Genomic DNA, 288,358 nt, shown 5'->3' on the forward strand with positions numbered 1-288,358 from the left:
AAACGAGGGCCAGGAGAGGTGACTTGCTCCTGACAGTGGTCTCCACTGCCCTCCTGCACGCCTCTCTTCTTGTTCGTGCCCTGGCTGTTCTTTGACCTTCCACGCCCATCTCGTAAGTCCTGTGCTCTAGCCAGCCCCCCGCCCACAGCACTCTTCCCCTGAGCATCCCTAATAACTGTTGGGCTTCTTTGTCTTCATGTCCTTTATGCCTTTGCTCCAATCTCCTGTTCTCTGCAAGGCTCGCCCTGACCACCCTATCGATCTAAATACTGCGACGTGTGCAGGGTCCACCTGCCATCCCTTGCCTTTCGGGTTGTCTTACCCTGTTCCACTTTAAAAATTTTCTCTGGTTCTGATCATCTCCTAACACTTATATAATTTGCTTATTACGAAGTTTATTGTTGTCTCGTAGAATGTAAGCTGCATAGGATCAGGGAACTTGGTCTTTTCTGTCCACTGATGTTTCCCAAGCTCTTGGAATTGTGACTGGTATGAGGTGGGCACTTAGTCGATAGCTGATGAATCAATCTAATGAAAGTTCACCCTAGCCTTGATCTATTATATAGTAAGAGGCAGAGCTGGACTCAAACTCCAGAGCTGGTCATCTTGCCTTCCCACCACAGAACTCATGGCCTGTCCGGGTAGGAGGCACATTGTTGGCTGCTCACGTGATGCCTGCTAGTTAGATTTCCCCATCAGACTGCTCCTTCAGAGCACAGATACCGGAGTTATCAGGAAAACAGGACCTTGCCTTGTTTTTCCTGGGTGACAGGTTTACCCCATGGGCCCACCTGCTGATGGCATCCTGCTGTTCTGATGAGGTGGCATGCTCCTGGTCACAGGGCACCAAGCTCTGTGGTCTTTGGGAGTGTCCTGAATGAGCCCTTTCTGAAAACAGCACAAACTGTTGGGCCCATGCTGGATGCTCAAGACACATGCTTGAGATCCCTCCAAGTCAGACACCTGTCAAATCCAGAGCTGGCTCCTGGCCTTGGCTTGAAGGATTTGCTTTCTAGGAAATGTTGGAGGGAAACAGCTGGGGCTTGTAAGGCATGAGCTGGAGGTGCCAGGGCAGGACTGAGCCTGACAGAGCATGAGGAAGAGCCAGTGGGGCAGGGAAATCACGTGTTACCTGGGTGGCTACTCTCTGAGCAGGAATGCAGTTGAGCCCTAGGGCTGGGCTGCTGCAGTCGTTTACTCTTGTTTTGTTTGTTTTTTATTTTTATTTTTTTAATTTCAGCATAATACGAGGGTACAAGTGTTTAGGTTACATGTGTTGCCTTTGCCCCATTGTTTTGTTTTTAATTAGATTAGGGTCTGAGGTGGAAGTGCTTTACTGTAAAGGAACTCTATACCATAAGGGCAGAATTGGGTCAACAGGTGGGGTCCACCATCTTTAAGGATGCAAACGCTTATTAGCTGTTCATTTCTACATCGGTTTCCTCAGCATAGATCCTCTCCTGAATTCCCATGCACTGTATGTTTTTCCTTGTTACATTTGTGGTTCTAGTTTCTGTTTTGCTTCTCTTGTTTTTGTTCCCGTTATTAGCCAACCTTGTTTATGTTGGCATTAAGGAAAATTTTCACTGTAATCTCAATAGCTTGGTAATAAAATGTTACACATTGTATGGATGCTCAGTGAAAGGGAACATTCATATTTATTCTCATACTTATTGGCTCACTGTTAGTGTTTCTAGGATGGCCTGGGAATTAATGTTTTAATGCAAGCTCTAACTGCTCAGGAATACCATTCTGGAACACATTAACCCAGTCAATGAGCAGCCAGTTAGGCTGGTATTTGGTCAACAACAAATATTTCTTTCCCGCAAAAGAGAGTAATGGGATTAATTTACCATTTCCTAGCTTGTGGCATCTATTTCAACATAAATCTCTATATAGAGATCGATTGCATGTATAACTATAAAGCAGAGTATTTGGGGAATATTGTGATGAGGAAAATCAGAACATAAGCACAAATCAGGCCTTGGCTGATGACATACAGGAATCCAATGCATGTTGTTGGGAACAGCACTTAGAAAATGGAACTAATGAAAATAAATTACTCATATATGATTTCCCATCGCAAGAATTTGATATCTGCAAATATCTCAGTACTTGAATGAGCATGGCATTATTTTAGTTAATTCTGGATGTTTCTCTCAGTTTTGCTCCCAGTGGATATACATTTTTTCTTTTTCTTCTTCTACTTATTGTTTGGGTTTTTTTACATTTTTTCTTTATAAGTTGCTTTGTAATGGAAGATCTCAAAGCATGTCTCAGGATTCAGATGGTCACGTTTTGAGCACCTAACAAATAAATTAAACAAATCTTTTAAACAGCACCCTGGTGACTTCAGAGAACATCCGCAACTTAGCTCCCCAAAGTGCACAGTTCACCCACACGCGCCTTGCCCACGGCCTGTTGATGAGCTCACCTGGTCTAGCAGAAAACACACCAGGCATCACACACAGTAGTACTTCCCTTTTCACATGTGCGTCTCTTTCTTGACATTTCTAATAAAAGTTTCTAAATAAATAAAAGAGAGGCTTACCATGTTTACTGTATTGTAATTGGAAGCATGGAAGAAAAATGAGCAATCTCTTAGCAGAATTCTACAGATCTAAATAGTGCAACAAACCTACATTTGGGGAGCTCCTGAGTTAACTGAACCATCTATATTTGCTTGTTAACTGTAGTATCTATCGAAAACAGTGGTTTCCAATATTTTTCAGGTCACAGACTCTCCTCCTCCTCCTTTGAGAATTTGATTAAAGTTTTGTATCCTCATCCCTGAAAAAGACACCTACTCACACCTCCTGAGGCTCCATCCATGGGCCCCTAGGTTAACAACCACTGATCTGACATCATGCCAGAAATTTCTTGTGTTTATGTGTTCCTTGGCATGCACTCTAGATATGTGCTAGAATTATGCTGTTTACATTCAAACATATACATACACTATGTACATATATGAATGGCATTTTCTCTATTGGAATGATTAAATGAAACAATGTATGTGAAGATATGTCTTAAAAAGTTAAATGTGAGAACGTTAATGTCATTATTCTTATTTGCATTGGCCACTTAAAAATTCAACACTAAAGTTACTGAGTAATGTTGCAGCTGGTAAGTTATTTTATGGAAACTGTTCTAAAATATGACCTTTCCATTCTTATAATCCAAAATGCCTCTTTATTCTTGTTTCATTTGAATGATTCATTTAAAAAATCACCACATGCCTCCTCTCCAATCTTCGCAGAACAGATGCTTTCTGGGTGCATACTGTGTGTAAGGCCTTTTGCATTCTGTAAACTCCACAGTACTCTGACAGGCTTGTACCTAGATGTAATTCCAAAAAGGGTCCTGCCAAAAGCAATTACATTCTGACCTGAATTAGCAACTTTATTAATTACATTCCAAGCAAGCCAATTACTTGTTTGTTTAACTTATTTCTTATTATAAACTGATTATAGACCATTAATGTTCATTAATATACCAAACTAGATTTCATGTCTCCTGCATCATATACTGGAAATAACCCCAGTCTGCACCCTGCCAGGATCAGTTATAAAGGACACCTATTGCAATCACACTCTCATCCAGCCTTTGCAAGTAGGTAACTACTCAAGACCAGTTTGGGAGCTTGCTAACCCTGGTGCCCTCACAGTAATATACAACTCTGATATGGAGGGCCCTCAGAGTGTTGTTTAAATGAAATTCTTAGAACTGGGCAGAAGATAATTATGAAAGGGATAACTTTGTCCTGGCATATGGTTTATGTATAGTGAGACTTCTGCTTAACATTTGGGGAGGCGGAGAAGGAGAATGAGAGGACTGGAAATTGAAGAAACAGATTCTGTCTGAGAAAAGTAGGTAGAGAGACAATGTTTTATTTCCCATTTGGAAAAATAGCATCTTAGCTCAGTAGAATCAAGTTTGAACTAGTGTATTCATGGCAAATCTAGGGGCTTTGAAAAAGAAAGACCTCTAGCCAGCCTATATACACACGTTTGTTGATATGCCTGAAAGAATGGGTGCCATCCATTGAGATGGATTGAACTCAGAAGGAAAAAGAACAAAAATTATATACATAGTCATTTATTAGATACATACTATGAACTAAAGTCAAAGATAAATAGACATAATTATAATATTTTTCTATAAAAAGGAAAATAACTTACATATTGTTTTCCAGCCATCAGCTTTGGACTTCAAAGTTGTTCCAATTTGTCTCCTAAAAATTTGTTTCAACCAGTCTCCGAAATTGGATATTTAACTATTACAAATAACACAGAGTAGCAATAACTAGCTGAAGATAAATTAGCAAAAAATGAGAAAAAAAACCCAATCCCATTTCTTAAAAAATGACAAAAAGTGCTTAAATTCTGGACCTGTAAAGTGTTGCAAAACAACCACATTCTACAACAAAATTATCAAACTTGGCAACAGTGACTGGGGTATTCATTTTTGACTAACTTATGGTGCCGGCCAATTTTTATTTGTTCAATTTGTACAGTTAAATTGCTTTTGACAAGTTGTTTTGGTCTAAATCACTACTACAGACAGAGACTGGCACAAATAATTGCAATATAATGTACTAAGTGCATCCGTTAAGGCGTATACGAGACACTAACAGAACAAAAAGGAGGAAGACAGGGAAGCCTTCAGAGGTGACATTTGAACTGGGCTTGAAAGAGCAGGTATTTCCATCGAAGCCCAGTGAGGAATGCAGAACATGATGTCCCAAAATGTCTTTTCTTTAATTTTTTTTTTTAAATCACAGGATTCCAGGCTGATGAGTACTGTACTATTAAACTAATAGAGCCAGTGTCTTAAAAATAATCTAAGTTCTCTCTCTTACACGATCATTTAGCTTTCATCATTTTTATGTTTCACTAAGTAGAATACAAAACTAGGCTGATGTATCCGGGTTGGCATATGAAAGCTTAGGAAAGTGCTACTATCGGTCATGTGAAAATTTGGAGGTAGGATCAGTTGTGATCCAAAGCAGGGTGGGCAAAGTTTCATCACTGACATCCAAAATGATCGTTTTGATGGCCGTGCCTTCTGCAGGTTTTATTTTAAAATGGCCTATTTGTCTTCTAGTCTCTGAGAACACTCAGAGATTTCCTTCTCAGAAATCTATTCTTTGACTGAAAGCACTTGTTAAACATCTTTTTTGAACTTTCATGGATGGGCAGGTATAGCTTATTGCTAGCAAGTTCACTGCTGAGATACGAAGGAGCTCATATAGGCTCAGAAATGCAGCCAATATTTTTGCTGCATAGCTCAGGGAGGACAGAGAGATCATGGCAATGAAGGCTCTAAACCTGTCAGTTTCTAGCAGCTGGTAGTCTTAAGCCTTGTTTTTTCAATGAAGACCTTTCAAGCTAAGCAGAGACCCCAAATAGTGAATAGTGACTAGGCTATAGCCACTTTTGCGGGACATTTATCTGTTTTCTCTCATATCTATTTTCTCAGCTTGCTCTGCATCTCAGGGAACTACATTTCTCAGACTCCCTTGTCCTGTTTTCCTGGTAGTAAAAGATTAGAAGGCAGGAGACAGGGAGACACCAAGGTATTTCTCCCCTTTGCTGTGCTTCTAGTGATGACTCTGGCAATTGCTGCATCTCCTTCATGATTTTAGCTCCTGAAGGGTGGGGAGCCTGCGGCCTTGGGGCCACATGTGGCTTTCTGGATTTCAGTGAGGTCTTTTGACTGAATGCAAATTTTACAGAACAAATCCTTTTAATAAAGTTTGCATTCTGTGAAGTTTGCATTCAGTCATGGTCTCAGTTCCTGTTGGGAAGTCCTCCGTTGTAGCTCACACTCTGCCCTTCATTTCTAGTCTGTGGTAACATCACCTCTGCCTTTTCAGCTCCTACCCCAGACAGTGGCATCCTGCTATTGCTATATAATTTCTGTGTTGTCATCACAATTCGCCATCCTCTGTATGGCTTCCCAGCAATCTTAACACTAGTAGAACCTATTCCCTGTGTTAAATTTCTTCTTTTTGAGACAGAATGGTTTCTGTTTCCTTGGCTGATACACCACTTGTAATGATGACTAAAGTAATAGCCATAAAAGAACAGTGGGGGAGCCAAACACAGTGGCTCACACCTGTAATCCCAGTACTTCGGGAGGCTGAGGTGGGAGGATCACTTGAGGCCAGTAGTTGGAGGCCAGCCTGGTGAACATAGCAAGACCTCATCTCTGCAAAAGAATTTAAAAAAGTCAGCTGGGTGTGGCAGTGCATACCTGTAGTCCCAGCCACTCGGGAGGCTGAGGTGGGAGGATCCCTTGAGCCCAGGAGTTTGAGGGTGCAGTGAGCTCTGATGAGGCCACTGCACTCAAGCCTGGGCAGCCAAGTGAGACCCTGTCTCTAACAACAACAGCAACAGCAAAAACACTGGCAGAATTATCAGTTTAAATTAATCTCTCTCTTCACTATATGATGCCTGCTCCTCAGGGTTCTGTCTAGGAATCTTGGTATGTTTTTAACCATCAGAATCACAGAAAAAGGAAGGTTTTCCTGACCCCTTTGAGAGGTGGGGTCCATCAATAGTTTAGCCAAAGGTCTCAAGGCAGTTTCTACTGTGTTCTGGGGAGTTACCAAGTGACCTCTGCCCAGTGGAGTAGTAATTGGCACTTGTTCTTGGATGTCCATCTTAGGAGGAAAAATATAATGTCATTGCCAAATGGACTTTTTTCCTGCTTCTGGCTTTTTATAGAAATATCATGGGGTAAAAATATATCATATATTTGCAGGGTTGGGGAGGGGTGGTAAAGTCTCATTTTGTTTCTCTTTACACCTTTTACTCCAAAGAAGAATAAAACTTTTATTTTAGGGTGTGTTAAGATTAATTTTAAACAGAATATTCTGTACAGTTAATCAATAGATAAAGACTCTGGAGAAGTCCTTGCTCCTGCCCGGACATGCTGAAACTCCTATGTAAAGGATGATCTGTGTACGTGCGCCAAGAATGCTTTTTGGTTTGGCAGTCTCTATCTGATCTTTGGGCGAGGTTAAAAGCCCAGATATATGATATGGAAATTTTGAAACCTCCGATTAATGTAATCATCATTGCATGAAGGAGACCAGAAAGAATAAAGCAATCTATCCTATACTTTTTTAAAGCAACAAAATAAATTCAATATCTTATTGAAATTCATTATATTTATCTACTTTTTAATTGTGGTTTTGACATATTATATGGCTTTTATCTAGTGTTTAAAGAAATGCTGTATATTGATTTATAATAGTGACAAAAGTCACTTTCAGGGATTTATTAATCTCTCTGAGATCCTGAGGTTTTCTCCTTCTCTGTTCTTTGCTGGTTTATATCAGCACCTCCTCTAGAGGTTAGAGACAAGAAGATAAGGTGGATGATGGTGAAATTCTAATCAGTCATTTTGTTGCCTGTTAGAATGGTTGAAGAAAAGCCAGCTTGGGAGAAAGAAGCTGAACTTATTTGAAAAAATATAACAATACAATTATCAATGGATTTACTTTAGCTCTAAAATCTTTTGTCTCATTACTAGAGAGGATTACAAAAAAGTTACAGTCACTACAGAGAAGTTCTTTATTATTTATATCACTGACTGTCCCTCAAGTGTTCCACTGAACAGAAGAAGCTGGCCCCAGAGAGCGGCCGGCATGCCAATGAATAGCCTTTATCTATAACAGCTAAAACAAACAAACATTTGTCGACCCTCCCCCCTTCCCAAACAGAAATAAACAGGCCAAACTGCAGTGACGTTTAGTATCTGATGTGCCTGTTGATCTTAATGACAGCGGGTAGTTAGTTCACTAGCAATTATAGTGGAAGAAGGCAGCTTGGACTCCCGTGTGTTTCCCCTAAGACAGTGGGTATATTTTAATATACTAAAAGATGAGAAAACTGTCCTATTTTTGGTAAGTTTGCTCTTGCAAATATAGTGAAATTTCTCTAATGACAGCTTATAATTAGGTATCTTACAGTTAAGGTAAGCACTAGATTATTCACCAAAAATAGAATCTGTATTCAACTTTGCAGATAGAAGTACCACTATGAGTTAGTAGGGCCAATTGGGGCTGTGTTGTGTTGCAGGCAAACTTAAGATGAAAATTGTGTTCATATTTTTGAGAAAAAGTTTGAGACTAACTTTTTCTCCATTTCTTAACAATTTGTTCACTCTTCACCAAATGTTCACCAAGTGCCTCCTTTGTGAATGATGAAGGGTATATTGGGTTGAAAACAAATATGTGCTAGATGCCATGTTAAACCCTGTTATTTATATTAATGAATAAGCCATGGCACCTTCCTTTTCAAATTCTACTTATTTTTTGCGTATTTGTCTTCTTTCTAGTCTTTAGCTTTATGAAAACAAGAGCAAATCTAACTCGCTCACTGCTGAATTCCCCAGGACCCAGGACAGTATCTGAGACATTCTGGGTGCTTAATAAATATTGGTGGAATGAAGGAATGAAGACAAATAATGACAACCTAGTGTGATGCATACGAATAGGAGTTTGCACAAAGTCCTCTGGAGTCCCAGCAGAAGCAAGAACAATTTGGGATAAGAGAGAGGCAGACTGGTCACCGATGTGTAAATTGAGACTTAAGGAGGAGTAGACAGTTTCCAAGCAGAGTAGATGGGTCGGGAAGTCCTTTTCAGGCGAGTGCAGAGAAGCAAAGGCCAGCAAGAACGGGGCATGTGGGGAAGCCAAGGGGAACTGAGAGCACTTTGCTTAGCAGAATCTGGGGGCAGAACTCAAGCCCTTCTCTGGAAGCTAACGGTCTCATGTTCTCGAGCAGGGGATGCCAGAAGAGAAGGTGTGCGTTGTGCATAATTTATGTCCCCAGTACTGTAGAATCTGAGAGTAAGCAGACTTTCAATCAAAATCACTTTATACATGTTATCCATTTTTCTTTGGAATTGATCAGTTTTAAGTCACTATAAGTGATTTCTGAACATATAAGCTGATTTTGGAAGCAGTACTGGCTCTTTCAGAAGAGTTATTTCAGTAATCCTTCCTAGTTCATAAAATTGATTTTGTTGGTTTCCAAAGCTACTCTGGGATGAAAATAAAACTGCCCTTCAATCTAAAAATTCTTAACTGTTGCAGTCACTCTTTTATTTTCACTGGAATATTTGAATACACAATTGAATACAATGACACAATTGATAATCGTGTTCTTATCAGTGCAGCTATAATGCAATTTGATCCCTATTTCTTTTCTTCTACAAACGCTAAGAAAAAAAAACCCTCCTGCTCTTCAACAAAAAAATAAGTGGAAAAATGTTCAATTAGTGCGTAATACAGGTATGAAGAAAAAGAGCTGGCTATATTTGTCTTTCCATGTCAGAAAATAAGAGCTAAACTTTCACCTTAGAAGATGAGTAGTAACATGTTTGAAGCAGTCTGATTGAAGGAAAGCATCCAAAAAAGCCTAGGGTGGTTGGAAATAGTAAGCAAAATAATAGCAAATGTGTTGTCATAAAACAAGCTGGAGGCTTACCAAGGTAGATGAGTGATGATTCTTTTATATAATCTATGAGCTGAAAGAAGGGGCTAGAACTCATGGATTGAAGACATAATCCTTGTCGGGCATAGAGCTAAGAACTTTTACATATGTTGGCTATTTTAATTCTCTGAGAAGCAGATATGATTGCTCCCGTTTTATGGATGAGGACATTAAGGTTTTGATGTCTTGTAATTTGGGTGTGGTGGTCTGTAGTCTACGGATGGAAAATTCCCGGTATGTGTACTGCTGTTTCTTCCTCCAGCATCCACAACAGACGTCACTCAATGCACAGCTTAGCTGCTACACCTGGGCTAATCACACCTCTCATTTTACAGATGAGAAAATGGAGGTGTGAATATATTAAGTGGTTGCACCAAAACATGCAGGGAGTCGATGACATGAGCTTTGGAACCCGGTTGTCTTGATTCCTGGTGAACATGGCTCTGTTAACAGCCAGTCCCTTGCCACCGCCCTCCTCACACTGGCCCATTGTCCCAACTGCTCCTGCTTTCCACCCCTTCTATATTGGGTCACATACAGAAAAGAGACTAGAGAGACTTCATACATTTTAATGGGGGAACTTAGAATGCATATTTTTACAGTGCCTGGCTAAGACGATGTAAATCACAAGGTTGCCAATTTGACAAAACAAGACAGAAGGTGAATGTGAATGACAGAGAAACACACTTAGGGTTTATTTGACCAGTGAAGTTAAAGTGCTGTATCGAAGGGCAAAGTGGCGAAGAGGTTTTGCACAAGGAAGGAAGAGATTTAGTTTGCTTCTCCTTCTGTCACTTATTAAGTAGAGAGCCTTGACAACAAGCCCAAGCCGTCACATACATGAAAGGGAACCAATAGCACTGTGCTTGCCTCAGGAATTTGAAATTGAGGTCTCCCGTCCTGGTTCTAAGAGGTGATTATAAGTTACGAGTTTCTATTTTCCACAAAGAATTCCAAAAGAGCCGGAAAGTCAGGAACAAAGTTCCCAAAGATTCTGTGAATGAGGATCCTTCACTTGTTTCTCCTAGGAAAGTTAAACAAAACAAAACAATACTATTTGAAAAGCAATACATTTCATGGACCTGTTTACAGAATTGTAAATTAACATGTGCTCATTGCCTAAGGCCAAAATATCCCAGTATGTGGAAAAGTTTTTAAAAGAGCTATACAACTATCCCTGTTTTCTAACGTTTCGTGGTAATTTGCATTCACGGGGGAATTAAATGGATCTGTGACACAAATTCCAGTTAATTTATTCAGTAAGTAATGGCATGTTTTAAGGGGATTCAAAGTGATCATAATAATGGCAAGCCAACAAATCTTTGACGATTAGCATCGCAATGAATGTTAAAACATTGGGCAGGAGAAATGAAGGTGCTTTTCAGAGGTCATGTCCAAGAATAGTTTATCCATTTATACCACACATTGCCAAACTAGGAATTCTGGGTAGTCTGTGCAAGTGACAGTCATGTTAAAATCCACAAGAACAGAAGAAACGATTTGAGGAATGACTTTAAAAAGCAGTTATTGGGAGAAGAAAGCAAATGAAACAACAGCTGAATTGGAACAGGGACGACTAAGTTAATACTTTTGAGATTCCCCTAATAACGAAGGATTATGTTTAAAAATCCAGTGTGAATCTGTTTCTAAAAGATTTAGGTGCATGGCTTATTGCTCAGAAATGCTGTTGTAAAAGGATGAATCTATGTTTCCAAAGTGATCAAAATTATGCCAAGTTGTACTTAAACCTTGAGGTAGAACATAAATACAGAAAAAGGTACATATTCTTATCATGGCCTGCTGGTTAATTTATTAATTCTGCTACTCTTGGGACTTCCACCTACCTATAACTTAAAATGTGGCTCTCAACTTCAGAATGCATAGGAATAGCACAAAGGGCTAATTAAACGTGCATATTCCTGGGACCCACCACAACTTTGATTTGTTTTTGGGGAAGGCTCTGTAATCTGCATTTTAACAAGAAGAGATTCTGATTAGGGGAACTGTAGCCCACACCTAGAGAGAGAAACACAGCAGGAGACAGTTTCTAAGGGTGAATTCCAAATTTAGACCTTTATTTTGGAGTGGCTGGTTAGAAACAACATATGCTCTCATACATCTTTTTTATTTGCATAATATCTTACCATATCTCTGTATCTGGCAGCACAGAGCAAGGACAGAATAGTTCCTGACCCTGGGAAAACCCTCCAATTTTCTCATATTTAAAATAAGAGAGTTGAACTAAATGCTGTCTTGACTCCCATGTAGTTTCAATACTTCAAATGCATATCTGATGCCTGGCAAATATTTCTTGAGAACTGTGACTCATGTATTGGCTAGTGTGGATGGAATGAGACTGGAAAAAACAGAAATTGGCCTGTGGACCATTAAATCAGTTAAAAAGTTTGGTAAGATTTTCCTCCCCACCCTCACCATTTCATCTACAAGCTAGGGAGCTGGAATGGCAATTAGATACATGAACTCTACACCTAAATGAAAGATTTTATCTGTTAAGTTTTCAAAAAATTTTAAGCAACTTTCTACATATCGTTATCAGAAATTAGATGTACTGGTTGCCAAGCTGCCATCTCTGTGTGGGTGACTGATTAGTATAAATAAAAATGATGCTTAGGATAAATTTTAATAATTCTGTCACCAACAGGGTAAACACCACTGATACCAATAATTGAATTCAGAAGGTTCTCATTTAACTAACTCAGGTGATAAACTAATTCCTCTGCTTGATGCTGTTTTAGTCGTTTTTGTTTTTTTTTAATATGAAGCAGAGACTGTGAGAGTAAGTCATATAGAACAATAGTAGGCTATTCAACACTGAAAAAATTCTATATTGAAGGAATCATGCCTTCTTTTTCTTTTGTATTTTATATAGGGCCACACGTGGTACCTTAATGATATAAGCGGTGTAAAAATAATCTGTTGATTAAGAGTTGATTCTAGTCACAAACACATTCTTTAATATTTTAAAAATTTACTGCTTATTAAAAGACATTTGCCAATAGTTGTAGCAAAGGCTGTCGATATAAGATGGAGTCTCATTTATTCATGCACTTGTTCACCAAACATTCATTGTTTACTACATCAAGTGCTGGACACTGCTGTAGGCACTGGAGACGGAGAAATGGTGGGGGGTGGGGAAAGGCCAAATAAAGGTTCTGTTCTCATGGAGTTCACTACTAAGGAGTAAGAAAGGCAATAAACAAAAAAAGGAAGTACATATGTAATATAACAAATGCTAAGTAGAAAATAAAATAGGGTAGGGGGCAAAGATGATGGGGAATTTTATACTGATTTGTCAAGGAAGCCACCCTGATTAAGGTGACAATTGAGCAGAGACTGAATGAAGTGAGGAATGAACAACACAAATATCGGGGAAAGAGAGTTCCAAGCAGAGGCAACAGCGACCAAAATATTTGCAGTGTTCTAAAAAGTACAACATGAATTTGAAAAACCTAGACTTTTCCAAAAAATTTGGAGGCTCTCCTGTAGCGTAAGTTCTCTCTTTTCATTAAGCCTATTTGACCACTCAAATCCTATGGACCTCTTGCTCCCCTGAACTTCTACAGCAGAATTTAACTTATACTATCACACACTTTTTGTTTGTTTGTTTGTTTGAGACAGAGTCTCTGTTGCCCCAGGTAGAGTGTCATCATGGCCCCAGGTGTCATCATGGCTCACTGCAACCTCAGACTCCTGGGCTCAAACGGTCCTCCTGCCTCAGCCTCCTGAGTAGCTGGAACTACAGGCACGTGCCACCATGCTTGCCTTATTTTTTTCTATTTTGTAGAGATGGGGTTTCACTCCTGCTCAGGCTGGTCTCGAACTCCTTACCTTAAGTGATCCTCCTGCCTCGGCCTCCCAGAGTGCTAGGATTCCAGATGTGAGCCACTGCACCTGACCTGACATGCTGTTTTAATACTGTCTTTGTCTTGTTTTGAGGAGTGGGGTTATTGGATCTTAACTGGACTACAAAGTTACGGGGATCATACTTTATGCTATTTCTGACACTAACACTTCTATCCTTCATGTCCTGGTGTTGAACATATGTTAGACTTTTAATAAAGATACTTGATTAACCAAAGGCTGTGTATGCAAAATCATTTTTGATATGAAGTTTCTCAATGGGAAATGTTTCCTTAAGATTTTCTAGGTGTACTATGGAATTGCTACTAGGATCTAATATTTCCATTCCTACTGTATGCACTTACCCCTCGATATAAGAAGCTTACTTAAAAGGAGAAAAATATAACAAATGAGGAGATATAGTAAAAGACTTTATTCACAATAGAGAAATTTTACAAATATAATTTTTAAAAATTATGTGTCAATCTATTATGTTTCCCATTACATTAGAGATTTATATAAAGTTGGAAATGACAGAATGGATTTATGTACAAATCAAAAACAATCAGCATAAAAAATGGGTAGTACACATGAAAGTCATTGAGTTCTGTAAATTGCCAGACAACTAACGTGTGTAATATTATTAATAATTGCACAAAGTATGTCAAAAACATTGCATAAACACAAAATTAAGTGCTATTGTTCCTCTTTCAGGATGTGAATACATATATAAATTTAACTGCACAGTTTTGTTGAAAATGAAAAAGTTTCTACTTAAAGATTTCTGTTGTTAAAATAATTAACACAAAATATAACTTTAATTCAATTACATCCTCATAATATCAATCTATCTGTTTAAATTTTTTGGTATTTTGGGACTTTTGTTTAAAAATCCAAGTTCTAGAGTTGCAAAAACTTTATTCTTGCCATTAAGACAGCAACATGTAGTACAGCTTCTTGTCTACTTATACCAGGATACAAAAGGTACATTATAGTGCAGTGTGTATACACAACCTGATGTTGATACTCTACCTGCTGCAGAAATACTTATCAGCTTTGTGCTCTTAAAATAAAATTGAAAAGCAAGAAAAGGAATAATTAAAATTGCTAATCCAAGGACATTCACATAATGATTGCCCAATTTTGGCAATCATTTTTTGTATTTTGCCTTAAAGTCCTGGGAACAAAGGGCTCTTGTTATCGATTCATTCATTAGGTGAGCTAAGATATGAGAGGGTGAAATAATTCTGGATAACAGAGACTCATTAACATGGCAATAATGATGTACTGAAGAATCTTTTTCATTCACTAATTTTACTAATTTATTCTTTGACATATACCAATGTACAATATTGAAAAAAAAAAAAAGGCAGATCACACAGGTGGCCCTGTCAAAGGAAATCTTTTGAAACATTTTCAAAAGCTTAAATAGCTAAAACTATTAAGTCTATTGAGATCTAAGAAAATAATTGTCTTAAAAATATCAGGCTGAACCATATGAAACTGCTGACATTGGACAGTTTTGAAACTACAAGTGCAGCAATGTTATACGCTTCAGCTTAATCCAGGGGGTTGCAATGATCTGTCTGACCATTCCAGGTTGAAAATTTAGATGGTGGTCAAAGTCTTTGAACTTCAGAATATGCATCATCATATTAGCCCTTTCATATAAATATATATATAAAATGAACCAATATGATAAGAAAACATAAGGTGTCACCAAATCTACTCCTGGGAAAACCATTCATATTTCAAAACTTAATGTTTAGGAGAATCATATCATTATTTTGATCTACTGCAGGATTGTGGGGGTTGGGAGTGACCATTTCTATATATTGCTTCTAAGTTGGGATCTCTATGTTGAATTTAACCATACTAAATATACTGTATTCTTATTTGGCCTAAAAGTTTATTAGATTTTCTGTAATTGACCATGAAGACATGAATTGGTAAAGCTTTTTTCACAAAGTCAAATCCTGCTTTCATACACGGAAATGAAATAATTTACTACATTTGAGAAAGGGCCTTTTTCAAATCTGAAAAATCAGAACCAAATGGATGGAATGCTTTTATCAAGAAAAAAAAATACAGATGAAATAAAAACAAATGAGCTAAAAGCCATATGAAATACTCACCCTCTTCTTAGAGAGAACCGATTTCTTCATATATTCAGTTAAAAACAAAAGCTAATACATTAAAAGTTATACTATTTCTCTTTAAAAAAATGTACTTCAATGACAGAGTTCTGCAAAACTTGAGAGCTCACCTTGCTGTGTAGTAGGGAATGTAAGAAATTAATCATGCATGATCCAGAAACGACAAAGGGCATTTATAGTAAAATTAACAAATTCACAAATTAGGAAAAACTAATATAATTAACCAACAAAAATATACTGCAGTTTTGATGAAATGAGGGCTTCATGAGATGATCCTTTTGGAATGACTTTCTAATTTGAATCACAATGTGAGTGAAGTATTTTAGAAGACATTCTATCAAATAATGATAAACCCGCATAAAGAGGCTGTCACAGTTATAAGATCTGTCTCTTGTGGATAGACAAACCAGATTAACATGAAATTGAAAAGGAAAAGCTTTTTTAATACTTAATTTATTATTATGGCTTTTTGCAACATGGCAAAATATTACAGCTTAAAGCAGACATCATCTCCTCATAGAGGAGGAAAAAGTTTTGCAGTCAAATCAAATTGTAGTTAAGACGTCATTACTACACCATTCTATTCAGTTTAATGATATTACACCTTCACCAACTCCAGAGATAACAGATTATTTAAAAACAAAAGCTAAACCCAAAAAAAAAAAAAAAAAAAAAAAGGTGGATCCACTGGCTGAATAATAAAGGATACAGTAAGGAATTTAGGTCCATCTATGCCTATGATAAACATAAAAGACTGCAAAACAATTTAAGAACTTAGAATAATCACAGACCTATTAATAAAAGTTCATCATGTGCCTGATAACCAGGAAAGGAATTATTAAGGTATGCAGTGAAGGGAATGGAGCAGAGCAAAATATAAAATGTCTTTTTATTTCTCTTTGACTTCAACTTCCTTTTTATCCGTACGGAGTACAGGGAGAAGATGTGCCTCAGTATTGAAGATCCAGTGTTCCAGTGGAAGAAGATCGTCATCAGAAAATATTAAGTACAAATATCTGGTGAGAGAAATACGAGACTAGGTCAGGCAGTAAAGACACACCAAAAACCACATTAATGTCTCCATTCATCTTATGGAGAACTGTGGACAACAATAGTCAAGTATATCAAAACCCCGAGTACCTCCCCTCAGGATTTACTGTGGGGTAAAGAAGCTATTCTGTGCTTTGGTGTTAGTGTACGAGAACCAGATAAAGCTGTCCCTGGTCATCAAATTAGTAATTACTGAAAATACACCTGCAATTACTGCCATGTATGTAGAATGGCATTCTGAATCAGTCATACTTAATATCATCGGAATGTGTTCATGATAAAGACATCTACAAGGAAGATCTGTCCAGGTCGCTCAGCTGCATAGTTTCAGGATAATTTCCACTTACTTTAGTGTCTCTGCCAGGAAGAAACTCTGCTGTACATCATCATAACTCTCACGAACGAGGTAAACATCCCTTAGGCCTGAATAGCCTCCATTTACTCTGCAGTGACTCTCCAGGGCCTAAATTACAAAGAGGAGCAAAAAAAATGGTCACATTTCAGTAAACTGATTGTCACTGATTTTTATGAGACTGTCAAATGCAGATAAAATTGATTTCCAAAAAATTCTATTCAAAACGAATGAAAGGTTGTAACAGTTTTAGGTAAAAAATGCAAAAACCATAAACTATAAATGCAAATATAAAACATGAAAAGTCAAAGAACACATGGACAACATATCTTACCTAACTGGAAACACTTCTACATTTAGTTTTGGAGTAATTTTTCACTGATTTCTACCATTTCCTCCTATGGCCTAGAGCAGGATTTGGTAAACCATGGACCACAGGCTAACTCCAGCCTATTGTTTATTTTTGTAAATAAAGTTTTATTGAACCATAGGCACACTCATTTTTGTTCATATATTGTCTGTGGTTGTTTGTCAACAATGGCAGAGTTGAGTAGATGCAACAGAGACTGTATGGTTTCCAAGCCTAATACTGTCTGGCTCCTACACAAAAAGTTTGCTGATCCCGGTCTATAGAGATTTTTAATGTCAATGGAGATTACAAACTGCTGGTTGAGAAAGTGTACTGGACCGAAAACAGCTGCCACTATAATCAGAACATTTTATTTCTTGAAACTTGATTGCAGGGTATTAATTAGTGATATTGGTGACAGAGCTAAAGGAAGAAAATGAAAGGCAGTGAAAATGTGGTTGGCATCTATTCCTAAAATATCTTTTTTCTTTTCTTTTGTCTTGTATGGAAGAAGATGGGATGAATCCACTGACAACTATCTAGGGAGAAATGATCCTACATCTCTGGAGATGTCTGAGCATGAGCATTTGGAAAAGAAACGGGTTAGGCAGTGTGCGGATGAAAATTCAGGTAACAAGAACAACAACTGCCTTCTACTTTGTCAGCTGCCACTGTATTGACTGCTGTTTGTGTTTTTTTTTTTCTTCCAGAAGCCCACTATATTTCTTTTCTTTGTTTCTATTTTTCTTTATTTTTTTTACTTTTTTCCAGCTTTATTGGTGTATGATTGACAAATAAAAATTGTATATATTTTAAGGTGTACAACGTGACGTTTTGATATGATATGCATACATTGTGAAATGACTGCCACAATCAAGCTAATCAACATATCCATAGCCTCGCATCTGACATAGTTACTGTGTGTGTGTAGTGAGAACACTTAATATCTACTCACACTCTATTATTAACTATAGACACTGTGCTATATATCAGGTCTCCAGGACTTATTCATCTTATCACTGAAAATTCATACTCTTTCACCAGTATCTCCCCCTTTCCATCATCCCCCAGTCCCTGATAACCACCATTCTACTCTCTGCTACTATGAGTTCAACTTTTTAAAAATTCCACATATAAGTGAAATCATGTGGTATTTGTCTTTATGTGTCTGGCTTATTTCACTTAGTATAATGTCCTCTGGGTTCATTCATGTTGTCACAAATGGCAGCATTTCCTTCTTTTTAAAGGCTGTCTAATATTCCATTGTATATATATACCATATTTTCTTTATCTGTTCATCCACTGATAGACATTTAGGTTGTTTCCATATGTTGGCTATTGTTAATCAGGCTGCAATGAACATAGGAGTGTAGATATCTCTTCAAGATACTGATTTCATTTTCTTTGGATAAATATCCAGAAGTGGGGTTGCTGGATCATATGGTAATTTTATTTTTAATTTTTTGAGGAACCTCCATACTGTTTTCCATAATGGCTGTACCAATTGACATCACTACCAAGAGTGCACAAGGGCTCCCTTTTCTCCACATTCCCATGGACACTGATTATCTCTTGACTTTTTGATAGTAGCCATTTTAACAGGTGTGAAATAATGTCTCATTGTGGTTTTGATTTGCATTTCCCTGATGATTAGTGATATTCGACATCTTTTCATATATCTGTTGGCCACTTGTATGTTGTCTTTGGAAAAATGTCTATTTAGGTCCTTTGCCAATTTTTAAATCAGTTTTTTTTTTTTTTTTTTTTGCTATTGAATTGTAAGAGTTCCTTATACACTTTGGATATTGACCCCTTATCAGATATATGGTTTGCAAATATTTTCTCCCATTCTGTAGGCTTCCTTTGGTTTAGCTGATTGTTTCCTTTGCTATACAGGAACTTTTTGGTTTGATGTAGTTCAATGTGTTTATTTTTGCTTTTGTTGCCTGTGCTTTTGCAAAAAATCCAAACAATCATTGCCAAGGTCAATGTCAAGGAGCTTTTTTCTCAGTTTTTTCTTCTAGGAATTTTATGGTTTCAGGTCTCATGCTTAAGTTTTTGATTCATTTTGAGTTGGATTTCTGTGCAGTATTTGTATTTTGAAATTACATTTGCTGCTTTGCTGGTTACCAGGCATATTTACCTCTAGGAAAATTATTTTCTGCTCACCACATGCTACTAATCCTATTGATTATATGGCCAAATAAAAATTTCCATTGTGTAAAAATTGCCATCTGAAATCCAGTTCTAAGTCATAGACTGTGGAGAAAAATAACAGTTTAAGTCTAAAACCCTAATATATTTTATAATGAAATGAAGAAAATATAAACAAGATAAAGTTACTTAGTTTCTCATGTCTTCCTCATTTATTTTCAGTTTTCTCTTATGAATCCTAATTCTGTCTCTCTTTTTTTACATGTATAATTATATACCATTTTTCTCCCATTTAACCTATTAAGAAGATGGAAAGCATCTTCTTTCATTTTTCTCAACCTTACCATATTTGTTGCGAAAAATCTTAATTGGCTAGAAAAGGGTTTTGGAGGGAAATAAGGCTCTAAGAATGCGGAGCCCAGGAAAGAGGAGAGGGAAGGCAAATACCAGCCCTGGTTTCTCCTGATGCTGCACTGAGAGCTCAGCTTCCATCTGCAGATACTGATAATGAGGATATTGATTTTTCACATCAGGGCTGGAGGGCAGAAGGGAGAGAACAGGGGCTATGAGGAGAAGCATTTAATTACCAGGTTAAAGAAAATCTGACCAGCAGGCTACATGAATAAAGAAAATAAGGAAAATGCCTCATGATTTGGTACTTTTTAAAAGCTCCCGGGAAAATAAGAACAATCGACTTAAAAAGAAGCTTCGATTAAATTCTAAGTTGCAGACAATGTGCCGAAAGGGGGACAAGCCTGGAGATAGAAACTTTCAAGTCCTATTATTTTTTTCCCCTTCCTTCCTTTTTTGATAAAATGACTTTTTGATAAAAAGTCAAATACCAGATACATGGAGCAGGCAAAAAATTACTTGTAAAAATGGGAGAAAAATAAGGATTTAGAAGAAATGGGCAAGCTTGTTATAGAACATAATGAAACCCCATTTCCAGACATTTCCTTAACTAGATTCTAACCACAGAACCTTTTCTTGGCTATTCCCTTGAGGTTCTTTCATGATAAGCTAATGAATGAGAAGGCCAGGCATGACAAACAGCTACCCCCTTTTCCCCCCAGAAATTTCTATAAGCTCCTTTTATGTTATAGAAAAAGAGTTGCGTTTGGGGTGGACAGTGCCCAGTGGTCTTTCTTTCTAGTTCGCTCATCTCATTCTTGTTTCCCCACGAGTCCTGATGGGGAAGCTATAGCAGTCAAGAACACAACCAAAAATTTTGAGTGGGGAGCCAAGTCCCAGCTTGAGGCCCCTAACGGAGGCCTCAGAGCCTCCTTATCTCAGGCAGCATCTTCTCAATGTGGGGTTGTAAGTGAAAATGAAACAGGATGAAAAAATGGCTAGCACAGTGATGGGCTTTTCAGAGGTTTACAGAGGCCTAGCAACTTTCATTTTTTGAGGCCTTTGGTAAATTAAATTTTTTTTTTTTTTAAAAAGGAAAAATGCCAAAGAATCTTTTTATCCCCTTCATGCCAAAAGTTTAAATTTTAAGACTTCAGGAATGTGAAACTGGGCACAAGTAGCTTTCCTGGGCCCTTATTATAGGCCCGGATTCTGTCCGTGTCTCCACAGGGGAAGCAGTCACGTGTCTGGACAGCACAGTCTGACCAGCTTAGCATTCCACTGCAGTCTGTTCTTGGGACTCTCAGCTTCTAGGCACAGGGACCACCTTGATTTTGTATAAAAGCTTACATGATTAATGACCATATGTGACCGGGAAGTGCTAATAGCAGAGAACAGGATAGGAGAATGTTTACAGTGACTGGAGCTCTAAATAAAGGATGAAAGACAAACCTGACCCCAAGTGACCGTACTTGGGGAAGGGGGGTAAGAAAAGTGTGTGAGCAGCATGAGTTACATCGTAAGTCAGAAAGCATTACTGAGGATAGAAAAGCATTCTCTCATCTACCAGGTTAGATAAACAGCTGATCCATGGAGCTTTCCAAGAGTGAATCCCAAGGAATAATGCTACTAATGACATCTGCTTGAGTTCGGTCTGAACTCAAGGGTAGAACCCAGAGAATCAGGCACCATGAACACATCAGAGTTTGGAAACAGGAAGGGGGAAGGCAAATCACTCTCTGAGAGTTAAAATGTCCACGTGGAAAAGGTTAGGTTTAGAAGACCAAAGGAAAATGTCTCTGCAAAACAAAACCAAAAACAAAACCCCTCAAAATCCCTACATAAGGCTTATCCTCTACTGTGAACCAGATTATACAATTATAATCTACATGAATGTATATGTATGATTAATATTCTGATAAATCTCATCTTGTAAATTATCAGATGTTTAGTTGGGAGGAATTTAATAGAATTCTTCATGACATTATTGAGAAAAAGCAAAAGAAATATCAGCTGTTATTTCTGATAGGTGGACTCACAAGTGCCTGAACGCCTATGATTAATGGATTGCTGTTAATCTCTGGAAGAAGTCTCTAGTGATGTACTGCTGGGTTATATACTTTTCCATATCTTATTCGACATTATTATTAAGAAGTTTAAGACACAGAAAGGTGGTTTACCAGGAAAGAAGGTGGGAAGGGAGTAATTTGTTAGAAGATAGGAAGGTGGCTTATAAATCCTTTACAAGCTGCAAGTATGGCTGAAACAAAGTACAGAACAAAAGGGTTGTGACTCTACAGCAGCTAATGTAGTAGTAACATCTTCTGACCATAATTTTGATGTAAACCAGAGGTTTGATAAATCTACTAAAAGAACAAGTTGGACTACAGGCTGTAGGAAATCACACTGAGAAGTTTTTGAGCCACACTGCTCAGCCCTGAAAGACCATAGCTGGAAACCACATCAGGAGAAGGAGGTGGAGGGAAATGATGGACCAGGAGGGGAAGGGCTGGCAGAATGTGCTGTATTCAGATAACTGAGGAGCCAAAATATAGAAGAGAGAAAACCCCCAGTACCCTCCCAGAGCACAGAACACTGTAAATTCTGGCTTCAAAAGGAATAACTTTTTAACACCATCAGCCATTAAAAAAAGGAATGAATTACTTCATTATGTAGTACACTCCCCTTTGCTGCAAAGTCTCTGCACTGATGAGGAACAGCCATTTGGCAGAGATGGAGAGGAGGTCTTGTCTTTGAGTAGAAGCCTGAATAAAGGTGAGTTTTAAGATTCCCTATGTTTTAGATGGGTTCTCTTAAAAAACAGAACATGAGAAAAGGGTTGGATGCAGGAAGTTTATTGGGGAGGTGATATCAGGAAGTGAGTGAGCCAATGAAATTCATTGAGTAGGTTACAGCTGTGTGCGATGGGGCTCACTGCTGCTGGAATCCCCCTGGAACCAAGGAGCCTGCACTGCAGAACTATGCTTGAAAGAAGGAAGACTAGGACAGTTATCTGTCAAATCAAAAACCTCATTAGCTGAGGCTGCCCCTGGGGCTGTTAACTCCTCCACACTTCCCAGACCACAGCCAGCTGCCTGGGAAAAAGTTCCTCCACCTTCTTCTCCTGACGTGGTTTCCAGCTGTGGTCTTGAGTCTGAGTCAGAACAGACGAGAAGCGCTGGGCTGGAGGTGGGAGCTGCCGGCATGATGGGCACTGTCCACGTGGGCTGCCACTGAAACCCAGGGGGCTACAGGGGTGTAACACAGGGAAAAGAAAATGCTGCCTTCTAAGGCTAGGATTTTTGTGCTTTAAGAAGGGCAAGAGTCCCCAACATTCCTTGCTATAGCTCAGGTTCTAACAGAAGTTTCTAGGAGCAAAAACGGGGGGGGTGGGGTGGGTGGCGAACACTGTGTTGTGACACAGGGAAACAATTTCACATCATACGTTATGCTAAGGAGTTGGCAAGAGATAAAAATCATAACACATACAACCAACTTTATTATTTCACAGACAAATAACTCCCCTGAAAAATCAAGCAAACCCACTTAGCAAGAGATTTACTTCCCATTTTTGATCACTTCTCTGTCATGCATTTGCACATTTTAACATCTATAAAATTGGCAAGTCATAATTTAATTGGCAGTGTTATTCTTTCTCAGTCATATATAAAATAATGATGCTTCTTACAAATTATGGTGTTTTAGATTTGATGAAATATGTTATTCCTGATATTTTCAACTTAAACTGATATTCAATTCATATAAAATAATGATGCTTCTTCCAAATTATGGTGTTTTAGATTTGATGAAATACATTATTTCTGATATTTTCAGCTTAAACTGATATTCAATTCCTTTGCTGGCCAATTCAAGACCAAAATAATTCCCTTTCACCAAAGCTTAGATGAACCTCAATTTTACCATATTTTTTTCCGAGAAAAAACAGAAATTTAAAGAAATTACAATTACTACTGATTAAATGTAATTAGAAAACCATGCAAAAAAGAAAAAAGAGGCCTAAAGAATCACTGTTATTTAAAATGACTGATGATTAATGATAAGGCACACACTAAATGAAGAGAGTAATAAGCAAGATTCATGAACGGCTTCCTAAGATATTAGTGAAATTTTCTACAAAGGCAATATTCATTTCAGATTTCCTGAGAGAAGTCATTCCTAATGAACAGTTTTTAAAGATAGCTAACTTTCTAACAAAGAGTGTCAGAGAATGAAAGAGTGTAATTAAAGCATTTGCTTGTGTTTATCCCCTGAACTCCCTGCCACTCCTTCCAGAGTAAGTCTGATAAGCAGACAGACACTGTCTGATGCACGTCCTGGACAGCGCCTCCGTGGCAGCCAGCACACAGCGTGCCCTGGGTTGGTTTGGGAAGATGATACACCACCCTCTGGGAAGACACTCGAGGTGGATGACAGGCAATTAGCACACCACACTGGGCATATGGAAAGCTTATAGATTTTCAGAGAAACCTGAGGCTTGTGAAGGAAGATCCTTATACAAAGTAATTTTTCTATAAGTTCTTTCTAAAAGTTACATTTAAGTAGCTAGTTTACTCTAAGTAAAAGCACATACTAGCATTTTCAAAGCCCAGAGACTAATAGATAAAAACTATGTAGTGGTTTCTTCAAACAGACAACAGAGATGAATATCGCCAAGTTGCCCTAACACCTTGCGCAATTAAGAGATCATTATTTCTATAGTCATGCAAACTTAATTTTATGATATGCCTTTCTAGATATCTCCTTCAATATCCAAGTCTACTAGTAGGTATATTTATATCACTGTTGTATAAAGCAAAGCTAATGCCAGGGATATAGAATGACTTAACTGAAAACATACAGTCCTGAGTGGAGAAAACTCTGGTAAAAGCTTTAAAAATTATAGAAGAGTCAGTATGCCAGATTTATAGGTACCACTGAACATTTTTTTCTAAGACATTTATCTATAAGAAACATACGAAAGTTAAAACATCACCTCTACAGCTTCCCAGGCCCACTTCCTGTACTTTGGATCATGAGTCAGTCGCCACATATACATGTAGGTCTCAACAACTTCTGGCCGTAAGATGTAGTATTTTTCATTTTGCCTTGTAGCAATGGCTTCAACACCGCCATCAAATCTGAAAGCTTCTGGTCCCAGTTTCATAACTAAAGGACATGCAAAGGTGAACAAGGGTTACTGTCTTGGACAATGCTTAGTGTTTGTAACTTAAATGAAACTAGAAAGTACAGGCTTCCCTCAGTATCTGTGGGGGCTTGCTTCCAGGACTCCCAGGACGTACCCAAACCTGAGGATGCTCAGTCTAGTCTCTTAGATAGAATGGCGCAGTATTTGCATATAACCTATGCATATCTTCCCATAGATGCTAAATCATCTCTAGGTTACTTATAATAACTAATACAATGTAAATGCTATTTAAATAGTTATACTGTATTGTTTAGGGAACAATAAGAAAAGAAGTCTATACATGTTCAGTACAGATGCAATCATCTATTTTTTTCTTTTTAAAGAGACAGAGTCTTGCTATGTTGCCTAGGTTCCCTTTGAAGTCTTGGGCTCAAGGGATCCTCTTGCCTTACCCTCCCGAGTAGCTGGGACTACAGGTGCATGCCACCATGCCCAGCACAACCATTCATTTTTTTTTTTTTTAAGAATATTTTTGATCCATAGTTGGTTGAATCTGTGGATGTGGAACCCAGGGATACAGAGGTCTGACTGTACTTAACATTCAAAGAGATACTAAGACAATCATTTGAAGGAATAGTTGTAAACATCACATAATATATAATGTTCAGTGTACTTTTAAAATTTAGTCATCTAAAAGAGACCATTTTAGAACATGGTAAAAATCTTTTTTTTTTTTTTCCATTTAACCCTCATTTACTTAGCACTCAACAAGTAGGTGCAAGGTACCATGAGACATCTTGTCAGTTAGTAGGAAACTAAGTCGTTGACAATTCTAAGTCATTTCGCCACAAAAGGCTAGTTATTTAATCTTTGTGTTTCAAATTCCTATTTTATAAGAAGGGAGCCAGACTCATTCTATTTCATGAGGATACAGTGAAGATTAATAATGTTTTATTAAAATCTAAGTTTCTTTTCACACTGGGACAGAGACTCTTACCCAATGTTGTCTGGCAAAAGCAGATTTCAGTAAATTAGGCTGGCTTAACCCTTTTGTGGCCTGGATTTTTTTTTCTTGGCGAACTATGGGGTAGATATTTTTAGGTAGAAAAGCCTTGCCTTTTAAAGTAAAAATATGAATTCCTGTAAGATATTAATCAAGATCATCAAGTTTCATAGGCACAGTGGATATTCTTTTGATGGCAGCAATGACAAAGTTCCTTACTGAGTGAAATCAAAGCACGTGGGATTGGATTATAAATGGAGACTAGCATGTACTTACAAGTACGATTGTAAGACTCATGACAGGTACGGGCGATTTCAGCCCCGAGTTCAAGGTAGTGTTGAGCCAGGCTTTCGGGAGCTCCGTCAGCCCCGAGCGCAAACATGCCTCCAGCAAAGCAGGTCAGGTGGCCCATCTTGTGCTCCAGGAGGCCCCCTTTCCACTCCGCGATGTAGGTGAGACCGCTGCTAGACTTGCGGATCAGGTGAGTCTCAATGGCCTGGAAAAAAAAAAAAAAAACTTATGTTTTCAAACATTTTGTAATCTCTTCTCAAATTTATACTAAAAACACAGTAAACATTAAAAAATAAAGAACAAAACATGACTCACAATTTGAGTTTGGTGTTACAAATCCAATTCAACCTGAAATTTTATGCCATCACTTTCTGTATTCTTCCTCCAGTCTCATGCCTTATTTGTTTGGTTAGTTAGAATTAAGGTTATTGGGTCAGCCCAGTTGGTTTTATTTGGTTCCATGACCAAACACTTGTATTCCTCATACCCAAAAAGCTGCCCCCTTCTCAAAGACAGGCCACTGGTGCAGTGGAAATAGTTGGTTTAGTGCATTTTCATTTTCACAAATGGAGAAACAACACAAAGCCCAGGCCCTAATATGGATGAGGAACAGAGGATATTTGTGTATGAGATCCAGGCTGGTGGCATTACTGTTCCTTTCATTTCCTTAGGCTCTGAGGGTGGCAAAACAGAGTGGCAAAGAGGAGTTGTTCTGGAGTCAGACTACTTGGCTTCAAATTCCAGCTCTGACACTGTAATTTGTGGGGGTGGGTAATATGCTTACTATATCCCTAAATCTCAGCATCCATATCCATAAAATGGGAATGATAGTATCTCCTAAGAGGCCTCTGCAACATTTTCTTTATAAAGCAGTCAAGTACTGTAAGTGGTAGTTGATAAAGGTCATTTATCACTATTATTTACATCTCCAATGGGTAACACTGGAATCACGTTCCTTCCTAATAATTCTATTAAAAAATAAACTAGTGACTCACACCTATAATCCCAGCACTTTGGGAGGCTGAGGTCAGAGGATGACTTGAGGCTTACAGTGCCAGACTAGTCTGGGAAATAGTGAGGCCCCCGTCTCTACAAAAAAAAACTAAGAAAATTAGCCAGGCGTGGTGGCTCATGCTGTAGTCCCAGCTACTCGGGAGGCTGAGACAGGAGGATCACTTGAGCCCAACAGTTTGAGGTTGCAGTGAGCTATGATTATGCTATTACACTCTAACCTGGGGAACAGAGTGAAATCCTGTCTCATTAAAAAAAATAACAAGGTCACTAGTATACAGTGAAAAAAATATATAGAATAAAGATCTTTACCTTTGGGAGAAATGATCACGTTTACAAAAATGATTTAGAAAACATCTTTTATTTCTGTCCCAGAACTACTGGTATTATTTTAAACTAAACAGAAAAATAAAATAAGCCTTATATTTTGAAAAGCAAAAATGAAGTGTGTTTGGGATTACTAATTTCCAATTACTCTAACAGAAAATGCTTACCTCTTTCCCCCTGCCCAATTACTTCATAGTAGGACGTAGGATATGACTATGACTATACCTAGACATTGCTATCAAAAAAGAGGAATTTTTAAGAATGGTAGGCCCAGAAAAAAACTTGTAATAGAGAAGAATGAATGAAAATGAATATACAAGCGGATAAACCCTTTCCTACCTTCATTAGAAATAAACAGATGAAACCAATATAGTAAGAAATAAATGAACATACTACTGTGCTCATTAACTGTGGTTAAGCTAATTTTATTGATGGTTTAGTTATTACATTAATATTTCATTCTTATTTAATGCAACTGAACATCTTAGCTATTTACACTTCTCATAACACAAATTGCAATAAAATCCTTCAAGCAGATACTTGTTCATCACCCAAGAAATTATACTTTCTACATGGCAAGAGTAATAGCTTCTGAGCATGACTTAAAGAAACAGTATTACCCTGTTATGTATCCTAAATAAAATACTATATTATTTTTGGCATGATTCTGACCAAGTTGCTACTTCTCAATATGAACTACAGTGAGATTCCAAGACCTTCGAAGCAATTGTTTTGTGTGGCCATCAGAAAATGTAAATAAATACAAAGCCGGATAGACGATATTTAGTGGCTCTCAAAAAACTGTGTCAAGGCTCAGAGAATTAAGTGGGAAAAAAGATCGCTATATATTTTGTGATTTCATCCTTATACTTGAAAAAGAATTGGTTTCATGAAGCCTTTAGAATCCTAAATGTCTGATAAATCCCTGCCCAGGTATCATTCACCACTGTGGATTCTTCATGCAGTCTCCAGATAGGGCCATGACAGCTAGCTGAAAGCTCAAAAAGTATTCTGTTATGAAATCAACCAAAGAAAACATACCGCTCTGGGATTAAATGCTTTCCAAAATCCACTTGAAGCTAGCACTGAGTAACCATATCTCCAGTAACTCAGCTATCCAGAACAACAACGTAGGGTATCCGATCCTTGATGATGACGATCTTTCAAAGTACAACTTAGCAGAAAGAAACTTTGCTATATAAGATAGCACTACTTCTCAAAATTAGGAATTCAGTTGTAGCTTTGCTTTCTAAGTTGAAAATATACAATGGATTGAAAATTAGTTTCTACTCTTAAGAGAAACAGGAAACATTTTGACTTCATTTGTCCTTTATGGATTTTCCTATCAATGATTTATCTAAATGCAATACACTAAAAGTTATGTGGGTATTGTTTGAGAAATTCGGGGAAAATATTTCAAAGAATATTTTAAAGCTGCCTTTCTTGTAACATCAAAATCTCAGAGGGCCACTTTCAGATTAGAATAATTAAAATGTCTGCCAGTGTGGTCATTAGAGGATGACAGAGTGGAAACCGTAATGTGTGGAGAGGAGTTCCCTAGGTTACAACCTGAAACCTCACAGGAATGAGGAAAAATAAACCAGGAGACTGCTGTGTGGATAATATCCTAGTTTGCTGTGTATCACATGCCTTGATAAAGGCTGTGCCAAATGAAGGCCCACGTTCTAACTAAGCTGCCCTGGTTCCTCTACATGACGTAGTAAAGACTTGTAATGTGCTTTGCTTAGTGAAGCTCCTGACTGATCTTGAGAGGAAACCGAAGTCATACTCAAGCTAGTTCACCACAGCAAAGCAAGCTGCATTCATATTTAAATAAATAAATCAGCCTAGGTCAAAATGACCCAGATCTCTTATTAGAAAGACTAATTTTACAATGATTATATCACTGGGATTACAAATTTCCATGTTTTTCTATGAATTATTTTTGATTATAAAAAATTTCTAAGCAGTCAAGAAAAAGGTCAATTTTCTGAGGACTTAACTACAACTTTACAAAATTGTGTGAGAAGCCTTGATAATAATTATTAATGATATATGAGAGTTCCAATGTCAAATACTTACCAATCACAAAGGCACATCATTCTGCTAAAAAATTTTGTTCTTGAAAAGCTGGGTACAAATTCGATAATATATACAATAATTTTCTTCTTGACTTTACTTACTTTCTAACTTTATTTTCATTTTTGATTGAGGCTTAATTGGAGGTTTTCCTTAGTTTATTCTTACACTGGCCACCTCCTATAGACTTTGCTAAGTAGTTTCAAACTTACCACCTGTAAATAAAAATTTCAAGGTAGTATGGAATTTCTCATTCACAAATAAATCCATGGTGGTGAAGCAAAAGGGACAGGTGTTGACACAAATTTTAGGCTGGATTTTGGTTTCACACTTAATGTCTCTTGAGGTTCAGCAACCTCATCTGTAAAATTGGGTAAGTGATATCTAAAGTACTGTGAGAAAAAACAAAAAAACTCCTAAAAACAACCTTACTACTTCATTTAAAGTATCTACCTAACACTGCTACTGCTTAGCACACAGGAGGCAATTCAACACATATTTGTTCCCTTTCATTTCTCCTTCATTATAAAGAATCATTGACAACTATTAATGATCTCTTAAATACTAGTTTGTTCAGATTTATATATGTGGATCTTCTTAGAGTGCTGTCTATCTCTGGAGACAAGTTTACTTCACATGGAGGTAGCCACTGGGAGGGCCTGTCTGTAATCTCAGGCAATTTTAACTTAGTTAATATTTGAAACACAAATTCAGGATTTTTTCTTCCATAATTTTAATTGTGCTTTTAAGGAGGGAACTCATATTCATGAAAGAAGAATACCTCTTTTTCAGATATGTGACTCCTCACTGAGGTTTGAACCATGTATTAAATAAAAAACTGTTAACTGTCCTATTAGAAATAGACACATCAAGTATGATTACTATTGTTATAATTTTATTAGCATATATTGAACTCTACCTAACTGGAAATATTTTGTAACCCACTCATATAGTATTCCATATTTTTATTAAAGCTTGATTAATATGCAAGTTATAAGTTAGAGCTGAGTGACAAAGATGATTTAAATATTGGGTTACCTGAACAGCATCAAAATACATCTTCTTAGCTTCTAGATCTGTCTTGTCAGACATTAACCATGCCTTTAGCAAATATTCATAAAAGCTGTCCCCAAGTCCTCCAACTGATACATGATCTGGAAAGAGAGGGAAATGAATTTTAGAGTGATTCAGCTTTTAATTCAGATAATGCAGCAAAATCACATTAGCAACGAGGATTCAAAACCCCATGTCAACTGCATCTCCATGTTGCATTTAGATTCCAACAAATCTCTTATTTTCAGAAAGATATTCTGAAATGAACAGATGGGCTGTTAACTAATGTGATATACTCTAAATAATTACCAGAGTAGTTTTGCAAACATGAAGATAAAAGATATGTAATCACCCCTAATTCTAAAAATCAGGTTCTCCAGTAGAAAATACCAAACTAAAATGTTTCCCAGTATATATTTAAATAAATTGTTATTTGCTTTAGTTCTGAATACTATAAAATTCTGTCAAAGTTATAAGTATTGGCAAATCTTCAAAAAAAATGGCTTGCAATAAATAAAAGAAGCAGCTCCCCAGGTTCTTGTCTTTATTATTATTATTGCTATATGATATATTTGCTAGTGCTCCCGATCTGAAGGGTCAAAAACTTACAGGATGGGAAAGGTTCAAAAGAAGACAGGGCAGATGAAGTTTTTCCTTCTAAACTCCATTCCTACCATCCACCTACACTGCCATTTGTTATGCCAGAGCCATTACAGGAATTACCAACAATCTTGCAGCTGTAGGATAGGTATCCTGATTTTAAAAGTGAGAAAAACGAAGCTTAGAGAGGCCATCTGAGATTACGGCGTTGGTAAGTGCCATCAGACTCCAGAACCCACACAGGGTCTCACGACTGGGTCTGCCTGCTCTCTACCACATAACACTAAATGTATGCTTTTGCTTACTGCTTGAATTAATACTTTCATTTTTCAAGCATGTTTGTTTTTAAAAACAGACACACAATGTATCTGAAACATTGTTACTGGAATTCAGAAAATTTGAGCCTTCACAAGATAGCCTTTTTAAGTTTCATACCCCAAAACTAATTTTATTCATCTATTTTTAAAAATAAAACCTTCACTTGTTTTAATTCCACACTCATAAATATGGAATTACTTACAAAAGTAAGTCACTATTTATGCAGCTGTCGACATGGGCACCTAAAACTGAACAGGTTGAAAACAGAATTCATTGTCTTTCCCCCTCAACCTTATCTTCTGCTCTGGTCTCCATCTTCCTCTCTGCACATGCTAGAAATCAGGTAGTTGTTCCTTACTCCTCTCTCTCACTCCCTTACCCAATGAGTTATCGGAGTCCACTTATCTTACTCCCTATGTGAATCTCTTGAATCCTCCTATGCCTCTCTGTCCTCACCAGCATGATCCTGGCTCAAGCCACCACTAGCTCCTGCCTCAGAGTCTGCAGTGGCCAATTATCGGGTTCCTGCTCTCACTCTCACAGCATGTGCTATTTCAATTTAAGCTAATTAAAATTAAATAAAACATTCCGTTCCTTGGTTATACTAGTGCTCAGTAGCTAGATGTGGCCCTTGCCTCTCTACTGGACAGGGAACACATAGAACATTTTCATCATTGTGGAGAATTCTAACGGTAGTGCCACTCCAACATTTTCCCATATCAACGTGAGAGTAACTCTCTTAACATGTGAATTTGATCACTCCTTCCTTGAAACCCTTCCATGCTAGGTCTTTGGAGACCTGGGATGCCCTACAAGCTCTTTGGTCTTCCCTGCAGCATCAGTCTTGCTCCACGTGCTCTCTGCTTGCTTGCTACACAGCCTTTCTTTTGGTTTCTCAAAAACATCAGGCTCCATCCCACCTCAGAGCTTCTACAGGCCTTGCTCTGTCTGCCTGCAGCGTATTCCGGGACCTTTTTCCCTCCTTTAGTAATCCGTACTCATGCTGCACACCTGGGATCAAATGGCACTTCCTCCAAGAAACCTTCCCTGACACCGCCACTAGGTTCCCTTGTCACACACTTTCTGATATCACATATTTACTACACTTACAATTTCCTAATGTGGTGGAATTTTCTTCTGTCTCTTCCACAAGATCATGATCCGAGAGGGCAGAGACCAGACCTATGAAGTTTCCCAGTCCACCCCAGCCCCTAGAAAGTGTCTTGTACATGGTAGGTACTCAATAAACAACTGATGAACATAGAGAATTCTCCCTAAGTCAACCTTAAGAAGGACTAGAGAAGGGACATATTTTTAAGTAGTTAAATATGCAATTTTCTTATTGCAGAAAGCCCAGCATTATAATTTTAATTTTAACATTCATGTGTTTTTAAAATTAGAAGTCTGATTTTTAAAACAGTAGTATTTGAAGTGACCTTTACAATTTCCTAAATAAATCACCACAGAAACCTCTGACATTTACAAACTAAACAGACTAAGTACTATCCCATCAATAATAAGCCCTGTTGGTATAAACATGATTACAGGAGACAAACGTAAGTGATGCATGGTAGAGCGGATCACAGTTCGGTTCTGTCAAAATAACAAAGCCTAAATGGAGTAATAGAAAACGATGGCCCTGATCCAGACGTGTCCCTCCGAGTTAAAGCAATGAGAGCTGAAAACTAACAGCCAGAAGCAGCTTGATATTTTCCTCCCCTTGGGTTATGATTCTGGAATGGATGGAAGAAGCAAGTTTGAGCATTTTCTTAAAAAATGAAAAAGGGCTATATAACATTATATTTGTTTTAATTAATTTTTGTAAGTACTATTCAGTTTTCAATTTTTTTATTTCCTGCCCGTAAAAATTTCACATTTGGGAAAAAAAAATCAAAATGAAGGAACACAGACGAGAAACATCTTTTTGATTATTTAGCGTATCACTCACTAGGCTTTCCCCAGGTCTGGATGACTGTTTGCACTGGCAACAGAGTCCTGTGTAAACATCTTAGTGGATGTGGGAAAGAACATGCCTGATTTTATTAGCAGGAAAGGACAGCCTACTTTTAGAAAAAATATATATAGTGTTTTCCTGACCAACTGCTTAAAGGTAAGGTGTACTGTATCACTCAAATATTATGCTCTTCTCTGAAGGGATAATTTATTCTTTTTTTCAGGATAGGAATAGGTCCCATAAAAGGATTCCTAATATCTAAAAAAAAAAAAAAAAAAAAAAAAAAGAGAAACAAGACAAATAGCAAAAGAATCAACACAAAGGATTAAAATAATATCTCTGTTTTTAAATTTTTTGTAGACTTCATCTGAATCTGAATTTCTCTCCCCAAAGCAATCCCCTAATGATGCTAGTGATGACACTACACAAATATACATATAATAGATAGACGGATAGTTGTTATATAAATCAAAGGGTGATAAATGTTCTGTGTATTGACATGAAACACACATCTGGCCTCAGTGGTCACAAGATCTGTTTAAATACCAGTGACTAGGACCAGATGCCACCTCTCAGCCACAACTGAGGAGCAGGAGCAACTGTTAAACAAGAACACACAGAACCATTATTAAAAGCAGAGGCAGAAAGATAGATCAAATACAGAACTCATGAGTATTCACAAAATCCAAGTATGTAAACACCTACTAGGTGCAAGATACTGTGTGCTGGGTTAACAAATATGACAAAGATATGGTCAAAAACTTTGGACCCCTAGGAAGATGAGCATGTACGTTGGTTATTGGGTAAAGGATTGTGATAGGAAACGACCCAAAGTGCTGGGGCAGGGGAGGAAGAAACAGAGAAGGAGTGGATGCTAATAAATTCCAATCAGGGTCTTGAAGAAGACCTCCTGGAAGAAAGGACAATTAAGCTGGGCCTTGGTAGAGGAAGAAGGGCTAAGGAAACAGCATGAGCAAAGACCTGGACATGGCCAAGCAGGCCTTGATTAAAGATTAAAAAAAAAAAAAAGTGTCTTCCTTGTGGCTGGAACCCAAGTTGGGGGATGGAGGAGAAGAGACATGGGGCTCATCGATCGTGTCTGCTTTTCTTTCCATCAGGAAATTGGCCCAAAAGCCATCCAAATATCAAGGACTCTTTGTACCAGGAAACATGGCCAAATACATTGTATATGGGTGACCCAGAAGGTGAAGCTGAGATGTTTCTTTCAATAAAACTGGCTGCTTTTGTCCTACTTCATACCGACATCTAAATCCTAAATTATAAAAAGGAAGCAGTAAATCAAAGAGACTTTTCAATTTTTGAAATCTGTAGTGAGAAGAATTCCCCAAATGCTTATTTTTTAGAGAATTGTATCCAGTCATCTTGACTTAGAAAGATACACAAATTCTGTTTTATCCCCAGTACTGTAGTGGCCCTCAAACATATTAGTCTCAGCACTCTTAAAAAGAAATAAGCACCCCAAACAATTTGTTTATGTGAGTAATATCTATCAATATTTACCATATTGGAAAATTAAAACAGAATTTAAAAATATTTTTGTTACTTTATTTAAAATAATTGTATATCCATTATGTTAACACATAGTTTTCATAAAAACATATTTTACAGAACAAAAAAATTGGTGTGAAGACTGACACAGCTTTATACTTTTGCAAATCTCTTTAATGTTTGCCTTACTATTAATAGAAGACAGCCAGATTCTCATATCTGCTCTACTTTCAATCCATTGCTATATATGCTGTTTTGGCTGAAATATATGATGAAATATCAGCCTCACACAGTTATACAGTTGGAAAACAGAAGAGTATTTTAATAGTCTTTTCAGATAATTGTGGATATTTTTCTTTGATACTATAACAAAACCGGGCAAGTAGTTTCTTAAAGGTTAAAGTTTCTTAAAGGTTAGTTGCAACAATGTGCAAATTAGAAATTACATCAATGAATTTTTTTACTGTTACATTAAAATCCATTGATCTATTTTGTACTTTGAATAGAACTTTTCCATGCATAATTTTGTAATATCATGCATTGGTCATTTGGGAAATATTGGTTCACTGAATTAGGCAGATTCTCCAAATAGTGACACATTTCATTATACAAAATCAGCAAACCACATTTGTTAACATCACCACCAATCTCATCAGAAAAGTATTTGTGTCAAGCTCATGGTGGCATGCACATGTTTTCCAAAATTCTAATTTTTATTTCGAAATTCAGATTTAATCATAATTGGCATAAATACTGTCACTTTTCCTTGAAATGACAGGCTCATTTTCAAGAACATCTCTACCAATTACCCAAGTCTAAATAACCAGTTTGTTTTTAGTTGTTCTTTCAAGGAAAATGGTGATCCATGAAACAAAAAGCAGCTAGTTCAGCTCACAACACAATCACGCAAGAGCTTTTCCTCGAGGCGTCTACTATTTTTCATAATGCAGCAGGAGTGATTTCTATGTAGTTGCCATTTCATCACTTAGAACACTACAAAGGTGTGTGCTCCAAGCTTGATATTTACTAGAATCAATACTTTTTCAACTGTTTCATTAAGCACATTCGTAAGTGCAATTGGCATCTTTTAAAAAATTTTTAACTGTAGTTAAGAATACAATTGAGTATTATTACTACTATTTGGATTTGGTGTTTGCCTTGGTTCTCACAAAGCTTTAGCAGTTTTACCCCCCATTGCTTTTGCAATATAAGTTCAATGTCAACACAGTGAAAAAGGCAGAAAGTCTTAGTATTATCATAAAAATAGTTTTGAACTTGTGGACCCCCCGGAAAGGTCTCAAGCACTTCCAATGATCTGCAGACCACACTTAGGTAAGTGCAACCTTGATTATAGTCCTAAGGTTTCAATAGCTATGTCTTCCGGAGCTATTACCAACACACACATGGATTTTAGCACATTCTTTTCTACTAAATTATTCTTTAAAATAATAAAATAAAATAAAGCACATTCTTTTTCCTAAAGTAACAATGAGGCATCTAAGAACATGACATTTAAATATAAAAAAGACCCCAAATTAGAGTGAAATTTTAAGGTGGTACACTCTCGCTACGGCTAGGCATCTCACTTAATATTCTTCACTTGTTTTCAGTAGCTACTTAATCTACCAATGTTTTTCCAAATCAGCTTGAGACATTTCTTTCAACTACTCTGAATCTTTATACCCCTGGTCAAAATTGTCTTAAGAGTCTTAAGTGAGGGCTTCTGGCATCAAAAGTCCTTGTATGATACTTTCTCCTACCCTAAAGGTAACTCTACGGGCAAGAAACCTTTATCTGGTGGCTTACAGTTAAGTAGGGAAAACATTGTGCTTCCTCTTTCAATTTCCCAGCTCTTTATAGATTCAGGCTCCTCTCTTATTGTATAGCCATGCAGAAATACAGAATGCTGGGAAGCAGAATGACCTAGCTACTCTGTGCAAAACCCACATAGTCATTAGCACAAAGGAATAAATTTACTTTCTATCCATATGACCAGCTTGTTACAGGCTAATGTCCCCATCCTCCCCTGACCAGATCTTCCCCTGCTGATTAACAGCTTTAAATGTGCTTATATGTCATCCTACTTACTGTTATACATGAAAAATAAACAATCCAGTTTCCTGGTAACACAATCTGTCTTATGACAGAAGCCTGTTTATTAAAGGAACCATACCTCTTTTCTTCTTTTCTAAACATTTCTCAACAAAATTTGTGCTGCTTTTGCACGCCCTCTCTCTGCTACTAGCACAGGACCCTAAGGAGCTATAAAGAATGTAAAGCTTTTGACTTACGTTGACCCCACTGCCCACTACTGGGATTCAGATAGTTAGGATAAAGACCTTCTGGTTTTTCCAGTTTGTTCAGCACTTTTCGAATATTCATCACCTACAATAAAATGAAATGTTACCATGAAAATCTAAAAAACCATTTTTGTGCCACTCCTCTCCCTTTCTTGATTTTTTTCCATTTTAGAAAAAAATAAGTTAATTTAAATGATGTAGAATTAGAACACAGATAGTTGCTGTCAGCTTATTATTACCAAAATAATAGCAGTAAGTAAATATAGTTACACTGATTATCTACCATATGCCAGACGCCATCCTAGGAACTAGGGACATATCAGCAGATAAAGTCACTAACTACCCTCTTGGAATTTTGCATTATAGTGGGATGAGACAGACAATAAATAGATAAGCACAGTCATGCATTGCTTGATGACGGGGATACATTCTGAGAAATGTGTTGTCAGGTGATTTGACCGCTGTGCAGACATCGTAGAGTGCACTTATACAAACTTAGATGGTATAGCCTACTGCACACACAGGCTGTATGGCATAGCCTACTGCTCCTAGGCTATGAACTGTACAGCATGTTATTGTACTGAAGTATTTGTGTATCTAAACATGTCTAAACATAGGAAAGGTACTGTAAAAATATGGTATAAAAGATAAAATATGGTATTCCTGTACAGGGCACTTACCGTGAAAGGAGCCTGTGTGACTGGAGGTTGCTCTGGGTGAGTCAGTGAGTGGGGAGTGAGCGTGAAGGCCTAGGACAGTACTGTGCACTGCTGCAGACTTCATAACTACTGCACACTTAGGCTACACTACGTTTATAAATTTTTTTCTTTCTTCAATAAATTAACCTTAGTGTACCGTGACGATTTTTACTTTATAAACTTTTTAATTTTTTAAAGCTTTTTGACTCTTTTACAATAACACTTAGCTTAAAACACAAACACATTGTACAGCTGTACAAAAATAACTTCTTTATCTCCTTATTCCATATGCTTTTTTCTATTTAATTTCTTAAAACTTTGTTAAAATCTTAGACACGAACACACACATTAGCCAAGGCCTATGAAGTATCAAGATCATCAATATCACTCTTTCATCTCCACATCTTGTCTCACTGGAAGGTCTTCAGGGGTAATAACATGCATGGAGCTGTCATCTCTTGTGATAATAATGCCTTTTTCTGAAATACCTGCTGAAGGACCTGCCTGAGGCTGTTTCACAGTTAACTTTTTAAAAAAATAAGTAGGAATAGAGTATACTCTAAAATAACTGTAAAAAGTAAAGCATAATAAATATGTAAACCAGTAACACACTTGTTTATTATCATCAAATGTTATATACTGTACATAACTGTATGGGCTATACTTTTATACAACTGGCAGTGCAGGTTTGTTTACACCAGCATCACCACGAACACGTGACTAATGCATTGTACTACTACATTATGACAGCTATGATGTCACTAGGCGAGAGAAATTTTCCAGCTCCATTATTATCTTATGGGACCACTGCTGTATATGCAGTCTATCTTTGAAAAAATGTTATTAAGCCATGCATGACTGTATAGTATGTCAGGCGATGATAAATGTGAAAAAAAGTAAAAGAGGGTGCTATGGATTGAATTGCATCCCCCCAACTCATATATGGAGGCCCTAATCCCCAATATGATGGTATTTGGAGGTAAGGCTTTTGGGAGGTGATTAGGGCATGAAGGTAGAACCTTCATGATGGGATTAGTGCCCTTGTAAGAAGACACACAAGAGAGAGCACACACTCTTGCCTCGTACGCTCTCTCTTTCTCTCTCCCTCTCTGGGCACAAAGAAGAGAGTGGGTTTGGGGAGGCCACTGGGGCCACAGGTGAGGAAGCAAAGGGGAGAATGTTAGGGAGCCAAGGAGGGGGAGAGCCAGGGCCCAGGTCATACAGGCCACCCGAGGGCCTGTTTTACTCTGAGTGTGTTGGAAGATGGAGGGGCAGGAGAGGAAGTGGCAGTCAGGAGCTACTGCAGAGTCCAGGTGACAGGTTATGGCCCTGGGCCGAAGGGCTGCAGAGGGTACAAGGTAGAGCCAAAGGACCTGGGCTTTACCAAAAAGAAGAACCAGGATGACCTCAAGATCTTTGGCCAGAGCCACTGGATTCACTGAGGAGCCATTTACCGAGACAGTAAAGCCTGCAGTATAAGCAGGCCTGGGGTGGAGTCTGAGGCATTTTAAGTGGGACTTGTCTATTAGACCTCTTAGTGGAGATGTGAATAAACAGCTGGATATAGAGTCTGGAATTTAGGACACAGATTGAGTCTGAAATTATCAGTCTGGAGTCAACAGTGTAGCGATGGTACACAATGCCAAGGGACTGGAGGAGACAATGTAGGACATGAATATGAAGAAGAAGAGGCATAAGTCTGAATGCTGGGGCTTTCTGACGTTTAGAGGTTGGGGTGCTGAGAAGGCACACCCAGCAAAAAAGGAGGCAAACTGGGGGAGTATTCTACGCCTGCAGCCAACTGCAAGGAGTGTCTCATGAAGAAGGAACTGACCGACAGCGTCCAATGCCTAGAGGGCAAGGAAGGCGTTGTGGGGGGCAGAATGGAAAAGTGGCTTTGGCAACATGGTGCCCACCTGTCACCGTGACTGGTGTGGCTGGGAAAAAGCCCTCTGGGAGGGGGTTCAAGAGACTAGAAGAGAAGACAGCAAGCAGAGACAACTCTTTCAAGGAATTCTGCTGTAAAAGGGAGCCAAAAACTAGGTTGAAAACTAAGGTAGAGTGGTGGGGGAATATGAATTTATTCAAATACGAGTTTGCTTCCTGAAAACTAGAAATCAATTCAATATTGACATCATATTTGTATAACACTTTAAGTCTTGCACATGCTTGACTCATATAGTCCATACAATTCTAAATATTTTTAGATTAGGAAACAAAACTCAGACGGGCAAAGTAACTGACTTAAGGTACAGAGAACAAATGAGAAGCCAGGCCCTCTCACCGTGAGTTAGAATGGGGCCACGGAAAGACTGTGGGTTTACGGTTTGGTTAAATGGAACGCTGCATGTCACAGAACTTCAGAAAGAGCTATTTAACTCTGGTTGTTATTTTCAAAATTTAAAATTACTAAATCTCCCAGGACAGGATATTGTTTCTCACAAGTGCTGCTTTGTAAGGTAAGGAATATTGGAGAATCTCACCTTTTCAGCAAAGATGGGGTTTCCTGATAAGTGGCTCAAGTGCATAAACTCCAAATGCAGGGTTCCAAATTCTGCCAGAATGCTGCTGCCTCCAGAGGCCCAGGGCCAGTTCCTTCCAATACCACTAAACAAAACAAGAGTTATGGGTCAGATGAATTCCATTCTTTATAATGCTAAACAGTAGAGATGAAAGAGACAGCTTTTTAATAATGGTATTTCGGCTAATAGTCTACTCTGGATATTGTAAAACCAAGCGTTGTTTTCTTTGGCTACTGGTTTTAGGTTTTGAAACCTACCTCCAAATGAAAAATTAGTGTTGACTTAAGATAGAAAGAAGTTGCTGTGCGCTCATGCTGATGAACAGATAGACAAACGTTTCGGAAGGTAGAGGTGCTATATAGAGATATACAACAATTCCAAGTAGAAGAGAAAATAAAATCAGACTAAAACACTCCTACCATGCCCCAATCCCACATAAAGCCCTTCAATATTTTAATTAATCTCAGCCTGAGCTTCCATGGAATTTTAGACATTATATACAAAATTTTATTTTGATAGAAGATAAATTTTATAGATTCATTAGTTATATATCCACCCCCATCCCTCTTCAAATCCTCCATTTACTAGCCTCCCTTTCCTATGATTATCTTCACAATATTCTATTTTTTCTAAGGCACTAACTCATTCCCCGTTTTATTCAATCTATGCTCAAGAATCTCAACAAAATTATGTTATACAAATCTGAGAGGGTTAAAGACATGAGCTTCAAAACTTACTGTCTCATGGCTCACCTTGGAGCATTGCTTTTTAAAAAGACATAGTCTTTTAAGAAAGAGTTATAAACATATATACCTACAAATAAAAGTGACTCCTGAGATATGGTCATATTCATCAGTATAGTTTATTTCTGGAGAGCCAGTTAAAACTTCAAGACATATGCGGTAATTCAAAAAAAGAATAAAGTCAATTATTCTCCTGACCAATATATTCCCTTTCAGATACCTCAAAACCCACACTTGGGTTTTAGTTTAGATGCACATTTATTGCATGCCTACTATTTTCCAGGACTATACATGGCATTGGATTACAAGCATGGGTTATGATAATAAATCACTCTTTTCTCAAAGACCTTATAGTGTAATGGGAGAGAAAGACCTAAGCATCAATAATTTGAATTGAATATGGTAAAAGCCAAGATAAACCGGTGCTTCTCTGAGCACCTAAAGCTAAGACATGTGATCCAACATGATAGGGATCACCGGCTTCTTCAAGGAGGAGACTCCTCAGTTGAATCTTTTTTTTTTTTAACTGTTTCTTTTTTTTTAATTTCAGTAGATTTAGGGGGTACAAGTATTTCTTTGTTACATGGATGAATTGTATAATGCTGAAGTCAGGGCTCTCAGTGTACCCATTGCCAGAAGAGTGTACATTGTACCTGATAGGTAGATTGTTATCCTTTACTCCTCTCCCCACTCCTTACTTTTCAATTTCATTACACCACTTTATGACCATATGTATCCCTCGTTTGGCTTCCACTTATAAGTAAGAACACGTGGCATTTGTCTTTCCATTCCTGAGATACTTCACTTGGAATAATAGTCTCCAGCTCCATTCAAGTTTCTGCATAGGACATTATTTCATTCCTTTTTATGGCTGAGTAGTACTCCATGGCGTACACACACACACACACCACATTTTCTTTATCCACTCCTCAGCTGATGGGCATTTAGGTTGAGTCCCTATCTTTGCAATTGTAAATTATGTTGTGATAAACACTGGGGTGCAGGTGTCTTTTTTGTAAAATGACTTCTTTTCCTTTGGGTAAATACCCAGAAGTGGGATTGCTGGATTGTATGGTAGATCTACTTTTAGCTCTTTGAGGAATCTCCATACTGTTTTCGATAGAGGTTGTACTAGTTTGTATTCCCACAGTGTGTATAACATTCCCTTTTCACTTCATTCAAGCCAATATGTATTGTTTTTTGATTCTTAATCATGGCCAATCTGATAGGGGTAAGGTGGTATCTCCTTGTGGTTTTAATTTGCATTTCCCTGAGGATTCGTGATATTGAGCCTATTTTCATATCTGATTTGATTCTTGAAGGGTAAGAGTGAGTGAGGAGAGAATGAGGAGAGGAGACCCTGGGCATAGAACACACAAGCAGAGGCTCGCCAGGAACCAGAAGTACCTTCTGACACAGGTGAGTGTCAGGAAGGGAAGGTGCTGGAGGGAAGGCTTCAAGGACAAGCAGAGGCCAGGCAGTGAAGGCTTGCGGAATGCTCACATTCCTCCGCATTTTCCAAGGCAGACCCCATTTAAATGCTGCTCTGGGTGTCCCCTAGATTTCCTAACCACCACCTTTGTTTTTGCTGCACATCAATCACAACCCTGGTTAAACCCTTTCAGGTTTGTGATTGCTGCTGCCGCCAGGCTGCTGAGGAATGCCAGAGGAAAGGAAAACAATGAAGACAACTGGTGCCTGGAATCCTGGGCTAGCCTCATTCTTATTCCTTGTTCATTTTTACAGCAAAATCTAGATTTTGTTCTAAAAATACCTATGTACAGTAAGTGTACAAAAAGAAAAAAACAGATCTGAAAAGCATAAAAGCACTTTAGAAAATGCTCTAAATTTATTAGGTTCTGGGAATGTGAGTCAGTTTTTATTTTCATAGTTGGCTTAGATAAAAGGAATAACCAATCATCCAAGTAGGATGAACAGCTCCTTTCAAATTTTATTAACATATGGCAAATGCACACAGTAATTGGCCATTAATTTGTTGTCACACTGTATCAATTTTTTATTCCAATCATTCCACCAATGACCAATGTCAATAAGCCTATTAAGCAGAAACACAAGCTTCTATGGTCTAGAGAAATATTAAAAACAAAGCTGTAACATAAGGCAGTATGGGGGTAAGAGGAGACGACTTCATCCTGGAAGAGAACAGGGTGCCAAGGAAGCCAGCCCCCATTTCCAGATCTTCAGGGCCTGGCTCTTTTCAGTTCAGGAGATTAGAGCGTGAGATGAGCAAGGCAAGTAGTATTTATGCACTAAGCTAGAACTCAACTACTTTGTATCCACGCATTTGTTCCCTGCTGTTAATGAGGTGAATCAAGAGAAAACCCGAGATATACTGAACATTTTTCAATATGCTGAAAAACTAAGATTTCAAAGGGTTATATATTCTCCCTTCCTCCTTCGCACACGTTCATATCAGAAAGAAAACAGCACTGTTTCCTATCACTGTTTAACTATATAGGGAGCAAGAACATCAGAAGCACTAGCTAAGAGAACATTACGCTAACAGAAAGAAAACTTCGATTAGAATACACGGTATGCTTCCATGAAAGGATGGCTTTGGTTACCTTTCATTCGCCTATAGAATTAACGTATTTCGGTAAAATTACTTAGAAGATCAATGGTTGTACTGATTCTTAAATATAAGTTAGGGAGGGGGTTAAAGAAATCAGAGAGGCACAACTACATTTAGATATCATTCAAGGTCACTCGCCTGTTCTTAGGCAAAGCTTCCAGGGCTTGGGGATTGACCTGGGGGAGGACATGGAACACACCCCCACACCACGGCCACCACAGCTGACGTGTGCAAGTCTCAGGGAGATGGCAGCCTCCTGTCCTGCGCAGCAAGGCTGCACTGAGTCAAAACCAAGATTTGGTCACTCACAGAATGAAGGGGATGAACAGAATGATCGTGAAAGGACATTTCTGTCTCCAGATTCTGAGCCTACTGAGGAATCTATATATTTGTAAGGCTCTAATCTCTCAAATATGTGGACAGTGGGCATTTGATACTAAAATAGGTTTGTGACACAGGGAAATGAGTCCAGAGCGAGTTCTGCTCCCTTGGTCTGGGGTCAGGGTGCCCTGGCATCCCATGTTACCAAAGGCCAGGAATTCTTGACCTCTGGGCCAAAACAAAGCTCATTTATGGGAGTGAAGGATTAAAATGTTTTTAACTTCAGTTCTATTATCACAGTATTTTAAAGGCAGTTGTGGTGGTCTTTATTTGGCCTATTTTACAAACAGTAATAATACTTGGGAAAATATTTTAATGATAAAATAATAGTTTGTGTTCAGAAACTATTAGTTCCATAAGACAGGCAGGAAAGGGAGGAATACGTAAATATTCCCGATCTTGTTATGACTACATCTTAAAGCCAAAATGATGAGTCAGCATATGGAAATGTATACACAAAAAGGCAATTAACTAACATGCTCTGGGGAGCTGCCAAGTATTTGGTTCAAAGGATCCTGGAACAAAAATTTAAACTTTAGTATCACTCTAATTTCATTTATTTTTGTTTCCTGCAATTCCTAGTTCTTCCAAATAGGAGTATTATTTAATATATGTTTCAGTTTTAATTTCATTCAAATTTTCAGTATTCTACAAAAGTCATAATTATTTAAAAATAAAACATATCACAACAAAAATAATCGATTTGGCAATTGCAATTAGAAATAAGCCTTTAAAAACATTGAGTCACTATGAGTCTTTTGAAAATTTGGAACACCTTTTTTTTTTTTTTTGACATTGTCTCGCTTTGTGGCCCCAGGTAGAGTGCAGTGGCGTTGTCATAGCTCACTGCAACCTCAAACTCCTGGGCTCAAGTGATCTTCTTGCCTCAGCCTCCTGAGTAGCTGGGACTACAGGTGCATGTCACGACACCTGGCTAATTTTTCTATTATTTGTAGAGATGGGGTCTCGCTCTTGCTCAGGCTGGTCTTGAACTCCTAAACTCAAGCAATACTCCCACCTCGGCCTCCCAGAGTGCTAGGATTACAGGCTGGCCATGGAACACTATTTTGTTGCTTTAGAGACTATAATTTGAATGTATTTTTTTTTAGCAGTAGTAATATACTTCCTCATCCTACTTTACTAAAATCAAGAAGGTATAATTATTTATAGACCTCATAGCTCTGATAAGCAATGGGCTTCATGTGCTTTTCCTTCTGTCTCCTGGGAATAGTTAATGGGCTGCAGGAAGGAATTATAGTACTAATGGTGCTATTCTACTCATGTTTGAGTCCCATGGGACAGTTGTTCTTTTTCCTAGATTCTGTAATGATTCAAGTAGTTAGAGAATTGTTCTGGATTGATGCTGTGTCCCTTCAAAATAATCTTAAATCAAGGTAACTAAAGGCATATATTATTATAGTGACTGTCCAGATACAACTTGCATCAACACATATATTTGTTTACCTAATATAATAAAATACAACAAATAAGTAATTTACAGAACTAAAACAATTATAAAAAATTGCCAGATGAAGCTATAAAGTATTAAATAGTTATAAAGTCTTGACTAGCTATGACTTTCAATTTACTTTTCCTTGCTGCTTGCTATTGATATTTTATGCAAAATGGGAAACAGACCAATAAAGAATTTTCTTGAGGATTCTTGCCTGGATAATTTCTGATTAGCTGATCAGTAGGCAAACTCCCTTCAAGTTCATAGTCTAGAATATGGTTTAACTTTTAGGGTTATGGAGTTATCAATTTTTGGGGAAAAAAAATTCCCGTACATCCTATGTATTATTGTAAAGCCTTACTCATGTATGCAAATAAATGTCACACAGGATATTTAATTCAAAAGAGCGGATAATCCAATATTATTCCTTTTGGATTTTAGCACAAATTAGGAACGAATAATCAGAAATTTTGCAAATGATTGTTTCATTTAGTGCTATCTCCAAAGCTAACTGATTTTGAGATAAAGCAATTTCAGCTTCACTTACAAATGCCTCCTTCCTGAAAAGGTCTGCAGTGCTGATCTTTCAAGTTCACACTCTTAAGACCTCACTCAGAGTTGGCCTAACAATTCCAGGGGAATGGCATTCTAAGGCTAGCTGAGATTCTATTGCAGCTCATCCATAGGAAGTCTGACTGGGGAGGCTGCTTCCCCAAGGGCATCCCGTGGGGAAAGGTGGCTGATAAAGGGCAGTCATTTGAGTGGGGGAATTCGTAATCCACAGCTTACTGCTTTTGAACAACAGCAGGTTAAATCTCCAAAGAATTTCCACACTTGAACTTTTTAATCAAGAGCCAAATTAATGTTTAAAATTAGTCATATCTTATTCAATCTCATCATGGGTAGTTATTTTAGATAGAGCTAAAACTGAATACTTATTATTTTAGTTTCTCCTGACTCTCAGTACTGCTGTCCTTGCATTTGACCATCCTGGACTGTGGAGGAAGCTGCAGGGGTTGAGGGGGGAAACAAACACCGAGTTGGTGAGAAGCCCTCTCTGATTCCATATATAACCTGCTCCTGAGGTCCAAAGATGTCATAATTCTCTTTCCTAGCTGTCCTTTGGGTAAGATCTCCTTAATAACTACTGTCAATGAACTGCAGATAAGTTGAATGCAGTTTTTGCCCAGTTATTGGGCAAACTGGGATATCCTACCATTAGGTTCAGGAAACACCACTGAAAAGGCTAGCAGAACTGATGAGAAAGTATTTAAGTGCATTTAGGGTGTGCATGAATGCACATACATTTACTTTATTTTACTTAAAAAAAAGAAATCATATTCTACATCTTGCTGCTCAAACTACACATTGCATCTTTCATGGACATCATCCATTACAACTAATGTACATCATCATTGTTGCTCAGTGCATAGTATCAGACTGAATGAATATATTCTTTAAAAGAATTTTTTGAATGGACACATTCTGATTTATTTAAACACACCTTAGTGATGGACATTGAAACTATTTTTATTTTTTGCCACCATAAAGAATTCAGTGATGTGCCTAGTTTCTTTTTAAAGCTAACTTATTTTCAGAGAAAAATGTCTACATAGATTCCAGCTGGAAGACATTAGTTTGATTATCTAAACTGATAATGAGGATGAATTTGTGAACGTGTATTAGAGGCATAATGTCCACTATTTACAGAGTCATTTCTCTTTATAGGGTGTGTCTATAATATCCCACCTCCTCTGGTAGCCTCTTTAACCCTTGGGATATACCAAATTCGTCTGTTGTAAATCATCATATCAATTCCTTTAAAATTGGGAGAAAGGAAGCTACACACAATCACTGCTATCCAGATACTTTTCTAATAAACCTCAGGATGGAAGAGAATCATAGTATACTCTATCTTCAGAAATGGTAGTTCACTAAATTAGTTTGCCAAATATCCTATTATAAGTCTCCCTTTGATTTTAGATACCATTGTTCCATTATTGTAAGAGTTTAACACATATCATCATTCCAAGACAGTACTTAAGATACTAAGAATATAGTGGAATTTGGCTGTGTTTGTCCCTTTCTATCTTTTACTCTATGGGTCTGTGGATCATCTATGGATCAAGCTGTGTGAAATCGGCACAGACTCCAGACTTTTAGTCATTCTCTAAATTCTATCCTGTGGTCTCTTGCTATAACCAGAGTAGCCAATATTGGTAGAATTTGTGATTGTCAGGGACAGAAACCCAGCTTTATGCACAGGTGTAATCCCAAAGTCCAGAGAGCAGTGCCAAGAAACAGACGTGCCCAATACATGCGTAGTTTAATAAAATCAACAAGCAAAAACAAGGGGGTTGTGTCATTGGCTCCCACCCCAAACTTATACCTAAATAATATAATCCAATATTTAGTGTCACCACATACATGCACTCTGAAGCCAGAAAGACATCCTTTTCCAGGATGATCACATGGTTTACTATCACAAATTTGAAGTGGTCTGAAGTGATTTCTAAGAGTTGCGATATAGTGAAATCAGGAAAATAAGGACAGGACGGTAAATTCTTATGAAGGCTCAATTTTATTCAATTTAAATGATTATCTTTTATTATGCATCTATATCCTTCCCATTTTTGTAACACTAAGCTTACTTTTTTTTTTTTTAAAGTTAAATGGCAATAGGTTTGTTTGGGGGAGTATGCTTTTTCAATGAAATAGAAACACTGGCAACATAAGGCAGGTCTCTCAATAATGAGGAAATGTTACTTGGTCCGTGAAAGCTAAAAGTCTGGCACCATTGATCGCGGGACACAGCTGGAGCAATGGAGCAATTACTATTGGAAAGAACAGTTCACTATCAATTATGCCAAAAGTAATGTTAGTTTTTGGCAGAAATTCTGAGGTGTAAGAGGATAATAATAAATGATTCTGTTTAGCAGGTTAAAAAATAAGTGCTTTGGGGACACACCTTGCCAAACTCAGCAAGTAAGACTGAGCCCGTCAGTCAACCATAATTTATTGAGTGCTTCTTACGTGCCAGTTACTGTGCAATGCAAACACCAAACACTGTAGAAAACGTGCTCAGGTATCTTAGGGTCAAGATGTCCTGCCCTAAAATTTTGGAGGTTTGGAGTCTAAACTGCAACTCAATTCAATTTTTGTTCAGGCAGTTGAATAGAAAAAAAAAAAACAAAACAGTTTTTGGAGAACAATTTCTGTTCTTCCTGGGGGCATTCTTCACAGCTATTTAGCCAAGATCATGTGGGTCTAACTACATTTTTATAAAAGAAACTGAACTTCATCTGACTGGTAAATAAAGCACATTGAGATCTTATTATCTAGTTCAGCAGATCTTTATTATGGTTCTCTTCCAGATATTAAACCACTTGGGATTAAGTGGGAAGGATTCATTCCTTGATGCTTAATAGATTACTTATCACTATACTTCAGAGTGGGTAATAAAATGTTTTAAGGCAAGATCAGTAAAATGGATACTAAATTAAGGAAACTGTAGTGAGAAAAAGCAGTTAAATGCTACATATGCTATTCAAATTCCCAATGATGAATTATTATCAAGAAAGTTTAAGAAAACAGATGATGTCTAGCTAATCAGGACCAACAATTAGAGTGTTCTTTTTAGGGTGCATTAGGTAAGTTTGGATATTTCTCTTAACATCTTATGTAAATCTAACCAACCAAAAGAAACTAGACAGTTAATTAAACCGCCTTATAATTTAAAATGGTAGCTTTTCTTAGTTTTGGATTTTTACATAAGAAGTAACACACAAAAATATGTGCATAGCTTTTGGTAAGAACAAACAGATTCAGGGATTACTCTCAACAGATGCTGGAGAATAAAGCTATCAAACGACTTCATTCTTATTTTCCTGCCTTCTGCCTACAACTTATGGTTTAGAAGCTGTTGGAAGCTGTGTTATGAAACAGTTTGGCAACTAAAGTTTTAAAAACACAAAGATTGGAAAAAATCATGACAAAAGAATAAAGAGGACAATAAAGAATAAAGAGGACAACTCAGCAATAAAGATAGATATTCTTGACAAAACATGAACTACTATAGTGAAATCAATATCTGCCCTGTTTTGGTCCTCAGAAATATCCTTATATAAAATACAGTCTGGGTTAAAAAATAAGCAGCATATAATCAAATATATGCTGCCTTTTGACATCTTCTGTGTTTAACTTTTCTTTCTTTCTTTTTTTTTTTTTTTGACAGAGTCTCTCTCTGTCACCAGGGTTACAGTGCCTTGGTGTCAGCCTTGCTCACAACTACCTCAAACTCCTAGGCTCGAGCAATGCTCCTGCCTCAGCCTCCCGAGTAGCTGGGACTACAGGTAGACACCATGACACTCAGTTACTTTTTTTCTACTTTTAGTAGAAACGGGGGTCCTGCTCTTGTTCAGGCTGGTCTACAACTCCTGACCTCAAGCGATCCTCCCACCTTGGCCTCCCAGAGTGCTAGGATTACAGGTGTGAGCCACTGGGCCCCATCTGTGTTTAACTTTTCATGCTTAGCTTATCTCCCTAACTGAAGCATAAGATCTAAAGGCAGGAGAACAATTCTGTTTCTTTTACCACACATAGTAGGTGCCATAACTTGATAATTGCTGCATTTATAAAAGGCAATAACAAATCCATTTCTAACATGTTACAGTAATCCATAATATTTTCTATAAAATTCAGGAAATACTCTCAGCAAGGTTTATTACCCATAGTTAAAATATTTTACATGTATTGATATTTTTAATTTATATGTTTACCTTGAATTTACATGTTTAGACATTTTCAGTGATTAAGGTTTTTTATATTATTGGAAAAAACATATTGAAAATGTAATTAAACTCCTAATAACTTTTGCAAAGTAAGAGTGATCAAAATGCGGGCAATTTTCAGGCTCTGAACTTCTGGTAGCCTCCTAATGTTGATATTGACAATAAAAGAATGTTTCAGATATGGAATCAACTTAAGTATTCATCAGTGGATGAACAGATGAAGAAAATGTGGTATATACACAGTGGAACGTTATGCAGCCATAAAAAGGATGAAATCCTGTTACTTGCAACAACATGGATGGAACTGGAGGTCATTATGTTTAGTGAAATATGCTAGGCACAGAAAGACAAATTTTTCATGTTCTCACTCATATGTGGGAAACTAAAAATTAAAACAAATGATCTCACAAAGATAGGCAATAAAATGATGGTTACCAGGCTGGGAAGGGTTATGGTGATGGGGGATAAAGTGGGGATAGTTAATGGGTGCAAAAATACAGTTAGAATGATTAAGATCCAATATTTGACAGTACAACAGGGTGACTATAGTCAACAATAATTTATTGTATATTTTAAAATAACTAAAAGAGTGGAATTAGAATGTTCCTAACACAAAAAAAATGATAAATGCTTGAGGTGCTGGACACTCCAATTGCCTCTATTTGGATCATTAAACATTACATGCCTGTATCAAAAAACATCACATGTACCCCATAAATATATACACTTATTTTGGACCCATCATAAATAAAAAAATGTAATAAAAATACATTTAAAAATGTTTCAAAGGACTAACCAATTGCCTGGTGGAACTTTGATAGTAAAACTACGTATTTTCTAGAAGAAATATTTAAAATATAAGTGCTGACAGAAAAGGGTGCAGTTTATAGAAAACTAATGTTTGCTCTGTAAAACGCAAAGAATGAAAATATCATTGTAGTGCTTTGTTTTTTACATGTGTGTGTTAACTTGATTTAATCATTCTACAATATATACATATATCAAAAAATCACACTGTGACACATAAATAGTTATTTATCAATTAAAAACAAAATAAAAAATTAGATACCATTCAGATGAATTTAAAATGTGAACACAATAAAAAGTCTTTTACCTTTCAAGAAATTCACTAAAGGGAAATGCGTTTTACTGATCCCTAGCAAAACACAGCAATCAAACTTCTCTCCAGCACCCATCAGTCCTATCATAGCACCTGCTCTCTCCTGCTTCTCTTCAAGATGCTCCAGATACTTGCAGTTTATTCTTTCCCTTGTTAGCGGTGTAATGTAAAAGAACTTAATGAAAGCCAAGGTAATTTAGAATTCCTCAATTTCATAAGTTATTCCAAACGGCACTGGTAGTAGCAAGAACATTTCCGAAGCGGTAGGATATTGCCTGCTTGTACTGCTTAGGTTCAGCCGCCTCTGCAACATGTCCAGGACTTGGGCTTTATGTGCTCCCTTTCCTAGACCAGACAGTGACCTGGATGCCATTGCCAGGCAACTGCTTTCTAGCCTCTGATAAGTGTGAGATGCATGAGATACTTGCCCTTTTCTACGGGCACAGAGAGTTGCTGGATGGGTGAGTGTCAGAGGAAATAGTTGCTATGCACTTTGTTGTTTTGTTTTTCTAATTGTAGAAGTATCCTAGAAGTGTGCGACAGTGAATAGTTACTATCAATACTACAAAGAGAGAGAAAGGATAGAGGAATCCTTGATTCATGGATAATCTAGTGCCAGAACTCCTGGAAATGCCTTTCTCTGCTTCAGCTCTACAAGGTCTGTCTGGAAATTATCCAGCCATGTAATATGAAAAATAGAGACATTTATTGAAGAAGATACAAGGTACAAGAAACATTGTGCACAGGACAATGACGCCTCAGTCTCCTTTGAAGTAGGCACCTTGGGACCTCACACAGCTCTCCCAGCATCTCTTAACCTAACCCGTACACGTTCAGCATTGTCAGGCGTTCTGCTTGCTGCAGGCCTTCCAGAACGTGGATCACTTTCAACAGATTCTTGACCAAAAATTACCGTCATCATTTTACCTTTAAGAAAATACTCAGATAAAATGACTGCTGATACACATAAAAAATGTAACTTTGGGTAACTTTAATTTTTTAGAAAGCTTTACAAAATGCTAAAATGAAAACATTAAAATAGCATTTTGAAATTAGACATAATCATTCTGATTTTACCTTTAAGGAAAAGGAATACAGAAAAGAAAAACCTTCCTCCTTCATGTTCTGCTAATGGAGTTTGGGTACTAAGCATACAGTACAAGGTACATGGTAAAGTGTGCAGAGAATTCTATGTAATAATTTGGCCCCCAAAATTCATTCTTAACCATTAGGAATGGAGATTGGAATGTAATGTGATGAAAAGAGCCACTAAGAGATAGAGGACTCTGGAATGGAGGGGGAGAGGCTGAACTTCAGACTCGTTAATTCAGACCAGACATTTCCAGATAGATCTGGCCTGAAATAAACTGTTGAGAAATAAAGCAGTGAGCCACTCGGAAGCACTCAGGGGGTTATGGATTGGGTCCACTCTTGGTACAAAATACATCTTATGGTTGTGATGAGTTCCTTCTTTTTCATCGAATGTCAATTTAAGAACAACAACGCTTATGGGCTATTTTTCTCTTCATTCAAAATGAAAATGTTTTCTTGGATCCCATGGGAAAAATATACATTCCTTAGATTTTAAGATTACTTACTTCAGTTAATAGTAGAATGCCAATGTAAAAAAACAGCACAATTATCTTGTAATGTGAAGTGCTAAGAAGAAAATAAAATAGGTTGATATGAGGAAGTCTGACAAGGAGCTCCTTTAAATTGGCTTGTTGGAAAGCTCATGATGAAGGGGAGACCTTCAAGGAGAGGCCAGAGATGATCAAATGAACCTGCCGGGGAAGACCTGGGAGTGGCTCCCACAGGTGCCCTAAGGTGGGCATGACTTTGTGAAGCATGAAAACAGAAGGCTGGTTGGTGCAGCTAAAACACGGTCAGTGAGGGGACTCCAGTGCCAGGGCCCCTGGAAAGCTGACAAAGGGGCAGATCACGCAGGGCCCTCAGGCCAGAGCAAGCCAGCCAGATTTATTCCAACTGCAAATGGGAAGTCACTAGGCTTTTAAACAGTGGGTGATAAAAATCTTATCTGTATTTTCAAAGTTCACTCTGGACACTGTGGGAAGAATAGACTGCACGAAGGCAAGACTGGAAGCATGCAAGCAAATTGCTGTCTAGGCAAGAGGCAGACGGTGGTCGTCTAGACTAGGACTGATAGAGACGGACTGACATGGAGGGATCGGGGCCACATTCTGGAAGTAAGAGCTGTCAGGAAGACTGGATTTGTGGATGAAGGAGGCTGGAATCAGGGATGGTTTCTAGTTTTTTAGCTCTAGTAGGTAGGTGAGTGCTGACGCCATTGAAGATGCGAAAGGGTGAGGTGGGAGCAGGTGTGATAAGGACAAGAATCAGTTCTGCTTTTCAGATCTTGCTACACTGTCATCCACAATTACAAGGAAAAAGCCAAATGTGATCACTGTAATTTTACTTTTAGTTATTTACAAAGATCAATTTACTCAATTTGAGAAACTTTTTTTTTGCAATGGCTTTTCTGAAATCACTTGAAAATTGTAAAACTAACATGCATATGGCAAAAAAAGGGAAAAGATATAAAAGATCGTATAATAGAAATGAATTTATGTCAAACTCCAGATCCTACTGTCAGTTTGCAGAGCAAACAAACAATTTAATGAAATCTCTTCCAAAATTTCCTAGTGCACAGTCATGTACATAAGAGACAAAACTAAAAAAAAAAAAAAAAAAAAAATTGAAATGGAAGTACACAATAGACATTGTTGTATACTATGTCTCATGAAAAACAAAGTATCTTGGTGCTCTATCTCATTATAGCTGCATAATATTCCAGTGTGTGGATGTACAGTGACTTATTCAACATTTTCCTGCTGTTTCAAGTTTTGCTATCATAAATATGTTGCACATACATGGGTAGGTCTCCAGGATAAAATCCTACAAGTGGAATTCCAGGTCATAAAGCATGTATTTAAAATTTAGTAAGTACTACTCAACTGTCTTCCAAAGAGTATTTCCTAGTACATACTCCCTCCAAATGTGCATGAGAATGGTCTGCTTACTAACTGGGCATTTATCAAATTTTTAAAACTTGTTCAATCTTCTAGGTAAAAAATAACATCTTAATGCTTTTTGAACTTGCTTTTTTTAAATTATAAGTTCCCAATGTTCAATGTCCAATGGATTTCTTTTTCTGAGAAGTATACCTGTTTATAAACTTGTCTCATTTATGTATTGGTGTTACTGCCTCTTTCAAGTCTATTAAAGTATTTTTGATAAATTTTTAAAAACTACACAAGTAATGCATACTCATTGTAAAGAGTGAAATGATGTAAAAGATGACTTGAGAAAAAGCTAATACTGCATCCCTACCCCACTGCAAGTCCTCCTGTACCTCCAACCTGCCAATCCTAGTTAACCAGCATCCATCCACATGCATACACATATATGGATATACATGGAGAATCTGCTGTTTCCAATAAAATGGGATTACATTATATATATTACTTAGCAATGCCTGTCTCAATTAGCAGCACATCATAGATACCTTCCTAGGATAATCATTTTTAATAGCTGCACAATAACATTGCATAAAATGGATACTCACATTTTATTAAAGCAATCTTTTATTGATAAACAGGTAGACCAATCTAGTCTAATTCTTAAAAATTTTAGTCATGCCACATTAACAATGTCCTAAGTCTTTTAGAGAGATCTTTTTACACATTAAGAAAACTTGCCTTTTATGTACTTATGTGTTGCAATTTTTTCTTGATTTGTTGTCTTTTGATTTTAGTCATGTTTTGGGTCATAATGATCTTTATTTGGTAAAATTTTCCAATATTTCCCCCTCTATATGTTCTGGGTTCTTTGCCCTATTTAGAAAGCCTTCTCTCCTCACTCAAGATTATGTTTTAAAAACCCTCAAAATCTGGGCAATAACTTTTCTTTTTAATTAGGTTCAACCACGAAAGTTATAATAGCATAGTACATAAATAAGTATAAAGTCTTCTTTAAACTATAAATATTTTTGTTCTCCAAATAATATAACACTTTTTTATTGTATTAGACTCACCTGTTCAACAGCTTAGCTAATTATGACTATTGATTATTGAATACTTAAGTACAGTAGGTCCTCAAACAATGACATTTTGTCCAATGTCCTTTTGTTATAACATTGATGAGAAAAAAAAATTGCTTCCCAGCCAGGTTCGCTGTCTGTGTGGAGTGAGCACATTCTCCTCACGTCTGCATTAGTTTTCTCTACTTACTTCAGTTTCCTCCCACAACCCAAAGCTATGCATGTTAGGTTCACTGGCATGTCTACAAAGCCCCAGTGTGCATGATTGTGGGGGTGTGTGCGAATGAGCCTGTGATAGGACAGCATCCTGTCTAGCTTGGGTTCCTGCCTGGTACCCTGAGCTACTGGCAGAGGTGCTGGCCACCCGCTACCCTGAACTGGATAACTAATTATCTTACCTGTTTTTCTGAATCCTTCTTAAATGTATGTATAACTCACATTTATTTCAGTATTTAATATTAGAAGTGTTTGGGTCTTTATTTAGAAGTTTAATGATGTTTTAGAAATATGCAGTCATAACTCTTATTTATATCAATTAGTCTATGGTAAAATTGGTTTAGTTATACTAATTTTTTTTTTTTTTTTTTTTTTTACCTTAACAGTTGCCGTTTCCAAGAACCTATTGCTGATGTTAGGTGAGGACTTACTGTATTTCAAAGTTAATTCCTCCTTAGCACTTCTTTCCCTTTTTGATTTTACTGTAAAATTTCACTGATTTATTTCCTCTTTTAGAGATTTAGCAGTTTCATTAATATTTCCCCGCTAACAGAGGACAAAATAGTTGCATTTAAACAATGGAGACCTGGAGACCACTTTATCCAGAAGAATTTGGACAACAGAGAGGCTGAAGGTAAATCAGGGAATAGGTCAGATAATCATTAAACAGAATTTATGCATTTAGAGAATTTTCAAGTGTGATCTTGGGCCAGTCTCTTAAACTCCTTAAGCCAGCAATTTTCTGATCTACAAAACAAAGTAACACCTGCATATCCTACTTTATAGTGTTTTAGCGGGATCAAATGAGATAATACACAAGAAGATGCTTTGAAACTACAGGATTGAGCCCAGCTAAACATTTTTTATCTTTTTGGATTAAGCACTTGACATTTAGCTAACCAAAAGAAATCCGTTTTCAGGTTTTTCTCTTCAGTTTTAGAGACGTCTACCCAATAAAAATAAATTCACCAAATGTTCACTTGGAGATAGAAATATAACACAAGTAGTAATGAAACAAAGCAAGGCATTCCCAAGAATTAAAAATGTAACAGACTGCTACTGTCACCAGCCAACTTTCTTACAGCAATTTAATTGTTATACAATTTCCAAGTATGCAGGATTTTAAGAAAGCTCTTACATGTCTTGTAAGCCTTCTAGAAAAAGGTAACGAAAACAGTATTTTTAATAGTAAGAGACAGTCACAGAGACCAGTGACACATTATACAATTTAATAAGAAAGGCTAAGAACATCTTGTCCAGTGATGTTTTCCCCCCAAAATGTAAAAAATCTTAATCTGTTTAGGGCAGGTACAGCACACCCTTTCTGCAAGGTGTCTAAGTAATTAACTATGAGTTCTTCATAGAATCATCATTTAAAAAATCCATTTACTTTCAAATCCATAGGCACAGGAATTAGTAAAAATTATTCTCTTAAATTATCCCCTGCCAGAACAGGACTTTTACCATAATATTCGTTTTAGAATGATTTGCCAAAGACTACCACAGAAATCTTTCTTAGGCCAAACTTGTTCACTATGACAACTACTCTTCTACAGACAATATATAATTTTTGTAAAGGACATTATGATATTCAGAGCTGCTGATCCCATCACCAGTGAACTATTTGGTTAAGGGCAATGGAAAGTTTAAAGCTTAATTCTAAAGCATAAAGACTTAATAGCTCAAGAATTTATTTTACTTGGCAAGTTTAAAGAGACATTGATTAAATTTTCATATAGTAACCTATTTGCATGTAAAATGGCTTAAGTTTCTTTCTCATTAGAATTATCTATAAACAAATAAAGCAATGTATGCAACCAATATTACAAATTTTAGTCCTTCATAGACTTATTGGTAATTCACACTTTAAAAATAAACAATAAGTGCCTCTTTTAAATGAGGACAAGTAAAGAGTTGTTCATAAAATTCAATTAATCATTACAATAACCATGTAAGTACTATTATCTTACTGGGATAATAGGAAACTGGGACTCAGCAAGGTTAAGTGACTTGCTCCAGTTATTAAGTGGCTGGGATGGGTGGATTTCTACACCAGATCTGAATAGTTCTATAATGTGTGCTCTGCTTTTTTCAGATACCACCTGATGTCATTTTTCACACTACTACATAGGTTAGCAGTTAAATTAGCCAATTTCCTGGGTCTAGGAGAGCAAAGGGAATTTATTAGCACTGCAAATTGAGATATCACCAATCCATATTTATTTATTTACAACATGGCATTTAAAAAAGAGAAAACAACATATGCAAAACTGACTCACACTATACTTCTTTTCCTTTAAAAATCCCCACTGAAAACACGCTATAAAGAGATAATAAAACAGAAAAATGCTGACATGTTGTAACAAAGAAAAACAAGTTCAATTTTTTAATACCACCAAAGCAGATTCTAAATGCATTGTCACCAGGTCAATAATAGTTACTAGATCCACAAGCTCAATGCTTTAGCAACATCTGAAAAATCTTTTGAGCATTAAATAAATTTTTCTATTTTTTTAGGATCCAATCCTTAATGGTCATATTCTCTCTCTCTCATGCCCTCTCTCTCAATATGTAGTTTTTATTAGATAATACAATGTTTCAAAATACAAAGAAGCATAATAAAGTAAAAAACCAAAAAATTTAACTTTCAATTTTTGCCCCATCCATACTTTTTCTATTCTCTCCCCATAGATGAACACTGTTATTTGTTTCTTGAATCTCATTCTAAAGATAATTTTTTGCATATACTAACAAATATGAATAAATATCCTTCCCCTTTTACATAAATACTAGCAGACCAAACACACCATTAAGACCATATTCTTGTTTTGTTTCTAGAATATTCAGTGACCCATTTTCTAAAACTTTACTTTTAGTGAAAAATGTCAAATATACAAACAAGGTAGAGCAAGAGTCCAATAAACACTTAGATTTATTCACCACCTAGATTTAACAAATATTACTATTTGTTTTGCTGTAATTGCTTCCCCTTTCTACATATAAGCATATTAATATTTTTTTCATATTAATATTCTTTTGGGGAATTATTTTAAAGAAATTACAGATATCAATTCTGTATTTTAGCATGCATCTCCAAAAATAGGGACATGCATCTCCAAAAATAGGGACATTTCCCTAGATGACCACAATATTATATGGCAACAAGGAACATTAACAGTTCATATCCAAATTTCCCCATCTGACCTCAAAATGTGAAGACCTATATATTTTACAGAGCTAATTTTTGCTATGGCATTGCTAGCATAAGATAAATATTATAGTTTTAGGTAATATAAAAAGTTTGTCATAAAGGGTTTTTTTATTTTTAGTTGTTATTATTTTATTTTCACTAATGCCTTTCAGCTTTATAAAAAAAATACTGTATTGATTTTATCTTCATATTAGCACAGGAAAGCTTCTTCACTATGACTAGCTTTCTACAGTCTGAAGCCACAAAATTGCCTTAAAAACATTATTTATATAATCACAGCTACAATCCTGGGCAGAGTTAGGGAGTGGGGAGGAGAAAATCCAGCTCCCTTGTGGTGGGATCTTCCTTCTTGCTGCCCCATAATTTCCCTACTAACTGACCTTGTCAGGATTCTATCTGGTACTCTTATTTTACTATTTAAAAGGGAAGGGAAATTAGTTGTGCTGATGGTTACAAAACTCTGTGAATATACTAAAAGCTATTGAATTATACACTCTAAGTGGGTGAACTGTATGCTATGTGAATTATTTCTCAATATAAAGTGGTTTAAAAAGTGGGGAAGGCATGCAATAAATTATAAAACTCATTTATATGTATCTTGCGAACAGAATTAGTTACCTAAAGTGGAATTTAAAATTTTTCTATGTATTCCTATTTACTGAAATAAAAGCCCGATAATTAAGCTAAATAAAGTTACTCGTTCTACTATTTTGGTTACATAATCATATTACAGGTGATATTCTTGTTAATGTAAATATAGTATGTGAAAACAGTTCTATAAAAGGATAAATTTAGAATAATTTTTTACTTTATAAAACCAATCAAATAATTCTTTTAGCAAAAAACAAAACAACACCCAATCTCATAATTAATTTAATGTTATCTGACTTAAAGCAAAGTAAGTAATCTTACATTTCATTGATGGCACTGAAAACTGGCACAACCATTTTTGCAGGGATGTTTAGAAAAATATATCAAAAGTACTAATAAGGCCGGGCGCGGTGGCTCACGCCTGTAATCCTAGCACTCTGGGAGGCCGAGGCGGGTGGATCGCTGGAGGTCAGGAGTTCGAGACCAGCCTGAGCAAGAGTGAGACCCCGTCTCTACTAAAAAATAGAAAGAAATTATATGGACAACTAAAATATATATATATACAAAAAAAAAAAAATTAGCCGGGCATGGTGGCTCATGCCTGTAGTCCCAGCTACTCGGGAGGCTGAGGCAGTAGGATCGCTTAAGCCCAGGAGTTTGAGGTTGCTGTGAGCTAGGCTGAGGCCACGGCACTCACTCTAGCCCGGGCAACAGAGTGAGACTCTGTCTCAAAAAAAAAAAAAAAAAAAGTACTAATAATATTCACACTAATTTCATAATTCAATTCTCATAAATTTACCTTAAAGGAATCATTACAATTTTACCCCCAAGTATGAATACTTATATCCCCAAGTATAAATACATGATTTGTACCTTATAGTACTATTTATACTGTTATAAGACTGAAAAGAGTTTGAATATCTAACAACAGGAGGCAGGTTAAAAAAGTATGGTCTGTTTAGAAGATCTAATATTATATAGCCATTGAAGATTATATTGGAAGAGAATGTTTAATACTACAGAAGATTCTGTATAATATTAAAAAAACCCAGAGGGACTTCTGGCTTCTAGTAATGGTGAAGAAAATTGGTTGGCAAACACTCTACTAAGAGGCAATTATAAAACCTAGATATTATATATACACATATATTTTAAACTCAACTATTTGCAGGCATTAGAAAGTGACCAACATCAGGCACAGACTAAAAGAGCATTAGGCATTAAAAGACTGTAACTGCAATGAGTAGGAGGCATTTTTACCTGGTTTCAGAAAATTGCACTTTTAATGGCATAGGACAGAGTTAAAGGCTGGAAGTACAGCTGAAAATTTAGCGTAGAATCCTGGAAACAAGTGAGCCATTAAAGAGAGATAGGACCAAAAACCCAAATCCTAGGATGACTACTCAATAAGACATGCACGAGGGAGACACCAGTGGATCACCAGGAAAATAGCTAAGAGAAGCCAGAAGGACCTTGACCTTTGATAGACAGAACTGCACCAGATGAGATTTGATGTTTATCGCTTTTATTGACTGCGGGTATTCCTGAACCCATGCCTAGCTCAGGAGGCAGTAAGCTAAATCCTTCCTGATTTGAAGAGTCAGAGGACAGAGCTTGTTGATGTCCTACCACAAACTTTGCCCAAATCCTTAACTGAATGTTAAATTGCGCAGGTAAAAAGAGGATCCCCAGGAGGCCAGGTTAAGAAACAATAGCTGGAAACTGAAAGAACTGAGCAAAAATACCAGCTTTTGCACACAGCAGGGGAGACAGTTTATGGTTTGAATCCCAGAGAGTTAACTGCTAGCTAAACAACAAAATAATTCTCAGAAGAATATAACACATCAAAAGCTGCTAAACATATCTACAATATCTAGTTTTTAACCAAAAATTACTAGACATACAAAGAAACAGGAAAATGTGATCCATGCTCAGGAAGAAGGACAATCAATAGAAACTGTGAGTGGGTCTGGATGCTGGACTTAGGAATGACTTCAAAGCAATTATTTAACACATTTAAAGAATTAAAAGAAAATATGCTAAAGAAATGGGCAGAGGAAACAGTAAACTTGAAGTTATCAATAAAAATGATTGTATCTGAAGGACAGAGAGAAAAAAGATTAAATATAAACAAACAGAGCTTTGGAGACCTGTGGAATAACACGTAGGGGTCAAACAAAGGTGTAACTGAAGCCAGGTGCAGTGGCAGGTGCCAGTAGTCCCAGCTACTTGGTAGGTTGAGGTGGGAGGATTGTTTGAGGATGAAAGTTTAAGGCTGCAATGCATTATGATTGCATTATGATTGTGTCACTGCACTTCAGCCTGGACAACAAAGTAAGACCCAGTCTCTTTAAAAACCAAAAAGTACAACTGGAGTCCCAGAAGGAAGAGGAGAAGGAAAAAGAGGTAGGAAAAAATAGCTGAAGAGGTAATAGCTAAAAATGCTCCAGATTCTGTAAAAAACCATGAACTTACTAATTTAAAAAACCCAACAAACTCAAACAGGATCAATGTAAAAAAAACACACCTAGCTATGTACATCAGAGTCAAATTTCTGATAGCCAAAGATAATGAGAAAATCTTTAAAGTATCCAGAAAATAAATGACGCATTACATACAAGGAAACAATGACAAGATTAATGGCTGACTTCTTATCAGAAATAATGGAGGCCACAAGACACAAGATTGGCATCTGCAAAATTTCGATGAAAGTCTGAAAACCAGTAATTCTGTGTCTGATGAAACATTTCTCCAAAAGTGAAAGGAAGAAGGTATTTTCAGATAAGTAAAAAATTGGGATCATTTGTTGCTAGCAGACCTGCAGTAAAAGAAATACCAGAGGAACATATTCAGGCTGAAGGGAATAATGGTAGATGGTAACTCAGATCAAGAGGAAGAAATTAAGGCATTGGAAATGGTAATCATGTGGCTAAATATATAGTTGGTCAGACTGACCAGTCTATCTGAATTTTTTCTTTTCCAGAAGATAGTGAGGTTAAAAAGAACTACACTATTGCAAAGTGCCTGTAATCTATCTGAAATAACAATATTAACTCTAACTAGGTTGTAATTCCTAGAGCAACCACCAGAAAAAAAGAATGCAAGGGGATATAGCTAATATGTCAAAAGAGGAATCAAAATACTAAAAATATTTGATACCCATAACACAAAAAAACACAGGAAAGGAGAAGAAAAGGAACAGGGGCAGCCTGAGCTTCATATTTGCATCAGTTCCCCTTGTCTACACCACACAGGGTGAGGCACCGCAGCCTGCCTGGATGCTGCACATGTGGTCAGTTTGTGTTACAGCTGAGGAAACCATCTTTTAAAGATACTGCTAGCAAACCTGCCCAATCTGTGCTCCAGAAGGAAACATTATTATCCTGGACAGCAAACAAACAAAAAACTAACAAAACAAAACAAAAAAACTCCCCATTGTCCTAAAAGATGACATTTTAGACAATTCATAGTCCAAGGCTGTTTATGATGTAAACATCCTTGAAAAGACAGCTGGGAACAAACATTGATATGGTCCAACAATTTGACTCCTAGACATTTACCTAAGAGAAATGAATACATAAAATGTTCATATAAAAACTTAAATATGAACTTTCATAAGCAGCTTTATTCATGATCATCAAAAAGTAGAAATAACACCAATGTCCATAAACAGAAGCATCGATAAACTATGGCACATCTATGATATACTACTCGGCAATAAAAAGGAATGAACTGCTACACACAGAACAGCATTAATGAATCTCAAACACTATGCTGGGCAAAAGAACACAGAAAAGAATACATACTATATGATTCCCTTTGTATAAACTCTAGAAAGGGCAAAACTAATCGGTAGTGACAGCAATTTATCGGTGTGCCTGGGGTAAGATGAGGGGGAGTGAATGATTGTAAAGAATCACAAGGCAAGTTTTGTGGGCAATGAAAAGCTGTGTATTTTGAGTATGCTGGTGGTTACACAGGTGAATACATTTGTCAAAATTTACTGAAATTTACACTTTAAATGGGTGCATTTTTCATAGGTAAATTATACCTCAAAATAGATGAAAAGAAAAAAAGAATGGAACAAAAGTATATGATTTCATTGTTGTTTCTTTAGAAATGAGAATTGAGTGATATATAACATGTGCTAACACTGGATTGAAGTTTTGAGTGTTTGTTTTCTATATTGTCTTATTTTTTCCAATGAACATTATTATTTCTTTTATCATCTGAAAAAAAGCTGTAAGTTTTATGAAAAATAATGAAAAATTTTATTTATGCATCAAAATTTTAAGAAAATGCATTATATAGAGAAAAATACACCTGTAGCCTTTCATTGCTCTAACCTTTTAAATGCTTAGAAAACCAAAACTTTTCTAAAAAAGTTAAAATACCTATTGGAGTGAAAAGAGGACAAGAAAAAAAAAGTTTTATTTCCTAGCTCTTGGTTTAACATATTCAAGTTAAACAATGTTGAAATTTATTAGACTTGTGAAAGTAACATGGTTCAGAGAGACCCTTGTAATACAGCTTTGTGGTAATTACTTATTGATTGTTCACCAGCATATATATTCCTTGATAACTTAATTGAAGAAAATTTTACTTTTAGTTCAAGAACAAAGAATCTGATTAACTTCATTCCAACCCTACTGGTATTTCATGTGTTTACAATGAATTCAAACCTTTGGGCAATAAAAATGATCACAATGAAAATATCATGATACTGTGTAATCAACTTAGGGTTTTCTTTAATAATATATTTTGGTAATTCTCAAATATCTTGAGAGCTTATTTGGAGGTTCTGGCAGGGGAGTGCAGCTACTCGTATACCTTTGACCAGAGAACGGTCCTCCTCTATTGGGGAAGGTCGTCCTCTTCAACCAAGAGTGCAGCTTTGGAGGGACGCACATGTAGCGGTGAGGGAGGAAGGGGACGCCTGCCTAGCCAGACAGATCAGCAGAATCAACCCTGGAGATCAGTGGGGTGACAGATGTCACAGCCAGATCGCCTTCACATCCTCAAATATCTTTTAATGATTTTTTTTCACCAATTTTTTTAGTGAGAAATTCAACCATCTAGACTTGCCATTCCAATGTGCATCATGGAATAAATTACTCCCAAAGGACTTTGTCATTTGTAAAAATAAAAGTTCTATAACTATATATCTTAAATTTTTCTCACAAAATTAAATAGCTCAGACTCTTTTAGGAAACTAATTTTTTTAAATTTCTATTTATTAGGTACAAAGTTATCAGAAATTGAGAAATCTGAAGAACTTTAAAAAACAAACTTGGAAGGAAATATTAAAATCTTTCTAAATAAAGATGTAAATGATATATACCTACCCATAAATGGGAATAAATGTAATTGGTATCAATTATATTTTAAAAATGACAAAATAAAGGCATTACCTTTTAAAAGGTATTACCTTTTAAAAATGACAAAATAAAGGCATAAAGAGTGTGGGTGCTCACAATGGCCTGCTGCAAAGCTTCACATGCTTTGTTCACATGTAACTATGTGCAACTCAACTCCTCCCCCGTCTCCACTACTTGGCCTTTTGGCATTTAATACTCTCATTCAGGGCAAATGGAAGTCTGATATTTTTTGATTAAAAAGCATAAAGATAAACAATAATGCTAATTTTCTTCAGGGGGTACTTTTTGAGGTTAAGATTTCCTATTACTCAACACATGGTATTCTCATTAGTAACTTGCATAAATTTGTAATAGATGCCTTACCTCAAATTATTTCCAAATATATTTGGGGAAAGAAGTTCTTTACTAGGATGATACATTCATTAAGATGACTACTTTGAAGGGCATATAACAACACTCATTAGAACCAGTGATTGTTAAACTGTGTTCTTGAGACAAAAATGCAGATCAGAAATGGTAGTAACTGTTCTGGATGAAAGAGGTTTCATGGTGAAAGAGATCTGGGAAGCAGTGTTATAATAAAGCTCCATCCTAGAGCTTAGCAATGCACCTTGCACGTTAGTCAGTTAATTGCTCTGAGTTTACAGCAAGGAAATCTTTTTAACACAGTTTTTACAAACTTATCTATCTATAGAGTCTTTTTTACTTTATAGATCACCTATTAATATTTCATGAACATAATATTCTGTGTAATGCAATTTGGGAAATCTTACTTATCTATAAATTATGCTGTGCTGGCGTAGCATGTATATCTACATTTCACCAGTGCAGTTGAGTTACAGACATTTTTGATTGACAATCAATGGCACACACTTACATCCTGTGAGTGTAAATGCTGTAACAGTACTAGAGTAGAATGTTTCATTTTTCATGAACCTTTCTCTGGGTTTTCTATAGTACTACTTCCTTTGCCATGTTTTCAACTCAGGTGATCCCCTCTTCTCTATTTTAAAAATAATTACAACCAACAAATAAAGATATGCATATATACTTGTACTTTCTCACTTTAGTTTTTTGGTGACTGAACTCATTTCCAAGCTGTAGCAATTGTGAACCTGAATCCATTTTATATGATATTATCTTCTCCAAATTAAATGAATAGTTCCATTTTTTCAGTCATTTTTCACTATCTGAAACAAGTGAACAGAACTAAAAGATACGGACTAGCCAGCTGTATAAACTACATGCTTCTCTCACAAGGGCCAGCTTTGCTGGTAGCAGTCCCTAGTCAAACAATTTGATGACCAAGATAATTTCAAATGAATAGAAACCTTCTAGACTACTGCTTGATGGCAAAACCAATTACAAAAGACCAACCAGAGTTGAATTCTACACCCAACATCTCAAGGGCCTATCCAGCTGAAAGCTTCCACATGCAGGACTCCATAGGCTGCATTTTGGGGAAAAGTTAAATATCAAAGAGGTAAAATACAGGAATCTGAGATAGCTGGCATGATTTGGTCACATGCTTCCTGGCTCTTGAGACAAGGATGAGCAGTGAACCTACCTCTGCTAAGCTCAAATGTGACCACGTTGCTCACCCTCCTCAGAGCCTTTAATGTGTCCCACTGGTGCCAAGACAGACGTGAAACTCCACAGCTGGAGCCTGCTCAGGCCAGCTCTCAGTCTGCCGCCCTGTCTCGGGCAGCTCTGCCTCCCTGCAGCCTCTTGGCCTCACCTGCTACTTTTCAACACAGAGATTCTGTGCTCCATGTGACCCACTGCCTGGACCATCCGCTCTCTCCTCTTCACCTGGGTCTCACCTATACAGCCCCTTGATCTCAGCTCAAAAATCACTTCTTCCAGAGAGCCACTGCTGACCTCATAAGGGACGCCATTTGGTATGTTTTCGTGATTAACTAACATCTGTCTCTCCCCCTTGACTATAAGGTCCATAAGAGACACCAAGAAAGTGTTTCTGTTGACCAGTCATTCCCTACCCCTAGCACAGGATCTAGGAGAAGGGTGTTCACCAGATATTTCCTGAATAAATAAGCATTTTTTTGTTTTAGGGGAAAACAACAAATAAACATATTCCTTTTTAATTCACCCAGGAGCTTTCATCTTCACACATTCAACACAGTTACTCAGAACTTCTGACAATCTCACATTCAGTGGTATAGCTTCTGTTTGCAGCAGGAAACAAAGTGTTAGGAGAAGAGGGGGAAGATGATTACTTTCCCAAGGTGGGGTGGGGACAAGGTAGAGAGAAAGGAATTGAAGAAGTCTTCCACAGAAGAGGTAACACAACTGGACCTTTTATAACAGCAGAGTTTTCTTGGGGATAAAAGGGTCCTTCTAGGCAAAGAGGCTACATACGCATGAACAATGAGGGGCATTTGAGAGCACAGTGCCTATGTGAAGCAAAGTCCTACAGCATTGGGGAAGCTACTCAAGATTCTTAACCAAAGTGAGAAAGTATGGAGAGCAGATGGATAGTATGGATGTGACACAATGTGTGTGTGTGGGGTGTGTGTGTGCATGTGCGTGAAGGTGAATTGGAGGGAAGAGAAATTGGCAGCAGGGAAGCAATTTCCAAAGCTGTTACTCTAGCATGGAACTAAGCGGACGGGGGGCTGGACCAGGATGATAAAAGAGAATGGGAAAGAAGCCTGGCTGTGAGAAGTGTCAGACATGTTACGGAAAGGAAGTAGACAGGATTTGATGACAGACTAGCTGTCAGGGTAAAGTATTTAAAGACAATCTCAGGGTTTTTGAACTGAGGTTATAGGTATAATGAAAGGTCAGTCTGGAAGAGAAACTGGTTTGGGGGTTAAAATGACGCACATGATTTTTGACAGTTTAGGAGCTACCTGGCATTCAGCTCTATATAGGGATTAAATTCAGTAGTGAGGACTGGGCTAGAGATTTGGATTAAGGAGTGCATTTTAAAATATAAGAGGACTCTGGATATGTTTGCTCATAAAGGGTTTGAAAAGCCAGTGCAGCTAGAGAGCCTCAATCACTTATATATACCTGAATCTACCTTCATGCCAGGCAGTGAAAGGTACTGGACGGCAGAGATCAAACAGCTGCTCCCCAGGTGAGTGGCTCCTCGAAGCCCTGTGAGCCGCCTGTGTCCTGCAGCCAGGGTCCCACCAAAATGTGCATTGAACACCCTCGAGTTGCTCACAGCCACGGTCCTTTACTGCTTGCCCAAAGGTAGCAAAGTTCCCAGCATCTTTTGTGATTCATCCGGCCTCAAATTAAGATCTGGACACTTGCCGCTGACCTGCCACTGAGAGAGCATTCCAGGCCTGGTGGAGGATAGAGACAAGTATCCATGCGGGCAGTGAGGGACGCTGAGCGCAGTAGGGCAGCACCAAGGATGCAGGCAGAGGTGAGGAAAACTTTCTGGAAGTGGTGATGCTTATGCTGAGTCTTGAAGGCGAAGGGGAAACGAAGGTTGTTCCAGACAGAGAATGTGAGCACACAGAGAAACTAGAAATTATGACAAAATTGAGAAAATGCAAAGATTGGTATAATAGAAGTATGGATTATGTAGCATCTTTTTGCCTGGCTAATTTTGATTTTATATTTTACATTAAGGTAAAAAGTAACCATCAAAGAAGAAGATACAAGGAAGCGACATGACAAACTTTCCATTTCAAAAACATTTCAACAGTGTGGAACTCTGAAAGGTGGCCTAAGAAACCAGCAGCAAGAAGATGGATTAAAGTTTACTGTAATGGTTGAAGTCAGTGATGATGAGGGCCTGTGATGGTTAATTTTGTGTGTCAAGTTGTCTGGGTTAAGGGATGCCCAGATAGCTGGTAAAGCATTTCCATTTCTGGATTTGTCTGGGAGGGTATTTCTGAAAAAGATTAAGCATTTGGATCAGTGGACTGAGTAAGGAAGATCCTTCCTTACCAATGTGGGCATCATCTAATCCATTGAGGGCCTGGATAGAATAAAAAGTTAGACAAAGGGTGAATTCACTGTCTCCTTGAGCTGGGACATGCATCTTCTGCTGCCCTTGAACGTCACAGCGGAGCTCCTGATTCCTGAGCCTTCAGGCTCCAGGACTTAACCCAGCAGCTCCCCTGGTTCTCAGGCCTTTGCACTCAGTCTGAACTGCATCACCAGGCTTTCTGAGCCTCCAGCTTGCAGGTGACAGGCTGTGCAACTTCTCAGCTTCCATAACTGAGTGAGTCAATTCTCATAATAAATCTCCTCTTATGTATATCTCCATATATCCTACTGGCTCTGTTTCTCTGGAGAACCCTGATTAATAAAGGGTCTGAAGAGAATGGAAAGGAAAAGAAGAGTAGAAAGGAGGAGAGAAACAGACTGACACGAAACATAATAAATGGAGAATCAGCAAGAGAGCAAAAGGATCGGGGTGGGGGAGAGAAAGGGGGTTCAGAGAACAAGCTCCTGGCAGAATAAGAATGTGGTTTGTTTAAGGACACAAAGGTTGGCATTAGATACTCCTTTCCGAGGTAAGAGGAAGGAATGGGAGGTGATTCAGGTATAATTTTAGGACGTAGCGTAAGTTGCCGATGTGTTTTTCTCTAGACAAGGATCACGGGAGCAATCTAATATTGCTGCAGAGCAGGGGGGGTGAGGTGCTGGTGAGTGCGTTGTGCGAGAGATGAAGAGAGAAGTCCTGAGGAGTCAAGACAAGGTGGGAGAGAAGACCCGAGGGTCTCCTCCCTGCACTGAGGGCTGGGCTGAGGCACTGAAGGAAGGATCAAGCGACTGGACTGCAGCGAAAGCCCTTTGCTCTTACCGCTAAGCTCCTACTGAATGCAGGTGCAAATTTTGATCACATTGTCACAGAGATGGGGAGAAAGGAGAAAAGTAGAAGAGTCATAAAGATGGTAAGAGGGAAGGAAAACTGGCCCTAACAAAAGGTGTTTAAAAGAATTCAGGTTCTTTATTCTAGAAGAGATGATGAAGGGAAGACTTACATAATCTTAGATTTTATATTCAGATAAGAAAGACGCTATTGTATATAGTTTCCCATTTTTATCTCTCCAGAGAAGAGATTTCGAATTTTACCTTTATTTTTATCTTTAAATAGCGAGAACAAGCTTAACAAAAAGGTGATCATGTATATCGAACTTGAGGATTACTGGTGAAATTTAGTTCTGGGAGGTATGTAGAATTCACCCAGACCCAAAGAAAACTTTTTTAATGACCTTGAAAGTACTTAACGATCAATACAGTATAAATACACAAACGCAGTGATAGCCTACAGTGCCAGTGAAATTCTAAGATCATTTTCTCTTCACTGTGTTTGCCCCAGGTATTGGGGATTCTAAAAGCATAAAATTATTTATTTTAGTTCTAATAGTTCCAAACTATTTCACAAGGAAATTCAAATTACAGAATTGGATATATGTATCTGTGATCAGATTAGATTAAATTGAATTAATGAGACTTTAGAATATACATGTATTTGTAGACCTCAGAGAACTGTAGAAACATAAGGCATTAATATTAGCTTGTTTGGCTGCCTGTAGCTTGTATACTCATAATTCTTCCTGGTTCCCACCACTTCCCCTTTGCACACTTTTCCTTTAGGATCAGCACAATAATAAATACATTTTGTAGCAGCTTTAGTTTGAAAAGGGACCTAGGTTTTACTATCTTTAGAAAAAACTTGAAAAGCAAATTTATAATTCTTAAAGATTATTCTATAGAGTGTTTATGCTTACACTATAAATTCTATTTTTTGAAACTCTTTTTTCAAATATAAATGTGAAATCATTGCTTCTTGCTCATAGTACTCAAGCTCAGATTAGTGAATTCCATAATTTGAATCCCTTTGAATATAGCAAAAAGTTTGGATACTAGCACCAAATATATTGTTTGCTTTAAAATATCACTCTTTGAGTACAGATTGATACCTTCTACCATTTTATTGCTTACCCAACCAATATTAAAGAGTAAGGTGTTTAGCAGCTTCTGAGCTATTTCATATTAAAACCATCTAAGAAAAGCTCTTGATTTAATCAATAACCTTTTTGAGCACGTGAACACAGTTGGCCCACTTTAAAGTGGAGAAAATTAATACAAATAAGAGAGTGTACCACAAAATTATTCAGTCTGGTACTATTTACATCTAGTTAAAAGTAATTTTGAACTTTCTTCTAAGCCAATTTAAAAAATATTCTCCAGGGTAATCTCAACAGGATCAAAGTCCACTAAATATAATGAGACAATATGCCCATTATAAACTGCCAAATGATAAGAAATTGGGCTTAAAGGTAAATGACATTTAGATATTTATTGTTTATGGCAGTGGCTTTTGAAGCTAAATGCAAGATTCTTAATTAGGGTGCAGGAAGAAACTATCAAAGCTGCCTTTTTTTTTTTTTAAATCTAAAAGTAAGGAAAAAAGCTTTATTAAATTAAATATTCATATATACACTGCTCCTATCCCCTGGTGCTTCCATAGAAGGTTACATATAAGAGATACCAGAGGTTCCTCTAGAGACTCCACAGTGAGATGTCGGCAATGGGACCCTCACTGGTTCTTCAGTTTTCAGTGACTTTCAGTGTAATGTGGTTTACAAGCTATAGAAAGGCACCAATGCAATGAATATTAAAACCCCAAACCTTTGCATAGTAGAATAATTACAGTATCACAATACTGTGTAAAAGCTGGAGAATCACCATGATATTTGCACCAAACAGAGATTTTCTGATTGTCTTGAGGCAAAGTACTTAATTAAGAATTGTCATTTCAGAAAAAGAAAGGTGTCCCATGTTTGCTGATGTTTTCTGTGACAAGTGGTTGTCAGCAACCATGCTTCCTATTAGATAATGTGAAAAGAGGAAAAGAAAAAGGAAGAAAACAAAACACTCAATCCACTACTTCAAGATAAAGGTGACAATTTAACAAGAATAAAACAAGTCTGCATTTTGAAAGAAACTCATTCTGAGGAAAGATTACTTTGAAACTGAATGTTAATGAAAATATTTGTGAAAGTAGCTCACCTTAAAACTCACGTTTATATCAAACTTACAAACCAACTTTTCTACCTTGTTTTAAAATCTTCCAGAGGAAGAGTTTCAGGGGTTTCAATTAAAATTGTGTTTGTATATATGTACATATATATAAAATAAAAATTTATATGTTAGAATTACATATTATAAAAATTTATGTACAAGCATGTGTTTTATTGCACTTTGCGCTATTACATTGTGCAAGATACTGCATTTTTTACAAATTGAAGGTTTGTGGCAACCCTGCATTGAGCAGTCTATCGGCACCATTTTCCTAACACCATGCGTCTGTGTCACATTTTGGTAATTCTCACAATATTTCAAACTTTATTATTATTACTATTTATATCTTTTATGGTGAGCTGTGATCAGTGACCTTTGATGTTGCCATTGTAATTGTTTTGGAGTGCCATGAACCGCACCCGTTTAAGACGGTGAACTTAATTGATAAATGTTACATGTATTCTCCCTGCTCCACTGATGTGCAATTCCCCTGTCTCCCTCCTTCTCCTCAGGCTTTCCTATATCTTGAGACACAGAAATATTGAAATTAGACTAATTAATAACCCTACAATGGCCTCTAAGTGTTCAAGTGAAAGGAAGAGCTGCATGCCTCTCACCTTAGATCAAAAGCTAGAAATGATTAAGCTTAGTGAGGAAGGCATGTCCAAAGGTGACACAGGCTGAACGCTAGGCCTCCTGCACCAAACAGCCAAGTTGTGAATGCAAAGAAAAAGAAGGAAATTAAAAGTGCTACTCCGGTGAACACAAGAATGATAAGAAAGCAAAACAGTCTAATTGCTGATATGGAGAAAGTTTGAATGGTTTGGAGAGAAGATTAAACCAGCCACAATACTCCCTTAAGCCAAAGCCTAACCCCAGAGCAAGGCCCTAACTCTCTTTCATTCTATGAAGGTGGAAAAAGGTGAGGAAGCTACAGGAGAAAAATTTGAAACTAGCAGAGGTTGGTTCACAAGGTTTAGGGAAAGAAGCCATCTCCATAACATAAAAGTGCAAGGTAAAGCAGCAAGTGCTGATGTAGAAGCTGCAGCAAGTTACCAAGAACCTAGCTAAGATCATTGAAGAAGGTGGCTACACTAAACAACAGATTTTCAATGTCAAAAAACAATCTTATATTGGAAGATGGTGCCAACTAGGACTTTCACAGCTAGAGAGGAAAAGTCAATGTCAGGCTTCAAAGATTCAAAGAACAAGCTGACTCTCTTGTTAAGAGCTAATGTAGCTGGTGACTTAAGTTGAGGCTAATGCTCATTTACCCTTAAGAATTATGCTATGAATAAATTTACTCTGCCTGTGCTCTATAAATGGAGCAGCAAAGCCTGGATAACAGCACATCTTTGACAGCATAGTATACTGAATATTTTAAGCCCACTGTTGAGACCTACTTCTCAGAAAAAGATTCCTTTCAAATTATTACTGCTCCTTGACAATACATCTGGTCATCCAAGAGCTCTGATGGAGATGTACAAGGAGATTAATGCTGTTTTCATGCCTGCTAACACAACATCCATTCTGTAGCCCGTGGATCAAGGAATATTTTGACTTTCAAGTCTTCTTATTTACATTTCACAAGGTTATAGCTGCCAAAAATAGTGATTCCTCTGATGGATCTGGGAAAAGTAAATTTAAAACCTTCTGGAAAAAATTCACCATTCCAGATGCCATTAAGAACATTCATGATTCATGGGAGAAGGTCAAAATATCAACATTAACAGGAGTTTGGAAGAAGTTGATTCCAACCCTCATGGATGACTTTGAGGGGTTCAAGACTTCAGTAGAGAAAGTAACGACAACTGTGGTGGAGACAGCAAGAGAACTAGAATTAGAAGTGGAGCTTGAAGATCTGACTGAATTGCTATAATCTCATGGTAAAATCTTCATGAATCAGGAGTTGCTTCTTATGGATGAGCAAAGAAAGTGGTTTCTGGAGATGGAACTTATTCCTGGCGAAGATGCTGTGAACTTTGTTAAAATGACAAGAAAGGATTTAGAATATTATATAAACTTGATACAACAGCAGCAGGGTTTGAGAGGACTGACTCCAATTTTGAAAGAAGTTCTACTGGGGGCAAAATGCTATCAAGTGGCACTGCATGCTGCAGAGAAATATTTTGTGAAAGGAAGAGTCAGTTGATTCAGCAACTTCATTATTGTCTTATTTTAAGAAATTGCCATAGTCATTCCAACCTTCACTACCCTAATCAGCCAGCAGCCATCAACACTGAGGCAAGACCCTCGACTAGCAAAAAGATTACAACTAGCTGAATGTTCAGATTATCGTTAGCATTTTTCAGCAGCGAGTTTTTTTTTTTTTTTTTTTTTTGGTTTTGTTTTGTTTTGAGACAGGGTCTCAGTCTATCACCCAGGCTAGAGTGCAGTGGCATGATCATAGCTCACTGCAACCTCAAACTCCTGGGCTATTGTGATTTTCCTGCCTCAACCTCTATTAATTTGTAAGAGCAAATGATGATATCAGAAAAGACAAATTTTCTAGCTGAATTTTAGAAAATTCTTTGTATAACTAGAGGATGGGATTTAAAATAAACATGTCTTAGAAAGGTCAGCCAATACTGTACTTCTTTCATCAACACCCTTTTTTATCTTTTCTATCTGAGACAGATGTTAAAACCATGTTTTGAAATAAGCAACACAGAATAAGACCTCTGAATCACTCACTGTATCATACGTGTTGAACTGAAATTTTAAAAAATAATGCTAGCACTAAAAATATTCATATCTCATACTGCTTTCACTAAAAGTATTCATCTACTCTCAATAATTTATAACTATTTTATTTCTCAATTTATATCTTATCCTTTTATAATTTTATTTTGAATGTTTTAAAGTGAACATGACATTAACACAGTAGTGCATGCATATATAATTTATAAATAAGAACACATGTTTTGAGGTGAATACACAAAACTATTTTACTGATGAGAGAGCAAACAGTTTAAAGATCAATGGTTTATGGTCCTGATATATTTGTGGGTGCAAATTCCTACACCACCATGCAACTAGCTATAATAATTCACTTGTAAATAAATAGATAAAAGTGCTGCATTTATATGGTGTTAGCGTTATTTTTTTTTTTTTTTTGCTGTTAAATTTAAGAATCACAATATAATACCATAAGTAAGGAAATGGCCAAAATTTTAGTCCTTATTCCAATCTCATTTAGTGTATTCCAATAATTGAAAAATAATCATTCCTCAGCTGGGTAGTTTCATTGTGTACTTCCCTTTGTTGTCCCAGATGATGACAATTACTATTAGGACTCTCTAATGCTTCCTTGTTTGTGGAAGACTGTGCATTATAAACTGAATACGTGGAGGATTGTTAGAATTACAGATGTGTGTACACGTCTCACACACACACACACACCTCCACACAACACTGGAAAATCCATTCTTCCTTGTTAAGATTCAATTCAAACATAGGTGATATGGATGGCTCAGTGATGATTTCAAGAGATCTGGAAGGGTGCTATACTGGCAACAACTTGTTTGGCATCCTGAAATTCCACAATGATCCACTCTTTTGGGTCTAAAATATCACCCAACTCCTCAAATTTCTAGGTCCTGTCATAAACATTACCCCTATAAAATTGATACTACTTATAAATCCTACCTCAACAAATAAGAAAACCAAGGCTTAGAGAAGGAAGATACGTCATCACTTTTTAAAAAATAGAATTATACTTATATTTAACAAAATACAGCATCTTAAACACACATAGTTTGATGTACTTGGACAAACATATACACCTGTCACATTATTCTAAAAGTGATGGAAGCAGGACTGACATCCCTGCTCTTCCTGCTGCCTTTTCTTTGTGCTGATCTTTCTTAAACACAATCAGCACATTTGTAGGAATTGGCACTGTCAGGTATTAAAAAATTATGGCAAGTCTGTAATTCATAATTCATTCATTTTCCAACGTCCGTTTGCAGAGTGCCTATCAGGTATAAAAAGATACTATGTTGATAGCTCATGGGGATACAGAGAGAGCAGGACAAGACATTCTATAGCTCTTGGAGGACAGAAGGCATCAACCCTAGGGCACAGGGCATAGAAAAGTAGAGATGAGAGAACATGTAAGAACGTGTAATCATTTTGTCCAAGGCATATGGCATATGATCTCTTGGAAAATCATACACTCTATGGGCTTAGCAAGTAGATTCAACGATCTTTGAAATAAACACATGTGATCTTACTTTAAAAGACAGAAACATAAAAATCCAAACTATTTGTACACCGTACTCAAACACAGCTATTAGAAATGATACCCATCTTAAAATGGCTTATATAATTTTTATTGTACTTTCAGGGGCCAGAATAGATTTATGCTTAAATTTTGGAAAACTGTTCACTGATAAAGCCATTATAGTAATTGCACTAGGTCTGTTTATTAATTTGTCACAATTAAGTCAATAAGAGCTTTACTAATGTCCTATTACTTGATTAGTTTTGAAAGTGATTATCTTAAGAACTTGACTTAATTGGAAGCCTCTCAATTTACAAGGTACATTAAACTCTCAGTAGCATCTTAAGATTATTCAACATATGCAGGTCAATTACCAGTAATCACTGTTTGGTACAAATGTTCCATAAAAACTATAGCATGACATGACAAAGAGGGAAAGTAAGATTTAATTAATAATGCTAAACTCCAGCTCACATTTTCAGGATAGAAGGTTAACATGAACATTCATATAAAGTCTTCCTGAAACTGGGTCTGTTACTAAAAACTGAATAAAGGAATGCTAACAACGCTCCACCTTACAGATGAAGATAATTTGTCATGATTGCTAAATCACCAAATTGCACTGCCTGTACTCATGCCCAGCTGCACATTAATTTCCAGATTTGTAAATTACAATTAATTCCTAGTATTGCTCCATCACTTTTTTTCCCTCCAGTTAATAAAAGAGATGGCATTCAATTATCGTTCATCCCATTTTTCAGAACAGATCAACTACAGCTATTACTGAACAAGTAGGAAACATGGAGTGGTTAATGTACCCACTGAGATGGTGAGAGGCCTTTAAAAATTATTGGCTGTAGTTTAAATATTTTATATTGACCTTCCAAATCCCGCTCAAACATTCAATGTTGTTAGCTGAATATTTACAATGATTAACAATCGTAAGGGCTAATAAAGTGCTTTGATACCTGGGTTGATTTTCAAACACCTATTCAAACTATTTCATAAACTTTTAAATCAAACTTTATTAATTAAATATTTGAAGGTTTGACCCAAACTAAAAACATAAGGTTGGTCTTGAGATTAATCACAGGAAAATTGATGGCCGGTTCATTAAAAACCTGCAGAAGTCAATTCCTTGAAAAGATTATTCCATTGCTGGACTGTGAAGGAAGTATATGAATTTATGTGTTCTGACTTGGTCTTAATCTAATTTCTGTACACAGCATAAATTTCAAATTGCCAAGGCTGATTCACCACCAATTGTGTGAATAGAATAAACAAAGCTGAATGTGTAAAACATTAGTTCTGTGCATTTGAAAAAGTTGAGATAAAAGCCACTTGGAAATTGTTGCATTTGAATAACTGTAATTGTCCTTATGTAAAATTTTCCTGGTGAGTAAACTGCTTACATTGTGGTAGATGCTGCGGGAGAAGCAGTGGTCATGCTTAAGCCAGTCCCATGTACTTTGCACCAGGGTTCTGCCCGCCCCAAATTGGAGGTTGGGGAAAGCCTCATAACAGACTTCCCATATACCACAAGTCATTTTTTAAGGGATTTAAGAAACCCTCTTGGGATAAACTCTCTCTAAATTGTCTACATATCACTTTTGATGAATTTCAGCACTTTGAATACTCATGCTGCAATTTATCCTTAAAATGTAGGAACTTCTGGAAGTGTAGCAAAACTATTTTAAAATACACACTTCATTATTGAGTGAAACATCAACCTGGTCACTCCATTCATATGTCAGTTTTCTGCCTTTGCCCTACCAGGAGCCCAGCAGGTATCTGTGAAGATGTTCAGAGAAGGAGGGAGGGTACGTGCAGAACAAACGAGGAGGACCGCTACAGCCTGAGTTCAGAGGCAGATATGGTCTGCTCCTTCCTCCAGAGAATAAAAGATACTTTAAAAACCCATTTTCCTGGGTATTAACTTCAATTATGACCAGAGAGGTGGGAAGAAAGGAAACTGTTCAGGCATCCTGAGGCTCTTCAAATTCCTACTGCCTCACAATGCATGACTAAGAACATCAAATCTTCCTTTGTTCAGAACTGCTTGTCCCTAATGTCTCCAGAAAGGAGGCTATATACAAAGTACATTTAAAGTAAGTGTTGCTATACTGACTGTACACTTGCAATAAATAAATGCCTTTAGTTTGGTCAAGCTAGTGAGTGCCTGGCAGGGACATAGTGATCCAAAACTTGGTGAGAGAATTAAATAATCTAAGAGGTCTCTGTTCCCTTCTTGCTCATCTGGTGGGAGCATAATCCCTGCCTCTGTCTGCTTCGGCCCTTGCCATGCCCTCAGGTACAGGTTCAGGTCATCAGCTGTTTATAACAAAGCCACTTTGCCTAAAGCCACAAGTATGGCTTTATGGAAAGAGCTTTGCATTTTAATAATTACTCAGAAGTTCTTAATAAAAAATGTCCTTTTTCCTTCTATGCTAAAATGGTGCAAAGTTTACTTTCTAGTCTCATTGGATTAAAAAAAAAGTACAAGGGGAAAAAGGACAAATAAACTCCTTTTGGGTAATTAATGCTTGGAATTGGCTGCTTTCCAGAAGAAGCAACAAACAGCTTAGAGTTAAGTGGAAATGTTGTGCTATTATTAACAAAAGTAAATTAATGATAAATATATGTTTATATATATATTCTTTCATAATGAAATATTGTGAAAAGGTCCATAAATTAAGAATAATTCCAACATATACACATCTATGTCAGAGCACTTTGCAATGTTTAACCTTCTTTTACATATTAATTAGATTTCCACAAAAGCTTTATGAGGTTGTCAGGATAGATATTATTACTGCTGTTATTTTAGTTTTACTTCTGAGAAGACAAACTCAGACAGTTAACTGAACTGCCCAAGGACAACAGCTAGACTGTCAATGTCGATAAATAGCAGCATTATCTATGGTAATAATGTTCTAATGTTTGATATTAATAACTGTGCATGTCACTATTAAAAGCTTAATATGTGGTTGATTTCTATTTCCAGAAGAGTATAAGTGGCCAAATGAATTAAAATAGATAAAAGAGGGAAACCCAACATAATAAAACATCTAATCAGGGAAAGAGAGGAAGAAACCATAAAAAAGGTTAACTTAAATACTTGGAAAGACTGTAACTTCTTTTTTTTATTTTTCTAAAATTGGTAAACTTGTCTTTGAATTCTTAACAGATCCATAAAGCACATAAATAAAACATACACTATAAGATGAAGCTCTGATTTTTATACTCTGGCTTATATCACTGCTACAGAACATTTTTAGGATAATTAAGCAATATTTTTGTCTCTTAGAATACAAGTATACCACTAAATCAGTTTGATCTGCTTATGTTCAGAAAATGTTTATTGATTTTTTTAACATAATTATTATAGTGTTAAAGTATGGGATTGTATTTTGTTTCATTTGAAAACATAATACACTTCTTTCAAACCTCAAACCAGAAACTTTGAAAAATGGTTAGTAAATTTAATAATGCGAAAATTTATATTTCAACTGTCAAGTAAAAACATAGGGAGATATAGGGAAATGATTTAAAAATATTTAACCTATTAGACTGCCTTTCATAGTTGGTGTCTCTTAAAATTAACCAACTATATCTAATATTTAAGCACTGTACACCACAAAAGTATTAAGAAACCCGATAGAGGGGCTATCACCTTTTCTGAAAATATACATACTACATGCTTCATATAGGATAATCTTACACTATCAGAAAACATAAGGCTATGTACTATTCTTAATTAAGGCCCTATTTCAGTTAAAGTAAAGCAAATTGCAATTTAATTATAATAACATAAACAGCAATGTAACTAATAACCTAGTATATATTTTTGTCAAATAATTAGAATAGTCGGTAAATAAAGCTTTACAAAGCAGGAAATAGGAACAGGTAAGGGGGTTGTGTCTCATTTGTCACCTTGTTGACTAATGAGAATCTGAATGGAGATCACTCATTTCCTGGCGCACCCGCTGATGGCATGCAATAAAAGCACACACTGTAGATAGTTCTACTCAATATAACCACCAGGCAAGTGTCAGAAAAATCCACAAACAGAAGTGATAAAATAGTATATAGCTAAAACAAACTCATTTATCAAGAAAGACAGAATAATTATTAGGAATGCCCAGACTGTATGCCCCATGATAGAAATGAATAATGGGAACATTAACTACATTATTTTAAATTAAGAACACACTTTAAAAATAAACCCCAAATCTAATAAGTCTGCTCTACCTAGGCTTGACTTATACCTAGAAATATGGAAATGGTGAAATGCTTGATTTTACAAGCCACAGAAGTGATTTCTCTGCTTCAGGTTGGAGGAAAAAATGCATAGGGCCTCTTACTAATAGTGATAACGAGATCAGACCTCAACCTACATTTTCACATTACAGAAATTGAATTCTACCAAAATCTAACGTGTTAGAAATGCAATGGTTTTTCTTTGAACACAGGTGTTGTGTAACTTTTGCATCCTTGTTTTGTGATTGCATTAGTGAGGCAAGCATGTTAGTCTAGTCAGGTACTGTGTGTAACACCTAGGTTATCAAACGACTACTTGCTATTACATCACAATTCCAGTTAATTTACAACTTCATATGGCAGCTCTTGAATTAAGAATCTATAAAAGATGTGGCAGAAAAGGCAATTTAAAAATTTTTTTTCTGAAAAGATTTTGGGACAGAGTTCCTAGTGTAGTATATGAACAAACTACTTTGGTTCTCTGCATATTTTTAACTTGTACAAATACTGAAATACAATTTGGCTTATTGATGTTTTGGTTCCAAATACATAAATCTCCCCGATTCAAAATACTGCTTGCTTTAAATTCATCCCAGTGAGTACTTATTATCTCTCCTTGGCACAGAATATCTTACATTTGTCAATGGCATATGTGAGTGTATAATACAATGTATAAAATATATATTCTACTTTACCAACCAGGCTGTGAATCCCCTGAGGGAAAGAACACGTCTGTTATCTTCTCAAATAAAGTGAAGCAAAAAATCTTCCCAGGACTTAGCACAGAACCTTTATCACAGCAGGGACTCAAATAAATGCTTATTTTTGACAAAGAAAGGGTAAAGAAACCAATTAGCTTTTGGCAATAACTTGAATACTAGAGAAACGTAAACAGATAATACCAATGAGTTCACATTGTTGTTAACATACAGATGTTGGCAAAGAGCAGCATTCATAACTATTTTCAAAATTGAGAGGGAAGAGCAGAATTGTTGTCCTACAGCCACCAGCATGTTCATTGTTTCTCCAATCCTAATTCTTGCCAAGAGTTTCAAAGCCAGTCAACAGTGAATACATAGCTATTCTAAAAAGTATCTTCAAGCACTTTTTTCTCTTGGCTATCTATCTACATTCTCTTATTCTGAGAAGGAAATTAAGAAAATAGGATTTCGCCAGATATATTTCCCCACCTCCTTTGAGACTTTTGCTGGTGATAGCCTTCCAAAACTAGAAAAGAAGCTCTATGTCAGCTGTCCCTTCTGCCTTGGTACTGTACTGTGAAAATACAGAGCTTCAGAAGAAACAGCATATGGGTACAGGTGACATCAACAGCACATTCTGAAAAGTAGTTCTGTACATAAATATGAAATGTCATTTCTTCCCCTACGGGAAAATTTTTAAAATGACAAATCAGCTTCCTGGATGGAAGGAGAGTGGATTCAATAAGTGTACTTGATTCAGCAAAGGGATAGGAGGAATTATAGTGAACTGACATTACAAATAATTTTGCCAGTGCTTATTACATGAATTTGGGTAAGTCACTGCTATTTAGTAAATGGGATTGAGAGTGAATAAAATACATTAAAAAAAATTCATGCAAGTTGCCAAGAAGAAATTAAAAGTATTCCTATCAGTTGCCAAATGGTTACCCAATTTCCTCTAGTTTAACTTGAAAACATCAGAGAATACATAAATGAAAATGGCACATTATTTTTCACCATATACAATTTGTCTGTCATTTTTGAAATTAAACAAAAAGTTTTAATGTAAAATATAATGCAAAATAAGGCCTTATATAAAACCTCAATGCCTTAGTTAATGAATTCCTGACAGAAATAGACATGAAAGGTAATAGAGGATTTAGTATTTACTAGCTAAGTTTTCCTTTATGTACTGAAAAATATCTCCACAGTACTCTAGGAATAGATTTAATTAAGGAAAAATTCACTTGGCTGTTAGAAATAAACACTAAGTAAAGTTAAACACACTTCAAAATAATCCAATTTCTTATATGTATTTTAAGAGAGGCCAGAACTATTTAAATGATATCAGCATCTTACAATAATTGACTCAACCTTTGCAAAGATGTAGTCCATACCCCTCTCTATTAGTTTTAGTAGGCTTTCATTCAATTTCATTATCTTCCAGGAAGCAGTAGGAACTAGCTTCAGAGAACCTTTCAGTAGAAGGCTGGAGCCATCATCATCTCCAGGATTTTAAACTTGGGATTCGTAGGTCCTAGGCAGGCTTCCATTGTACTGCCAGCTTTTGGAAATTATATAAAAAATCGTGTACTCAGGAGTATGCATGTTATAAGGAGAGGACCATGTTTCATCAGAATCACAATGTGCATGGTCTGTGAACCCAGAAAGTTTCACAAAATAACTACTGAATTAGCCTACTTTCCAGATTACAAACAAGCCTCAAGAGTGATTGCTCCAAAGACAAATCTTGAGTAGCTGTAAAAGATTTAGAACCAGGTCTCTTGATAACCAATTAGTTTAGTGTACTACTTTGCTCAGATCATTTTTCTCAGTGGGCAGGTAGGAAAAAAAATGAGTGAATTGTGCACAGAACTTTTGTGACCACATTTTGTTTTAAGTAAGAGAGTAGACCTTGGTAAGAATACTATCTATAAATACAAAGTCTGAAGATATGGAAAGTCTGCATGAGCCAAATAAAAAACTCATGGGCCTCCGAACAAACACTAAGCTGCTTCCAATCCAAGCTCAGACCCTCCCCTGCCTTAAGACTCTATAGTATATGCTATGATCGTCAAGCTGATCGAGAAAGCCTTTGGACTCCTTTAAGGGAAAAAGAGATCCCAAGACATCACATTATACAATAGGGAACTACCTCAATTTAACATGGCCCAGAGGTGTGGACTCCCCAGATCCCATTGCCTCAACATGCCCATCCTGCTCCCAAACACACACACACACACACACACACACACTTGCTCTCTCTCTCTCTCATAGACAGGTACAGGATGATTTCAAGGTATAGCTATATAACATTCAAATGAAAACAAAGCATAGCATTTCACAAATTTATTTATTAAGGGAAAAATAAAATAATCAAATCATGATTAATTTCATAATTTTTCATGATCAATTTTAGGGCAGAATGTCACTAAAATAAATTAAGAAGAAATGTGCATTAATCCTGCCAAAACACTCTATATCTTCTTGGGCTATTTAAAACAAGAAAGCATTTTCATTTGTATGTATGCGTCAATAGGTGTATAAACATCTAAGTATATATTCTAGCTCTACCATTTATTTACTATATGATGTTGGGCAAATTACTTAATCTCTCTGTGACTAGAGTTTCCTATTAGTAAAATGGAGTATTGACCTTACTGGATTGTTGTAAGGATTGTATGTGGTAATTCGAGTAAAGAGCCTATCACATTTTATGATGATGATAACAGCTATCAACACCATCATTACCATTATCACAAAGAGACACATGCTATTACTAACTTATGGGGAAGAAGGAGTTAAGAAGGATGCCTAAGACAAAGCTCTTTATTAATGAAATGTTTAAGCTATCATGAAAATTCAAACTATTCCCTGGGAGAATACCAGGAAGTCTGTTCAGCCCAGGTGTTTCATTGGGCCACATTCTCAAGGACTTGGCATACTAGGGTTCTCCACCTACAAGGGGTAAGACAGTTGGATTGACCTGGGTCAGTGGATCAATTGCCCTTCTCTCCTTACATCTGTGAGCTGGGCAGCCTCAGGTGGTCCCAGTCTGTTACATCAGCTCCCTGTATGGGGGATCTGATTAGTCCAAGTGTTGTATCTCTGCAGCATCTCTGACCAGTAGCTTAATGTAGTAAGTGCTCTGAACAATTTGCTTCCTTGGAAGTGAAATGCTTTGACAGCAACTTAAAAGATAATGGAATGCTCTTGGTACTTATGGAGAGAGACAGCATCACTGATGCAATGTCATTACGAAACAGGGAAAACCTCAAATCATGTCTGGATTGAATGACTCTGTTGGGGTCATGCTATCCCATGACAGGGATCCACCTGAGGCTATGGAACACTTACAAGCTAATAGCTTCCAGCACAAGGAGGATCTCAAGACTCTCAGTGGGGTCCATCTGTCACTGGCATCATACAAGTAATTATCCATATACTGTCTCCTTGTTAGGCAACAATCTCAAATATTTCACCTTAAAATATGTTGTGGAAAATGAAGAGTTTTACCTTTTCATATTCAGCAATGCCCAAGGTATTCCAGAGGGAGTATGAAATGCAGGTAGCAATTTTACCCCAAGTTCCACTGCTTTCTTTCGAAATATCTGAAAAGTTAAACAGTTAAGTAAGCTACTTTTGCAAGCAAAACAAAATGTACTATACCATTATCTCATAGTTAGCACTTTTCCACTTTAAAATTTTAATTATCTTAAAAAGTGTTTCAAATGAATAGAATTACCAAGTGAAGCAAGAATGGTCCAGTGACCACCACACTGTGGGGTAGTTATTCTGAATCTTGGTTGCACATTAGAATCATGGGGGGATACTTTAACACTATTGATGTGTGGATCTCACTCCTGAGATTCTAGTTTCTATGGTTTGGGGCTCCTGGATCAGGATTTTTAAAGCATCACAAGCAATGCCTAGTGATTTCAATGTGTAAGCCAGGGAGAGAACCCTGTTGTCAGAGGGTAAGTCCTGGACTGAGAATCAGGAGATTTGGTCTTAACCCACCTTCAAGTCAGCACAGTTATTTACCATGGTATAGAGAAAGAAGTTGTTTTAAAAAGACATATTATTACAAGTTCTCTGTCCTCTCAGCCCCTTGCAGCTTTCACTTTCTCTAATGTTAAGTTAGGAGATATGGAAAACACAAAGTCAAATTAGGTACAGATTCTGCCCAGAGTTTAGTAGGGAAAATAATAAATGCACATACATACCTAGAACACAAATAAAATGAGAGCAGGAGATGAAATCCTGTAGTATTTAGCTGAGCTCAGTAAGGCAATATGGTGGATATAGCACTTAGATGAGGACTGTGTGCAGCATTTTACTGGGGCTCATAATACCAGACACTGGGGTGAGGCGTGGGAAGTAAAGGGGGAATCCCTGGGAAGTCAGTGCAAGCACTGAAGGTGGCAGATGGGGGTCTGAAGAATAAACAAGGAACAGAGCACCAGGCAGGTGCCTGGTCCCTTCTCCTAGAAGCCGTATGACTGAGCATGGTGGGCTGGGAGCTTACTATTTCCTTCTGCCTCCTCCTCAAACAAGGGAGAAGTGAGAGAGGCCGGAGGAACCCTGGAGAGCATGGAGAATTGAAGCAAATTCTCTCTCAGCCAATGGGGACGCATTCTTTAAAGCAACTGTCGAAGTCACATGTGGCTTCTCCAGAGGGATGGGCTCCAATGCGTAAGTCCTGCTCTAAGACCTGAGCCTCCCCAAGGAGAAATCTAGGTACTTTGGCCCCCTGACTGAAGGTGATCCAGTAATACCAATCCTGAGGCTACTTCCCAAACCCTACTCTTTTGGAATCCAACTCTCATTTAATAATGGAAGCTAAGAAAGAAATGAGTTTTAATATGAAACTTTGGTTGACAATCAGTTTAGATAAATTGACATTCCTTGTATACAAATTAAGACATACATCTGTAGCATATAGAAAGTGCTAAAAAACAGAGGTGCCATTTTTCCCACAAATTATTATTATAACTTTCATCAGAGGGGACAATTTCCTGTATCAACCACTAACAGTGTATGGAAAGAGAGGAGAAAGAAAAAAATTGAGCAAAGGGTATATTCTTTCTTCCTTTTCTCTGCCTTACTCTAGATAATTCCACGTTGTCTTCTGCTGTAAGGATTTATCCAATCGCTGCCCAGCCATCTGTTGACTGTCTGGTTTCTACCCAACTTTTTAAAGTGTTAATTAACTCCTTGTCAAGAAACTTACATAAGACATAAGTTAAACTATGTAATTAAAACACTATCTAGGATATAACCATACGGCATGGGAGTTAAGGGCTCATGCTTTGAAGCACGATGCCTGTGTCTGAATCTCAGCTCCACGTCTTCAAATGGGACAATCTTGGGCAAGTTGCTTAATCTCTGTCCTAAGCTTCTTTGTCTATAAAATGGAGATAACAACAACATTTATTTTTTAAAGGTTGTGGAAAGAATAAGTTATTATATTTAAAGACTCATAGTAATCACTCTTAAAGGATAGTCATAATTTTTATGGTGATAATGATAAAAGTGTCGCCCCAAGGATTTGGCTTTTATCCAATAGCTGTTTTGGTGCCTTCTACCTACTAAGGTTCATATTCTCTCTTCCTCCCTATGTCTCTCTCTGTGTGTTACTCTCCACCTGCATGCCCCTCCCCATACATACTCTTAATCATAAGCATTTATTCTCAAGAGCTAAGGCCTCATTTCTTACCACTTACTTGCATTCCTGAATTCAACTTTCCATGTGAGCTCTAGTTCTTTACTTCTACCTATACACACATCACAATTTGGGGTCTTGTTGTCTTCTGAAACTTAACATGTCCAACACGGAATCAGTCATTTAAAATTATTCCAGGAAAATTTCCCCAGTTCTATCATTGACATTTATTGTTTGGTCTTCTGGACTAGAGAAAGCAGGCATTTTGACTTTTGATATTTATAGCTCTTCAGTCACAAAGTTATCTTTGTTAATTCCTCTGAAATGTCTTGTATACAGCTCATTCCCTGATACAAGCATAGACTATGTTCTCATCACCAGGTACAATGAAATTTATGATAAAAAAGAAGGCCTTCCTATCTAGCCTCCCATAATCTTTCCTTGTTTCCATTAATCTGTACCTATATTACCAATTTGCTCTTTTTACTATACAACTTTCTTGTTCAAGAAACCATAATGATTCCCTCTGTTGTCTAAAACATTAGGTCAAAACTGTTCCACTGACTTTTCAACCAGCGCTATGAATCAGACCTGTCTATCATCCCCTGTTCCCTCAAAGACTGCTCTGGCTCTAGCTGTTGAGTCTTCATGGTCTCAAGCATTCACGCAAATTCAGTCCATCTTAGCATCTTTATTTACACAGTTCTCTCCTTCTGAAACACCCTCTTCTTCCTCCTATTGGCCAATCCGAATTTACCCATTCTTTAAGGCCCAAATCATGTCTCAACTCCAAGCCAAGATAAGATCCTCACTGTCTGTGAACTCCCACACTGACAACTGGTATCACACAAAGCAGTATATGATTATAGAAGGCAAGATATAGATCTCAATGTTTTCTTGTGTGTCCTCTCTCGTGTCCCCTAATAATTTTCTTTTCTTTCTAAAAGTAGAGAAAAAGACCTCAATTTCTCCTTTGCTGCCTATTATATATCTCCAATCCAGTAATTATCTATTTAAATTTATTGGTATTACCATAGTGCTATGAGTAGCAGGTGGGAAGATATTTACATTCTCAGTTAACATGTAGGAAAACAGTGGTCCTTTCCCATCTCAGGATTTTTGCACTTGCAGTTTCCTCTGCCTGCAAAGGTCTTTCCCTAGCTCTTTGTATGCCTGGCTCATTCTTATCTTCAGCAATCTGTTTATATGTCCTCTCTTATGATAGGTCTTTTCCTAACAACCCCACACAAAGTTGGCCACCATCATTTATTGTTTGTCATATAACCTTGTTTATTTCTGTCCCTCTATTTATCACATCCTAATTATTTTATTTGCTTACTTGTTTATTGTTTGACAACTCTACTAGATACAAGCTCAATGAGGGAATGGACTTTGTCTTGTTCCAGCATCCAGCAAAACATCTGGCTGTCAATAAATGTTCATTTAATAATTGAATGAATTAAAGATTAATTAACATACTTGGGGCATTGTAATAAGAAACCATTGACATTATAGTGTTTGCAAAGTGCTCTGTCCTATTCCACTAGTTGCTACTATTTTCAAGTAATTATTATTTTAACTGCAAATATTCTCAATCTTGGACTCAATTATAAAATATTTTTGGACAGTTAACCCATTGATGCTTTAAATAAAATCATACATGAGGCTGGATCGATTTCAATTCTTAATGTTTGATTTGTTCTCTCCTCCTGAGATCTGATGAGAGGTTACTAGAGGAGGAACCCAGATTCTAAAAGAGAACATCTTTCTACCCAAAATGATGAGCATGTAATAAAACTAGCTTATAAAATTAATATTGCTAAAAGCATGAAGGAGACATGTCACAAATCATTTTAAAGGGCAATTAAGTTTTAACTAACACATCTTAGATGATGTGTGGAACAGCACATTGTTACAAAAAGTGCACTAAATGGTACTTCAGTGCCCCTGAAAACTGGGACAGGAATGATGGGGAGAGCACCAGAGCTGGGCTGGTCACTTGACACTTCTGGTTCTCAGTTTCCTGGTGAAATGGAAGATAAGGGCTGATAATTCCTACTTTTGGTTTATCACTGGACAGGCTAGTATTCAGAAGCCACAAAACTAGTACCAAAATGTGGCTGGCAAAAAAGCAAGGTGAATTATCATTTTTTTAAGACTGGAAGTGTTAATTTGCCACCCAATTCTTAGTCAATCTTGGTTCCCAGGGTTTGTTGGTACCTATATTTGGTAGAGAGGATTTTATAAATTTAAGAGGGCAAAATGAAAAATGACAGTCATAAAATATAATCCCTACTGATAATAGAAGACATTTTTTTTAATGACCATTAAAAGAAAATAGGGTTTTTGTACAACCAGCAATCAGTTAAAGATGGGCTGACATCTTATGATCCAGTAAGAATCTTCTAAAAGATTTTTGCATTATAGAGATTTTGATTACATTCATAGTAAAAGTCAGAACTAATATAACTTGCTGAAAGAAGGGTGGTAAAATATGATGAAATAGCTCTTTCAAGCATGTAACTAACAAATAACTTTAAATAAGAACTATTATGGCCTAAAGTTATGAATTTCAAAATAACTACATCAAAATTGTATGTTTTCATTATACTTAAGTAACATCATCACAATCTTACTGCTGTTTTTGATTAATGGTTTAAAAACTTCAAAATATAAAATCTATCAAATAAACACATTTATCTTTTCACTTTACCCTTACAGATAGTATTAGACAAGGTTGTAAACAAGATGTATGGCTTTCTTTGCCTTTCTAGTTTGCAGTTCCCTGAAGAACTACATAAGAATATATACATGCCAGAGCAAAGAGTAAGGAAAAAAGAAATGAGTAAGAACAGATGGCTCTGGAAAGAAACATTTTTAGTTCAGACATGCTTCAGTTTGAAATGCACAATCACTATCAAAGCCTTTCTTCAAATGCTCATGTTGAAAACGTCACTGTTAAAAGATCAAACACTAATTCCCCATTAGTATAAGCAGAGTTTACCTGTTACTCATTTTCACTACATAAAGCTTTCAGCACAAGATGCCACTGATAAGATAAATATCTTCAGCTGAAAATAACCAAAATAACCCATATATCAAGTGAGTTGATTAACTTGCACGTACTATGGGCTAAATTCAACGACTCAACTTGTAAGTACTTATTGAGCTATTCTGGCTTTTCAGTTTAGAGTGGAACCTCAAAAAGTTTAATTATCAGAATAAAGATATGTAAAAATAATAAATCCAGCAGAAATTTAGAGCCAGAAGAGACACCAAATGTCATCTAGTTTTCTAATCCTGTTATACAGATGAGGAAACGGGGGTTCAGAGAAGCCCTTTTCTCCTAGGTAAATGCTCTGATGTGGGATGGTTTGCTGACAGCCACAGCCCAGCGAGTAGCAGCTTCCTGCCATCTGAGACACATGTCATCCTTTTGAACCAGAGGGACTCTCCTCTGTGGGCAGACCTCTTTCCTCCTTTCTTCTAATCTTCCTATTCTCTCTCTTTAATTGGTTGAAATCTAAAACTGAAGTTGTCTTTTTTAATTAAAAGAATTAAATGTAGAATGTTCTAGTGCATAGACATTTTATGCATTATGAACTACATTTTTTAAAAAAATGATACATTTAATTAGATTACTGCTTTTGTCAATTGTTTTTCTTCCTTGTGATTCAATACAACAAAATTCAACTCTTAGCCTTCAGGAATTTAGATGAAAAGAATGTTATTTATTTTCCCAAAAAATAAAAGCAACTTATTTATTCAAAACTAAAAAAAAAAAAACATGCATGCTAACCTGACAATAACCATGGGTTATAACCAAGAAGAATCAATATAACTGTCTCTCAGACTTGCATCTACTAATATAGGAAAGCACAACATTTAAACAAAGGAAAAAACTTCTGATTATAAGTATAATTAAAAAATCTAAATGTAGGATGTTCTAGTGTATAGACATTTTATAATAGATTTATCTAGCTTTTAAAAAATATTTATTCTCATGAAAAAATTAACAAGTAGTAAAATCTTAAAAAGAGGTTGCTTCTATACTATCCCCTCGTCAACATGACTACATGTTGATAAATGAATGAGTAAAGTTGTATCCTGATATTGATTTTTTTCCTGCCAGATGACTTTCTTTTCATTCCCTAGTTCCCGAGTAGAGAGTATTTACAAAGTTAAGAGAGCAAGATGAAAACTGGGGAGAAATACTGAGGAGAATTTCACGCTGTTGTTCAGGGTAGGCATATCACCACTGTCACCATTTGCACAGCAACAAATGCCACCTACTCCTGGCAGCGTTTCCCTGCACACCAGCCAGAGTGAAGGCTGCCTGGTGACAGGCACACTGAACTGGGGGTCAGGAGCCCTGGGGTCCAGGTCAGGGCTTGCTACTCACCATCCCTTTAACTTCTGCCCCTGGTATTTAAGGCCATGAGCTTGTCTTATTTAATCTGTCACAATGAAGACAGGTCACCTCACTGCTCTAATTTTCTCTTTTGTAAAATGAGAACACTAGATAAGACATTTTTTGAGGAACTTTTCTGCTCTTAGGATATGGTTTTGAGACTCAATAAGCACTTACTATATGTTTACCCATGTGGTAAGGTCTATAAAGAGACATACAAGAAAAAATAAGATCCCTGACCTTAAAGAGCTTATAACCAGGAAGGCAAGTCAGCCATATAAAACTATATAAGCATAAAATATACAACAACAGTGTAAACTAACATATAAGTAGAGAATAGATTATGTGATATACGCTGTAACTATGGGAATAAAAAAAAAGTGAGTCAGGTCTTAGTGGAGAGGTAAGGTTGGAGAGGTGGCACTTATGTGGGTGCAGGTGTGTGCTTATTTGGGGGTAGGTCAATAGAAAGCAGCATATAGCCTTTCATGATAGAGAACAGGTGGAAGTTTAGATTAATAGGTCTAGAAAACGGTAAGAAAGAAACAGACAGATAAAATAAGACAAGCTCATGGCCTTAAATACCAGAGAGAGAAGTTAAAGGGATGGCTAACAGAGTATATCAGATGTCTTAAGGAAGTTCCAACACTCATTACCTTAGTGCTTCCCACTTATGACAAGTGGAGTGATTTCTGGGTCATCAGTGTTATGAGAAATAGGGCCGGGAGAAAGGCCGTATTTCTCACTGGTTATGGAACTTTTCTGAGTTGTAAGATGCAAACATACATGAATGACAACACTAAAAAGCACTATATCGGCTATCTGATAGAAGGAAGATCTTGGGAAATAATTAGGGCCCTTCAAAACAAACAAACAAAAACATTTCCCAAGAAAGTATATGTTTGTTGTAGAAATAAATGAGGAGGGGTCTGGGAGGAAGAAATAATGTGATGAAAATTATATGTCCTTCTAATACTCATTCAACATAAAAGTTAAAAATACACAGAAATGGGAGAGGAAATCCAGGGGCTCTACAGCTCTCGTGCTTAGAATTATCCTTAGGTGTAGCACACACTGTGTTATCATAGACATTCTAATTCCTAAAACACCTGCTCAAGAATAATAAATAACAACAGCAAGAACAATAAATAACAGCAGAATAATCCAAGCTATTATAATAATCCAAGCTATACAGTGCTGAAAGCTGGGTTGTCGTCAAGCTGCTCATTCGATCTTCACTTACTTTAAATGGGAAAATCACCAACATGAGTTTAGAAAAATAAGCAGTATATAATATTGAACAATATTTAAAATTATGTAAATATGCCTAATAGTTTCTGAACATACATTTCACATCAACAGGAAAGCATCTTTCTTTTAAAAGATATAATGCCTACTAAAGAGATGGAATTATGAAAGCATATATTCTTCTATCTGGCTATGATTTCTAATAGAACCTGCAGAATCCACATATAGAGGGTAATATATGATACCATAGTGTTGAAATAGGGGCTGTTCTATTTACTATTCCTCTTGCAGGCAGACATCAGAAATCACTTAAAATATACAAAATCCAGGCTGGGAAATCTTTGTTCAATAAAAAGATGAGCAAAAAAAATGACAGCCTCATCTATGCAAGTACAGTGGGACCTTTGTATCCTGGGTTCCACATCTGTGGCTTCAACCAACCACAGATGGAAAATATTAATAACAATAATGGTTGGATCTGTACTGAACATGCACAGACATTTTTTCTTGTCATTATTTCCTAAATACAACCATTTACATAGCATTTATATTTTATTAGGTATTATAAGTAGTCTAGAGAGAATTAAAGTATATGGGAGGATGTGCATAGGGTATATGAATATATATGAGTATATGTATATATACCATTTTATATAAGGGTCTTGAGCATGTGTGGATTTCGGTATCTGCGAGAGGTCCTGGAACCAATCCCCCACAGACACTGAAGGATGGCTGTCCATTGTGATTCCCTGACATTTTTGACTTATGAGGCAGTCTATGCTAGTGAATTTTTCCAGTTCATTGAAGCTCACCTCTGAAGAGCTTCAAAACATTTATAGTTTAACCTTTTAATTTATATCCGTTTTAAAAACATGTTTATCTGCTTTTTGATTTAGTGAATGTACAGTGATCCTAACAACTCAGCATCACCATTACATGCAGACTACGTGATCTTGAACACTCACTGAACCCCCTTCTATGCCTCAGTTTCTAAATATGTGAGTAGGGGATCATTCTCCCAAATTACAAGGTAGTTATTAATATGATTAAATGCACAAGTAGTTTTTTAAAGAGCAATAACAGTTATCATTCTTCGCTATAAGATAGTGGTTCCCTCAGGAATAATAGAAGAATATTAGGCCTTTTGTCCACACACTAAATGGTCCAAAAGCTACTGAGCTATTATGTCTGCTTGCTGTAGACCTACTGCTTCTTTCTGTTATTAGCTATCAGTTCATTACGAAGAAGACCTCTCACTGTTGTAGTGTATTCGTCCTTCTAAGTTGCTTATTTTGTAAACAGTTGTCTGCAAGAGGGCCTGAGAAATCACATGTCTCCATTGTGTCTCTCTTATAGTGAAGGACATGAGCTTCAGGACATGTGCCCTTTTTGTGAGCTTTGGGACATATGCCCAATTTATAGGCGTGAAAGAGCAATGAATTACCATATTATTTAGCAGTAACAGTTTGCAAATTTATAAAGTAAACAGAATAACTATGTGCACATAGGTTTTGTTTCCTTTTTAAAAAATATACAATGTAAGATACTCCTTCAACATTCTTTTTAAGCAGATGTAAACCCACCTGGTTTGCATCTAATCCCATTAGGCTGGTGCCTTTTTATTTCTGCATAATCTTCCTTTATCATATATTATACACTGATAACTCTAAATTGCCTTTGAGCACAAAGTCCACATGTCACCTGATGGATGAACATTTTAAGTTATCAAATGGTGACACTGCTGGACAGAAAATTTGGTGGCAATGCTATTTTTGTCTTATGTTTATGTTCCTCTAGGCAAGTTAACTAAACTTTCTTAGCCTCAGTTTCTTCATCTACAAAATGGAGAAACATATCTTTGCATCTTACAACTCAAAAAAGTTCTTTTTTGCCCCACATTAAAATTAAATTTTTATTTCTTTTTTATTATACAGTGAGTATATTCTCATTACTGAAAATCATAAAATTAATAAAAAATATAGATAGAATCCTATTAATCCTGTCTACTCAGACACAACTATTATTAACATCTTAAGTGTCCAAATGGTATGGATTACATTTTTTTTGAAAAATGGCATCATTCCATATAGGCTATTTTGTAATGTTTTAAATCCACTCCCATCCATTTAGTCTATATTATATACAACATTCTATACCAGGGGTAAGCAAACATTTTCTGTAAAGGGTTAGGCAGTACATATTTCAGGCTTTGCTAGTCATATGCTTTCTCTCTCTCATTTATTTATTTATTTTTCTTTTATAATCCTTCTTTTATAAACACCATTCATAACTATGGTAGTACAAAAACATTTCTCAGGCCGAATTTAGCCAGAGAGCTGTAGTTTGCTGACTCTTGTTTCGTATCAATGGATTTATTTCTGAAACTTCTTTTAAAAAATAGCTATATAGGACACTAGTTCTGGTGTGATAAGGATACAGCAGAACCTATTTAGCCAGTCCTCTACTAGTTGACCTTTAGGTTTTCATTGTTTTGACATTATAAACAGCTGTAGAATCTCATACGTATTTGTCTGTATAACTATTTCCTCAGGTTAAATGTTTAAAAGTACAACTTCTGGTCAGAGGACATTCACACATTCATTCACTCACTAACTATACTTGTAGGGTCAATGTAGCCACAGACAAAATGTGAATAAATGGGTGTGTCTGTTGTACTTTGCTGACCCCTTGATGTTAACTTGATTGACAACATCTTAAATATTTTTCATTTAAATTAAGAGATTTTAAAATATTTTCATATATCCTATTTCATGACAACACTGCATCTACTTTTAACAGATCAGAGTTATATTCTTATAGCACTATAAACAATTTAATGAAACAATGCCCTGTATTCATAACAATCATCACCAGAATATCAAAATGTCACATGACATTATTTTTTTATTCAAAGAGTTTTGAAAATATAAAATTGAAATAATTTAGCAGACATTTCCTCTTTAAAATACAAATTTAAATAATAACAGGAAACAGTTTGTCTTGTCCACTGTGGCTACTCATGTAATATCTTAATGTTCTGTGGTTTTTTTTTTTTAAAAAAAGCTTTTTAAACCTATTATTACACACACATATATCAATTTAGTTTAAATTTCCTAAGTTACAAATTTCCAAAAAGGAACCTCTTTTATAATTGAGTTTTTTAAAATGTCAATCCGTTTACTGAACAAATATTTATTTAGTGCCTAAGTGCCATACGCCAAGCCGCACAAGCACTTGGGATACGTAAGCAAACATGGTGACGCTTGACTTTGAAGTATGACACTGGAAAAACATCCACAGAGTGGTAATTCATGATACACTGGAAAAGATCAAGTAATAACTTCTATTTCCTCCTCAAAAGGAAAATGAAGATGAGTATAATACTGTGAGTACTACACAAAGTAATCACACAAATCCTGGCCATCAGTCTTTCCCCATAAAACTGGCAAATGTATCACAGATACACAGAAAGATTATTGTACACAACTGTAAAGAAAGTTTTCATTTAGGTGCTTTTGAAGACCTTAAATTTGGCTTTAGACAAAGCAGACTTTCCCCCCAATATGATTTATGTACATTATATGGACATCTTTTCTTCCATGACTGATCAACATCTTGAAGGTTATTATTCAGATAGGGATCATTCTAATAGCTAAGGAACTGCTCTATCAGATTTGTTCAAAAGAACTAGTTCTCACAGAAGAAAGGGACCACAGCACTGCGTGTTTAAACAAGTAAGATTCAAAGTACTGAGTGGAGAAAACACGAGCAAGAAGGACAGAAGGGGAGTAAGATGGAAGTGACAGGATGGACTGCAGCCCAGTCCCGGGGCCAGGCGGCAGACAGGGACTATGAATAAACTCCATAAAATCCAGGTGCAAAAGACGGAGTTCAGCTACATCAGCATTACACAAGTAGAATGCACTAGTTAATGTGAATGCTGAAAATCTGACCTGCTATAACATAGAACAAAAGTGAGGTATTGTCACTCTGGCCTTAATTTTAGTCACTCCAAGGCAGTACTGCTGAACTGTTGAAGACAAATGACTCAGAACCCTGGGAAAAAGAAGTTATCTTTTTAAAGGGGTTTTGATAGAAAAATAAAAAGAAAAATGTTATGGTGAGGTCCAACATGGATCTTTGATATTAAGGAAATAAGATTTCAAAAGGCACTTTAAACATCTTCATCATATATTAATGATAGAAATTTGTGTCACATATTCTTCAGAGATTTTAAGAGGGTTCTTTTATCTGCTTTATTTGCTTTATTTAACTGGAGTTTTCCCTAATATAAATGAAACCCTCAAGTGGTTTAATGCTCCATTTGATAGATGCAATGTTTGTAAGAGTTTAGAAAAGGAGCTGTAGTATGATCTCTAATAGAAGAAATGTTGCCCTCGATTCTTGACCTTCTAAATTAGGACATGATTTCCTAAATAGTGGTGACAGCCACAGTATGATGTGTATATATTTATATATTTTTTTAGCTAACTTTTTATTAATAAAAAACAATTCTGTTAATTGTAGAGAGGGAGGTTTCATGATCCTAGGTCAGTGGTTCTTGAAGTGTATTCCTCGGATGGGCAACATTGGCATCACTGGGAACTTGTAAGAAATGTAGATTATTAGGCCCCACCCAGACCCACAGAATCAGAAGCTCTGAGAATGGAGCCTACAAATTTGTGTTTTAAACAGCTCTCCTTGGGATTCTGATGCATACCACAGTGAGAACCACTGACTTATGTGAACTCAGGTAATTCAACAAGAATGGGAAATAAACTGATTGGAAACAATACTTAAAATATTTGTATAATACCACAGGTACTATATTGTTTCTGCAGTGAACAAACCAAAAATCTTTAATAATCTTTAGCAAATAGTACAAGAGATTAAACCATGAGACGCTGAATTTGCAGTTTAATAATCAACTCTCCATTTGCTGTTATATTTAAGAGCAAATAGGACAGCCAATTTATAAACAAATGGCATGTAATCACTGCATAATTTCAGCCTTTATGTGCTTGCTGCTGTTGTTTAGGAGCTTATTTTATTATTAAGTCATGTCTCTAAGCCATTTAATAGCATACAAATGAAAAGATATGGTCAAATTTATGAGGACAAGAATGAACCTCCTGTGACTTCTTTATACCACATTGAGAGTCTAATTATTGGTTCACAACACAGCATTTAGTAGTTTTTTCTCTCTTCATACAGACTATGTTGCAAGTCAGCACACAATAGTATCCAGTTTCAAAGGGCTGTTATATGTAAAGTAGCTATTTTATCTATTTGTGGTAGTTCACAAATAAATAACACTGTTTTAGCATAGGACTGATCATACAAGGTTAAAAACATTTAAAAAACAATTCTTTTTCAACCATGAGAGCTATGCTAATACTATACATTTAGAATACTATAACTGAGAAACATCTGTAAAATGACGTATGGTTTTTATTAAATGTGAAGAAAATTCACATACAACTTTCTTGAAATACAGCTTGGGATTCTTTACATTAAAGTTCTTAATAAAAAAATCAACAGGAAGGAAATGTAAACTAGTATATATATGTAAATATTTCTTGATGTCTCGATCCCTCAGGAAATGTGGAAAATTTAAATAAATAAGCATTTAAGAAGGTTTCCTAAGATCTTTCTAAATTCTTTTTACACCGGCTAAACTTCATCTATCAGTGATTGATTAGAATCTACAAGGAGTGGGGAAATCAACATATTGAATTTGTGCTGGTTGAACTTTTTATATTTGAAAAATCAAATGGACATTTACATTTGAATAATCATAATATGGTGAGAAACCAGAAAATTTCCCACTAAGATCAAAAACAAGGCAAGGATGTTCCCTCTCATCACTGTTTTTCAATATTGTACTGGAAATCCTAGCTAACACAGGAAGACAAAATAAAGTAAATAAAAATAAAAGGTATGCTGATTGGGAAGGAAGAAAAATAAAACTATCTTTGCTTACAGACGACATAATTGTCTATGTAGAAAATCTGAAAGAATTGACAAAAACTCCTAAAAATAATAAATGATTACTGCAAGGTTGCAGGATATAAGGTTAATATACAAACATCAATTGCTTTCCTATATACCAGCAATGAACAAATGGAATTTGAAATTAAAAATACAATGCCATTTACATTAGCACCCCCCTGCCAAAATGAAACACTTAGGTATAAATCTAACAAAATATGTACAAGATCTGTATGAGGAAAACTATGAAACTGTCATGAGAGAAATCAAAGAACAGCAAAATGAATGGAGAGATAGTCCCATGTTTATGGATAGGAAGACTCAACATTATCAAGATGTCAGTTCTTCCTGCCTCGATTTTTTAGATTCAATGCAATCCCAATCAAAAAAATCCTAGCAAGTTATTTTGTAGATTTCAACAAACTGATTCTAAACTTTATACAGAGCTGGTTGCAGTAACTCACACCTGTAATCTCCGCACTTTGGGAGGCTGAGGTGAGAGGACCACTTGAGGCCAGGTGTTTGAGACCAGCCTGAGCAATGTAGTGAGACCCCATCTCTACAAAAAATTTAAAAATTAACTGGATGTGGTGGTGCATGCCTGTAGCCCCAGCTACTCGGGAGGCTCTGGCAGGAGGATCACTTGAGCCTAGGAGTTCAAGAGGGAGCTATGATTGAGTCACTGCACTCTAGCTTGGGTGACAGAGTGAGACTCCATCTCTAAAACAAACAAAGCAAAACAAATAAACACAAGTTTATGCAGAGAGGAAAAAGCCAACTCAATATTGAAGAACAACAACAAAGTAGGAGGACTGATACTACCCAACTTCAAGACTTTGTATAAAGATACAGTAATCAAAACAGTGTGATATTAGTAAAAAGAATAGATGAACGGAACAGAATGGAGAGACCAGAAATTGACCCACATAAATATAGTCAACTGATCTTTAGACAAAGGATCAAAGACAATACAATGAAGAAAAGACAGTCTTTTTAACAAATGATAATGGAAAAACTAGATATCTGCAAAAAAAAAATGAATCTAGACACAGACCTTACACCCTTTACAAAAATTAACTGAAAATGGATCACAGATCTAAATGTAAAATACAATTTTACAAAATGCCTAGAAGATAACACTGGAAAAAATCTAGATGACTGTGGGTTTGGTGATGACTTTTTAGATGCGACACTAACAGTACAATCCATTGAAAGAAGGCATTGATAAGCTGAACTTCAATAAAATTAAAAATTTCTGCTTTGCAAAAGACACAGTCAAAAGAATGAGGAAGCAAGCCACAGCCTGGGAGAAAATATTTGCAAAATGTATATCTGATAAAGAACCATTAACTAAAATATACAAAGAACTTTTAAAACAAACATCCCGATTAAAACAATAGGACAAAAATCCCGATTAAAACAATGGGACAAAGACCTTAACAGATACCTCACTAAAGAACAAACACAGATGGCAAATAAGCATATGAAAAGATGCTCCACATCATATGTCATCAGGGAAATGCAAATTAAAACCACAATGAGATATTAAAATGTACTGATTAGAATGGTCAAAATCTAGAACATTGACAATACCAAATACCGGTGAGGATGCAGAGCAACAGAAACTCCCATTCGTTGCTCGTGGGAATGCAAAATGGTACAGCCACTTTGGAAGACGGTTTGGCGGTTTCTTACAAAACTAAATACACTCTCACCATACAATCCAGCAACAGCATTCTTTGGTATTTACACAAAGGAGTTGAAAATTTCTGTCCACACAAAAACTTGCGCCTGGATGTTTATAACAGCATTTTTAAGACATATAGAATATTTAAATATATATTATATCTGAATTATGCTTCCTTTATGTTGAAATATAATCTATAATTTATACACATCAACCTAACTCAATACATTAAACATTTTTTTAGAAAAAGAGAGAGTAATCCAAAATAGATCTCAAGATTTAAAATAGATTCCACTAAGGTTGGCTATACTTCTGGATAATCCTTAAAAAAATCATTTATTTATTTAAAAATATATTTAGATTTTTAAGGACACGCAGATACAAACTCTTCCACCCCAGCACAAACACACAAATATATAGCCTAGTATAATACCATAAGACACATACCATAGTAACCACTATCCAGATCAAGAAACAGGACTTTACCAGCCACCTTCAAAGCCCTATGTGTGCCCTGTCCCATTATACCAAATAGTTCTTCCCTCTTTTCAAAAGTAACCACATCCTGGCATTTACTGTCTTAGTCTTACATTTCTTTATATTTTATCAACCAATTCTGCATCATTAGACACTATAGATAGCCATGATCACTTAAAAAAAACTGTGACTTTCAAGCCTCCTACTTTAAAACCATAGGCTTCCCATTTTTCTCTTTCTTTTCCTTATAATTTATAGGGACAAACTTGGGTCATTTGAACCGTAGGAGACACATTCTGTGTTTTCCCAATTGTATATGTGTGGTGAAGTTCAACACATTCTTCTTACTGTATTTCTAACAAATTGGAAGCTGGATTCAGAGACTTTATCCCTTTGGCAAGACAATAGGTGATATTTTATCAGGAGGCACTTAGGAATAATTTTAGGAGACACTTTGCTTATCTACTATTTTGTTACCAGTATTACAGTTCATGTATGAGAGGCAAAGTATATGCCTGATTCTTTTCCTTTATTTACCAGTTTATAAGGTAATAAATTGCTTCTCTGTCATTCTTTAAAGGTGATCAATTACTTTTTCTTTTTAATATCATTATGAACTTATTAATTTATTTATTTTTAATTTATTTGTACTTTTTATTAGAGAGAGGGGTCTTGCTATGTTGCCCAGGCTGGCATTATACTCCTGGGCTCAAGCGATCCTTCCATCTCAGTGTCCTGAGTAACTGGGACTACTGGGTACACACCACTGAGCCTGGCCTGAGCTTAGCAACTTAAAAATACTTAATGGGTTTTAATGTATTACATTTCTTATTTTTCCTGAAACTCAAAATTCTCATTTTTGGCCAGTGGAAGCCTCTTTCAGTTGGCTCCTGAGTCTTTTGACTAGTCTAAGTCTTTGTTAGCTTCCTTGTTATGAGGTTTGATGTTTCAGACTAATCGTGTACATTTCCAATTTTAGTCATTTCTTCAAGAAGCCTTGGTTAGTGGAAAATATTAATTCAAGGTCACAATCTGTGTGTTAGGGATGCTCATACCTCCTGATTTCATCATTGTTTCTAGGCCTGTTCAAGGGAGACACATACACATGTGCATATTTATGCTTTTAAGATAAAATATCTCATATGCTCATACTAATATTTTAAATTATAATTCAGAACTATGATGTTTTTCAATACCTTTACAATACAATTCACCCATTTAAAGTATATACTTCAGTGGTTTTAGTATACTCATACTAAAATGATTCGCCACAGTCAATTTTAGAACATTATCCTCATCCCAAAAAAGGAGCCCTATGTCTATTAGCAGTCACTCCACATTTTCCCTCAACCCCTCCAGTCCTAGGCAACCACTAATCTACTCCCCTTCTCTATGGATGTGCCCATTTTGGACAGCATAACAATGTGGTCTTTTGGTTGTCTGAAGCTTGTTGTCTGGTTGATTAATCAGGAAAAGCTCCTGGAAACAATATTCCCTAAATTCTTGCATGGTGATAATAGTTTGCCTGTGTCCTTTAGACCTGAAAATCAGTTATGGATATAAAATCTTTGCTTCTCATTCTCACCATAGCTGCCAGAATTCCCCAACTGGTCATTAAAATGGGAGCTCTATTTATAATGGAATGCAATCTACATGCAAATTTGGGGTAAGAAATGAGTTAAGACTGTGACCATTTCATAAGTCAACAATCAGTGCATGTTCCCAATTGTTTCTGTGTCTATTGCAGTTTACTGTTTTCTTTGAAGTGCTTCTCTACTTTTTAGCATCTCCCTTCTACTATCAACCAACCACTTTCTCTCCCATAGAGTAGAAGATCTTTCCAGGGGAAAAAGATGCCCAACTTTTTAAATTCTTTTTCATTCACAAATATTTACATATCTGGACTACCTAAGCATTGCATAGCAAGAAGCACAACTCCACATTTCATGAGAGGAGTCACTGTGTTTACACCCAAAATGGGTTAAGAAGTTTTGAGTAACAGGAAGAAAATTTCTCCTGCCACACCCCTCCCCTAATTTATAACGTTCTGTGAACTTGAAAATCAGAGTATCATGTTCCAGAAAATTGGATTTAAAGGGGTTCTTAAAAGACATTTATTTCACGTTCTGTTATTTAAATCAATGAAAAAAAATCTTAATGTGATGCCAGGTTTTGCTCTAAGTAATACAGTGAGTCAACAGGGTGTAAGAAATCAGAATTCAAGATTCTAAGGGCCACATTCTTTCCATTCTATAAGAACTACTTCTTAAGTTCATTAGGTGGATGTCTCCAATACAAGGACTATTTCAAGTAGCCCCCTATTTACAAATGGCTTGCCTATAGGCTAAAAATTTTCCAATTTTTCTTAGAAACACAATTATAAGTAGTGAGAGCCTCAGATTATTACATAAAAGTCCACTTCCATTACAGGTGCTCAGACAAGTAGCTAATATTCCATAACTGTAAGGAGAGGGATTGTCTTAAGGTGGAGGAGGAAGTAAAGTGAAAGGAGACATTATCAGCTTTTTATCACATCTATGGATTCCCCAAAACATTTTTTAAAGGTTAAATATTTCAAAAATACAGACAATTCAATATCTGTATAGCCATAACCAAGCTCTAACAATTCATATCATGACTAGTCTTATAGTCACATTTGCTTTGGATTTTTAAAAATAAAGTAAAATATAACAAATTAAAAAAAATACAATTTCTAATTACCTTGGGTAAATCGAGTCTAGATTTTTGATTTGTGAAGCCTCATCAGTTTCTGGTAGACTGTGTCCTTCCCTTTTTATAGTTACCTCTTTTATCTCTCAGACCAGGTTTTCTTTTTTCCCTGGTTCATTAAGGAACAGCTTTTCTCTTACTCTATTCTTCCTCAAGTAAGCATGCATTCTTTTTGAAGTTTCTTAAGGGCCATTTACTGCTTGTAACAACAGAAAAAGGGCTCTTTGCTATGTCTTCCCTAACACCTTCTTTCAATTAGATCCTGTAGGCAAAGACAGAAATCACTGATCCTACCGGGTGCCTCAGTAGCCCCAAATTTCCTCCTATATTAGCAATGAACATAAACTTTAATTATTATATGCTTATCTATAATAATTATTGTAATAAAAAGTGTGATAGATTTACCACAAATAATTCTACTCTTTTGACTTTTAAATGGTTGACAAAGGAAAATGCAAAGAGATTACAAAGGCACAAGTTATTTAACAATACAAAATACTCTACATGTTTTTTTTCTTACATTTCAGAATTTTATGGGAGTATATATATTTTGATTATGTAATTTGCTTCGTACAGTTTGTGTCGAAGTTATAAGTGTACCCTTCAGTCAGTGTGCACTGTACCCATTAGATGTGAATTTACCCATCCCCTCCTCCCCATTCCTACCTACTTGATTTCCCCTGAATTTTACTTCCATATGTGTACATAAGTGTTAATCGATTAGTTTCAATTTAGTATTGAGTATATCTTTTTTCTTTTTTCATTCTTGCAATACTTCATTAAGAAGAATGGCCTCCAGTTCCATCCAGGTTGTTAAAAAAGATACTAGATCACCACTTTTTTTTTATGGCTGAGTAGTGCTCCATGGTATACATACACCACATTTTATTAATCCATTCATGTATTTTTGGGCCCTTGGGTTGATTTCACATCTCTGTGATCATGAGTTGTGCTGCTGTAAACATTTGAGTGCAAGTGTCTTTTTCTCTTTAGGTAAATACCCAATAATGGGATTGCTAGCTCAAATGGTAGGTTCTACTTTTAGTTCTTTGAGATATCTCCATACTACTTTCCAGAGAGGTTGTACTAGTTTGCAGTCCCACCAACAGTGTGAGTGTTCCTATCTCTCCGCATCCATGCCAGCATTTGTTGTTTTGGGACTTTTTGATAAAAGCCATTTCACTGGAGTTGAGTGGTATCTCATTGTGGTTTTGATTTGCATGTTCTTGATGATTAGAGATGGTGAGCATTTTTTCATGTGTTTCTTGGCCATTAGTCTACTTTCTTTTGAAAAATTTCTGTTCATGTCCTTTGCCACTTTTTAATGGGGTTGATTTTTTCTTGCTCATTTACTTGAGCCCTTTGTAGATTCTGGTTATCAGGCCTTTATCAGATGTACAGCATGCAAATATTTTCTCCCACACTGTAGGTTGTCTGTTTGCTCTATTGATTGTGTGTCTGGCTGTGCAGAAGCTTTTTAATTTGATCAGGTCCTATTTGTTTACTTTTGTTGTTGCTGTGATTGTTTTTCGGGAGTCGTCATAAATTCTTTGCCTAGGCTGGTATCTATAAGAGTTTTTTCCAACATTTTCTTCTAGAATTCTTACAGTTTCATGCCTTAGGTTTAAGTCTGTTATCTGCAGTGAATTAATTTTTGTGAGTGGTGAGAGGTACAGATCTTGTTTCAGCCATCTACATGTGGCTATCCAATTTTCCCTCCACCATTTACTGAATAGGGATTCTTTAACCCAGTGTATGCTTTTGTCTGCTTTGTCGAAGATCAGATGGCAATATGAGGAAAGACCATGTGATCCTCTCAATAGATGCAAAAAAAGCATTTGACAAAATTCAGCACCCCTTTATGATAAAAACTCTTAACAAAGTAGGCATAGATGGGAAATACCTCAAAATTATTAAAGCCACAGCCAACATCATACTGAATGGTGAAAAATTGAAAGCATTCCTGCTTAGAACTGAAATCAGACAAGGTTGCCTACTATTACTACTTCTATTCAAGATAGTGCTGGAAGTCCTTGCCAGAGCAATCAGACAAGAGAAGGAAATCAAGGGCATCCAAATGGAGAAAGAAGAGGTCAAACTATCACTCTTTGCTAATGATATGATATTGTATCTAGAAAACCCCAAAGATTCAACTAAGAAACTCCTGGAATTGATAAATGAATTCAGCAAAGTCTCGGGCTATAAAATCAATGCACACAAATCAGTAGCTTTCATATATGCCAATAACAGTCAAGCTGAAAATCAAATCAAAAACGCAATATCTTTCACAACAGCATCAAAGAAAATAAAATACTTAGGAATATATTTAACTAAGGAGGTGAGAGACCTATATAGGGAAAACTACAAACACTGTGAAAAGAAACTGCAGAGGATGTAAACAGATGGAAAAACATATCATGCTCATGGATCTGCAGAATCAACATTATTAAAATGTCTTTATAGTACCCAAAGTCATTTATAGATTCAATGCAATCCCCATTAAAATATCAACTTTATTCTTTGCAGACCTCAAAAAAATAGTTATATGCTTTGTGTGGAACCAGAAAAGACCCTGAATAGCTAATGCAATTTTACATGCTATTTTGTGTCATACTTTGGGTTTATTTGTTTATGAGTGAGTGTGTGTGTATGTGTAACAGAGGAATCTTATTACTACAAGCAATCTTTGTCTTTTCAAACTGCTTTTGATAATACAAAAACTAAGTAGTTGCATCTGAGACTGTGCAAGGATTTATGACCAATCTGTTTACTTAAGCTTTGTGTCACCTCCATTTCCATGTGAACTGAGGATAATATTAGCAGCTAATAGATGTTGTAAATAAACAACCTTCTAAAATGGAAATCTATGAATTGCCTATAAAGAAGGAAATCCAATTATCATTAAGTAAAGTCATTTTCTTTATGAAACAGATGTCAGAAAGGGAAAAAGGTGACTTTCAAAACTTTACAGGCTGGGTTCTAGTAAGAAAGTTTTAAAAATTTAAATCTTAAGAGAGACTAGAACAACTAAACCTGAGTAAGACTCGGGACAAAAGTTTAGTAATGATTTTTTCCAAGTCCGTTGTGATTTTCCTTTAATATTGTTCTGATCATAAGATCATATGATCATAAGATCAATTATGATCATCTGATCATAATTCTGATGAGTACAGAAAAACAAACAGGCAAGGGTAAAGTTCAAGTACCAACCAGAAGCAAATATTGTTTATATTTAAAAATACTACCTTATGTATTTTTCTCTATATTGTCTCTAGCTAAAATCATCTTATACATAAAATGTTATATCTTGCTTTATTTTTTATATCCATACTTGTCCATGCCATTAAATAAGCATAAATTTTAATGGTTGCACAATATTCTGTGATATGAGCATTCTATGATTTGTTCTACCATTCCCTTACTGTTGAATATTTGAGATGTTTCTTCTTATTTACTAAATACATAAAATATTTTCATTAACTGCTTTAGGCATAATATGATTACATTGTGGATTGTTTCTTTTGGATAGGCTCCCCAGTGCAGAATAATTGGAACTAAATAAACACCTTTATTAAGGATCTTATATACACAGCACTTAATCATTTTTTCAGAACAACTGTATCAAATTACATTTCCATCAGCAATGTCTGCCCTTCTCTCACCAAAGTGGGTATTAACATGGTGTTTAGTCTGTGTTAATTTGATAGGAAAAAAGGGAAGGAGAGAGGAGTCTAAGTGTTGGTATTTTACGTTGAGTATTTATGAACTGGGTAAACGGTGATTCTGCATCTGTCTGGACATGGAGGAAAGCACTGAATGGATAAGTAAAAGTAGTGGGAAGTGCAACACCAGGTAGTGGTGAAATGAGATTGAGAACACTTGACAGTGTGGGAACTGCCCATTTATATGAGTACTAAGTAAACTCCATTATTTGAGGGGGCCTCCTAAGACTTCATAATGGGTTGTACTCCTACAAAAAATTCCTGGCAGATGCCAGGTCACTGGATCTAACCTTAGTTTAACCTTAGGAGCACTGGTTTTGAGTGTTTTCATTTGAGAAAAATTAACATAATTAAAGGAAAACATACTATAAAATGTTGGTTCACTGCAAATCTTCTACTATGTGAGTAGACATTTTAATTATTTTTTTGCAGTTACTTTTATGACATATAACAATAAATCTAAGCTTTCTTTCCTCATTTTTTCTAAGTGAATAAAATACAAAGAGCAAATAGGCAACTGGATTCCAAATTTTTATTCATAGTCTGGAGAAATTCATTAAAGTGCCGTCAACATATGGTAGATTTATGAGCTATTTCTAAATGCATTTTGGAATTCTCTAATTACATAAAAGCATACCAATTGTATTGGTAAGCCTTCACAATTTATGTCTGTTGATAAAGCCAAAATATCTTAGTTTCATTTAAAATGACAAGGTACTACCTTTTCTCTTCATATTTCTTCATCAGAAGATAGAATTCAAAAATTGAAAATAAGATTCTTTTTTCTAAATTGTGTACCTTTACCTCTCAATTACTACCATCCTCAATACGCCTGACTTATAAAGAAAAAGTTGAATGTGTACCTTAATTGTCACACAATGTCACACTAAAATGTAGATATAAATTTATCAATATTCTGAGCTATATCTGACCCTAATTTAGAATAAAAAGAGTGACTGAAGCTGAAATCACATGGGTGTTTTATATTACATGTGTTGCAAGGTTTTTGCCACATGTGGTCACTGGACAATGAAAAGCATTTTATCCTGCTGGTTGAAGAGGGGCAGGGAATGAGGAATAAAATCATGAAGAAGGAAAATGAGAATTTTTACAACTTGAATGAACTATATGGAAAAACTCAAGGGGAGCTTTGTGTCTGTGTTTTGAGAAAGACTCAAGTTCAACGCATAAATACTTCAAATACAACTTGAGCAAAATTCTATTAACTCACAAATGTTATGAGTGTTATCACCGTTTAGTTTTCACAACTTAATTATTCTTTGCTCCTCGGGAAGTGGAAGATTTCATGGATTATAGAAGATTGCTGCTAGTTTATGAGGTTGAGATGTTTCACTGATGAGCAGGTAAACCATTAAGAAAGAAAAGGTGTGGTCCTAACCCTGGTAACACTGGTTTTGGGAATAATACTTGGGCAGGGTCATGGGCTTTGGCGCGGATGACAGCCTCTAATCCTATTTCTCTCACTTCCTGTGCACTGAAGGAATTAGCTTCTCAGAGGTTCGGTGTCTCTACAACAGGGAGATTATGTACTTTCCCCAGTACTGATACTGTATACCTGGCACACCATAAATCCTCAAAAAATGGTCTTATTACCACCATTATCATCACCGCCACTGTTCTCCTCCCCCTCCTTCTTCATCCCAAAGGAAGGAAGGAAATCAACCACAAACTCAGAACTCTCAGATTCCTCTGTTTAGAATGCTATTTTCTCCAAATCTTCATAGTGGATCCTTCATATCATTCAGACTGCGGCTCCAATTTGACCTACAGTTGTCTTCATAATTTCTCTCCCTGCCCTCCATTACTCCATGGCACGACTGTATTATATTTTCTTCACAGCACTTATCACTATCTGCAATTATCCTGTGAACTTGTTTAATGTTTTATCCCACTAGCATGTAAGTTTCATGCAAGCAGGGACCTTGTCTAATTTGTTCATTGCTGAATCCTCCAGAGACTAGAACACGGCCTGGCATATATTAGATGCTCAACACATATTTGCTGAATCAAGGAGTGAATCATAAGGGACTAAACATGTTAATAATTGAAAGCCTGACCAGATGATAAAGTCCACTATGACTAATTCTTCAGGGTTAAACTTTGGGTTAGTATCATTCTAAGTCTAGTTATAAAGCATTAGAAAGCAGAAACTCAACATGAATGTTCCAGTTGTTATTTGAATTTACAGTTAAGCCTAAATTGAATAATGCACTGTACTTTCTACCTGACTAGGGGAGATGCATGAGAGAAAACTAAAGAAGTCACTATTAATAATCATAATACTAAGTTAGACCTAAGAACTGAAACATAGAAGTTAGCAGTGATTTATAGATTATAGCAATTGCAACTATTATATCAAGAACTTAAAAAAACCTGTTAAAATATGATTGCATAAGTAAATACATCAACTTTAATGGTATTTATAAAACCAAGGTGATAATCTCTTCCGCTTATCTTTTCTAACCCTAGCCTTCTATCTAACGGCAAGAATGAAAAACAAAACAAAAGTGTTTGGAATAAAGAGCTGTGAAAAAAAATTCTTCTGTTCTATGCCTACCCCATTAAAGCTCTTGGATTTCCTCTTTTTGCAGGACCCTAGAATCTCTATTTGTACTGCTTCAGAGGAATCAGATACTTCAAATAAAGATCAATTGTTAAGTTAAAAACAAACATTGTCCTCAAGGCATACATTTATTTTAGCATCAATGTAAATGAATTTTCAGCTAAATTATGAGACTGGAACTGTTTGCTTTCAAATGCAAACTAATGATGGCATACTCAGATGTATCAGCAGACCTCTCTTGGGAAAACATTTCATTATGTAGCAGAAATGGATTCAGTTATTAAAATGGTTAACCCTAAGATCTGTCAATGAACTCTTTTCTAAATGGTTTAGAGAAAAAAAACTTTAAAAAATACATAAATCATAAATCTATGTCATAAAATAACACAAGAAAGCTTTGCAAATAAAACTTTTAGAGGACTCACTTTAGAAGGCAACTAATTTACAGATCATAAAAATTTTAACCAAACCGTATTTCAGAAAGTCAAATGATAGTTTCATACATTAGATAAAATTTAATTTCTAAAAGAAATACAAAACAAATTCACATCACCATGACCAAATTTACTACATTTATCCACGTAGATAAAATTCCACAAGTTATAGTTTAAAAGAAACAGCTCTGCATACATATAGAGTTTCATTAAATCCAACTAATTAGCTGATATGCATTTTGTTTACATCTCTACTGCCAACTCTAATCATCTGACTAACTTCTTAAGGCTCTAGAGTCATGAATGTTTGTCCAACAATCATATATTTAAATTTTATTCTGCATGAATATTTCCCTCTGATTTTTATTTAAGCAGCAACCTTTGTTCAGTACATATTTTCATACATTTGTGAATTTTATATAAACAATATTTATATCTCAGCAAATTTAAAAATAAGTTAGCTGATGTTTAGATTTTCTTAAAGACCAATGTTTACATGGAATTTTACATTTTTTTTTCAATGAAAATATTAATATATTGCACAGTCAGTCATGCAGATAAGTTCTGGCAAAACCCTCCTCAACCACTCAATCTCATGATGTTATCCTGGATTGTGACATCACTCAAAACTGCCCCATTTTTTAGATCTCTTCTAATTCATACTTTCCACCATATTGTCTTAACTCCAAGAGCTTCCAGTTGTCTCCTATTTTACTTCAACTAAACTTCAGGCAATTTAAGCAGTCTATTTTCTAACTACTACTCACCTGCTTTTTTCCTCACTACTATCTTGTACTCATCTTGGATTTTATGGTCTATAACTTCAATACATTTTGCCAATAGCTTAGTATCCATACCTTTCTTTCTCTCCATGATACCTGGCTACCAAAACTCAACTAAAACCAACTAATCATCCTTTCCATTCTTGTACCTGAACTGCTGAGTACTGCTAGAAAAATAAATATCATATACCTGGGAGGATTGAGGCCACCATGAATTAATTCCCTAGACACGGTACAGAGACTCTACCACATTTCTCTAGTCAACCCTCTCTAGAATGACAATTTTAAATTATACACACTATCAAAAGCCTGCCCTCCCCCCTTAGCCTTCTTGCTTATATTTCTTCATACAATTAACGGGCCATCAAATGGTAATCATGCCACTTCTTTGCCACCAAATCCACCAAGGTTCTGATGTGTACCTATCTTTTCTGCTTTCTCATATTGCAATGAAAGAAGGACCCTTCCCTAAGGCCATCTGTTTTCTGAATCCCTCTTTCCCCCACCTGCTAAAGACCTTGAACTAATCTTCATTTCCTTACCACCTTCTCCTCTTCATTCAAAAACAATCTGGATTCTATCCTACTATGCTACTAAAAGTACCCTCAATAAAGTCCTCCATGACCTCCGTATAGCTATATCTTAAAGATAACTAAAGATAGTTCTTACACAACTTGTCCTAGCAGCAGCATTTGCTAAAAACAGAATATTTCATTTTTCAAAATACTATTTCCTCTTGGCTTCTGTGATACCATATCCTACTGGTTTTCCTCATACTTTTCAGGCCACCACTTCTCAGTCTCCTTTTCTACCTCTTTTTTTCTCACCAATGCTTCAACGTTAAGGTCCTCTTTTCTTAGTCTATAATGCCCTGGACAACCAACCCCATTCCTGTCTATTTCTTCAGTCACCATCTAGTTGTGGATGACTCACGAGTTAGGCCTATAGCTGACATCTACCTACTGTGCTTAAGATCCCTAATGTTCAACTGCTACTCAGTATCTTGGTGCAGACTGCCCAAGTCTGAAGCCCAGCTCTGCTACTTTGCATGTTCTTGGGCTAACAAGTTACTTAACTCTGTGTCTCTGTTTCCCCCTTCATAAAACGAGGATAGAAACAATACCTACTTCTACTTTATAGAGTTGTTGTGAAATTAACATCTGAATTAACATTTGTCAACAGCGACTGTGTTTCCTTCACTGTTGTTTCTGCAGCATCAAGTATGGTGCCTCAAAGCAGGTATTCAATAAGCATCTGCTGATTCACTTAATGAATGCACTTACCACATGGTAAATTATCAAAATTCGGAGGCATTTTCTGCTAGCCCTATTAAATTTTAAATTTCTTGCTACAACTATCTAATGATATCCTTCTAAAGGATACCACAATTTCAAAGAAAAAGAATATGCAAGAATATTCCTGGAAAAAATAACTTCTGTTGAAAACACATACAGGCAAAAATCTCTATTAGAAATCCACGTCAGTATGATTCAGGCAATAAAAAGGATATGAAGTACTGGTTTTAATAGTCATTGTGAATTATAAAGTGATTCAACATAAATCAAAATATAACACATTGCCTCATCTCCTTCATTAGGCTTTTGTAAAATGAGAAGTGACTGACCCAGTGAACACTTAAATCAAAGAGAAAGTGGCGGAAGGAAAAGCACCAGGCCCTCCATGTTCAATCAACACAGCAGGTGGCTGCCAAGGAGCAAGGATTAGCCCCCACTGCAGACAAGCTTGGCAGTGGTGACAGACATGCCTTTTTATAGGGTAGTCTACATCTGTGTGTCAACTAACTGTTTGAAATTTGGAAGGCCAGGGGAGAAGCCTTCAGAGTAGAAGGTATCTCTTGGAGAAGCAGAACTTTGAAAACAAGTGTTACAGGAGTAGCTTTTCACTTGAAAATCTAGTGAAGATGTTTATTTCTATCTCAGATCACTGCTCTCCATCCTCACTACCTTGGTGTCATAGTATGGAAGGCTTTTTCTAGCAGGGCTTACTGAATCCAGTTTGGGAACTCCTGATAAAGCCACTAACTATCTTCTGCTATTCTTGGCAGTCAGGAGAGCTACACAATCTCACCGAAGTCAGTGGCCACTGTGGCAGTCATTAATGCTGTTCACCATCCCCTCTTCAACTCTTTGAGTTATAGTGGCCACGTGGCTTGCTCTGGCCAATAAAACGTAAGCTGAAGTAACATGTCTTTCAGATTAATGCATTAAAAGCCAGTGTGTGATTTGCGAGGTTCTCCTTTATTGTTCCTCCCATCTCCCCCCATGACAACTGGAAATGACCCAGATGGCAGCGGCTCCGTCAGGCTGGGCTCTAGAGGGAAGAGGGGAAGAGGATGAGAAGCAGACTTGTGGCAGATCATATTGTCTTAGTCCACTGGGATTCTGAGGTTGTTGCTGCATCATAACCTAGGTCTATTCTCACTGATGGGAATTTGCACTGATGTGAGGAACTGTGCTAAACTATTAATAAAAAAGATAAAAAATATTTCCTTAAGAAACAAGTCAATTTTCTGACTTTCCCTTTCCTTTAGGTGTCAAGCACTCACTTGGCAATCAGATAAAAGGCTAATTCAGTTTCTACCATTTATACATGAGTATGAATAAGTTTTAGAGTTAGAATTACTAGTGAAATGTAGAAATGCTCTCATGAATTGCTGAGATAAAATTCTACCAGCCAACTTCTATGCTTTCAAAAACAATTATTAGCACAGGATAGAGGTTTATACAGAGGGAGATACATATAACAAACCTGAGTTAAGGAGTGGGTATGATTTCTGTAATTCACTCTAGGACAAGAAAAGGTAGTTTCATTTGACTAAAATGGATGCTATTTTTGAATCAATTCTGTATATTCCTACATTCCTTTTAAAGTACAAATTACAAATTAAACTACAAATTAAATTTACCAATCAAAATGGAATATTCAATGTGTGACAGTTGTAACTCATTAACCATGAAAATTTCATTTCAAATATAAGCAAAATTACTGTTCTCTAATGTTTTACTAAATTAAACTTTTAAAAATGAAAATATTAGCTATTTAGCATAACATATTCCTTTCTTTTTATAAAAATTTCAATAGATATCAAGTAGTAAATGAATATTTAGAATATATGTGAGGATCAATCTGAACCTCTAAGAAATCACAGGGCCAAACATATTAGGATAAAATAACACAAAGAAATAATCATCATTTGATAAATGGTTAACATTTTTCCTTTCCAGGAAATTAGCAAAATTGTGTCATTAAATGGTTTAGAAAGTTTTAGCTGAATAGTTTCCTCAAATTATCCCTTTCACATTTACTTTTTATAATTTCCTCTTAGGTTTATAATTTCAGAAAATGCTCTAACAATGTCAATTCTATTTAAAAGGTCTACAATAAATGGTCTGCCATATTTAGTAATGGTTTAATAGTCTCTAGCTCACTGGTTTTCAAAACTCTTTCTTTTTGAGAGAATCAGCATGTAAGGAACAGACAAAGAGGAAGATGTTCTGCTGGGGCTGGGAGGCTAGAGATGGGGAGGGGATGGCGTCATGAGGATTTATATGGGTGTTAAACATCATGCATATTTTCAGTCACCTTACTACATTCTCTCTCTTCCATCCCCTACCCCAAGTCTTCTAGGCCAGTTGCTTATTTATGTTATCAATGTACAGATTTAAAAGTCATTGAAAGAATTTTCTGTTGGGGTTTTAAAAAGTAAAGGTCACAAAAAACCTAATGAAGAGTTTAGTCAATAAACATTTACTAAATGTTTTCTTGTGCCAGGCATACAGTGCTAAGCAAGAAGTTCTAAAAACAGTGGAAAGTTAATTCTTATTTTTGAGTTGTACTAATTCCACTGAGGAAAAGGGAGTAAGGAGGTAAGAGGATTCACAGAACCATAGACAATGAACTGTAATAGAGGCACGTGCAGAGCACGCATGGAAGGGAATGCTTGACTCTCGCTTGAAGGAGGGGAGAAGGGGAGGGCTTTGCACAGGACAACCCGGAAGGGGCTCACAGAGGGGCCATAGCTAAGTTGGGGGAGGTGGGGGGAACACCATTCTAGGTAAAGGGAATGTGGATACAAAATGTACACAGATGTGCTCGATGTATTTTTTTTGGGGAGAAAAGGCCATTCCGGTTAGAGAGGAAGGTGTGTGAGGAGGGTAATGAACAAATCCAGAGAAGGCAGGCTGAGGCCAAGTTCTAAAGGCTTTGTAGGCCAAATCAGAATGACTCAACTTGTAAGGCCATAGGGACGAGTGGAGGTTTGCAAGAAGACTGTGTAGCGTGATGACATCTTTCTTTAGGGCCACCGTGGGGAACTGACCTAAGAGGGGAGATGCTGGAAGTATGAAGGTCAGTTTGGACGGGCATCGCCAAGTCAGTGTTCTGGCCGCTTATTGTTCTGTCTTACCAAAAACCAACCAACCAACCAGAACAGAAACTTTTTTTTCTTACAGGTCTATTCAAGTTTTCCAGTTTGGGTTTATGAGAGTTACAGTTCCTCACTAAAATATAAGCTCCACAAGGCCAGGGATTTGGGGCAATTTTTTATTTTCTCCTCAGGTAGATCTCAAAGCCAAGAGCAGTATCTGATACAGAGTCGGCACTCATCCAAAATCTGTTAAAAGCATGCGTGACTTCTCCCAAATTATGATGGTGTCTTTGGGCACATCTCTCACTGCTTTATCTAAATCACTGCCCAATCTGACCACCACCATTTCAATGTGCTGCCTTGCCCAGGTGGGGACGCTGCACAAACACACACCTGTCAGAGTCTTCCTGCTGAGGGGCCTACTCAACCCCCCTCATCAAATCTGCCCCTCGATAAATGAGTAATATGGTTCTTACTATCAAGGACTTTCTCAGAAGACTGTTTCCTCAAGGATGTTGATGGGATGGAGGGAGACAAAGCTTTGTAAGTAAGGTACAGCTCTTTTCTCATTTTGCACTTTGTTATTTCTATTACATCTCTTTTTTCTTGGTTTTTGTTCTAAATTAATAAAATACAGACTCAGGGAACCATATATTTATTTTTTATTAATATAGACTTTAGAGCTATGTATTTCTCTTAAGTATGATTTTGGCTGCTTTCCACAAAATTTAATGCAATACTTATATTTTAGTTGCCTATTAAGTAGTCTAATTTTAATATTATACATTCATTCCCTAATCTAGCTGTTATTTAAGAAATTATTTTTAAATTTTGATGTGGTTTTACTATTTTAAATATGCACATATTTCTAATGTTATAGTTAATTGGTGGCATGATATATGTATTTTTTTACTAAAATATTCTCATTGTTTATAGTATATGATATTGCAAAGAATACTGCAAAGAATTTAATTACCTATTTTTTTTTAATTTCACTGTGCCACTATTTCAATCTTTTCTTTTAATGGTATTGCATAAATCTGTTATTTTTTTATTGTACAAGTTTAATATATTATATTTTGATCTTAAGAGTATTGTCATCTTTTTTTCATTTCTGTCTTTTTTTTTTTTTTTTTTTTTGCAATTATGCCTTTTGCTGATACCTCTGTTTTCTGGATTTAAATCTACTTTGCTAGTGGTCATAATTAAAATACCTTCCATGTATGTGAGGATAAATCTGAGCCCAAATTTTACAATTTAGGCAGGATTTGGGAAGGTGCTAATGTATTACTGGTGGATCCAAATATATTATTGAATTTTTGTTTATACCATAGTCTATGCTTTATAGAAAATTTAGTACATACACAGGTAATATTATATGTGGGTTATTTTATGTAATTAAATTTTTACTGTTTATAAAAATAGCAAAACAAAATTGCCGTTAATTCTTTTCCCTTCTTTCTCTGGTCTTCAGCAAACCTGAAGATACATTTCCGTCCAAAGCCTCGATGATTTACAAGCTGGCAGAATGCACTGCTACGTGCTCATCTTGTCTGCAACTTTAATATGCCCTCACTGTATTCTCTGTTTTTCTATAGCCCTGTTTGCATGACGCACATTTTCTGTAAGTCATTTTAATTTTTTTGTAAAATGAGGCAGGAGACAGATGGATGGTCTGAGAGATGAGTCATGCTCTAGTGGACTGTGGCAGATACTGAGTTTGAAAGGTAATCACATCAATATATCCTAATTTTCTTGGGAATTTCTAAACACTTTTATGATTATTCACCACTAAACAAATCTACAAAATCCACTTATAACCTTCAAAATACTCTAAATGTCTGACTCCTACTATGAAAAACAAATAGATCTTTCCATCAGTAAACTCACATTCTCAATCCGATCTCTCTCCTTCCCCACCCCTCTTGTTTCTCCTTGATAATCTTAAAATTCAGTAGTATTAACTACTTCTTTTATTTAAGAAGTCTTCCTCAGCAATCTTTTGCACTGGTGTCTGGGGCAGTGGATAACTTTTAGGGGAATTTGGGGAAAAGTCTTTTTGCTGCCTTCAAAGTAAAAGGTTGTCTTGGCAGAGTAAACTGATCTAATGGAAGCATGTTATATGTGTCTCCCCATTTTAGATCAGATATCTCCCCTACCTTTTTTCATTGAAAGCTAGTTCTTCAATCATTCTGGTTTCCAGGAGTTGGCTATTGTTTTTCTAGTTCACAAACTTATTAATAAAATGTAGTCACTGAATGTTCCTCTTGAGGATTAAATACTGTTAGTTCTAAATGTGGTCTCTTAATTTATAGAATAAAGTAGGTTTTCAAATCAGGTACAGTTTTTTCAGGTATCTTATTAAACTATCAGTTTCCATATGGCTTGTCTATTTCCCCTGCCACCCTTTTTTTCACCATAATGGACTAAGTCTTGTTTTTGACTTCCAAACATCTATTCTCCCCACTCTTCTAACAGGGCCTCAATTTCCTGTTCAGGAATTATCTATACTTTCTTATAATCGGTCTTCACAGAATACTGAATTCACTAAATACTGAACCCCGCAGAAGAGTTCTCCTAGCATGTCCTTCTTTTTCATTCCCCAAGACCCCCAAGAGGCTGCATGTAACTGAAACTCTGCCAATTAGCCTCTTTCTCCAGGGACCTTATATGTTGAGTAGAGTAAGACAAAAGTAGAAGAAATAGTCCATTCCATGTTTACTAATTCTAGGATATCTCAGGGTGACAGTCAAGCTAGAGATCCTCTATGACAACCTGAGACCTTTTGTTCCAAGTTGTTTTTCAGCCTTCTCTTTGTTTCTGTGGCATCTCTATGTTCTACTGAATTCACTTTCTGCTCAATATAGCTATTAGTATCTGTTGTAAAACAAATAATATTACATGGTATATTCATATACATGCTTTTCTACATGAATCATCTTCTCTTGCAATGTCTTATTTTACTTATATCTGTTTTGTACTTGTCAACTTTTAATATCATTTTTGCTTTGATTACTCTTATTCCCTTTCCCAAAACTTGTTCTGGGAAACAATATTCTAACTTGCTGTTAGCAGATGTTACATTAAAAAAAAAAGAAAGGGGTTATAATTAAGTGTGGAAAACACAAGAATAAATAAAATTAAATTAGCTTCTTTTTCTGAACATTGTGGATTTCTAAGAAAGAATATAGGATGTAGCTTTTTCCAAACTTATTTTTAGTGTGTATACAGAAACACATTTATCATGCCATATAGAAAGAAACTATTGGTCTTTAGGACATATTTTGAATAATGGTATTCTAGATGCTACTATTAATATATTTACTGTCTCCAGTGAGGACTTTAGTACCCTTTGAACTTATAACAGAGTAATGCTGTTTTTAAATTTATTTTTAATAGTGATCATTCCTATTTAGTATTCATCTTATCTCCATTCTGTTTATAATTATTGTGGTTGTTTGAGTTTCTTATATAATCTTTAATGACATTGAGGCTTTATTTATTTTTTATTGCACTACAAAATATTTTAACTGAGTTGGAGTATTTTACGTTTTTGAATATGTGCCTGTAATCAAAGTTTACTACCTATGTTTCATCTTTCTATTGTGGCATTGTTGATTATTGTTCAGTATTTCTAACTGTAACTTTCCTGAGGCATGTATTAGAAATCAATGGTATTTCCTTTCCTGCTTTTGCAATATAAATTTAAGAATTTTGAGCTTATGTTAATGTGGGCCTATATACTTCTGATATTGTTTTCTTCTTAAAATACTCCTGAGCCTCACTGATGAAATTGGAATGTTAAATTATGATGGTTTAGTAGTCCCTCTATGCAATAATTTAGGAAGATGAATTGTTTTAGACACCTTCCTAAATTCTTTGATCTGCATGAAAGTGTGTGGTATAAAACTTTATCAATGATCTGAAACCATTATTCATAATCTGAAATTATTCATAATTTGGCCATGTTGGTGTTCTTTCTATTAAATGAATACTTACTTTTTTCATTTTAATATAAATACAAATAGCTCAAGGACAAACCTGGGGTAAAATAATTTTTCTAGATCACATTCCTAATGGCCAATTCCCCTGAAGGCATTCATCAAATGAAAAGCAATTGTCAGTGACGAAGTAACTGGGAGAAATAAGCAAGAGATAATGTTAAAACTTAATATCTAGTACTAATCACTTCTCACCTGGCAATACCACTTCAGCAAATAAATATTTATTGACTGATTATAGCTATATTATTCAAAGGAATACTGGAAACAACCTAACTCTCCAACATTTAGGGAACTATCAAGAATAAAATATGCTAAGCAGATGAATCTTCATAAGTAAAATTAAAATATATTCTATAGAAACACAGAAAAGCAAATAAAAAAGAAAAATACCTTATAGAAATTTTTATCATAAAAATTAAAATATAGAAAATGCAGTAGAAATAACATTTGTATAGTGATGAGGACAAAGCAAAAATACTAAAAGAATAGTTATTTGCAATGGAGGTGTTTTCTGTTGTCATTTGTTTATTAAAATTATTTAAATATAGAAGTAAAAATTATCCTTATAAAGTCTCAGGCAAATTTTTTTATCTATAGGCAAACTATAATATGTGTGGGTATTATAAGTACATAAATACATATATCATTCAGTATATATATAAACACATATATACATGCAAACTTAAAGTATTGTTATGAATGAAAAAGTATCCTAATTAAACATAATGCATATTTAGAAGAAATACATTGTTTCTCTTTGTATACTCTATTATCCTAATTGAGCCCAGACACAGAAGGATGCAGTCCTTATTTCTTCCAAATTGTCTCACTTCCACATAAATTATGGAGAAGTTATTAATAAAACCAAGGTCATCCTAGTTTGCCATGTCAAAAGCAATGAGAACATCCAAGCATTGCATACTCGAGGACAAGTATTCTAAAAGCAGAAACCTGTTAACTAAAATAACTCCAGTTAATTTTAAGCCTGACATTTAAAAAATATAGGTTTTTTTGGCTTAATGCTTAGTACACCCTAAACTGAATTGAACAAATGAAGTTATTTGGGACTAGAAAAACTGAAAAAAGGAAAGAAGAGGCATTATCCTGGCTGAGAAGGGAGCAGAGTCCATAAGAAAGATCAAATTTAATACATAAAATAGGACAGATAGAGAGGAATATAGAAGCCATCTACATATTTTGAAAAGGTCTATGGTGGAATAAAATCTAAAGAGAGAGGAAAAAATGTAAGATTGTGCAGGCTGTTTTGTTTTGGTTAGGAAAGTACTTGGGAGGCAGGAACAAAGTCAAGCAGTTTTTCTCATTAAACATTTATTGCTCTGCTTGAATCTGTTTGAAGGAGCATAGAGATACATGAAATACTACACTGGGTAAGATCCACTCTTCCCCCAGCCAGGATGCTGAGGCTAACGCAAATCTGATTGACACACAGTTGAAATATGTGACTGTTTTTCCATAATGTGAGCTTTTAACGCTGTCAACATTAAAGGTGAGGCTCATTCCAACAGCTCTTAGTGGACACTTCCTTATTCATAAAGTTGTCCAAAACCTTTCAAGAAAATAGCATCAGTGCCCTTTATGAGGATGATACAAAAATCCTTTCTTAATCTATCAATAAAAGACAGCTAAATTAAAAACTACTGCTTTGCTCCATGCAGCAGATAATTAATTAAGCTTTGACCCAGGAGGAGCTCCAAAGCACTTTACAGAGGGACACTGGCCCACAGGACTGTTCACTGAGTAGCTGAGTGTCTCATTCACCTCAATTTCATAAATACTATATTGTTTATATCTTACTTGTCATGGTTTCTTCATTTTTAAAAGTTTTTATTAAGCTAACATTAAAATCATTTTTAAAGAAAAAAATTCATCCACGGGCCTGCCACTACACTAAACCTCTTTAATTTGTCCACAGACATATATAATTTGTAATCGCAATCACATCATATATAACATAATGGAGCCAGGCTTTTTAAAAAGGCCTTACTTAACATTCCCTGACAATATGTTCTGCCAAACTTTCCCAGCTTGCTCATTTAATTAGTACATATTATAAAAAATTCAGTGGAAGCTACAGCTCCATCAAAATATGAAAATTTAATGGATTCCTCCTAAATATATACCACAAATGGCATATTTTATAAAAAAATGTAATTTAAGACACTTTATAATTCACATTGATATACCACTTTTCATCTTACCTCTTCTCCAGACAGATAGTAGGCTGAGAGCAGTCCACCAACAAAGCGTATATTCACTTCAAAAACAGAAATTTCAGCATTCTACGGAAACAAAATAAAGGAAGTTCTAATATAATGATAGTACACAATTCAGAAAACTATTGTTGTGGTAAACTATACAAAATACTTAAATTTTGTTTAAATTTTATATGCTTGCTCAGAAAGATTTAAATACAAGGGGTAAAAGTTTTCCCTTTTAATATCAAAACTTCACTATGTACGCCATAAATATATACAACTATTATATGTCCATTTAAAAAAAGAAGAAAAATATACTTACATAGATAATATTTATAAACATTATAAACATATTTATGAAATACAGTTCTTTCTCTCTATTCAATAGCCGATACAAAACTATGTGTGCTCTATTTGTGCAAATGCCACAGGGTCAGAGCATTTTTTTTTCCTTATGCTGCCATTCTCCTTCATTTTGTTCATTTGCCTGCTTTTTCTTCCTGAAAGGCCATTCGGACTATACTTTGGCTGGTAGTTCAGCATTAGTCTACCAGTCTTTTCATACCATGTTAAAGTAGTGCAGAGAGAATGCAAATAGGGTTTAAAGTCAGGGGATTTGGGTTCTAGTGCTGGTTCCCAAATTTTTGCCTGTGGCTTGGGATAATCACATGTCAGTGAGAAGTGCATACTATAATGTCTTTGCATAAAGGACATAATAATAATAACAATATATGTTATACTTTGCTGAAACTTGCTTTTATTATTATTTGTAGCATGCCAGGTGCTGTGCTAATGTGTTTACATAGACTGTCTTTTCATTCTCACACTGATCTTATGAAGTAATTACTATTCTTATGTCCATTTTACAGATGGAAAAACTGAGACTTAGAATGGTTAATGTAACTTTTGCAAGGTCAGACAACTAATAAGTGGTAGAATCAGGATTTGAACTTGAGTACTCTGATTCCGGGTCTAGGGATCTGCTATTCTGACTTTTGTATAATACCTCACATCATAATGCCACCAAGTCTCTTTATTAATAGTCCTGTAATAGTGGAACATACTTAGTAATTAATGCCAATATTTTTATAATATTTGACTATTAAATGGATCTGTCTTGCATTGTTACTAGATAATTCAGCACAGCTAACCTAAGATTGTAGGTTTTAAGTACGTTTCAAGCATTAGCCTCTTTTCATGTTCATTGGGCCTACTCAGTAATTGTTCACTTTTGGCTACCATCAAACCGTTGACTAACAATCATGGGGGCTAACAGCAAACTACAATATATAGAGTCAGTATCTGGAAAATGAACTTAGTCACAATCATCTGAGGTGTTACTTCCTTTAACAAACACTTATTAGGCAACTACTATGTGCCAGACCCTGTCCTAGGTGAAAGGAACATAACAATAAAGACTGATAAGGTCCTCAGATTCACCGAGTCTACATTTTTGTGGGAGATAGTATTTCCAGAAAAAAGGCGGATATATATTCATTTTATTCTCACATGCTCTCTCTAAAAAGGTATAAAGATCTAACAAAGTTAAGTAATTGCTTAAGCTAAAATAAAAGAAAGCTAAAAAATAAAAAAAATTTCCAGTAAAAGGAAGATTATGAAAACAAGTAAGGAGAGAGAATTACTAAGTCAAAGTTAGGAAAAAGCATCACGAAATAAGACATTGGTGAGTTTAATTGTATATCATAATTTGTAACATGCACCCAATATAATTTGATTAAAAGCACTTTATATAGGTGTAATTTATCTTTGAGTTGTATTACTGTGAATGAGTATCATCTAAATATTGGTAAAAACTTTAATAGTCTACAAAATTACTGGTAAGGAAAAGGGAAGAAAATCCATTAATTTAGTTTGGTTCACACAACTATAGTTCTTATGTCTAAGAATGCCTAATAATAAAATGTAATGAATTTAAACCCTCAAATCATATTCCTCTCAATTTATACTTGTGTTTTTCAGTTTTTCAACCTGAGAATCTCCCACATTTCTGTCTACTGAAGTCTGTTAACACGATTTTATATTCTTACTCAGCTTTGGGTTCATTACATATGCATTCTCTCTTTCTCCTATGAAAATTTTGGATAATCAGGACCTTCATGTAGACATCTGATAAAAATATTGCAAGCTAGAGGACTGAGTCATGTCAAACACCACGAGAAATATATCTTCAGCTAGACATCAATCACCTACTGGGTGCAGTTATTCAACCAGCTATTGATCCAGCTATGTATCCTACAACCTAAACTCTATCTCGTTCTGTCTGTAAGATACTGAGAGATGATCCTGCATGGTGTTATACTCAAGGTCAGCTACTATGACTTTGGATTTCACGGATCTAATAGTCTAGTGAGCCTGTCCAAGAAGCAAATCTGGCTTGTTAATGACTTTGTGCAGGTTTCCAGTGATTGCTGTGTCCTTGTCTTCAAAAATCTTGCTCAGGAACATCATGACACACCATCATCAGTTCTCAACAGTCAACACTTTCTGTCTGAAAACTAGAACTACATTTGAATTTCCAACATATAATTCTTTCTCCCTCCTTTTTTTCCAAAGTTAAATTTAAATTATTTAGAAACCTTAATTTGAGAGCTCTTTCAATATTCTAGGTTATATTATGCTTTAGGCCAGAAGACTGAAATTGAGACACGTTAGGTGATCACTCTTTATGGATCTTGAAATGAAAAGGCCTAAGAAGATAAAAATTCTCCCACCATACCAAATTGTTTGGCTATATTGGGACAGAGAGTGAGAAGGCCTAGGGTGAGAAGGACCTGGAATTGAAGGCAGGTTCAGGAGCTGCCTGAGTGTGAAATCCCAGTAACTCACTTATTCTCTGAGTCTTGGTTTTACCATTTGTAAAAAGGGACAATGCACTCCTTACAAGGTACTATGAATCCATGTACATAAAGCACTGTGCACAGTATCTGGCCCACGTAAGGCACTCAATAGACAGTGTTGCCACTAGCATTGTGCAGCAGCTCAGCCTAAAGAAACTAAGACCCACCTTCCCAGTGTTACTGGAAAATCAGAGACTCTAGAATCATAATATTTATCTTCTCTGACCCTTATGGGGGTCGTATTTCTCAATGGCTAAAAATTCTCTTTTGAAATATGGTACCCTGACCAACTTCCTTTTAGGCTTTACATGACGGCAAGATTTTCAAAAGTGAATTTCTACAGTCTAAGGGTTTTAGGCCATTTTTATAAACTTCTGATTCCAATTTCCACTAAAATAATCATATTAAATTTAAATGAATACATTCATCCTATTAATATTCATGCAGTATCTTTTAAGATATTCTAAAAGTTTCCCACTGACTTACCCTAATGACGAAATTGGGGCAGGGATAAGACCGTATGTAGACGGAGCACCCTATAACACTAAAATCTTGTGACATTTATCCTATCAATTAATGTGAATTTTGTAGTCTTCTTCATCTGTGTTTGTTATAAAATAAAATTAACTTCCCCCTTAAATCTTTAAGTAAGACAGCATTCCAGGAATATACCCCAGGTATTGAGTGGCTTCTAACACACAGTTTTATATGAGTGCCAGTTTAAGAAGTAGATCCAGACTTGGCTTTAAATTAAACACACCTATTAGCTAACGTCATACTTGATGAGCAAGTGGAGGTTGAAAATTTTGGGCTAACGACCCACCCCCATAAAAATCTGGATTCGTGAAACTGTTTTTCATTTTGATTTTCTTCTAGCAAAGGCCATTGAATCAAAGAACATATTAATACTTAACCAGATTCATCTATAAATTTAATGAAATATATGGAATGCCTAAATTTATACCTAAAATCAAGAGGTGAGTATTACAAATCATGGAAAAATTAGGCCTCAGTACTAATCTCTACTATTATCTTAGGCCTCTTAGACTGATAATTTCCACCTCAAAGTTTATCCATTGTTCTGTATATTTTTGTTCCCTCATTTACTATACATATATATATATATATATATATATATAAAATCATGAGATAAAGTGATAAAGATTGCTAAAATGGAAAAAAAGAGTCTAATTTATAAAGGATTTTGTATGCCCTGCTCACCAATCCTAACATTATCCTACATCTTTTCTGCTGGGAAAGGCTTCCTCCAAATCAATATACCATGAGCTCATGGACATGAAGAGTCTAACCCTATCTGAGCAATATAGAGAATATACTCCAAAATCTGTTTCAAAATGAGTGCCTGGAAGACCAACTTCCTCCCACTAGACAAGAGGACATTTTAAACAACTCTGAAATTTATTAGATTATATTTTTATAAGCAACTTATTTGCCAAAATTATCTATAAAAAGATCTCAGTAAGTGATTCAGCTAGTTTTCTTTTGTTTGAGGAGCTACATGGAGATGCAAGCATCCCCTGAGGAGTAAGTTGTTTCTTTGGACCTTCAAGCCTTATAATGGTTATTTAGAATTAGACTTGTACCGAATTCTCCTTAATTGTTATCTTATGATTCCACCCAGCATGACAGATCTGATTGGTTGCCTTGAATTGAAAAAGATTTTTTTGGAAATGAACATTTCAGAAATATTTAAATTCTATTCTGAGTGTTTGATTTTCAGGGTGAACTCAAAGCACAATAGTTTTTTGTTGTTGTTTTTTAAAAGGACACTCCTTTGCTAGCTATTCCTCCAAACTCCCTGCAGCTTTCTACTTAGTGAACTATAAGCCTGGTGTTCTCAGGCTATTATGCCTAAGAAACAAGCAAGCTTTAATAACAACTGCCTCACTACCTACCAATGCAATAATTGCATTTAATAACAACCATCCCATTACAATCCAATGTAGTAACTATGTTTACTAGCAACTGCTCCATTACTAACATGATAACTATGCTTTACTAAAAAACATGTTGGAAACAACATGAGACTTTTCAAAGCCATTGATTAAAGACAGGTAACTTATAAGAGTTGCCTATGTTTAGGCTTAACATATACCTTTATTTATAAATGGTTCCTCGAAGTGTGTGCTGTATTAACACTTTGAAGGTTAAGAGTAAGTATAAAGCTCCTTTTAACAGGTTGAACTGCAATGTTTCAGAGTGTAACTTGGTTTGTAACAGTGTGTCCTAGCAGCTTTTGTTTTCATATTTAAGTAACAAATCTCTTAAAATTGTTAACAAAATACAAGTTCTGTAGGCCACCAAGATAGGCAAATAACTATCTATTCTATGTTGATAGGTTGGTTTTACCATGCAGGCACAAGAAAGGGTCTCAAGTAGCAGCCCTAGTTACCATCAGAGAGAACAACTCAGTATTCTCTTATAGCCAAAACCCAATTCATCACTCTTGGCAGGTACACCACCTTAGCATTCAGACGGAAAATACCGAATAACTCCATTTAACAGGATAATTACCTTTGTTATCTGTACCCATCAGGATGCAATGCTACTCTAGAATAAACCTTTTTCAGCAGTAATACTAAGGCAAAAATCACTTCTTTCATGCTCTATGGCATGTAACTGTGGACCTTAGCTAAGTACTCAATCATGCATTTGAGAAGATCCAAAGCTGCTTCTTGAAGTCAACTTATATCCCTCCAACAGAGAACTCCATAGTTTATTGTCTTGAAAAGTAGGATGGCATTCCAATTGGATAAACAGTCTGGATCTTTAAATTAAAAAAAAAAAGTCACTTTTGCCACCAGTCCTCACATTATGCAAAATATAGGGCATTCTTTTACAATGAAAGGCACAATCCAGGTGTCTGCCAAACACCACAGTTTGAGTGTGTTGCTAGTTAGTGTGTGAAGCAAGCTAATCACCTAAACTTTGTCATTCTCAAAGCTCTGCCTCTCATATTGAGATATCACTTTATCTCAGTGTAGAAAAGTACTTTTTAAGGATAATTTTAATACAGCTTTTGCTTTTACAAAGGTTTTAAAAACTGTTATCTGGAGAAAAGTTCTACATATTTTAAAAATTCATTACTGAAGATAGTTTTCTATGTTTCTCATATAAGGATCTAGGTAAGCAATATATTTTTAAAGTGCTAGTAAAGAATGCAGCAGAATTTAGAAATACCCAAATAGGTAACCCTTGATCATTTGTCCTTATGTTAATGATCCTCCTGTATCAGGGGCCACTACGAATCTGTTCTGGTAATGTTAGGTAACACAGAACAAGATTGCCAAATCCAACAGAAGTAGGTTAGGTAAAAACAGGTAGATCAACTGCACTTGAACTCCAGATCATTTCTAACTATATACAAGTATGACACAATACAGCTACCCTCACACCCTGTCAGCTCGTCTTCCACCTTAGTATAGCACAGTCTGTTGGGAAGTAGGACAAGACAGGTTAACTTCTCATTCATTTAATAAACATTTACTGAATATCTATTGAATGACACACTCCAATGAGTACTGTGATATTAAGATTACATGCCTAACCTTGGAGGACTCAAATTCTGTTGCTGCCTGTATATTTCTCAAGTCTTTTCATTTCCTCTCCAATTAAAAAAAGGGGGTCATTGAGTCAGGCAGATCTTGTTGAAATCACTGCTCTCATTTGCTGCATACTTTTGGTTAGATTAATTTACCACCTCTTCATCTACAAAAGTAGGGAAAATACCACTTACCCTGTATGGTTGTCACAAAGATTAAATGAGATAACCTATGAAAAAAAACCATGGATCATAATACCTGGTATATATCAGTTACTAATTAAATGGTAGTTTCTGCTTTCTTTTCTTCCTTCCTAAGACAGCCCAGCTCTAGCGAGGGTACTCTGAATACTTTCCTGCTAGACTAGAAGTTCCATAAGGGTAAGTACCTAATCTTTAGAAGGTACTTAGTAAATAAATAACACATGAGTGAATGAACAATGAATAACCAAGAATCAGTTTTAGATTCTTTGTCCTTGGAACACTTTGAATTAAAATCGGAAAACTTGTCACAAAGAGTATCCTTGGGGTTTTCTGCCAATAACTATGTACCTCTACAGATACGTGAACTGAACACAAGCTCCACCTACGAAGCTCTTGCTCCCACCCCCCAGAACATATTATCCCACTGATTTATTTTAAGCCTGTTAGTAAAGCCATTTGAACTTTGTGCTACCAAGTATGCAAAATGAATCAACTTGCTAATGCCCTAATGAAACGAAAATGAGTTTTAGTTAATTACAGTATAAACCAATGAAAAGCATTTACTTTATCTTTTAAGTGATATAAATTGAATATTTTACATATTAATAAATTTATTCTTGGCTGTAAAATTTGCTTATACTTAAGAGCATCATAGATAAGCCAACTCTCAACAATATTGTTTCTGCTTCAGTTTCATTTTTATTTTTCCTTTGCAATAAATTTGGATGCATTAACTTTTTTTTTTTACAAGATCCTCACACTGTCAATTAGAATACTTTATCATGAAAAAGTGTTCATTTAAATTCAAGTAATAATGTATATAAACAGGAATGCTACATGTTATCCATGAAAATAATTTTTCTCTATTTTTGCTAAGGCTTTTTCAATTTCTTCTTCCTTCATGTAAATGGGAAAATTTTCTTAATGGTTTTTGAAGGAAAATCCTGTAATTTTTGAAATTATCACTTGAATTCCTAGGTAGAATGAGTGAGTATAAATTATCATACGTGATATATTAAAATCAACTAGAAAACAGTAAGAACTTTATAATGCAATGATTAGAGGAGTAAACCAATATATCTTTCCTGAATTTATATGCTACTATTTTTAATGTGGGGAGCACTGTCATTGGATATTACTGATAACATGTTTTTTAAAAGGAAAGCATAGTAATACCGAAAAAGAGAACTGCAACCCGTATTTCTCAAGACCTCACACATGAGAATAGTAAACAGACATTTGAGACCTGTGGCTGCAATTTTTAGTATATGTTGAAATTTTCATGGGTACGTAATAGTTGTACAAATTTTAAAGTATATTTTTAAAGTATATTTTGAAAAATATAATCCAGGACTGTCATTAACAGTCTTAAAATGTATCTACACAAAAGTCTGCACATTAATTGAGTGAAATCTTATTAAAAAACAAAGATTTTAAATTTTAAATAAAAAAGCTTTAAAGTTCAGTATCTTAGCAATTACTTAGTGGTAGTTCAATCTCTTTACCTTACACGTAAGGAAGCCCAGGAAATTATTCTTCCCTTCTACATACTCTGATATTCCCTTTTAGATTCATTCTGCTTTTTCACAGGTTCCATGGCCCACAGAACACATTCATGTCACCTGGTGGTAGTCTGAGGACTGCCAGCTGCTCTCTGTTACAGTAACATCTTGTCTTGTTACCTTGAGAGGCCTTTGTACTTAGTCCATTTAAATAAAACTGCTCCTCATCCTCCACCCACTGCCATCCACAGCCCCAGCCCCAAGTCCAGAGCTCCTTGGACTACCACTGGTCAACAAAGGAAAGAATTGCTGCAATATATGAGACTAACCCAAGGATCAACAAGGAACCTGGACACTATTCCTAAGGCAGGTGTTATTAAAACTCACTTTCCTGTCTTCCATCATTGGATTTTGGAGAAGTCTAATTATCAGAGAGGGAGGGAGGGGTCAATCAATCTTAGGAGTAGCTGAAGATAAGCTTGTAAGTCTTTGAAGGTAGGCAGCTGAATTTATTTGTAATAACAAGACACGACAAAAGTATTATTAAGAGAACCAACCTCCAAAAAGAAACAATTTTTTCCCATTACTTTAATTTTTCTTATTTAATTCTATCAGTAATATCCTATCTCCATAACCCTGAGCAAATCACTAGCTCCTTGCATCTGTTTTCCCATGTTTAAAATAAAAGGGCTTAACACATTGATCTCTAAGGTTCCTTTATATTGGAATATTGTCTCCTTTATATTTTAGATTTAATTATCAGGCAAATTAAACATAGACTCATCTGCCTGTCATTAAGGTCTCCCAAATGCAGTACATATCACAATTAATTAGGGGAGTAGGAATAAAATATTAAAACATTTAATTTAGGTATGTTTTAATCCAGAGAGATGGGAAAAAGACTCAGCTTTACCGGTCCTTAATATTCTGACTGACCCTGGTGTCCTCACTTGGTTTCTGGGAGAATGTGAGTGCCACAAAGCAGAGGGTCGGCAAGGACATGCTCTTTCTTTGTCCACTTTCAACACACTGCATGTTACTTGTGCCTGGTTACGGGGATTTACAGATATTATCAAACGCTCACCAGATAGGCTAGAGGCTTACAGGGATTTCTGCAAAGTAATCCCAGATTAAAAATAATACCAATAATGCAAATATAAGTGAATGACCAAAAAATGCCTGGGCCGACATACTTCCTTTTCTTAGAATAAATTCTTTATCAACATCATTACGAAGTAAAACAATGACTATCAAATTAGATTTGATAAGATGTAGTCCTCCCCAATCAAAATTAACAAGAAGTTTTAGAAGTATCCACTATCCTTAATTCTCTTTCCCTCAGCGTACAATGGGTCTTGAGGTATTTGCTAAGAATGACAGCACATATACAAAATTTTAAGAAGTGTGTGTATGTATATATGTTGGGGTGTGTGCATGTATATATATATAGAGAGAGAGAGAGAGAGAGAGGGAGGGAGAGATTGAGAGTGAGAGAAACACTTTTTACTGATAGGAGATAAGATCAACAAAGTTTACTGCCTTATTTTCAGGAAAGTGGATGGTGCTGTGGGATGCACTGTGGCACGGTATAAAAGCATAAGCATTGCAGCCACACAGACCCGTGTTAGAATCAGCTCTGACACACAACTAGCTATACAATCTGAAGTAAGTCTCTGAGACTCTGATTTCTAATCTATAAAGGTATAAAAATAATACTCATAGCATAGGGTTGTTGTGGTTCTTCAACAAGAATACTAGGTACATGTAGGTCTCAATGAATATTCTTTTTTTTTTTTACCCTTAATTTGCCAAAAAATAAAGACATACATTTGTGTAGCAAAGGAGGGCAATTTAAGAATACAGTATAATATCTTTATTATTTAAAGTTACATTATTTGTTTTTGCTAGAGTACATTACAATATAATAATCTCTAATTGAGAATTAAGGACTGAATTAGCAACTTTTATTTAACTCACCACATTAAAATCTAAATTCTCCTCAATCCATGATTTTGCTTCTTGGAATTCATTTTTCATTTCCATAATAAAAAGTGTATCCAGGGCATCTACTATAGTTGCTCCTTTGATGTTACCTGAAAATATCAGAAAAATATTTATTCAGTAAAATATTTTGTATAGATACATTCATGTAAATTGACCATATCTAGGAAAGGAAAAAGGTAATATTGAATTTATTAATAAGAAGTAACACTGAACACAGTCTAAAATTATTTCAGTGAAAGAAAATATAAAATGTATCAAAACCAGACTAAAAATTACTACAGCCTATAGACTGATACACTTATCTTTAAAGTTTCTTCTGTGTTGTAGAAAATAAATCTCTTAGACATGTCTCTTAGAAATGTGATTGCATTCTCTAGCAAGAAAAGAATAGGCCTAAAACAAAGGAGCAATATATATATTGTTAATGTAATTATATCAAAGGACACCTATGCAAAACTCTTAATACAATTCCATCTAAAATTATTTAGTGACAGTCTTAAGAAGCCATTACTCTAAAATGAAATTTTACTCTGTGAAACGCTCACTGATGCTAACACACCCCCAGCCCCCTACCCTGGCCAGTCTTGACTCTATGGTTTATTTTCTCTGAATTCCAATGACGTGGAGACTTCATGTTGCTCTGGCACTCATCACTTTCTCGCTTGCATTAAAATTACTTATGTGCATCTCTCTTCAACTAGAAACTTTCTTAGAACAGAGAAGTCATGTCTTGTTTGTCTCCAAATGCCTCATGGTGCCCTGCACAATTGTGACAATGAGTGGCTGCTAAAAGACTGGGCACTGTACTTTCTATACATAATTAGTCTTCTGGACAATACACAATCAAATCTATAAATATAAATGGAAATTATTTCATTGGTACATGTCTTTCAAATACCAAATTGAGAAATTATCATTAGAAAACAAGTAATAGAATATTAAAATACTTGATTTTCAAAAATATATAAATTAATTCTAAATCTTATCTAATGAGAAGGAGAAAAAACCTGAGGATACTCAGGTTTCAAAAAATATAATTTTTTTTTGAGATAGAACTATGAATTCAGGAGGAAACCGGAGGGAATATTTTAAAGCAGGCATTTTAAAATATGGTATCAGCTTCATATTTTCATTGATATCTTATTTCTAAGTCATTAAGAGCTTTAAGTAAATATTTTTATTTCTTATATTTTAGTTTTACACTGAGTACAACTGGTCAAGCACAAAATATCTCTCTTTAAGGCGCAGTTCTACTTGAAATCTTTTTTACTTCTGAAATCTTCGAATAATAGTTCTAGTTTTCTGTTTAAAGTAGAATTGGGAGGTCATGAATACTTGAGATAATTTTTTATGTTCATTAACACTGTTTTAAGTTGATGAAGTAACCAGTCTTACTCCCCCGGGAAAGAGATGTAAGGTTCAATATAACTGGTAAGAAAAACCATGAGAAGGAAGCAGTCTCTTAGATTCCTAGAGAATTTAATAATTGGGAAAATGCAGATTCTTTCCTTTTTTTTGCTATTATACTACCTTCAATTTTATTTAATACTGGCAGCAGTTCAATAAGGTAAAAGGAAAAGTAGACAAAAGAAACAAAGAAAGACAAAAAGGAAATAAAATTTTAACAGATGACATAATAAGATTGTGTATATAGAAAATAATCTATAGATAACTAATAGATTTATAAACAAATTTAGTAAGGTTGATGAATACAAGATCAATATACACAATCAATTGTGGTGTTCTATACCTGCAAAAAATATTAATAAAAAATAAAATTTTAAAATTGATAGCATTCTTAAGAGCATTAAAAAATTCAAATATCAGAAATAAATCTAATAAAAAAGATATGAAAGATCTATATATAGGAAACTATTAAATATTTTTTGAGAAAAATTAAAGAAGATCTAAAACAAAGAAGTGGTAACCCTGCTACTCCACTCCCTTCATGCTGTTACAGATAATATTTTAGGGATTAGAAAGAAGTCAAGTACAGTAGGAAGGGTACTGGGTAGATCTACGACCCAAAGAATCTATCAAACCCTTCTTTTACTTAGCTTCTTTACTTCTACAGCGGGAATGTTGTTAACACCCACAGTACCAATCACAGAGGGCTGCTATGAGGACGCAATGCAATAAAGTATGCGAGAAAGATAATGGAAGTTCAAATTACTGGCCTAATCCATCCTCACTTTCTCTTCCGTGGTACAAAGAGCAGAAACCTACAACCACAGTTGAGGCACAGTGAAGATCACCACAGCTGGTTGCCTCGGCCAGTTTACCTATAAAGACACAGCTTTTACCTGACAGGAAGCAGGTAGTGCAACCCACCAATGTCCCTGTGCTGGGACTCACTTGAGGAGTTAGAAATCCTGATGCTGTACCCCACACCTATTAACTGAGAATCTTGGGATGTGTGCCCAGGCATCAGTACTTTTTTAAAGTTACTAAGGTCACTCTAACATGCAGCCACTGCTCTATCTGAAGGACACAGTTTGTACAGTTCTTACAGAGAACTCCATCAGGTGTACAAGTTTCCTAGCAACATGGCCTTTAGGGTCACCATGTTACACAGACTTCTCCCCTACCCATAAGCTCAGGCAATTAGAGAGAAGTTACTGTCACTAAGAAAACAAATCACATTCTACTCACCAAACAAACTGCTGGAATGGCCTTCTTTTGATATAGGTTTCAGTTCATTTAATCCCCAGGCATAACCTTTATAATTATTCCAAGCATGTTGCATCATCTGAGGAAAAAAAATGGAAATGGGATTATAATTTGAATTGCGATATTTTTGCTACAAAATAGATCATTATTGAAGAGCTAAAGGTTAAAACATTAAAATTCACTACTTAGTTAAAAGGGTGATGATGGTATAAACTAAAAGATGCACATATACATTACCCTCTTTGTTTACATATGAAAATTTTTCTTTTTTTAGTCCATTTAACCCTATTTAACATCAATATCATTTTCAAGTCAGTTTCCAACAACAGGAATTTAGCTGATCCTAAAACAATAAACCATTCCCACATTTATATAGTTCATTCTCATAACAGATTAAATCTGCAAAGGTGCTATGTTTAAAATTCATATTTTTGCATAAGGTTCTTCCTACTTTGTTGACTTCATCGTATATTGAAAAATATTCAAAGTTATCACTTTAAAAACATTGATGTTTTCTGACTAAGAGTATATGAAAAGGTATTTTTAGATGTCTACAGGAAATAAAAAATGAAACTCTATGATTATGCCTGGAGTTTGAAACATTCCAGTTTAATATAATCAATCTTTAGTTAGATATGTATGTGTGCATATGCATGTAACTGAAGATTGATTCTGCATAATCCCAACTGACAGTCCATGTACCAGCAATATTTTTAAAAGACAAAACTCTCTGCCATAAATTAGTTATATAAACTTTTTTCAATGACTCAAAGAATGTATGTAATTATTTTTGTATATATTTTTTGAAAAATGGCTGGGGACTCTTTAACTGTCTAGAATTTATTCATGTTGCTATTTCTACCCTATTAGCAACAGCAATCAAAATATGGACATAATCTGAAGATGTTCTATTCTGGCTCCATGTTTTAAAATATCTTAAAGAGCATCACATAAAACTATAGCTATTACTCAAGGGCTGTTCATCACTAAAAATCTTCAGTGAGATCAATACAATTTTATTAATAACAAAGTCTATGTCCCTAAACACAACAGTGAGCATCTTTTTTTACCCAATTTCTTTAATCTTCCTATCTTACCACAATTACTATTACTAATAGCTACCAAGAATCTGTCCCATCTGCTGAGTACTCTGCTAAATGCTGTACCATCAGTATTGTACTCAATTCTTGCTACAACTCTATGAAATGTGTTTTATTATCATCGTTAGGTTGATGACGAAACTGAGGCTTGGAAGTTAAAACCACACCTTTACTCAAAGTCATAACACTTCTCTGCAGCCAAGGAGCCAGGGTTCATTTCCGTGTTGGCCTGACCCCAAAGCCCATGGCATTAACCAACACACTGCATCATCTTCCTTAATGAGTCAGCAACAGAATCTTCTTTGAATGAATCAGATTGTCATTCTTCCAACAATCAAAAGCATGCGTATAAGACAGTGTTTTCAAGATTTTCTTCTTATAAATTAATTTTATTGGAAAGTCTAATAGATTTGAGGGTCAGATAACTTGATTTATAATTCCTACAAAGTCACTGATTAGTCACATACTTAAAGATGAGTCATAGTTTTTGTGAGACTTTCTTTCCTTATCTGAAAATTTCGGATCATAAATCCTCACAGAGTGTATGTGAGGCCTGTATGAACATGGTCTGTGTTTCTGCCCCTACCATACTGCTTGACAGATGGCAGGTAATCACATGTTTATTGAATTTTAAACTTATATTGAAACCAATTATATTCACATCCCAAAAAATAGAAATCAATGAGCCTCTGAAAGACTAGGTATACGAAATCCACAAAAACACCTTGAGATTATATCTGAGTTTTATTTGGCTTTCTTGTTAAATGTACTACATTTAGTAAACTCTTCATTTCTGTAAATTTCTAAAGATGCTTAATAAATTTAAAAGCTTTTGGAATACACTGTACATCAAAACAGAAAAAAAATGTTATGGTGATTTGTTTCAGCTGCAAATCCAACTGGAAACCAGTGCCACATACTATTAGTGGCTTAATGATAGCATATGTTTTCCCATAGAGGACTGGGTTGCTTTGTCAGAAATAATCATTTATACAATGCACCACTAGTACAGAACCTCATGAAGTAACCTTTGTAGTATATATTAACTTTCCCTATCTTTTTCTTTCTCTCGAGGGAAAATTTGACACTAATTGCTTAGCTTCCTACATTTCAAAAGTTGCTGTGACACGTTTCTCAAAATGGGTTCCTCATCCCGTGGGATTTCTATGAGTTAAAGTTAGGAAAGAAGAAGAAAACGATGTAGTCAAAATGCCCTGAATAAAACATCACAAGTAGTTTTTCCAGTAATTGGTAAAGTGAAGAGGAACAGCCATATTGTTAACTGATTCCACCGGCTGGTCACCTCTGGAAATGATTTGCCATATTAAAGCTAACTCAAGTATTTTCAAAACATCAAAAGGCTACTAGCTTTTAATTCTACAGTACTAAGCTGTTAGCCAGCTGAGAGACCATGGGGGCGAAGGCATTTAATTTCTCCAGACTCAGTGTTCTTGCAAGCTCAAAGGACAAGGAGGTCACTTCTAAACTTCAACTACTAAGAAGGAAGTCCATGAACAGGATTGATCCCCCCTATTCACAGGCCCCCTTGATTTTGTTCTGTAATCTTTCATTAACTTAACTAGGGTTCTATAGCCTGACATCCCAAGTAGAAGGATTAAAATGGGCCTAAACTTCAAATGCAGTACTGAAACCCTCATGAAATAAAATAAACTGAAAGCAAAGAAAAGCAGTTTTCTTCCTGAACATTTACCTTTGCATTGATAAAAGGTATAGCTAACACACTGTGTGAATGGAAACAAGACACCATGACACAAAATGTCATAATAGCAATCCATTATTCTGACCACAAAAGACAGAATGAAGACATAAGATAATCAAAAAATAGCATTACTTCTCCTTGACTCTATGCTTATAGAAAAGATTCCTTGACTTTCTCTTTCCTCTTAATTGGCATCAGGGCTGACCAATTAGGCAATGCTATTTATTGAGTATCTGCTACACTATCAATACAAAGATTCTAAAGGACCAGAAGAGAAATATACAGGACTCTATTTCACTTATTATCTAACACATAATGTATGGAAGCTTAAAATTCTGCCTTCTTATATACTCAATAAATGTCTATAAATATGGGAGAACAGTAAGAAAATTAATTAAATGTTGTGTACAACTCTATTATTGTAGCTAACAATTTGTTTTAAATTTTATGGCATGATCCAATCAAGGACATTGAAAATAAATAAAATACGTTTGAATTTCCTCAGTATGTGTTGATTTCATAACTTGGATTTTTATTGCTAAGAACTACCCTTAGCAAATATTTTTATTTGCTGAAGCTTTAATCATACGATCTTAAATTTTTCAAAATAAACACACTAGAAATCTTTTTGAAAATCTCATTGATCTCGACAGACAGATCTCATGAAGACTTTGGGGTTTTTACTGTCCCCTTCAAGAAGCCTATGAGTTTAAGTTCCACTCACAGCCTCCTTCCGTAGGGTCTTACGCAAAATTTCCGTAGTTAGTTTGTACATGTGATCCTGGCCCCAGCTGAATGATCCAGGTCTGGTGCCTGATCCAAAGGCAGATAACTGAGAGCTGGCCATGAGCCTCCAAGGTGAGGTACCCTGTGTGTAGCTCTCATTAATGATGGAGCTGGGCAACCCAACCACCTACTCTACCTCGGGGAGTGTAACTGGGAGACATTCAGAGAGAACCTGGAGGCCAGACAATGATGTAGAAACAGAAGTACTGATATGCAAAAAGTCATAAAAAGGAGTCATGAGGCAGTTGAAGACACAGGGGTGAGGGGAGAAAGGTTAAGAGGAGGCTGGGAGAGGCAGAGACGGGGTACTTGATCATTTGCATGGTGCACCAGTAGAATTGTGTTAAGTCTGTACAGCAGCTATGGAATTACACACAAGGCTATTGAATCCTGAATATTGATGAATTATCTTCCCTTTTCCTCTCTGCCTGCTGCACCTGTTTGCTTACTTCCGTGTGTGTCCTTATAGAGAACCTTCTCATTTATTGAGGAGTAATGTGTAAGAGCAGGTCATGGGCGAAGACATCTGAAAAACTGGATTCATATCCAAGCTCTGTAATCTTCGATGTGATTCTAAGTGAGGCAATTAATCTCTCGGAGCCCACTTTCTACTCCCACAAAATGTGAATAAATAAAAGCACCAGCCTCACTGGTTGTGGTGATATCAAATAAAATAATGCACGTCAGGAGTTTAGCACATTGCCTGACACAAGCGCTCAATACATTTTAGGCATTATAATTGCTTCTATTAAAAACCTAAGCTTGTCTTTGATTTCTGCAATCTGAAAGAGCTTCATAATTTTTCCTAGTAACATATATAAACAGAAGGGACAAATAAATATACATGAAACCAGACAAATCTATCATACACAAGCTCTTCACAAATATACACATTTTAAAGTGTACACAACTATTTGGTATCCAAAAGGTGGAAGAAGAAAGCATAAAGAGTACAAAGCGGGTAAAGTGATGTGAGTCAATCTTTAGTCCTGAAGGTTCACAAACTGGGTTTCAAGAAATCTTGGTTGCATCAGGTATGTTTGTGTAGGGGGTTCGTTTGGGGGCTGGGGTCGCTGATTTTGGAAAAAGATATGACCACAGCAGGCAGCAAGACACAACAAACTGTATTGGGTGGTTGCTTGAGAAGGTAAGTCTTGCACAGCATGAGACCCTCCAGAGACTTAGGGCAAGGGAGCCACCATGCAGAAAGGGCGGAGGGTGAAGGAACTCCCAGGGAAGAGGGCTTAGGCCTAAGGCTTAGAACTGAATGATGTGGCTCTCCAACATGGTGGAGAATTTCTAGGTCAGAGAACCCGGAAGGGCAGCTGCAGCTTAGGGTCTTAAAACCACAAAGCTCTATCTTATCAATGGCCAACAGATGCTAGGTAGGGTTTCACAGAATACGTAAAGCAAGCAGGATCTAAATGGCTAAAAATATGCTGGTTTAAGCTATTTTTTTAAAATAATTAGATGTGTAAAAATTTAAGTTTGGTGCCAGTGGGCTTTTGAGTTAACAGGTCTCAGCCTGCAGTGAGGAAATAAGCAACCCAGAGGCCAACAGACAGAGGCTCATTTACATAACAGGTTGCTGTCTGGCGCTAAAGGGTGGAAGCTCTGTGGTCCAGTGACGCTCTTGTCCCCAGTGTTCTGGAGGACACAAAGGGCTGTGTCTGGTTCAGGAGAGGTCTAGGGTGGGAGATGAAACTGGCTGATTGGTGAAGCTGAAAGTGATGTGCCATCGCTCTTAAAATTACACTTAGGGTCGAGGCTTTGAAAAACACTAATTTTAAAAGCCTCACAGTAATTTCCACCAAATGTTCCCTGAAATTACTTGATTGTCACATAAAAGTAACTTCTTGAACTTTCAGATAAAATTCTCAACACAAAATATTTTTAGGGTCACTGAATCAACTTTCTTTCTTTCAATCTTTGGTGAAACTGGGGAAGGAAAAGAAGGGACAGAGATTAAAAAAAAAACAAAAAAAAAACAACCTGAGGGAATTAATTCACAGCTTCTCCAAACCCTCACTCATCCACTGGAAAAAATTTCTTCCCAGGTGAACAAATGACAGCAACCCAACCACCCCTTCCCGTATGGTACTTATCTAACGCTACCCCTCTGCTACATCTGCCTGTGAGAATGCAGATGCAGAGGGGTGTGAAGGAGCACCAGGCAGCAGCAGGCCTGGTGCCGAGGCAGGACCGTCACAGGAGCCAGCACAGCAGGCTGCCCAAGGTGCTGATCCCTTAAACTCTCAGTTTTCTCATCCTTAAAGAAGAACTGTAACAAAGGCACCATCATGGTGTGGGATGTTGAGGGGAGAGAGGTTGTCCCTGTGTGGGGATGGGGTCTACCAGAACTCTCTCTACTTTCTGCTTAATTTTGCTGTGAACCTAAAATTGCTCTAAAAAATAAAGCTTATTTTTTAAAAAAATTATCTCCCCTGACAACATGGTGAGGCGATGAAACGTGATGACATGGCTGATCTCTACTCACACACGCCACCTCCTCAGAGTCCTCCCAGGCTTCAGGAGTTAAAGAGAGATAAGGAAGAACACCCCGAAGGAAAGGAGGCGTTTAGCTAACTCAGAGTGGGCAGAGCAATTCAGGGGTAGGAGAGAAAAGAGGCAGAGCCTGGGTGGCTGCACAAAGACTGCAGGCCTGAAGTCTACCACAATTACATCTCACCTAACAGGTGTCAAGACGCCACCTAAGCCAGTCCTGGCAATGAGCCTCCCCTCGCACAGTTCTTCACAGAGCCAGTGGGCAAGGCTCTGCCTCCAGTCACCTGCTAGCTGTCATCGCCCTTCCAGCCAGGACAGTTTCCAATTTTACCCCTTATCGAATTAAAACACTCATTCACACCTCTGGCTCAATTTATCTCTTTCAAATGTTGAAATGTATTAGTCCTCTCTCCCTTTCCCAAGGCCGATAAGGTGTTACAGTGACAATGACCACGTACTGAACACCTATTGTTGCCAGGGTGAGAATTATAAACGGGAATAGAACAGGGCTGCCAGAATGGAGAAATGGCAAGATTACATGGGACATACTTATACTAAAAAAGCTACTTGTTTATCTGAAATTCAAATTGAACTGAATGTGCTGTCTGTCACCTGGCAACGTGAGGATAAAGGGAAAGGACACATTCAGTCCCTGGTTCTGTCTCCACTGCCAGCTCTCTGGCTTGTGCCCCTGCTCTGCCTGGGGTTCAAAAGAGGGGCTGAACATGTGAAGGGCCAGACAGGAACAGAATGGCCAGGTCCAGGGCAACTGGAAATGAATGGGGAATGTGGCAAAATGAAAGCCCTGACTAAAGCCATTTAAAAAAAATACTGTGCTGGCTAAGGGTGAGCCAGTTACCCCACAGCCCAGCAGTTTGTGTTGCAACCTCTAGTGCACAGGTGCACCTAGACCTAACGGCAGTTTTTAGGTCTGTGGGCATGTGGCTTCCCACCAGCCCTGCTTGCCATAGCTCAGTGAGCAACTTCTAGTCAACCTCTAGGATAAGCTGCCCTTCGTGGCCGGCTTCCTGGACTGCTCTGGCCCCACTGTAGGTGCTGTCTCTTTGCCACAAATTAGCAAAGTCCTTGAGATCTGAGGCATACAATGCATTATGTGTAAACTTCTCAGCAACTCTCTTTTCACTGGATGCGCAGCAGTTTCGAATTTTAGGAAGCATTATTCTGTTCTACATACGAAACTGTAGGAGCTGTCATCATTTTGAGTTACGGAGTTGGAGGCTGTCAAAGAGGATGTGAATTAACTTTGTTAAACAGCTACTATGCTGCACCCTGAGGGGACCTTGATACAATTTATCACACTTAATCCTTGTAATACCCCTCTTGGACATTATAACCCCCATTTTGCAGATGAGGAAGCTGAGGCCCAGTGAAGTGCAGAGATGAACAAGGCTGTGAACTCTGTCATTTTGATTCTCTCTACTACACCACATACAAGAACAAGAGCCTTCACACTTTTTTGTTGCTTGCAAACCCTAGACAGTCAGCTGTGGCCTGAGTTTTCCTGTTGCTCCACATGGTAGGCAGCCCCTTCTGGGCTCCAAGAAGCCACGGCCAGGCCTGGCAGAAAATAACACACCAAATCGGGCTTGTGAGCTGGCTCAAAGAAAGAATGTCACAGCACCCCCTTTCCTTGTCTGCCTTACATCCGTCAACTCTCACAACCTTCCCTCCACTCCACATCAGCTCTCTGCTCCTGCTCTGCACCCAACTTTTCTACTCCTGTCCCTGAATATTCCTTGGGCAGACAAGACGGTTCTGCCCTACCCAACCTGCTGTCACAGGGTACACGGGAAACCGTGGATCCCTCTCTGTCACGCCAAGCGGCTGACGGCACCGGCACTGGTTCTCTTCAGCTGCAGTGTTTCCTGAGGTCTCTACCACCACATGGCGGCTAACCAGTTTTCCTTTCCCTTCTCCACAACTCTACTTTCTTGTTGCCAAGTATGCAAGTTGTTTGTTACCAGCTACTCGCGCCTGCCTCTAACCACTGAGTGGATTATATGTGTGCGAATTTTCTTCAGATTTAAATGTCCTAAATTCTCCCACAGCCAATTTTAATATACTTTTTTTTAAAAGACGGCAGGAGATATATAAAGAAGGAGCAATCATTTAATGCTACTGCATGAACTCTAATGGGTCACTGAGCATTAATTCCCCAGAGAAAGAAAGAATGGTTAGCAACAGCAAATTTTTCAGCAAAAGGAGTCAGAATGCCTGATAAAGCCAGTTTTAAAAAATGAGAATTCTAGTAATAACTACTTGTAGAAGACCGATTGTTCTGTTTCTAAGAAGTATCTCATTCTCCTAAGAAAAAGCCAGTGTCTCCAATTCTACCTCAAAAAATTGTATCTCACACATTTAATGGTTCTCTTTATGGCCAAATTCTGACACTATTTTATAAAGTTTTTTGCTGTTACTAAACGGAAGAGAGTACAGGGCAAAAAACAAAACAAAAAGTGGAAAAGAAACACTCATTAACATGTAAGCACATTTCTCTAAAATATTCTAAGAGCTAGTAATTTAGCATTCCAAAAGTTAGAGGTTAAAAAAGGGCTCGTACATACATGAATATCTAGTGCATCTTTTTTGGAAAGAAGCACTATTGCTGAGAACATTTTCTTTACATAGAACAGTTTGGCATCAGCTGAGAGTCTATCACTTGCAGTTATTTCCTCATCAAAAATATCTGTCTTGTGGTTAATGACTATGGTTTCTTTAGGCAGAAGTTGTCACTGGGAGTTCATAAGTTGTCACTTTGTTCAGAAGCTGTCACTCTGCATTCAAAGGTTCAACCTCAGGGTTTTGGTCTGTTTACATGGCTGATTTTTAATTAACACTGACACTGTATTCATTAGATGAGTGCAGCTGAGACCCGTGTGGCAGTGCAAGGCCGGCAAGTGGACATTTGCAGGCCTGTGATGCCAACTGGTCCGGTGGGCCTTTCTCAACTTGGGTGGCATCAGCAGCTATCATCTTTTTTAGTGGTCAACAGAAAAAGGAATCCTTTGCTGGGGTACCATGATGCTCCTTTCGTATTCTAAGGAGATCTAAAAAACTACTCCATAAAAAACAAATACTATTGTCATGTAGCATCTTACCTCAAAAGGTGTTTTTTTTTATTAGTTTTAATATTTGTAATAAAAAGGAGAGCCCAAACATTCTTTTAACTCATGCATACCATTCTACAACTTCAAATTTTCACTCCATTTATCTTTCTGCAGTGGTGACACAATGGTTTTTAAAATTAAAATATGCTATCTTGATTTTTAAATTTTTTTTTTATTTCATCTTATTGTTATGGGGGATACAGAATTGCAGGTTACATATGTTGCCCATGTACCGCCTTTCCTCCCTAATTTTTTTTTTTATCTTACATAAATTTTAAACTTTCTTTTCCAAATATTATGAGGTACAAATGTTTTGGTTATGTGAATTGCTTTTGTACAGTTTGAGTCAAAGTTATAAGTGTGTCCATCCCCCAGACAGTGTACACTGTACCCATTAGGTGTGAATTTACCCATCCCCTCCTCTCCCACCACCTGCTTGATTTCCGTTGAGTTTTATTTCCATTATGTGCCCATGAGTGTTGATCTATCAGTTCCAATTTAATAGTGAGTACATATGGTGTTTGTTTTTCCATTCTTGCAATACTTCACTTAGAAGAACAGTCTCCAGGTTCCATCCAGGTTGTTATACAAGGTATTATTTTACCATTTTTTATGACTGAGTAGTACTCCATGGTACACATATACATTTTATTAGTCCACTCATGTATGCATGGCCACTTGGGTTGATTCAAACTTCACATATTATAAGAAAATTTGCTGTTTAAAAACAACTTCTGAATGATTACCCTTAAAAATTATCCATCATTAATAAATAAGTGGAATATCCACTGTCATCCTAGAATCCAGGACCTTAAGATTCTGAAAGTAATCCTTTTGTATAATGCAGATAACAGTTTTAAAAATTATCTGGGCATAACAATAACAAAAACATATAAAAGAAAGCATTTAGAATATTATTTATGAAATTTATTATTGTAGTACTACTATCTGAAATGTTGATTCCTGAGTATAGTCTTGGAGTAGCAATTAGTGATTTCTACAGACTTAAAATCCATAATTGTTATATCTCAAAAAAGTATTTTCTTATCTTCCAAAATATCCAGCATTTATTGAACACTCATATGTCAGAAAGCATATAAAGCACTGACATATCTTCTCATTCCTTACAACAATCCTGCAAGGAAGGCAGTCTCCTCAATTGAGAGTCCCTCTGCACAGATGAAGAAATCCAGTGGTTAAGTAATTTTCCCAAGATCAGACTTCTAGTAAGTGGTGGAAGTTGGCTCTGAATTTAGGTTGACTCCAAAGCCTAAGATATATTGTCTTGTCCACTGTCCTGAGCCAAACATGTGACCCATGCAATCTGGGGGAAGCTTTCCTTCCAAATAAATTTCCAAATAGAGTGTCTTGTGTTGTATACATTTCTAATACCTAACTTACTAGTTTAATAATAAATAATTATTCTGGGAAAGTTAACTTTTAAGAGTGAGACTTTGAGAAATATGACATGCAAAATCAGCTTCCATTCTTCCTTCTTTTGAAATCCTTGCAGATATATGAAGAAATGTTAAACATATTGGTAGATTAAAGAACTGAAAATGAGAATATCTCTTGCTTCCAGGGTCCTGTAAGGAAAAAGCTGCCTTACATATGTTGAAAAACAACTTTGATTTACATTCATTTTAACAGCTAAAAGTTTCTTCCTTTGGAAGATATTTGTTCCGCTCATTTGGACATCCTACACAGTTATCTCATTATGTTTACTCTTGGTTTTACTGTAGATATTTCATCACCAAGAGAACCGAATAATTTCATTTCGTGGCTACTGAAAAAAAGACATATTGCTCAATATGCTAGTTTAAATGTCAACAGCACTCTAAAAATTACCCTAATTGACAACATCAGATTTCTCATTAAATATATGAAAAGAAAGTACAGAGGTATTATTTTTCAAAGCTCTCTCTACTGTAGTTCCATTTAGACTTCTATGCTACTACGATTATGACTAAAAATGGCAAACATTGATTTTGGACTATATGCAGTATAGTGCCATCTTTAAGGCATGCACTAATATCTAATATGCCTGTAGCGTTACTACCCTATAAACCGTTATTTCCTATGGACTGAAGATCATCTGAGATGTTTTGTTACTGATAGCAAGTATTTCCTAAGCCTGAAAATGCATTATTCTAACCATTCTGGTAAAGCTTTAAAATCTGATAAAGCCTGATTTTCTTTCAAATGGTAAAAAAAATAATCATCATTCATTCTATTGTTGCTGGATGGCAAGTGCCCAGCATTAAATATACTCCAGATTCAGCGACCTGTTAAAACAGACTGCATTACTTAGTGTTAGCTTTGAGTGCAATGACTTCCAATTTTGTTCAGCTATTTTATGGCTTAAAATCAGGCAAAGACCTCTATAAATTTAAGAAGAAAAAGAAATGCCAAGTTTGTCAGCAGAGGTCAAGTTACTTTATAATTCAAAAAGACTACACAAAGCTGCAAAAGAATAATAAAAATAGAAAAATATGAATACGTATTCTACCTATTGCAGATACTATAGACTGATTCACCCCACACCCAAATCTCTTTTCCCTTGCTTGTCCCTGGACAGAAGCTAGAAAAGCCAAACGTGTACTTTCTCAGCCTCTCCATTGCTAGAGGTTCCTATGTGACAAAGTTCCAGCCACTGAGAAAGTCAAGGTCTCTGGGTATCTTTGCTTTCCCTCTTCCTTCTGCTTTGAACAAAGGTGTGACACATGTGGATGCACTGTCACAGTGGCTGTTCTGCTGCCATAAATGAGTTAAAGCCAGGAGAACTGCAGTAGCATCATCTCTTAAGGAGGAGCCAGCCATATAACATAACAGCCAGTTATTTTTACTGTTCAAACTAAAGTGAATTTATTACTAACTGATCTACCACCAATCACTAACGAATTTAACAATTACGTTGTTATCCTTTGGTTGTCTTTTTGAAACTTAAGTGATCAACTCAAAGATGGACTTTATACCACATTCTCAATTTGGGAAAATATTAAATAGAGGTTTTTCTCTACAGTATTTCTTTTCATACCATCTGGTAACTGAAACTACTCTAAAGGTTTGACAATTGATGGCAGTGTAACAATAAATAATACGATTTACCAAAGAAATTATGGTAGCCACGTCCTCTGATCAAGTTTTAAATGACTGATGTGTGGATTTGAGGGGGAGGCAAGAATGGTTAAAAAAAAGAGATGTGTAGTCAAGGTTCCTGGATTCACTTAGAAAATAGTAACATCATGGAATAACTTGAGTAGCTTTCCCCCACTTTGTTTGAAAAAAGTAAAATTATTATTCAAAATGAAATTATTCAAGTAAATACTATTATCAAACAAGATAATATTTTTGTATAAAAACTTAAAATATTAAGATATCTTCTATAATTTACAGCACCAGTAAAAACTGAATTACCCCAATAATTGCATGTCATTTCGGTAACTGTATTAAAAAGCTTTAGCTTCTTGAAAAGGGCTCTAGTTACAAAAAAATTTTTCAAATGGTATTTTTACTAAATACTATGCTTCCGGTTAGCAAAACTAATAACTCTAGTTGAAATGTTTAATTTTTATAGACCATTATTGCTAAGTTACAATTTCTCTTTCTCAAAAGTAAAATTTCTCACCTTCAAATATATATGTATGTATATACATGTATATGTGAAAGAATACGACTTTTTCCCCAAAGTTTTATTCTAACTAAACCATATCTTATTTAAAACAGGTCAGTATACTTGTGATCTTCCACTATCAATTTCCATATAAACTGACTGTCTTACACTATGTGTTTTCTTTTCATTGTTTGAACAGTATTAGAATTCCGCATCCTTCACTTCTGGAAGCAAGACTGTTGCTCCAAATAGAGAAGTATGACCTTCTACCATTGACAGAAAATACCTTCCCAGTACTGAATATAAAATACTGTCCTTGGCTTAGGGTTCTTCTAACTTGATTTAAATTATCCTTGTTTAAAATGCTCCTCCAAACCAGAAGAATATTTTACTTTCTACCAGGACGCTCTGTCAGGATTTATGAGGGATCTGTCCATCCTGCCTATTTCCGTGGTCCCATCTCAGGAAGTCACCCTCCCAGCAACTAACTACTCACCTTTGAATTTTACTAATGAAGAAGTGAAGTCCTGAAATCTAATGGATCAAATACATGGCCTGCAAGTGTTTCCACTGGACAATGGTGAGGGTGTTCCAGGGGCCTCAGACCTCTATAGCACTAGCTAGCTTCGACAGAACTCACAGAAGGAAGCAGACCATACCTCTGTCAGCATAGGCAGAAAGCAAATTCTCCAAGAGATTCACGTGGGCAGTAGCACGGAATCTGTCCTAGCACTGGACTCTCCAGACCAAATCCCATTTCTGCTTTTTCCTTTGTGCCAGGTTGAACCATTCATTCCTTCCACAAACATCTCCTGGGCACCTACAGCTACAGCTATATTCTGCATCCAATTTTTCTCCTCAAGGGACTTACCAGTGCACAGGTGTATGTCCATGTGACGATCTTATCAATGCTACAATATTAATAATGCTGTTATTCTGGTTCTATTTCTTCTTTTTTTCCTCTCCCTGACTTGAACTTCTGGGGTACTGGGTCCTGCTCAGCTCAGACCATGACTATTGTGACATTCCTTGCCGGTATTCTTTGGAATCCAGACTCAGATCTCAATTCTATGCTCAGGACTAATGGTAACCATCTCCTGTAAAGGAACTGTCTTTGTAGTATGATCTCTAGTCTTTGGGCCCCTCTAGTTACTGGTCCAGACTATCACCATAAAATGCCATTATGTACACTTAAACAAGGCAAGAAACAGTCCTGTGATGTTTGCCACTGAGCCAGTCTGTTTACAGAAGTTCCTTCTATAGTGTAACATATGTAAATGATGATTCACTGTAATCCAAGCCTCCCTTCCTCAGATCAACTAATTCTTGATGGAGAAACTTAAGCATTTCCCCATATTTTCACATATAAAACTGTTAAGCTGTTAAGAGTTTTTCCAAAATGTCTTCAGCACAAGGCTCTGAATTATGAAGTGGCAAATGAAGATTTGGGTAACAAGTCATTTCAAAACTGAAGGAAAGCCTTAACTAGTTTTCCACTGCTGTGTAGCTTGACCTTTGTTTGATGTGGTGCTCAAGCATGCATCTGAGTCCATAGCCAGGTGGTGGCTGCCAGAAGACGTTCTCCATTCTCATAGCCTGACATCACAGGAAACCAGGTCCACCTTGTCCAAACCCTTGAAAGATGCCAATTACATTTAAAGCTGATTCCTCTGGATCACAAAATCTGTGAAGTAGTTAACACTGTTCCACCACTTTAGAAAGTGTGACAAAAACAAACTTGTAAAGTTTAACAAAAGATCATATTACAAAACACAGTTCTGTTGTAAACTGCTTTTTCCAGTTTCTAGCCCTGATTTAAAAATATGGCAGACATGATCTGAATCAAAAATGTTTTGTTGCTTCCCTTTAAATGTAGTGCCAGGGTATATCCCGTTATGCCTATAGATTCAAAGTTGTAACATAATGATCCAAAAAGGACTGAGTGGATATCATCCTCACTGCAATTAACACTTTCCTTTTGCCAATATTTACGTAAGCCAAGAATTTGTTAAATTCCATGAGACAAATGCATTTCTAATCTGATCACAATCTCATACATTTCACCAATACTTAGCAACTGTATTGTGTAATCATGTACTCAATTATTAATAGCAAGTATTTTTGAGCACCTAATTGATGCCCAACAGGTCAGTGCTCTGCTTAATAATATACAGCTGCAGGTTATTGGTTTGGTTGTTCTTGTGGTTCTCAGTTTCTCCAAGTAGATAACAGAGTGGAAAGTACGGGAATGTGCCAGATTCTTTCCTACTCTCCTTGGGTATCAGTCTAATCAGCTCTCTGCACCCCATGGCAATGCAGATGTTACTAACTAACCAATGATCAAAGGACAAACTCTGTGAACACAAGAATGAATAAATAAGAGTTTTGGATAGTTTTACATATTATAGTCTTAGATCTAAGTCTTGAATGGACAACTCAAATAGCTAAAATTCAAGTACAGTTGACCCTTGAACAATATGAGTTTGAATTGTGCAGGTCCACTTACACATGGATTTTCTTCTGCCTCTGCCACCCCTGAGAAAGACCGACCACTGGTCTTCCTCCTCCTCCTCAGCCTAGTCAATATGAAGATGATGAGGATGAAGATTTTTATTATGATCCACTTTCACTTAGTGAACAGTAATATATTTTCTTTCCTTTTTTTTTTTAATCAGCAGGGTCTTGCTCTGTTGCCCAGGCTGGAGTGCAGTGGCACAATCATAGTTCACTGCAGCCTTGACCTCCTGGGCTCAGGTGATTCTCCCACCTCAGCTTCCTGAGTAGCTGGGACTACAGGTAATGTGCCACCGTGCCCAGCTAATATATATATATATATATATATATATATATAGTTTTTTTTAGAGACTGCTCTCGCCATCCAAGCAAGTCTTAACTCCTGGCCTCAAGTAATCCTCCTACCTTGGCCTCCCAAAGTGTTGGGATTATAGGCACAAGCCACTTTGCCTGGCTCTGTATTTTCTATTCCTTACGATTTTCTTAATAACATTTTCTTTTCTCTAGCTTACTTTATTGTAAGAATACAGTATATAATACATATAGAAAATATGTGTTAATTGACTGTTTATGTTATCAGCAAGGCTTCCAGGCAACAGTAGGTTATCCGTAATTAAGTTTTTGGGAAGTCAAAAGTCATATGCAGATTTTTAACTGGGGGGAGGAGGTGGTTAGTGGCCCAACCCCTGCATTTTTCAAGGGCCAACTGTAATGTCTTTCCTTATAATCTCCAGAAGGAACCTCCCTGGAAAATTAGAAATTAAGAAAATTAGAAATCCCACTAAATTTTCACAGGAAGACTATTTCTTACCCTTAACTATGTATTCCAGAGGTTAAGCACACTCTTTTCCTGTGATATCTGTGCTACATATAAAAATAGACAAGTAGACAAAACAGTAAGTTTTTTTTTTAATCAACGGAAAAAGTTTTTTCTCCTTTTAATTTTATTGTAGAACTCAGAGCCCTCTGGTTTCGGTCATGAATATCCTCAGTGTTAAAAGTCAGTAACGATATATGAATATTTTATTTGCAAATGAAGTTGCTACTAAAATCATTAAAGGCCACTGGTTTAAAATAGGGTTTCTTAACCTTGGCACTATTGACATTTGGGGTGGATAATTCTTTGTTGTGGGCGCAGGGGCAGACCTGTGCATTGTAGGATGCTTAGCAGCATCCCTGGCCTCTATACACTAGTTGCCCATGTCCCACCCCTCCAGATAGGACAACCGTTATCTCCAGACATTGTCAAACGTGCCCTGGGGGGCACAATAGCCTAGTTGAGACCCAATGGTTAAAGTAAACTATTCAATTAGAATAATAATCCCAGTACTTACATAGCACTATGTCCTAGTCACTATTCTAAGCACTTTACATATATTGATACATTTGATTTAATCCTTAAATAATAACTTTACAAAGTAGGGCCCAGAGAACATTTATAGATGAGAATACTGAGGGACAGGGAGGTTAAGTCACTTGTCCAAGGTCACTGGACACATGTGGCAGGAGGGAAATCACATCCCAGGAGTCTGGCTCCAGAGTTTGTGCTCCTAACTTCTACCCTATACCTGCTAACACGCAGGGAGAATAAACACAAACCACAATTATTTTTCATTCAAGATTTTTAGCAATCTTATAACATTGGGCACTTTGTCCCTACTGAACTCAGAATATTCATTTTAAAAATAAGAACAATAATGAGATTAAAATAAGATACTTTATCAAAGGCTTCAACAAAAGTCCTAAGAAAGAATAAAATATTCTTCCTATTTATCAATACTCCTTACATGTAGATATAGTATCTTTGCTTTCCTTCCCTGTTTATGTGCATGTAGTAAAAGTTGTTATACAAAAGAATATACTGTGCTACTATAAACCTAGCTTCTTTCGATCTGGGTTTCTCCTGCCAATAACTTAAGGCACAAAAAAATCTCTGGGGTAACAGTTTCTGCTTGTTGAACAGAAGTCACAGCAACAGGCCACATAATTCATACAATGGCTGTTGAGTAGCTCTATGTATGCAAGTGACTGCGCTCGGCTTCACAAACCGGACACATACATAGGACCCAAAAGTGGTAAGTAGAACAAATGGCCCCCCCAATATGTCCATGCCCTGGACCTGTGAATATGTTATCGTACAGGGAAAAATAAAGTTGGTAGATATAATGACAGTTACTTAAGCTAATTAAGATGATTAAAGTAGAGATTAGCCTGGATTATCCAGGTGGGCCCAATCTAATCAAGCGAGCCCTTAAACACAGAGAACATTCTTCAGCTGGGTGCAGGAGCAATGCAGCAGGAGGAAAGTCAGAGAGATGGAGTTGATGGGATGCTGCTGGTTTGGAAGAGGGGGCATGCTCTGCTCGGCAGCACTTACACGAAAACTAGAAAGACACAGCAAAGATTAGCAGGCCCCTGAACAAGGAGGACACACACATCTATGAAGTGTTTCAGATTTTTAAGAGGGTCATACAACATGGTGACTATAGTTAATAATGTATTGTATCCTTAAAAATTGCTGAGAGTAAATTTTAAGTGTGCTCACCACACACACACACACACACACACACAAATGATAAGCATGTGAGGTAATGGATATGTTAATTAACTGGAGTAAGCCACTCCACAATGGATACATATTTCAAAACATCATGATGTACGCCATAAATATATACAGTTTTTATTTGTCTGGATGACTGAATGAATGAAAAGAAAATGGAGGAGGCAATGGTGACAAGGAATGTAGGTGGCCTTAAGGAGCTGAGAGTCTCCTGGCTGATAGCCAGCAAAGAAACAGGGACCTCAGTCCTACAGGTGCGAGGAACTCGGTTTTGCTAACCCCCTGAATGAGTCTGTAAGCAGATTCTCCCCCCAGAGTCTCCAGTTAAGAGCCGGGGCCAGCTGACATCTCGTTTGCGGCCTTAGGAGACTGAATGCAGAGGAACCCAGTAAGCCCACTCTGACTCTGACCTACAGAACTGTGAGATATTAATTTGTACTGTTTTAAGCCATTATGTATGTGATAATTTGTTACGGCAGTGAAAGAAAACACACCACACAACATGCCCAAGACAAGGTAGAACAGTAATTTACTCACCGCCACACCACGAATTACCAAGTAGCAGAAAGGGGTTTAGACACTTTGTCTTTCAAACCCCCAAATTATTTCCTTAAATAATCAATATCTGCATAGGTTTCTTAACACACATATAGTTTTTCACTCATTCACTCACTGGCTCCTAACAAAAGCCATGAAAGATAAGCATTAAAATCACTTACACAGATGAAAGCCAGAGGCTTGAAGGTATTGTGTGCATACACAGGACACAGGGCCAGACTGTTAATAAAGTGACAAAGCCATGTGCTCTTTCATCTTGTTGCCTTTTCATGTGCTGCCTTCAACAGTAAGAATGTAATAAATACAGCGATTTAAGCAAAGCAAGTCATAAAAACACAGAGAGAGAAATGGTTTTCTGCTGTCAGGGGAAAAGAACAGGTAAGAATTTGTGGAAGGGATTAAGATTTAAATCAGGTCTTGATGGACAGGTAAGTTTTCAAAAGATAAATGGTAAGATCTAATTATTTTGTAAATTTGGAATCAAATATGTGTACATGTGTGTGTTTTAATCAGTCGTCATTAAAGTTAAGTGCCTGAACTTCATCACATTATGAAGAAGCAATATGATAGGCTGTTAAAAGGTGACCATCTCAGGACAGGTAAGTTTGGTTCATGAATTGATCATTTGCAGGCCTGTCTGTATAACAGTTAATGTAACAACATAAAGATGCTAATGCTGGTGAACTGTCATTTCAGGAAGGTGAAATTTTCCGTAGTGAATATATAACAGAACCCCAAATAATCTGCCCCTAACAAACAGGCCTACAACAGGGTATTTCCAATAAGATAAATACAGCCAACAGATATCTGGATGCAGCAGAGATGCTAGAAGATCTCTGTGCAGCTGGGCAACCCTCTCCTTTCTGTCACTTAGGAGGCTCTGTGCCATGGCAACATTTGAACTACAAATCAATACTCCGCCCCCTTGGCCATAGCTGATTAGACACTGAACTAAAGCTGGGTCAGATTTTCCATTCTGGGAATTTGGAATTGAGCCTTGGAGATGCTTATTATTTTTTTTTTTTTTTTTTTTTTTTTTGAGACAGAGTCTCACTTTGTTGCCCAGGCTAGAGTGAGTGCCGTGGCGTCAGCCTAGCTCACAGCAACCTCAAACTCCTGGGCTCAAGCGATCCTCCTGCCTCAGCCTCCCGAGTAGCTGAGACTACAGGCATGCGCCACTATGCCCGGCTAATTTTTCTATATATATATTTTTAGTTGTCCATATAATTTCTTTCTATTTTTAGTAGAGACGGGGGTCTCGCTCTTGCTCAGGCTGGTCTCGAACTCCTGACCTTGAGCGATCCACCCGCCTCGGCCTCCCAGAGTGCTAGGATTACAGGCGTGAGCCACCGCGCCCGGCCGGAGATGCTTATTATTAATAGAAACTCTATTAGTACTTAAACTCACTGGCCATGTAAACCAGGGGACTGATTCATAGAGAGCTCGTCTTCAGAGGAAATAAAGCAGATATGTCTAGAGACAAAAGACCAAGTAGCCCAGGATAAGAAAGGAGGAATAGCAGTCTTGGATCCTGGTGTCTTCCAGATGTGTAGTTCCAAGCCCTGTGAGGTCTTGCTGTGCTTCTTGACCTAGATCCATGAGATATCCCCTTTTATCTTATAATAAATATCTCCCCAAATCCCACCTCTTTAACCTAAATTGGGTGGATTTAGATTCTTACAAACAAATGAACCCTTTTCCAGATTCTCAAAAAAAGCACTTGGGGACCATGTGTCCTCCTTCTGTTCCAAACACCTATGAAAACCCCAAGGTTAGGTCAATTTACTTGTCTGCCTTCTCCAAATATGGCAGAGTAGCTGAATCCTGCTAAGGAAACATCAAGCCAGTGAACCGAAGGGGCCAGCACAAGCCCACGGCTGCCAGCCCCAACCATGCACTCAGCAGTGCCTAGCAAGCCTTCTAAGTCTACTCGGTCTTCCTATTGTCCCTTGTCACCTTACAGCTACCACCCCAGCTCTCCAGTCCTGTCCACAGGACTGTGCACATCCCTAGCACCACTATGGCCTCCACCCCAAATACCACAGAATCTGCCCCAGTAGGGGTCACCTTCAACCTGCTTGTTACCAAATCCACAGAACAAGTCTCAGTCCTTACCTTGCCTCTCAGCAGCATTTGACACTGAATGGAGAAACACTCCTTAAAATATTAAATACCTAAAAATGGTCCAGACTGCCACACTCTGCCAGCTTACTTCCTGTATCTCTGATAGGGGCTTCTGTCACCTCCTACTCTGCACATTCCTTAAGTGTTGATGTTCCTCAAGTGTCTGGGCCCTTGCCTCTTATTATAGGACACTCTATTCCAGGCTTGATGGTCTTAAGATCAATATCTCTAGTCTAAACCTCTCTTTGTAGTGCTTGCTGTAGAGGTCCAACTGCCCATGAGAGAGCTTCTCCAGCTGGTTGTCTTTCTCCTCTAATCCCAAATACCCCAAACCATATCCATATCTCCCCCTGCCCCACTCCTCTCCTCTGCCTGGGATCCCAACCCATCACCCAACCCCTTGTGTCCGAACCAGGAAAAAAGCACCATCTTTGACTCTATTTCCTCCCACACTCTCCACATTTAAGTGCTCACAAAGTCCTACACATTTTGTTTTTAAATATCTGGAGGATCTGTTTACTTTCTCTCTCTCCACTATCCCTTTGTGTATTTAAGCCATCATCACCTCTCATCTGGATTACTGCTGAGCCTTTAACATACATCCCTGACTCTAGTCTTATCCGAAAATGCAAATTTGATACTATATCCCTAACTGAAAACCCTCCCAGGCTCCTGCTCATCTCAGGATAAAGTCTAATCGCATGGCCAGACCCCTTCTCTGCTTCACTTCTGTGGCCCCCTTCCTAGCACGCTCTTCTCAGCCACGCTACTCTGGTCCAGTCCTTTGCCTGCCCTCAGAACCTTCACGTGTTTCATTCCTATCCGGGAGCACTCGTCACCTTGCCTGCAACTGGCTAATTCCCACTCATCCTCAGGTCTCTCTAATACTTTATTTCATTTAGAAAGTGTTCTTGAATCCCTCACACCTGTCAGAGTGACATATCCTGCCACGCGCACCCACAGGACCCTCAACTCCCCTCCCAGGGCACCCGTCACGCCCCTTCTTACTCTTTACCCCTTTGGGTTCCATGTGGGCAGTGGCTCCATGTGTGTTGCTCACCGTCATCTCTCCAGTGCCCCAACCATTGTTGGAAATGATTCTTAATCTCATTCATTAAAGGAAAATAATCTTAAAAAATCTTAAAAACCATTTGGATATGAATGATTACTGTACCACCCCATTTGCATATACTTTAGAAAGAGTTCTGTTGTCTGGGGCTCTTAGGGCCTTTGTCGTCACATCTAGACAAAACTCAGTAACAATGTACTCCTCTGACTCATAGAATCTTTTTTGGTGATACACCTCGCCATGAATTTAAAATTCGAATTTACTTTGTGTTAATATGGTCATACTTTATGGAACCTCTAGCTTAAAAATTAAATAATTGTAACATTATATATTCTAAAGTTTAAGAGTCAGAGTTGTCCCAAGACTAGGGAGAGAAAAGGAAGTAAATTTAGATTTTGTTTCCTTCAGTAACTATCGTCTTTCCCTTCATTTTGATTTAAACAACCTTCCAGAACACCAAATTACTTTCATTAATGCTTAAGGCATTATTTTAGGTAATTATATACATCCACATAACCATGTATATAGTATGCATATACATATCATTAAGGTGATATACACATACCTGAACACATACTAGTAAACATAATGCTTAATGTTGAGCACAATATTACTCTTAAGAGAGGCTTTTCCAAATAAACTGAACATGAGTTTTGCTTTCGGAATTAAAGTGTGTTGTTTGCCACAAACTGGGATAGAAATCGTGCCAACCCTCGCCCCCTGCCTCCCTCCACTTCCTTCTCAGGCACAGGAGCGGCTGTGACAGGAGTCCCAGTTCTTTATCTAAGGAGGGTAAGATCTTCACCAAGGGGAACCCAGTGGTAGTGAGTGAAGAGGAAGAGGCCTTGAGCGAGGGCCAGATAGACCCTAGTTCAGATCTCCAATGAGGCACATAGGTGCTGTGCAATGCTGGGCAATTTTCTTGACCCTTCTCAGCCTCAATTTCCTATGTGTCAAATGAGGAAAATAATACCAAACACGCACGGTTGTTCTGAGAATTAAATGAGAATATGCATGTAAAGTGGTTACCATAGTGCCCGACAAGAAGGAAACACTCAACAATGGTATGCTGCAGGTACCTGCACACTTCTTACCATTCTAGAATTAAAAATGCAGATAAAGGAGACAAAATCCATGCCAAGATGAGATTTTAAAAATCTAGTTATTGGCTGCTTTAATTCTATGTAATTGATAATATGAAATGAATTAAGGAGACACTCTCAGAACAAGAATAACAAACTCATTCTATGAGGAGAAAGAGGGAGCGTACTGTAGAGTTTAACTGAGAAGCTGCACTTTTTATTAGGTGTGGGGTCTCAACTGTTGCCTCTATTTTAAACCTAGAGAAAAGGACAAAATTATCATTGTTATTGTTGTTGTTATTCATAAACCAAATATACTTGCAGATTAACAGCTGAGGTTTAAGAGCCAATTAAGGAATAAAATTCTTACTTTAAATACTAAGGCAAAATTTTGCTTAAAAGAGAAATATCTAACTTGGGGTTTTGTTATATGACAATGGAAGACTCTAGGGTGCATTATATACAACAGACACTCTGTTTTATGGCCACTAATGTGTTCTGTGTCCCCTGGGGTTTGTGAAGACAAGGCACTCCAGAGTGAAGTACAGGAGCAGTGATCTCACCTTGAGGTAGAAGAAGAGACTTCTCTCCCTGCCACTTTGGTTTCCCACCTTCAAATCAGCCCCTGAAAGTGCTGCCTGCAAAAATTCCCCAGTGATTTGGAAAACACTAACATCACCACGGTGATGCATGAGATTTCAAATCAATCAAAGACATTACTTCCTGAGATAGCTTTTGAGCAATTCTACCGAGAGCCAAAGGTCCACAAATATGCTAACCAATCATGTAACTAGACAGCTTTCTCCCTTGGGAATTCTAAAAGGTACCAGCGAGTGCTCAGCAGGTCAGAAAAAGGTGATCTGACTGTGCACCAATGGTATTGTCTGGAATTCAAGGTTCCAGGAAGCAAAAGTGCTGCTCAGTCCTTGCTGACAACCATGGTCAACTCTTGATTACTGATTCATCTGACATGTGTAATATATATAATACCACTTCTGCTACTCTTCCGCCACCTGTCTTTGCACCATTACCACCACTTCTCTTCGAGAGAAAACACTGAAGGATGGAAGATGATTAATACCATGGGTAAAAGGTATGAAAGAAAAAGACAGCTAATGTTAAATTAAGCTAAATTATGAAAGCTAAAACTTAACACCTGATTCTCTGTAACAAATTTGGCTATAAAATCCTAAACCTCTATTAGCACATCAGTTAAAAGTAGAGAATTTAGGTCAAAACTTGTATTTATCAAGAATACATAAGATCCAGAGCAGTTATCCTAATAAGGAATCTACAAATTGTTAACTCAGACTAATACCTGGTATAATATTTTGCCAAACTTTTTCCTAGTCCTCAAGGAAGTCCCTTTCTAAATGTCTAAATTCTAGTGTCTTTACCTTAGGTAAACCTAGAGTGTAATTCTCCAGATCACAGGTGGGTGGAGAACTACAACCACAGAAGCAAATACAGGGACTTCCCAGACCTTCAGGTATATTCTAATGAGACTGTATTAGAGCATTAAGAAAGAAACAGATGAACAACATTGCCCAGCTCTACTCCAACAAAGGCGTTCATTTTTAAACTTCTGTATTTCAGTTCATCTTACTATGCTATTTCTTGGAATAGAACTCCTTCCTCAGTTTATAAAATTAAAATTGTCTGTTTTCAATCAATTTTAGAAACATCTGACAAGGCATGGGAAATAAAGAGAAGTACCCTTCGATTTTAACTTTTCCTATTTTCCTTCCCACCAAGAGCAAGCATATTTAAAAATCTAAGATTGGAAAATATAGATCTGGGGGGATTAAAAAAGGCTAAAAAGAAAGGAGACCAAAAGAATATCTTTATCTCTATTAGTCAGTTTTTATTAATTCCTGCTTTGAATTCTAAAATGAAATAATTTAAAAATTAAAAATACTACAGATTCAAAGATTTCTGTTATTTTAGGTTGAATCATAAGAACTTAAGTGTCATCTCTTATGTTAAGACCAAAAACAACCAAAATGTTCTTCAGAAAGTCTTTAAGAGTTTAATGTTCCAATAAAAGGAAGTAAACTTTTAGAACATTAGTTGGTGTTGTTTCTAAATCTAATCCTCCAGGCATAAACTACAAAGTTAATAAAGGAACAGATTAAAACCAACCAAGAACAAATTATTAATTTGGTTTTCCATTTCACTCTTCAATTCTTGTTTTAAATGCATTAGAAATCTTTGCTGCCAACATAGTTAAAGCTGCAGCAGCTCTAATAATCAATGGATATTATCACAAAGGATGTAGATACATCCTAAAATGAAAACACCATATGCCTAATTATCGAGCTAAATTTATACGCTTAGCTATCTCTGAACGAAACATTTTCAGCTCACAAAATTATTTCTTACTATGCTCTGCAGGTATTTCTCCAGGTTTCATTCTTCTCCCTCGCTTTTTTTCCTCCCCCCAAATATGAGAGTTTGTGTGACACCAAGCCAGGAAGTCAGAGGTAACTGGACACGGATGAATGAATGAGAAACTGCTCCATTCAACAGCCACTCTATGGTTTTCATAAGGATGAGCATCACTTCTGTGTGGTAACAGTTGAAACAAGGCAAAACAATGCTTACTTTCCTGCCACAGGAAGCAGGGATTTTGGCAACAACTAAGGAGGTAGGCAACAATAGAAAATACAAGCTATTGGTCAATACAGCAATACTGCAGCCAAAACATTCTTTTCTTTCCTGGAAATGACTTTCTGAATCCAATTTACTTACCAACCCCTTTTCTTAACAAAAAAGTCCAAGCTTATTACTCCCACCAATCCCTAGTTGCTAATAAATAAATACTACTTATTGAATAATGCTGTAGGCCGGGCATTGTGCTGAGAGAGTCACATACATTTTCTATTTTAAAATTTATTTTATTTTATTTTATTTATTTTATTATTTTTTTTTTTTTGAGACAGAGTCTCACTTTGTTGCCCAGGCTAGAGTGAGTGCCGTGGCGTCAGCCTAGCTCACAGCAACCTCAAACTCCTGAGCTCAAGGGATCCTCCTGTCTCAGCCTCCCGAGTAGCTGGGATTACAGGCATGTGCCACCATGCCCGGCTAATTTTTTCTATATATATTTTTAGCTGTCCATATAATTTCTTTCTATTTTTAGTAGAGATGGGGTCTTGCTCTTGCTCAGGCTGGTCTTGAACTCCTGAGCTCAAACGATCCGCCCACCTCGGCCTCCCAAAGTGCTAGGATTACAGGCGTGAGCCACCGCGCCTGGCCTATTTTAAAATTTATAACCACTCTGCACAAGAAAATTATCAGCCCCAAATTTCACAGCTGTGAAGAGGAGGCTCAGAAGTGTTTCCACTCTGCCATATTGCTTCAAGGTCTAACTAGGTTGTAAAGACTTTTGATGATAATGCACTTGTTGCTCATTTTGGTTACATTTAAAATGAATCACTTTCTACTATCAAATTCCAGGCCATGAACCTATGGGATAGAAAAAGGTGTCTCCACTTTTAGGGGATCTGAAATCTAGTTGGAAGATAACATATAACCCCATGAAGTCAGCGACACACAGGCCAAAGACAAATAATAAACGACATGTGAATCTGGAGAAGGGAGAGACTCATGAAGGTTGAGACTGTAGAGAGGATTTCACGAGTACATGGATTTTAAGCAAGTGATAAGATCCTCCTTTTGATAGCAATGAAGTAAACAAGGAAAAGTCTTAAATTAGGTTGGAGATAGTAACTATGCACGTTTAATGAAACCGCAAAGTCTTTCCTGGTAAGTAATAGGAGATACGACTCAAGAAGCAAACTGAGGCAGATTTAGAGAAGACTACAAATGCCAACCTAAAAACTTGTGACTTCATTCTAGAGCAATGTTTTTCTAACACTGGACCAGAAGCATTAGCATCACTGGGGAACATGTTCAAAATGCAAGCTCTGAGGCCCACCCAGACCTACGGAATCAGAAATTCTGGGGACAGAGCCCAGCAATCTGTGTGTTAATGTGTCTGCGAGGTGATTCTGATGCATATTAAGGTTTGAATTGATGCTTTATAGGAAATGGAGGACCCCCTAAGACCTGAGTTGGACAACATAAGAGAAATGATATTTTAGGAAGATTAATCTAATAGTAATCTGCAGCATGAATTGGAAAAGGGACCATTTGCAAATTCATAAAATTCAGAGAGCCTCTACCATGCAATTATTTACATGAGAAAGCACTTTTCAAGAGATGCAATATTATATTAGGAAACAGAAGACAAAGGTTTTTCTCTTTCTGATTTCTCTAGTGGAAAATAATACCTAACCTATGACTTTTCATTTCATTGTGGTACTGTAAGCATTACTTATTAAGACACCTTTGCCTCTCAAAAATTTTTGCTGGAATGGAAATAAAAACCAAACCAACTTAATTAGGCTTATCATGTATAAAATTGAACAACAAAAAAAAAAATGGCAGCTCTTATTAAATATAGTCCACTACTTTAGGTAATAATAAATAAAAATGAATGAGGACTCTATGTAATTTACAAATCACATACCTGAAAAACAAAATGTTGGGTATAAATATAAAGACTTTTCAATAAAAAATCAGAACTTTTATATTCAAGTGGTGACCTTTAAAGAAATCTCACAATTGGCTGAGCATGGCAGCTCATGCCTGTTATCCCAGCACTTTGGGAGGCCAAGGCAGGAAGATCAATTGAGGCCAGGAGTTTGAGACCAGCCTGGGCAACACAGCAAGACCCTGTCTTTATAAAAAATTAAAAAATAAATTAGCCAGGCATGGTGGCATGAACCTGTAGTCCCAGCTACTCTGGAGGCTGAGGCGGGAATATTGCTTGAGCCCAGGAGTTCTAGGCTTCAGTGAGCTATGATCTTATCACTGCACTCCAGCCTGGGTGACAAAGAAAGACCCTATCTCTAAAAAGAAAAAGAAAAAGAAACAAAACGAAACAAAAAAACAAAGAAATCTCACAATTATCTATATTTCTTTCAGTGATGTTATATTTGCTCAAAAGATTTCTTGTGAACCACTTTCACAGCCAGTTTACAAGTCATATAAGAAAATGAATACAGTTTTCATCTTATAAATCATTCTGAAAAACAACTTTAAAGCTGGAAAAGGATTTTCCTACATTCATTATTCTATTCACTAGATCTGACTCTACATGACATTTGACTATTGTAAAAAAAATCAAAGCCCTCCCTCACAAGACAATGACTTGAAGCTTATGAGTACATGTAGGAGAAAGGGCTCCAAAGGTGAAGGAACAACATTTTTTGGAATATTTAATTACTTAAAAAGGAGTCACACTTAACCTGAGCAACTCCTGTGGGTATACCTGTTTAAAAAAGCATATTCATTCAACAAATGTTTACTGGATGCTACTAGGGCCAAGGCTCAGAGCCAGCTGACCTGCTGAACACATGGATGGGTAGGAGAAGCTCTTTCTCCTGCCCTCAATGTGACAGTTCTGGAAGAGATTGATGACTATGAAGAGCCAATGTCACAGAAGTTCTGTATTCTTGGAGTTAGAGAAAATAGAAGTACTTCCAACCTATACTGTGGCTCTTATTACTGATAGAATACTTAATAAATCATAATTTTTATTCACCCTAACTGCTAAAGCAGCTTTCAACAGTAGTTAATAAATCATCTTCAATTTTTATGCTCCTCAAATTCCCCCCTTTTTTTAAAGCTACTGAGTTCTTCATTAGGCATTCTATGTTAAGTAACCCCGGGAGGATTAAATAATGAAGACTAACCAAAGTGCTTAATATGAGTGAATGTATACAATGTATTAAATATATGCCAATTATAAAACACCCTTTTTACTACATGAAGTTCCTTTTACACTTCTTAATTAGAATGCCTCATAAAACTGCTGACTTGGCTAATAATTCCTTAAATCACAATATGGACTTCTTAGGCATTTTTAATTATGAGCTGAAAACCTGTAGTTGACTAGATATAACATTCAACACTGCTAGCTGACTACAAAAATAACACGTCTCAGAGAACAGCATTCTAAATATTCTAAAATTACTATCATCTCAAACCACAATTTATAAAAATAATATAGTACATTTATGTCAATCGTTATTCATGATGTTAACACAGTCATAGCCAAATTTAAATAGTTCTGGCATTTGGCAGACTTTAATGAACTAACCAGGGTCACAATATAAATACATTTTGAAACATGCAGCTCTTCACTATCTTAAAAAGCATGACTAAAAACACTTGATTTAAGGGAGTTAACAAAAAAAAAAAAAAAAGCTCAAATTTCACCAAAAAATCATGCTTTTCTTTTCTTTAAAAATAAAATACCTTAGACAAAATGCATTTTTATCCTATTTAGAACTCTAAAGGCCTCTAACATCCAGAAGATTAGCTTACCCCTTCAAACATAAGATGCATATTTCTATGAAACTTTATGAATGATATCCTTTTGGTTAATTTTTCTTCTTTAAGAATTCAGCTTTGTAAGACTTGTCATTTTCTGGTATCATTAAAATCACTTCTGAAATTCTACTTGGACTATTTTTTATCTTCAACTATTAGGAATCCATCCTGATGAATTCTAAAAGGAGAAAGAACCTTCTGCAGTTCTCCAAAGAGGCCAATACCTTCCTCAAATAACGGATGCAAAATCCCAACTATAACTTAAACATGATAACAAACTGGCTGAGGGAAAGTAGGCTGTCCCAAGGTGCTTGGTAAGATCTCCTCTCAGTAAAGACTACTTTTTATCCTAGGTGTCTAACACAGGGAAGAAGAAATTTTTGTTACAACCTTTCTTTATAAAATCCTATCTCCCACCTTCAGGACTTTGCCTCTGCTAGGAGTCCACCATCCAGCGAGCTTGCTAGATCCATCTCCCGGTATCTCTTACACATCTTAGGCCTCCAATCTCTGCCTTCTTCCTAATCCTGCTCCTTTAAAAACTTCCTTATTCTATACAAACTCACAATGAGGAAATGCAAATAGTCAACCAACACAAGAGAAAATGTTAATCAATGAAAGGCAAATTAAAAATACAAGTACTGTTTCATCACCTATGAAATTCATAAAGATTCAATAGACTAAGTTCATTTTATTATAGGAGGGAATATAAATGGTTTTTTAGAAAGTTATCCCTCAAAATATACCACTATCTTTCGGCCCACTCATTTACCCTTCTAGAAATTTGAGAGGAAATCCTACTTACAAAAGTGTGGGCATAAAAAGTGAGATGGAAACCTACTGGACAAGTGTGTTTTATCTCAGCATTTTTTACAAAAACAGAAAAATGGAAATAACCTAAATGTACAGATCCAAGGAAATGGATAAATAAAGTATGATGCTTCTATGTGATTATGCTAACATCAAATGACACTTCAAAAGAAAATTTAAAAAACACACATATATAGTATGGTTATAACTGTGGGAAAAAAAAAAACTTCCATGTTGGGACAAAGAAGGGGTAGTGTGGATTCTACTTGTCACTGAGTAACAGAGCTGTGAAGGATTGTTCCCCACCCCCCCCCAGGATGCTTTCAAATTTTTCTTTCCCAAGCAGGCATTAGTTTTCTTTCCCAAGAAGGCATTGTGTTAATAAAATAACACAAGGAAAGATACTTGCTTCATCTACAAATCTATTCTATCCCTTGCTAAGACAAATCTCAAAGTATAATAATTTCTGCTGAGCAACTTTAGTGATATACCTTTAACAGCAGCCTTTAAGAAGCAATATATCAATGAAAGGCAGACACTAGCAGTGAAATTTCAGGCAGCTGGGAACGAGATTTTGAGACTGGGTACACACCCCTGTGCTTCCCTAATCATTCCACAGGTCTGGGCTTTTGCCTTTTGCCTTATACCCTGACAGAGATACAGTGAGGAAACACACCCTTTTAGTACAGTAGCTTCAGCATATATTCCTATGAAAGAGAAACTAGGGTTAGACAATCATGTCCCAAATATCAGCTCAGGAAAGCTGGACACGCCACCTCCAGCATGGGCCAGGATCCTTGGCCTCCAACCTCGGAGATCTTCTTGTTCCTTAGAAGAATCAGGTGTTCCTCAAGGGACCTTGAGAAGACCATTCAGTGAGGATGGATTTGGCAGAAATGGAGACCCCAGCAATAGCTCGTGGTCTTTGGATGGCTTGAGTTCATGTCTCATGCAGTCATTAACAGGCCTGTGCACACCAATTATTGCCACACCCTTTCCCATAAACTCCTAGCATAGGTAAACAGGCTTCCCCACCAGCTTTGCAACAAAGATTGTTTCAGACTGTGGTGGGCTGTATTATTAAACCATCCTGTCAGAATTTAGCCTCCTTCTTGATCAGATTTTCATCCTCTCCTTTCCATGCCTTCTTTCCTACTAAGTCGCTCGCTCATACTAAACGCTACCACAAGAGGGCCTGGAGACAGGACAATCTAATTAGCAACTCACATAAAATACAAGAAAAATGCAAATGAAAGTTAATATAATATGGTATGAGCATCACTTGTACAGAGGATGTAGAGCAATAGTGACCACAAAGTAGCAAAGCAAAAGAGGGGCCGGGCTTCTAATAAATGGAAGATCCGGGGAGATGAAGGGACTGAGAGAAAAGCAAGAATGAAGGAGCCAGTCTAGTCATAAAAGTCAAATAAATACAAAGGATACCTGTGCTTTTTAATTTTATTAACTCTGTTCCAGATTATCTGCGGGACTGCTCTCCCCTAATGTACCTAAAGCAGCTGCCAGAGTATTCGTGACAGAAATGAGTGCTTGTGACTTTTAAATGCTCTTAAACCTTAATCTCATTTGGTTTTCTTTCAAGTACCTAATGATCACAGAAGTCTTTATCAGGACTCAGTGCGGGAGGGGCAGTGCTGCCGTGTTCCAGAGCAAAGGAATTAGCCCGTATTGCTTTCTCAGGCAATCCCTTACCAAGCAAAGATGTTCCAGCTCCCTCTAGGATGGTCTCAGCAGGGCTTCTGGCAGTTGGCCTGCCACTTAGGGCTGAGGAGGGAGGGCCTGGCCGGCCAGTCTCCAAATCACATGTTCTCATTAGAGTCAAGATTATCCCAGGCAGAGCGGGGCCTGGGCGCTTAGAAGCAGTTCTCTGTCGTTTGTGCGCTGGCAGATGCTCAGTGAGTAACAGCTTACAGGCCCTATTTCTCATATGTAAGACGGAGTACTGAGCCAGAAATCCCAATAAATCTAAATTCAATGTGAAGCTCCTGAAAAGGCCAAACTCTCTGAGCTACAAAATACAATTGATTTATGGGTGCTTTGACTATCAGGTGATAGACTGAGTTCTGATTATAGAATTTATCACAATTATATAATTTTTGTCAAGCCTAAAATAATTTTCGTTCTCATTTCTTAAAAACATTTCTGCAAAGACAAAACAGATTAAAATTCACTTTACTCAGTATCTCTGTTTGGGGAACAATTTCAGCGTTTAAGGAGGTAACTCGACTATGACTACTCTGAGAAGATGGTACCTTCAGGAACAAGCACATTTGACTATGAAAAAGAGACAAATTAATTCTCTAACACATATTTTGTGTTTTTTTTTTTACCTAACACATATTTTGAAGTACAGAAACTGAAGAAAATATATGTAGTAAATATATAATTTTAAAGATACCTAAGGTTTTTTGGAATTTGGCAGGAATCTGAGAGTTGACAGTAGCACAATAAAATCATAGCTATCTGGAAAGATCTTTTTGATGAACTGGAAATGTAACCCTGTAAGCACCAAAATTTAATTTTAACTTTTTTTTTTTAGAGGCAGGGTCTCACTCTGTAGCCCAGGCTGGAGTACAGTGGCATAATCATAGCTCACTGCAGCCTCCAACTTCTGGGCTCAAGCAACCCTCCTGCCTCAGCCTCTTGAGGTAGCTGACACTACAGGCACCCACCACCCACACCCAGCTAATTTTTATTTTATTTTTTTATTTTTTTAGAGATGGGGTCTTGCTATGTTGCCCAGGCTGGTCTTGAACTCCTGGCCTCAAGTGATCATTCCCCCCCTTGGCCTCCCAGAGTGCTGGGATTACAGGTGTAAGCCACCATGCCCAGCTTAATTTTAACTATTTTTGATAACCTTTTGAAACGTCATTACTTCCCTGATTTATTAAACAGTATATGATCAACATAATCTTGGCTTGATGGCTTTAGGTAGTGACCAGTAATAGTAATAATTGCAAGTAGCATTTATTGTGTACTCATTGTACACCTGATACCATTCTAAGCGCTTTGTGTGGATGATCACATTTATGCCTCAGGATCCAACAAAGGGAGTACTATTATCATCCCCATTTTACAAATGAAGAAACTGAAACTCTGAGAGATTAAGTAATTTGTAGAAGGTCACAAAGTCAGTGAATGGTAGAAGCCAGATTCAGAGCCAGGTAATCTGAGTCCAGAATTCATCCTTTCACCACCACATTGCTCCAAGTGGATGGGGCAAGACAGGGGACAGAAATAGAGAATTTCCAGAACCTACCTGGGTGGAAAGAATGGCCCATAGATTGGTGTGATTTTTAAATGTATGTCTACATTTTAAAAAATAGTCCTTTAGATTAGCTGTCAATTCTTCTGTTATCCCCAGTGCAATGTCAGAAAAGCACATTCATAGTTTGAGAGAGGTCCCCCTAGTCATCCCACCCCTTTTCTCTGGGTGCCCCTCTTCACCCTTCGTATGTATATACAGCAACCCTCTCTCTCTCCCTTTCTCTCTTCCTTCTTCTTCTACACTTCTCTTTATAAAGAATGTTTAACTGAATGATTACAAATGCCTCTGCTTCCTGCAGAGATCTTTATAAAGAGAAAAAGATCTGGCTGGGCACGGTAGGTCACACCTGTAATCCTAGCACTCTGGGAGCCCAACACAGGAGGACTGCTTGAGCTCAGGAGTTCAAGAGAGACCAGCCTGAGCAAAAGCGAGACCCTGACTCTATTAAAAATAGAAAAATTAGGCGAGTATCGAGCATTCTGGCCCATGCCTGCAGTCCCAGCTACTTGGGAGGCTGAGGCAGGAGGATCGCTTGAGCCCAGGAGTTTGAGGTTGCAGTGAGCTATGATGATGCCACTGCATTCTACCCAGGGTGACAGAATGAGACTCTGTCTCAAAAAAAAAAAAAAAAAAAAAAAAAAAAATGTCATATCAAACTTTCTCTTTCCCTGGGTAGCTTTACAAAGAAGTTTTCTAAACCATGCTACTAGTAAGATTTTTAAAAATTACTATAGTTAACTTAAAAACTATTTTGATCCATGGTTGGTTGGAAAAAAAAATAGTAAGAGATCAAATTTATAATACTACAGAATTGCATGTGTTTTATACTCACTCTACATTAGGGTCTTCAAATAATGAATATGTACAGTCAATTTATGTACTTATTTGGACTTTTAGTTAGGCTGCAAGCCCTGTGGGGGACGGTGAGCAACACTCACTGAGGATTGGGACTTCTGTTCTGAACTCGACTCTGCCACTAAATGGTGATGTGATTTACTGAACAATCTTTGTGTTTTGATTGCCTTTACTGTAAAATGAATGAGCTGAGCTATCTCTAAGATCTCATCCAACTACAATACTTTGAGCATATGCTTAGTTTTAAAAATCAGATATTTAAAGTTACCACTTTTACAGCATATTGTTGATAACAGAAAAAAATAATAATTTGCAGTTTGTATAAAGGGACAGAAGACAGGGAATTAGAGGTAGTTCAATTATTAAACACCAAGCAAGGCAGTGGGCTAAGAATACAGAGGGAAAGTCAGGATTTACATTCTCCAAAGAAGGAATCTCTTTCCTAAACTACCAAACATAGGTTTCTCCTTAACTATTTTTTACCTACTTAGAGGAGAAGCTGTTTTGCTAATCATTTCACAGTATCTTTGGAGCTCACAGTCGCTGTTCCTATTTGACCAATCTAAACTCATCTTTGACAAACCATGTTTATGATTTTGTAGATTATAAAGAAATTAAGAGGCCACAGGTGCTAGACTAGGCTGGGGGCATAAGCATGTTCCAGTGCAATTCTGATCTACCCTGTATATATAGACCTTTTCCCTGACACAGATTTATAGGTATTCCTCCTCTTTGACCTTGGAACACATGCTTTAAACTCTCTTTAATAAAGAATTTGCACTATGATATGATACTTTATGAAATAATTTAAGACTTTGTACTACCACAGCTTATAAAATCTAATTTAAATATGTAAGTTTTCCAACGAATTCCAACAAATTCAGATCTCAAAGGTACTTTTTACACATGCAAAATACTTAGATAAATTTCTCAAGATGGTTTAGTTTGTTAGCACATCTAAGAAATACAGATGCATTGATTTGAAAATGCATTTTTTAAAAAACTTATTTTCACACTTTTAACTAGGTTCTAAGTCCTATGTACAGCTTCTTTGTATAAGTCTTAGTTGCCTGATAAGAGAAAGACAGAATACTCCTCTTGGAGAAATTATCAATAGCTTACAGAAAATTAAGCTGAACACAATTAACTCTCCATTAACAATCTTTTCTTGCTTTTGCATATTAATATTCAATAATCAGCATCTATTCGAATACTTATACTGTTGAAATCTTAATTTATTCATCTTCTTATTAAAGAGAGAATCCTGTACAAACACTCCACGCCCTCCCTCCTCTGGGGAAGGGCCCCTAGGTGGGGCAATGCCCCACTGGCCTGTGTTCAGCAGGGAGCAGAGCAAGGGTAGCAGAACAGGCAAGCATCCCAAGGGTGTCGAAGCTCCTTTGGTCTGGCTTTTATTAATTTGTAAATATTATTTTCCACATCAGACTACCCATACAAATAAACTCGACAGTCAAGTTTCAAAATAAAAGTGTTTTGTTTCATTGTAACCTGTCAAGGTAGATTATTCCCAGATCTGATCTTTACCAAAAGGGTAAATTGTCAATCATTAACATAAATTATACGCTATATACCTAAGGTTAGTATAAAATATAATAACAGTATATTTTAATCACAAGCCATCAGTATGAAAATTTTCTTTAAATTTATGATTATACAAAAATAGGTCTGTAATAAAAAACTAAAGTATTGTTTGGAGAAACTGAGAGAAGACAACTGTGATCCCACAGTTGTGGGGTCCTAAAGCTTTATGTGATAGATCCAAGGCTGCCAGCCTGCATACACTCCCAACCCCTACTGAGGTTGGTAAGGATTCCAGTCTGAGAAAGAAGGAATCCTCTCTGACAATTTGACTGTCTTCAGCCTCTACTGTTTAGGATCCCCCATAATTTCAGAAAATGAAAAATAAAATGTTAATCCTCCAAACTGGATTAAGATCCTAATCCTAAAGGACAAAACAAGCTCATTGTATAGTCTAAAAAAATGCTAAAAATGTTTCCTGATTTTAAAAAAGGGGTGGGTAAGAGGGTAAATGGACTATTTTTCTAAAAATTCCAGTGTGCTCTTTTAAGTTCTGTGCTTCATTATTCTAACATTGCTTTTTAAAGCTAAGGACAACTTGAGTACAAATTTTAAGAAGATCAAACTTATTAAAATAAATATGTACTACGTATTACAAACTTCAATAAAATTCAAGGTGTTTACAAAGTTTTCATAGGGGTGGGGAAAGAAAATCTTAATTTGGTATTAAATCAATCCATCAGAGTAGTGGCAGAGAGCACTTAACACCATTTTGTGAAAGGTGCTAGGCAATGTCCTGTTTGAAATTAACAGATTATCTTCCCAAAGACACAAATTTGTTAAAAATTTACTGCAGTGCCAGAAACATAAGTGTGTTCGCAATATAAAAAATAGTACTGACTGCTTTTGAACTAAATTTACAAAATGAGTTGAACTCAAATTACAGTCCAAGATCCCAACACGTCAGACTTGCCTATACTTTATAAATTTTAACAATAAAAGAGTTAGTGCATTCACATGTGATAGAGAACGTAAGTATAAACAGAACTAGGAAATATAGGATCAATAAAGAACAAAACCAAGGCTAAGATCCACTGTTCCATGACAAGAAGTCCACAGATTCCTGAAACTGAATCTAAATATGCAAAGTTCAAGTTCAATGCCCTAGTCACAATAGGCAACCACTCTTTTCTCTCTGAAACCAAACATTTACAGCTTAGTTTTTAGAATAGCATCATGAATTACTTTTTTGTTGTTGTTTTGGTTTGCAAAGGAATACACCTGCCTGAACTAATCTGATGGAAAATCATAATCCATTTCTTCCCGTTAGTCTTTGACTAAACAAACACTGAAGCTAATTATGCTGGCTCTTGTGGGTTCTCCCGGCACCACGTAATTTTAAAGAACACTTTTAGTTCCACCACTTTATGCAAGACTGGGCAGTTTCAAAACACCTAGGTGCGAAGATGTGAGCACATTATACAGAGGCTACATAAACTTCCTTCACGTGGTTAATTAAGACCTTGTGATTTAGAGACACGGATAACATGGATCTAACAGGGATGGATATGCACACAATTAATACGCTGTCCTGAAGTGACTGCTACTGCCCCACAGCTTCTGCTCTGAATATACTTTTAATCACTATGGGTCAGTACCAACAGCTTTTTAACACCTATGCATCTTTAGCACTTAAAACCTTTTCCTCCGACAACTGTGATCTGCCCTAACTGGAAGCTCAAATGAATTTGGAAGTATGAAATGTGTAAATTACACTCTTCAAATTTAAGGGAAACACAAGCAGATACAGATCATTTGGGATTAATATCCTACGGTTTGGGTTGGATATTTTTAAGAAGCCTGGGAGGATGTTTAGTAAGAGGCAGAGCTTTGTTCCACCTTCCATGTTTGGTAACACTGACAGGATTTCATGGAGAAGGGAAACTGCTAGACAGAAGTTGTCCGGGTGAGTAGAATCCATTCCCCCAAGTCTGGGTGGGATCTATGCCTGAGAAGGGGTCCCAAAGAAGCAGGAAGGCTAATGGACGGTGGAAGGAAGCTATCTGCATGGGAGGAATGAAGGCATTCTTCCCAGAGTAAACTGAAAGAAATCCAAATCCACTTTAACTTGCTCAATTGCAGCTTAAACAAGTTCATCTGGTGTTACATTATAGAGTCACAAATCCTGTGACAATCGTGCTGCCTTCATTCTGCAACCACTTAATCTAAACACCTCTTCACTACCTCAAAATTCTGTTCACTCTCTGAAAATGGTATCAGCAAGCTTCCTTTCCTGATTATCTACCCAAGATCAAAATATTAATACAAAATTTATTTTCACAGAGATTCTGTGTATTATTTTTTAAATGGCAAAGATATTACTTCCATTCATAATGTATTTTAGAAAACTGAATCAAGATTTGAAATGACGTGTGCTTTTAATATGGTTCCTACAGCTCTTGATTGTGTGTAAAACCCAGCCTGGCTCAGTTTCACACAGCGGGGTAGCCCTGGAAGGAGGCACGTCCATAGAGAGCCAAGTGACAGGTGACTGGGAGAAAGTCCCAGCTTCCGGATTCAAGTCCTGACTCAGTCACTGACTGGTTCTGGAGCTCTGGGCCCTTCAACTTTCATCTTTAAAATGACAGCCTGAAATGATTTTTAAGGCCCCCTTCAGCTTTAAGCTGGTCATGAACTAATCACGTTACGAGTTCTAACAGAAAACTACGAGAAAGTACCAATACTTATCAAAGTCCATGTTTATTCTAGATTAAGTTTGTCATCATTGTGCTGCTGTGGAGGCGAACCTGTTGCATCACATGGAATACCCTATTGCTGACTGTGCGCTAGAAATACAAGAGGGAGCAGACAAGCTTTTTAAATTTTCATTTTTTAAAAAAAGTAAACAATGTATCCTCCCATGCTGGGAAGTTCTCGAGTTTCACCTTTGGTCTGAAAGTACACACTGAATGCCACCTGGCAGAATGGGGTCACATGACTGAACGCGGGGTGTGCTGGCCTGCCATTAGAACCTTTTTATCAAACGCCTGATTGATGCTTTGCATTTACATTCAAGTTTCGTTTTAAAGCCACGTCCAAGCCTTATTAGGGGCTGATTACTACCTTCGCTGTTACTGTTCTCAGGGATAATTAAACGAGTAGCGGCCAGTGAAGGAGGTGGTTTGTATATCACCTGCCCATGTATTTATCATACCTACCTCGTATGGGTTGTGCTCACCAGAGCAGAGCATGCAAGTTAAAAGCAACAACATTCAACCTCAGATCTTAACTGGTCACATCAACTATGATACTGAAAAAAAGGAAATGAAAGAGCCTTTGACACAGCACCTGGTGAAAGGCGAAAACCTCCATCTCTCCCTACACTGTAATGCTGTAGCCTTAAGAGTTTCAAAGGTCTCCAGTTTCTCCCAGCAAAACACGGCCGTCGAGAGGGATTTCTGGCACCGTGCACTCACCTCTTTGATCTTTGCCCTCTTCTCGCGGATGTCGGCGTCGGCAGGCTCCCGGCTCTCCACCCCGATGGGGGGCACGAAATTCACCTGGGGCAGTCCCCTGAACGGCTCCTTGTCACGCAGCTGGTCCTGGGCCACCTTCTCCTTCTCCAGCAGGATGTCTCTTTGGATCTCCTCGGGCAGCTTCTGCAGGGTCTCCTTGGCTTCCCTGAGAGCCCGCTCGTGGTTTTCGCGGATCCTGGCCAAGTTGTCCTCCAGGGCGGCTGACGGGTCCCGGGGCGCGCCCTCCTCGCGGCGCCGGGCTCGTCCCCCGGCCGTGTCCTCGACGCGTGCCCCGGGCCCGAGCTTGTGGTCGGCGGCCGGCTGCAAGGCGGGGCTGGAGTGGAACAGAACCCCGCTGAGCAGCTTGGAGGAGTCCGGCAGGAAGAAGATCGCCCCGAAGCAGAGCGTGATGAAGGCGCTGAACACCAGCAGCAGCACGAACTTCTCCGTCAGGCGGAAGGCGGCGGGGCCCGACCCCTTCCTGCCGCCGCCGCCGCCGAGCCCCCCACCCAGGCCGCCGCCCGCCGGGCTGCCGAAGAGCGGCAACAGGCCCCCCACGGGCATCGCTCCGGCCGCTGCCGCCGGGCCGCCGGCTGTCCAGTGGCCCCGCGCCGCGCCGCTCAGCAGCCAAACTTCGCCGCCGCCGGGCGTCAGCGGCTGCGGGGCCGGGTCCTGCGCATCCAGGCCGCCCAAGCCCCTCGGCTGGGCTGCAGGTCTGCCCTGGGGAAGCAACTCCCCTCCGGGTCTTCTCCCCGGGGCGGCTCCTTGGGCAAACAGGCACGCGCGACAGACCGCTGGCTGCAGCCCCTGCGGGAGAGAAAACAGTAAAACGTAGTAATTACGATGATGATGATAAAGTTTCCAGCGGGTCTCCGCCCTCTGACGCCTCGCGAGCTGCCAGGACAGCTCCCTGCGCGGAGTCCGGAGTCCGGCTCCGGGCACCGCCCTCGGAGCCCACTCTTTGGACTTGGGGTGAAGTTTCGGGTCCCGGGGGAGGGTGGCGGGGTGTCCCGCGTGCACGTGGGGCAGGGCCGCGCGCGGACACCTCCTGGAAGGCGGGCAGCGCACCTCTGGGCAGGAGGGGCGCAGCGTGAGCGGGGGACTCGTCAACTTCGCCCGCTCCCCATCTCCGAGCTGAGACTAGCTGCCTCTTTTTCCCGGGCGGCGGCTGAGCGCGCTGCGCCCCGGCGCGGCTCAGGTGGGCGAGCGCGCCGACCTGCGGGCGAGCAGCAGCGAGCAGGGCAGCACGATGCCCTCCGCTGCGGCCCCGCGAGCACTAATATCACTGCCGGTCTCGGGGCGGTAGGAAACGAGGGCGGTGACGCGTCCGGAGAGTGACGGCGCGGCCTGGCCAATCACGCGCTGCCCAGGGACCCGCGGGGGCGGGGTCGAGGCGGGGAGGGGGCTGCGCGGGGCGGGGAGTTTACGGGAAGCGCAGCCCGGCAGGGGCCCTGCCGGGGGCGGGGAGGGCGCGGGTCCTGGCGGCACGAGGCAGGCAGGAGCGGCGGCAATGAGGACTGGCAGACCCGTGGCTGGGGCCCGGGCCGAGAAGCTGCGGGCGGGGCTGGGGTCGGGGAGTTTCTACCGCGCCGGTCTCGGGCCCGGGTCCCGAGGGTGATGGATCTTCGAATGGCCCGGGGGGCGCCCGGGCTGACCCGGACCTCCCTGCCTCTCCTCCGACCCGCGCCAGGCGTTCGGGGCCCACCCCAGGGTGTTCCGGGAAAGGCAGGGTCTCGCTGGGGATCACCAGGCACCGCGCCTTTCTGAAGCGCGTCTTTCCCCCAATTATCCCCTTCTTACCCAAGGCCGGGATTCCCCCGGTGTCCGGTAGCAGTTAACCCCAAAGTCCCTCAGTTCCAGGAGCCGTGCTCCTGAGCGCTTTTCAGCTCTCTGGTCTAACATCCTTTTACATCCTAAGAGACTTACAGTTTTGTGGTTGCTTAGGGACTCTTCGTATGCACTCTCTCCCCCTTCAAAAAAAAAAAAAAAGTTGTTTGCCTCCCCCGCCCTCTCCCACTTTCAAAATTCGTTTACCTCATAGAAGTTGGTCAAATTTTCCATTCAAAGAAGAGTTCTATGCTGCCATAGCTTCAAGCAATAAATTGAACACTGTGTTGAAATTAAGTCTTGGATCCGACTACTTCCAGTGAAGTGAGGAGTTGGTGCAATAGAAAATTGTTTTCAAGACTGCATTATTTTCCAAAATGTGTTCGTAATTCCCCTGTTGCTCCGCAAATAAAGGGTTATCAGAGAAGAAAAAGTTGACGGACTTCCCATTTTTAAAAGCTGGTTTGTAGCAGCCTTATTTTCCCTCACCCTTCTCTGGAAATGTGATTTTAGTTCTGTTTCTAACTTGTTTCTTAAAGGAAACAGCTGGCACCTTTCAGGAAGGTGCCCACAATACAGCTGTTTTGAGCTGTTAAACTGTATGGGAAAACAGAAAACTTATCAGGAATCTTTATTACGGTTTTCATTTAATTATTAATTTTAACCATTTTTTGTATATTTGTTTTGTGTAAAATGAGTCAGTCATACACTCAAAGTTCATTTTAATAGGAAATTGCTGATTGATCAAGCCTATTTTATGACTTGATTATTTTGATACCTGCTATGAAATTCTATGCCCAGAAGAGTGCAGCATATCCAAGCAGGGTAATAAAGTTTAGAAGGGCTGAAAAAGAAAAAAATAAGGATGGAAAAATGATTTTTGTTTCAGACTACATTTGTAGGTTGTTGAATAGGCTAGAAAGTTTGCATCACTGTGAAATAATGTTGGTTGTTTCTAAAAACATCCTTAAAATTGAGTTACCTCATGCATAGATAGATGGCAGATAGATAGAAATTGGGGTTAATTACCCTGAATGTGGTCTCTTTATAATCATCTTTTTTGGGGTGTAATGATTTATAATTTAAAAAATTATGTTTTAAGAATGGAATTTTTTCTTATAGCCACACAAATATTTTTTTATTTTTTTTATTTTTTTGAAATATTTAGAAAATTTAATTTTAAATAAATATTACTAAGTATTCCAGAAAAGCAATAAAATCTACTTTTTAAGTGCATGTTAAAATGATGATGAAGGGAAGTTATAACTTAATTCTGACACTCTTTAACTTTGATACCAAATGGGTTTGGGCATGTAACCTCTGTAGTAGAAACATTTAAAATTTAGTTTATGGATTTATGGATAATTTTTTTCCCTAAGAAATTTAAATTTGATTAATCTATATTGTTTCTAAATCTTTTAAAGTAACTGCTCTTTTTATTTCAGTTTACCTTTATGAAGCTTATTTTAAGATTATTTTCTCTGTTTCTCATAAGGCCAATTTATTGTGATTGTAGCCTGGCTTTCATAATTTGTTAAACAAGAAATGAGCATGAGAAGTTGATTATAGATACGTACAAAAGGGTGCCCAAGTCTATGTTAGGTGGGATGAAAAATATATGAGAATGCCCATATTTGGCCTAGAGAAAGTTTAAAAAATTCAGAGATGGTATTTGAAGAGACATAGCAAAGGAGCAAACTCCTTTAAAATAACCACACAAAGCCCTCTGCACTCATGCAAAGGGAGGAGTAGAGAATAATCAACAAGTAAAAAATGTGCATATTGTAGAAGCAAAATCTGGCACTTTGCTATGATCTCAATATCACACAGCACTTCACATTCTACCATTGAAAAAAGTGGCTTGTACCTGAGATAAACAAAAAATAAAGGTGACTGGTTCTAGTCCCTCAAGTAATAAAACTTTAACATTGTCCCATAAGTCCAGACTCCCCGGCCATATCTACCTGAAGATGTGTCATGATCTTTATGAATACGATGATTGTGATAAAATTGCTATTTTCTCACTATAAATTGTCTAATGTAAGCTTAGTAATTTTCTGGGATTTTTTTCCTTTAAATATTTGCTATGTGTTTTCTTTGGCCAGTTTTTCTGAAGTACAGCTTCCTTGTAGTTTTTACAAGTTTGCTTGCAAAATTAATTCTTCCATTTTCTTTTTTCAGTGCTTATGGTCTCTGTGTATTTCTTTGACAATTTGTACATTTTTGTCTTTCAAGATAAAATCTTTAAAATCAAGTAATTTTTTAAAACCTGGCTATAGTTAGAGATACCCCCCCCCCAAAACTACAAAGAAATATCTAGTTTACTTGGCTGCTTAGATTTCTCTGTTTTAAAAACAATATTTAGCAAATGGTAAATTTAACTTTTACGTTTTAGGCATTAACATGCCTAAAATGAAATGTGACAATTATAAGCAAGGTTACAGAGGAAAAATTGGCAATATTGTTATAACAACTGTGGAGTTAATATTTTTATAAAATTATAAGTTCTCAAAAACTAAAGTGCAAAAACATTTCTTAGTAGGAAGTTTCCAGAAGGTATTAGTTAGAAGTTTATGGAAGAATCTTTTTGAGAATTGTGCTCTGATTTAAAAATAAAAAGTAATCTAATAAAAGAAATTAATTTGTATGTGTAATAACTACTGAAATTCTCCAACAAGTTAGATTTCTGATAAAATCTTCCTATAGGAGATTTTATAATTGTCTTCAAATTCCAGGTCAGAATAGGGTTTTGCTTTTATTTTTTAAGACAATGGCAAGGGCTGACTATACATGCCGCCTCTGTTCTTGTAGGCTTCTGTTGAAAGATCTGTTTTTGTTTTGAACATTCATTTCATAAGTATTAGCTGTCCCCAACTTAAAACCATTGTGTCCCACAAGTATTTGTGAATTGGCTCTTTGGAACTTTTGGAGCATTTTTCTCCATAGGAACAAAGTTGTACATGGTGCTTTGGGTTGCTAGCCTGTACTAGGAAGACTGAAAAGACCCTAGGGAAGAATAAAATGTTGGAAAAAATAGTGTTGCAATGCTAGTAGTCAAAGTAGCATTAAATAAGAAAGTGTTTTATTTATCATGAATGTTGGAGCCTCAGGACAAACAGATTTATTTGAAAGAGGGGATATAATGATAGTTTCAGAAATATTAACCAACTTTCAAGATCAGAAAAATTTTTTGAAAGTTCTTAGGTATAGTTTTCCTTCACCATATGTAGCTTTCTTTTGGTTTGAAGAATATCACTAGTACTAGTACTAGAACAAACATGATATTTTTGTTTTGATTTGATTAACAAAGGGACTGAAAGAAATAAGCATAGGGAGAGGTTTTCTGGGTAAGGGTTTGAATAGAGAGATATTACTATATAGAACATGCATGTGTTCTGTGTGACCATAGATGATAAGTCACCTATTTTCTGTGTCTCTCGTTCTTCATCTACAACGTTGCTGTAGCTCTTAGGTTAATGATATAAGTCATATGTCTAGCACAGTAGGGATTCAAGAAATTTAATTCAATTTCTCCCCTCCCCTAAAAAAGGAATTAATGTTGGAAGAGGAGACAGAACAGTATCTATAGGATTCTTATAGGACCCAGAAAAGCATGGCAGGGAAGAAATTTTGGATGAAGTGCTTTTCATATGGTTGTCACTTTTCAACTTCTGTCCTCTGTTTGGATAATATCCACTGGAAAAGAAAGGGTGGTTGTGAGGAACAGCCTCAGGTTTTGTAGGTGGAGGATCCCAATATGTTTCTCCATTTTTTATATAAATAATATCAAAAGGTTTACTAACCATTTTTTTTTTTGGTAAATTGACAATTTATAAGTGTATAAATTTATGGGGTTCAAAGTGATGTTATGATTTATAAATACAATGTGGACTAATTAAATCAAGCTACTTAACATATCCATCACCTCAAATACTTAACATTTTTTGTGGTGAAAACATTTGAAATTTAATCTGTTAGTAATTTTAAAATGTACAACTGTATAATCGACTATATTCACCAAGCTGTGCAACAGAACTAAAAAAATAATTCCTGTCTGAGATTTTGTACCCTCTGCCCATCCCTCCACCTCTAGCCTCTGTAATGTAGAATGGTGATTGTATTCTCTGCCTCTGATTTCAATTGATTTAGATTTCACGTGTAAGGGAGAACGTGGTATTTTGTCTTTCTGTGCCTGACTTATTTCACGTAGCATAATGTTCTTCAATTCTATGCATGTTGTCACAAGTGACAGACATTCCTTCTTTTTTAAGGCTGAATAATATTCTTTATATTAATAGCTCCTAAAGCCTTGAGAAAATGTGAGTGATGGCAAAGTCTCAAAGTGAGGAGAATGACATTATGGGTCAGTGCTTGAAAAATTAGGAAATCAAGGGCTTGGGGCAGAAAGACTGGACCGAGAATGCTAACAACGCCCATTAGGGGTCCTTGTATATAAAATATTTGAATTTTATGACTATTTTGACTGAGAGAAACAAAGGAAAAATTTCTTTCCATGGCTGGAAAAACATACAAAATGTTTGCTTTCTTAGTTTTTAATATGTTATATACATTTTTAAAAAGAAATGGCTTTTTCTTTTTTTTTAAAAATCTTTTTTTCTCTTCATTCTCTGTCCCATAAAAGATCATATGCTTTTCCAGAAAAACAAAACAGACTCAGAAAGAGAAAAAAATTGTGATACATTATTCTGCCCAATTGAATTTTTTCGTGAAATAAAGCGAAATGAAACCACATGTGCTTGTTCCTATTTCGGAGAAATTATCTAGAACTATGACAGGACAGCACTTGGCTTCCTAACTTAATTGCAAAATAAAAGTTCTGTTTGCAGAAAGGTCTTTGAGGGCAGAGCTTTGTCTTGGCTTTGCGTATCTATAAGTGAATAGGAATTCACTTGTGGTTCTGTGTCCACTGAACTTATTTTTCAAGGTTATGTGGAGCATTCTCTTGGAATATGTAGATTCATTTATGGGATAAGGCAAGAGCAGATCTGTGTTACAGAGAGTACCTGAAGAAATTATATCTACTGAATGTTTGATTTGTAGTCTATTCATTTGGTGTAATTAATACTGATCTGGATTATGGGAATGAGAGAGAGACACACTGAAATTACCATAGAAAGAGAGAAGGGAAGAATTCCAAACCAGTGACCCATATCTTTATTAGACTTAATTGGCTGGAACTGGCAGGGTCTCATATATGGTTTCTATAAATTACTGGGCTTAAAATGTGATGAGTTTAAGATACTTAGTCTGGCTCTTAGATTATAACCAGGTTTTGAACATTCATTGAGATCATTACGTTCTCCAGTTTTCCACAAATATTAAATTTGTGTAATACATTCTATTACGATACTATCATATCTTCAATAGTAACCAACAAATGAAAAGTGCCTAAAAGCACCATCAATTTGACATTCTTATTAAAATTCACATATATCTTCATCAAGAAATTCACTTCAATATTCTTAAAAGTAAGTAGGCATTATAAAGAATTTAGTTTACTTAAGTAATCCTAGAGCTAATTTCTTTTATTTCATAGGTATTCATGGGCTAGAATAAATTACTATAAGAGGAAAGTTAGGAAATTTAAATTCGTGAAACTTTTCAATTACTAATGAGCCATATATAATGTGCCATTAAGTACATTTTATTAAGTATATGTAGTGTCATCATTTTCTTCTCCTTAAAAAGAGTGTTTTTCACTCATATACACTGCTGGTAGGAATGTAAAATGGGGTAGCTTCCTTGGAAAACAGTATGACAGTTCCTCAAAATGATAAATGTAGTGTTACCATGTGATCCAGCAGTTCCACTCCCAGGTGTGTATATGTATATATATCCAAGATAAGCAAAAATAGATGTGCACAAAAAAATCTGTACATGAATGTTCATGGCAGCATTATTCATAATCATAAAATGGTGGAAGCAAGATAAATGTCTATCATTGTCTATGAAGATAAATGTCTGATGAATGGATAAGCAAATGTGGTATATCTATACAAAGAATGATATTCAGCAATTAAAAGGAATGAAGTACTGACACATACTACAACATGGATGAACCTTGAAAATATTATGCTAAGTTAAAAATGCCAATCACAAAAGACCACCTAACATATGATTCTATGTGATAGATAAATCTATAGGGACAAAAGGTAGGATAGTGGCTGGAGGGATGGAGGATGGAGGGTCACCACTAAAGGGTACAAAGTTTCTTTTTGGGGTGATGAAAATGTCCTAAAATTCATTGTGATGATGGTTGCATGAGTCTGCAAATATACTAAAAAACTATTGAATTGTACCCTGTAAAGAGGGATTTTTAATGGTATATAAATTAGATTTCAATAAAGCTATTGCAAAAAATGTTTTTCTTACAGAACTGGTATATAGGAATCTTTCTCAAGAACCATGGAATATCTTTAATGAAAAAAGAAGTAAAAATAACAAGATGAAGTTGACATCATACTAAAATAGCATTATTAAATATTAAAGTACAAAAAGTTTATAGAAAGTCAAGAAACATTTTCAATAACACAGAAGAAATGCTACAATTTCTTAGCTTGAGAAATACATATTTTGTTGAGTAGTCAAACCAAGGAAATGTTTGTAAGTTATGAATCACTTCTATGGTGTACAATCATTCCTATTAAGTAAAGCATAGACAAGTAATATCATTCATATTTTTGATGTGTGGAAAATTACTGTTAAATGTACCTCACAGCACTGTACTGACCAAGATTTTCCAGAACTTAACTTGTTCGTAGTCAGCAGTTTTTAAACTTAAGCAAAATGATGCAAAGGCAAGAGAGCTGGATTAGCAATCAGAAGACCTATTTTTAAAACTAGCTATGATTTCTGTGGATTAAACACTCAGCCTCAATTTCTTCTGTAAAATAATGAGGACTCATCTAATTGAAAAGTTTGTTATGAAGATCAAAATAGATATCATATGTGTATTGGAGAATGCTCTGCAACTATAAGGTATTGGAATAACTATTAATAATTATTAATTTTTAAGATAAATAACATTATTTAATGTTCTTAATTAATATTTATTATTGTTTTTGTTATTAAGCACTTGAAAGACCTAGCATCAAAATGCCAATACAATTATAATTGAGAGGACCAAAGTGGTAAAATTTCTCTCTCTCTCCTTCCATTGTGCTTAACTCAAAAGTTAAAATATTTTGAAGAATTGACTATAATTGTACCTTCTAAAGAAAATGTGAATAGAACATATCAAATCTATAGCAAAACGTATATCTGAAACTTCTATATTCAGTTAATCCTACAAAATAGAAACCATTATCATGCATGCCTTCAATAAATAATAATGCTAGGATATCTTGAGAAATTTTTCAGCTTTCATATAGTATTCACTTTCAGCTTTTCAGCTTTCATATATATTTTTCAGCTTTTTTCAGCTTTCATATAGTGTTCATACCCACATTAAACATATTTTTTTCTAAATTGATTTTTACCTTTTACTTTTTATTGTTTTATATTCTATCACAAATATAATACAAATGTATTAAATAAAATTTAGAACATATGAACCAGGAAAAAGAAAAAAACCTTAACATTTCTACAATAATAAGTTTGTACATGTCTTATGAAGCAGCACAGTTGTGCTATCTTTCAGTATGTTCAAATAAACATTGTTTCTGGATCTTCTTCTTCCCTTTTCCTTTAAAAAATTGTTTGTAGTGAGTAATATCTCTTTCCTGCCTGACCTTGAAGGCAGATGGGATGTGTAATGTTCTTGCTAAAACTCTAAGTGTTCTCATTTTTTTAAAAAATGGTAACTAGTAGGAAATGAAAGAAGTTTTATCACTGATTTCGCCTTTTAAATCAGCACAATTTTCTGTATATTCTTTTTTTTTTTTTTTTTGAGACAGAGTCTCGCTTTGTTGCCCAGGCTAGAGTGAGTGCCGTGGCATCAGCCTAGCTCACAGCAACCTCAAACTCCTGGGCTCAAGCGATCCTACCGCCTCAGCCTCCCGAGTAGCTGGGACTACAGGCATGTGCCACCATGCCCAGCTAATTTTTTCCATATATATTTTTAGTTGGCCAGATAATTTCTTTCTATTTTTAGTAGAGATGGGGTCTCGCTCTTGCTCAGGCTGGTCTCGAACTCCTGAGCTCAAACAATCCACCCGCCTCGGCCTCCCAGAGTGCTAGGATTACAGGCGTGAGCCACCGTGCCCGGTCAATTTTCTGTATATTCTGACCACCATTTTCTTTACTTTTACTTGATGCCAAATCATTAAAATGTGCTCACTCTTTTTTTTTTAGTACAGACATATGTTTTTGTAAAAATTTGAGGATACAAACATTATGAAAAAAAAGGAAATCAGTTAGTTATTCTCACCTCATAGATATTGTCACATTTAATATATTTTCATATCTTCATTGTCATTAAAAATATATACATAAAACCAAACATATTTAAACACAAAAATGTAAAACAGCTAAACATTCAGGTACAATTTGTATTTCAAACTATAGAAGTGTGGCATGCAGAGGGAATAATCTGAACTGGTCCAGGTGGAATTCTCTTAGCATCAGCTCTCTACGTGCCTCTTCTGCTTTCCCTAGTAGGTTCAAATTATACAAACCTTGTCTGGTTGATTAAAAGATGTAGCTACTCTTCAATGTTTGTTGCAGTTGCTTTCCCATTTGTTTGGAAGTTTTTAGTTCAATTGAAAATATTTGGTGTATTGTTTTGTTTTGTTTTTCTCTTGCCCTTCACATGCTATATCCAGTTAGAAGAAACTGCCTCATTAGTTATTTCCTTCTCTGAAAATAGGTTTGTTGTTAATTTCTCCCTTCGATGTTACAATTCTTTCCAAAAGATAAAGATTTAGTTCTGGGCACTGCCAGCATTTACAGGACATTTTAGTTGACCAATCTTTATGTAAAAACAGTCCTTTGTCCTTTCATAAGTGCCTCATTGTTGATATATTACCTATAGCAAATAAGGGACTTGGAAATCTGAAATGTAGAGATAAAATTCTTTGTAGCAGTTTTCAGAAGTAGTTATTAAGAAACCAAGCACTATAGAAACAATGAGTTGAAATTAGGATACAAAGTAAATGGAACTGTATTATTTTCTACTTACCTTCATTTTCTTCATTTAATACACAAAGAAAGGATGATATAAACTGTTTTTGAAATAAATTATTTTGTGTATGTGTATCTGTGTATCTCAAAGATGCTTTGGCCAAAACTCCATTTCTAGCTCCTAAAGTTATGTCAACATTCTTTAGAAAGAGGTCTTTTTTTTTTTTTTTTTAACTCTCTCCCCTTCTCCCCAACCTGCTTAGATTATATGGTTCATAAATAAATGTTTTGCCATTACTTTAAACCTTTTCCCCTTCATCTTTTTGTCATATTTCCCTGGCAAAACCTCCATCCCTAGGCAACACAAGCATCAACTTTTTCAGTGTCTACCCCAGCAGCCCAGGCCTTAGTAGGAAAAGAACAGTATGACAGATTGATTCCATCAGGATTTAAATCCTACCTCAGATGGCCTTAACACTGTCTGGCAAGCCTCCTGTGTCTATTTGGTTTATTTATTAACACTTTCCCACTCTATATAACAGTTTCATACCTTCTCCATTTTCTTCTGCTCTCTCTAGCCCAGTGCTTCTCACATAGGGGTGAGAGGGTAATTATGCCTCCCACCTCTGGGGGACACTGATTGTCACAGTTGGGGGTGGGCAAGAGTATCACTGACATCTAGTAGGTAACGGCCAGGGATGCTGCTCAACATCCTACAATGCACAGGACAGTCTGTACAGCATAGAATGTCAGTATGCTGTCCATAATGTCAATATGCTGAGGTTGAGAAACCCTACTGTAGCACCTTTGTGCTTAGCAGATGCCTTCTTTCCTTTACAGAGAAAATAGCTAACTGGTGGGAACTCCCTCACCTTTTCTATGATATTTCAAACACAAAACATTTACATATTTCTATGCTCAGCCTCACATCTTGGGACTATAGAGGGGTTTTCCCCTTCTCCTGGCTGAGGCTAACCCTACCGCCCATGCTTGGAATTCAAAGCCTCTCACTTTCTCCATAACATTATAGTGTTTATTAATACTATTCATTTTATCTTGTGTGTATCCAATATTGCCTTCTATGTTCTTCCTTTTGACTTTAAAAACAATAAAGTTTCTTAAATAAAACAAAATAACCTCCTCTCCTTCCAGGTACTGCCCTGTCCTCCTCTCTCTTTGCAGCCACATTTCTCCAAATAGTTGTTAATGGTACCAGCTGTCTACAATTCCTCACCTCTCACTCACTGCTCAACCTACTCCAATCTGGCTTCTGGCCCTGTCACTCCATTAAAATAGCAATAATGTAAGTCACCAATGCCCTTCATATCATAAATTCCTGAGATAATTTTTAATCTTCCTTTGACTTCACCTCTCAGCAGCATTCAGCAATGTTTATCACTCCCTGCTTTTTGAAACGGTCTTCCTTTGATTTCTGTAACATATAATCTCTTGGTTTTCAATATCTCTGGTCAATTCATTTGGTTTTTGTGGATTTATTCTCTTCCTGGCCTTTAAATTGAGGCATTTTCTCAAGCCTCAGTCCGGGAACTTCATATCTTCCCAACTTTCACTCTCTTCCTAACTAATGTCATTCAGATCCATGGCTTGCTTAGCACATATATGCAAGCTATTTTCAAATTAATATTTCTGGTCTAGACCTCTTGGAGTTTCATATCTGTATATCCAGTTACCTACTTTTCTATTTATATATCTCAGAATACCTCCATCTAACACATCTGTCTCTTGTCTTAAACCATCCTCCTTCCAACACCCCCTTTCAATTTTGGGGAGATTCCCCAGTCTTGGTAAGAGGGAATTCCCAGTCTTCTACTATTAACTCTATAAGAGTCTAGTCCTCTTTCTCCCCAATGCCAAGGTAGCCACATGATCAAGTCTTTTCTAATTGCTTCTTTGCCTCTTGAGTAACTGATTCAAAGGCAAAGAGGTATCCAGCAGTCATTCTAAGCCTAGTTAGCAACAATGTACTCTGCTGCAGTGGTTTTGGTGTTCTGGTCAGGCTATTCCTCTTGAAAGGTGTTTATGGTCCTCCGTCATTCTAGGATCTCCAAAGTGACCTCAATTCTTGTCTATTTTCCAAGCCTATTCAGTCAGAAAAGTAGGGATTGTTCTGAGGATAAAGGTGTTTATTTGGGAGAGTGCTTGCCCTATGCTCCCATCCAAATTCTTTTGGGATCACTCTTTCACAGTCAACTCATATTTTCATGAGAGAACCAGATAGACTGATACTGAAATGCAGCAACTCAAATATGGATTAATATTGGGAGTGGTGAAAGTCTGGTTTTGGTTTTGATTTTGCAAGAAATGAAAGGTTCTGTTAGTCCAGTAACTAGAAGTTCCTAGGTTTTAGTCCATACTGTGAGCCTAAAATTTAGGTATTCAAATTTAATGATATCTTTTTTTTTAAGGTTTCTAATGCCGTCAAAAACTCTAATTGCTACCCATGGTCACTGAATTGTTCAAATTCCTCACTGATGTTGGCAACGTTGTCTTGGAGAGCTTTATCCCTATTGGACTCTTGAGCCCAGGTGACCAAAGATGATAATTTAATTACCTTTTGGTCACTGTATGCCATGAACTTTTACATTATCTTCCCAAAATATTAAGAAGACTTTCATGGCTTTCTGTATCATCCTACTTCCTGGTTCCAAATTCTTTCAGTTAAGATATTTTTGATTGCAAATAACAAAAAGCAATTCTTGTCTCTTTCAGAAAAAAAAAAAATCTATTAGAAGAATACATAGGCTCATGGAATCAACATGTGGCTCCTATTCCCTTAAATGAGGTGGTTATGCTGCTAGAGGGAACTAGAATGATTTGCAGGCTTGTATCCAGAGTTGGAAGCCCAGAAAGCCTCAGGACACCAATTATAAGGGAAACCTGGGAGGAGAAGGTTTAAACATGGAAATATTGTAGGACTTTACCAACTTACATCAGCAGTAATTTGGAGAACATACGTAAGAATGGAATTTTAGGGCATATGACCAAGATGGAGAAATATCATTTTAGATTAGGCTGAACTTATCTATATGAGTTCACTTGCCAGAGATCCCTGATGCCATGTGATGGTGAAAAGCTGGGCTGGTTAACAATAACTTGGACTTACAAATGAATGTAATGCATTCTGTGATGCAGAAGTGTCTTAGAATAATGTAGAGAAAATAATTAAAATAAGTGGGAGATTGGAATCTTGGATTTGTCCTGCCACCCATCCATCCAATAAATGTGTCCCTCAAGCAGGACCAGAAAACATTCCATTCACTAGGGTTTTTGAGATATACCTTGTAATCAAATCTCTCGAATATTTCAAAAGGAGTGTGCTCATTGTTCTCTGGAGGCTGTGGGAGAAGCTGAAATAGAAATGGATTTCCTGATTTCAGTAGAAATAGAGTCCTAAGGTGGTAGAAGCCAGGTGGGTTATTTGTTGTGGGAGGAATGAATGGTGGGTCTGGTTACCATAATGGCAGCAGGGTATGAAGTGTTCTGACTACAGGAATCTTTAACAGTGACTAATTGATCATGGAATCCTTGGGGCTGAAATAGAACAGTCCATTAAGGTCATATTTGATTTCTCTATTCAAAAATTACAGGTCTGGTGAACAGAGTTCTTTTCTCTATAATTTTATAGTAGAGTATAATATATGTGGCTTATTAGTGGTGGTTAATTCTAAAATTTATCCCTTATGCTACAGAATATATATCACAATGAAAGTAGAGGAGGAAGGGACATTACCTGGAAATTGTAGATTTGTGACTGAACAGAGTAACTGATGAGATTTGGGATTACCTTCATTTGGAAAAGGAATGTATTTTTGTGGTACAGGTTGAATATCCCTTATCCAAAATGCTTGGGACCAGAAATGTTTCAGATTTTGGATTTTGGGTATTTGCATACACATAATGAGATATCTTGGGAATGGGATTCTAGCCTAAACATGAGATTTATTTATGATTCATACATACCTTATACACATAGCTTGAAGATAATTTATACAATATTTTAAAATAATGTGTATGTGTTTTGACTGTGACTAGTGACATGATGTCAGGTGTAGAATTTTCCACTTGTGGTGTCATGTTGGGGTTCAAAACATTTTGGATTTTGGAACATTTTGGATTTCAGGTTTTTAGATTAGGGATGCTCAACCTGTACAAGTAATACCTACATTATGTCAGGAGGCACAATCTCTTGGAAAATATAATTTTGAGAAGAAGGATATGAGTAAATATTGGTCTGTCAAATGCATGTACCATGGTGTACATTTGTCATTTTGCTTCTGACTGTCTAACATTGAACCGCATTCCTATTTGGGGGCATTCCCCAGCGAACAGAGTCTGAGTAAGCACAAGTGCCCCACCACCCACTACTGACACTGAAGGTGTCATGATCTCTCTCTCCTTGCTCTTGGAAGCCAAGGCTTGGGTGTGCTACCTAGTCAATTAGACACTGCTGCCAGGGATTGTACATTTAAATAAGGAGCACATAAATGAAGATAGGATTAGGATTCACCTTTGGTAGTTAAGCGGCACGATTCTTGTAGTGTCAGAGGTGTTCTGGCCAGATGATTCTTGTCAAAAGACACTTCTTATGCCCCTTGCTTCCTAGATTTCTGGACCTGCTTTGGTTCCTATTAGGTTTGTGCTCCAGCATCCCTTGATATGGTGAGCTCTCAATGGTATTTCTCCTCCAATTTCTTGCTTTTAGATAATCAGAGTTCATTTATATCACTTGCATATGTTACTTGCATCCTAATGGAGACAGAATTTAAAACCAGCTAATGATTTTTCCTCCCTAATCCTGATCATCTTCCAATTTCTCCTGTCTCAGTGAACAAGTTGAACAAGCCAAAAAGCCCAGGGTACACCCTTGACAATCCCTCACATCTAACCTATCACCAAATTTTATTGATTTTTTTCCTCTCAAATATCCTTTGAGTCTATCCACTTCTCTCCAGCTCTACCACCATGAACACCAAAGTCCAAGTCCAAGCCATCCTCATATTTCACCTTCACTACAACAACTTATTTGGTTAACCTGTACTTTTTTCCTCCCCCAATCCCTACTGTTCTAAATGTAAGATCTGATCATGTTACACACTACCCCACTACCCAGCCACATCCACTTTTTTTCCAGCCCCCTGGGAAATTGCCTTGCTATTTCCTATCTCCAGGCCTCTGCATATGCTCTTTCCTCCTCTGGAACTCTCTTATCCCCCTACTTCCTTCACATAGTTAACTCCTATTCATTCTTCACATCTTCCATCACATATCCTTTACTTCTGATTGCTCTCTTATTCTGCCTGGGTTGCTATAACAAAATACCACAAACAGAGTGGCTTAGACAACAGAAATTTATTTCTCACAGTTTTGCAGGCTGGGAAGTCCAGGATCAAGATGCTGGCAGATTTATTTCTTGGTGTGGGATCTCTTCCTGGCTTACAGATGTTTGACTTCTCATTGTGTCCTCATATGATCTTTGTTCGTGTGTACTCAGGGAGGGAGAGAGGGAGAGGAGAGGAAAAAAAGAGAAAGAGAGAGAGTGGTAGGGGAGGAGGAGAGAGAAATCTCTCTCTTTCTTATAAAGCTTCCAATCCTACCAGATTAGAACCCCACCCTTATGACCTCATTTAACCTTAATTACCTCCTAAATACCTTACTTCCAAATGCAGCCACCTTGGAGGTTAGAACTTTAAGATATGAATTGGGGCGGGGGCACAATTCAATCCACAGCAATTGACTTCCCCAAACTCTGACAAGTTTAGAATCCCTATCATGTGCTCTCAGGGATCCCATGTAACTCTTCCTGAGGGTGCTTGTCTTGGTTGTGCTTTACATTTTATTTAGGTGATGTGCAATTACTTTCTGTCTACTTCTCAGAGAGTAGTTCTGTGAGGACAAGGATCATTATTTAGTTTTGCTCACTAATGTTTCTTGGTAAGAACTGACCTGAACAAGCACAACAATAAGTTTCTGTCTTATAGATAACATCTGCTACTAGTTAAAGGTGGGTGAAGATCAGGTGCTTCTCAACAAGTTCTCCTCAAGGCAATGATGAACACCAATCTTAGACTAAGCAAGTCTTAGACTAAATTCTGCCACTGAAATAGTCATTTATGAAAGAAATATAGATTAATAAAAAGGCAAAACCCTTGTATATTATCTATTCTGGTAAACTCCACAAAATCCCAGTTTTCAGTCCGTTTATGTGCTCCAATTACATTTTAGAAGAAAGTTTCACTGAAAGCAGATGCAACATCAATTTAGACTCAGGATTCAGTTATCTTTATAGTTAGCATCACCCGAAGAATTGTCTGAACCAATGATTAAACTCAAGACCAGAGATGGAGCCTTCAGTGTCATCCCAAATTGTGAAAGATGAAGGAAGAAGGTGAGTTGTTCATTAGATTCTTATGTCCTGTTCATGGAAACGTGGGGGTGGGGTGGACGAGGGAGCTCCAAAATACCCTACTCAAGCCACATATTTTGAATACTACTAATTTTAGTAATGGATGTCCGTCTCTAATATCCACTATGCTAATTAACAAGACACTAATTTTACCAAAGAAAATGATTTTCTCATATTCATCATGCTAATTTGCAAAGATCTCTGCTTGATATGTATAAGGATGGCTGAAGCCTTTGTACTAGCTGCTTCTAAAATGTGGCCTTCTGGAGTAGTATATGTGTTAGTTGACCACTCATGGAGTTCAGGGACAGGCAGTTTTTGTTCAGGACAAAAAAATAAATAAATAAATAAAAATAAAAAACAAACAAACAAAAACCCCAAAACCAAAAACCAAAATCTCACACTATTGTACAACCTCAATATTTATTAACATCACCCTGTTCATGCCCAAGTATTTCAAATTTTAAATTATAGATAAACATTTCCCAAGGGCCCACCACTCAGTTTTGAAGTGGATGCTCAATAACCATGTGAGGGATGACATAAGTGAAAAATGAATGAATGATGAATCGATGAACATTAATCCAGTCCATACTGTTTGGGAAAAGATTAGAATGCTGTGTTTTATTTTTATTGTACTACTTATTGGGTTAGTATGTGCCACAATTGTAGCCAGTTGAAAAGAAAAAAGTGTTTTCTCTTTGAGTAACAAATTGGTCCATATGTCCTGAGGGCAAGGTTTTGGCTGCTTTGCAGTATCGAATGTTTGATCAAATGTTGCTAAAAGATCCACTTGAGAGATAAATCTTGGTGGAAAGAAGCAAACTCTTCACATGGCTACAGAGTTGCTAATATCTAAGACTCATTCTTAGGATACCTGACCTTTGGGGATGGGACTTCACATCATATTTAACATAGTGCCTGACTCATAGAAATGCTCAATAGAGACTTACTGAATTATCAAATGGAAGGGGGATAGTTTACAGCAGTAAACCCAACATTAGGGTTAATTGAAGGCAAAGTGAAAGGGCCCAAAAGATGAGACTCCTCAGCCATAGCAGTTGTTTCTCAAATTGTTTGAACGTGAGATACACTAGGAATGGAGGCTTAAACACAGATACACAGACTCAAGAGCCCTGGCCCAGATCTATTAAAACAGAATTCCCACAGATATGGCCTAGAAATGTGTATATTTAGTAAATGCTCTAGGCCAGCAGTTCTTAAACTTTACTATGCATCAGAATCACCTGGAGAGCTTGTTAAAACAGAGACCAAGAATGCTGCTCCTCTCCCTGATCCAGTTTCTGATTCAGTAAGTCTGGGATGGGGTTTGAGAATTTGCATTTCTAACTTTGAGAATCGCTGCTTAGGCTATGCAAGTGCTTCTCAAACTTTAATATGCATTTGGATCACTCTGGTATCTAGTAAAAATGTGGATTCTGATTCTTTAGGTCTGGGAGAGGCTGGGAATCTTGCAGTTGTAACAAGCTATCAGGTGAGTAGCAAACTGCCCCAAGGTGAGTTTCATCTGCATCATCAGATCCTCAGCCTTCCAAATCTGAATCTGAATTTAACTCCTGATTTTACCATCATTCTGTATTGATTAACAAAATGTGGATATACCATGGAGTACTACCCAGGCATAAAAAGGGATGAATTAATGTCTTTTGCTGCAATTTGGGTGGAACTGGAAAGCATTATCCTAAGTGAAGTATCTAAGGAATGGAAAAAAAAAAAAAACACCACATGTACTCTCTAATAATTTGGAACTAATTGATGGGCACAGAAGGGCACAGAGAGAAGTAAAAGTCATTGGGAATCAAGAAGGGGGGAAAAGGGGAGGGGTAAAAACCTATCTAACAGGTACAATGAACACTATTCGGGCGATGGGCATACTAGTAGCCCTGACTTAAGCATTATAAAAACTATCCACGTAACAAAAACATTCATACCCCCTTAATATTTTGAAATTAATTTTTTCAAAAAAGCAAAACCAGACTCCCCTAAATTACCCAGACAGAGGTCAAAGAAGTCAAGGTGATTTCCATTTAGTGGGGAATTTGCAAGAACGAACCCTTCTTACTGCTCAGTCTTGATCCCCTAAACCCAGCACTCCACTCTTTCAAAGGGAAAGCTCCCACCATTTTATGATTGAGTATAATGTTTGGTGAGAGCTTTTAAAAATACCCTTTGACAGGAAAAGGATGTTCCTCTTAATTCTAGTTTGCCATGGGTTTTTACCTTGAATGTACATCAAATGACATTTAAGTGCTTTTTCTTCCTTTAGTGAGCTAATCATGTCATTTTTCTCCTTTAATTTGTTTATGTGGTAGATCACATTGATTTTCACATATTAGACCAAACCTTGCATTGTGGGATAAATGTATGTATTATATTCTTGGAAGAATGCATGTATTGTGTTCCTGGGACAAATGGTGTATTAATACACTTGCTGTACTTGATTTACTAACATTTATTGAAGAATAATTGCACCTGTTTATTAGTTTGAATGGTCTAGGATGTTCTCCTAATAATGCTCTTGTGAAATGAAGAATGTTCTCCTTTTTTTTAATACCTTGGAATATTTTGTATAAGAATGGAATTATCTGTTCTTTGAATATTTGATAAATGTTCTGCATAGCCAGTGAAACAAACAAAAATGTTTGAGAAGCACTGTTCTAAGTGCTTTGTATTATCAAGAAATTTAGAGAAACCAACATGAATATTATGATGGGCTTGCATTGCAGAAAACTTGTGGATACAAAATAAAAAGGCAACCAACGGATTGGGAGAAAATATTTAAAAACTATTCATCTGATAAGGAAGTAATATCTAAAATATATAAGAAAATCCTACAACACAACAGTAAAAATAAAAACTAAACTAATAGCCTGATTTAAAAATGGGATAAGGGCTTGAATAGACATTTCTCCAAAGAAGATATACAAATGACCAGCAAATAAATGAAAAAAATGCTCAATGTCACTAATTATTAGTGCAATGCAAATCAAAACCACAATGAGATATCACCTCACACCTGTCAGGATTGCTACGGTCAAAAAGACATGCGACAACAAGTGTTGGTGAGAGGCTGGAGAAAAGGGATTCTTGTACGCTATTGGTGAGAATGTATATTGATACAGGCTTTACAGAAAACGGTATGGAGGTTCCTCAACAAATTAAATGTAGAATTACCATATGATCCAGTAATCCTTCTTCTGTATATATATCCAAAGGAAATGAAATCAGGACCTTGAAGAGATTTTTGCACTCTCATATTCATTGCAGCATGATTTGTAATAGCCAAGATATGGAAATAACCTAAGTCTGTCAATGAATGAATAGACAGAGAAATTGTGATTTATTAATATATATACAATGAAATATTATTCAGTCTTAAAAAGGGGATCTGGACATGTGACACCACATGGATGAACCTGGAGGACAGGTTGCTATGGTAAGTTAAATAAGCAAGAGACAGAAAAAATACTGCATGATCACACTTATATGTGGTATCTAAAAAAGTCAAATACATAGAAACAGAGAGTAGAATGGTGGTTACCAGGGCTAGAGAGGCGGGGCAAATGGGGAGATGTAGGTCAAAGAGTAGAAAGTTATAGTTATGTAAAATTAATAAGACTAGGGATCTATTTTACAACATGACAACTATAGTTAATAATACTGTATTGAATATGGACGTTTGCTAAGAGAGGAGACCTTAAATGTTCTCAGGTAGACACACAACACAAAAAAAGGTAACTATATGAGATAGATATGTTAATTTACTTGACCATAGTAATTATTTCACTTTATATATATCTCAAAACATCATGTTGTACACCTTAAACACATACAATTTTTATTTACAAAAGAGAAAAATTGTAGATTCTTTGTCCATGACAGATGGTGTTTAGACAGTTCTTTCACTTTTCCTACTTTTACATTTTACAAGCCACTTCTAAAATATATTACTTTCTTTGATCTTGACAGCAATACTGTTATATAGGCAGAGAAAATATTCTTATTTCCATTTGGTAGTTGAGAAACTAAAAATTAGTGTAGATAAATCAATGGCTTATTCAAGATCATACAACAAATACATGATGGATCTTTAGTTTAAATCAAGGAGTCTGCCCCAAGTCTAGTGCTCTTTTTGACTAAATTACACTTCTAGATTCTGCTATCTGTTAAAAAAATATTAATCTGGAAATTGCATTGCCTGTGAGGGAATTGATTTTTCCAATCAAACCTTTTCACATAAATTGTCAGCCTGCCCCTTCAAATTCTCCAAAAAATAGTCTTCATCCTCATTACTATCATCGTGTTCTTCCAACATGTTCTTTTCTTTACATTTTGCTTTTTCAACATTTGGAATATAGCTGGAAGTCAGGAAATAAAGAGAGCTCTGCACAGCCAAGATGGGAACAACAATATCAAAATGCTAAAGCTCATGCAGTTTATTCATGGGTAAATAGTCTCTTATGTAGAAAAACTTTTGGAGCCCTCTCTCTAGGACTCAAATCCTGGAAGTATGGAAATATCAGTTCTTGTCTCCCCTCCAATCTAAAACATATGAAAGTGGCATTTGGAAGGGGAACAGTTGTCACAGGCAGAGACAATGACAGAAGTGAAAAAAACTTGAACCTATTGCAATAGAAAGGAGAAAGTAACCATAAAAAAAAAAGAGAGAGAACTTTCAAAGCTTAGCAATGTGCAGTCCTATGAACCACAGTAGGTAGTGCAGTCATCATTGCTGTACACGAGAGTGGACTTTAATTTTAAAATAACAGTGATTGCATATCATCTAAGAACAGGTTAAGTTATATTTAGAGTACTTTCTTTAAGAAAGCAGTGAAATAAGCAATGCAGTTTAGAAAGATTTCTGTAGAGATTTAAGTGAGCAAATCTTCAACATTTCAGGATGACACATCCTCTAAGGATTCTGATAGGTGATATTTTATTATATTTTTCTTTCTTTTGTCTCCCTTCTTATTGTAGTGTTTGAGAGTATGGGGAAGACACATTATACTTGCATTTCACTTAACTGAATTCAACTGTATGTATCCAGGACCAAAAAAAAAAAAAAAAAAAAGAGAGAGAGAGAGAGAGAGAGAGAAGGAATGAAAGAAAATGAAGGAAAAAAAACATGATGATGTTTTCACTCCACTTAGGGAGCCACATATTTTGGCATGGCTTTGGGATGGAGGACAGGCCTTTGCTGTTACTTCAATATTACTTACTCTCAGGGTTCTCATGATGGGAACATTTTTCTCTGTGATTATAGTGTTTGAAGCCACATATTTTTGGTCTCATATTACCAAATAAATATTATATCTGTCGAACAACTGAGAAAACATTAAACTCTTCAAATACTGGAGTACACTTGATTGTATTGTACTTATTGAGAGATATTGTATTGGTGTCCAGTGCATAGTGTCAAATAAAAAATAAATCTGGACATAGTAAAGAGAGACTTTATCTGAAAGGATTATTGCAAGGTGAGGAAAGGGCAAGCATCTCAAGAATTTGGCAAAAAAGGATTGTTTTTTCTTTTACAGAGAGGAGCCAATAAGTCTAGACAGAGCTAGGTGAGGGGAAGTGGGATGAAAGTGGCGTGATGTGACAGTGATCAGAGACTGTTCTCTTCTGAGACCAGCCTATTCTCTCAAGGAGCTGGTTAAGGGGGTTGTGTGCTGCTCAGGTTGAGGGTGAGCCAAAATTCAGAGGCCTTGGGAAAGGAGAAAAGCTTAACCAAAATTTGGTTAATAAACATTATATCAGTGGGGACAGGCAGTTTAGCTTATCATTTATGAGGCAAAGCATGGGAATTTGGAAGGTCTATGTTTGGTCTCATCATAAGTAAATGGGTGGCTTTTGTAAGACTTATCTAAGTCATATCGGAAAGGGTCATTCTTTATGGTAAGTCATTTCCTAGAACACAAAAGAATGGGGGAGTTACTTAACCTTTGGTATTTTCCATGAGCATGGGGCTCAGTTTAAATTCAACATTGTCAGTACCATATAAATATTACTTCATATATTGAATTTTTGGAATAACTTAAGGGGTTTCTCAAGATAATTTTAACTATATTCAATAATCAGAAACTTCAGAATCTAACTACTGCTTAAGATGACCTTATTATAATTATATCCACATACATAAGTTTGAAATTTTAGTATTTAGTATTTCAAAATCTCTAAGGGAATGACATTTATATACTTAGGTAAAATACAAAGTCATGTCATTTCCTGAAAGAAGGCTTTCTTGATTCAGATCATCTCTAGTTAGAAGGCTGTTAGTTGCTTGAATTTCTCCTTCTTAATATTTGTCACATTTGTAAGTCATGCACTTAATTTTTCTTTCATGATACGTTACAGGCTCAATGGGAACAGGGAAACTGTCTGTGTTGTTCACTACTATGTCTTGGCACCTGGCCTATGATAGATGCTCAATACATATTTGTTGGATAAATGAAACATGTTTCTATTATTTTCTCACTGTAGAATAAAATGCTTCTAAAAAAGTTACTTTACCCTATGTTCTCCATTGTATATATTGTTTTGACTAGACATTCATTATAATTTATATTTGTGGAACTGGAAGAGTATCTTGAGAATCATTTTACATTTTCAGTTGAGTCTATGTAAGTGGAATAAAAACACTTATTAATCAATAACATCTAACATTTATTAAATGCTTATTAAATGTAAAATGCTTTATGCAAATTATCTTTTTTAATCTCCAAAATAATCTTATGAGTAAACTGTGGATTATATAAGAATGGGTTTAGACAATTTATATAAAAATGCAGATTAGGATATTGTAACCATAAATAGACCTGGGACATAGAAAAAATAGATTCTGATGTCAGAGTGGTATCTTTATTTTCTGCAGTTATTTTGCATATTACTTCTGGAATACATAAATTGTGAAAACATAGTGTGGTAAAAGGAATGGAAAATAAATGTTGCTTATGGAATCCCACCCCAAAATTTACTACCTTAATAGTTTATAATAATTTCTCCTCTGGTTATAAGTATGGATATTATTGTGAGTAAAAGATATAAAAGAGGAAGTTATTTGTATTAAACAGAATTTATATAACATAAGTTCACCTCTGTAAGTCACAGAAAATGGTAACTGAGAATGATGTAAGCTAAAAATTATTAAGTGTAAATTAACAACAAATAATATAATTTGAACTAAGATGCAGTTTTCCTAGCAGGGTGCTCAGAATATAGAAAAGTTAGTTGAAGATACCATGGGCAGAGAATGTTGGTGTTGGTTTCTTTGGCTGGGTCCACTAATCCAGGCTTCAGGTAATCACTTAATTCCTCACAACTGTAGCCAGTTGAGTGTATAAAATAATTGAACAATCAAAGATGGAACAGCTTCATAGACTTTACCTCTAAATTCCTTGGACTTTAAAATCTGCTTGGACCTGTTGGACCATGAGAGTCAGAGCAGGGGTGGGGAGGTAGCTCTTTTCTTCCAAAAATTTGGCACTTTGTCCTCTTCTCCCTTCACTCTTTCATAATACCTTTGTGTACTCAATAAATGTGGGGGTTTGGGGAAGGATGAAGGAATAATTAAGAAAGAAAGAGCTTTTCTTGTTCTTTGTTCTTTGCCCTCTATTGCCCCAAGGCAGAATCTTAATTATAGCTTTGAAATTCAAAGCTAGCTTATTTAAACTAATAGAAAAGGAACTGCCATTTCAGAATAGGCAAAGTTGTCATTACTCTCAAATTGTTTCCAGAATCCAATTTGCCTTGGATTCTCCTGGATTCTCAGGACTTGTTTGATATAGGATAATGATGGTCATCAGAATTAATTCAGGTAGTTATTGGAAGGCAGTTTTCTTTTTGAGCTAGTGCTGTATGCCAGCCACTGTTCTAGGCACTGGAGACAATGGATGAACAAAACAAAGTTCTTGTCTTCCTGGAGCTTAATTGTAATGATAGAGATAAGAGATAATCAACAAAAACATAATATGATTTCAAGTAGCATTAAGTTCTCTGAAAAGAAATGAAGCAAGATAAAGGATAAGAAATAAGGTGTGTGTGTGTGTATGTGTGTGTGTGTCCTTTCTGATAAGGTGAAGTATGGAGGAGAGATTTCCATAAAATGAGAGGGCAGAACAAGCAAAAATTTGGGGGAACAGCTGTCTAGGTAAAGGGTAGAGCAAGTGCAAAAGCTTTGAGGGGAGCAGGTGCTTGGTTAGCAGGCAGTATGATTGGAACAGAGTCATAGGTATCCTATGTCTATAGGTATCCTAGCCATGGGATAGGATTTTCAATTTTATATTAAGTATGACTAGAAACCATTGGAGAGTTTTAATGAAAGAATAACATGATCAGATCTAAATTTGTAAAAGAAGTCCTTTGGCAGAAGAAAAATTATATTGGATAGAAATTTGGATCTACAGAGAATGAAGAGCACTGGAAATGGTGACTATGTGGCTACATATAAAATACTTTATTTTCATTATATTTAAATACATTGAAAATTTACCATTTAAAGCAAAACTATCAAAATATTGTGGGTTGATAACACATGTAGAAGTAAAATGCATGTCAACAATAACACAAAGACAGGGAGAGGAGGAATGAAAGTATATTGTTATAATGTTATTATACTATTATGTGAAGTATCATTTGAAAGTAGACTGTGATAATTTAAAGATATATACTATAAACCATAAACAACCACTAAAATAAAAAAGTTATAGCTAATAAACCAATAAAGGAGAGAAAATGGAACTATAAAAACTTTATTAATTAAAAAAAAGACATATAAAGAGGAAAAAGGAAAAAAAACAACAGATGAGGAAAAATAGAAAACAAATAGCAATGTGGTAGATTTAAACCCAAACACATCAATAATCATTAAATGTAAATGACCTAAACACCCCAATTAAAGGGCAGAGGTTGGTAGAATAGATGAAAAAACAAAACCCAATTATGTATAGCTTACAAAAGACCAACTTCAAATATAAGGACACAAAAAGGTTGAAAGGAAAAGTATGAAAAAGATAAACAACGATAAGACTAATCAAAAAGCTAGATTGTGTATATTATTTCATATAAAGTAGATTTCAGAGCAAGGAATATTATGAAGGATAAAGAACATTGTTTCATAATCATGCGGGGACAATTCTTCAAGAGGACATAACAAACCTGAATGTTTTGCACATAATTGAGAACTTCGAAATACATTAAAAAATCTAATAGTAATGCAGAGAAAAATAGACAAACTTACAATTGTAGTCAGAGATATTTTCACTCTCATTCAATAATTGATAGGAAGAAATAGACAGAAAATTAGAAAAGACATAGAAGACCAGAGCAACACTGTCAACCAACTTGACCTAACTGATATTTATAGAACACTCTAATCAATAATAGGACATACATTCTTTTCAAGTAAAAACAGAATAGTTACCAAAATTCACCATATTTTAATCCATAAAACAACTCTTGGTAAAATTTAAGAGAATTCAAGTCATAAAAGCATTATATGTTTTCTGGCTACAATAGAATTAAATTAGAAATACATAACAAAAAGATATCTGGGATATCCCTAAATATTTGCAAACTAAATAACACCCTTCTAAATAATCCATGGATCATAGAAGAACTAAAATTAAAAAAAAAGAAAATAGAAAGTATTTTCAACTGAATGAAAAAAAATCAAATAATTATGAGATGCAACTAACATAGTAATTAGAGGAAAATTTCTAGCACAAAGCATTTATATTACATAAGAAGAAAGATATCAAATCAATGACCTTGACTAAGAGCAAATGAAACACAAAACAAGAAGAAGAAAGGAAATAAAGAATAGATAAAATAAATGAATTAAAAAATAGAAAATCAGGGCCAGGCACAGTGGCTCACTAGCACTTTGGGAGGCCAAGACAAGAGGATTGTCAGGAGTTTGAGACCAGCCCAGGCAACATAGCAAGACCCCATCTTTACCAAAAAAAAAAAAATAATAACAATAATTAGGCACGGTGGTGTGCACCTGTAGTCTTCGTTACCTGAGAGGTTGAAGCAGGAGGATTGCTTGAGCCTAGGAGTTTGAGGCTGCAGTGAACTATAATCGTGCCACTTTACTCTAGCCCAGGTGACAGAGTGAGAGAGACCCAGTCTCTAATAAATAAATAAATAAATAATTTATTAAATAAATAATAAAAAAGAAAATAGAAAATCAATAGTGAAAATCAATGGAATTACAAAATTGTTTTTGAGATCAATAAAATTGATAAACCTCTAGCTAGGTTGATCAAAATAAAAAGAAGATATAAACACCAGAAATATGAATTAAAATCACTACAGATTCTATAGATATAACTCTATGCCAATGTAACTGATCATTTGTATAAAATGTTCAAATTTCTTGAAGGACACAAACTGCTACAGTTCACCAAAGAAGAAATAGATAAACTGAATAATCCCAAAGCCATTTATAAAACTGAATTTGTAGTTTAAAACTTTCCATAAGGAAAATTCCAAGATTTTTCTAAGATGTTTTCACTGATGAATTCCACCATATATTTAAGAAAGATATAGTACAAATTTTACACAAACTCTTCTAGAAAATTGGAGGGGAAAGCACAGTTTTTAACTCATTCTGTGAGAGTAGTATTATTCTCATACTGAAAGCAGACAAAGATATTACAAGGTAAGATAACTATAGGCTAGTATCCATCATGAACATACATGAACATATTCTTTGCAAAATTGAATCAAAATGTAAAAATGGTAATACATCATGGCTAAGTGATGTTTATTTCAGGAATGCAAAGTTTAAACCAACTAAGCATTAAAAATTAATAAAAGAAATTTAATATAATAGTCTGTATCAATCAGCTCAGGCTGCCATAACAAAATACCATAGACTGGGTGGCTTAAACAACAGAAATTTATTTCTCACAGGTCTAGAGGCTGGGAAGTACAAGATCAAGATTCCGACAGAGTTTAGTTTCTGGTGAGCGCTCTCTTTCTGGCTTGTAGATGGTCATCTTCTCACTGTGTTCTCACATGGTGGTGAGAGAGTGAGCTTTGGTGTTTCCTCCTTTTCTTGTAAGGGCACCAGTCCTATAGGCCTAGGGTCCCACCCTTATAATCTCATTTAACCTTTATCACCTCCTTGCAGATCCTACCTCTAAATACAGTCACAATGGGTGTTAGGGTTTCAACACATAAAATTTTTGGGTCTGAGGGGAATACAGACATTCAGTTCATAACAGACTAAAAAGAAAAAAAAATGTGATATCTCAAAAGATGCAAAAAAAGCATTTGACAAAAATTGAACATCAGTTCCTGATAAAAATTTGCAGTAAATGAGGAATAGAAGGGTATATTCTCACACTGGTAAAGAGCATTCAGGAAAACCTAAGCTAACATTGTATGTTATGATGAAAGACTGCTTATATTACCCCTACAAGGAAAGGATTTTTGCTCTTGTCACTCACTTCTACTCAATAGTCTACTAGAGATTCTAGCTAGGCAATAAGGCAAGAAAAACAAAAGTTATCCAGATTGGAAAGGAAGACAAATAACTGTCTTTTTTCCTACATGACATGCTCATTACATAGAAAACCCCACGAAATCTGTAAAAAAGGCACTAGAACTAAGAAGTAAGCTTAGTAAGATTGTAGGATACAAGATTGATATAACAATCAACTATCTTCATAAATATCTAGAATGGTTAATCAGAAATTGTTGTTAAACATTACCATTTATAATAACACCAAAAATATAAAATACTTAGGGATAAATCTTGCAAGATGAAGGAATTACAAAAGGACATGAGAAAACTTTTGGGAGTGATAATTGTGTTCATTTTCTTTATTGTGTGATGTTTTGAGTGCATTTATATATAAAAATTGTCACTTTAATTAGGCCAATTTATTGTATATCAATCGTGCTTCAATAAGATAATTAAAATTTTTTTTTAATAAAGTCAGGATATATGCACTTTTATTTTTTCCTGGGGAAAATAACTTGTTCTACCTAAATGTTAAATAATAGGCAGCGTTATATTTAGGAAATTCTATACCGAAATGTGGAAATAGGACCCATTGTTTCATATTACATTTATCCATGGACTCTTTTGTTGTATGTTATTCTCCCATTTGAAGAGATAATTTTACTTTCCAATTCTGGTTTGAAACAATCTAATAGGTCAGTTTAATAAATTATGACACATTCATTCTATATAATAGAATACAACTCTTCAAAAGAATTAATTAGGTTTATATCTATAGACTTGATGGGATATTTATACTGTAATATTAAAGAAAGAGAAAATTGCAGGGTGATAAAATAGAATCTCATTTTTGTAAAAGAATATAACATCAAACCTTCTATGGATTGTAAATCAATGTCTATATTTTTGTGATTATGGAAAAGGATATGAAAAGATTCACATCAGTTGTTAGCATACCTTGCTGCTGATGGGAACGGAGAAACACAATTTTTTTCCACCATTTCACTAGTTACAATGAATATTACTTTTACAATAAAAATCAATCAATAAATTTAAAAAAGTAATTTGATAATTTTTCTATTGTGATACCTGTTGACTATGAAGCCATTATTCTGACTTGGTCTTTAGGTATATCTGCACGAATCATTATTTAAATATAACACTTTAAATATGCCTACTATAATTTTAATTCAGTGCATTATAACATGAATTATTTAATATTTATCTTAGCAATATATACCTCTTGCTCTCCCCTCCCCCTACCACAAGCTAAATATACTTTATAAATTTATTTTTGAGATTTAAATGAACTAATCCATACTAAAGTACTTAGAAAAGTGCCTGGTGCTTAATTAACATTCAATAAATGCTATTTTTTATTACTAAATTATGCAATTGTCCTTTTTAAATATGACTTAGTAACAAGTTGTGACAGATTCTGTTTCCCAAAGATGATTTAAATAATATTTTTTTAACTTATATGCTCTTCTGCATTATGACCCTGCCACTACTCCAGCAAGAGGTGGAGTCTATTTCTCTGTCTGCTTAATGTGAATGGGTGCTATAACTGCTGTAACAGAATGTAGTGGTTGCATGATGTTGTACCAGTTGTGAGCAGAGCCCTAAACTGATTTGGTAGCTTTCATTTCCTGTGTTTTGGAATGCTTGCTCCTGGGACATTGTCTCTTGGAACCCAGCTGCCATTCTGAGCGAAGCTAAAGCCATAGGGAAGGCCACATGCAGGCGTTCCAGTTGATAGCCCCAGCTGAGGTCCCAGTCCACAGCCGTCATCAACCACCAACCACATGAGTTGGCATCATGGCCATCTAAGTCAGTTGTGCCTTACCGTGACTCTGGGCCCAGCTATCATCTAACTGCCACTGCCCAAGACACCCCAAGTAGAAATCATCCACTTGAGCTCAGGCAATCTTCAGAACTATGAGCAATAATGAAACATTGTTGTTTTAAGCCATTTAACACAAATTGTGGCAAAAGTTTCTTATCAAATATAGTTTTACCAGATATATTTTAGCATTTTAATGTAGAAGTGTTTTTAAATATAAAATTTTAAACTGTTATAAAATTATATGACTGCAAAACATATGAAATATTTATTTAAAAATTAATTTATTGAGCTATTTAAGGGTATTATTTCATCTACCAAGTTTGGAAATCTACTATTTAACTTGGTATAAGCCGGTGTTCTTTTGAATTAGCATGAAGTCTTTAACAGAGCAGAATTATCTTTTGCCTTTTACACATGCTCATTCCTTAGTTCACAAATATGTAAATTTTTTATCTTCTTAATCAGATTTGTGGATCCACTAGGCATTATGTTACCTTGAAGTATACATTTTGAAAGTCACCAACTACTAGGAGGGTTTCAATAAAAGTAATTTGAGACTGTGGAAGTTTAAGTCTCTCTTCAATTTCTTTTAATATAGTTGACTTATGAATTTATAATTCTTACCCCTTCCCAGACAAGGCGATATATTTCATTTTATAAACCTCTTCATATCATAGATCTTGCAGCTCAAAGAGAATATATATATATCATCTAAGGTTTAAGAAGGAAGAGAATATATAAAACAAAGCCCTTGACTAGTACTCAGAAAAACAGGGTTCTAGTTCCAGTTGTGTGACTAGGTTTGGTCACTTCACCTTTGATTCTTAACTTCTTCCTCTATAGACAGATCTTTTCTATTCTAATTGGTGGCAAAACAAGGCGTTTTTATTCCCAGGCCTGTCCTTTTTTCCTGCAGTGTCCTTAGCTTTTGAGAAAAGGCCAAGTTCTGTTGTATGGAGTGAACTGATCTTCAGCTTAGCTCACAAAATGAGCCAGGCACCTTCAGATGCTAATCATATGTGACCACAACTTTGAAAGGTAAGTTGTAAAGTTAGAAATGCACAGATTTAGGAAGATAGTTACTGATTAGTTTTAATTGTTGTATTTATATACTATGCAATAACTCATATTACGCAGAATTTTTCCAATGTCATATTGATATTTTCTTGATTGATATAGATATGAACATAGAAATCAACATATAATATGATATCTAAAAATACAAGTAGTTTCATGTTTAGTTTTTTTGTTTTTTGTAGTTGCTATAGGTATGCATAGCCTTTATTTTGAGCCAACCATGATAAACAAAGTGATAATCTCACTTTCCCATTCATAGTGCTGTGACAAATACTTCAGGATAATGCTGCTATCCACATTGCATTGTGCTCAGGAATGAATAAGTAGGATGAATATATGTGACAAAATTCAAACTTTGGTAAAAGGTTATATACAAATACAACAATAGCACCAATTCTGACATTTCAACTGTTTACTCTTATTCAATCTTTTTACAAAAAATTAGAATATTAAAAAGTCTAACTTAAAATATACAAAGACATTAATAGATAAATCCCTAAAAGGAAAAAAAAAGAAACAGGACACATGGAAAAATGTTCACCTTTTTGAATAATTAAGAAAAGGAAATATATCAAGTAATAGGTATCAAGAGCTTCTAAAATGTTCATATCCTTTTCTCTCATTTATTGCTTCTGCTTTGTGAAGGATTTCCCTTTTTGCATTATTTATAGCAGTAAAAAACGGAAACCAACACCCAACATTAGAGGAATGACTATGTAAACTGCAGTAGTTAGGTTCTGTATAAGATAAATCCTTTAAAAACAATATTTATAAAGACTATAAAATAACATGGAAAAATGTTCTTTGAATAATGTTATATAAGTAAATAAAAACATAGTATAGTACTAAGTAACTTAACTGACTTTTTAAAACTACTGGATTAAATATATATTTTTAAATTTTTAAAAAGATGTCCATTAGCTGAAAGTAAGGAATACTAGGGCCAAAAGGAAAGTGAAATCAGGAACCCAGGAAGGCAAACAGAGAATTGAATCTGGGGTATTTGTATAACTCAAATGAACTTGGACTTTAATTTACCTTTTGGGGTAGTGATCTTGGAGTGAGGCTCAGGGACCAGGAAACGAGGCCCAGGATTTGCACAAGGTGTGGGAATAAATAGAAAACATGTCTCACTAAACTAAAGGCTGTACCTTCTGCCTGTGGGTGAAATAAGGACATCTCAGACGATGAACCGAGAATGTTTGCCCCCAGAGCCTACCTGAAGGAAATCTGAAAAGTTTTACTTCAGGCAGAAGGAAAGTGATGACAGATCTGAGATGCAGGAAGAAAGCAAAGAAAGTGGCAAATATGAGGATAAATCTAAGCAAACATTATTTTAAAAATCCCTATGGAGTTAAGAGAAAACAAATAAAATGCTTGATAATAATAGCATGTAAATTAAGAGGAGATAAACAGAATTAAACTGTTCTAGAATCCCTGTATCGTTCAGGTAGAAGGAAAAGATATCGACCAGTTTTAAACACTGTGAAGTTAAAAATTTCTAGGATAGCCATCAAAACAAGAGATATAGAACGTGTAACTACCAAATTAATAATAGGATAAAACATTCCACCATCTAAAATGAGATAAGAAAGAAAAAAAAAATAGAAAAGATGGGATTAAAAAAATTCAGATAGAAAGAAATCCAAATGTTCTAGTTAAAAAAATCAAAGATTATTGGCTGGATTATGAACAAAACAAAATAAAATTGAGATGTAGACTCTTTAAAAGAGACACACCAAAAGCAAAATGATACAAAAAGCTTAAAAGTAAAAGAACAGAAACAGATATTTTAGACAAAACCTAGCCAAAAGAAATTTGGTATAACTTTATTAAATTTATCACACAAAATAGATTTTAAGGCAAAAGCATAAAAAATAAGTAAAGAGGGCCAATAATTTTTAGAGATTTTAATATACCTTTCTCAGTAACTGAGAAAATACAGTGGGAAGAAAGTAAGATATACACTATTTGGACAACATGACTTACAATAAAATGATCACAGTGTCTTACAACTAAAGTGTAAACATTTACATTTTTTCCCCCAAACACACATGGAACATTAAAAAACATTGAGTACATACTGGGTCCTAAGCAAGGATCATTTTTCTAAAGATTGGCATTTTGCAGACCACATTACTTGACCACAATAAAATTAAGCTAGAAAATTCTCACAAAAGGACTATTTAACAAATAAATCTTGTAGGTAGAAAATGAAGAAACATATTTTTAAAAGGCTCATATATAAAGAAATCATGAAGAAAATTAGATAGGATATAAAACTGAATAACAAAAGCATTATCTACCAAAATTTATGGGAAGTAGCTAAAGCATTATTAGAGAAAAAATACATAGCTTTAAGAACTTTACTTAGAAAGGCTGAAAGTGAGTTATGCATTCATCATAAGATGTTAGAAACGGAAGAGCTAAGTAAACTCCAGGAAAGTAGAAGGAATAAATATATAAATATTTATTTAATATAAATATTTTAATAATATAATATAAATATTTTCATAAAAATGAAAATGAGAGTAGATATTAGCAAAATAGAAAACAAACATAAAATAGAAAGGACCAAATTGGGTCTTTCTTAGGCTAATGTTAATAAAATCGACAAATTTCTGGCAAGCACAATCAGAAAAAAATGGAAAAAAGTCAAACAAACAATATTAGAAATGAAAAAGGTGACATATCTTCAGATGTTGCAGATATTAAAATGATGAGGACATATTAAACAACTTTATTCCAAAACAATGAAAATTTACAAAAAATTAACAAATTCCTGGAAAACTATCATCTACTAAACTGACTCAGGAGGATATGGAGAAAATATCTGATGTACATGGTCCAATCTCCTAAAATCCTTTTAATCTCTGAAGTGATGTGTCTTTCTGTACGTTGATATTAACAAGCTGACTGCTGGCTGACTGCCCCTGGGTAGCGCAGGGATTGGGATTGGTCACCAGAATGACCAAGGCATGATTAGAGGGTTGGGACTTTTCAGCTCCAACTCCCAACCTCCAGGGAAGGGAGAGGGGCTGAAGGTTAAGTTGATCTAATGGCCGATGCTTTTATGAGTCATGTCTATGTTATTACACTTCTATAAAAACCCAAAAGGAGCACGGTCCAGAGAGTTTGTGAATAGCTGACCACATGGGGGTTTACACAGCCATGTGCTGGGAGAGTGGAGCACCCCAGCTCCACAGGGACAGAAGCTCCTGGGCTCGAGACTATTCCAAACCTGGCCATAGGTATCCTGCATCTGGCTGTTTGTGTTCTTTAAAATAGTCTTTGTAATAAACTGGTAAATAAATGTAAGGGAGTGTTTCCCTGAATTCTGGGAGCTGCTCTAGCAAATAAAGCGAACCTAAGGAGGGGGCTTTATTAACTCTGATTTATAGTTCTGGCCCTGTTGGTCAGAAGCACAGTAAAATAACCTGGGGCTTGGATTGGCATTGAAAGTGGAGCTCAGTCCTGTGGGACTGCACCCTCAACTTGTGTGATCTGACACTGTCTACCTGGAGACAGAGTCAGAACTGAATTGAATTAGAGGACACCAGCTGCTGCCCAGTGCAGAACTGATTGCTTGTTTGCTGGTAGGGGGAAATCCCCACACATCTGGTGTCAGAAGCAGTTGTGAGAGTAGAGTGGGAAAAACTGAGTTTGTTTAATCTACTCAGCTGGGATTGGCAAACAGTAGTGTATGGCTAAATCTGGCCTGTGGTCAGTTTTTGTATAGTCTCCAAGATAAGAATGGTTTTTACATTTTTAGAGTTTGTAAAAAAAAAAAAAAGAAAGAAAGAAAAAGGAAACAAATCAAAACAATATGCGACAGAGTCTGTATGTGGCCCACAAAGTCTAAAATATTTACTATCTTGACCTTTACAATAAAAGGAAGAATAAGTCTGTCGATCTTTGTATTAAAGTATTTTAACCACTATTTAAAAGTCTCTCAAATGAAACTTTAGGCCCATATAATGTTAGGGGTGAATTCTATCAAGCGTTCAAAGAACAAACAATTTGAGTGTTACACAAATTTTTCTAGACTGTAGAAAAAGAACATTACCCAACTCAGCTTAGAAATTGGGATAACTTTGATGACAAAAACCTGACAAAGATAGAATGAGAATACTTACATGACATTTTAACTTATGTACACAGATGGAAAATCTTAAAAATAATATTAGCAAATCAAATCAGCAATGTATAAAGTGTGTAATATATATAACAGAAAGAGCACATCCTGAGACCTTTTCATTTGTTGAGTTAAGAGAGAGCCCTATGTGCACTAGAGTAAGAATGCCTGTTTCGAGACTCTAAGGTTTTTATAAATAGGGAGGAAGAGGGCAGCCCAGTCCCCATTGCTCTCTACTCTCCTAAATTCAGCCTCGTCACCACTGTCTACCTAGAGATCATCAGAAACAATTTTGTTATGCCTGTTATCCCTTTCTCTGTTAGTTCCACAAAAAAAAAAAAAAAAAAAAAATCCCATATTCCCAGGTCATCCCCATCTCTGACCTTCTCTTCCCATATGTTTGAACATTCCACTTCTCTTCTCCTCTCCTTCGTTTTCTGAGCACCTGAAAACTTTCCATTGGCCCTTCTGGCACTAACATTCCATTGTTAGCAAATATCCTTATGTTCTCAACCTTTTTGTTTGAATATTTCTTCACTTTCTTGCTTTGGTGGAAAGCTGGCTCTCTCCAGAGGACATTGCTCCTCATGCAGCCTTTTCAAGTGGTGGCTGTTTCTCCTTCCACGCTTCTCCCTACTCCCAGAAATGGACCTTGAGACTCATTGATATTCCAGCTCGTTCTTTTTCTCTCTTCCTAAACCTCTACTCTGGTTTTGGATTTCAGATTACCAGGCAACACAACCTTTTATTTTTGTAGTCATTTACTGAGACTTGGTCATTCATCCTCATTCCTTAAAATTTTAGCTCCTGGCTATGTCTTATTCTTCTTATTTTAATTATTGGAGATTTCAGTACGCACATAGGCAATCTCTTTAAGATCTTACCCTCTCAGTTTATCGACCTCCTCTTTCTGAGTGATTATGCTCTTTATCCTACCTGAGCCCACTTCCAATAGCATACATTAGACCTTTTAAATTCCGATATTCATACTTCCAAAATTCTCAGTTTCAAGCATCCCAGTTTCTGACCATCATTTCCTCTTTTTACAGCTTTCTCTCTATCATACTCTTGCAAGGTAATTTCTGTAGTACCTAGAACAGTGCTTGACAAGTTGGGGGTAAATTGCATACTTGTGAAATGGATGAATGACCAGTTTAGGTTTGTCCCAGGGAAAAGAGTTAGTATAAAAATAGAAAATTAATTAATGTAATTTACCACATTAACAGATCAGAGAAGAAAAACCATATAATAATTTCAATAGACGTAGAAAAAGTTTGCGATAAAATCAATACCCGTTCATAATTTAAATAAAACCAAAATCTTTTAACTACCTAGCAAGAGGAAGAAACTTTATTGACATAATAAAGGGTAACTATTTAAATAAAAAAAAACTACAGAAAACATTATTTATCATAAAACCTTCCCTTTAGGATTGAGAATAAAGATGCTCTGTGTCTTTACTTCTATTCACTATAATTATGAAGGGCCTAGAAAGTACAAAATGTCAAGAAAAAAAGATATACATATTATAAAGAAGAAAACAAATTGTCATCATTCTTGTAACATTACATTGTCTTGAAAATCCAAAGGAATATACTAAAAATTTATTAGAGTTAATAACATTTGGCAAGATTTCTAGATCTAAAAAATCAATATACAAATATCAATTGAATTTCTATGCAATATGAAAAATATTTAGAAAATAAAATTTTAAATATGATACTGTTTACAATATCATTAAAACATCAAGTATAAAAATGCATGAGCAACACTTTTACTGAGAAAATTATAAAACTTTAAAGTTCTCAAAGAAGAACTTTAAAGTTCTTAAAGGAGAGATATACCATATTAATGGATTGGAAGACTTAATATTTAAAAGATATCAATTCTTCCCCTATTGATCTATGGGTTCAATGATAATCCAATAAAGTCCCAAATCAGGTTTCTGTCTGGAGATGGGGAAGGTTGTTGCAAATGTAACGAACTGATTTTAAATTTTATGTAGAAATGCCAAAGGCTAAGAATAGCCAATGTATACTTAAATAACAGAAATTTATTTTCTTATAGTTCTGGAGGCTGGAAAGTCCGAGATCAAGGTTCTTCTGGGGTTAGGTTTCTAGGGAGGGCTCTTTCCTGGCTGGCACATGGCCACTTTTCTTGCTGTGTCTTCCCTGCTCTGGTGTGTCTTCAGGATCGGGGACCTACCCTTGTGACCTTATTTAACCTTACTTACCTCTTCTAGGCCCCATTTTCAAACACAGTCACACTGGGATTAGCGTTTCAACATATGAATTCTGCGCAGGACACAATTCAATCCATAGCAGGCCCTGAGGCTGGAATATCTCTGGTGACTTTGTGGAAAAACAAGTTGCCTATGTGACTGGAGCATAGTGAAGAGGAGAAAACATTAAGAGACAATATCAGAGAGGTGATTGAAGCAGATTGCTTAGGGCTTTAAAAGTCATTGCAAGGACTTTGGCTTTTACTATGGAAGGAATGAGGAGCAGAGGAGTGGCATGATCTAAATTACATTTTAACAGTAAAAATCCAGTTGCTAAGTAGACCATGGGGGAGAAGGATGGAAACAGTAACCGCATTAGGAAGGTATTATGATAATGCAAATGAGAGACATCGGTGGCCCGGAGGCAGGGGGAGAGCAGTGTTGGTGGTGATACATGATCACATTTTGGGTATCTTTTGAAGTTTGAGTCAACAGGATTTGCTGAAAGATTGCATGGGGATGTATGTGAGAGAGAGGGGCATCAAAAATGACTCCAAATTTTGTGGCCAAAGCAATTGGAAAGGTGGCCTTTCCATAAACTAAAATACAAAGAATATAGGTGAAAAGGGTTTGAGGGGAGAAATTGGGAGTCGAGTTAGACATATTCACTTTGAGATGTTGAGGTGTTGGGTATAGGAATCTGTAATTCAGAGCAGAGTTCTGGTTTCAAAATATAAACATGGAAGTTAGAAATATATAGATAGTTAATACTTCAAGTTGCGAGGCTGGATTAAATCACTAGGAGAGTGAGTAAAGATAGGGTAGAAAGGTCCAAAGACTGTAACCTGTATGCTAAGATAAACCCTATACACTAAAATAAACTCTTTCTTGTGTGCAAAAGAAGACACTTATAAGAATATTTATAACAGCATTGTTCATAGTAGCAAAGAACTAAAGACCACCCAAATGCCCATTGACAGTAGAATGGATAATATAGGTGGATGGAATACTATGCAGCAGTGACAATGAATGAGCTCGAGTAACATATGCCAACATTGGTGAATCTCAAAAATAAACGTTGAGAGAAAACATAAACCACAGAGGAAGACATGCAATGTGATTTAATTTATATAAAGTTCAAAACTGAGGCAAAATTCAGCAATATTAGTGATTTTATACTTACCTATATATTACCATTGGGAAAATCTACAAATAATAATAAGAAATGATGAACACAAAAGTTGGGGTGAAAGATAGGGGGATGTGATCACAGAGGGTCATCCAGGGACCTCTAAAAAAATGGTAAGCATGTAAGATTGTTAGCAATCTTATATAGAAGGTTTGATTTTAAAAACATATACAGAGAAGTCTAGAAAGAGTGGCACCAAAATATTAACAGTTGTATATGGAGGATGGCTGTCAGTCTGATTTCTGCTCTGTAGATTTGAACTGAAGTGAAGTTAGCAAGAGCAGAATCAACCACTTTGTTTCTTGCTTTAGATGATTAACATAATTTTGATCATAAACATTTTCTTATATTTTATATTTTTTATAAACAATGTGGGTGACATTTTCTGCCATTTTTTGGACTTTTTTGAAAAGAAAATATGTTATATTTATACTAATAAAAAACACCTTAAAAATAAACTAAACATTCCCCTCCCATTTCTAAAGTAAAACAATTTATAGAAGAGACTTTCAGGATGTCTTGATAAGTTATTATAAGCCAGAAAAGAGCACCCTCTTGTTTACAAGCAACACCATACTTAAAATCCCACGGCATACCAGGAGGATCTGACTGAGTGTGCCTGGGTCAGAGGCCAGCTTCAGAGTTGGCACTCAGCAGCTTAGCACTCGGACAGCTGGCACCTGCTCTCATAGGAAAGTGTTGGCTTGGATGTGACTCCAAACACCAACCTTGCCGAGACTCCCTAACAATCTCCTCTTCTGCCAGGTGGATCTCTTGTGACAGGGAAAGACAGTCTGGGAGTGCAGGCGGCCTAGAAAGACTCTCCTGGCAGGACTCAGAAGGACACAACATTAGACACAGAATAGTGCCTGTTGTTCTATGTCATAAGAACCTGCAAATCTTGTGAGTTTCTGAAAAAAAGAAAAAAATATATAGCATAATGAAGTGGAAGAAGAGAAGGTCCTACATATGTTCCTCTAAAGAGCCTGCTTCTTGTCTAATGAGAAGAATGGATGTGGGGCACTATGTAGGTTTGTTCATGATATAACTTGATGGTGTAATTTTACTCTACATTCTTACTTCTTTTATAATAATGGAGGTGTTTCTCATCAATAGTAAACTAGGTCCATAGGATACATGGATGATTTGGGAATTTCCTCTTTCATAGGAAAAAAAAATGAAGTCCTATATTTGTGAAATGACTGTTTTAGTGAATTTAAGTTTAAATTAGTAAGCTTTAGACATAAATTAATTTTTTAAATAAAAAAGTAACATGAAATACTTTCATGACATTTCACAGCATGTTTAGTAAACCTTACTGCTTACTTTACTTTGTCTAGTTTGTCTTCCCTGAATATTGGGTAAAAATTTTGGTTGAGCCAGCTGGTTTTTTACCAAAGCTTGGTAAAGACTTGATTGGTGACTTAAGTTTCCCAATTTATTTTTATTTGTTCTTGCAAAAAATACCAGAGAGACAAGGCCTCCTACTTTTCCTCTGTAGAGAGGACAAATATACAAGAAACAAGACAGTTTCTCAGATAAGCTACTTGTACAATAATATTTCTTAAACACATAAACAAAACACAAAGCCTGAGCCATAATTTTTGTTGGTGTGCACATATTTGAAACTGGGCTGGAAATAAAACTTCGTGGTCACCAAGCAAGGTTTTGAAGATCCTTTAAGCTAAACTTCCAGTGACAACCTTTGTTCCCTGGGCTTAGATCACTAAAGGGATGGAACAAAAGTTTGTGTTCTAGGCCATCTAAAATTGTAAGCTCATGGATTAGAAATGAAAAAAATTTATGATGCCTTGATGGAGAAAATAATTGACATATGAACGAATATCCTCCAATTCTCCTCCTCCTTCTCTTGCCCTGTGGCCTTGGCTAGATCAGTCTTGGGTCTTTGTGTAGAATCGGGGTAACAGGTAAGGGAGAGGTGTGCCAGTTACACAGACTTGCTTGATTTAAATTAGATAAAATGAAAACGTTTCTTTGGAAAGAAAAAAGACTAGATCCAGGAAGAGAAGGAGGGAAGAGAAAGAAGAGATTCAGTAAGGTCTGCTTTGCAGGGGAAGTGTTTCAGGGATTTTTGGAGTAGAGATGGAGAGGAGAGCTCTTCATACTAAGTGAAACATCGAGAGAAAGATGTGGTAAGGGATAATTTGAAGTTTTGCTGTATATATAATACAGTTTTATAATTGTAAAGACTCTGAGGCATTTTTGAAAGTCAATGGTATAGATTTTAATTACTTTCATTTACTTTTGGTGGTTGAATTTGGACTGGTGAATCTTTTAAGTGAGATACTGTGTATAAACCACCCTTACAGAGTGCAGGGTGACAAATGCCCACCTTTATTCTAATTAGAGTCACTCTGCCTGCCCTCAGTGTATTTGATACTTCCACCTTCAAGGGAGTTGATAAATGCACCTGTTTACTCTGATAATTCCTAAATTTAAGGGGGTTGAGGGGGGAATATGAGGGTGAGCAAGAAGAATAGGTAGGAGAGAGAAGAAGCCCTTTGTTTTCTATCTTTCCCTCACCGGGAGCTGTGTCTTCATCATGTCCTTGATTCCTGAGTATAGCAGAGGCAAGAGGATGACATGTTTTCCCCTAGTTAACACTTGACCGATGAGATTGTTCTAGTGTCAGAGAAATAGATTCAGGTGAGAAAAGCAGCATCGGTTTAAGGAGCAGGACCTGAGAAGTGCCTGGGAAGGAGAAGCCAGCTCAGGTGCTTGTCTTCTGTCATTACCCCTCATTTGGCTCTGAGGTTGTCGGGAATAAAGATAAAAGTAGAAAGATCATGACGTCTAGAAGGCCAGCCTTATGCAGTGAGCTATATTCATCTGTGACTGTAGAGCCAAGCTCTCCTATTTCTCATTCCTTTCCCTAGGATTTTTCTTCTCCACTTTGCTTTTACCTGGATCCATCCTTTGATTTTCTCGCTTGCATTTTCTGTCAATTGTCCTTGTTCACTGCTGTATGCCTGCACACACACCCCTATGTACTTTCTCTTTTCTCTTACCTCATCTCTCTTTTTTCCATTCCCCTGACCCCCAAAGCCCACCCACCCATTTTTTTGCCTTTTGATATTCATCAAGGTTGATATTTATCAAAGTTTGACAGGTGCCATTTGGAAGTGGAGAGAACAGAGTGGTTGGTTCCCATCACTCTATACTTGCAGCACAGGTAAGGACCCACACTAGCTGTTCCTTGCTATGCTAAGAGCTCACTCATCTTAAGGGATAGGACCTGGTGTTCCAAGTGCCTGCCTAGCCACGGCCCCTTCTGTGGAATGTTATTGCAGGCAATTCCTGTGATTTGTGCGGCAGCTAACTGAACAAAGGCTTGATCTGAAGGCACCATTCTCAGGCAGATCAGTGACCTTGAGTGGGCCACGTGAGAGAACTCCATCCAGCAGGAAAGCTCTCTCTGGATTGCTTCTAACTAACCCAAGCAGGGTCTCTCCCTTGAGACTTTGAATGCAGGTCACTAGCGTGGGCAGAAGGGGTTTGGAATACATGTGTGCCCAGAAAAGCAGCAGCAGCAGCCACAAGGCAGTGGAGGCTAAGGGGGGTGGGGAAAGAGTAGCACATTGGAGGGACAGAGGGTACGGAGGCAGAGACAGAGGAGGCTGGCAGAGCCCCTGGAGCTGTCAGAGGAGGGCAAGGTTGCTCACTTTTGAGAGTTCAGTTGCTTTTTCATCAGGGAGTCTCAACTGTAGCTGTTGAGACCAAAACAACCAGAGTGAACCTTCCTTTCCCTAGAAGCCTGAAACAACCTAGCACATAACACAAGATGTAATGTAAGCTTCACAGTTCCCAAAGGTGATTCTCATTTTACTGATGAGAAGACAGAAGTTCAGAGAAATTACATGACTTGACCACAGTCTTGTGAAAACCCCAAATACTTGTTTCTAATAAATAGCATCAAAGAAGGGTTTTGGAAGCCTATAATTCAAGTAGGTAACATAGAATTTTTTCTCTTCTAATTTCCTTTTCTGTTCACATTCTGATATAACTCTAATGCTTTATTGTCTCCTTCCTTCCTCCTGCCACTTCCTCTCTCTTTTTTTTCATTAACTGGTATCACATTTAGAGTATTTCAACCATGTACTATTTGATGTCAATATTTGAAAAACTTGCCTTAATAAGAAACAACTGGTATGTTCTATTTTGACACAATTTATAGAATGAAATAATCTGGAAATGCTCAATCAGGACGACACCTGATCTGAGTTAACAGTGTACAGGGACATATGTGTAACTTGTGACCTGGAAACTTAACATCCCAATTAGGAATCAAAGGGCATGATGTATTCAAAAGGGTCCATATTGGTTTAACTTGTTCATTTAATCTTGAGGTTGTTTTTTTTTTTCTCTCTCTTTTAAATTCAGGACATTAGAAAACAAAATAAATTATTTGAGAAGTCACTGTAGTATGTGAAACAGAAAAGGTCTTATTTAATTACTATTTCCTCCTCAAGGTAAGGCAGATTTTCTCTATTTGTTAATTATCTATCTTGTCTATCATCATCTACTTTCCTCATCCCTGGACTAGAGGCCGGTTCTGAGACCTGGCCGGGCCCTCTTTGCTTTCCCCTGATCCTCACCTGCCCTTCGCCATTGACACAGAATTTCAGTTTCCCTCAGGGGCTTTTCCTTCGTGATGGCTTTAGTATGATGATTTGCCACTTTGCCTCAGACAAATTCTCTCCTCTCTACTCAGAGCTTCTGGGCTCTGTGCTGCGCTTGGTTTCCCTCATGCTTGTCGTCAGCTGAACTATGTGACCTAAGTCTGTACGTTCTTTGTACATTCTCAGAAAACAAGTCTGAGGTCTCCTTGGCCAGGTGACATGTAAACACTGGTGATTTCTCTGGTCACATAATGTTCTGTTTTTCCACATTACCGCAGCTGTTTGGACCATATAGTTCAGTTGCCGGGCACTGCCATCTTAGCGTGGACCCTTCCAAGTTTGTCCTGCCGTGACCCTTGGAATGCCACTGAATGGACAGTCCTCAAGGAAACACGGACATCCGCCCCATAGTCTTCCTGCTCTCTCCCCCTTTCCCTGTGGCTGAGAGGATTTAAGCCACACTGGGGCTGGCAGCCAGGGCTGTGTAGAGCTGGAGAAAAGCCTCACATCATATTGTTCTTTAAATCTTCTGTCTCTGCTTCACTCTTCGTAATGGTCTTACTGATGAGACAGAATTACAGAATAGCTATTAAACAGCCAAATTAAAATAAACAGATCCAGCCCTAAATTTGGCTATTTACATTTTGTTCTTTCTCAAATTTTTCCAAAACCAGAACTTAAAAAGATATCCTTCCATCCTTATCTAGAAGAGGATCCTACGTCACCATTCCTCAAGGATTCCTTGGAAAGAAAAGCCACCCCTGGCTCTCTCTTCTGAGCTAATGCGGGGGTAGATTCTATTTTAGTCTCAAAGAGCTCTGGAGACATCTGGGGTTATCTGACTTAAACCTCACTTGGAGTAGTGTTTCTAAATTCCAGCCAGTTTCATGGGATTGTGACCTATGCAGCCACAGAGAGCCTCTCATTTAGAAGGGCCTCTTCTTACTTTAGTACTCTGTTGTCACCATCTTGAAATTCCTAATTATTAACATTTTTCTTTAACAAGGGGCCCGCATTTCCATTTTCCACAAATTATGTAGCCAGTCTGCTCCCCAGATCATTGGCCTCAGAATCACTTGGTGTATGTGTATAAATCAGATTCCTGCCATATCAGATCCTCTAGGGCTAAGGCCCTTGAATCAGCGTTTTAATAAACATCGATCAATTCTTTTGCAAAGTTTGCAAAACTTGAGAACCCCTGGGATAGAGGGTTAAGATACCAGGTTCTTGGGTAGCTTTACTTGATGAAAGATTTAAAATAGAATTCTTGCCTTTTATTTCAAGTGGGGGGAAAAAGAAGAAGCATTCATAATTAAAAATGTTTTATGTGAAATTATTAGGGGGTTTTGTTATTGCCAAGATAAACATTTGGAAATATGCCTAAATTGCTAACTTGAGAATTCACACATTCTTTGTTCATTCTAGCATTATTTATGTTTATTTTTACTCATCTCCCATTTAGTGAGGAAAATGCTTCCTGTACTTGTTAACTAATTAGATCTGCTAAAAAAGGAGTAATATCATGCTGAAAATAGTTTTATGTTTTCTTCAATCCCCTCAACACCCTGACAAATCAGAAAAGGTAGAATCCTCATAGATTACTTATAGATTTTTCAGAAGTGCTAGCTGACAGTCCTGCAGGCATGTATGTTTAGTTTTTATTCCAAACTAGTTCCAAGACAGGAAAGAAACAGCATCAGCCTCTCAGACTATTTCTTTGACAGATGTTAACCTGGCTCCAGAAGGCAGGGCCCTGGATTGAGGGCATCTGGGGATCTTTTTGGGGGCTGTGAACATGTAGATAATTAGTATTAGTGGCTCTAAGATTGCAGCATTAAAAATTTAATCTAGGCCAAACCACCATAGAGCCATTAGGAGGACACAGCTTTTCATTATAGGGTATCAAACAAGATTTTCACCAGCACTCAAGGGATGAACAAATTCACCTGGCACCAGAAAGTCTCCGATTCATCTGCTTGTAGCACTGTTTGAGGTCGAGGATTGAAATGTTGTTCTTTCTGACCACGTCAAGCTCAATCTGTGAACATTAAGTTTTTCTCTAACCCATAGACACTTGCTGGTCAATAGACTATTTTGACTGATTTTTCTGTGTACTTGAAAAATAATATTTATTATATTTTCCCTTCTTATAAAAATAGGAGAATTTCATGGTAGTAAATTCAGGAAAAAACATCTAGGTACTGTTGGACAAATATTTTAAGGCCTTTTGAAATTTTATTTTACTAAATCCATTTTACTTACTACCTAAAACTGTGTATAATATATAGTTGTCATCTTTAGCCTCAAACATTTAAGAATTTTTATACATCACTTAGCAATATTGTAATTTAGAAATTTTACTTATAGACGGTTTTCTCTCATCATGTGAGTTTAGATTTCAAATTTCAAATCTTTTGGGATGGAGTTAATTTTCTAAAAAATAACTCATTTTAATCTGGCTTTTGGTAAATTTTTGGAGAGGAATGAGAAAAAAATACGTGCATAAGCCAGACACCAAAAATAAGCAGTATAAATAATTTCCTGAGAGCTTCTGCTCATCTTTCTGAGTTTCCTTCCTGACTGATTCCTGTGCCTCCAAGCTCGGGGAGGTGGGTCAGCCTCACAGTCCTACTGCAAATAAGGAACCCTAACGTGAGCCTCATCCGAACCACTCCCAGAATGGCGTTCAGGCATCTGCTCTGCCTGGATGTGACAAACTAAACTATGCTGATTGCATTAATTGCTAAAGCAAATTAAACAACTGGGCAAGGGCCTTAGACACAGCAAACAAAACCTCAAATATCTGAGATGCATGTTTTATTTGTTTTTGATGTCATTTAGTAGTTAACATGGTTTGTGTGTATATTCCTGATTTTGCTTGGGCCCTTTCTCTATAAAAGATCTGTCTGATCATTAAAGAATAAATGCAATGTTTTTTGTAAACAGAGTTTATGTAGTTTATGATTATTTGATTAAAAAAAGGGAAAGGCTAGCAGGAACTTGAGGAGATTTTTGCACGCCATGTCCCTTGTAGCATTATTCAGAATAGCCAAGGGGAGGAAGCAACTTAAATATCCATCAGTGAATAAATGGATAAAGAAAATTTGATATGTAGAATGGACTATTATTCAGCTTTAAAAAGGAAGGAAATCCTGTCACATGTTACAACATGGATGAACTTTAAGGATATGGTGGTAAGTGAAATAAGACAGTCATGAAAAGACAAATATTGTATGATTCCACTTATATAACATATCTAAAGTAGCTGAACTCATAGAAATTGAAAGTAGAATTGTGGTTTCTAGAAGCTGGGAGGAGTGGGAAATGAAGTTGTTCAGTAGGTATAGAATCTCAGTTTTGCAAGATGAAACGGTTCTAGAGAGTGTTACACAACGGTTCTAACACTATGGAACTGTACACTTAAAAATGGTTGAGATGGTGAATTTTATGTTATGTGTTTTTTACTACAATTAAACAACAGCAATAAAAAGGTAAAAACTATATGATGGCTGACTAGCTCAATTAGTTAGAGCAGGCAATAAAGTTTATCTTTAACCTTAAACTTAATTTTAATCTAAAACTTAATGTTCATTGTCTTTCTCTGAGCCAGTTAGCTCTCCCTCTGTTATATGTTCTGACACTGCATTAGTTAGTTTGGCCAGCTGTTTTCTGAATGCTTGCCTAATGCTTCATGGCATTGCAACTGTGCTGAAAATTTCAGTGGCATGCCTTTACAGCTTAATAAACACAAAGAATAGCACGCTTGCTAAATATTCCACAATTAGTGTCATATTGCAAAAGCACAACTATTTAATCTTAAGTTTAAAGGTTGAGGAGAGGAAACAAAAATAAATTCCCCATCCCCCTTTCATTTTTGTTTTCAAATTAAAAAATTTTTTGACATTAAAAAAGTATCTTACATTTATAAACACTAAAGCTGGGGAATTAAAAGGGAATTTTAGTTGTAAATAAACATTTTGCTTAACTTGTGCATTTGTATTTAATGGATAAAGTTCATCAACAGATTGCCTATTTTGCAATGGCAAGTTCATTTTCTGTCATCAGGTATTGCACTAATGTCATCAGGCATTCCTATAAGTAGGAAATTAGATGTGTAGGCTTTCTGTTCACAAATCTAGTACAGTTCTTGTAAACACTAGAAAGCGGTATTGGGTTAAATGTTTAAAAATTTTTGCCAATGACTAATTCTTGACTGTTGTAAAATAAAAATGGTTTGGACTCAAGTTTGATATGGTCCAGTTACAGAAGTGCTTTGGAGGGGTAGTACCAAGTTTAAGATAGTATAACTAACAGTAAGCGTTACTGGCTGTATTATTTTGTACCAGTATTACCCTGACTAACAAACCTTTTATCATTCTCACTAGCCATACGTCCTTTACAGAAATGAAACAGATTTTTTAAAAATATATTGAGCGAATGTATTACATTGTAAAACGTCCAGCTCAATCTTTGTAGGCAATATTAATTTATAGTTCATTGCATTATATTCTCAATGAATTATTGGGAGACTTGCACCAAAAGTTTTTGCTCAGATTTAGATCATTACTTTTGGCTTAGGAATGTGACTCCATAGGAATTCAACTATCAGCCACACATGAAATATAGGTTATTTTTTTCCCCTTAAAATCTTATGTAGCATATTTCAATGACCTCAGTTGTATATCATCTATCTCAATACAAGCTCAATTACTGCTGTGTCTAAATCATTGTCATTTATTTTATTTTCCTTTTCCCTTTTGGATAATCAAAATGCAATTAAAGTAGAATTAAAACAAAACGAAATGTTAAAAGAAGAAAATTAGAAGTGGAAGTTTATTTTATTATAATATAGCTCTTTGTTAAGGATTTGGGTTCACTGTGGTTACATTATATTCCCTTCAATGTAAAATTAAATTTACACAGTTTTCCTATGAATATAGTTTTAGGCCTGTCTCCTAATCCTAGTGTTGTAAAGGAACTCCACTGTCTTGTAAAAGAATGAATTTATGGTAAATGTAAACATAAGGTAAATATAGTGGGACAATAATTTTTTATGTTTGCTGCAATAGTGTTGCAATTTGCCTAATAGAAAGCATATTGCTGATTGTGTAGAATGTCCTTATACTGCTGATGCCACTTACTGGCAGGGAACAAGGATTCAAATGAAATTAAGAAACAAAAGTTAGAGAGTGGAAATAGTCACAAAAATAGTTTTAACTCTTTCATTTTGACAAATGCTTTTATTTGATTTGTGAAATTATTTTTTCCAATAAGCTATTTACCAATAAGCAAAAAAGCACATCCATATATTGAACTATTAACCTGTAACATTCTTCCCTTGGCCAGATGCTATCTGCTTCAGCAGATGGCTTTTCTTACCTCCTAAGGCATGGAGAGGATCAAGTCTATCAGTAGGCAGCTTCCTCCCCAACCCCTTCCCATTAACATAGCTCTATCTGGACCAGGGCATGGCCCCCTCCATTTTAGAGGAATTATTTTTCCCACTATGAGAAATTTATCTCCATTTGTTCTGTTGATCCCATTCCTGTCTGTGTCCTTGAGTATTTTGTACCACTGATTATTCCTTCTCTCCTACATCTTTCTTCTCTCAGGTTTCCTCCTCAGCATATCAGCACGCTGAAGTCTCTGTATCAAACAAAACAAAGCAGAAACACTTTCATAAACCCACACCCTGACAAAACTCTACATTGACTCTACAGCCCCCTCTATCCACTAGCTTATTTTTCTAATTCTCCCAAGAAGATAACACTGGTCTCCACCTCTTATTCCCTCCCTGCCACTGCACCTGAACTCACTGCAATCCACTTTCATCATTTAACTACGATTTCTCTCTCCAGATCATCAGAGTCCCCATTGCAAAATCTGATACTCCTTGGCCTTTTTCTTGCTGTGTCTCTCTCAATGTTCAGCATTAGTGGCCATTTTGTCTATGAAACATTCTCAGCACTTGTCTTCCATTGTACTAACCTTTCATGGTTTTCAGGATATCTTTTTCGCTCCTTCTTTTAGTTTTCCTTTGAGCATTGCTGCTCTCTAGTAGTCTGTGCCTAGACCTGTTTGCTTTCTAATCTGCATACTGTCTGTAAAAGGCCTCATCTGCTTTGCAGCTTCAACTACGACCTGTGTGCTGATGGATCCCAGACCAGCATTTACATCCTGGATTTATCCCCTGGACTTTTGCCCTTGGCCGTGTTGCTGGCATCTCAAATCCAACTTGTTCAAAACCGGAGTCTACACTAAATCTGGTCTTTTATGTGTTTTCTTGTTTGGTGGATCAGCAGATAGCCAGTGATCCAAGATAAACTGGGACACAGTCTTTGTTTCAACACATCCCCCTTCACATTATGTCTAATTAGTGGTAGAGTCCTGTCAATTTTATATCTGTAATATCTTATGAATCCAACCCCTGTTGTTGCTGACTGAATTTAGGAACAATCACTTTACTACTCTTTCTAAATCCAGCCTTGATATCATAAAATCCATGCTTCGCCTTAAAAAATAGTAATTTTTCTAAAACACAAATTAGATCCAGTCATTTATTCTTCAGTTTAATACCTCTAAAACCTCTTCATTACCTTTAGAAAAAAAATTCTAACTCATTAGCATGGTAGAGGGAGAGGGTCCTTTATAATTTGGCCCCTACCTGACTTTTCAAATTCATCTCTTAACACACTCTTCCGTTTATTTCTTGCAGCCTTCACTCAAATCGTAGTAAACCACCCTCAGTTTGTGGAGAGGGCCAAGTGCTCTTCTGCTTCTGTATTTCTGCAAATTCTATTACTGCTATTTGGTACATCTTTCCTGTTCCTTTTATGTTTGTGTATCTTTCCAAACTCAGTCTGGGCATCAGCTCCTTAGAGAAGTGTTCCAGTGAGTGGTTTTGTTGTCTGTCTTGTGAGCTCACTTTAAATTCTGTGCTTAGTTCATAGTGCTTCTTCATTTATATTAAAATTATTTTCCTCCTCAAACTCTTGGAGAACAGAGAACTTTACCTCTGATTTCTCGGGGACCTGAAACATAGTAATTGATAGAGGATTGGTGCTCAATAAATGGAAAAAGAATGAATGAAGATGGAAGAAAATTAGCTGTTGTGTTAGAGCCAAAGAAAGAACTCTGAGATCCTGTTCTAGTTCATTGTGAGACTCGAAAGAGCCACTCAATTTCATTATCTAGAAAATAGAATCAATGGTGATGATGATTTCTATTTTTCCTTCTAGGAGATTTTGACAATAGAATATCTTAAGTATAGAATTTTAGCATAAGAATGTACTTAAATATACTGAAAAACTAAAGCTGTGTCTACTGGCCACTTGTATTTTAGGTGTTGTAATGCCGAATAAATATATATCTACATTATTAAAAGATTAGATGCAAGATCTTCTGATAATTACTCCTGAAGCAATTTTGCTTATTAATTTTCAGTGGTGTGAGGTATATAAAAATTTATCCATTCTAATGAACCTTTTCCTAAGATGTTCTTCTAGAGAAATTAACATTTCCTTGGCTTTGTCACAATCTGTAATGTTTTCCAAATATTACTGTTATATAAGTTTTAAATTAACAAAGAGCAAAATAAGAATTGATGTAACTATATAATTTTAAAATCCAAAGGGAGAAAGTACCATACTTTTCTGTTTTCTGAAATTATTTACCAATTCAGAAAAATTAACAACCATAAACAAATAAGTTTCCATTGTCATTTTAATATGGTTTCTACCTTGTCAAAAGTAATGGTTGAAAAGTAAATCAATTCAGTCAATTCAAGTATTTTGTCTCCTTGCCCTAAAACATTGGGTTTGCCTTTGCCTCTATTACTTGAATTGTAAAAAAATCAGCTAGTAATTTTGATATCCTGAAATTATTATTGGTTAAAAATATATTGTTGGGTGCTACAGTTGTATGCATCACACAACTATTCTTTAGACATTATTGGACCTCTGTGGACTGGTAAAAAACAAATTATAATTTGTTTTTATAAATTTGAAAACCACTTGAATAAATTGATATGTCTAATGATGCTTTAATCTAAAAAGAGTAAAAAAGTAACAAAAATATAAACAACTGCCACAAAAGCCAAAAATCCTCCTGAAATCTACCACCCCAATATTTCTCTTGTTTGTGAGAATTGCCACTGTAACCTGTTTTGGGGGGTTTTGTCCTATCTGCTTACGTAGGACTCTAGCCTCTTATAAATTCCCTCTCCCCAAGAATTTTTAGAAGTCCTTACATATACATGCACACAAACAGGTCTCATCAATTGCTGAGCAACCTCGCCCTCACTCTCTCGCACCTTCCCTCTCCTGTCCTATTTCCCCTCCTCCCTCAGCTGCACTTCCAAGATTTGTCTTCTCTGAGCCAGTCTGGGAAGACATCTTTTCTTTATTTTGATGTATTAGTCCATTGGAAAATTGCCTTGAGTCCCCATGCTTAGTGAGATTTTAGGGCAACCAGCTCCTAAACCATTGGGGATATGGCTAGGAATAATTTCATATCTCCTGTTTTCCTTATTATATGGGTCACCACCCAAAATGCAAGCCTCTCCATGCAACAATAAATGCTTCTTTCTTCATTTTTCAAAAAGTTTTATTTTCAGTTGACAAGTAATAATTGTACATATTTATGGGGTACTATGTGATGTTTTGATATGTGCTTACATTGTGGAATGATTAAATCAAGCTAATCAACAAATCTGTCACCTCACATACCATTTTTTGTGATGCAAACATTTAAAATCTACTCTTTTTAGCAATTTTGAAATATACAGTGCGTTATAATTTGTTATAGTCACCATTCTTTGTAATAGATCACTAAAATTTATTCCTCCTAACTCAAACTCTGTACCCTTTGATCAATATCTCGCCTTTCCCTGTTCCCTCCTCCTCACATCAATAAATTCTTGAACAGAGGAATCACATCTTACTTGGGGGGTGGGTTATATAGGTAATGTTTAAGGCAAAAAAAGAATTCTTTTTGAAAATCTTTTAAATTATTCATAAATGATAGTGCATATAGTTTTGAGGCTATAACTCTGTTCAGCAATTCTTTGAGAACCACTGAGGCAGACCAAAGGAAGAACAAAGAGAAAGAATGTAGGCCAGGGTGTCTGACCTGCCTTCAAGGTTATCATTACATCCTTGGTGGTAAACAGGGTGGAGGATTCTGAACTATTCCAGCTTGATTGGTGATTACTTCACTTTGTTTTATCATTAAGCCTTTACCGTCTTAATACACACATAGTTTAATTTGTGGCTGTGAGGATTAAGTAAGATAATATATATGAATGTACCTAGCTCAGGCCCTGCTACATGGAAGATGTTCAAAAAAATGTTTGCTGGATCCAAGGCTACATCTTGCTTGGTCAGATTAACATATATACTGTTCTTTGAAAACAGGCCACCTGTTTCCTGTTTTTCAAGTTGCTTTTCCTCTTTGAACAGCTGTTACTTTCATGGCCATTGAAGAGGAGTCAGCGTCCTCAAGGGTAAAGGTCTAAAGTCAGCCTGTCAGCATGTCATGAGGCCCCAGTGAACTCTCAGGCCAACCCCACACCCTCCTCTGTACGTTTCTCTTCTGACTCAATACCCCCACAATACACTTACTCCTGCTCCATCCTCTAAAACTCTTTCTTGAGTAACAAACTCTCCACAATTCTTAGCTTTTGCTCAGATTCATTTTTTCAATTACTTTTCTTACCTGACACTCAGCTGGGCACTCTTAGCCAGGCTTTTATTTTTTTGTTAATTTGATGTTGTTTTTTTGTTTGCTTCATGCTGCTGCGTGTTCTTCAAGACCAGCAGTGGGGTGAGCTCCCCAACGTTGCTTCCAGACTGTCACTCTTTCTCATTAAAACCCTGCTCCTTTGAGGCTAACCCTGGTCCTCTCATCTAATAATATCAGCTAACATTTATTGAACATTTCTCTTGGAGAAGGCAGTGTACTAATCATTTTGCACGAATTATTTTACTGAAAACTCACAAGAGCCCCACAAAGTAGGAACTGTCATTATCATATCATTGTGAGGTTTACAGAGTCCAAGAAACTTGTTCTCATTTGTATAATGTGAATTGAAAAGTGTCCAACTCATTGGGTTATTTGTTATGTACAGTGCTTAGTAAATACCATCTGAATGTTTGCTGCTGTTATTGTTGCCCCAGGGGCCTCTGTGCGAAGGTGGGGGAGCTGGGATTCAAACACTGGCAGTCTGACTCTAAAACACATATCCTTAGTCATTACGCACGGCCAGGTAATGTTCTACCAGCCTCTCCTCATTCAGCAAAGATATCTCTGGCTCACAGCCTTTGAAGCCAACTCTGCTTTGGTTCTCCTAGGCCGTTTCATAGTGCCTGGGCCGACTCACAGCCCTCCCTTGCTCTCTTGCCTCTGCCTTCTCTGCCGCAGCTGCAGTCTAGCTCTCCACCTCACCGCCACCACACTTCCTACATCCTTCGCTACCTCTGCAATCGCTGACTCACGTGCTGCCTTCTGCTCTCCCACTACAGGCTAGCACCCCTTTGCTACAACCAGTCATCCTCACCTGCTTCCATTAATGCCACCAGTTTCTATAGTTATCTATTAATATCAATTATTTTTCACTTCCCTTCTTGCCTAGCTTTGATTTTATGATACAAGTCATAATCATGTCCTTTTTGACACTCTCAACTTCCTTATTCATCTTTCTGGTGTGCACGCTTACATGACAGAACTTCAGCACTGGTTGAGCCCAACTACCTACGCTCATTGTACCTAGATCTGCACAATTGTGCATGGCTAGAGAAAAATCAGTCACCAGGCCGCCTGCTTGTTACATTAAATGAATTCATCATCATATTCAGGTGCCTTAAAGAGGCACTCTGCACTGTCTGACAGGGTTTCCCTAGTAAATTTAACCATTCTCAAGAGAACTATTTTATGCTTTCTCCCCTCCCCTCACATCTTGCGCTTTCACTGATGGCCTCATTTCTTATTTCATTAAGAAAATGTAAGTAATGCAATGGGAACTCTTTCAGCTTCCCATTGTTTGGCCCATAAAACCACCCCCCTGCATTAGTTCCCTCTTTTCCTTGCTTCCTGTTAATGTAGAGAGAGTGTCCCTCTTCTTGTCAACTATCAGCCTGTACACGTGTTCTGGATCTGAGTCCCTACTGTTTTTGCAGGGCTTTTTCTGCGTGTCCAACTCTTCCTCTCAGTGGGATCCTTCCCTTAGCACTCAGCAATGTTCCAGGATGGCCTCTCTTAAAAACCCTCCTGCAGCTGCATATACCCTTGCATTTCCAGGAAGCTTAGATCTACAGTCTCTGTCTCTGCCTCCTCACCCTGCACTCACATTCTCCCCACCTCATCAACCTATTCCCATTTGGCCTCTACACTGCTATTCTACCGAAACTGCTTTTGCGAAGGTCTCCAATGAGCCCTGTGCTGTCAAACCCAATGGATGCTATCCAGTCTTTAGTTAACTTGCTCACAGGATGGTTTTATCTTTTCATTCAGAATCATGTTCTATATACGGAGGCCTTACCTGATGACTCAACCTGAAATAGTCCCTTCCTCCCCCACCATGGTGCTATTACACCACTCTGCTTTATTTTCTTTGCAGCACTTATCTGAATTTATCTTATTCGGTTATTTGTTCATTTGTTCACTGTGTGTCTCCACCTAAAACTGTGCCTGGTACATCACAGACACTCAATAAGGATTTGCTGAGTGGCAGACACAATGCTATATTTAGAATCATCTCTCTCCGTTGACAACTGAGCTTTTGTTAACTGGATGAAGTTTGTCTGCCTGACTCTCTCGAACATCAGGATGATTTGCTCCCCAAAAGCTACCTTGTCTCTTAATCAAGGAGACTTCCTTGTGGGCAACTGTCATTCTTGGACATGTCTGAGTCCCATGTATAATAGGACCAGCTTCATTTTGACTCTGGGCTTCTTCACCTTCCTCTCGTCCTCCTTTTGCCCACACTTACACTATTCTGGCCACATGTTTCTAGTCTTCTTTTTCTTTTTCAATATGAGCCTCAGATATAAAACCTCCTTCTTCCTAAACAGGTTTCTGTGTTGATGGCAATCACCTCTGAACCAATTTGGGAATGTCACAGTCTTATACTGCTCTATACTCTGGAAAACTCCTTGCTTTGAAGCCAGCTGGCTAAGCCCCAGATCTTGTCTCTAGTCTTCTGAAATGTTAAGTATCTGGGTCAAAGTTATTTGCAGACTTGACTTTTGTTATTTAGCCACTAAACTATTGTTGTCATCCTGTAAAGCATACTGATAGTGAAAATTAGAAGGAGTGCCCCTATGAGAAGTCCAACCTGTATGTCTTTCTAAGGCATGTTTGGCCAGTCTGGCAGAGTAAAGCAGCAAAAGTGCCAAAAAGAATATCCAATTAAAAAAACTCACCAACTGCCAGCCAGACAATGTTATTACCCATTCTTCCATTGTTTAACAAATGTGAAAACAAAACAAAGCCCACAAAGGTATTATTGAGAAACATTTTGAATTATAATTTTATCATGTGTTTTCTTTGAGTGGTCATCAATTTCTTTTAACTGTGATTTAATAAGAAAAATATTTCTATATGCACACAGGCATGAACAGCTCCAGGAGACCTGGACTCAGCATGGGGATATACTACAAATTGAATATTAAAAAAAAAAAAAAAAGGCGCAGAGGATGGTCCGGCGCCACTGGCTATTCAATTTCAGCCCTAATCTGAACATGCTAAATAGCCGTATCTAGGGTGCTCATTTAATTTATCATCTAAACTGGGACACTGCTAATAATTATGCCAGAATAGCATGAGTAAACGAAGGCTGTTCTGAGAAAATGGAAACATATGGTCATTTTAACCCTAACTTGGCATGATAACTGGGGATCTATCCAGTCTTCCCCAAGCCAAACAAAGGCTCTGGTCTTGCAGCTGTAACCAAGCACTGCGCTTAGTCTACAGGCTTAAAGCGCACAGAGAAACTATTAGCCACCAACTGGGGACTTACTTAATTGCTACAAATGCATTCTAGTTATCTCCTCCTAAGTTTGTAACAACAGTAACCATATCCTTTTTGGCATTTCCCACCCCACTTCCCACAAAATAAAGCAGACACTCAGTAAGCTGCTTTTAGAAAGAAGGAACTGAGAGAGAGAGGCTTGAGTGAATGAACTTCCCTTTCCTCAACCCAATCCCTGTTTAATTCAACCCATAGTTCTGTTATGGCAAGTAAAAATCCAGTCCTTTTTAGAGAACATCTTACTTGCAATGCACTTGCAGTTTCTAGCAGAAGAAAAATGTAGGGGGGGTGTGTGTGTGTGTGTGTGTGTGTTTGTATGTGTGCACGTGCGCATGCACACATGCTTGTTAGGCATGGTAAGGTGGGTGGCAAAACAGAGTGGAAAGGAACTGGGGTTGCAATTAGAGCTAAATCTGCTTCCCCTCAAAGGCTGTGTGAGCTACATAAATATATGAGTGCTTGATAGAAAAAAAACATGAACCAACAAGTTTCTTAGAGGAAGGTGATTATATACATGGCAAGAGCAAACCAATAATCAATTTGATAATGCTTATATTCTGATAAGATTTTTTAAAAGGCCAAGGCACCAGATATGCTCTACTCTCCGTCTTGTGAGGTGATCCTGGTTATTCTCCTTTAATTGAGACCCGAAGGCTGGCCCTGGGGAATGGCACCAGCACTGCTTTCTGTAATGGCGTTAAATTGAGAGCAGTTAACTACAAGAAAAAACGCTAAGTATGAGGCATGTTGGGAAGTAAAGGAACTCTTATCCTTGATGGTTCATGGAACGTATCTCCTCATTGCACACATGCCTCACGCATGTGTGAAGTCCTAACTTCCATAGGTGGTTCTGCCTTTAGAAGTCATCAACTCCCATCTCCCTCATATTGGCAGCCTCGAGCTAAGGGCCAAAGTATATTTGAGCATTTCCAGTGGTGATAAAATTGCAACCTGCATTTTGGCAGCTCTGACTTTTAAAAAAAGTTTTATTTTACTTTTAACTGACACATAATCATACTTATTTATGGGGTACAGTGTGATGTTTTGATACATGTGTACATTGTACAATAATCAAATCAGAGTATTTAGCATCTCTGTCACTTCAAACATTTACTATTCCTTTGTGGTGAGAAAACTCTGACTCTTATGTCTTCCTTTAATTGAACTGAAGTCTGTCATCCCAGGTGACAAACTATTCTAGTTTGGGACTATCCTGAGTTAACACTGAAAATTCTGCATTCTGGGGCATCCCTCAGTCCTGAACAAACCAGGACAATTGGTCACTGTGCCTCCACTTTTCATCTGTTGGCCCTATTCTCCACCTTGGGCTATGCAAATAAGTGCTATTTTTCTTCCAAATGATACCCATTTTTGACATGTTTAAGGTACATTCCTCTTGCTCCAATCATTCTCACCAGACATAGCTTTAGAGTCTTTATTTTCTACTAGATCTGCTTAGAGTGTGCTGTCCCCAGCAATGTTACCACGGAGAAGGGGAATTTCACTTCCCCTCCACGGGAGGGGGGGGTGGGGAGGGGAGGGGGGAGGCTGAGTATGGATATTTTTGTTTCACCCTCCACTTTCTCTCTCATCCCACTGAGAGGAAGAGTTGCAGCTAACCTAATTGTTGAGAGCATGACATCCTTTGGGCCAAGGTTCTCACAGTGGCCAGGACTCTTTTAGCTCAAAGGTGACAAACAGGCTCTGTCCTGTCTCTTTGACTAACTGCCTTTGCCTCACAGATCTACACAAATAGCCTGGCTTTCCTCCTTCCTCCTTTCTGCTTCCAGGCAGCGAGCACACTCAGGGCAGGAGGAAGTCTGCTTTCTTGAAGCAGCCCAGAAGAAAGTTCCACGTTTTTGCTATAATTTCCAATTTCTCTGGCTTCTTCGGTGAGTAGGTCAGGGTCAGCCATGTCCCGTGAGCCTGACTATTTTTAATTTAGGGCGGGCCAGAAGGAAAAGTCGCCACCATTTTCTCCCATTGTTCTAGAAAGCTCAACACATTGCAGGTACACTTGTCATAACAATAAGTCTAATTCTTTGATTCCTCTTTTGGCTTAATTCCTCACATTTTTCCTTCATGCTTTGCAATAGCAATGGAAAGGAGGAGTGAATCTTTGAACTTTAAAGTTCATTCACGTGGTCTTTAAGATGTGGTACAGAACTGAGTACAACATTGAATACAACATTCCCGGTGTGACAACTTTCTTTGTTTCAGATATAGTACTTCTTTAATCCAGCCTGTGGCCAAAGAGTTATTTTACTGACTTTATACTAGATTCCTAGTTTTCTTACTGATAACTAAAACCCCTGGTAAAGCACACATTTCTTCCCACTCTTCTGCATTGATGGTATCGAAGTCCAAAGATTTGATAACCTCTGCATCTGCCACTCACTTCTCAACTCACTGCTGTGAGACCTCTGGCTCCCAGTACTCCAGTGCAATGGCTGGTGCATTAAGGACTGATGACTTTCCAGTGGACAATGATTTTTAGCCTTGGTCCCTCTGCCTTATCACTATACACTTACTCTGGGAGGACCTCCTTCAAACCAATGTCTTGATGGTCAAACCATGTGTTGATGATTCTCAAATCTATACCCATGGCCCAGACCTCTCTTCTAAGCTTCATATTCATATTCATATAATCCACTTGCTTGCAAGATAGCTCTACCTGAATATCCTACCTACACCTCAAATTCGTCATGTCCTAAAGCAAATTCATTATCTCAGTGTAAGATTCTGACTTTACTCCAGTGTTCCCTATTTTGGAGGCTGGCACCACTACTCACATAGTCTCCTAAGCCAGAAATCTGAGTACTGTTCTTAGTTCTGCTCTCTTTTTTCTTTCTCTATCTTCAATGGGTCCTGTTAATCCCACTTCCTAAATATCTTTTACAACCCTTTCTTGCTCTTGCTCTCGTTGTCACTACTTGGCTGTGCCTTTTCTTGTTGGCATTACTTCAATAGCTTCTGAACTGTCCTCTCTGCATCCAGCCTGACCTGTCTCCAGTGTCAACACTGTCATCAGAGGAACCTTTCAAAAAGGCAAATCATACCATGTCATGCCTCTGCTTTTAAAATCTGTGAATAAGCTCCTGTATTCTTCAGAACATAGACCGGATATTTGGTTTAATACAGAATGTCCGTTGTGCTGTGTCCCCCAACCACGTGTTAGCCTTGTGTCCTGCCACCCTCCCTGCCTCTTGCAACCTTATTCCCTGACAGTTTGAGAGTGTGTTCTGCTGCTTCATGCCCTGGTGCCTTTTCACACACTGCTCCCTCTACCTGGAGTGCCATTCATCCCTGTTCCCCAGCAAGCTCCAGCCCACTTATCCTGCAGGATCATATGAGGAGTCATTCTCTCCAGAAGTCCCCTGAACCCCATCTTCCCCTCAGCATCAATCAGTCTCATTTTTGATGCTCTTATTGGAATATGAGTAAAACTCATGCCTGAATAGGTGGCCATTGCAACTCTACACTGAGATGGCTCAAAAGAAGATTTATGATAGGGTGTACAACTTCTGTAGGAAGCTCCTCTACTCCTCTACATCTGGAATTTTAACAACAACAACAAGGAAATTAACCAATATCCCAAAGCTTTATACTATAGAATGGTGTGTGTGTGTGTGTATTTCAGCAGATATGATATATCCTGGAATATTTTCAAAGGAAGAGTTGCCAATTGCCTGTCACAGTCATAGAGAGTTCTTGGTAGTTTGCTCAAGAAACATCTGGTTTGGTGAAACTGAGCAACGGAGCTTTCCGGCGAAACTGCCAAGGTCCTAAGTAACCCATGAATGATTTGTTAGAGGAAATTATTGAATATAAACTAATTAAACCAGGGAATAGCTGCCAAAAATAATGATTTCTACCTTCAGAATTATTGGTCATAACCTATTTTTTCTAACCCTCAGACAGCTGAACCAATTGTCTATTGTTGCTATTAGTTCATGACAATGAAACTTTGTCATCAGCATGTGGAAGGGATATTTTTCTTTCTCTGTCTAACTGGAAAAAGAGCATTGAAATATCCTAAAGGGGTTTTACTTCTTTAAAATGTAAGTTTAAAAGAAGTTAAAATTATGATTTGATCTTTTAGGAAGCTTACTACAGATCCCAATTCTCATAGTGATGCCAAAGAGAAGGTTCTGTGTAAGAATGGCCAGCTTGGGGACCTACAGTTTCTGGTTAGCTGAGTTGAGAGTGGAGGACTGCTTGTGGCCGATACTGTGTTACACTTTTGTCTTGACAGGTGTCTTCACAAGATGATTAGAGTTTCACAGGGTCTACAGTGAGAGAGGGAACGCTGAAGATTATCAGCTCTACTCATGCTCTTTTAGTCTAACAATTGAGAATTAAATAATCATACGGGTTACATACAAAACTGTAATAAATTCTCAAGAATTGAAAGCCATCAGTGAGAACAACAAATCTATTTCTTGGACGTGGTTTACAAAACAGAGAAACATAAGCCTTTTGGGTACTAGTTGGGACCTGAACTTCTGGAGACTTTACCAGATCCATGCCACAGATGAATTAGTTCCCAGTTACACCTACATGTTTAATGTCTAATTAAGTTAATAAATGTCAAAAACATTTAATTAAGATGATTCTTATCAAAGTATATTTTATGAAAAATAAAATGTTAAAGTGAGAATGTGTAAGAAAAGCACATGTGGTATGATTTTAATTATAAAAGATGCAATATATACCTATAAAAGTATTGGAGAAGGATTCACAAAGATATTTTTTATTGGTTTATTCCGAAGAGTGAAAGTGAGGGGAAATGACCAATACCATTTAACCATACTTCAAAATCCATCCTTAGGATCGTAGCAGCAGATAGTGGCAAACTGAACCATAGTCTCCAAGGACGTGGCCCTCCAAAGGTGGGTATTAGAATGAAGATTTTCTCAGTCTTCTCTCAAGTGTAATATCAGTTTCTGTTTTTGACTATATTTGGTGAGGAATTTCTATATGAGTTGACACAGCTGATCCTGGAATAATGGCACCAGGGGAGACAGCCCTCTGCCACACTGCCCCTGGCAGAGCATGGTACTCCACGCGCAATAAGTCTGCACAGAGCAGTTTTCAACTGTACTGCCATTGTCTGTCTGTCTCTCCACTGTACACTTGTGCTCTTTATTTCTAGATGAGCTCGTATCTGGAGAAGCACAGGGCTTCTGGCTCCTACATGGAAGCCTTTTTCACTGAAGGAAGACATTAGGATTGGTTTGGGGAGGGGAAAGAATGTTTTTCCTTGTAGCTGTCTTTGCCATATGGTACATGGGTATGTGGAGGGAAGATAGCCATCCCTGACATCACTGCCAGCATGGTGTGGGCATGTGTGTGCGCATGTTTGTGCTCACAGGTGCACTCAAGGGTATGAAGAGGATGTGGTGTTTGGCCTATGGGATCCAATGGCTTGAGCAATGTGGAGGGATGTTGCCCACCATGACCCCATTTAATAGGGATAGAAAAAAGCAGGCTTTTTTTTTTTTTTCTGATGGTGGGGACAGACGATGGGCTTATTGGAGCCTCTGTGTGCTTCCAGAAATCAGGCAGCACAGGGAGCAGAGCGGGCCCAGGGCTAGTCCTGCTAGGTTACGAGCGAGCAAAGGAGTGGGCTCACTCTATTGTGGGAAACCCTCGCTAATAGGCTTTAAATAGGAAAACTATCAGGACTTCTGGTCCACTATCCTTTGTAGACATGCATGAGTAGAAAAAGTTGGGGAACACACATTCAGCTGGCAGAAAGTTCCTTTTCTTTGCCTGCTCAGACGTGGTTGAAAGCTGTCTCTCAGGACAGCACTTATGGCCCTTTAGGCTGCAGCTTTGAAGCTTTGCCTCATTTCAGCTATTTATAGAGGAGCTTATTTTTAAAGAACATAAAATGTATTCTTGAGGCCAAGCTTTCCTTTTTCTTCTTTAAGATTTCTTGAAAAGACTTAAAAAGGTTAAACAGTTACTACAGAGCCATATGGTAAAAGGCATAACACTGTTTAGAATAAATAAAAAAGTCTTCATGAAAGCACCATGATGCATATACAGTGGTTTCTGCATGAATCAAATTGTATGCTTTGAAAACATAATTGATATTCTTAGGTGGGATGATGGCTTGGTCCTGTCAGTATACTGAATGGACTAGTGCCAGCCTGTAAGGGATAATGATTAAATCAAAAGAAATGACACCAGCAGAAGAGTACAAACAATCCATATTAGAACATCAGCACAAACTTGAGTTTGGGAATTATTTATAACCTTGAAATTCAAAAAGAATTTACAGGGAGCACATATGAACACATACCGATGATTTATCTCAGCATCTAATAGAAACTTTGCTTTTCACTGGTTTAGGTAAACTGTAATTCTTAGGTGGAATTGTGTATCCCTGTTAGGAAGATTATGATAATTTGCCTGGTCTTGGCAGTGGTATGAATAGAAAAGAGCACAATTCATAAATAGAGGTCTTCTTTTTTCTTCTTTCACGTTTTCTTAGCATATATTTTTTTAAAAGTATTTCAGAAGCAAAATGAATACAATTTATTGATAGAGTGTGTTGCAGGAGAATTTTTCTTTTTCAGTTTACAGTTCCTGTGGGAAGGCATGCAAAATTCTTCTAGCTATTGAGAAGCATTGGAGTGTGATGCCAGAGCTTAAATAATGTCCTGTTTTTAGTCAGGGAAAGGGTTCGATATGTCCCTTGTGTACCACGGTGAGAACAAATATACAAATACTTACATGACATTGGGCTGTCTTCCTCTAAATGTTTTTGTTCTGTCAGTGGTGTGAAGGGGAAAAAAACCCTGTAACCCATAAAAATCACATTTCTCTATTTCATTTCAAGTACAAGTTTTGTTCCAGAGACATATTCAAAGTGGGGAATAGGACAAAATATGTTTTATGTTCCCATTCATCTTTAAAATAGCCTCTCGACACTGTTAACTTGTGACCGGACAATTACTTGGCACATAACCCATGCAGACACCAACCTTGACAAAATTAGAGGAAATCCTTCTCCAAGGATGAAGTGTTCTTGAACAATTCATTGGAAGCATTAGATACAAATCCACTATTTTTTCTACATCTCATGCATGCCAACTTACTTGCTCATTCATTTTCATGTGTTATAAATGGTTTTGCTTGTTTCCTGTTTCTTGCTTTATTTCCACAATTATCCCTTCCCTGTGGTTCACATCAATTAAGCAGAAGATGGAGGTTTTCTACACACGTGTAATTTAGGTCTCCTTAAAGCATTTTTCTGTTTATTTTAGAGGGTACTTGTATGACATTGGCAATAACCTACATAATTCTTCAAGTGTCACAAGTTCTGTAGGAAAAAAAAAAAAAAACCCTTCATTTAACTCACTTTTCACTCCTTGCTGAACAAAACACATTCTCTGAGCATGGATTATAGATATAAAGAATAGCTTTTGGCCGGGCGCGGTGGCTCACGCCTGTAATCCTAGCACTCTGGGAGGCCGAGGCGGGTGGATTGCTCAAGGTCAGGAGTTCGAGACCAGCCTGAGCGAGACCCCGTCTCTACTAAAAATGGAAAGACATTATATGGACAACTAAAAATCTATATAGAAAAAAAAAAAATTAGCCGGGCATAGTGGCGCATGCCTGTAGTCCCAGCTACTCGGGAGGCTGAGGCAGTAGGATCGCTTAAGCCGAGGAGTCTGAGGTTGCTATGAGCTAAGCTGACGCCACGGCACTCACTCTAGCCTGGGCAACAAAGTGAGACTCTGTCTCAACAAAAAAAAAAAAAAAAAAAAAAAAAAAAAGAATAGCTTTTATTCTAGCCCAATTCTAGGACTTAGCTCAAGTGATAGAATGAATGACTTGCTTGCTTAGGGAGACTGTAGAGGCCATTCTGGGTCCTTAACGGGCCTGGTGGAGACATCCTTTTACACACACATGCACACACACGCACACGCACACACAATATGCTTAAGGACGGTACTATATGTGAGGAGAAGAGCAGGAAACAATCTTGAAAATTTCCTGAGAAGCATGGCACCCTTAACTACTCCCGCCCAACCTCCTCCCTCAGTAAGCAGACACATGGATTCTCATACCCTTTCTCTGTGGCCTTGTGTCAAGCAACATTTTTGGGCTCAGTTTCCTGAACTCATTCTCTCGGTCTTGCCTATTCTCATTCTTTCAGACTTTTAGCTTCAGATCACATTTTTCTACCTGGCCTTGGCCTTGATGCTTTAAACTTCCCCTTGCCTTTCCACATAGCCATGTCTGGCATGACTGCTTCCCTTTGATGATATGTCCGGCCTCCATAGGTAACCTTCACCTTTGTGTGGCTTCAGATGTTGCTTCTCCTTGCTCTTCATCCAGGAGCTAGCTAACTGCGTATGTCGTAGCCAAGTGCTGCCTCAGGGGACTGTGGCCAGCGTCAGAGATAAAGGAAAGGGAGGCTGTAGAGAAAATAAAGTGCTTTGACGTCATCCTCTTTTGTTCTAACTTTCTTTTTTTCTTTTTTCTTTTTTTTTGAGACAGTCTCCCTCTGTTGCCTGGGCTAGAGTGCCATGCATCAGCCTAGCTCACAGCAACCTCAGACTCCTGGGCTCAAGTAATCCTTCTGCCTCAGTCTCCCAAGTAGCTGGGACCACAGGCATGTGCCACCATGCCCAGCTAATTTTTTTTTCTATATATTTTTAGTTGTCCAGCTAATTTCTTTCTATTTTTAGTAGAGACGAGGTCTTGCTCTTCCTATTCTAACTTTCTACCCATGGCCATGAGCATCTGGGAGCTACGTGTAGAATCTTAGCAATTTGTGGGTACCTGGAGGGAAAGAGATTTAGAGTGATGAGCTTTCTTATTCATTTACCTAGGACCCGCTTTAAGTCCTCCTTGCTTTCACTCCAGAAAGTAGAACACTCCACAATAATATCCATGCATTTATCTTTTACCCATTCCAGTGTGCCTCTGTAGCTTCTGTGTCTCAGTGACAATTTGGGAAAGATTGAACTAAGGTCGTGCTTCCTGTTGGCCTCTCCCTGTGCTCAGTTTTCTCCACAGCAAGGGCATGACCACCACATTATCATCCCCACAGCAAGCCAACATCAAGAGGGGAACTCAGGAAAGTGCGCCCCCTGGAAACCTGTTCATGGGCGCTTACCTGCTGTCCCATTGTGCCATCCAGAGGGGCAGGGGTGGGCGGAGATCAGCAGTCAGGCAAACTGGCATAGAAAACACTCACTGTCATTACAAAGGTGGGGTTCAAACCTTTATAACATTTTAACATTACAAAGAGTCCCATTTTAGTGTTCTATTGCTTCAAAGACTATCAAATGAAAATGTCTTCTTCTGCAGTGTTATAATAAGCAGGAATCTTTTGAACATATTGGGCAGACTTCAACATAAATGATAATAGTGAGGTCATTGCCCTGACAGAAGTTTTGGCTTGGAATCTGAGAATTGTTAAATTATTATATGGTTCAGAGAGGTATTGAATCCACTCATTTTTGCAGCAAAAGAACCAAAAAAAGCCCTTTACTGTCTTCCTAAAGACTCCCACTAGTAACAGTTTTAACCAAGGTGAAAATATATTGGTGTTATCTAAGGTTTCAGATTAATTTTGTTTTGGAAAGTTCTTTCAAAAGTGTAATTGTTTGAAGCTTCTGGTTGATTCAAAACTTATTTTATCATAATTTCAAAGGAGTTATCGTTTTTCACTCCTTACCCATGGCACAGAAGACATTAGCATTCCCATGCAGCATTAGTAAGGCTAGGTTTTTAGTGTGAGGAGCATACTTATACATAATGCAGCATGTTCTTTCTCTCATCTCTTTTAGCAGGGATTGCTTAGCGGTATTGAAACCACAGGAAAATTACGAATCGATGTAACTCTGACAGAGGGTAGCCCCCCTGCAAAAAATGGTTAACTCATAATCCCAAAGTCTGCTTGGAAGTGATATGGGTCTGTTTCTACTTTCATGATTTCAGGTGGAAAATTACATGGAAAAATTTTGGTGGGATGTAGCTGAAATCTCATCACGACTGATATTCAAATATGATGAGACAATAATGCCAGGATGACAATAAATTAGAAGAACATCTGAGAAATATTTGATTTTCCCTCCTGACAGTTTGATTTCTTAGAAATAAAAAGGGGAACTGCCACTCTGGACCTTATTCTGATGAATAAGGAGAAACTTAGTTGTTGACGTGGAAGTGACCATGTTATACTACATGTAGGAGCCAGAAGAAAGAACTTTAACTTCTAGGGAGAGGCACATTTTTCAAAAAGCATGACCCTCAAACCCAAGATTCTAGAAGGGATCCAAGAGGCATGAGTGGCTCTCAAAAAATAAGATAAAGTAAAATAAACTAAAATAAAATTCCGACAGTCCTTTGAGAAATGGTTCTTACGAGGGATAAAAGTTAGTCATCTAAAGAAACAGGAAACTCTCAAGTGAGTGCATATTTCAAAAAGATGTGCTCCAAGCATTGGAACCCGCAAAACATAAGCCCATTCTTAGAATCTGATGTGAGTGTAGATAACGAGTAGCTGTTTTATCACATCTTGTCTTTCCTACTCAACCTTGTTCTGTTTACGATTTTGCCCTCAAATGCTTCCTCTGGCTTTTGACCTGCTGCCTATGAATTTACTTATGTATTTAAATTAATCTCTCTCTCTCTCTCTTCTTTGTATTTGTTTCTTGGAGTTTCTTTCCTTAGATTTCAACCTATATTTGCATATGATCTCCTTCTCATGCATGGTCCTGGTGTACTCCTGGTCCTATACTTTCACTTCATTGCTTTCTTCTTCCCACCCCTCAATCCCAGAAAGCCTCTACAGAAAGACTGTAGCACAGTAGGTGTGGATGCTGAAAACCCCAGAAGCTTTCTATAGTGATGCTTCCTTCCCGTCAACCCCTACCACTCCAGCCTGTTTGTTAACATTAGCATGATGCTTACTTGAAAATTGAAAGATGAATTTAAGAGTGAATTCATTTCCTTTAGAAAACACAGAGGGATCAGAGTCCCTTTAAATAGCATTTTCTCAAGTGTTTGTTTACAGATCATTAAATATTTAACTTAGTGAGAAACAAAAAGCTGAAATGTTCCAAACCACTGCTGATTAAATAGCAATCTGGAATTAAGATAAGGTAAATCTGAAATTAAAATAACAACAAATTTGAAATGTTCCTATTATCAGATAAGAAGCTAACCTACTTGACTGTCTGGTTCAACAGGGGATATCTGACAAGCCTGGGTCTTGCCTTTCTGGCAACTGAGACCTAATATTCAGCTTTTGGGTCCTTCTGACACTGTGCTGCTATTCTGCTAGGACCTTCCCAGGGCAGAGAACCCTGGCTCCATTCTTAGCCCCACTCCTCAGCTCCTTCCATGTCTTTGCCCTTTCTACCCTGGCCAGGATACAAAAGATTGAAGGAGGAGCTCAGTGCCAAGATGAATATTCCTAATGTGGCTAAAAACATAATATAATCAGCAAGTCTAAAGCTCATCATGATAAAGTGCTAAAGATAATACAAAAGGACGTTCAAAACTATACTTCGAACCAAATAGGAAGGAATGAAGGCTGGATGGAGTAGAGATGGGTGTTAAGAAGCTAAATGGCTGAGAAAACAGAACTACTCAACTTTGATTCACCTTTGTCTTCCCTATCAAGGAGAATAATTTTCAAACCAGAGAGAGCAGAGCAAACATAGTTTAAAAAGAACCCAGATAAGTGAAGCAATAGTGAGAAAACACTTTGCTGACTTAAAGGTGTTCAAGTATTTGGGTAAACTGCCTTCTAGCAGAACTACAGTGCTTACTTGTGCGATTATGAAACTACTCTTAGTAATTTTGGAGGATTTATGAAGAGAGATACACAAAGACTGGAATGGGTAAATATCGTAAGTATTACTAAGAGGAGAAAGTGGATTTTAGACACTAAAGACTGGTGAATTTGAAGTCAAGATCTAAAAAGGGAAATAACTCCTAGTATCAGCATGGATTTAGAATGTAATTCATTTCCTTTTTTTATGTGAGTATTTAATTTCTACTTATAAAGTTATTGGACAACATGCCATTATTCACTTTATTGATTCATGTATTCAATGAATACACACATAGTAAGTGCTCACCTGGCTCTGAGGCCAGGTGTAGATCAGAGATAATCAAACCCTAACTCTGACCTCGAGAGCTCCCAGTCCATTTGGGAACATAATGCATTGAGAAGGAGGAAAAGATCTGGGTCAGTAGACAATATGTTTGGTCTTTGGGTGTGGTGGTGATTTTGAGGTGCCATGGGTCTTTCAGGTTGTGATATGCAGTAGTCATTTAGAGATGTCTGGAGCTCCAGACGGAGCTCTTGTCTGGAAATGTAGATAGGAGGCAGGTAAAGCTGTGGTCATGAGTGAGAAGAAATGAGGGTGAACTATGGAAAAGGCTTGAATGACAGGTATCAGGGAAGGGGCCCATTAATGGGCCCCAGTAAATCAGCAGGAAGGTAGCAGAAGGACCATGAAAGGAAGTAGAAACCAAGGGAGGTGAGACTGTCCCGAAGGAAAGAATACAGAGGTCAGAAAGATGAGTTCTTCAGAGTCCACTACTTTTAGAATTAGATCACTGATGATCTTAGCAAGGACACTTTAATGGCGTGGTGGGAACAGAAGCCAATCGCAGCAATCTAAAGAGTGATGAAATGTGAGAATGTAGAGTGCTATGGTTGGATGTGGTTTGTCCCCACCAAAACTCATGCTGAAATTTAGTTGTCAGTATTGGGAGGTGGTGTCACTGAGAAGCGATTAGGTTGTTAAGATAGATTACTGTCTTTCTTGAGAGACTGGATTAGTTCTTGTGGGCTGTTACAAAGTAAGGTTGTCTCGAATTTTGGTCTCTTTGCACTGAGCCTGCTTCCTCTTTTACTGCTCTGCCATGCTGTAATGCAGCATGAGACCCTCACCAGAGCCACGCAGATGCTGGCACCATGCTTTGGGGATTTTCTAGCCTTCAGAATTGTGAATCAAGTAAGCCTCTTTTTTTTTTTTTTTTTTTTAAATCAATGACCCAGTCTCAGGTATTCTGTTATAACAACAAAAAATCGGACTGAGATATAGAGAGTGGGCTTGGTTATGAGGGTTAGGGTGGGACATAAAGTAGACAGAAAGACTTTTAAAAATTGATTACAAAGATTTAGGCATTTTCTAGACTTATATGTATATGTGTGTGTGTGTGTGTGTGTGTGTGTGTATATATATATACACACACACACACATATATAGACTAAGCACATATAGCTTTCATTTATCGAACATTTAGACATTGTGTTGAGTGCTTTTCCTACAGTATCCCACTTAAATCTTCATTACCATCCATGATGGTAGGATTATCATTCTTAGTTTGTAGATTAAACTATCAAGGTTTAGAGATGGTAAGTCACATGACTTCAGTACACAGACAAGGGGCAAAGCAGGGATCCAAACTCAGACTTCTCTAGCTATAAAGCCCTGTTTTAAATCAATATGCTGAGCAGTGGTTCTCAAACTTTAGCATGTCTGAGAACTACCTGGAGGGCTTGTTAGAACACAGACTGCTGGCTCTCAGCCCCAGAATTTCTGATTCAGTAGATCTGAAGTGGGCCCTGAGAATTGTGCATGTCTATCACGTTCCAGGTGATGAGGATGGACCATGCTTTGAGAACCACGGGAACTTTTTAGAAATGCAAATTCTTGGGTCCCAGCAAACTGCATTTAAACAGGCCTGGAACTTTTTAGAAATGCAAATTCTTGGGTCCCAGCAAACTGCATTTAAACAGGCCTCCGTGTTGATTCTGACGCATGCTAAAGTTTGAGAACCACTCTCCTAAGGTGAAGAAGTTGGTGGAAAGGAGGAGGCAGAAAACAAAAGAGAGGAAAAAGGTGATGCATCAAGGACCCAGAGATGGGAAGTGCTGGGATTTGTGGACTTTGGCAGAAGAAGGGAATATAATTCTGAGGTGGGAGGAGGAGGTGAGCACGTGCAAGTAAGTTTGTGAGAGAGGACTGGAGAGTGGAAAACAGAGGGCCATGCTATGGCTTTTCGTGTTTTGGGATTTTAGTGAGACACTCGATGCCCTCTTATGATGCCCTTGGAGGAAGGTGAGGAAATGGGGACTCACTGCAAGCATATTAAAAGGCTTTGAAGCTGGCTGTCTCCTGGAGGTAATTTTTAGGGAGGTGCCACAGGCTTCTGTCAAACTTCTAATCAACCAGTAGCAAAGCATAGAAAGCACACTCATCAAATCTGAAGATGACATGAAGCTGGGAGCAACAACTAATTACTTGGATGACAGAGTCAAGATTTAAAAAGATACTGACAGTCTGGACTTATTGGCCCAAAGAAACAAGGTGAAATTTAATAGGTACAAATATAACATCTTGAATTTAAGTTTAAGAAAATATCAGCCTTACCAGTAGAGGGGAAATTTCAGGAACCCGAGGCCAGTAGCTCAGGCAGCTCAGCATTGTATTAGCCTGATGGTTGCCCATCATAGGACCCTTAAATCTGAGTTCTATGACAAAGTTGTTGCCCTGTTCCTTATGCCAAATTCTTTCCTTGTTAACCTACCTCTGGTAACATGCCTCTGTCTTTTGTCCCTCTGCCCAAGCTCCTGACTTGGTTTTTCTGTCCCTAAGTTTCTCTGGAATCAGGGTTGGCCTTTACTCTTGCCAGTCCTCCCTGAGCCCATGGTCTTGGCCTGAATCTGAGAGCCTGTCTGTCTAGGATTCCAGCCCTCCCCACACCCCCTGCCCCCATGAAGCCTGACCTGACCTTTGGACATCCACCACATCTCTTCCCGTCTTTGTGTGCTACCTACCTGTCTGAGATACCTTGTGGCTGTTACTGGAACTGCCTGGGGGCCTGTTGTTACTTGGCAATATTTTTGATGTTGTCTGCTTGTCTGATGCCATTTCCTCTTGTTTTCTGCTGTTGGGTTCACCCCAACCCTGCAGGAAATAAATAGCTGCAGAGATTGTTAATGAAGTCTCATTTTGAAGGAGAGCTTTAGTTTCGATTTCAGTGTAATTGCTAACCAAAACAAAATCTTGCATTCACATTACACTGTAAAATTTATGAAGTACTTTCATGTACTCTTTTTTTTTTTTTCATTTAAATTTGACCATAATTTTGTAGCTAGGTTTTGTAATCTTGGTTTTACAGCTGAGGAAATTGGAGTTCAGGATAGTGAAATGACTTGCCTAAAGCCACACAGCTACTCATTGGTAGAACTGGGATGAAAACCCAGGCCTTCTCATGCCAGCTACTGTCTCACAGCTGCACCTGTTAATCAGCTTGCACAGAAACTCGAGTTTTCTCCCAAGTATTAGCTTTTCCTAAAGATATATATTGTGAGAGTGTCAAGTAGATAATGGCTCCAGGCATTAAGAAGTATAATATATCAGGGTTTTTTCATTAATAAACACATGAACAACTATATCTCCAAACTCTCTAAGTAACTCCAATAGATAATTATCTTAAGGACGCATAAGCAATGCTGCTTAGTTTGGTGTTGAGACATTGTTCTTTTTTCTACCATCCTTGTCTGGGCCCTCGTTAGTTCATGCTTAGATTTCCATACCAATGGCTGGCTGGTGCACTTGGTCCCATTTTCTTTCTAGAGCTAGTTCATTCTGCATCACACTATGAGGTGATTCTTTCTTAAGCATGGCTTTTATTATTGCCTCCCCTTGGATCAAAGACTTTTATTGGCTTCCTCTTGCCTGTAGCTTCAAGTTTAAAATACTTTCCTGGCTTTCAGTGCCCTTTATATTTGATCCTATCCTACCTTGCAAAGCTATTCCTCAGGACAGACCAGACTTCTCCCTCTATTTTATCCATGCTGGTTACTCTTCATGCTTTCTGAGCTCCCTGGATTGGATTCATTGTTTTACACATTTTTATGATCTACCATAGGCAGCACACTGTGCTCAGCCCTGAATACTTGAGAGAATAATATTATAGTGACTGATTTAGCTGGAGAAAGCATTTGACACCTAAGAAAAGTAATTGTAGTGGAAAGTCATGTTCCCAAGCATGGGCTGAGAAAATTTCCTTGAAAAGAACACAGATTGGGAGATAAAAACCAGCCCTAATAATAATAATACAAAACCTGACACAGAAGGGGATATTGCCTGAAATTTATGAAAATTGTGACTTTACAGAAGTCTCATTTTTGATCTGAAAGGGACATGAAAGATAAATCATTTTAGATGAGAAATATAGTGTGGTAGAAAGAACGTGGCATTTAGCGTCAAAATCTTACCTCTAACATTTACCAATTTGTTAACTGGGGTTTACTTTTTGCCTCCCCAAATCTCATTTTCCTCTTTTCTAGAGTGGAACTAATGATACTCAGCTAGATACATGATTGTTGAAAGGACTAATGAGCGTAGTGAATTACATAAGTGTGATAGTATGTACCACATACCATGGTGCTTAATAAAGGGAGCTATTATTATATACAAGACATGTTAATTTTCTACATTATAATGTTTGGCCAGGGCCCTAGTTCCTGAGCACCTAATCATGTCTTTTTCTTCAAGAAATATCTATACAAAATAAACGATGAGGGGAGAAAAACAAAACCACACACAAGGCCATTGCCCTCAAATCCAATGTTTTGTCTTTCCTTGGGAAGCCCTAAGTTCTTTTTCTCAGGCACTGCAGAACAGACCAAAGAAAGAGGCATTTGCCTCAATGTGGGCAAATCCTTCGCCTCCTAAAGACGTTACCATTTCACATTCAGTGTACCCTTTCTGCGCTGATGTCAGGTACATAAGAGCAGGCTAGAGTGTGTCCCTTGCCTGGTCTAGAGAGCTTCTAGCTTGCCAAAATCTTGCTGATATAACTTTCTTCCACAGAGTCAAACTGTAGAATTTTTCTCTGAATTCAGAAGAGAAAGAACCAGCACTTCCTGGAGATAGGACTTTAGAAAACAGAATTTCAAAAGGTCTCATGTGGAATCTATTTATCTTTTGGGAGTCCTTGACTTATAAGTTCAAAATAATAATCTTGGGTCATGGACATATAAAGAAGAATTTGAAACAAACTTTGGGCCTTTTGTTATTTAAAGGAGGAAAAAACTAGACATTTCAAATTAAGTGCTTTCTTAAAAAAGGAAAATAGAATGTACTCTTTGATCTAACAAAAACATGATTACAAATTGTATATTACAGCCTTCTGAGGAAGAGAGAAAGAAATGAGGAAGACAAAAATGAGGGAAAAGAGAGAGAGCAAGAGAGAGAAGGAGATGGGAAAAGGAAAGGCTGAGGGTAAAATAGTTGGTAGGGGAGAGGGAGAGGAGGGAGAAATAACTGATGCATGGACAGGAGGAGATGAGATTAGACAGGAGAGAAAGAAGGGAGAGAAAGGAACATTTTCTTCTGCTGATTCAGTTTCCTACAGGCCACACTTAGCTTGGAAGTGTCGTTTCATTGTAGGTAGGCTGCTGTCCAGAAAACACTTCTAGAAGTGTCTAGAAACACTTTCGGCCTTTTGCTTTCCCTGTTCACAGGCCCTAAGGATGCTGTTTTGTCCCATCTGCTTCCAAGACAAGCTGCCCTAGCACCTGGCCTCCTGCCTAACACCAGAGCCTTCTCCAAGAGACAGACTCAGGGAAATCAGCCAAGGGCGCAGGCACTAGGTGGGGTGTCAGGACTGCTGCGCATTCTCTGATGTGTGGAGACCACTGGGTTTGATGAACTTTCTTTAGGAGTGTTAGGAGATGTTCAATTGATGCTTACTTTTGGGAAATTTTTTACGGAGCCAATGCAATTAGGGCAGGCTTGGTCTGGCCATGGGCCAGAGAGAGGCTCCACACCCTGCCAAGCAGCAGTAACTACACCAGCCTTTACTGAAGACTCAACCTGTTCCTGGGGCCCCCGGGGTGGGTGAGTAGGACGGTACAAGAGGAAAGAAAGCCATGAGCCTGTGGTGGAAACCCAAGATCTGCTGCTATTTTGCAGTATGACTTGGAGAAAGTAGTTTTAAATTCTTCATGGCATGAATTTTTTTTGCATTTGTGCAATGAGAAGACTAGGCTAGATTATTTCTAAAATCCTGTTCAACTGTAAAATTCTATGACTTTTGATAAATTGATTTGTTCTCTCTTACTGAAATCTTTTTGGCAATATTCTATGAAATGATCGTTTTGTCTCATTCTCAGTGACTATGGCAATACATTGTACGGATATCCATGTAGAGAAATTTCATTTTAATATACTGAGAAAAGTTTCCTGTTATCTTTGTAACCCCATGCCAGACTAGGAAAAGGGGACTGAGACAGGAAGATCCTACGTTCCTTGCAGGAGACTGAAGCAGCGAGGAGAATCACAGGCCTGAAGAGAAAGGCAGATGAGGACGTGGTTGTGACCTGGTGACAGTGACCCCATGGGGACTGCTAACCACAGACCACAAGGGCTGACAGCATCTCACTGATGTTCCTGTGGATAGACAACATCCCAAGGGGAGGGACCCTGCATCAGCTGAAATTTGAAGTCTATTGCTCAGAGGAATGAGGAATTCAAAATAGAAATAAAGTTATAGAAAAACAAAGGAAAGTACATTTTTTGCATCAGACTTTAGGACCTGAAAATTCAGGTCCACCACATGGAAGGTAAACATGGCTATATAGTTTCCTTATTCTGTATCTGCAGTAGGCTGAATGGTGACCCCCATAAAACATATGCCTACATCCTAATCCCTGGAACCTGTGCACGTTCACTTACTTGAAAAAAGCTTCTTTACAGATGTAATTAAATTAAGGATCTTGAGATGACAAATGTCCTCGTAAGAGGTGCACAGAGGAGAGACACACAGAAGAGGAGGTGATATGAAGATGGAGGCACAAGTTGAGGTGGCTGTAAGTCAAGGAATGCTGGCAGCTACCAGAAACTGAAAGAAGCAAGGAACAACCCCTCCTGGAACCGCCGAGGGAGTGTGGCTCTGCTGACATCTTGATTTCAGACTTATGGCCTCCAGAACCGTCAGGGACTAAATCTTTGTTGTGTTCAGGCCACCAAGTTTGTGTTAATTTGTTACAGCAGCCACAGGAAAACTGATACAATGCCTAAATCCATCTCACTGGAGATCTGTCTTCCAGAACAATTCTGAGAAAATGCTCTCTTTTTTATACATGAGGGTGAATACTCTTCACATGCTTGAAGATTGACATACAATGACAGAATTTTGAAATAAAAGGAGATCTTAGAGATAGTCCAGTTGCTTTGCACATGAGGAAATTAAGATCCTTTGCTTGAGGTTGACAAATAAAGTCCCGACCAAACAAAAATGAGAGTCAGGTTTCTCCATTTCTAATTCAGTGCTCTTTCTCCTACCCTGTGCCTGCATCTTTGTAAGGGAAAAGGCTGTTTCTTAAATATTTTCATTTCATATAGTCATCTATCATTGATGTATTGATTACAAACTATGTGTACTTTCTAGGTACTAAAGGGATGATATAATATATTCTTTTATTCATAGTATATTTTAATATATGTGTGTATGACGAGGGGATAGTGGGAGTATGAGAAAGCACAGAAAATAATAAAAACAAATTTTAAAAATGGGCTGCAGAGTCATCTGAACCCGTAGCATAGTTGCCTACATAGGGTAGGTGTTCAGATGTTTGTTTATTAATATTTGTTAATTTTAGTTCTTTCCTTATACCCTAAAAATCCCGAAGAAACTCTAAGATCATTTTCAAATCTAGCAAGCTGTATTCCACAGCTCCAGCCTCCCAACAACATTTCCGTGATGGATAACTCTGTGTTCTTAAGAAAGATCTTCTTTAAAGCAATATTTATATTACATCATAAAAATGTAGTGCTGGCATTTAAAGTCCAAAGATGGATATTACCTTTTTGAACCCACCGATTATATCAACAAGTATTAAATTCACAATGTGGAAATCATGCCACTCACATGCTTGGTAAAATAATATTCTTAACCAATTGCAAATCAATTAGCAATATTCTGAATCATACGTTTCTAGGCATTGTACTTAATTTTTAGTTTTCCATAGTGATTCTCTCACATATTATGTTTTATATTTTAGTAATTCTTAACAAACTTCAGTTATACTGGTGTCTTGCTAATTGAATACAAAATATTCCAGCTTTCTTAACACCACTTCTAATAACGTTGTTAGTTAACCTACTTATACTTGTTATTAACACACTTCACAGTTTTTTTTTCTTTTAGGCTAGAGTCATATTAGTATTTTTAATAGAATTTTAAAAGAATTTCAGTTTAGTCCACTAAAAGGCCATTAAAATTACTTAGATAAGGAAATTGATTATATTTCTTATATAGACAAATAGAGAAACACTACACCGGAAACACTACAGACAGAGACACAGGTTGTGGATACATAACTCCAAATGCCTAAATGAAAATGGAATATCAAGTTTATTTCCAATGACCTGGATGCTTGCTAGCTTTTGGGTAATATTGTATTTAATGGAATATTTAAATGTTCTACTAAAAAACTCTATTTTATGGACTGTGAGTACCATGAGAACATGTCATTTATTTTTATCTGTATGACTTCAACAAGTTACTTAATCTCTTTGTGCCTCAGTTTCCTAATCTGTAAAATTAGAATAACAATAGTATGTACTTCAGACATATTGGTCAAAACTAAATTAAATACATACACACACACACACACACACACACACACACGTGCGCGCATACACAGAGGAAATACAGCATGAGCACTTAGCATAAGCTCTCTTTGGTATGCCTGCTGCCTTGCCCTGTGACAGACACAGAGGATTTGCTTAATGAATGGTTGTAAATGAGTATAGATGGTGACAGGCATAGGAGGAAGCACCTACAGAGACCCCACAGAAAATGGCTTACAAACGCATTTATGAATATAGTATGTTTCTTTATCCTAATGCAGCGGATATTTCCTTCCTTTACTACCACCTGGCTTTTAGACCCTGGGTCACTGGGGGACAGGAGTAAGAAAACTCCACAAATTAACTCTGTAGCCTCTTAACCATTCTCAGGGCTAACGTGTCACAAGGTAAATTTTATTTGGGTACCCTCCAACCTGCTGGTTTTGTGTCCCTCTTGGTCTTTTAGTGCCCCTGTGAGAGTCAGTACTAGAATGTTAATGGGCTGAGACTGACAAAAAAATTGCCAACATTTATTGTGTACATAGTTGTCAAGCATTATATTAAGTGTTTTTACCTGTTTTGTCTCATTTAACTTTCACAACAAACAAAAGTGATAGGCATAATTACTTTGACTACTTTATAAAAGAAGAAACAGAGGTTCTTTAGAGTCTAACTGACTTGCTCAAGATCATATAAATAAAAATTATCAGTGGGTGGTCTGGAACCCAGTCTGGGCTGTTGCAACCCATGTTCTTATTCAGTGCATATCACATGTATGGATGGCAGACTAAGATCTTACACTCAAGAAACTTTGGATGTCTCCCAACTTTTCTCTCTAGGTTTAAGGGGCCAGAAGCTGGTTGGAGGTTATCAAATACTCAGGGGTAGCAGTGAATATGCTTATGTTCACTGTCTCCATTTCACTCAGTGTGGCTAAATGCTTTTGCTCTTAAGGAAAAAATGAGATGGATGAGTATCCAAGGGAGTACTGGATTCCTTTACTTTAATTGTGTGTGTGTGATTAATATGCATTTATTACAGTTTAGAAAACAGAGTTCCTGAAGTTCAGGGAAATATAACAAAGCTAGTATATGGAAAGTGAAATCTGGGCCTTAAATCTCTTTCAGTGCAGCATTTTTGCTTCTTCTTCCTCCTCCAAGAAGAATAGCTATTTGGAGGAAAAGGAGACATAGAAATCAGGTTGGTTTTATACACTGGGCTGAAACAGGCTGATGGCAATGCCACCATATCAGAAAAAGTTGTGGAAAAGCTAATCCTAAGATTGATTATGAAAGAGCAACTTGTGGCAGACAAATTCTGCTGATAAGCACAGCTAGAAAGTCCAGGTAAAATGTAAAAATCATCAGTTTTAAGGCATTGGATAATTGTCTAGGCAGTCATGATTTAAAAAGCAAATCATGGAAATAAGGAAAACCAACTGAGGGAGCACATTAGAACGTGGAAAGTAGGTGTCAGTTAAGAAATAATGAAACCAGTAGAACTTTAAAAAATTGCATAGGCATGTGAATAAAAAATTAGAATTCTGTGTTGCTGTGGCAGCCACAGCTTGAAGGGTCAACATCCAAGAGAGAAGCAAGGTGCAGACAAGTGAGCCTAACACTTGAGACATTTGCTGATTAGGATGTGCAAGACAAGAGGCTAAGACACTAAGCAAAAAGTAGCTGAAAGTAGAAGGAAATTTTATGCAGACTCATGTGCTGGAGAGACAAAAATTAGAGTGCAGAAACTGGCAGGGAGGAAGGGCTCTAAGAAACAACTCTATGTATTAGACATGTTAGATACAGACTGTAAAATAACTAAGTTTAACATATAGACTAAAATAGATAAAATGGAGAATTTCACTAAAGAATTATAATTGTGAAAAAATCAAATGGAAATTCTAGGTAAGAAAATACGATAAAATTACTAGGATTAAATAACTCAGATGGGCTTAAGAGGAGATTGAACATAGCTGTGGAGAGGATCAATAAGCTGGAAAATGATCAGTAGAAAAATCTAGATTGAATGGTTAAAAGTAAAAACGATAAAAAATGTAGAAAAGTGTGTAAGAGATTCATGGGGCATGGCCTAACATATGTATAATTGGAATCCTAGACAGGTAGCAGGGAGAGAGGAGTAGAAGCAATATCTACTTCAATGAAAGAAGCATTGATGGCTGAGAATGTTCAAAACCTATGAAAGACATTGTCACAAAATCAAAAAGCACTCTCAACCCAAAGCAGGACAAGACAGTACAAAGAAAGTACAGATAGATGACTCACAGGAAAACTGCCAAAAACCCAAAGAGACAGAGAAAATATTGTTAGCACCCAGAGGAAAGGAAGCACATTATCTTCAAAAGAGTAATAGCATGACTGACAGTTGGCTTCTTAACAGAAATACCAGGACCTCGAAGAAAACACTTGCTAACTTAGAATTCTACATACAGCAGAAATATCCTTCATAAATTAAGATGAAATAAAAATATTTTGAGACTAAATTAAGTAAATCATCACCAGCAGAAAAATATCAAAAGAAATACGCAGTACCTAAAGGGAGTTTTTGAGGCAGAATTGATCTCAGAAAAAACAAAACAAAAGAAATAACCAAAAAAAAAAAAAAAAAAAAAAAAGGAAAGAAAAGAAAAGAAACAGAAATGATAAATACAGTCAGTTCTGTTATAGAACATTTCTAAAAGTCACTATACTATGAAAAATCACATAATGAAAACCACAAGGTTTAGAGGAAAAATGGTTTTCAGTGTATAGCACTCAAAAATTTCATTGCTGACACCAAAAAAAAAAAAAATAGATAGAAACCTGTAGCAAAGTTTCACACACGTTAAATGGTTAAGAAACACACAAAAGTCTACAATAAGTATGATATTTTACCTTGAAAAAGACCTGAATATTTTTGTGGAAGTGGGTATCAGAAGGGTTGCAGGTTGTGAGTTATTTTAATACATACACACCAGCGGTAAAAGGAAGGTTATCTGAAATTGGCTGAAGAAGGTTGTAACATCAGTTGTCTATGAGCGTGGCTCATAACACACATGGTGAACTGAGGTGGCTGGTAGATGTTTGAGATGAAGGCATGTGTGCATTTTGTGTATTTCTATTTTGCTTAGTTAAGCTGAGTGCAGTTTTTTGTATACACTTGTGTTTTTCATGGATAAAATTGACCAAAAGCAAATGCACAGTTTACATTATACTAAAACTGTTCTCTAATATATCACTTGCATTGAAACAAATGGATAACTTCAAAGCAAAAATTACAGAAGTACTGACTATATGGAAGAAAACGTAATTGAATATTGACTGTGCGAAACAATAAGAATTAGATGTACAATTAAAATTTATGAAAATAATAGCACAAAAGTTTGGAGTGGGGAAACAATGTTAAATTGTTCTATGATCATAGTATGGTCTAGGAAGTGGAAATAGTACTAATTTATATAGGTCCCAACAACTCAAAATGCACGTTGTCTCTAGAGAAAAAGAAAGTATATCTAAGAAGCTAACATAGGACAATAAATGGAATTATAAAACAAATATTGGTTAAATCCAAAGACAAAGAAGAAATGAAAAAAGGGAAGAAAAGCAGATGGTATCATAAAAAAAATAGTAAAAGATAGTTACAAACCTAAATGTCTCAGTAACTATAGTGAATGAAAGCCATCTAAATACTCCAATCAAAAGACAGAGATTGTCAGATTGAATTTTTAAAAAAACCCTCTATGTTACTTACAAGAGACATAACTTAGATATAGGATGTACAAAGCCTAAAAGTAAAGTAATCCAAAAAGATATATAAGGTGTATTAGTTTGTCATTTGTGCTGTAACAAATCACCAAAAACATGATTTAAAACAACACAAATTGTTCTTTAGCCAAAATGTCTGAAATGGATCTTATGAGGCTAAAATCAAGGTGTCAGTAGGGCTGCATTCCCTCTGGACTATATAGGAGAGAATGTGTTTCTTGCCTCATATAGCTTCTAAAGTCTGCCTGCTTTCTTTGGCTTGTGGCCCCATTCCAGCAATCACATCACTCCCACTTCTACTTCTCTTACTATGTTTCTTTCTATGACACTTCTAATTGGCTTATATAGGACCCTGTACTCAACAATGACACCATATATGTTATTTTCAAGTGCATATGAAACATTTACCAAAATGGAGTCTATGTTGTGTTATAAAGTAAGTCTTAACACAACTTGAAGTATTGAAATAATTGAGAGTATAGTGTCTGCTCATATTGTAATTAAGCTTGAAATCAATAATAAAAAGATAACTAGAACATCTCCAAATATTTGGAAATAACCCATGGGTCAAGTAGAAAATAACAATGACAATGAAAATATTTTGAATTGAATAATTCTGAAAATATGATATGCTAAAACTTACAGGATGCAACCAAACCTGTGTTAAGAGGTGAGTTTACAGCCATAAATGCTTTCTTTATTTTTTCTTCTTTTATAAGAAAAAAAGCTGAATATTAATGATCTAAGTATCCATTACAAAAGTTTTACAAGATAAAAATAAACACAAAGTAGAAACATTAGAATAATAAAGGTAAGACTAGAAATTAATAAAATAAAATAGATAAAAATCACTGAAGTCAAAATTTGGTTCTTTGAAATATTAATACAATTGTTAAACCCCAAGTAAAACTGATCAAGGAAAAAAGATAGTACAAATTACTAGAATTAGGCATGAGAGGACATAACTACATTTCCTATAGACCTTTAAAATACAAGAGTACATTAAAACAACAATATATTGTCAATATATTTGGTAGTATAGATGAGATTGAAATCCACAGTTTACCAAAAATTATACAAAAAGATATGAAAACATGAGTAGTCCTATATCTATTTGTAAATTAATATCTTCCCAATGAGAAATCTCCAGTTTCAGGGGCTTCATCGATGAAGTTGAAATATTTAAAGAAGACATAGCATCGATTTTAAGAAGCTCTTTCAGAGAATAGAATGAGAGGGAATACTTTCCAACTTATCTTACAAAGCCAGTATAACTTTGATAATAAAATGTAGAAAAGATGTTAAAAAAATATAGGCCAATCTCTCTCAAGAATATAGATACAAAAAATCCTACTCAAAATATTAGTAATTTGAACCAGTGATGTATATACAGAGGATAGCACATCATAATAAATTGAGTTTATTCCAGGAATGCAAGTTGGTTTTACATTAAAAGAGTCAATCAATGTAATAAATCACATGAATATTATAGAATAATGAAAAAATCATATAATCATATCAACAGATACATTTAATTACATTCAACACTTGTTTCATGATTAAAAATAAAACCAAAGGCCGGGCGCGGTGGCTCACGCCTGTAATCCTAGCACTCTGGGAGGCCAAGGCGGGTGGATTGCTCAAGGTCAGGAGTTCGAGACCAGCCTGAGCGAGACCCCGTCTCTACTAAAAATAGAAAGACATTATATGGACAACTAAAAATCTATATAGAAAAAATTAGCCGGGCATAGTGGCGCATGCCTGTAGTCCCAGCTACTCGGGAGGCTGAGGCAGTAGGATCGCTTAAGCCGAGGAGTCTGAGGTTGCTGTGAGCTAAGCTGACGCCACGGCACTCACTCTAGCCTGGGAAACATAGTGAGACTCTGTCTCAACAACAAAAAAAAATAAATAAAATAAAACCAAGTCTTAGCAAACTAGGACTAGAGGGGAATTTCTTTAATCTGATAAATGATATCTGCAAAAATACATGGTACATATCCTACTTCGTGGTGAATTATTGAAAATCCCTTGATGTTGAAACAATGCAAGGATTGCCCTGGCACCTCTTCTACTCAACATTGTACAAGAGGTTTTAGCCAGGGTGATAAAGCAAGAAAAAGTTTCAAGATTGGAAAGAATGAAACAGAACTGTCTTTATTCTCAGATTGTATAGAAATCTAAAAATTGTAGAAAACACAAAAGAATCTATGGTCAAACTATTTAAATGAATATGAAAATTTAACTAAATCTCCAGATATAAAGTGAATTTACAAATGAAATTATGTTTCTTTATACTAGCAACAGTTTGAAATAAAATAATAAAAATATTATTTACATCAGCATTAACAAACATCAAATGCCTAGCATTAAATCTAACAAAAGATATATGAAGATTATATACAGAAATCTACAAAAACATTAGTAAGAGAAATGAAAGCAAACTTAAATAAATGGAGAGTTATTCCATGTTTGTGGATTAGCAATGTCAGTGTTGTAATGTTGTCAGTTTTTCACAAGTGATCCATGGATTCAGTGAAAACTCAATCAAATTCCCAGCAAAATATTTTTCCTAGAAATTGACAAGTTGAGATCTTAATTATGCATGGAAATGTAGATGGCCAAGAATACTCATTAGTAGTCAATTCTAATTGAAGAAGAAAAAGGCTGGGAGGCACACTACCAGATTTTAACAATTACTACAAAGTGACAGTCATTAAGATAGTGTTGCATTGGCTGGAGGATAAACACATAGGTCAATATAACACAGTAAGTCCAGAAATAGACCTATCAATATATGGTCACTTGATATAACAATGTTGACATAGCAGTAATCAGAGGAAAGAATGGCCATTTCCATAAACGGAGTGTTTCAGTTGGATATTCATGTGGAAAAAAGTGAATCTGAACTTTACATCACATTACACACAGAAATCAAATCTAGGTGAATTATATATATCTGAATGTAAAAGGTAAAACAACAAAGCTCACAGAAGACAACATAGGAGAATATATTTATGATTTTGGAGTAGGCAGAGCCTTTTTGAAAAGGATACAAAAGGCATTAGCCATAAAGCGAAAGATTGATAAACTAGAATTCATTAAAATAAACAGCTCCTCGGAAAAATACACAGGTAAGACAATGAGAAGGCAAGCGCCCATGGGAAAGTATAATTGGAATGCATATGTTCGACAAAGACTCATATCCTCAGTATAAAACCGACTCATAAATTACTAAGAATGTGCATAGACTTGAACATGAATTTGAACAAAGGACATCCAAATGGCCAATCAACAATGGACAGATTAATTGCAGACTACTTATAAAATACAGTAGAATATAACAGTAAGAATGAAGGAATTATTGCTACATAGAATAATACTGATGAATTTCACAAACATAATTGCTCAGAAGAAGCCAGATAAAATAAAGAATGCCTGTTATGAATTCATTTATATAAAGTTTAAAAACAGGCAAAAATAATTGATAGTAATTGATATCAGAATAGTGGTTACCTTCAGGAATGCTTAGTCCTGGCGAGAGGACACAAGGCAGGATTCTAAGGTGCTGCTAATGTTTTATTTCTCAATCTGGGTGACAGTTACACATATGTGTTCACTTGGTGAAAACTGAGTTAGACACGTGATTTGTTGCACTTTTCTGTACATGTTATACTTTCATAAAAAGAAAACAAAAGATAAAATGAAGTGACATAACACCCAAATGCAAAGCTGAACTAAGATTATATCCTGATAATATGTTTTTGGGACAGTATGAGAATTTAAATATTATCTAGGTACTAGGTGACATTAAAATGTTAATTAGTTTTTGATGTATAATGGTTTTTTGGTTATTACGGAGAGTGTTCTTTATTTTTATTAGAGGTGAATTGCAGTGATTGTGAGTAAAGTGTCATGATTCTGGCAACATACTTTCAGGTGATTCAGTGAAACAAATTATGTATATATAGATATATACTAATATAGATACACACATAGATAAAGCAAGTATGGTAAAATGTTGATAAATATTAACAATTGTCAAATTTAGGATGTAGGAACACATGATCTATCTGTCAATCTTTCAACAGGTTTTCTGTATGCTTAAAAATATTTATCATAGTGAAAGGAGAAGAAAGTTCTAAAGCATTAGAGTTAGTGTTCATCTACATGTGGCTCGTGTGCCCGGAGTCCTGTACAATGGCTATGTATACTGAGCCAGAATGATGTGTAATGTTTTGCCTGTTTCTTCCAAATCTTGATCAGCTCATTTCATATTCCCTGGAGTGAGGACACAAGTCCCAGGCCAGCTGCTGCCTCACTCGGCCACTCATGCTGCCAGATGTCAGGCTGCCCTTCGTGGACTTTTCACTTGGCAGCCTCTCCCTTTTCCTTTTCTTCTCTTCTGAGGCACTGCCTTCCTTTTCTTGAGCCCTTTTTCATGGCACCAAAAAGTTCAAGTCCATTGTTTTGGAACAAGGAAAAAAGAAACAAGGAAATCAAGCAAATCTATCACCCTAATTGAGCAAAATTACAACAATTCTTCTGTAGCCAGCACCACAGCAGAAGCTGGGCTCTCCAGCATGTGAAACACTCTTTCTGTGTGTGAATGTTTTCAAATTGCCTTGTTAAAGAAAAGAGGAAACCCAGGCAGAGTCCTACATCGTCCAGATGTATCAAATCAGAAGAAGGAAAGTGAGAAAGGTCAGAGACTCTATTTTTAAAAAAAGAGAATAACTTTATTACTTATAAAGGGCGAATGGGTTTACAAGCATGGGGAGAGAGATACAGACAAGCTGCCTCTGGAAAATTAATGGAGCACCGGAGGGCGCAAGTGCAAAAAACCTGGCCTCATATGAAGTGGGCTAGAGAAAGGAGGGAAGGTTTCTGCGTAGATATCCTATAGCATAAGGGCTGGAGATCCTTCAAGTATGAGATTGCTTATTAATTCTAATTTCCCCTATGTACCTTACTGAACAACACCAAGAAAAAAAAAAGTTTGAGGGACAAGAACATTTTGATGTCTCCCCCTCATTCAATTAAAAAAATTTCCAGGTGGACTTTGTAGCCAGACTCCCTAAGTTTGTAATTCAGGCTCTGCTACTACTTACTTATTAATGATGTGACCTTGGGCAAGTCATTTACCTTCTGTGTCTCTATTTTCTTATTTATCAAATGAGGATATTATTAGTGTATACCTTAAGAGCTTTTATTTGGTGTTAAATTAATTACTATGTGAAAGGCTTAGCATGATGGCTGGCACTGACATAGATTGCAGGTAGAAATGCCTTCTACCTGCAAACTATGATGAGACTGATGATGATGATGATGATGAAGAGGAAGAAGAGAAAGAGTGAGAAGGAAGAGCAGCAGCAGAAAGAGGATTCATAGGCATTAGCTTCTCTTCAATAATCCTTACTTACCAATTTCTGTCTCTGAAACCATCATTTCAGCCTCAGACCTCAACTCTTGGAGTCATGGAGTCATTGTGGACCTCTTATGTTCTCTAAGATTTCTAGTACTCAATTAGTCGACAAGTTCTATAGATTTGACCTTTTGTGTTTCTCACGTTTCTTACCCCATTTCATTGTCAAAAGCTTCACTCTAAGCTTGCTTCTTAGCAAAGAACTGAAAAATTGGCAAGGACTTCTTGGTATTACTGTCTCTCTAGACCCCTCCATTCCATGATGTCTCCACAGTTCTGTAAGCTTGGGTAATGTCAAAACCTGCTCCAAACCCTTCAGTGGCTGCCCGTTGCCTGTCAACTAAGCATGAAGCCTTTAATCTAGCAATTGGGGCCTTGGGAAATTCTGACCTGCATTTCTAGACTTAGTTCTCTTTATTTATTGATATACACTAAATGCTCTATTCAAACTAGATTTCTCACACTTACCTGAACCTTTGTCAGTGTTAGATTGTGTACCTTTAGCTATATGGTCCTGGGCAATTAACCAGAGTATCCATTTTCTCTTCTGTAAAATGGAGATAATAATACACTCTACTTTGTAGTGTGGTCGTGAAGATTACAGGAGTTAACACATGTTAAGAATTTAGCACAGGGCCTAACATAAATTAAGTACTCAGTAGATGGCAGTTATGATGACGATGAAGAGGATGATGGTGATGGTGAGTGCTATTGTTAATGCTGTTTCTTTACATAAAACTTCCCTCATTTATGTTTCCTTTTGGCAAAATACATGTGATCCTTTGAGTCTTAACCCTTTTCTCAAGCCCTGCCCATTTATAAAGTCTTTGCTTACTCTTTCCAACCAGATGTCTTCTCTCCCTCCTCTGAACCCTCAAATGCTGCCCTTTTGGAAACTATATTCCTTCATGACCTACAATTATTTTTGCACTTTTGAAAACATCTGCGTGCAGCCATCCTCACTTAAAAACCACAATAAAAATTCCCAGACAATTTGATTTACCCTTTGAAGTTAGAGACTGCTGCTTACTCATCTTTGTGTCACCTGCAACATCCTGCATAGCAACAGGAAAGATTGTTATGCCCTCTTTAGTTGATGATTTAAATTTAATGGATAAATTAATTATTAAGCTTAATTGATAAGCCTACTTTGCTGGATTACTTGTTATAACTCCCAGGAATCTTATATTTTGAGAATAAAACCATAGGTCTCAAATATTTCCTAAAGTCACTGGCTCCTATAGGAGACTACTTAATAGGAAAGCCCGTCCTTAGAACAACCATGAAATTATGGTATCCAAAACTCTCGGAAAAGTTTTATATTTCATATATCACTGTTAAGAAATAAAGATCAAAAGAATCCACATGAGAACTATTGGGTAGGGAGTGGGAGAAATTTTAACATAACTTTTTCAGTGTTTAAGACTGTAAAGTTCTTAGTTTGATCTTAGTTTTTCCTCTTCCTTGACAGGGAACTTTGCCCAAGCTTGCCTTCCCGCCACCCCAGTTCTTCTGCACTCACCTGCTTTTCACTTCCATGTGGGGTGGTTATGGGAGGTTTAAGGAATGATGAGGATCCCTTCTCATGGGAAGACTCTCTAAACTACATGTCCTTACCTCCTCTTCCTCATCTGCTCCCTTCTAAAGTAGCCACTTGCACCCGGCAAAAGTTTTAGCAGCAGAAAGATTCCAGATTTTAGATGAAAATCAATAGACTTCCTCAAGTCAAAGCAGGGACTGTTTCTCACTGTTACACCGGGACACTAGATTCCTCGGAGTACCCTTAAGCAAACTGGACCAACTTAGGCAAGGTTTCGAAAAAACAGGTAAGATAATGGGGACATATGTTTTTCAGATTTATACTTTTACTGATATTCTTCTCTAGTCCGTCTATCCAAGAATTCATGCTCCATTAGGTGCATACGTGAGGACAAATCTGACTCAACCTAAGGAAGTTATAGATTCAAGGATTAGTTATTAGAAATTCTTTGTATTAGGGCCAAGGGATTGCTTATACTTATAGGTACAGCTAAAGGGCCAGGTCACAATGCCTCTTACCTGGATCTGCTACAGATTCATGATTGCAAATTGCTGACTTACACAGGTAATAGAATCTCTTTAAAGATATCTCTCTAATGTATTTACTTTCCGGACAGCAAAACGCCAGGCTGCTAACAGATGAGTTGTTTGTACTTTAGAAGTTTACTGTTCCAGTTAGGACATTCTTGATGGCATTTTACATTCTCTTTGCAGTGCAGCCAGCTGATTCATGCTGTATTCTGAAGGTTATGAGTCTCCATGTGATGTTAAGAACTATACGTCTGAACCATTAAAGAAGTGTATAAAATGCAGTGCTGCTCAGTGGAAGTATATGAACCAGAAGTATTTCATTTTATGCCAAGGATCCAGTTACATTTGTAGCTTTTGAGCACTGGTGGTTCTACTTTCTTTCACTTTTGAAGTTATAGCTGTCTTCTCTGTTGGGAAAACACAGAGCAAGGTTGTAACCAGAATAAGGTCTTTATATTTATTATATGGATTTTCAATTCAACTTAAAACAATGCCACTATTTACTGAGTTATTGCCATATGTAAGGTTTTCTGCTAGATGATAAGAGGGCTATCAGGCTGATTAAGCAATAGTCCTGCTCTTTGGGAATTTACAAGTACACCCATTACTGAAATGCATGGCAGAATGTGTTAGAGATTACTAGAAAAGCACAAAGCATTGGCAAGATTAAAAAAAAAAAAAGAGAGAGAGTAACATATTTGTTTGGGAGATCTGGAAAAACTGCATGAAAAAATATCTTTTCAAATGTGCACTGAAACATGAATAGGATTTGAACAGATTGTGCTTGCTTGGGGTAAAGGAATTTCAGGAATAGAGGAAAAGCATGAATTCAGCTATAAAATCTGGGAGGTGTGAAATGCAATTAAAGAACAATGGGTAGCCGTGGCTGAGGCATTGGGGGCTTGTAGAGGAGCAGAGGGCTCTGTGTCCACCCAAGCCTCGTGCTCTCCTCTCTAGTGTATTGCTGTGGCTGGGGAGGGATGACCCACCCAAAGACTACATTTCCCAGAGTCCCTCCGAATACAGGCAGAAATGATGGGTTATTTCCAGGCCTCAGGTGCCGGTTAGATATTGATTTCTGAGGTGACCATGAAAGCCTCATACTGATGTTGGCAGAGCCTCTGTTAGCTTGGATGCTGAAAAACTGAGTGGAGCCCAGTACTGCCCACCCTCCCTCTCCTACCCTGAACAGGAAGAGGGAAAAAACCCTCCCATGTGTTAAACCGCTGAGATATTGGGTTTTCTTAAGGCAGCTAGTGTTTACCTTAACTAATGTGGTAGTTAAAAGGGAAAGAAAGACCTGGTCCATGTTTTTGAGAGTCAGTATGATTTTATGGAAAAAACCCTAGGCTAGAAGATATGCATTTCACTTGTTCATTTATTCACTTATTCATTCATTTGCTCATTCATTATTTCATATTTATTGAGACTTTTATAGCCTGTCAAATCTTGTGCCAAATGCTGGAAATGCTATGATTAATAATGCATAGTTCATAGCCCCATGGAGCTTACAGTGGAGTGGAGGAGAATGAAATGTAACCAGGCTGCGATGATACACTGTAAGGCCTTATTTCCCAAAGTGTGGTCCTCAGAGCAGCAGCAGCAGCATCACTCAGGAGCTTATTAGAAATGCAGAATCTCAGGCTCCTCTCAAATCAGCAGAATCACGAGCTGCATTTTAACAAGAGTCTAAGACGATCTGTGTGCAGGGTGTCTGCTGGGCTTGGACAATGCATCTCTTGGGGCTCCTGGGGTCTGGACTTCAACCATTTGTGCTCTTGTACAGAGTTTACCCAAAACATCCATAGAGGCAGTGGGAAGGGATTTTCTTCCAACCATGAAAAACATCAATTCCTTGGCACAAAGAGAAAAATCGAACTGAGTGAGTTTATTCAGAATTAATAGAACTGCAGAAGGTTAATGAAAAATAAGCAAAGAACAGTAATTAATTAACGGTATTAGCAATCCAGTAATATAGTCTCCATGTGGAACTTCCTCACTTCTAACAAGTGTGTTTAGCGTTTATTAGGTTTTGGGCAAGGCTCTAGTGGCCTATGTTCAATCACATGAAGTGACCTATTCTTTTGCATTTCTGTAATTTTGCTCCTATTTTTACCTGGACTGTTCTTCCTTTTCTGTACCACCGTGGCCACTTGAGCCACCTGGTGATTTCCTGAATGACTCAGTTTAGATATTGCAGTTCAAACAGTATGAAGCCTTTGTTGACCAACACAGGCCAGCAGAGGTTCATCTTCCTCTATAGTCCCATGCACGCAAGCAAAGTACATTGAAGTACATTGTGTTCATCATTTGATGTGTTTATCTCACATCTGATACTGTGAGAGCCTGAGGACTTACTGTGTCTAACTCATTTCCTATCCTTAGCATCTGGCACAGTACCCAGCACATAGCAGGTCCTAAAGAAATGTTTGTTGAATGAATATAAAAGGCCAGAAACTTTAAGAATGAATAAGCAAACAAAAACTATAATTCTAATACTGATGTGAGCTTAGTTACTTCTTATGTCTCTCAGAAAGGGAACCCTATCAGATAATAGTCTAAGAACATGTAAAAGGAGGTGGTTACTCACAGATCTTAGATGTTCTACCTAAAACATGCTTAGATGTTGATGTGCAAATAACATTATGAATTCTTTAACCCAGAAAATCTACTTTTAGGAACTTATCCTGAGGAAATTAAAAATGTGCATAAAAACCTAGCTACAAGGATGCTCATTTTAGTCTGTTTACATTAATAATACCAAAAACTTTAGGTGAACTACATGGTCAATAACTGTGAATTAGTTAAAAAATTATGGTATAAAATTAAAGTGATGATGTAAAATCTATTTATTAACTTGGAAAGATATTCATGTTATAACAAATGTAAAACGCATGTTACAAAATTGTACCATCGCTAAGTTGCCATTTTAGTAAAAAAAATTTTAGATGCTTAGAAGGAGAGGTCTGGGAAGAGATGTATACTAAAATGCTGATAGGGATTTCTCTAGTTGGTGAAATTATTCATCATTTTTATTTTTGTTATCTTCACCTATAATTGTTGTTTATCACTCTCACACTAAAATGTATTAATCAGATAACTGATCTTTAAATTACAAGAGGATGCATAAACATTTTTGGAACAAATCATCCTCTTGAAGGCTTCTAGAAAGCCCCATAGCTTTTAACATTCCTCATCTTGTTTTCTTTCCCAAGTCTTCCTCCAGTGGATTTCCAAGAATATTCCAGGCTGGTGAAGAGAGAAGATGAAATTAAGGAACAGGAGGTATAGAAGGCTAATTCAGTCTATCCATACTGTCCAAGTTTAGCTGTTGAATTTAACTACCACCTACTATGTGCTGGGTACTGTACCAGATGCTAAGGATAGGAAATGAGTTAGACACAGAAGATGGTGTTTGGGCTGGATGAGTGGTCCTTTTGGGACACTGATAGCCAGACTTGAAGTGGAGAGGAAGATGTGAGCCAGGGGTCCAAGATATTGACAAATGAGGGTGTGTGTGATACAGTTTATAGATATGATAAGAAGTGGAGGGAGGGGGGAAAAGGGCAAAACAGGGTCTCACTCTGTTGCCCAGGCTGGAGTATAGTGGTGCCATCATAGCTCACTGCAGCCTTGAACTCCCAGGTTCAAGCGATCCTCTCGCCTAACCATCCTGAGTAGCTGGAACTATAGGCACACACCACCATGCCCAGCTGATTTTAAAAATTTTTTGTAGAGACAGGGTCTCGCTATGTTGCCCAGTCTGGTCTTGAACTCCTGGCCTCAAGCAATCCTCCCACCTCAGCCTCCAAGAATGCTGGGATGACAGGCATGAAAAACATATTGTTTAAAAGGATATGGTTTTATTTTTTTAAGAGAATGAAGGAGTATGGTTCTGGAAGCAGCAATGAAGAAGAAAACAGATACCAACCACATCTATGATTCTGAGCTCCATGAGGTGTGAGAGAGTAAACAGGTACCCTTGAGAGGGTCACAGGGGATGAGGAGTCTGGAGAGACAGGCTTCAGTTAAGGTAGGCTGTTAATATAAGACCATAGTAGTTTTATACCTCAAGGTCAACTGGCAGTGGCTATCCCAGAGATTGCAGCCTTTCGTGTGCAGCTTAGAAGGTTAGTTATTCTTGTGGAAAAATGCCCAAGAAGAAGACATCATTCCTGGCTATAGGTAACTTACTCCAGCTAGGAAACCATATCTAACTTATGTAAAACACCTAGAAAACATTTTGATGTTGAGCTGTAGCAATTGGCTGTCAGCCCTTGCCTTTAAAACCAGTCCAGCTGGATTTAAGCTTTTGAACTCATTACCCTTTGAATGCAATCCCTGCCTCTGAGTCTTTCCTATTCTCTTGGCAGCTACCCCACCCAGCAAGCTGCAACTCCATGTCATGAAGGCGGAGTCAGACTGTGACTCCCAGTGCAACAAGGATTTAAGAAGCCACGTCAGAGTATCAGGGAACAGCTGTGATGGGGATGATGCATGAGATTGACTTAACCAGCTCTTAAAAGATGAATAAGATTTACTTTACAGACACTGGGAACAGCTTGAGCAAAGACACAACAGTAGGGATGAGCATGATATGAATATTACAACATAACACTTTTTGTATCATAAAATTGTTTCCAATTTTCCTAGCCCATATTTTAATATTAAGTTTATTGAGGTAAATTTACAATAAAAGTTTCCCTTTTTAATGTAGAGTTTGAAGAGTTTCATCAGTGTATAGTCAAGTGAACTATCACATTATAATTTCCCCTTTTCTAGAATATCAGATAAATGGAAGCATACAGTACGTAGCCTTCTGCAGCTGGCTTCTTTCACTTAGCCTAATGCTTTTGAGATTTATCTATGTTTTTGGATGTATTGGGAGTTTATTCTTTTTATTACTGAGGAATATTCTGTTGTATGGATATACTATATTTTCCTTGTCCATACACCAGCTGATAGACACTTGGGTTGTTTATGGTTTTTGGCTATTATTAAGGCTGCTATGAGCATTCATTTATAGGTCTTTGTTCCTAATTCATTTTGAGCATCATTGTATCACATAGAATGCTTGTGGCAACAAGTAACAGAAAAGCCACCTCACATTGACTAAAAATAAAGACGTATCATTTCGTTACAAAATCCAAAAGAAGTATGGCTCTTAGGGTGCTTAATTCAGCTGATAAACAACATCATCAAAGATCCAGACTCTTTCTTTCCAGGCCTTCGTTTTTCTGTGTGTTGGTTTTGTCCTTGAGCTAGTCTCACTCCTGGTCACAAAATAGTTGTGACAATGCCAATCATTCTACCCAGATAGAAGAATGTCCAGACGTAGAGGATAAGGCTGTGTTTTTCTTATTTATTTATTTTTTTCTGAAGGTCAAGGACTCCTTCCCAGAGGTCTCCCAACACATTTTGCCTCACTTCTCATTGGGTAGAATTGCATCACACGCCCAGGATTGCATCATATGACTAAAGAAATTGATGGCAAGAGCCACGGGACCCCTAAACTAGCTTAAGGGATTCAGAACAGATTCTCTTGGGATGAGCCTCATAATATCTACCCGGAAGCGCATAGCTGTGCAGGGAAGAGTGGACACCTGATCAAAGTTGGCATTTTTCGGGAGGGAGAATAAATCTATTCCACGCTACCTTCACACTGATTCTACAGTTCCTAACTTATGACACACTTTCCAAATACTTTCACATCTATTATTCCATTTTTACTAAAAGGTTAACAAAAACAAAAAGAAGCCCCGATCTTATCCTTTAGAATATATATGTAAAAATTGCACTATTTCTCCTTCAAGATTCAGTTCTACATTCTTTCAACCACTTATTAAACAATTACCTGTTGAACCCCTCTTCTGTGGAAGGCTTTGCCCAGCAAATAAGGAAGAATAAAATTAAGATTCTTGTTCTTATCACTTTACAATTTAGTTGAGAAGACAAATGAAAAGTGATAAGTTAAATAACCACAGATGTAAACAGTGGTTCTACATAACTGTGCAGAGCTGGCACAGGCAGGACGATGATTAATGGTTAAATGACAGTAAGTACCGTAGCAGTTCAGAGGAGGACAAGATACCTGCAGGCTGGAACGGGCTGAGAAAGCTTTCCAGGAGAGGAGGATTATAGATGAGTCTTGACAGATAGGATTTGCAGAGGCAGACAGGAGTGAGAGAGGGCCCCAGCTGCTGCATCAAGAACTCTAAACAGAGTGGTGGAGCAGTATAATATCTGCCTGTATCCAGGACGTAGAGCAGACTGTTCACATAATTTTTTCATTCATTCATTAGATAAATATTTTTGTGTGCCTGTTATGTTCCAGCCTCTGTTCTGGGCAAAAGGGATACTACAGGAAACTAAACAAGGAAAAATTTCTGTCCTCATAGAGGCTGTGTTCTAGAGAGGAAGATAGACAGCTACATAAATAAGAAAGACATATCTAATGTCAAATATAGTAGGGAAAATCAGGAAAAGGGAGAGGCAGTATGATGGGGAGGATATTGGGATTCTGGGAATGAGTCTAGACCTGGGGGTCTGAACTGGCTTTTCTGACACATGTGTGCAAGGATGCAGGGCTGAGTGAGATTGGCCTCAAAGGTTTTGAGGCAGACGATGGTGTTGAGGCTGTGAGTATACAGGAGAGGACAGGGTGGGGGTCTTGCCAGGCACATACAGAGATTGAGGCCCCCTCTTTAGTCCTGCCAATGGTGAGGGGCAGCCCAGGGAAGGCTCAGACTGACTCAGAGCTCATGGAACTCCTGGGCCTCTTCTTTCCTTCTGCCACGAGGAGGGTACATTGGGAGAGACAGCCTCACCCTTAGGAATAATAGGAGTTAAGCCAGGAAAAATAGGTTTCAGCTATACTGTAGAGATATGGAGATTGGATGTGGTCTTAGTGAGCTAGGAGATGGTTCAAACCTTGTTGTTTTGCGTTACTGTTTGTCAGTGTGATAAAAACAATATATAGAACAAGTCCTTTAAGTACCCCTAAGTATCTTACATTTTTGGAAGTTCCTGATGTATTACAAAAAAAAAAAAAAAAAAAGAAGAAGAAGAAGAAAATAGAAACAGGCTAGCAAAAATTATGATCTATTTAAAATGTTTAAATCCAATAAATGAATGCTTTTATCAGAGAATAACAATGTAATATAAGTGTGATTTTCATAAGATGTTATAAGCTTTATTTAAAAATAGTTCCAAGTGCACTTTTCATAGTGGTCTGGTCATGGGACTGTTATTTAAAGTTGTGTGACAAATACCTTCCTTCGGTCCTGTCAGCACGTCTCTGCAGCTGTGTGTGTAACCTCCGCTGAGCGTCACCGCCCTCTCCTTTGGGCTAACCTTCAACTCTTGCTGCGTTTCCGGTTGCTCGTTGCTGGCCCTTTTATCATTCTCTGTCCTTGGCTGTCAGTGTCCTTTTGACATTGTTTTCTGTTTGATGACTTTTGACTAACCCCGTTGCTGTTGTGACCCTCATGTTTTATCTGTATCCCAGTTTCCTGGTTCTGGCTCTTTGCCTGTGTCTCTCGACCTGCTGCCATTCACAACCTGGCATGACAGATGGCCATAGGCTAATGGCAAGGGCACTCCATCAGAGCTTTGGCTCCGCAGTCACTTAAGATGCATGACAGGCGGCAGAGAGGAAAACATGAATAGGCAGCATGAAGCTTTCCACGGCTCCTGAGTGGTGCCAATTCCTGGCTGGACTGCTTGTTGTCTACTTAAATGAATCACTGTAAATGAGACTTTGAATAAATAGATTCCCTCCCTGGGTCATACTGCTAATTGTTTTGATCAATGCATGGTTTATAAAGGCCAGTTGTACACAAAGCTGAGCTGAGTGCTATGGGGAAAACAGAGATGTCATGACACTGTCACTGCCCTCGGGGAGCTTACAATCCAAGGAGGGAGAAGCCCATGTAAGCAGCAAATTATAAGATGGGAGAAGTCCTGGGGCAGACACCCAGATCAAGCTTCAGGAAGCACACGGACAAAGCTATGAACTTCACCAGGTGAAGGATTTGTGGGTAGTTTTAGATTGTAGCTCTAGTTTTGATGTATGTGTTTCTGGGTCTTGAGAACTACATACACGACAATCATTCCTGCTAATTGTTTTGAATAATTTAGCAGACTCATGATTTCAGCTTTAGATGTAATTGCCATAATAAGGAATTTATCTATTCCATAGATGAGATTCAAAAGGTAATCGTATTTATAGCAGGAGAGATGACAATGAAAAAGGGCAAAGAAGAAATGGCTTATTATGGTAAAACCATAACATATTAATCAATAAATATCAATGTTGAAGGTCAAACAAGTATATAGATTATTTTGGCCATTCCATTGTCATGGACCCACTGGGTCAACTTCAATAGTGGTTACAGCCTAAAATGATTAAATGACAACTTGAAAACAAAAATATCTGTCCTCTAAATCTATGTGGTCAAGATTGACCATAAAAACTCTTCAAAATGCTTTAAAATTGTGGAAAGACTTTTTTCTTTGGAAGTATAATATATGAATTACTTGAAATGTTCCAACTGACTTTCCTAAAGCTTATTTAAAAATTACTGTATTATCAAAACAAACCACTTTACCTGTTTGATAAACACAAATAAAAAATAATGATAATTTTAATCCCATGGGAAAATGTGTAGGAAATTCTTTTGGTAAAATGTAGGCTGTTTTGTATTTTCCCTACCCATGCTTGCTCAGGGAAATGCTGTACATATAGGAATTCATGTAGCTTGGCATATGCATGTATATAAGTACCACCTACCAGCTATTGTGCCATTGGAGTTGCCATATGCATGTATTTAGAAAAAGACATAACATCCTGTTTCATTTTATGAGCCTCAGTATGAATCCCAGTATACAAATTAAGGTGTGCAGGACATAGAGCTTCATTTTTCTAAAACTGTAATTTCTATTTCAACTTTCTATTTTTCTGGGGTTCCTCCCATATCCTTCAGGGTCATGACTAAGCTTTAGGGGACTCTACTCTGTCAAGATATTGGAAGAAAGCTTGTCTAGTCTTAAATGCTATCTGTCCATCCTCAGAGATATTAGAAAAAATGTCCCTTATTCCTGTTCTAAATTAACCTAAAAAAAATAAACAATTAATATTCTAAAATACCCCAAGACATTAAGAATTTATTTTACTGAAGTTCATTCTTTTAAGTATCTCATTAGGTATACATTCAAATGTTCTGTACATATGTAATAAATATCTCTATGAAACAAAAATGAAACTGAGGTAAATACAATCTGAGTTTCAATTTATTTTTAGATATACTTGATGGAACCATATCAAATCCTTTATGGAAACTGGTATAGATATAAATAAATAAAATAATCATATGACTGATGAATTCATAAATTTAATTTTTTATAGTCTTATTTCCTCCAGAAAAGATTTCAGGAAGCTAACAGAAATGAATGCAGTAACATATCATTATAAAATAAATACATAAAAATAAATCATACAATAAGTTTATGAAAATTGCTAGAACTGGGTTGCAAATTTAATTCTGAGGTTTTTGGTGGCCGTAGCAAAGAGGAGATCACAGTCTACTGAAGGATTCATGTGTCAGCACAACACTGTTCAGAGGTAGCACAATTTCCCCAACACTGGGGCCTTAGAGAAGGGTTTCTGGTAGGTGTTCATACACGGGACCTTATGATTTTATGGGCAATGTCCTTAATGCCATCCCGAAAAGTGACCTAATACTGTCAAGTGCAGTTCATGAAAGGTGATTTTTCTAAGGGTCAAAGCAATGTTGTTCAAGGACTGAGTGTCCTTGAACCACTGGTGTGGCTTGAATCAGGGATGGCATTTGAAACACCTGGAGGAACAGAAGTCACTTCAGCATTCAGTTGAATTGAACACTTCAATTAGTGATTGAAGGCCAGGGGTATACATCCAACTAGAGCACATCCCAGCATAATCTTTGTGTTTAGGGGTTCCTATACCTTTAATTGGAACCCTGATGCTGACCAACCTAGTTTAGAGTGAAAATCATTACCTTATGACCTTAGAGTTCAGAGCAGAGCAATTTTGGAGTCCAGGACAAGCAGAATGAAAGGCAGTGTCGTCACCTGTATTGTAATTTGTGACGTGGCTTTCAAACAGTGCTATTATCAGGGGTGCCATCTGGTCACTGCCTATTTTTACTAGTTATTTTTGCAGCTAGGCGCTGAGCTCATTTGTTTCTGTGTTGCTTATAATGTAAGCAAGGAAATGTCACATATTTTGAAGGGAACCAATTAAGAATATATTATTATTCTAAATTTTGGTGCCCCAAGACAAATGCCCAGGTGTTCCAAAACACTGTAGTCTCATCCCAAAGTAAACTCCTTAGGGCTCTGGGAATGTCTCCTGTTTCAGATCTGATCTCTTATATCATAGCCACACCAGTACCCCAGAAACCTGAGAATCAAAGGCCTTGCTGTCATATTGATTTTTATGAATTACAAGACTTTATTTACCTGTCTAACTCTGCATCATTTTGCAAGCTTCCTGAGAGCAGGAAATATTTATTTGACTTAGATATACATTTTTAGAATAATTCTTTACCATATATCCACCAATCAGCATTAACAAAGGGTGAGGGTGACACTCCATTGGGAGGGGTAGAGTTGAAGTATGATTTATACACAATAAGGCTCATTGATCTTAAGTGTGCAGTGTGAGGGATTTTGACAATTGTATAAACCCATTTAACAACCATCTAAACCAAGATATATGACAGTTCTATGAATCACAAAATCCCCTCATTCCAGTTTTCCATCTATCCCCTGCCCCTCAAGGGGCAACCCCTTTCTGGTTTTCTATCACCACAGAATAATTTTGCCTATTTTTGGACTTCATATGAATTAAATCATCCAGTGTATATTACTTTGTGTCTAGCTTCTTTGCTCAGCATAGTATTTTTGAGATTCATTCAGATGGAACTATATTACAATAATTTGTTTCTTTTCATTGCTGAATAGTATTTCATTGCATTCATTCATTCTGCCTGTCAATGTGTGACATTTGGGTTGTTTCCAGTTAAGGCTACTGTGAAGATTCTTGTACAAATCTTCTAGTGGAACTGTGGTTTTTTTGAGGGGGGGTGGAGTGGGACGGTGGTGATGGTGTAGATACTTAGGATTGCTGGATCAGAGGGTAGGTATATGTTTAATTTTATAGGAAACTGCCAAACTATTTTCCAAAGTGGCTGCAGCATTTTAAAGTCCCACCAGTAATATGTGGGAGTTCTAGTTGATTCACATCCTCCTCAACATTTGGTATTGTCAATCTTTTCAATTTTAGACATTCTGGTGGTTTTAATTTGCATTTTCCTGATCACTAAAGATGTTGAGTACCTTTTAGTGTACTTACTTATTGAACATTTGTATGTCTTTTTTAAAATGTCTTCTCATGTCTTTTGTTGTTTTTAGTTTGTCATTTTCTTACTAAGTTGTAGAAGTTCTTTATATTTTGGATACAAGTCCTTTGTCAGATATACGTATTACAAATACTTTTTCCAGACTGTGACTTGACATTTTCATTTTTGTCTATACTGATTTGTGATGATATTCTCTAATGTTTTCTTTTAGAAACTTTGAAGTTTTAGCATTTACTTTTAGGTCTGTGATTCATCTTGAATTAATTCGTGTATGGTTTCATGGTTCTTCTTCTTTTCTCCTCTCATCTGGGTATCTAGTGATCACAGAACCATTTATTGAGAAGTTTTTCTTTTCCCATTAAATTGCTTTGGTGTCTTTGTTGAAAAATCAATCTACTGTTTAAGTGTGGCCTATTTCCAAACTTTCTATCCTGTTACATTAATCTACTTGTCCGTATGCCAATACCGTTCTGTTTTGATTACTGTGGCTTTTTATTAAGTCTTGAGGTTAGGTGGTCTAAGTCCTCCAGCTTTTCTTTTTTTTTATTTTAAGATAGTTTCAGTTATTAAGGATAATTGCATTTCTAAGTAAATTTTAGAATAGGCTTATAAACTTCTACAAGAAACCCTGTTGGGATTATGATTAGGATTGAATTAAATCTATAAATTAAATTAGAGAGAATTGACATCTTAATAGTATTGATTCTTCCAATCTACTACTATGACATATCTCTTCATTTATTTAGATCTTTTAAATATTTTCTCATTTTTTTTGTTATCAGTGTAGATGGTATGTTTTTGCTGCTATTTTTTTTGCAAATATTTCCTATAATAAGTGTGTGTTAAAAATCAAAATGAACAAATTGATAATTGACAATTCATTGCTATGATTGAGAAGTCACAATTGGTAAAGTATAGCACCTCAAAACAACCTGTTAGTATTTGCCAATCTAGTAACTAGTGAGTATTTGTCTAAACAAATCAATCTCTTCTTTCCTTCAGTTTATTTAATGCATGTTGGGAGTTTATTTTTTGGAAACAGAGTAAGACATGATTGGTAAAATGTTAAGGAGCTAACTCATAAATAGGATCTTTTTGTATTCTTTATCTTGGGGTACACAAAGGGGAAATTTACTTCTTTGATTGGAAAAATTTCACTCATTATCTTTTCAATTATTGACTCTTCCAATTCTTTCTCTTTTCTCCATTGGAAATGTCTATATTTAGGAGGGTCTTCACATTTTGCTGCTATTATAAACAGAGTGTTACTTAAATTTTTTATCCAATTGTTTGCTGCCAATATACAGAAATACGACTGAATTTTTCCATTTTGACTTTGTATCTTACGATATTGCTAAATTCACTTAGCAATGCTAGTAGTATTGTAGCTTTCTTAGGATTTTCTAGAAGATAATAATTTCCTGTGAAATTAAAGGCAGTTTTACAAAATCCCTTGCAATTTTTATGTCTTCTGTTTCTTTTATTTGATTTATTGCACAAATGGTAAAATTCCATTCTATTGGCTTCAGGTCATTTTTCATTTTCATGGACTCAACCGTTCTTTCACTTCCTTGTTCCCGTATCCATGTTACCTTATCTATGTTCTTGTTCTAGCTGTAAAACTCTCTGAATTCTTAAGATGTCCACATTTCCATTTCTCTTTGTAGATTAGTCATAGTCCCATTTTTAATCAATAGCATTTTCAACTATTCATGTTGACAAGGCTCAACGAGGAGCCCTTTCATCTATGACTAATGGGAGAAAATTAAAATATGCATTTTTTTGAAAAGGGCTATCCCTCACAGCCAGGAAATAACAAAATTCTTAGTGGGTAGTAAATTCTCAAACAGGGAATTTAGTGCAAAATTACCTGAATAAGTGCATTTCAAATAAATCCAAAAGTGACTATTTATTACTCAAAAGTGCCAGTGTATTTCTAAGGGCATCTTGACATTGCCTAATTGTACAGATTTAAAAGTCCTATAAATTACAAGTCATTGAGATAATGGTTTTATTTGGTTCATTTAAAACAAAGCGATATAAAATTTTTGTTTAAGGCAGCAGATGCTCCCTCATACTATAGCAATTATAAGGAAGACCTCTCCATTCCCACTAAAAAGTTACAAAATTGATCACTGCATACAATTTGTAATCATAATTTCACCTTAAAAATTTATAATTGATTTCATTAATCAATTCATGTGTGAGGTAATATTTTCTCTAAATTAATTTAGATTTCTTATAGAAACAATAACACCATCAAATGATAAATTAAAATTGTTTTATCAATATGTAGAGTTCATGAAACAAATAGAAATATCGTTGATGGAAAAATACTGATAAAATGCTGAAAGTTCCTTAGATAATTACTTTTCTGAATCCATGTGTCTATCCACTTATCTATGACAGTTCATATTTAAACTAAAATTAATTATAGTAATATTAGTCTAAATATATCAAGACTCACCATTTAGATACATTTATTTCTTAAAAATTGAGTGACAATGAAAAATTTGTGACATAGGAAAAATGCATTCTACATCTTAATATCTAGTATTAATTTTCAGTTTTCAATTATATTGATAGTCCTAAATGTGTGAGGATCCGTAGCACCTGCATATACTACATACAACCTCTAGGACAAAGGTTTTCATCATCAATGTCACATTAGACTCTTTTGTGGTCCACGCCACACCTTCTTCTTCCCTGTGAGACTCATGCCACTTGCCCATATTAGCCTCTCTCCATCCCGGTCCCTGTCACTACTGTATTCGTGTGCTGTTGCTGCATAACAAATTACCACAAAGCCAGTGGCTTAAAACAACATGTGTTATTAACTCACAATTGTGTAGGTCACAGTCCAGGTGGGCTTAATCAGGTGAGTGCTTAGGGTCTCACAAGCAAAATCAAAGTGTGGCTGGGCTGGGCCCTTTTCTGGAGGCTTGGGAGTGGGAGTGGGGGTGTGGGAAGGTCTGCTTCCCATCTTATTTTGTTGTTAGCAGAATTCATTTCTTTGCAGTTGTAGAACTGAGGTCCCTTCTCTTGCTGGCTATTAGAAGGGGGTTGATCTCACCTTGTAGAGGTTGTATTCAGGTTCTTTCCATGTGCCTCCTTCCTTCTTAAAGCCACATGGAAAACTAACTTCTTATGCACCAAATCCCCTTTGTGCATCTACTCCTCGACTTCCTCTTCTGCAACTGGCTGGAGAAAACCCTCAGTTTTTCAAGGGTTCATGTGATTGGGTTAGACCCACCTGGATAATCTCCCCATTTTAAGGCCAGCTGATTAGTAAGCCTACATACATCTGTAAATGCATTATGCTATGTAATGTAACATAAGCACAGGAGTAACACCAGGGGTTGGAGAACATGGGGACCATCTTAGAATTCTGCCTGCCTCACCCACCAACCTCTCGGCCATGTCTCTGTACCTGCTGACCACTCGAGCATCAGACTCATCATCTTCCCATCTACTGCAACCTTGAATTTGTAGAGACCCTTGTTACACACTGACCTCCAAGTCCTTTGACTTTGGTCAAGTGATACTCATCACTAGACTTTGTTATCATCATTGAGAAATACTGTACAGATGAAATCTGAAACCTATTTTCTACTCTTGAACAACTTTCTCCTAATCTTTTTACTATAATCCATGTTGACTTTCCATGAGACATAGCATGAAGAAAAGGCAAGAAGTTAACAACGGGAGGATCCAGGGATGTGGAAACTGACTTTGCAGGAGGTTTGGATGGTTTAGATCATTAGAGAAGTAACAGGTCATTCACAATGTTCAAGGAGGTAAGGCTTGGTGTTGATACCTAAGAGTTCTGAATGTACGACTGGTGCATAACAGCTTAAGTTTTTGGCTTTGATGGTACTGAAATCATTGGGATGGTCATGTTTTGGCATCTCAGGTATGTCTGGATGGAAGCTGGATCCCAAACCAGCAGGTGATGACACAGCAACTAGGTCACATGTTGGGTGAGAGAGTGCTGTCTGGGATTTGGTATATTTTTAGCATTGCAGACAATTGTTTGGCCTTAGGGCAGGTCTCCAATCCCTGTTTGGAACCTTCTGAGGAACCATGAATTGGGGTATAGAACTGGGCAGTTGGGGGGAAGTCTGGGGAAGGCCATGGCTAAGGTGAATATGGAGGCTAGCCTTCAGGTAGCAAGTTGGCAGGACCAACACCCTCTGGCTTTCTCCGTCTCACTGAACTTCTCACTCTGAATTCTCCTGTCCAGTCCTTTCCCTATGTGGAAATTGAGAAATGAGTCTTCTTTCCAGTTGGTCCCATAGGGACACAGTGGGACATGAGGTCCTGGATGCCTCTATCTTTTGGTCACACCATAGGCGGTAGGCAAGTGGGTGACAAGTCAGGTCCTGGGATGAGAATTGTTGAAGTCAAAACCCAGAAGGAGGATCCAAACCTTAGGAGCCTATCAGATTCAGCAGAGCAAAAGTGGCTGGGGCACAGGGCGAAGGGAAGGGGTCAGAGAATGAGGAGCATGAGGGCAGCAGGAGATAGGAGGCAGACTGGATGAAACACGGGCCTACAGGCCAATCCATTCATTCATTCATTCATTTCTCTCCCTCTTTCTTTTTAAATATTGCCAGCACATTTAAAGATGTGTCTAGCCAGAATGGCTATTTAACTCTACTTTAAAGCATTTTGTATATGCATATCTTTTACATCACTGTATTGTCCAGTGCTTTGGACAGTTTTTTTTTTAAATACTGAATGGTAATGTTAATTTAAATTAAAAAAGCAAAATAAAAGAGGAAAAATATCTTTTTCACAGCCACTGCAGAAACATTATCCTAGGCTTGTATGATGATATGATTTTACCAATATCTTCCCAAAAAATGATTGGCAGCTAATGGTAGGCCCAAAATGTAATTACTATGGGTGCTATTTGGATTTTGCTTTGTGAAATTATAGTTGAGCTAACCATTGTAAATGTATATGGTTTATTTCATTGCGAGAGTGAAATTCCTTTCAGCCCATCTCGTTCTTACAAAGCTTGAGTAAAGGCTCCTCAAGTATTGTCACAGAGATGTGCTTTAACAGAGTGTGCTCAATTGATTTGGCTCTGCTGATGTCCAGACCTGTAAACCTTCCCCACTTTGCGGTCACACTCTGGAAGTGCCCGTGAAATAAGAGTTGTGAGACTTTTCTACATCCTTTAGAGCAAAATCAGTAAGTCATATCATAGTAATGTCCTGGTATTCCATGCTCCACAAGGCCCCCAGTGCTCCAGAAAGGGTATTAGAGGGTTTGAAGAGCTGTCTAGGCTGGGTTAATTAATGTTTCTTGAAGGCTTTGCTATTTTTCTGGAGCAAGATTATAGAAAAAACCCAGAGAACCACATGTGTCCTAAGGTTCACAGCATCAGTGCCCTACTCCAGCTGGAAGTTTGCTGGCAGCCATCACTTCACCTCCCTCACCTGGCCTGAACAGGTGGTCTGGTTTGAGAGCACAGGCCTCAGTCCTGCCTGGCTCTCAGCAGTGCTATTGGAAACAGCTGTATCTCATCAACTCCCTAATAATTCCTGAGAGACTTGTACATTTCCTTAAAAAGCCTGATTTGCATGGTGTGACTACAAATTAAAAAGATGGATTTTGTTATGGCTTGTTGAAAACATTCTTCACAGACAACGTTTGAAACAAAACTTATCAAATGGTCCATGGTCTACTTACTCCCAGATATTAATCTCTGCCTGCAGTGCCGTGAGGCTCTTTTCCTCATGAAAAAATTCCATTCTTCTGAATTTAGTCCATTCATGTGGAGTCAACCTTATAGGACTATTATTGCCTTCTCTTTTTGAAGGAATAGAATAAAAAAAGAAAAGGCAATGGCAACCCATTGTGTGGCCCCGTTCATGGAAAGGGAGACAAATGATCTTTTCTTATTCTTTAAAAATATACAAAGCTCTACTAAAATAGAACTTCATATTACAGGTTGCAATTATTAACTTAGAAGGTAATGGGGTTTCTACTTTCTCATGATAAAAGCTTCCCATGTTACCACCACCTACTACCTAATATCTTGGCACAATATGCAGAATTTTCTTTGTTATTCAGTTAGTGAATGGCAAATTTTCCCTCATGCATTCCAATTTTTAGGCAAAGATAACTCCATGAGTTCTAAGAATGCAAGCTCGTGTTCTCCTCAGAAACAGTGAGCAAGGCAGTAAAACACACTATTTTTAGATTGCTTGTTAATCTTCTGTTTTATTATATGCCACCCATACATTATTCAGAAAACTTCCCTAAAACATGAACACGAATAAATACTGTAATTCTTTACCACCAACCTAATCTTTCTAGAAAAATATATGGTAATAGAAAAGAAGATTTGGCATAAAGCTCTTTGGCCTTCATTCTCAATCTCCCTGGTGCCTCATGCCTGACTTCTACAAACCTGTAACTTCATTTGAGCTCTACCTATTCCCTACTGACCTGGAAAGACAGGAGCAATGGATGTTACTGAGGAGTCTTATACCTTTGGAGATTCCCAGAGCTTCCTACACTGGGGAAGGGAAGTGAGTGGTGAGGAAAGAAACTTTGTCTCTAACATAGGAATTGATTTGAATTATGAATGTGGGGCATAGGGATTTGTTCTGACTAAATGTGAATATTTAATGATGGTGACTTAAAATTTGTGTGGTGTCAAATCCTTTCTTTTGGCATTCTCACTCTTATGGAGGATAAGATCTCCTCCCACCTAATGATGCAAATTCTTCCCAATTTCCCTGGAATTGTGATCTTTCCACCTTAGCTACATACGGAATGTTTATTGACTGGTAGGGCCTAGGAATAGTGGAAAATTATTTCCAACTGAAGTGCTCCAGATCCCCATTCTGAGGTAAGAGTAGGAGGAGAATTGAGGGGCTATTAGATTTCCATAACAATTTGAATGTTTTAAATAGTGAAAAGAAGTTTTTTTAGTTTTTAAAATTTTCAGATTTATGTCACAAATTAGGATAGACTTAGGGAAATATTGTTGCATTAAAAAAGTATAAAATAGAGTTCTGAATACCTTTCGTGTAGAACAGATTCATGAAATCAGAAATCACAGAATAATAAATCTCTCTTTGTTTTTTAAATATAGGAGGCATATTTCATTCTGCTTTTTATATAGAGTAAATGGAGGGAGAAAACATTGAGAATATTATGAAATCTGCTGTTTCTGACAGGATACTGTTTGGAATGCTGATTATCATTCACATTTTATGCGTATGAAACAATGAGTTTTATAAAATTACTAAGTTTATGAGAGGATTAAGCAGGTTTTACTTTTATAGTCATAATGTGTTCAAATGCATTTGCATCAAATGGTAGATATAATTTTTCTTTGTAATTGAAATTTAAATCTAAGCATAAATATAGTGCTTACAAAACTATTTTATGAGCCTTTCTTTTATAAGGATCCTGCACCGAAAGAAGGTTACACAGCTGGAGATTGTTTAGAGACAATTAAGACTTATTGGCTTTTCAGATAGCGATAAAAGCAGGACTGGGAGACTCTGGGCATCTTGAAATTGTAGCCCAAGTGAATTTCCTTTCCAAGGCTAAGCTCTTTAGTATTTTTTTGAAGAATTATTTAGCATCAGAGACTTAAGGGATGATCTATTGGAGTTTAAACCCATGATGAATGCAAAGTATACTTTCCTCTTTAACTTGATTCATACGGGGTGAACGAATGAGACTCCCTGGCCATCTTTTCAGACTATTACTTCTTTTCCTGAGAAAAATATTGAAGTATGCTGTTAGTTTTTGGTGCTCTCTGCTTCCTGCTTCTTGCCCCTCTGAAGTGGTACCCGACTCCTTTTAGATTTTAACATTTACCTTCTTCCCGGCTCTCCTCCGGACTAGGAAAAAGGCTGCTTGATCCAACTACCCTAACAAGTAAGTGATTTAGTTTGATACCCAAAATACTGCTGATAGGGGCAAGGGTTTTACAGAAGACTCTTGCTAATGAGGAGCTTTCAGAATCTGTTGGTAAAATATTTTTTATTGAAGGATTCTTTCTGGTGGCTCACAAATCAGTTCACATAGGAGGCAGTTACCTTACAAATAAAATTGTCTGTATTTTCACAAAAACCCAAGAGGGTACCATTTTTATAATTAAACACTTTAAGTTGGCAACTGGCTTGATCACCATTTAGGCAAACCACAGGTGGCCCGAACTCTCAGATATGAATAGATAATCTGAACCAATGGATGTTTTGAGTTCTTTTATTAATGTAACCAGTAGGAAATTTGACTTATACTTATTAGTCTGAGTATGAATATTATACAGGTAAGGATGAGTCTATGTTACAGAAGTTTGATTTCCAACTTAAGATTTTTACCATTATTTGACTTAAACCCCTTTAAATTTTAATGTGACAATATATTTCTTGATACATAGTTGAAGGCAGGCTGAATACTAAGTTAATTTAATTTGTCCTATTATACTAGTGCTATGTGTCTGTTAACTTTGGGGGGAACATATTGAATTTGTCTTTGATTTACTGTTTCATGGAGGGACAAGAGATGGTGTCTCTGTGCTGAGCTTCTGCTTGACGTGGTTTTGTTCTCTTTGACAGACATTCAGTGGTAAAAAGTAGCATAATTATTAATTTCCCACTTGACATTATGAACACTTCAATGCTAAGTTAGCAGGTAAAATGTCACAATCTATTTCTATTCTATCTCCCCACTGAACTTCAAAGGGTTCCTAGCAATCTGCTCTTGAGTCAGAAAGAAGACTACCGTGACATGCAGACACCAAGTAAAATTAACTTTGTTAATAGTACTTGACCTTTCTGTAAAATACTCAAATTTGTCAGTTACTTTCCTTCATGGTGATAGTTTGAAAAAAAAAAATTAAAATTCATTGTCTTAGATTGCTGTGTTGACTGGAAAGAAATTACTTTAGCAATAGACACATTGGTCCCTCACATATTGTGCAAATGCTACTCCCTGGGGCTACAATAACTGCCAAGCTGTAGTAGGTACAAAGAAATACCAATCTGCTTTACTGAAGTGATATATGGTGAGAGACAATTGCTTCTTACAAATGCATTACTGATTAATTGGCCTTGGAGAGTTACATCTCAGTCATATTAACTTGAGTGCTACTGCAACAGGGAAGAGCATTGAGCACACAGGGATGGAGAGGGAACCTAGTCTGCAGATTATGATGCCTGTTACAGCTCCGCCCAAAAGAAATAAAATGTTTGCTGTATTTAAAAAGTTTCTAGTAGCCATATAAAAATTAGACACGGGGGAACTAATTTCTGTAATGTTTTTATATGACTCAATGTATCCAAAATATTACCATTTCAACATTTAGTATTAGCCACTTTTCCAGTGCTCAACAGCCATATGTGGCCAGTGGTTAGTTATCATTTTGGCCAGTACAGCTCTTGGGACTCTGGCTCTCCAAGCTATTTGAGTTGCTGACTGCAAAACCTATTCTCTAACTTAAATCTTATTTCCATGGAGGAAATATTGAAATATTTTTTAGGCATTATAAATATCATATTTTACCTTTCTTTGACAGTTCTAGCACTTTTCTTCCTTTTCTACTTTTTTTTTTTTTTGCATTACCCATGATCCATGTGGAAAGAAAGTGAGCTATCTGAATCAGATTAGTGTGGTGGAAAGAGTCGTGGGAGAAGTTTTCAGACAACTCTGGTTTGTGAGGGTCATTTACTAGTGACAGCAACAATTCAGACTAACCTCACTGAGGATGCATATTCCTTATCCAGAAAACAGAAACACCGTAATAAACTCTGTCTACCATAGGACCATGTGTAGGTAGCCATGTAAAAACACACTTAAAAATAACTTTAAAGAGCTAAGTAATAAAGGTACTTTTTCAGGCTAAAATTGTTAGAAAATTTTTAAAATAGTTACAGTAATTTTTTGGGGAACCTTGACTGAGGGCTCCATTTTGGATCCAGTAGAATTCTTTGGTATGAAGCTACTTTCTGCCCCTGACACCTGACTCAATTCCTCCTGGAAATTTCTGGCTCAATTTCCATTCTTCTTCAAAACACTGATTTTAAGTTTTAAAAAATTTACTGTCTACTTGGTATAGGCACTGGGCTTAGTGGTTGGTACATAACATCTCATTTCATCCTTATGGCAACTCTGTAGGTTTTGCTGTATTTTGTGGATCAAGATGAAGCCCCGAGAGATTAAGTAAATTGTCCAGCACCCTAAAGATAGTAAGCTGCCATTTGAGTCAGGCCATGTGAATCCAGAGACCATGTACTTACTTGTACACTGGACTGACCGCGGCCCGTCTTAATCGCTGATGTGCTGTGCTGCTGCACCCCAGCAGGTGGGACATGACAGTATTAAACTGATGATAAACTTTTGAGTGAAATTTTGTTTTACCACACTTTAGTGGTTTTCCAATGTGGGGGGGGGGGTCATGGATAACCAAGAATGCCCCCAAAATGATTGGAGATTTCCACAAATTTAGTAAATGCAATCCTATGGGGAAAAAAGGAAAATTCTCTGTGTCACTGAGACAGTTGAAAGGAGAGAACATTAAGTTTTCTTTGAGGACTGGTCAGATTACAGTCAAAGTTCCATTTTTAGAGAGATGGTGAAATTGAAATTACAGTTACTGACGTGTTCATGAAAAAAATCTAATTTGGAGAAAGAATATGGATGTGGATGATAGACGTGAGTTTAAGGTAGAGTAGCAAGGAAAAATGCAAAACTTCATGCTCTATTTTTGTCTATCTAGTATCTGTAAAATGAAGGAAATAAATAAAATAACAAAAATTTATTGAGCACACTTTCTTTTTTTAGGGTGCTGTTGAGTATATAAATATGACAGTGATATTACAGGTACTTGCTTTCTTACTGGGGAGATAAAATGCACTACGTGGAAAGCCAGGTAGTGTAAAGAGGAATAAAAGAGGTAGGATGCAATCACTGGCTGAACGGGAGTCCGGCAATACTTTTTACTGTGGTCAGGATGAGGTGAGAGCATTGGGCTGAGAGCACAATGATACAGCCTCTAGTGAGCGCTGGGGCAGATGAGGGCTGGAGAGATGGTGTTGGGTTTTTGGAAAGTCAACAAAGGAGAAAAGGAGAGAGTAGCTCAGATGTTTAAGAAAGGATGTGATTGGCTTATTTTTCTATTTTTTTTTTTTTTTACTGTGGTAAAGTATATATAACATAACATTTACCATCTTAACCATTTTAAGTGTACAGTTCAGTGGTATTAAATACATTCATAATGTTAGCCAACCAACACCACCATCCATCTCCAAAACTCTTTTCATTTTGTAAAACTAAAGCTCTATACCCATCAAATAATAACTCCCCATTCTCCACCACTACCTGACAAACATCATTCTACTTTCTATCTGAATAAATGTGACTATTCTAGGTACCTCATGTAAGTGGGAAAATATAGTCTTGTCCTTTAGATTTATTTCACTTGGCATAATGTCCTCAAGGTTTGTCTACATTGTAGTATTGCAATTGACTTATATGTCATGGTGAGAACATGGTAGGGAAGTGGGAGGGGAGAAATCTGATCTGTGTGTTAACCAAAACTTTCATAATGAAGACAACTTTCAAATGCCTCCAAAATGCAGGAGAGTAAGACAATTGGCCAGATGGCCACCCTCATTGAGATGAAGCTTTGATCTATCATAATTCAATGATTTTTGTGTGTGTGTGTGGAAAATGTATGTTTTAGTTACTTTACCTAATTATAAGGAGGATGGAGCTAAATGACCAGGAGGAAGGTCAAGGAACATCTCTACTTGGTAAAATGTGCCGTCCATAGGGTTGTGGAGGTCTTCAGGGCTGTGCTGGGATATGATGAAGTCACCTGCCTTACCAGGCTCCAAGCCCTCACTGCTACAGGGCTTACGCTTGCTGAGATCATGTGATCTCCAGTGCTGTCTTCCCCGGGCACTCTTCTAATCACTGTTTTCTGGTTCCTTCCCATTGATATGTTAGTTTTAGTGCACATACTTGTCACAAATTGAAGGCTCAGTAATATATAAGAAATGATTGAGATTGCAGATTGTAGATAGGCAAACTATTTCATAAGCCCAAGGGGATAATTTACTTTTCGTCTCCTCCCTCTCTCTCAAAATAGAGAATCTCCAAAAAATGGTATATAAAGGAAAACAGAGCAAACAGAAGGGGGAAACTTTGCAATTTATTAACTCAAGCATGAAAGTACAGAAAATAAGCAGGGCTCAACTTACTTGGAAAAATAAGTCTGAACCTATTGCATTAAAACATGGTATTGCACTAATGTAATGAGTTTTCAGGCAAATGAGGCATGAAACATTGCCAAAATATAAAGTCAGTGAAATATCCAAATTACTCTTTAATGCCATTATATGTTTTATTTTATTGAAAACTGGTAAAGAATAGATTATTCCTAAATCTGCATTTCTAGCAAAATAAGGGAAATTATTTTACAAAGAATTTATTATTCTGATAAGTTATTAATAGTGGCAGGTCAAAAGCAACTGAAACCTTAGCAAAAGATACATATAGGCCTAATTCATAAGTAAGCATTAACAAAACAGACCCCATTTTAACTCCAGTCATTCAGTCCCTGGGAATTCAAGATAATCCAGAGGAGATGAAACATGGTAGTGTATAAACAATTTTGAGCCTAGAATGAAATAACTAAGGACTGCAATATAATTTTCTTTTAAGAAAAGATAGAATTATTTATCAGACATATTCATAAGACTTATTTAGAAAAGAATAAAGAAAATATCTTTACCCTAGAGTTTATCCTAGAGTTATTTTATTGCGTTTTGAATATGGTTGAGTATAGCATTTCCTGTAGCCAAGTGGAATTAGTGAAATGTTTTTTTCAGTAGTAAAAAATGGAAATAATTTATTCTAGAAACCCTGATTGTATTCTAGTACTGTCAAATTGTTAAAATATTGCCAAATTATGTACAATTTAGTAAGAGTTGGCAGTTCATGAATTTTTTAAATCCTTATTTATATGGTTGTTTGAATCTATTTACGTATCATTTATAATTATTTCTAATGATTAGTACTACTTGCGATTACATGACAAACCCCTTTTCAGACGAAAATTAATCTTTTATCCTTCACAATATCAAAGCAAACTTGTCCTTTAAAGGCATCTTAAGTGCCTTCTAGTGGATTTACTTTTGTATTTATTCTGCCCAGGAGAAGTGGGACTAACTTTACAATTTTTATCTCTACTAGCTATCATCCAGTGTGTATTGACAGTTCATTTGGTTTCGAATGGCTCTAAACGATTCTTCACACTTGAGTAGATGTGCTTATCTGTGAACAAGCAGGTTTCTTGTGTGCACTTGTTTCTGTCACCTTGTGCTGATTTAAATGCCCTTGGTGCTCCAGAATCATAATGCAGAGGCAGGACATTGGAAAAGAAGCTACTGCAACAAGCAGAAAATTCTGAATTTTTTTCTGACAGGAATGAGAAGTTGCTCATTTGGTCTTCAGTCCACCACAGGGCCGGCAGCCCAGCCAGAAACTCCTTTATCATCCACAATGCTCCCTCACTGCCTACTACAACCAGTCAGCACTAACCTAATCTTTTGTGTTCTCGCCCTTGTCTTCATCCTTATACCAGATTTGGTACCCTCATTCTCTGTAGCTTGAATTACTTAGCTTTGCTCCATACTCTCTTGTCAAATCGAGCTACTTGTGCCTCCCTGAATGAGTTGTATTGTTTCCTACTTCTTTTCCAGGGACAAAACTAATGCCAGTGGAGCTCATGCATTCCATCTGGCCACTTGGCTTTTAAAAAAATCTGGCGAGATAAAATTTCCAATTGATCACTACCAGTAAGTTAAAATAGTATTAGCATACAAACAAAAATGTATTTGAATAGAAAATAAATTTGCCTGGGCTTCTTCAAAATCTTCCTATGATCTTATGGTACTAAAGCACATAATTTAATTCGCCATTGAGTCTCCACGACACAGGAGTGGGTGAAACCCCACAAAGTCTTCAGTCCATTTCTCTACTGTATATTTTCCTTACTAGTATTAAGAGTAAATTGCTTTGAGGTTTGCTAATAAGTGTGGAAAGAGTAAAACAAATCTGTTACTGTGTAAATAAGTTTGTTTGTTTAGCTGTTATACAAAATTAAGCAGATTTATTTACTGATACTATTCTTATGCATTGTGAACCTCCAAGAGGAAGACTTCATTAGGCAGTGTTTCCTAAGCTTGTGTGAGCATGCATATCTCTTCTCAGAACACAGTCTGCGAAAGGCTGCTCTATCAAGCGGCCTGTGGAGGAGTTCATCATTCTGCCTACTGCACAGGGAAACTTAAGCCCCGCCTTCCTGATCCATAATTGGCTGAAATGTTGAATAGCCAAATTACAAATGCCAGATCAGATACCTGTGAGCATATAATCAATACCAAAATACATCACTGTGCTTATCAAAGTTTTCCTGCTATGATTC

At 37.0% G+C, this 288,358-nt stretch overlaps 1 protein-coding gene and 1 non-coding gene across 2 annotated transcripts; one reads left to right on the top strand and one right to left on the bottom strand.

The window, feature by feature from the left end:
* Nucleotides 1-14,578: 14,578 nt before the first annotated feature.
* MAN1A1 (mannosidase alpha class 1A member 1) lies at nt 14,579-174,914 on the bottom strand. The gene is made up of 13 exons (XM_069487757.1): nt 174,705-174,914; nt 173,598-174,443; nt 134,456-134,552; nt 131,777-131,892; nt 121,677-121,757; nt 84,852-84,946; nt 40,555-40,678; nt 37,365-37,458; nt 30,678-30,793; nt 26,208-26,427; nt 24,776-24,948; nt 16,924-17,039; nt 14,579-16,542 (listed from the first exon to the last, which is right to left on the bottom strand). Exons 2-13 carry the CDS (start codon nt 174,198-174,200, stop codon nt 16,416-16,418), a joined length of 1,962 nt encoding a protein of 653 aa, XP_069343858.1. The 5' UTR covers nt 174,201-174,443; nt 174,705-174,914; the 3' UTR covers nt 14,579-16,415.
* LOC138396145 (U6 spliceosomal RNA) lies at nt 152,194-152,299 on the top strand. The gene has a single exon (XR_011235621.1). It is a non-coding gene; the product is annotated as a U6 spliceosomal RNA (small nuclear RNA).
* Nucleotides 174,915-288,358: the final 113,444 nt, after the last annotated feature.

The sequence above is a fragment of the Eulemur rufifrons genome, chromosome 15 (genome assembly GCF_041146395.1).
Source record: "Eulemur rufifrons isolate Redbay chromosome 15, OSU_ERuf_1, whole genome shotgun sequence".
Taxonomy (NCBI): domain Eukaryota; kingdom Metazoa; phylum Chordata; class Mammalia; order Primates; family Lemuridae; genus Eulemur; species Eulemur rufifrons.

Bases quoted from the DNA above. Each gene is read 5' to 3' on its own strand.
- MAN1A1 (XM_069487757.1), bottom strand. From the start codon at position 174,200: ATGCCCGTGGGGGGCCTGTTGCCGCTCTTCGGCAGCCCGGCGGGCGGC. The intron at 131,893-134,455 runs GTGAGTAGAATG...TGATATTTTCAG, and splicing joins CCATTCCAGCAGTTTGTTTG to GTAACATCAAAGGAGCAACT. The intron at 16,543-16,923 runs GTAAGTGGAAAT...TTCTCTCACCAG, and splicing joins TTCCTGGCAGAGACACTAAA to ATATTTGTACTTAATATTTT.